A 288,358-nucleotide genomic window follows, 5' to 3' on the forward strand; every position below is an offset into this window, starting at 1 on the left:
CCTCGGAGAAGAGAAGGATCTGGCCTCCCACCCCGTTTTGGGGGAGGTGGTGGAGGGGCGGGGAGGGGGTGCTGCAGACAGAGCCTTGGTCGCTGGAGAAAGGGAAGGGGCATCCCGAGGATCCGCCCTGTCGGAGGAGGGAAAGCGGGACAGGAGGCTGCCGACACGTAGGGGACCCTTTGTAGGAACGCCGGCCCCAGCAGGCTTCCTGAGCTGCGGTCCCACATCCCTTCCCTGCCAAGGCGATGCCGAGGAGTCTGACAACTTGGCCTGGGGCCAGGGGTTTGTAGCCAAAGGGCACTAAATCAAAGTGAAAAAGAGGTGACATTTTAAAAGCAAAGGACATTTCTTGTTTGTTTGTTTTAGAGGGCAGAGAGAAATCAGTTATTGTAATGGCAAAAGGGTCGAAGATATTAAAACAACACTGCCTAGAATATTTCAAAGTTATTTCTTTGGAAAAGCCCTTTCTTTAATGAGTGCATCCCATTCTTACTGAGCACTTTCCCAGTATTTCTCCAGATGAAGAAGATGAGTGCATGAATTCTGGTTTTGTCTGAAAACTGGAGACTCCATATGAGTGGAGCTCTTATGCCTTTAAATTAGAATACTCTAGTTCATAATTTCCAGAGGAATGTTCAAATGTTTTCTGCGATAAAAATTTTTGGTTCCAAAAATTTTCTATTTTCTTAATTCGAGATTGGTTTCTTATGTTCTTCATGAGCTTTTTTATGTGACACTCAAATATGAAAGTTTCTGAATTCTTATCTCCCACCTTCAGTTCTGAACAGCTTTACATTCCCAGAGAAAGACACTTGGGGAAGTCGGGACTGGACAATGTTATGGGGGCACAAATCTGGGGATGGGTTTCCACAGAATGGAAACCCAGGCATTTGATTGTTTTTGTGATGATAGCTTTATTTTACTTATTTTTTACTTAGAAGTGTAAATGTTTCAGGAATATAAAGACTGTATAAAGAATCTACTTGCTGCCTTGATTAAGAAATAAGGTGAATCACAATTTTATTTATAAGGGAAAAAACACCAAGCTACCAAAGCATGAATTGGAAAGCACTGCTAGGAGTAGAAAGAAGGCTAGCTCTGTGGTTCCTTTAACTTTATTAGCAACCTTTAATGAGCTTCTGTTTGTGTCACTGAGGTTGCAGAGATGAAAGGTGCCCTTCCTGACCTCAGTGTGATTCCAGATTCATAAGAAACACATGCATTCTTGCACACACTCGGCACATGCGCACACACATACAAGCTTTTACAGACTTCAGGAAGGGCTATGGCAGAAGGCTCTGGGAACTAAGGGATCCCCCCACCCTCCCCCTGGCCAAGAGCAGGAGGTGAGGATAGAGGTGAGTGGTCAGCAAATGTTTCTCAGGGAAAATGATCCTTGAGCTGTGTTTGGAAGAAGCAGCGTTAAGATAGGCATACCAGGGGATAGGGTGCACCAGTCATCTGCAGAACACTGGGGTGGCACAGAGCACTGGTGAACCGGCTTCTGCCATGAATACGATTGGCTGTACCTGTAGGCTCTGCTGTCCAGGACTGGCAGGAACCACGAGGGCCAGGGAGCCCCCAACCAGAGAGCTGAGGCTTTTGAGCAGGGAATTCAAATGATCACATTTGCATTTGAGAACAAGTACTCCACGCAGAGACGAAGGTTTCTGGAAGAATCTGAAGACAGCTTCAGGGACTCTGCAAGCCCTTGGAGTTGTATGCATGATGAGGCACGTGAGTGGTGTGTATATGTGTGGGTGTGGGTGTGCATCTTCCCCTGGGAAGATCCCACTCCGTTCTTCCATCTTACAGTGTTTCCTAACTCAAAAAGAGAAAAGATCTGTACTAGGACAGAGAGCATGATCAGATGGGAAGGTTATTGCACTAGCTGAGATGACAAATCGTGAAGTCCTGGATTGAGAAATTGTCCTAGGGATGGAAGGCCAGTACAATTTCAGAGAATAAAGATTGGCTGTGAAGGGTCAGAATCTAACTGGATGTGCAGAGAGAGGGAAGACGGAGAAGTCAAGTGCAAGGCTTTCAAACTTTGAGGTGCATGTAAATCACCTGGTCATCTTTCAGATGTAGATTCTGACTAGAAGATCTGACCAGAAGCCAGCCATTCTGCCTTGACTTCAGGCTTCCCCATGGGTGATGGTGATGCTGGACTCCACTCTGGAGAGTGACCTAGCACACTGTACCTGCAGGATTCTCAACCTTGGCTAGCCACCATCTCTTTCTTTAATAATTCTATGTTGGGGACAGGGCATGGTTAGATATTTAGCAGCATCTTTGGCCTCTGGCCATAGGAAGACAGTAGCATTTCCCTGACAGTACAACCAAGATTTTCTCTGAGCTTTACCATTTTTACAAGTGTGGGTGGGGAAGCACTACCCGCTTGGTCACAGCTCTTCAAAGGATTGGAGGTGCATTAGGAACTGGCCTTACCCGGACTGATTATATTCTAATCTTTGGTCGGAGGAGGGGGAGGGCACCAAGGCAGCTTTCTGGAATCCTGACGTGCAACCCAGGTTGGGTTGGGAAGGACCACCTGGTTTGGTGGCGGAAGCACCAGAAGGCAGAGGGGAGCTGGTTGGGTGGGGAGTTGAAGTGAGAGTAAAAGATAAGACTTCAGATGTAAATGACATGAGCTCCATGTGCCTGGGGGACATGTGAAAGGAGATGCTCATTTTGATTTTCTAGGCCTCTGGAAAGCTTTGTGACCTTGGGCCATGTTTTCAGTTATTTTCTTCATCTGTCCATTCTGATACTATCTACTTTACATTAAGGGTTGAGGGAAAGGGAAAATAAATGATAATGTGGAAGGAAGTAACAACCATCTCACACCATTACACACACACACACACACACACACACACACACACACAAACACATAGAGGGTTTTTAGAGTTTTATTTGAAAAAAAAAACATATTTTGGAAGTTTTAAGGAAAAATAGGGCAAGATCTTATAACATCAGGGCAAGGAGTGATTTTTAGAAAAAACAAACAACAAAAGCCTAAATCATAACTGATAAATTCAAGCAAATTAAAAATAACAATTTTAGTACATCAAAAGGCACCATCAGTGAAGTTAAAAGCCAAACCAAGGATTGGAAGAAAACATTTGCATAGCATATAATTTAAACAGCTTTAACATAGAGAATACACAATAAACTCCTAAAAGTCACTTAGAGAAAGACAAACAACCCTAGAGAAAATAGGCAGGAGATATAAATAGGTAAACTACAGGAGAGGAAACTGGAATGACCAGTAAATTTCATATAAGAGGCTTAACCTCCCAGTTACAAGGCAAGTGCAAGGTGGAACTGCAGTGTGTGACATTCCTTACCACCAGACCGGGCAAAAACTGGCAAGTCTGATAGTTTGAAGTGTTGCTGAAACTGTAAGACAGAGGAACTCATACCATGTAAATTAGTGTGACTTCTCTATGAGCAACTTGATAATATTTAATAAAGTTAAAAATGCCCAATAACCTATGATACTATAATTTCATTCCTAATGAGGTATATGTGTATATATATATATATATATATATATATATATATATAGAGAGAGAGAGAGAGAGAGAGAGAGAGAGAGAGAGAGAGATGATCCTTCCAGTGTTATTTCCCAAAGTGGAAGCTGGAACTATCAAAATATCTATTTCTGGGAGAATGGACAAGTAAAATTGTTTTTTTTTTTAAGTAATGAAATATCATATGCTTTCATGAAGAAGTGTTCTATGTATTAACATGGATAAATATCAAAGGTGATGTTGAATAAAATGATAAATTACAGAAACATAAAGAGTATCCTGTTTATGTATGTAAGGTATAAAATTCACAAAACAGTGTCATATTTTATTTATAACTGTATGCATTCATACTTAAAAAAGAAATATAAAATTAATGCATGAAAAGACTAAAGTCCATATTCAGGACATTGGTTGTCTGCTGGGGAGGGAAAAAATGAGATATGGAGGACTACATCAGGTGGAAAATTTAAATAATTTGCCCTCCTGTCCATAGCTAGAGGAGAGTAGGTGATAGACCCCACCCTACCCTCTGGCCCAAGAACCAGAGCTCTTCTGCTATCTCTTTGCTTTGTGGTTCATTCTGAATTTAAAACATTATCTCCCTACTTAAGTTTTCTGGATGAGTTGTTTGACTCAATCCCTTTATGGTAATTTAATTGGAGAGATTCTTGACCAGGTGTCAGTACTGATGAAAGAACCAGACTCCCAAGAGAAATATGGAGCACCTCAAAGGAAGTGGCCAAGTTTGACTATGATGGAGGGACTAAGCAAGGAGGAGGGAATACAAGTGGAGTGTTCAAGGAATGCAAAGAAAAAAAGCATTTGAATAAAGAGGAGTTGGATACTATGTCTTTTGCTGCTCTGAAGTCAGTAAAGTAAGAATTGTTAGTCACATAGTAGATAATCTTCAAAGATGGTCCCTAAAGGGCTAAAAAGATACGATATCTGTTCTTCATCCTAAGTGAAAATATCTAAGCTGACACTCCCCTCACAAAAAAAAAAAAAGAAAAAGAAAAAAAAAGGCTAACAAGAGAAGAGCATGAAATTGATTTAATTAAAGTTTTATGAGATGTGGGAGATTTCAGAAATAAAGACCCACAATTTTCTATTTTCTCACTGAGACAATGTTAACATCGGGTCAGGATAGGAGTGAATATTTTTACGAATTAAGAAATTATCACATGGAAGTCCTTATTGTCTATGTTTAGTAATTAGAATTGCAGTCTTTACTTTTTGTTTTAGGAAGAGAAGTGAGAATCATTTTAATGGATTTTGAAATTATATATGTATATGTATATATGTGTATATATATATATGTAAATGGATTTTGAAAAAACATATTATTAGTGGATTTTGAAATTATATATATATTATTTATATATATTTGAAATTATATATATATTATTTATATATATTTGAAATTATATATATATTATTTATATATATTTGAAATTATATATATATTATTTATATATATTTGAAATTATATATATATTATTTATATATATTTGAAATTTTATATATATATATATATATATAAAATTTATATAAATATATATAAATGAGAGCCACAACAGTGTCCACATTTGTTTCCGGACATATTTGAAGTGTTTAAAGGAAATGTCCATAGATTATCAGGATTAAAAAAAAATTATGTGTGTTGTCCAGGGAATATTGTCCATTTTGGTACTTAGTTCAATAAAGAATGGTCCGTCACGTGGAAATGTCATTAGACTAAAGGGTATAATCTAACGGTCATAGATGGAGGGGGAAACCCAGCAAAGCCTGTGTTCAGATTCTTCTCAGCCTGAGTACCCCTCAGGTATTGGGCAGGATCCCTCTGGAATGGGGGGGTCTTTAAAGGAGAAGGGAAAAGGGAGAGAATTAGTTTTTTTAGGTTTTATGGCTTGCTTTGGGGGAGAGAGGTTCTAGTTTCCGGGTCCTGTCTTGGGAAGAGGAATTCAGGTTTCTTTGACTAGTTTCCAGGAGGAAAAGAGGCTGCAGACAGGAGGGCAGGAGAAGATCAGAGAGACCTTGTCCCTGAGGCTCTTCCTTTCATTGTGCTTCAACTTGAAGTGCTCAGTGTGCCAAGGTACCACACTTTGGGGTATTGTGTTCTGATCCCTGATCCGCCCCCCCCCCCCCATCAACGCCTTCCTCCCATATGAATGTACTGCTCCTTGAATCATGACTGGCCTCGTCTGACCTGAACAACAGAAAAGTCACAATAATGAAATTAAGACTTCCATCGCCAGGTCATAAAAAGCTTGGGGGCTTCTTTAGCTGGGACTTCTGGAGTGTTTGCTCTTGGTAAGCCTCTCTGGGAAGCCAGCTGCCATGTTGTGAGGAGCCCCAGTCACAGGCAGAGGGCTCCGATGGACAGTCCCAACTGAGATTCCAGACAACAACTAGCATCAACTGCCGACTTGCGTGAGCATCTTGGTCATCCAATCCTTTAGATGACTGCAGCTTTCTGAAGAACCCTGTGTGAGAGCCATCCGGATGAGGCAGACAACATGTGGACCCAGGAGATCAGAATACATTGCTATTTTGAGCCACTAAATTTTGGGGGTAGTTTGATGTAGGAATGGATGACAGAGAATATGGTGACATAGAGCTTGTTGACTAGAGATATCTCAATGGATTGGTGGCAAGTAGGAGTGAGGAGAGGGAAGAGGTAAGGTGATAGGGAAAATCACTTTTAGCTCTTATATAGCAAGAGCTAAAGTAGAGGGGACTCACCCTTCCAGGTGGGATATCCCTCTCACCTGGGTGTATGGAGAGCTTGCATACAGCCACAGCCAGGGTAGAGGGGACTCGCCCATCCATGTAGAAGACCACTCCCACCTGTGTGTAGCGGGGCGCTTGTATACCGCCTTAGCCAGGGTATGGAAGACTGTGCTCAATTCCTTTAAGAAACTGCAGGGATGGGAGTGAAGAAATTGGGTGATAACTGAAGTTGGATAAGGGGGAAAGAGACTTTTTTTTTTTTTTAAAGTAGAGAATTCCATGTTTAGAATTCCCACATCTTCAGAATATGTTTTATAGGATAGAGGAAGAGAAATAGGTGATATAGGTTATAAATGTATTTAAGAAACGAAAAACATGGCCTTTGATAGAGGTATTTTACTGATAGCAACAGAGTAGACTGCATAATCTGGGTGTAGTAGCAAGTGGATTGTTCCTAGGCAGAAAGAGGGTGAAAGCCCTCCTATCTGGTAGTTTCTATTTTCTCACTGAGACGATGTTAACATCAGATCAGGATAGGAGAGTATATTTTTACGAATTAAGAAATTATCACATGGAAGGCCTTATCGTGTATGTTGAGTAATTAGAATCACAGTCTTTCCTTTTCATTTTAGGAAGAGAAGTGAGAACCATTTTAATGGATTTTGAAATTTATATATATATTTGAATGAAAGCCAAAAAAGTCTCCACATTTGCTTCTGGACATATTTGAAGTGTTTAAAGGAAATGTCCATGGATTATCAGGATTAAAAAAAAATTATGTGTGTTGTCAAACTCTGATGTGTGTAGTATTGGAATGCCACCACAAAGTCAGCTAAAAGTCATTAAATATGTCATAAGAGTATGGTTTCCTTCCTTACTGTGGGATTTGAATTGTATAATTTTGTTTGATCTTTTTTTTAACATTTATTTTTCAGTTTTAGGTGGACACAATATCTTTATTTCATTTTTATGTGGTGCTGAGAATCGAACCCAGTGCCTCACACACACCAGGCGAGCACGCTACCACTTGAGCCACATCCCCAGCCCTTGTTTGATCATTTGTAATGACTAGCCAGAGAATGAAAGTGTCTTAGTAAGAAAGTGTTCATAAAATCAAGTAGATCCATTTTTAAAAAGTAAGTCTGTTAAACATGCTTTATTTTTAAAAGCAGGAACATTTAACAGATCAATTTTAGATTTCAATTAGTATTTATGGTGAGGGAGCATTTTTCTGTTTGCAATTGCGCAATATGTTTACTGGTTTCTGTTGCTCTAACAGGATAACTGAGATTGGGTAATTCATAAAGAAAAGAGATTTATTTGGGCTCACATGTTTTGGAGGCTGGGAAGCCCACAAGCATGGCACTGGCATTTCTTTGAATTCCTGTGAGGGCCTCATGCTGCTTTCTAGCATGGTGGAAAGCAGAATGATAAGTAGGAATTTATGGAAGAGACAGAGCATAGCTGGTGGGCTCACACTCTCATGGTAACTAACTCAGTCCTTGGAGAAGGAGAACTCATTCCTGTGAGAGAGGAATTAATCCCTTTTAACAATCTACTCACCTCTTAAACCCCCCTCCCCCCCATCAAATTTCAACATGAGATTTGGAGGGGACAAACCATTGCAGTCACCAAATAGTCTACACAGTGGTGGGTTGGGTCTGCATCAGAGCCTACAGCCTGATCCCCCAGTGGCACCCTGCTGTTGTGTTGTTTCATCCAGGGACATCCACATGGAGGGGTTGAGGAATCCGTCTGTACTTGAGTGTTCTGAACAATTTTTTACTGCTAGAAACTCTAAATCTTCTAAGGCTTGTTTTGTTTCCCTAGAGTTACTGTGTATTGGGAGATGGGAGAGGGTTTCTCGTTTTCACTTTCTGTGATTTTGTGAGCCACACTGTAAAGTGAGGGAGCAGAACTCATCCCCAGTGTCTCTTTCTGTTGTGTGTCTCTGGTCTTGTATAAGTTAAATTCTACCTACCACCCATCTGAAAGTATTCTAAGCTGTTCACTTTGACAGTCACATTCATTGTAGTGCTTGCTGCAAGGGAGGCATATAACCAGCTGTTTTGGCTAAAATAGTATGGTAAGGCATTTCTTGGGTTCTAAATAAAAGTATTAACGAGTCTCATTAACGATCACTGGCAGGCTGCTTACATGGATGACATCTCCTTCATTCATTGTATTGGAAGAACGAGGTGGAAAGGGAAAGAAAGAAACTTAATACTATTCCAATAGCATAAACTGGAGATACGCAAATTTCTTAAGATGCAGATGGCACTTGACTGCCGTTTTATAATGTTGTTCTTTCAAGTGAAACTATTACATTGCCTCTCAATTTCTCTCCACATGTCAAATATCATGTATATCCTTAATATCATTCAAGACATTTACTTGCCACTCCTATTTAATTCCTGTAAATTTCTTTTTAGTGACATTTTTAAAGCTAGCATAAGTCATCTTTCTTTTTAAGAGTGCACTTTCAGGAACCCAAGATCTACTTTGCTTTTCTCTATAATTGTTTTTGGTCATCACTTAAATAGAAGAGGATTGCTACTTCTTCCTTCCTTTCTATCTTTTGTTTTCTTCCTTTTGATCTCTTCTTATGTAGGTTTCTTTACTTATATATCATTAAAAACTTTGAGGACTTCATCACTCACTCCAGATGCCAAGGTGCCCAGAGCTGGGCTTAAACTTTACTCTTTTTAAGTTGATTACTCAGGTATTTTGTTATGGTGATAGAAAGCTGACTTACACAGTCATATAAATAGAGTTATCCAATAGGAAATCTTTTGTGTCTAGCTTATTTCACTTCAAAAAGGCATTTAGGATTTATCCATGTTTTTGCATGAATTAATAGTATTTTTGCTTCTTATTGCTGAGTAGTATTCTGTAGTGTGGATATATCCCAGATTGTTTAACCTGTCACCTATTGAAGTATGTCTGTGTTGTTTCCAGTTTGGCATACTATGAATAAAGTTGTTAAAAACATTTGTGTAGAGGTTTTTAGGTGAACATACACTTTCATTTCATTTAGCAAATACCTAAAAGTGAGATTTCTGGGTCATATGGCAAGCATATGTTTAACTTTATAAGAAATTGTTAAACTGTTTTCTAAAATGTCTATATAATTTGTATTCCCACTAAAAATGTATGAATGTCCCTGTTATTCATACAGTTTTCACAAATTAGCCTTTTAATTTTAGCAATTTTAGGTATATGGTAAGGTATGTTTGTGGTTATAACTTACCTTTTTAATGATTATTAATGTTGAATATCTTTTCAGATATTTTGCTAATTTTTAAAGGAAAATTACTTCTTACAGTTGAGCTTTAAGAGTTTACATGTCTGCCTCAGTTTGTTTGTGCTATATAACAAAATACCACAGACAAGGTAATTAATAAGCAATAGAGATTAATCTCTCGGAGCTCTGGAGGCTGGAAGTCCAAGATCAAGGTTCTGGCAGGGTTGATGTCTGTTGAGGGTCCCATCTTTGCTTTCAAGATGGTACCCTATGGCTGATCCTCCAGGGGGTTGGGCACTGTGTCTTCACATGGCAGAAGGGATGGAAGGGCAAGTGAGTGCTTCCTTCAACTTTGCAGTCTTATAGGGGTGACAATCCCATGCATGAGGCTGAAGTCCTAACTTATGACTTAATTACCTTCCAAAGGCCATACCACTGTTGCACTGTCAGCTTTGCATGCCCTGACCAAAATACCAGACAGGCACAACTTAGAGGAGGGACTTTCTTTTGACTTATGGTTTCAGAGGTCTAGTCTGCGGTGGGCTGGATCCATTGCTCTGGGCTCAACCCAAGGCAGAAGGGCTTGGTGGAGGAATGCTGCTTCATTCTTAACCAGGAAGCAGAAAGAGGAAAGGGAGAAGGGATTAAAAAGAAGATGAATCCTTCCAGAGCTCATCCCTAGTGACCCACCTTCCCCAGCCACACCCTACCTGTCTACAGGAAGCCTTAGCAGCTAAAAACACCTGTTAAGCATTTTATAAGTATTAACTCATTTAATCCATACAATCAGACCATGAGGCATGGAAAATGGGGTTGAGGGCTGGTGGTTAAACACCATCAGAATAAAGCAATCAATGTAATCCAGAATCTGAAACATTCCACAGGTAAATGGTAATACTTTCCCAACAGAATAATGGCATGATTAAAGAAAAGGGAGAATTAAAGTTGCTTAAGAGACAGTAACCATGTCCAACATTTGGGCCTTATTTGTGTACTGATATGACACACCAATTGTAAAAATACCTCTTTATTTATTTATTTATTTTTTTAAATTTTAAGGCAAGTTTTTACTTTAAGACTAAGCTGCTTAGGGACTAAGTTTCTGAGTCTGGCTCTGAACTTGAGATCCTCCTGCCTCAGCCTCCCGAGTTGCTGGGATTACAGGTGCCTGCCACCATGCCCTGATAAAAAATATATATCTTTGAGACAATTGAAGATATTGGTTATGAACCAGATATGAGATGATGAAATGATGATAAGGAATTAATCTTTCTGGATGTTACAATATCATCCTGGTGGTCATGTTAAAATGCATAATTTGTCAGTGAGGGTGAAATGCCCATAATACCAAGGTTCCAGAAAAAAATATTTGGGACCAGCTTACACATACTGGACACTACCCTAATGGCCATCACACATAAATGGTAGCTCACTCTACTATTCTTTTACTTTTAACAACGTGTTTGAAAACTAGGTTTCATCGAAGCAGAGAGTAGAACAGTGGTTACTAAGAGCTAGGAGGTGGGGAAAATGGGGCGATGTTGGTTAAAGGATGCAAACTTTCAGTTGTAAGATAAATAAATTCTGTGGCTATATGTAAGTCAGCTTTGTGTCACTGTGACCAAAATACCCTACAGAAATAACTTAGAGGAGGAAAAGTTTACTTGGGTTCATGCTTTCAGAGGTTTGGTCCATGGTTGACTGTTTCCATTACTCTGGGCCTGAGGTAAGGAGGAACATCATGGTTAAATGGTCTGGTGGAAGAACACTGCTCAGCTCATGGCTGCCAAGAAATACGGAGAAAAAGGGGGACGGGGATGTAGGGAAGAACCCTTCTAGAACGTGTCCCCAGACCCATCTCTTTCAGCCATATCCCACCTACCTACAGTTACTAGCCAGTCAGTCCACTCAAGCTAGGATGAACTGATTAGCTTCCTGCTCTCGGAATCCAATCACCTCACCTCTGAATATTCCTGCATAAACACAGGAGCTTTGCAGGGACACCTCATATCCAAATCATAACAACTGAGACTGAAGTTTCAACCTGAATTTTTTTTTAATGAAAAGTAATAACTTTATTAGTCATCATATAAAATGAAAACTAATATCATGTGATGATACCACCGTATACCCACCAGAATGGTTATATTGGAAAAAGAGAGTGATTATTAAACTTAAGCTGTAGAGCGATAAGAACTCACATACACCTCTGAGAAAATGTTTATTTGTATAACCACTTTGGAAAAGTATCGGTAAATAACTATTAAAGCTGAGTATGTACATATGTATATTCACCAAAAGATATATATGAGATCCTTTATAGAGCACTATTTGAAATAGCCCCAAACTGGACACTACCCTAATGGCCATCAATTGTAGAATACATAAAGACATTGTATTATACAGTGCCATAAGCAACGAGAATCAACAGTCTGCAATGACACGTTACAATATGGATGAGGGTCACAAATATGATCGTTTGAGTAAGCACCAGACACAATTGATAATACTCTATGATTCTATTTACATAAAGTGCAAAACCAGGCAAAACTAGGCTGTCCTTAGAAATCAGGACAATGGTTGTGTATGATGGTGCACACCTGTAATCTCAGCAACTTGGGAGGCTGAGGCCGAAGGATGGCAAGTTCCAGGCCAACCTCAGCAACTTAGTGAGACACTCAAAATTAAAACTGAATTAAAAATAAAATGGACTAGGGATGTAGCTCAGAGAGCTACTGGGTTCAATCTCTAGTCCCCAGGGTTGGGGGAGAAATACATCAATACAGTGGTTATCCACAGGGAAGAGAAATGACAGTGAGGGGGCTCAAGGAGATTTTGGGGAATATAAAATTTACATCCTCTTCCTTGATTTGGGGAAAGGTCAAGTGGGTTGCTAATTCTGTGAAAACTCATTCAGCTGTACAAATGAGTATCAACCTGACTTGTGAAAGGGACATCATCCTTCAAACCATATAGTAATTCTAGTTACAAGTCCTTTATCAGATATGGGATACATAAATAGTTTTCTCCCAATTTGTGTCTTGTCTTTTCATTCTTTTAACATTGTCTTTTAAAAAGCACAAGTTCTAGTTTTCTAAAAGTCCAATTTATCAATTTTTCTTTTATAGGTCATGCTTTTAGAACATCTAAAAAAAAAAATCATCAAACTGAGGGTCTCACAGTTTTTTTCTCCTACATTTCTTCTAGAAGTTTTAAAGTTTGAGGTTTAGAATTAGGTCAATTATCTATTTTGAGCTTTATATAAAACACGAGATATGTGTCAAGGTTCTTTTTTTAACACATTGGTGCCCAGTTGTTTCAGAAACATTTGTTGAGAAGATAAGAACTTTCACCATTTAATTGCCTTTGTTTCTTTGCCAAAATGCAGTTCATTGTATTTTATGGGTCTATTTCTGGGTCCTTTATTCTGTTTCATTATAATTTCTATCTACCTTTTTTTCACAATATCATATGATTTAAATAAATGTAACTTTATAATAAGTTTTGAAATCAGGTTTAATGAGTTTTTCAACTTTGCTTTTCTTTTCAAGATTTGTTTTGGCTTTTTCTAGTTCTTTTAAATATCTTTATACATTTTAGAATTAGTTTGTATCTTCAAAAACTTTTCTGTGATTTTTGTTTGGACTGTACTGAATGTGTACATCAATTGAAAAGAGTGGTGATCTTAATAACACCGAGATATAGTTCTTTGTTTATTTAAATTTGTGGTATATCTCTTTGTTTACTTCAATTTCTTTCATTAGTATTTTGTGCTTTTCAGGATGCAAATGCTGCACATATTTTGTTGTATTTATACCTAAGCATTTAATTTTTGGTACTATTGGGAATGATTCTCTTTTTTAAATTTCAAATTCCTACTGTTCATTCTGTGTATGAGAACACACTGATTTTTGTATATTAGCCACACATCCTATGACCTTGTTACACTCATTTTTCAATTCTGAGAGATATTTTTGTAGATTCTTAAAAATTTTCTCCATAGACAATTGTGTCATCTGAAGGCAGAGACAACTGTATTTCTTCCTTTCCTATTTGTATGACTTTTATTTCTTTATCTTGCTTTATTGCAAAGGCCAAGGGCTTCTAGTGTGATTTTGAAGTGATATTGAATAGGAGTGGTGTTAGAAGATTCCTTGTTTTTGTTCCATTCTTATGATAAAAGTATAGAGGTTTTTTTTTTTTTTGTTTGTTTGTTTGTTTTTACTATTAAGGGTACTTGTAAGTTTTATATAGATATGTAGATGTGTTTAATAAGATTAAGATTTTTTTTTTCTATTCCTACTTTCTACTTTTCTGGGAGTTTAAATCATGAATGGATATTAAATCTTGTTGAGTAATATTTGTGATATCTTTTGAGATGATTATAAAGTTTTCTTCATCAGTCTTTTAATATCATGGATTATATTAATTGATTTTTCAGATGTTGAACCTGCCTTGCATTCTTGAGATGAATTCCACTTGATCAGATGTATAATCCTTTTTATATATTTCTGGATCCAAATTTCTGATATTTTGTTGAAGAAATTTACAACTGTGTTCTCAAAGGATATTGGTTTGCAATATTTTTTCATGTAATGACTTTGTTGAGTTTTCATTTAGGTTAATCTCAGCCTTAAGTTAACCTGTGTGTATTTAGTCGGGTATATGTACCTCTGCAGTCCGGCAGAGAAGTGGCTCCTGCTACCTTGGGTGCCCACTACTTTGAGTTCTCAGTTCCTGCTGAGTTCACTTGCAATAAAGTAGTTCCTGCTTCAACCTTCAAGTTGCTTGTCACCTCTCGATTATTTTGCCCAGCCGGACTTAGGCAGCTCATTATGTTCTAAGGAACACACTTTATATGATTTCTATTACTTTAAATGTATTAAGATCTTTTTTATGGCTCCTAAATTGGTCCTTTTTGATGAATGTTTCATGTTCTTTGAAAAGAACATGTTCCAGTTTTGGTGGCGTAAGTGTATTCTACACATCAATTAGTCAGTTGGCCAACAGTTTGTTCAGGTCATCTATGTGCTTAGTGATTTTATGTCCATTTGCCTTATCAATTACGGAGAACGAGGACTTGACTTCTGCAATTATTATTGTGGATTTGTCTCTTTCTCCTTTTGAACTTATCAGGTTTTGCCTCTTTTATTTTAATGCTCTGTTAGGTGCTGACATATTTAGGATTGTTCTTAGAAAACTTTCTTAGAAAATTCACACTTTTATTATTAGTTTATTTCCCAGTTGTTTTTGATAATACTCTTTGTTCTGTAGTCTACTCTGCCTGTCTTGAAATCAGCATAGTTCCTCCAGTGGTATAGCATTTTTATACGTTATATATATATGCATGGATGTTCATATTTTTACTCCTAACGTATTTATAGCTTAGTGTTTCAAGTAGGTTTGTTACAGACAACACATAGCTAGGTCTTGATTATTTTACCAGATAAAGCAACCATTTTTCTTAAGTTTGATTGTTTAGTCACCTTTAAAGTGATAATTAATAAGGTTGGATTAAAATTGCCCATTTATCATCATGCTACTTTCTGTTTACTCTATTTATTCTTTGTGTATTTTTCCCTTTTTAAAAATGCTCTCTTTGGGTTTATCCGAGCACTTTTTTATTATTCCATTTAAACTTTTTTTAATTGAAATTATTTATCTCTTAAGCACTTTTTAGTTGTGGCCCCAGGGTTCACATATAATTTTAAAATAATCAATTTTCATTTTTAAATGATCTGCACTTGCCCCCAAATAATAGTATACCATTCATACGTCATAAACAAATTTGTAGCAGTATGTTCTCAAATTTTCCCCACCATTCTTAGTGCCATTGTCATATAGTGTACTTTTATATGAATGAACATTTTTTTTTTTTTGCTATTTACTATTTTTAAACATTCCATTATTTTTCAATTAGAATTTAAAAAGTAAATTGAAAAAATATTTTTTTTTAGTTGTCAATGGACCTTTATTTCACTTATTTATACGTGGTCTGAGAAACGAACCCAGTGCCTCACACATGCTAGGCAAGCACTCTACCACTGAGCCACAACCCCGGCCCCTTAAAAAGTAAGTTTTAGTTTAACTTTATATTCACCATTTCTAGCACTCTTCATGTCTTCGTGTCGATTGACGTTTTTGACCTCCATTGTAATCCTCTGACCTTTCCTGCCAAGCTGGACTGCTGTCAGTGAACTTGAACTCCTGCCCATACACTCCTGTCTGCAATCCCCGGGGGCTTCACATTCTCCTTCTGCCCTGACACTGGTCCTTCAGCAACTCATTAGAAATTTCTAGCGGAATCTTCTTTCTGGTTTGTATAACGTCCGATGACATCTGCCCCAGGTAAGCTAAGGCTTGGGAACTGTTTCTCCTTGCAGTCACCTGTTTCTGAAGACTTTGGCTTCATCGTTTGCTCTCACGAGCTCACTTCTCCAGCCGATTCCAGAGGAGTCCTGGCTTCACCATTTCTCCAGCCTTTTGCTTGTTGTCAGAGTGGGCATGACACATTTCTCTGCATTCTCATGCGGAATCTGGAAATATAGTGAGTTTAATTTCTAATTTTTGTATTATTGGGCTGAGATGTTACAATTGTGGAGTTCATAAATAGGAAAAGTTCATTAATAGGAAAAAAAAGATTGTCAGATAAAATGGCCTCTGTTTATTTCCTGAGGGGCATTGGTCCCAAGGAGGTCTTGCCAGACCTCACCTCTCCTGGCTGTGTTAGGGACTCCCATAAGTTTCTTATTTCCATATTGTTGTCCCCCAGACAGTACATCAGTGGGTGGGATTCTAGTCCCACAGGTTTCTTCTCAGAACTTATCATCATTGTCTTGGGTATTGACTGAATATGTGACCATGCTGTTTTACTTATACTTTCCTTTAGACCATGAACTCTGAGTTTAGTTTGAGAACCATATTTATATTCCTGATACTGGTATCCCAGGAAACTATTATCCTCACTTCCCCCCCCTCCCAGTACTGGGGATCAAGTCCAGGGCCTCACACATACTAGGCAAATGCTCTACCACTGAGTTGTATCCCCAGCCCCATTACTCACTCCTCAATTTAAACATTTTCATCTTCCACCTCTTCCTTCCCCTCTGTCTCTGTCAGCTTCCAGCCACTGTGACAAAATACCTGAAACAATCAACTTAAAAGGATGAAAGATTTGTATCGGCTTTTGGTTTCAGAGGTTTCAGTTCATAGTTGCCTGATCCCATTGCTTTGGGGCCTGGGATAAGGCAGAGCATCATAGTAGGAGTGTGGGGTTGAACAAAATGACTCACCCCAGAGCAGCAGGGAAGCAAAGAGAGAGAGAGATGAAAGGGCCGGAGTCCTGATATCCCTGAAGAGCATGCCCAAGTGACTTAACTGCCTGCCACTAGGCCCCCCTGTTAAAAGTTCCACCACATCACAGTAGTGCCACAGGCTGTCAATCAAGCCTTAAACACATGGGACATTGGGGGACCACTTAAGATCCAAGCCATAATAATTTACTCAACTGGAACAGAACTTCCCTCTGCACACTTGACAGATCACTGTCCGCAGCTGATCCCTGACCCCCCAATTTAGCCATGACTTTTTAAGCCCCCTTTGAAGGCAGGTGCCTGGTGGTGTAGAAATGTCTCCTTGGTCCTAGCTATCTTCCTTCCCTAGAATTCTACACACCTGAGTAGCTGGGGAAGGCAGCCCTACCTTACCTGAAGGCTCCAGGTGTGAGAGGAGCAGGATGGAGTGACCAGGGTGTCAACCTTAGTAAGGTCAGGAGGAAGCTGCTTGGCTGACTGAGCATTGCCTCATTTTATTGCTGCCCGTTTTATTTATTTAAAAAATTTTTATTTATTCATTTTTGCATTACAATTCTTAATACACCATTATACCATAATTTATCATATCTCTGATTATATTGCTGCCCATTTTAAATCAAAGATTTCTTAAAGATAATTTCCAAATCATAATCAGAGGAAAAGGGTAGTGAAAACATATTTTAAAAATTTCTCTTTACCCATATAGCTCATTAAAAAATTATTTTCTAAGCCATCAATGTAGCGTTACATTGATTTATTCACTGTGTGAACAATGAAGGTCAGTTTGATTTTACTAAGAAATGTTGGGAGGAAAAAAGCATTCACTGTGGAGATCAAGACAGCTCTGCAAATACGCTCCACCTGCCTTGCGTCATTCCTCCTCACCTCTGCCTGCTCCTCCTCCTTCCCCGTCCTCCAGGTGCGCCGATGCCTGTGCGCCACAAGGTGGAGCCTTCAAAGCAGTTTATCTCTTAGGGCTTCCTCTCCAGTTCCCTACTAGGGAAATGCAGATCCGAGACTGAGAAAGAACAGCAAACACTACAAGGCAGAGGGGCTCAGGTAGCAAAAGATCTGCAGGCTGGTGCTAGTCCTTGTAAGGAAAGCAGACCTGCCCTTGACTCTCCATTAACATTGCTATCAGCAATGTTCAGAAGATCTGCTCAGCAGGTGGTCAGATAACACAGGCCAGAGAGGATAATAAGTGCACTTCAATGGCAAAGATTCTAGAAGCTTTCAGTGAGCAGAAACGACCAGATGCCAGTGGACAGAAGCAAGTTTGTTTTTGATGGAAGAGTAAACAGAACCTCTGACGGTGGAAGAGAACCGAATACGTGTTCAAGACAATGTAGCAATAGTCACCACTGAGATGATTATGATCACAATGTAACCTAACAGCTTCACTCAGCGCCTCCGGATTGCCAGCTGGCAAACTGCCAACTGCTAGTCCTTGGCAAGGTAAGAGACTTCAGCCAGAAGGTCAGTGAACTTCATCACGAAGCCTGTTATTTAGTAAAGCATCCCCTGCCTTCATCTGCAGTTTTGCTTTGTGGTTTCGGTTATCTGTGATCAACTATAGTCCAAAAAATATTGAATGGAAAATTCCAGAAATAATGCCTGTTTTAAGTTGCACACTTTTCTGAATAGTGTGATGAAATCTGGCACTGTCCCATTCTGTCCCACCCCATCCCACCTGGGATGTGTCTAGTGTGTCCACACTTTATACCCTTGCCCTCTCAATTATCTGATTGACTGTCCTGGCATTACTGTGCTCTTGTTTGGGCAACCCGTATATTACTGAATAACAGCCCCAACATGCAAGAGTGGTGATGGTGCTGGCAATTTTATTACAGTTTATTATTGTAATTATTCTATTTTATTATTTGTTATTGTTTTTAATCTCATATTATGCCTAGTTTGTAATTTATGAGAGGTATGTATAAATAGTAAAAACATAGTATATATAAAATTCAATACTATGCATGGTTTTAGGCGTTCACTGGGTTGTATCCCCTTTGGTTAAGGGGTGTGACTACCGATAAAATGAAACTTTTGGTGAAGGAAGCAAGGACTCAATCTATATTTCAGGGACAGCCTGCCCTTTGAGCAGTGCTGAATTTTAAAGGCTCCTGTGTACTAAGTATGTAGTCCTTAGTACTAACTGTGTTAAGTACTTCAAATACATCATCACATGAGTGCAGAAACATACAACATGTGGAGCCAGCATGGTAGAGTGCTTAAGTACATATGTCTGGACCACACTACCTCACTTTCCTCATCTGATGGGTGGTAACATAAAGGGCTGTCATCATGAAGATGAGAAGTTTGGAGCACTGAAGAACATATTAATTCCTTGCACATGATACATGCTCAGTACAAGGATGAATTAATGTGTTTCCCCTTAATAACTCTTTGAGAAAAGTACTGTTATCCCATTTTATTGATGAGGAGCTGTACTGAGTTTCTGTAGAGCTTCATGAGGTCCTTTCTGCTGTTTCTAAATGCCAGACCCCAGACTGTAAACCAGGGATTTTCAGGCTGTATATTTCAAACAAATGCTTATCTATTATGGCTGACTGCTATCTCCTGGTTGGACTAGATTGATGGTTTTAATTTTTTTTGTGTGTGCCAAATTTCAACTATGGTCATAATCTACATACATATATAATTGCATATATAAATACTTGTGCATAAGATATGAAACAACAAACTTTTTTTCAGTACTGAGGATTAAATCCAGGAGTGCTCTATCACTGATCTACATGTCCACCCTTCTTTAGCTTTATTTTGAGACTGAGTATCACTAAGTTGGTCCATCTGGTTTTGAACTTGACGAACCTGACTCAGCCTCCTGAGTTGCTGGGATTACAGAGGTGTGACACTATGCCCCATTTGAAACAAGAATTTAGTGAAATAAGACTTGCCATTCTATGTGCAATGAACTCTGATACATTCTATTCTATTTTATGTCTTGGGTGTATGTATGTATGTATTTATTTATTTATAGAGCTGGTGGTGACTGTCTTAGTCCATTCAGGCTGTTATAAGAAAAAAAAATAAGTCTAGGTGACTTAAATAGCAGACATTTATTTCTCACAGTTCTGAAGTCTAAGATCAAGGCTTTGGCAATGATGTTTGGTGAGGTCTCATTTTCTGGCTCAAAGATGGAACTTTTTCTCACTGTGCCCTTAGGTGCCAAGAAGGGCACGGGGGTTCTCTGGAAGGTCATCTATGAGAGCACCAATTCCATTTAGGAGAGCTTCATCCTCATGACCTAAACATGATCCACAGGCCCCACTGTTAATATCATGACATTGATGCTTGGGATACCACTCTATGAATGGGGGCACATCCTAATAGTGACCTACTAAATTGATTTCACAGTCCCTGAATGTGGTATAACCCACAACTTGAAAACATGGTCAGGTTCCACATGGTCAAGTAGCCCTTACCCAAAATGCTTGGGAAACAGAAGTGTTTGGGATTTCTATTTTCTTTTTAAACTGTGGAATATTTGCATTTACATTGTAGGATATCTTGGAGGTGGGATCCAAGAGTAAACACAAAATTCATTTTCCTTTTCACATATGCCTGTATACATCCTATGAAAAAAAAAATATATATATATATTTTGCAATGTTTTAATGTGCCGGTGTTTTGACCGTGACTGGTCACATGAGGTCAGGAGAGGAATTTTCTTCTTGTGGCAAATGTTGGCTCTTAATTTCTGATTTTTGGAGCATTTTGGATTCCAGGATTTGGATTAGAGATGCTAAACCTACACCAGCAATTTCTTGAGAATCTTCAGTTCTAATGTTGTTTGATTCTCTAAAGACAAAAATACAAATAAAAGGCTTCAAGCCCAAGCTGATTAGCCCAGACGAAGACCTTGACTTGGGCGCAATGCATGTAATAAAGAAGTAAAGATGTCCACCTAGGTCATCTTTCAATGTTTGTGAACATTGGACTGTGGGGATAGAAAGCTCACCTTAATTTCCACCAGGAATCTTATGTTCTCTCTTATGTAGATGCCGTATTTTAAAAGAAACCAACCACCTAGAATATGCTCAAGGGACAGTCAAAGTGGGTAAGGATCTTAAGTTATTTAGGAGCTAAGAATATTTAATCTGATTTAGATGGAAGTGTCTCCAATTTTTTTTTCTTTTTTTATTGATTCTATTTTTTAAAATACATGACAGTGAAATGCATTGCAATTCTTATTATACATATAGAGCACAATTTTTCATATCTCTGTATATAAAGTATGTTCACATCAATTCATGTCTTCATACATGTACTTTGGATAATGATGTCTATCACATTCTACCATCATTGCTAACCCCCTGCCCCCTCCCTTCCCCTCCCACCCCTCTGCCCTATCTAGAGTTCATTTATTCCTCCCATGCTCCCCTTCCCTACCCCTTTATGGGTCAGTCACCTTATATCAGAGAAAACATTCAGCATTTGATTTTTTGGGATTGGCTGACTTCACTTAGCATCATTTTCTCCAACGCCATCAATTTATCTGCAAATACCATGATTTTATTCTCTTTTATTCCATTGTGTATATATATGCCACATTTAAAAAAAATCTATTCATCTACTGAGGGGCATCTAGGTTGGCTCCACAGTTTAGCTACTGTGAATTGTGCTGCTATAAACATTGATGTGGCTGTGTCCCTGTAGATGCTGTTTTTAAGTCCTTTGGGTATAAACCGAGGAGAGAGGCATCTCTAATTTTTTTTTTTAATAAATATGATAGTATTTTGCTAAGTTAGTAAAATTATGTTTCAGGATGGAATAGGTTTTGGCTCATCTTAGGGATTACCTCATGTAAAGCTTCTTTCAATAAATTTTTAGGTTTTGTTGTCCAAAGTTTCAAAAGTCTTGCAAAATGATTGTCAATGTACTCCCCTCATACAAGAGGCTGTGTAGGGTAGGCAGGAAACTGCCCTTCCTGTGGAAGGGGAGGAGCCCTCACGCTTGGCATTAGTTGGAGACTTTTTGGGCAGCTTTGAAGGGATTGGAAGGATGGTGGTGGGCTTGAGTCTTGGAACGCAGGCACTTTTGTGCCTGGGGTCTGACTTGGTCCTGTGGGAAAGCCCCAGGTTCCTGCCTGTCTGAAGTGGTGAAAAGCATTTGCCAAGGTGGTTTCCCTCCCTTCTTAGGCCCCATAAAAGTCAGGAAGGAGACAGAGAAAGGAGTGAGCAGTCCCCTTCCAGGTTTCCATGGTGGGGTGTGGGGCAGGAGCACCTGGAATTCCCTGGGAAAAGGAGCTTTATCATGGAAGTGAGCACTGTGGTTGTTGGAGGAGGGCATTTTATTGATGTAAATAGCAGCAGTTTTGTTGGGAGCTTATTAAGTTCATGAAGGAATGGGGAGAAAGGAGTCAAGCATGATTGCAAAGTTACTCTGTTGCAAAATCTTGGAGCAAAATTGGGGGGGGGGCTGGCAAAATGAGGTGGAAAAATTGCAATCATAAATGGTGGGGAGAAAGGATGCAATTTCTTTCTTTCTTTCTTTCTTTTTTTTAAAAATTATTTTAGGTGTCAATGGACCTTTATTTTATTTATTTATTTGTGGTGCTGAGAATTGAACCCAGTGCCTTACACATGCTAGGCAAGCACTCTACCACTGAGCCACAACCCTAGCCCTGGTATTTCTTTTTTTTTTTTTTTAAAGTTTGAAATAATTTTTAATTGGTGCATTATAGTTATATGTAATGTGATTCATTATGGCATATTTGTACATGAACATAATTTGATCAATTTAATTCCCCTAGTACCTCCCTTTTCCATCCTCTGCTCTCTGTCCCCGATTCCCTTCCTCTACTTTACTGGTCTTATCGCTGCCCTCCCCACCCACTTTTCTAAATTGATGCTTTATATATAAAAGTGGGATTCATTGTGGTATATTAGACATACACATAGCATAATTTGGTTGATTTCATTTCCGAGTCCTTCTCTATGCCCTTCCTGCCTCCCTCTCCCTTCATCCCCATCCTCTACTCTACTGACCTCCCTTTTACTTTCATGAGATCCTTTTTAAAATTCCCTTTTCCCCTCTCTGAAGCATTCCCATATGAGAGAAAACATATGACCTTTCACTTTCTGAGTTTGGCTTATTTCACTGAACATGATGCTCTCCGTTGAGGATTGATACTTCTGATAGAGTTGGATTGGTGGCTTCGAGTTGGAGCAGTGTCTGTGAAAGTTTGAAATGAAGCCAGAGTGGTTAAGATAATACTGAACTTGTACCTTGTGCCTTCACCAACTATTGCCCAAAGTTAAATCTGGGGGCTTGTGCAAAATTCAGCTGAAGTGGTTCTTAGGGATGTTGAAAATGTTCTATGTCCCAGTTCCACTATTTATTCATTATCTGTTAGACTTAGATTAATTAATTAATTGATGCATTTATTTCTGCTGTTTCTTTAAGTAAACTTAAACTGGTTAATGAAGTTTTTTTTTTTTTTTTTTTTTTTTTTTTAGCACCTAACACAGTATCTAGCACATGATAAAAATGCCATGATATTATTATTATTATTGCAGTGTTAGGGATGGAACCCAGGACTTTGTGCATGCTATGCAAGAACAGAGCTACACCTCCAACCCTGCAATAATATTGAATGAAAAAAAACAAAACAAACAAACAAACAAAGAACACACAAGAAAACCAGTGTGTCCATATGATCCAGCTCCTTACTTTACAAAGCTCCAGTGAAGGTTAAAAAGTTGCTTCAGGAATGTAATCAACCCAGGTTTCCGGCTGGTCAACCATGGACTTTTTCCATTGCACAATCCTGCCCCCTGCTGTTTTTAACTTGTCAAGAGATGGTAAATGTTTCAAAAGGCCTAGGTTCTTCCAGAAAGAATTTCTTCCCCTCTGTAATTGACATTCCAAGGTCAGACTTGAAGAAACTTTGCTTCTTGCATGTTCCACCTCACAAAAAAAGTTATTTCATGCATTGAGAAGACCAAATAAAGTTCATCTTTGCTCTAAGCATTAAAACCGATATGAGACTACGACTGAAAAATTGAAAACCAAATAATTAATTGAAAAAATGCACAAAGGACTTGAACAGACATTTCTCTAAGGAAAACATACAGATGGCAAGCAGATATATTGAAAAATCGTCAGCATCTTTCATTAGAAAGGCAAATCAAAACACAGTGTCATCTCACACCTGTTGGGATGGCTATTATGAAAAAGAAAAAAGAAAGTGTTGATAAAGATTTGAGGAAATTTGGAAACTTTGTACACTATTGGGAATGCACAATGGTGTAGCAGCTACAGAAAACAGAGGATAAATTCTTCAAAAAATTGAAAATGAAACTATCATATGATCCAACTATCTCACTCTTGACATATAAACAAAAGATTTAAAATTTGAAGAGATATTAATATTCTATGTATATTGCAATATTATTTATAATAGACAAAAGTGGAAACAACAGAAATATCTCTTGATAAATAAATGGATGAAGCAAGTATGCTCTATCTGTCTCTATATATTGGAATATGATTCAGTCTTAAAAAAGAAGATCTTTCCATTTGCAAAGACATAAATGAACCTGGACGAGATTATCCTTAGAGAAATAAGCTGAGCACAGAAAATACAAATGTTGCATGATTCCATTATGTAAGGGATCTAAAATTGTCAAACACTTGGAAGCAGAAAATAGAATGGTGGTTACCAGGGGACAGTGATGGGGAAATGGGGACGTATTGTTCAATGGGTCTAAAATTTCAGTTATGCAAGATAAATAATTTGTAGAGATCTGCCACACAGGATAGTGCCTGTAGTTGACAATAAAATATTGTCAACTGTGTATTTTAGAATTAATTAAGAGTATATCTCATGTTAGCTGTTGTTACCACAAGAGGCAAACAAACAACAACAACAACAAATAATTACAAAAAGACACAAGGAATCTTTGGGGGTATCAGATATATTTATTAACCTGATTGTCATAATGGTTTCATGGATGTATGCAATTCATTAGATTGCATATATTAAATATATGCAATATATATTTACATATATGTATATGCAATATACATATACAGTTCTTTGTATATGTATTAAACCTCAGTAAAGCTATTAACAAACAAAATAAAACAAAACAACAAAAACAGGAGACCTTGATACAGTGTTTCTGAAGATGTTGAGTGATCTGCTATGTTTATCATCCTCTGAGGCCACCTATCTCTGGGCCACCTATCTCAGTGCCTGAATGCCTGGCCCGAATTGGGACTTACATAGTTCTTTAAAGAAAAAGTGAAAAGTTGACAGAATGTATGCATGTTGATAATTTTATTTCTTTTTTCAGTTGTAGATGGACAAAATACCTTTATTTTTTGAGGTGTTTAGGATCGAATCCAGTGCCTCACATGTGCTAGGCAAGTGCTCTACTGAACTACAACCTCAGCCCCTTGATAATTGTCTTTCTATAAAAGATAACTGGCTTGTGAACCAGTAGGAAGTCAGAAGTTTTGTTTTCTGAAGGCCAGATTTTAAGGACACAGGCAGTGGAAAAATGTCTGTTGAGTTGAACCCATGTTCTTGTTAGAGGGACGTGAGTTTCATTTACCTCATAATGTCCAACTAAATTATAACACACATTGCAAGACAACCACTGAAAATATCAACCTCAAAATAAGGTAAAAACTCCTGTATTGTTATGCCACATAATATCTGCATACTACAAAGGATGGTTTGCATAGAAAAAGAACACAATAAGTTATTTTGTTTGCCATCTAACTTAGGTGCTATAGTCGGAACATTTCTTTATTTGAATGAGAGGACTCCATGCACTGATACATAAAAACAGTGGAATTCCAAACCTGTGTTGTTCTCTGCTGGTTCTCTGCGTGTTTGAAAGGATGTTTACCGTTGCTACAGGTGATACTGGTGACACTGTAAACAATATCTCTATTCCCTGTGACCAACACAAATAGAGGCCAAGTTCATTCCTCTGCAGTTGAGCTACAGGCCTGCAGCAAGATCATCATTTTGCTTTGATTCTTCCAAACTCTGGCTCTCTTGAAACAATTGAGGGATTTCTACATATGTTTTAGAAATCACAGGTACAATATCTGCATTTTTTCCCCTCCTCCTCCTGCTCCTACTCCTTCTCCTTCTCCTCTTCCTCCTCTTCCTCCTCCTCCTCCTCCTTCTTCTAAGCAGGGAATGGTGACTAAAATGTTAAGTTTTTAAAATTAGGTTTTAGAAAGGAAAGGTATATTTCACTTTAATTTAAATGTGGCAGACTGCCAAAGATGGTAAAGGAAAGGCGTGGGCCAAATAACTTTTGGTCTTGGTTGCTACAAGGAAGGTGACAACTATTTTTCCTATGAGGCATTTTTGCAGATATTTCTGAGGACTTCTAGCTTTGAGAGGGAAAATGTTGTCAAGTATAAGACCCTGTGAACCACCCCTGGGGCTTGTACTTGATCTGTAAGATCTGTGTTCCGCAAAATTCTTAATGTCCTAGAAAGTGATAAACAGAGGAATAATATGATCAGCCTTAGGTTTTCAAAGCAACAGTGACATTTGTTAGTTATGGAGCCGAATAGCAGAGTGGCTCACAGAGAGATGGGATCAGAAGGATGCATGAGACCCACTAGGAGGCTGTTGAGATGGTCTGATGTGAGAAGACTCTGAGGGCCTGAGAAGGGCTAGATCAAGAGATCTGAAAAGAATAGGGAGAGGATGAGATGGAGTGGGATATATATATATATATTTTTTTTTAACTTGGGTGATATTAATTTCTCTAGTTGAAATTGCAACTTTAATCATGTTTACTCAGTAAAGTCAAGCCGCACATTTCCAGTCTGCAGTAGCTGGAGAGGAGAAAATTCAGGGCATTCCTCCTGGAGCACAGATGTGAAATCAGAGGGCGTGGTCTGCATATGCACTCTGCTCCCCTAGGCACCTCCAAGTTCCTCAAGAAGGGAGGAATGATGTTGAGTGATCTGCTACGTTGATCACCCTCTGAGGCCCCACTTCCCAGGAACTTCCACCTCCCAGGAGGGTTGGAGATGGTCAAGTTGGGAGAGAGGGTCTGAGTGAACACACTTTCAGTGTTCGTTATTGCTTTCGATTTCTTTTCTTCCTGGGCAGGTGGAAGTTTATTTTCATTTCAGTTGAGTTACTGACTGCTGTGTCTATAATGGAGGATTTCACACACACCTCCTAGAAGGTTGGAGCTGGAAGGAGCATTAGTGAGTCTGCTATCCATCTTGTTTACAGATGTAAAGATGGGCCCAACATCTTACAGTAGGTGCCAGAAGGATGCAGGTGAGGAGTTCCCCTAGTAACACACTCAGGGCTGTGTTCCTATTCCACACTTTGTGAAACATGGTTGTTTTGTAAATGTGAAGAATGTTACTGGTCTGTAAGGTGTCTCATGGGGTCAGAGGCAGCATTGCATAGCGATTCAGAACACCTGCTCTAAGATGTTTAATTGACCCCGTGTGCCTTATCTCACATCTTGTGATTCTATTTCCAAATCTGTCATTGGGAATGATACCAGTAAGTCTGGGTAAACGATTGCATCCAGCGTTTAGCAGGTTGCGAACTCTCATTTTGGAAACAGGTATTATTTGTTTTGGGTTTCACAGGTAGCTCCACATGGCATGGACACATTTGGTGTCCTCTCTGTTGATGGTCTTGGTGGTGTGAGTGGGAACTAGAACTGGGACCTCCAGGTGGGGGTGTTGCTACCTCGTTTCCCCTTGTCCTTTCTGCACTGGGGACGGGTGCCACTTTGCAGTTTCAGGAGGTGACATAGGATCTGGAGGCTAGACACATTTCTACTGACTGGAGAATGGCTGTGGGACTCTGGGAGACTTGGCTCCCCAGAAGGGAGTCCTGTTCCTCTGACCCCATGGATCAAAATCCAATCAACCCAAAGCTTCTACACTGTAGCTTCTTGATGAACCCCCAAACTCTTTACTTCACTTGATAAATTTACAGTTAACTCATTTTTGTCCCATATCTCAGATATGGAACATTTATAAAAACTTATAGTGAGCTGGGCGTGGTGGCGAACATCTGAATTCCAGTGGCTCAGGAGGCTGAAGCAGGTGGATCATGAGTTCAAAGCCAGACTCAGTTACTTAGTGAGGCCATCAGCAACTCAGTGAGACCCTGTTTCTAAGTAAAGTATAAAAAAGGGCTATGGATGTGGCTCAGTGGTTGAGTGCCTCTGGGTTCAACCCCCAGTACCCAAAACAAAAAACAAAAACACCAAAACTTAAAGTGAACAACAAATACACCTCTCATGATACTTTTGAAATAATTATTATGCTCACAGAACTGGAAACTTGGGACTTAATAATGGGTTAATGATGCAATACTTTTTTATAAGAATATGCTACACAACACTTTTGAGCAACCAGAGTTTATGTATAATCGAAAAAAAAATGTAACTCAGATTCTGAGTAAACAAAGTGCTTATTTAAATTACTTGCCATTAACACCATAGCGATAAATGTTTGGTTTCTGTTTCTGTTTGTTTAGTATGTTAGATTCATTTAGTAGCAGCATAATATAGAAGCAAAACAAGCAGCTTTAGAAACTTGTAAACACAGTAAGAGGACCAGACATTGCCACCACTGAAGGACTCCTTTAGGACAAGGAAATGCTGGAGAAGTTTGACAGGCAGGGTTAAACCAGCCGAGTCTTACAGAAAGTGAACTTCACAGATGGTCAACTTATTACAAAGCAAGTTGTGATTTTTCAGGTGATGAATTGTCAGAGTGTGTAAGCTTTTCTACTGGCTTCTTTTTATTACAAGTTGACTCACTTGGTGAAAGAAAAATTTTAGTAGATATCAAACAGAAGAAGCATCAATGACAAATATCTAGATTGCTAGAACAATCTGTAAGTAAACTGCTTTCTATGCATGGATGGTGAATGTTATATTTCAATTAATTGTATACCCTTATAACATGCAAACAAATACCATGCTATCTTATACACAATAACTATACTTAATTAGAATATAGTAAAATATAAATGATTTTTTCCCTTTTGAAAAAAAGAAAATTATTGAAAAATATTTCAAGTTTTTGTGGAATTTCTGGGACATTAATATCACTTGTTGTACTTAGTGAAGCAAAATACTGTAACTACAACACATATAGGAAATTAGCTTGGGATTATTGGATGATTCCCTTACTTATGTATGGAAGGATGAAATCCGGACAATATTGAGTAATTTAAAATGATGTCCCCCACCAAATTCAGCTGCTTTTCTGTAATTCAAATGATTAGAACTCAGAATTTCCAATTTCTTATTATTATCATGTTCATATGTGAAACCAGTTAATGCAGCTGTAACATTTTTCATTAAGAAAATGAAGATCGATGATGGCTTTTTAGTGTGCAATTTCATGAGTCACATCTGAAGTTCCCTGACATTTCAGAGAAGGAATTCCTGGAGATGTGATAGCATTTATCTACAATATGTTAACCGATCTCTGAAATAAGTTAAAAATACATTTTCAAGAATATTAGTGTAGTGAAATATTAAATTAAATCTACAACGAATAAGATTTCAATATTAATTGATCAAAAAAGCCTTCTCATAGTAGATGCTAGACAGACGGCATCTTCTGCAAAAGAGAACAGAGCCAAGCAGTTTTTCAAAGGTTACTAAAACTCCCCAGGGGATTTCTACAGAACGTGAAGCCAGATAAAAACCTTCTTCCGTTTTTGCCCTGAATGGGAAAACACAGTTGCAGGTTCATCAGGCAGGCTGTAAGGGGTCACCCTTTACCAAAGCCCCTGCTGTGCCCAAGTCCTGTAACACTTAAGGTATCCCCGCAGTGTGGCAGCCTCTTTTCCTTAAGCGGACACCCTCTTATCTGTCCCTTACGTCTAAATCAACTCTACAGAAAGACAAAACATTGTCTCCTTTCAGGGCTCATAGCAAATGGTCAGCCCTGTTAGCCTCACACATGGCTTCTATTCTGTAGGATATTTCACTAGCCAAAGGGTTTTCTCTGGTGCAAAATACATTGTCCACAGGACTTACGCTCTGGTCATTCAATTTACACATGAAGCTCAACTCATTCAGTTAGACCTAAGCTCCTTAATAATGGAACTCTAGAAAATAATTTTTAAAGCTCTAGATCAAGAGGATATTACAGATCCAACCGTGAGTTGACAAATGAAGGGACAGCAATAATTTTTTTTTTTTTTTGTAAGAAGCAAAGAAAGGAAATTCTTAAAAAAATAAAAGAATCGGTACCCCACGGGCTAGGTTAGGAAAGATAACAGGAAACAAATCAATGTCCCCGAGGCCAGTGCTTTAGGACAGGTGTCAGGTATTTATTCTGTTTCCTTGTTGTGGGCTCCTTGCTGGTTGCTTTGGGGCTTCCTTAGGAGATATGAGACTGGGAATAGGCCAGTGGATAGGGGATGAGGAATGAGGGGTGGGTCTTGTCCCCTCAATCATATGGGAAATGCCTCTGAGATACTTGGCTTGGGGACTGGCTTCTCAAAAGAGATGGGCCTCAGGGAGCGAGGCCCTGACAGTTCAAGAGAGATGCCCATGAGTCAGTGTGCTCTCAACTCTGAGCCACATTATTTCTGTGGGTCTATACTTCATGGACATGATGCAGATGAAATACTCCCTTGTTGACGTGGTGGTACATAGCTGCTCAGCAGGCTGCAGCAGGAGATCACAAGTTTGAGACCAGCCTGGGCAATTTATCAAGACCCTGTCTCCAAATAAAAAATTAAAAAAAAAAAAAAAAGGGCTGGGGAAGTAGCTCAGGGGTAGAGCACTTGCCTAACGTGTGTGAGGCCCTGGGTTCCATCTCCAGTACTGTTCTCCTATAGGATCCTTTATTATTTAAGAGGCCAGAGTAGTTTGAAGGTCTCAGAATTTCAAATGAGGGCTAGGGATGAATAAACTCATCCCTGAAAAAGCTACTTCAAGTTAAATTGATGGGATGGGCTTGGTGGCCTTAGAACACACCTTTGGGGATGGAAAGAGCCAGAGGAGTTTGCAAGGTTGTTGATTTTGAACACCTGTGGGGCACATCGGGATGTGGGGAACCTACCTGGGCTTCTCAGGAGGAAGGTATGACACTTGGGTGTGTCATTGGGATGGGATATACAAGAGGCAGAGAACTTCTGTGGGATGTGTGCTCTTAGCTGATTCTTAGAAGAGTGTTTACTGGGATTCACTGTGTGAGGCCCAGGAACACTGCAGGCTGCAAAACTACGGCCATCCCATTTTGTGAGCAACTTAAATCTTAGCCCACTCAAAGCCTTTTATACTGGCCTATTAGTTAGGAGGGATCCACTTAGATATCAGGGTTGCCTCCGTCCTCCTTATGGGGAGTGTAATGAAAGGGAATTCACAGAGTCCAGCAGCAGCAGCAGCAGGCTGCGCTAGAGAGAAACAGTTCTCCACTGTTACTCTTTGGATCTGGTCTTGGGGGGCTCTGGGCCATTCAGAGCCTTGTTAGACCTTCTGTACAAGTTACCTGGTGCTGCTGTAACAAAGTTGAGTGGATGACAACAGAAGTTTATTGTCTTACATTCTGAATGCTGGAAGGGGAGATGGAGGTGTTGACAGGGCTATGCCTTCTGAGGCTTTGAGGCCTCTCCCCAAGCTTCTGATGCTTTTCTGTAGCATTCCTTGGGTTGTAGAAGCACCACTCTGGTCTCTACCTCCATCTTCATATGGTGTTCTCCTTTTATTTTTGATACTGAGGATTGAACTCAGGGGCACTTAACTACTGAGCCAAATCCCCACCCTTTTTTTTTTTCTATTTTATTTGGACATAAGTTCTCATTGAGTTACTTGGGACCCTGTTAAGTTGCTGAGGCTGATCATGATCCTCCTGCTTCAGCCTCCTGAGCTGCTGGGATTACAGGCATGCACTACCTTGCCCGGCACTGTTCTCCTTATGTGTGGTCGGGGTTCAAATTTCCCATTATGAGGATTCAGTTATATTGTATTAGGGGATCACCCCACTCCAGTGTGACCTGGTCTTAGCTAATGCATCTACAAGAATCCTATTTCCAAATAAGGTGCATCGTGGGGAACTAGGGTTAGGATCTCAACATATAAAATTGGCTCTAGGGACAGGAGCTGGGATGCAGGTGGGGGTGGGTAGCCATGGTAATTCCACCTGTAACACCTCCCCTTTCCTTGACAATGATCTTCAGCTCCTCTCAACCCATCCTGAATGGTATTCTTCTGATAAAGAATGAGATGGAAAAAACTGAAGCCCTGTTACAGAAGGCTGTGGGCTTATCCCAGATTATTCTAGAATTTGTTGTAGGTCAGGATGCTGACGTTTAATAATAAATTATCTGTGTAGACATCTTCCAAATCAAAGGAAGGTGTCCATTTTTCTGAAGAACCTCACAAGGCAAAGCCCGTGCCCCCATTTCCTTCTCTCTGGGAGAAGAGGTGCCAGGCAGGTCAAGGGCTTTCAATTATAGGGTGCCCACCAGCTGTTCCTCTTAGGACCCTGGCAGTTGGATTAGTTATTTTTCTCTAGTGTGAACCGTGGTTTTTGTAACCTGAGGATGGCTCAGGAGGGCTGCAGGGGGCAGCTCTCCGCTGAGCTCCGAGCCAATTTTTATTAAATTTAATTAATTAATTAATCAATCTTTTGTAGTGCTGATTACCAAACCCAGGGTCCCTTGCCTGGTAGGCAAGTGCTTTATCACCGACCAACACCCCCAGCCTATTTTATTTGTTTTTAATTGTTCAGAGCCATTTCTACCTCCCCAGGCCCTGGGCTTTCACCCTGTGCTAGTTTCAAAGTGATAGGAAACAGATTTAATGCTGACAGGTTTTACAAAGGGCTCAAACCAGCAATTACTGCAAAACACACAGACAAAACAACCCCAGGGCCAGGCAGAATGGACGGCAATAGCAGGAACTAAAGGGTAGGACAATTCCCAGGGCCCACGGTGCATTGTGGGGAGCAAGCGGGAAGTAATTGGTGGGGTGAAGAGCTCGGGACTCTACCTGTGGGTCCCTGATGGGAGGCCCAGCAGAGCAGACCTGGTCACACCTCTCACAAATCCTGGTTGCAATGTGGAGCTTACCCTTAGCCCTGGGTGTCCCCTGATTTCTGTACAATTCATTTGAATTTTTAAGTCCCCATATTTCAAAAGGTGATTTGATTTTGCTTCTCCTAAGAAAACTTTTAAAACTCTTCAGTCTGAACAATTAGTTTGTCTGTCTGTCTTTCTCTCTCTCTCTCTCTTTTTTTGGTGGTACTGGGCATTGAACCCGGGGTGCACTACCACTGAGCTATATCCCCAGCCTTTTCCTTTTTTGATTTTGAGACTGGGTCTCACTAAATTGCCCAGGCTGGCTTTGAACTTGTGATCCAACTGCCTCAGCCTCCCTGGTCTGTAGGATTATAGGCATGCACCACCATGCCCAGCTTATGTTGTCTCTTTTGTCTAAAAGATTGTTTGACATAGTTGTTAGTTTCTGTTTTAGGCACAAAATGTACATTGAAATTTATCCGTCTTCAGGCAGACAGAAGGATGCCTACATGTGGTAAAATCTCAGGGGACTTTCCTTGTATTCGGATAAATGCCAATTAACGTGGGCATTTGTATATGGGAATTTCTTTTACACTCTCAAATCCAACTACCTTTCCTCCCTATTCAGGAATTCCTGAAAGTACCACATAACACTATTGCTTCCAGATTACTGGTTCTAGGAGTAACGTAGTCACAGGTCATTGGGCATCAGCGGCAGCAGAGACTGGGATGGTGCCTGGTTTAAAAGCAAAGTTAGAACTTTATATTACAAAGAAGAAGGAAAAGATTTTGAGAGAGAGCTAGTGAGCAATCCTTACTATGCTGCTCAAAATATATTTGTTCAGTTGAATTTAATCAATTGGTCAGAACTGGTGTTGGATATTTTGTTGATTGATCTTCCTCCATTTCTATACCTTGGGACTGGAGAGAAAGGATGCTGACCACAGGTATATTTTTGGACTGACCCTGAGCTACCCTTGGTTCTTTTATTTATTATTATTATCTATTATTATTATTATTATTATTATTATTATTATTATCTGTACTGGGGATTAAACCACTGAACTCCATCCTTAGTTCTTTTCATTTTTTATTTTGAGACAGGGTCTTGCTAAGTTGCTGAGGGTCTTTCTAAGTTTCTGAGGCTGGCCTCAAACATGACATCCTCTTACCTCAGCCTCACAAGTTGCTGAGATTATAGGCATGCACACCTACACCTGGTAAGGTTTATAAGTTTTTAAAAAAAATTTTAAATTTTTAGTTATAAAGGAAAGTAGAATGTATTTTGGCATATCATACACACATGGAGTATAACTTCCCATTTATGTGGTTGTACGTGATGTGTAGTTGAACTGGTTGTGTATTCATATAAGAACACAGGAAAGTTATGTCCAATTCATTCTCGTATCTTTCCCATTCCCATCCTTCTCCCTTCCCTTCATTCCCCTTTGTCTAATCTAGTGAACTGCTCTTCTCCCCCCCCATCTCCCCAGCCTATTGTGAGTCACCTTCCCCATATCAGACAGAACATTTGGCCTTTGGGTTTTTGGGATTGACTTAGTTCACTTAGCACGATAGTCTCTAGTTTCATCTATTTTGTGGTAAATGCCATAATTTCATTCTCCTTTATGGCTGATTAATATTCCATTGTGCATATATACAACATTTTATTTATCCATTCATCTGTCAAAGGACACCTAGGTTGGTTCCATAGCTTAGCTATTGTGAATTGAGCTGCTATAAACGTTGATGTGGTAGCATCACTATAGTATGCTGATTTTGGGGTCTATATATGTTGAGGAGTGGGATCAAATGGTGGTTCCATTCCAAGTTTTCTGAGGAATCTCCATACTGCTTTCCAGAGTGGTTGCTTGCACCAATTTGAAGTTCCACCAGCAATGTATGAGTGTGCCTTTTCCCTCACATCCTTGCCAACATTTATTGTTATTTGTATTCTTGATAATTGCCACCTGCTGAGTTCTTTTATCCTTAAGGAAGTCGGATGTGAATGTGAGTGGTGTGAGACCAGTGCCTCCAAGTTCCATGAGATAAAATTCTAGTGCTCTCACGATGAGTGAGAAACATCTGAGGATCTCTTCAGTTTCCTTCTTATCATCTGTCTGTGTGATGGCTTCTGGGGAAGTCTCTGGTTTCCCTGTGAATTTTGAAATTGTTGACATTATAATTGGTTCTACCATTTAGTTTCCATATGACCATGTAAGTCATTTAACCATGTTAAACTTCATTTTACTCATTTAAAAAATGGAATAATAAAGGTCTCTACTTTCCTGGGTTGTTGTAAGGATTTAAAAAAAATGCATGTAAAGAGCTTTGCTCAGTGCCTGGCACATACTAAATACTCAATAAATGTTAATAATGCAAAACAGAAGAGAATAAGAACATTAAAGTCATACTCCCAGATAAGAACAAGTAGTCCTGATTGGATGATTAAGTATTGGAAAAATGTTATTAATCAGAAGTTGGAAGGTGGGAGGGCTGATCAGGATAGGGCTGGGAAAGGATATAGCATGAAGGCCAAGTTGTCTGTCTCCTTTCCCCCAAGCCCAAGAGGCCTGCTGAATGAACCGATTTGGATTGTTGGGGTCCCATTGGCCACACTCTCTTGGGAATGCCCTTTGTATTTGATTTTGATTTTTTTTGTTCACTACATAAATTGTGATTATAATTTGGCTTGCCTTATGGGTCTGTAGGCAGGACAGAATGCATGTGCCACATTGGTTTGTGAACTCTGCTGCAATCCCTTTGTAAGATGAATGAATTGGCATTCTGATGCTATACCTCATTCCCTGGGAGGTTGGTCAAGGTGATCCTGGCAGCAAAGTGAGAGAACGTTTGTTGTCTTGCTGACCATGTGCTTTATGGGAAACTTCTTCTGGAACTTTTTCGCAAAAGCTTTTGCACCAAGGAATTATTGCAGAAAGCTGATTGCCAGATTTACTGAGAGCTTTCTGGTTGTCAGGTACTGTGCTAAGTATTGGGGATACAGCCATGAATAAGAGGGACACTGTCCCCATCGTGTGGAGATTACAATCCAGCAGGTCAGAGAGCTGGTAGGCAAAATCATCACAAACAATGAATTGCATCATGTCAAAGTAGAGTAGGAAGGTTGAATTGAGTAGAAAGACAGGGGGTTGGGTGTCATGTGGCAGATAGGGGTTGGCATAAGAAAGTTCCCTTCTCAGTCTTCTTCTGAGATCCTTGTACAAGTGAGAATGGGAGCCTCACATTGGACTGTGGGTGCTTGTCTCTGTTCTTGCTTATTGCAGGTAGTGGGTGAGATGAGGGGAAGGTACATCTTGAATCTCTTCTTGTCCACTCTACATGTTCTATGGAACTTCCTGAGACTTGTGCCCTGTGTGGCACCCACATGAGGTTGCACCAGGCTTCAGTGGGTGCCACGAGGGAGGGGGAGGAAAGACAGCATGGTGACACAAATCCCGCAGGATGTTTTCATTTTTCAAATTTGAGCATTTAGTGTTCAGTGAGTCTTTCCTTTTGTGTAGTTGGGAGTGTGTAGTTTGGAGCAATTATCCAACACTTCTTTGCCGTTTTCAAAACAAAGAAGCAAACCCCTGGAACACACTCTTACAGGAGCCTAACAACCCAAAGGGGTTTGGAAAGAAAAACTGGCTGTGTGGTCTAGATTAAATGATGTGTGTTTATTCATAATTTGCGTTTCCAGTCTGCTAGACTCCTCGCTTACGTAGAGCACGGAAAGAATGCCATCGGGTCCAACCGAAGTCTAAACATGCCTTTGAAGTTTGGAAGTGAGTCATCATGGGAGCCTGGAAGTGTGGGATTCCTTTGAAATAGTGTGTAACTGCTGCTGTTATAAACAGGGCCCGCTCAGCACGCACTGACCGGCACAGGGTCCATTTCTGTATTAACTGGTGGCTGTCACCACATGCTGAACAATACACTTGCTCCTTCTGTCACCAGCCTTACTTTCTCTTTTTTTCTGCCCATTAAGACTGTCCCTTCCTTTAGAGAGGGACAGATAGTGAGAGCTCCGTGCTGGTCCTGCCTGGAGCATGCACCCCATGCCCTTCCCTCCTTACTGTTGGGGTGCTAATTCTTTCCCTCCACTCCTGGTTTTCTCTTACCTTCGCTGCCTAAGCCTCAGGTGTTAGTCAGCTTGTTGTCACTGTGACCAAGATACCTGATAAGAACAACTCAAGGAGGAAAGGGTTATTTTGGTTTCATGGTTTTGGAGTTTTAGCTCATGGTTGGCGGACTCCCCTGACCACACTGTTCTGTTGTGTATACACAGGGGGCAGAACATCATGGTGGAAGGGTGTGGCAGGGGAAAGCTGTTCTGCTCAAGGCAGCAGGAAAGCAGGGAGAGAATGAGAAAGAGAAGATCCAGGCACAGAAACAGTCCCCAAGGGCATGCCCTCAGGGACTCACCTGCCTATAGTCCTACACTACCTGCTGACAGTTACCACCCAGTAGTCCAAACAGCTATCAATAGATAATTCCAGAAAATGGATTAATCCACTGATGAGGTCAGAGCCTCTATCAGTGCCTAAAAGTCCAACCTCTGAACCTTGATGCTTTGGGGATCATGCTTCTAACACATGAGATTTTTCTGGGGACATATGAGGACCCACTATAACGCCTTGTTTGCTTAGGGAAGCCTGTCTGGCACACCTACAGTCTGATGCTCCCAGGGCCACCTGTTTTCCTTAGTATGTGTCTCACTTACAGCTCCTTGATAGAAACTGATCTTCCCTGGGAAACCGGATTTCCTCCTCAGCGGGGATTGGGTCTTCCTGCTTATGGCTGCCCAGTGCCTGACATGTAACAGGGGCTTGGTAAATATTTGTTCCTTGTCTGAGAGGTGTGGCCTCTCCCCTCCCACGACTAGAGTCATGTTTCCCAGGGCCAGGTGTGGACTCGGAGCCCCTGTGTCAGTCCACGTTTACCTGGAACTATAGTCATTGGGCTGGAAGGCTCACTCTAATTCCAACTCCTCCTTTTCACATGGGGCAATGGTATTAGTTTGTAAGGATTGCTGAACAAATACAGACTATACATCCCCAGTCTGAAAATCCCCAATCCAAAATGCTCCAGAAAATATAAAACTTTTTGAGCATCACCATGATCCACAAAGAAAAAATTCTTCACCATGAAACATCTGTTTCATGCACAAAATAATTAGTAACATTGTATTAAATTATCTTCAGTCTATGTGTGTAAGGTGTATATGAAACAGAAATGGATTTTATGTTTAGATTTGGGTCCTATCCACAAGATATCTCACTGGGTATATGCAAATATTCCCAAATTAAAAAAAATCAAAATTGGAAACATTTCTAGTTTCAAGCATTTCAGACAAGGAATCCTAAGTCTGTATCACAAAGTGAACTGGGTGATTTAGATAATGAAAATTGTCTAAATATTCTAGAGGCTAGAAGTCAACATCAAGATGAGTTCCTTCTGACAACTGTCCAGGAGAATATGCACCATGCCTCTCCCTTAGCCTCTAGCGATTTGATGGCAATCTTTAGAGTTTGTTGGCTTGTGACAGCAAAACTTTAATCTTTATATGGTACTTGCTCTCTGTGTGTGCCTGTGTACAATTTTTCCCATTTTTTTTTATGTACTGGAGATTTAATTCAGGGGTGCTTAACCACTGAGTCACACCCCAGCCCTTTTTATTTTTTTATCTAGAGACACTTCTTGCTAAGTTGCTTAGGGTGTTACTAAGTTGCTGAGGCTGGCTTAGAACTTGAGATCCTCCTGCCTCAGCTTCCCAAGCTGCTGGGATTATAGGCATGTGCCAACACACCTGGCCAATTTTTTCCGTTCTTGTAAGGACCCTAGTCATTGGATTAGGGTATTAATGATCCTAATGACCTCATCTTCAAAGACTCTTTTCCTTAAAAATTTCACATTCACAGGTATTGAGGGTTAGGACTTCAACATATTTTGGAGGACTCAATTCAGCCCATAATAGCAGCTAAATTTATAATATTTAATTCATCCTCCTTGTTGAAAGATGGTCTTACATAATCACCTTTTACAGAACTTGGAGATGGTGTTATTTTCCCAGGGATAGTTTTTATTTGTTGTCCTCCGTGAGTAAGATAAGAACTGGAAGACAGAGAATGCCTGGTTATAAATTAACAGCTGGTCAACAAGCTGAGAGTTGGAGCTTGTTGGCTAAGTTTGGAAAACTGTCCTTACCTGATGCTTTTGACTGACATTAGGCCCACTTGGCTGCATAGCCACAAAGAAACCCAGTCCTATGGGTCCATTTATTCTTATGGATCAATAAACATTTAGAAAGTGACCTTGTCAACAATTTAATTAAAATTACCCAACCTTTGAAATTAGAAATAATTCAGGTTTTGCCAAGTATTCTCTGCGTGGCTGTAGGCAAGTCACTGAACTATGTGGATCTCAATGTGCCATCTGTAAAGTTCCAGCGCTGGGTCAGGTAACCATTGACTAGAAGGTGGGAGAAACCCTCTTTGGATTATGTGGTTCTTTTAGTGTTGAAGGCAGAAAAGTCCTCTATGGAATTGGGCTCTGCAAGTATAAAAAGAGGTTAATTATTGAAGAGCTTTTCTTCTTTATTATCCCCAGTAGATATGAGCTGGATCTAGCCTTGGCACAGAAGAAAGAGATGATTCTTGCTTTAGTCTACTTCTGTGTACTGAGCATCTACCCTTTGCAAGAGATGGATCATCACATAGTAGGTCAGCTACTGCTGACAGGGCCTTGTTCCCAGCTCACCCCAGTGTCATTCCTGTGCAGTGACAATTTGCATGGGGGTCAAATGTGTTGTCTTCATTTTCAGAATAATTGATTTTTTCAAAGAGTTCTTTTTTGGTGGATCTGAGAATTAAACTCAGGGCCTTGTGCTTGCTAAACAAATGCTCTACTACTAAGCTAAACACCCTAGGCCTGAAGAGTTACTTCTGTGAGTATCTCATAAGATGTTTTAGCACCAGAGTGTTGGTTACTTGTAGCCCTCAGGGTGTAATGCTCGCCCTTTATAATCTTGGCATTAAAAATGCCTGCTATTAATAGAATCTTGAGGATAAATAGAGATTTTTAGGAGTCCTCATCTTCTATTGTATCACCTGTTACAATGCTCATTGTATCATAATCCTTTCTGTTTTTTTTTTTTTTTTTTTGCCACCAAATTGTGACTCTTGATTGTGGCGAGAACATAAAATAGACCAGATGTCTTAACTGAGTTTGGATAAATCAGTCATCACCTTCTATTTTCCACGAAGAAGGAAGCCTAGCAGCCTCCTTCACTTTCCATTCCATCTTTCCAAAGCAAACAGAACAGAGATGTCCAAGTCTGCGAACCATCCTGGGCCGGCCCTGGGGGTATTCAGTTTTAAGGATGTGATGACTGTGGCTGTGAACAGAAGGGGAAGTCAGACTGTCAGCACTTTGTCTCAAATACTGAAAACAAAACAAAACAAAACAAAAACCCTGAAACCCAAAACAAAACAACCTCGGTAGAAAGAGAACTGAGGAGCCCACTCATTTCTAGTGTGACGTTCTGGAGGGGCACAGACCCACACAGGAAGCTGGAGAAACAAGCTCTTGATACTGTAGCCTGGCCTTCAGATTCAAGAATTCTTAAGTTCACATTTAAATAGGACGTGACTTTAGAATCTTTTTTTCCTTAAAAGAAGAAGAAGGAGGAGGAGGAGGAAGAGGAGGAGGAGGAGAGGAGGAGGAGGAGAAGGAGGAAGAGGAGGAGGAGGAGTAGAGGAGGAGGAGGAGGAGAGAGGAGGAGAAGAGAAAAAAGAAAAGAAAAAAGAAAAAAAATGCCTCCTCACCAAGGTCATTATGAGGCAGAGTGGATTTTATAGTCATGTAATAACAGTCAAACATCTAAGTGTTTTACCCAGATATGAGAACCAGATGAATAAAAGGCCCTGTTGTGACACTGATTCCAACTGGAATCAGGCCCTATGGGACTCCCAGAAATGAGAGGAACAGTTCCTCAAACCACTTTTAGGAAGAACGTGAATAATAAAAGGGAAAGTGTAAGTGGTTCCTTGCATGGTTCTGCCTGGTGGTGTCCACACTGGGTGAGAAGAAAGAGAAGTCCTGTTAGGAGAAAGGGCGTGAGAGATGGGAATGAAGGATGTTGGGATTTTCAGAAGATGGTACTCCAAATAGAGGGAAGGAACACTAAGAGGGAGCCGCATAAGGACAGGAACGCTTTCTATGGAGGCGCATCACTTGGGAGGAGGCTGGGACCTGGGAGCATGTTATTCTGGGAACTTCAAACTTGGTCTCATGGCATGCTCCCTCAAGAATTTAGGAATAGGCTTCAGTGAGTCTCAGAGATTCCATTTGAAACTCTGAGTCTATGTGCACATTTCAGTTACCTATTGTTGCATTAAAAACCACTCTAGAGATAACTTAAAAGTTAATAGGCTTAAGACAGCAGCTTCCCATTTCTTATGATTCTGCAGTCTGGTCTGGTTTAGGAAATGGAAACTTGCCCCAGTACCCCAGCCTACCATTGGGGTCCTTCCATCTAATGTCAGAGACCCTTCATGATTAGTGTCTGCAGTCTTGCTGAGAGTTTAAAGTGATAGCTAAGCCCATCAAGGGGTTCCCCACTAAAGACCATCTTTGGGGACATTTTCACAATTCCCATTGAGACTGCCACTGCAGTCAAGTACAGGACTTGTACAAAAGAGTAGACATCTCAGAGGCCAGTTTTGACTCAACATGACTAATGACTTTCTTTTTTTTTTATTGGCTTTTTAAAATAAATGACAGCAGAATGCATTACAATTCATATTATGCATATGGAGCACAATTTTTCATATTTCTGGCTGTATATACAGTATGTTCACACCAATTCGTGTTTTCATACCTGTACTTTGGATAATGATGTCCATCACATTCCACCATCGTTGCTAATCCCCTGCCCCCTCCCTTTCCCTCCCACCCCTATTTCCTATCTAGAATTCATCTATTTATCCCATGCTCCCTCTCCCTGCCCCACTATGAATCAGCCTCTTTATATCAGAGAAAACATGCAGCATTTGTTTTTTGGGGATTGACTAACTTCACTTAGCATTATCTTTTCCAATTCCATTCTTATAGCTATAGCTTTCCAACTATGAACTTGGCCGTAAGCCAGGGAGTCCTCTACTATTAGTATTAGATGAATAATGGTGACTCAGGAATTCTGCAAGAGTAAATATTTCACTCCAAGACTCTACTGCACTGGAGGGTGGTCTTGTGATGGCCGGTAAGCAAAGGGTTCTTATCTACTTGTGCTTTAATATACAGAGCTATCGAGATGGAGAAAAGCCGGGGAGGTGAGGCAAGATTAGTGCAATTGGTAACTGGAAGGGTCCTTTCTCACCAAGAGTGCAGGCAGAGAGAAGGAAAGTACCGTTTTCTCAATCGCTCTTTAGTTTCTGCTTTCCCAGTCTATGTGCTGTTTACATGTCCTAGGGAGAGAAAGGAAGAATGAATATGTCAGACTTAATGCTGATTAACGCTGGTAATCAGCCTGGCAACAGCTGCTGGCTTAACAACTTCATTAGCAGCCTTGGAAGTGTGTTTCCACTTCTTCTGCCTTACTTAACGGCAACCTAATTTACATTCGACCTCTTCTCCTGCGTTGAAGACATTCATCAAGGATACATTAGACGCCAGAGGAGTCATCGACATCCATGTTAAAGAAAAAAGATGCCCTGTGGGTCACCATGAAGAGATGCTAACCTACAATTTCCCATTTTAGCTTGCGATGGTAGTGTAGTGGGTAATCCTTGTTGCAGACATGGAACAGATTACACTGCAGTCAAAACAACAGGAAAAGTGTTAGAAGACTGGAAGTGAAAATTCTGGGAAGTGATTTATCTTTAGGGCTGGAGTTAATCTCTTTCACCTTTGGGTCTGGAAAATCATGGGTTTTGTTTTCTATATAAGACTCTCTATAGCACCAGCAAAAGGGAATGTGGTGGTCAGGTAATTCTAGTGTGGAAAGAGTTATCGATAGCACAAGTTAAATTTAGAGACATTTCTGAAAACTTGACTTGATTAAATTGATTGATCAGAGTTCAGAGTATATTTTAGGTTTCTTTCTAATGCTGCTATTTATAGTTGCTCTATGGACTATGCTAAAAATAAAAATATGAAATAAAAACTTCTTTGCCAGAAGTAAAATCAAGAATCTATAAATGGGATGGAATCAAACTAAAAAGCTTTTTCACAGCAAAGGAAACAATCAAGAAAGTGAACAGAGAGCCTACAGAGTATGAGAAAATCTTTACCACCTGAGATAGAGCATTAATCTCCAGGATATATAAAGAACTCAAAAAACTTAACACCAAAACAAAATGAAACAAAACAAATAACCCAATAAATAAATGGGCAGAGGAACTGAACAGGCATTTCACAGAAGAAGAAATACAATCAATCAACAAATAAATGAAAAAATGTTCAACATCTCTAGCAATTAGAGAAATTCAAATTAAAACTACACTGAGGTTTCATCTCACGCAAGTCAGAATGGCAATCATCAAGAATACAAGTAACAATAAATATTGGCAAGGATGTGGGGAAAAAGGTACACTCATACATTACTGGTGGAACTGCAAATTGGTGCAACCACTCTGGAAAGCAGTATGGAGTTTCCTCAGAAAACTTAAGAGTGGAACCACCATTTGACCCAGTTATTCCACTCTTTGGCATATACCCAAAGAACTTAAAATCAGCATAAGATAGTGACGCAGCCACATTAGTGTTCATAGCAGCACAATTAACAATAGCTAAACTATGGAATCAAACTAGGTGCCCTTTAATGGATGAATGGATAAAGAAAATGTGATATATATACACAATAGAATATTACTTAGCCCTAAAGAAGACTGAAATTATGGCATTTACTGGTAAATAGATGGATCTGGAGATTATCATGTTAAGCAACATAAGCCAATCCAAAAACCAACCAACCAACCAACCAACCAACCAACCAAAGTCCAAATGTTCTCTCTGCTATGTGGATGCTGAGTCATACTCACAATAGGAGGGGTAGAGGGAGGAGTGAAAGTTTACCAGATTGGACAGGGGAAATGCGGGGAAGGGATGGGGGATGGAAATGGGAAAGACAGTGGAATGAATTGGACAGAACTTTCCTATGTTCATATATGAATACACAACCAGTGTAACTCCATATCATGTACAATCACAAAAATGAGAAGTTATACTCCATTTATGTATGATATGTCAAAATACATTCTACTGTCATGTATAACTAAAAAGAACAAATAAAAATTTAAAAAGAAAAAAAACCTTCCTTATATAAAAAGAAGCTATCTAAATAAGGGAAACCATAATTGCCTACTTTGGGGGTAAAAAATGTCAATAATTTATGTGTGATTTATTTGTAAAGGGGAATATGTCACTGTCATTGTAAAAACTGAGAGACAAACGCAAAAAAAAAAATGAGTCTGAATTCAAAGTTAATAGTGATTGTGTTTTTTTCATATGAACTTGTACATTATTGCCCATGTAAATTTGAGAATAATACATGATCAAATTCATATAATTAATAATGATGATGGTGAAAATGATTTGTTTAGTTATTATGCTACTTTACCTCACTTAACCCTCAAAATAATAGTATAAGATACATATTATAACTTCCCCATTTGTAGGTAAGGAAATGGAGATTCTGAGGTGAGTTAAATTTGCAGATTATTTGAGCAAGAAAAATGTAGTAGAACTTGGCAGTATTCCAGATGAAGTTAAGTTGGAATGCTCTGAGCTGCCTCATGAAAAGGTTGTATTTATGGCCAGAAAAGGAAATAAAGTATGAAGCAACCCATTTGGCTGCAGTCACAACATTCAACCTTATATGGGCATTACATGATAAGGCATTCGCCTTTTATAGACATGATCAGACAACTGGCAGCCTGTGATTGACTGAAGCTCTATGGCTGTGACTGGCTGAGACTCAGTTATCTGTTGCAGAAATATATTCTTAGGTTAGTCTGCAGTTTACTTACACACACTAAATCAGATTGCAGGTTCCTACCTACGGGAGCAGCATTGGGCCAAATTTTATCATGCAAGTACAGAAACAGACTTCAGCCAAATTTATCAACTTAATAGGCTCAAATGGAGGAATGCCCATTGTCAAAACTACATTTTTAATGAGTGCACTTCACTTACTTTTCACAGTGTGCCGGGTAACCTCAGACTTGGATAAATTCCAATGAGGAGCACCTTGGTAGACATTTTCAGAAAGGAGGAAATAGAAGCACTATAAATATTTTGTCTTTCTTTCTAGAGAAAGAAATGAGGGCTCAGAGGAATCAACTAATTTTTTAAAAATAATATTAGTTGACAAAAATTAGTTAAAACTTCACAAAAGCAGTTCTCTATATTATGCTATATTTTATTTCTTTTGCCTCTGAATTTTACTCTGAAGGTAAAATTTTTTAAACTTTCTAATGAGATTCCCATTAGAAAGTTTTATTTGATGGTCCCTTTCAAATAAAAATGTCTTATAATATCATGACTTCACAAATTGAGTGACTGTGTTCTATTGTGCAGTGAATCAAAGGAAGGCTGTCAGTGTTTGTTAAACACAAGACATTGAACTGAGGAAGTTACTTCATGTAAACCTCATGAACTCTGTGAGCTAGGTGTTAGTGTAGCCATTTTTTTTTTTTCCAAGCTAAGGAAGGAATTCAGGAACATTAAGTGCCTTAACAAAAGTCCTGTGTGTTGTAAAGTGAACCCAAATCTGTCACCTTCTCTTCTTAGAGCTAGATTTATGGTTCCATGGAAAATGATGGAAATCAAACCTCTTTCCAAAATAAGCAGGTTCTTTTTAGTTGATTTTCAAATTTTCTTTGTTCTGATGCCTCATTCCTAAGATTAGTTTTTGACATAATCAATATACGTTCCAATTCAAAGTCTGCTGCTGCAAAGTTTGCAAAACTGCGTTGGTGTGTCATTACATGAACTGCCAGGCTAATCACCGTAGCCTCTGAAGTGTCCAGATTTTGACTTTGTGTTATGGCAGTAGACACACAGCTGCAAATCAGTAGCTACAGACAGCTTCATAGGATGATTCTTAACATTTCTTCCAAACAAGAGAGAAGAAAATCAGCAAACTGATGAGGAGTCGAGTCAGCACATTTCGCCTATTCAGATTCAGGAAGTTGGAGTGCAAGATCAATTCTGAAAGCAGAGTAGCTGGAAAGTGCTAGTGACTTACATTCCTGTGCAGTTCTTCTCCTCTGTTGTTACTTAAGTAAAGCTTTGGTGTCTTGTAGCGTTTTTACACTGTGTGACTAGTCTGGGGTGTTTGGGATTGGATGTAGGAATGAGTCCTCATAGAGCCTGGTGCCAGATACCTTAAAACACCTGATCCCTAAATCTGTTCTGATTTTGACTCTAAGCTTTGGATAGGTCCTGAGTCCTTGAGGCCACCGTGAAGTGGTCTGCCGTCTGGATGTGCATTGGGAACTCTAGTCCTTTGTCCTGCTCACAGTTAGGGAAGCAGGGACCTTTTTAGTCTATTCCACACCTTAGTATTTCCATGGTTTCTGAGCTGGTTTCTCCACGCATCAGTCTCTTCCTCAGACTCAACCTGTATACAGAGCTGTGATACTCTCTTCTTTCCGAGCTTGTTTCAGAGACTCTTGGAGGCAGCCTGTCTCCTGGGGTGTATAGTGCTCTGCTCTGTCCTCATCTTCATGTTGCTCCCAGATCAGGAGAGAGTCTTCTGCTTGGACTTGGAGTCCTCAACTTGGTACCAACATCACCCGACAGATGCCATAGTAATGGCACAGGGTACTGAGACAGTTGGGGACCACCAGAAGGTCAAAAGGGCAGATAAGGGGCTGGGGTTGTGGCTCAGAGGTAGAGCGCTCGCCTAGCACACGTACAGCCCTGGGTTTGATCCTCAGCACACATAAAATAAATATATATATATATATATATATATATATATATATATATATATATTAAAAAAGGTATTGTTTCCAACTACAAAAAAAAAAAGGCAGATAAGTTCCAAGGTCTCAATCCATAATCTGTTACCTATTAAATCTTTCCCTACCCTTCCATTCTTTCAATACTATAAATGGTATGTGTCTTTCCCTACCTTCCTATTCTTATCAGATTGACCATGAAGAACAGGTGCATAATGGTACCATGATGTTTTCATCACACTATCATTGCTGACTGCTGATCTGTATCTTCTGCAAGGAAGAAACACTTAAAAAAATAAAACATACTCATGGCCAGTGGAAAGAAGCAGACCCTCGCCTACCCCAGCAACTTTATAAAAGGCTGGCTACTTGCTTCGTTTGGGGACTGATCTGCTTTCTCTTTCAATCAGTGGTGGTCCCCCTCTCCTTGAGGTGAAACCTCTTTTCCCAATTAAAGACTTTCCTTAGGGCTGGGAATGTGGCTCAAGCGGTAGCGCACTTGCCTGGCATGCGTGCAGCCCAGGTTCGATCCTCAGCACCACATACAAAGAAAGATGTTGTGTCTGCCGAAAACTAAAAAATAAATATTGAAATTCTAAAAAAAAAAAAGACTTTCCTTAATATTTGTGCTCCCTTGACTCAATATCTTTTTATTTATTTTTAAAACATCACTGAGTTGGAAGTAATGGCATCAGTAGCAGAAAAAAAGAGTTTGTTTTTTTTTTTGATTGAAATATTGACTCCAATATGTTCACCTGGCTTTGAGACTCTTGGCAAATCTCAGTTTCTTCATGAGGTGAATAATAGGGGGTAAAGAACTGTTGTAAGGTCAGAGCCAATGTATAGAAAGCATTTGGTATAATACCTGGCATGAAATAGCCCTTTAATAATTCAGAACATTTATCAAATCTTTCCATGAACCATCTGAACAGTGGAAAGCAAAATGTAGTTTAGACATTTTTTTTTTTTTTTTTTTTAGCCTTTGAGATAGTTGGTAATAATGGCAAAGCAATGAACTCAGCACTAGAGTTCTTGTATCTCAGCCCCAGTGACTTTAGAGAATGCCTATCTGGCTTTGATGAGGTCCCACCCTTCCTAGATATTTTAAAGGCAGGTTCCTCAAGGTAGTGAAAATCCTCCCTTTAGTCCTGTAGATTGAGCTGTAGCCAGAAAAATCCATGGAAACCTTTGGAACTTATTGGGAAGTTAAAAATTTAGACTGAAGAGCTGGAAGGGTTGTCAATTTCTCTGAAGGTTCATTAGACAGCAGAAGAGCTTTACAAATGAAGGGCCTGAAGCCCAGAGTGTCAGGTCATCTAAAATTAGACACTTGAGAATGAGCTATGCCAGCAGGAAGTGAGCAAGGTGGCCCAATGACCTTTTCCACTTCTAATTTCCGTGAGTCTATGGAAAGGTCTATTACTTCTCTGTATTTACTAATGTATTTTTTTCCTAATCCTTCTTAGCATTTTCACCCTTGGGTATATTTATAGATTCTACTGTCAAAGCTTAAAATTATAACAAAAATGCCATTTCATACCCTATGAGGTTTAGTCCATGTTCAATTCCATCTTGCACATTTCTCTTTCTAGAAAGCAAAGCTCCCCCATCCATGTTGCCTTATTTCTGTGGCTATTTTTGAGTTACATTTACTGTAGAGTTAATCCATTTTTGATAAGGAATTTAATATGCATGGCCAGGTCAACTAAAATTATGAAGAATATTTCATCTTAAGTTATCCCCTGGATACAAAAATGGTCCAGATATAGAAGGGAAACTTTGCTGTAAAGTAGCAGTTTTTTTTTTTTTTTAAGAGAGAGAATTTTTTTTAATATTTATTTTTTAGTTTTCGGTGGGCACAGCATCTTTGTGTGTGGTGCTGTGGATCGAACCCGGGCTGCACGCATGCCAGGCGAGCGCGCTACCACTTGTGCCACATCCCTAACCCAAAAGTAGCAGTTTTATAGAAGCAGTCCTTCATAGTGGACAGTGCTTTCAGGATGGAATGTCAGGGAAGATTGCAATTGGTTGTAACCACATGAAAGAGAATTGTGGAGCAAAAAGAAAGTGAAAACAAGTTGGTGAGGGTAAGGGGACACCAGTAGGAGAGACCAGCATGAGGGGATTAAGAGGGACCCAGAGAAGGTAAATCATAGCTTTGAGGTTCCAAGTAGGGCTCAGGGTCTGGACTGGTGCAGGGGAAGAAGCTAGGCCTCAGGAGTCAGCACATTTTTAAGATTAGAACAAGGGAAGTTTTAGGAAAGTAACTGCAGTGCTAGGGTCTCACCACAATGGGAACAAGGTCCCCAGAAGGAACCAGACTGACAGGTTAAGACTTTGGTGGTGGGAAAGGCTTTGCACCTTAAATGGACATTTCAGTGTAGCCCTGAGATTCTGTAATTGTGGTGTCTGGTCAGAAGCTAGAGCTTGTGTCAAAAGCCTGGAGGTGCAGGTGTAGGTCAGTGAGGATACCGGGCAGGAGTTTTCTCAAGCAAGACTTGTAGGAAGAGAGCTCGTGGCTGATTTTGCAACATCACCAGACCTGGGCTTTCCTTGGTCTCCATGGGCTTTGATTTTCAGCTTTTTTTTTTTCTTTCAGATAATAGATGTTCTATCTGGTAAATAAAGAGAAAAGGAATTAAATGAACATTTCTAGAATGCCTGCCATTGAAAGGTACTTGCCTAGACACTTCACAAATGTTTCTCAATGAACTGTTACCTAGCCAAGGACATGGTCACGGTTAAGTCTACCTTACAGGGGATACAGGCTTGGAGGGGTTAAGTCACTCATCCTGGTGCATGTGGGAGACCAATCTTACACGTGACTGAGTCACACTCTCCGGCTGAGTGCTGAGGTGCTCAGTCGCAGAAATGTGGCAGAGCTTTCCCCACCCTTCTTGGGTTCACACCTTTGCATGGGTGTGTCTTGCTACAGCTCCAGGGTGAAGCTATGCTCACCTGTTCCTTTGTAATATAACCCCTTGCCCTGTTTAGGATAGAATCTTCCATGGAAGGGCCTTGTGTGTGTCCCCTTCCCTTACTGTGCCCTACCCAGGTGTTAATGTGGCCTACCCAGGTGTCAGTCAACCTGCTGACAGTGGACCTCATGAAGATAGACTCAGCCCCCTGAAACCTGACCCCTTGCCTCATTTGAGTAGCTTCTCCTCAATAAAAGGGGTCAGCGCGTGCTCTCGCTCTCTCTCTTCCTGCGAACCCTTAAGGTCAGAGGAGCCGTCACAGAGACCCCAAAGAAAAAGGTATCTGTGTCTCTTGTGTGGTTATTTTGTGCAGCCCAGTCAGCCCAGTTGAACTGGAGTGACCCCTGAGCCTTTTAGTTTCGAGAACAGAAACCCAGCAGGTGCACACAACTAATAAGCTTTGGCCTTTGGGTTCACTCTCAGGTCCATGTGATTCCAAAGTCTGAGCTTTTTACATTCTGCTCTGCTGCTTTCTTCAGCTGTCCAGGTTAGGGCTCCAGTACCTGGGCCTGACCCACAGCAGGCCCTCTGTCAATTAGAGGCTATTGACTCTCTCCCCCTCTGTTCATCTTCCTCGATCTCTCTTTAAAAAAATCTATTATTTTATTTTTAGAGAGTGTCTTAGTTGACTCTTTAGAATCATTGAATTAGGTTATAATGCACCCAAATTTTCTCTTTCGTTTCATGAAGCAGAATAATATCCTGAATTTGGAAGTTTTGGATATTTTTTGGAGAAGGGAGGATTAAGCAAGGGTTTATAATATACTATTACTTTATTTTTAAAATCGAGACTCTTAGTAGATTTTTAAGATATAATGGGGCTTGGGGCTGGGGCTCAGTGGTAGAGTGCTTGCCTGGCAGGTGTGAGGCACTGGATTCCATTCTCAGCACCACATATAAATAAATACATAAAATAGAGATCATTGACAACTTAAAAAATTTAAAGAAAGTATATAATGGCTTTCAAGAAATTTATGAAATGAGGTATTTTCCAATTTTTTCTGAGGGGGAAAAAAAGTGGGAGACTGATTCTCAGAGTGCTTAGGTAAGTCCCTTAAGCCCCATTTCAACATGAGTGCACATGCCTGAAGGTCACTTTCCTGCACCATGGTCATCTCTTCTTTGCCACTTGGCTTTCTTATCTTATTCCTTGACATGAGGGGGTTGGACCTGCCCTCTGGCCAGCCCTCTCACAGGTTTTCCAGCTATGTATTTGTAGATGTCTACACAGCATCTCTAACTGGAGCTCAAGAGGTCAAAATCTGATGATTCTATCATTTCTGTTCTTTCCCCACCAAAGAAACATATTTTCTTCACTTTCACATTCTAATGTTCTTTTAGTTCTCAATGGAATATATATATTTTTTAATTTTTTAAAATTTATTCATTTATTTTTAAATTTTTATTTATTGTTTTTAGTCATACATGACAGTAGAATGCATTTTGACATATAATACATACATGGAATGTACATACATCAATCATATTGTCTTTTCTATTCTGCTGCCCTTCCTATCCTCCCTACTCCTCCCCTCCTCTCCCATCCTTTCTCTCCTATCTAATCTAATGTGACATTTATTGACGACTTCTTCTAATGCCCACTACCAGTAGAATGGTCTTGCTTAAAATGAATGATGGGCAAGTCTCAAGTGGGCAACCAGATGACTCCCAAATCCTAATATAGTATCCTAATAAATTTTCTTCTTTTTCCCAGATGATAACTTTTTTCAGTCTTTAAATCTCCTTAGTTTTCTCTCTTCCTGATCAATCAACCCGACACCCTGCGTGGGACTCCCTGTTCTCTGCCTGCCTGCCTTCTGTGACTGGGAAGGACCTGCCCCTGCCCCCATGGCAGACCCATCCCTCCCCCATGTTCAAGGGTCCCCCATTTTCTCTCACCTTCTGATTTCTCCTTAGCATGATCCTGGCCCTGCCTTACATCCTCTGTTTCTGCTTGATTATTTGGGCTAAGCATACAAATACAGCTTACCACCGCCAGTTTTAGAGAAAATCTCCTTTTGATCCCATTTCCTCTCTCTAGCATTATACCACCACTGTTTCCCTTCTCAGATACAGTCCATGAAAGAATCCTTCTACTTCTCTCATCTCCTAGTCTAAACTCACGTCTTTGTCCCTGACTGCTGTCTTCCCACCTCTCCACTACAACGACCTCCGTTGTGACCTCCAGGGACTCCATCTTGCCACAAGTAAGGAGTTACACTCAGTCAGAGGTGCTTCTCTAGCTCAACCATCCTTTTCCCAAGAGCATCTTGCCTACAGGCTTTCAGGGTCTTGTCTATGTGGTTTCCTTCCTATCTTAATGGCCAGACACACTCAGTTTCTTTTGGAAGTTCTTCTTCTCTGTAAGACCTTGAAAAGCCTAAGGACTCTCTCTTCCTTGTTTCCTACAAAACTTTCTCCAGGTGTGTAGTGTCTCCCCTCCCTGCAGTTATGTAGCTTTAAGCACCATCTGTAAGCTCATTGCTCTCAAAGTTACATCTCCATCTGTGGTTTGCAGCCTGAGCTCCAGACTCCCATATCCAACTACCTACTTGGCACCTGCACTTTGAAATCCAACAGGTGTATGGAAGAGATTATACCATAAATATAATTATAGATGCTAGCTCCTGCCCACTCAAGCCTTTCCTATTTCAGGACACAGTCCTACTATCCACCAGCCCAAGCTCGAATCTTTTCTTTATCTTAAAATAGTACGTCCCAACAGATCCACACACAAACTATATATAATCCTGCACAATCTACTTCTCACCATTTCCCTGGCTTCACTCCTAATCAGAAGCTGCCAAGATTTTCTTGCTCCAGCTACTTCAGTGACTACCTGAGAATGCTCCTGCCTATACTCCTGCTGTTCTCAACTTCCAGCGTGCCCCTAGCAGCCAGAGTGATCTCCAAAATGTAAATCAGCATGCCCCCACAGAACAGAATCTAAACTCCCAACTCCAGCCCAGAGTTCCCTAACAATCTGGTCTCTTCTGTTCCTCGGATGATGTCTTTCTTTGCTCTCCACCTGGCTTATATTTTTCAATCACACTGGCCTCTCTATTCTTGAGGCATTCCCATTCGTACCCCAGGGTCTTTGACCAGATTGTACCTTCATTTGGAAAACGTTTCTTCGGTATCTTTGAATATTCTTTGCAGTTTTTTTTCCCCTTAATACTTAAGTTTCACCTTACGTATCCCCTTCTCAGAGAGACCTTCCTTAACAAATTGAGCATCCTCATCACTTTCTACAAAATTAGCCTATTTTATCTTTTTCAAGTCACTTCTGTACCTGAAATTATCTTATTTACTAATTTGCTTAATTTTGCTATCTGTAGTTGTATCAACTAGCTTTTGTGCCATAAAAATCACTCCAATGTATGGTTAAACCAAATATTTATTGAGCCCCCAATTCTTTGAGGTGAGGGCCAATTGGACTGGGCTCACATGGGTTATCTTTTGGGTTACTGGTGCTTTTTCAGATATCAGTGGTCTGGTATAAGAGGTTCTGCTTCTGGGATTTGGTTGGCTGTTTGCTGGGATAACTTGGGGCTCCACGACTAGGTTTTTCTTCCCATCCAGCAGGCTAGCCCAGGCTTATTACCTGATCAATAACATGATTCTTGGGAAACAGAAGTATACTAGTCCTCTTAAAATTTGCTTTTGGCACTTGCATAATGTTTTTTCTTTCTTATTTTGTTCATCAAAGATAGGTAGAGAGAATTGTAACCATTTTTGCAAATTACCCACCACAAGGGTACATACTTGTATTTTATTTTGGATACTTAGCATCTGAATCCCTTTTTTTTTTTTTTTGAGTTTGGGGAATTACCTTCTGAATCTTTGTAGTTCAAAGAATACTTCTTCCTGTTGGTGCTGAACAAGCTATGTACTTTATTTCCATTATGGGCACAGGCGCTTGGAAGAGTGCAAGCAGGCCTGTTGGGGGATTGATTTGCTGGTTGGGGTGGCATCAAAGGAGACTATGGCAGGCTGAACTTATTTGCAGTATCATTATTTTCCTAATGAGAAAGTGGCAAGGGTATAAGTTGTAGCCTTCACAGCCCTGTTATAGAATGCTGGTGATTTCTTTTATCATGCCAGTTTTATGAGAGGTTTTGTGTGCTGTTTCTAGAATCTTCCATTTGAGCCTCATTTTTATTTTATTTATTTTTTTAGCCCTCTCAATATTTTGTGACCTTCTCAAATAGTTTTTCAAGTAAACGTCTTTTCTGTGTAATTCCCCAAGGTCAGATTTAGTTGCTTGTCACGAAGAGCTTCTGTTTTCAGCAACTCGTACCAATAATGGAGCAAACTTTTTCTCATATAACAAGCAGAGGTGGGGGTTGCCAGATCAGTCTAGCTGCTCCTACAACTACCCAGGACTCTGCTTCTGTCTTCCTGCTTGGACATCCTCAGTGTGTTAACGTTTTATTTCCGTGCTTGTTGCCTCTTGGTCGTCCCAGTTATTACTTCCTTATTCTGTTCCAGGCAGGAAGGAGGAAAATAGGGCAAACCCAGATGTATCTGTTTCTTTTATCAGAAAGCAAAAGATTCTAAGGTGTGTTCTTGTAGACTGGCATTGTCTCAGCCTAAATAGATCAACTGGTCTCCTTCCTTGGGAGGTGATTTCTTGGTATTCTGTGATAAAGGCACTGAAGGGAGAAAGCTTAGAAGTGTGTGTCAAAGAAGGTGTTGAAAGGTGCTGATCACATCATTGGTTCCCCTCCCCCTGCCCTTTAGAAGGGTGGGGTTTGGAGAGCCAGGACTGTGCTTTATTCACTATTGTCCCCTCAAAGCCTAGAGGCAATGCTTGTCAAATATGTGGCTTCAACACACAGTGAAAGACTGGGTGATGTGCTGGGGATTTGAACCAAGAAACTTGTGTATGCAAGGCAAGCACTCAGCCAGCAAGCTATATTCCTAGCCCCAAGACTGGGTGATCTTTAACTCTCTATCAATGTGTGGAGATTCTTCCTGCAAAATATGTCTTATTTCTTGATTTCCTTACAGAACCACCACTTTATTCCAGGCTGTAGTGCATTATTAAAAATTCGTTTCCATTCTGCATTTCTCCTGCCAGTCTTTCCCATTCTGCTGAAGTATATCATCTTGAATTCCATTTTTTGTCTCGTCTTTCTCTTCCTCAGAAATCTGTTTCGTTTGTTGCTCTGTAGTGGTAAATCCCAGACTCTCAGCCTGAGATCCAACTACTTGCACTAAACTGGTCTGTGTCCTCCCCTACACCAGCAATTAAATTGATAATCACTCACAAGACCAGCTAATCTAAGGACCATCTGCTGTACACAGCCATATCAGCGTATGCAGGGGGACAGGCTGCCTGGGACAAAGGCAGAAGGCTGAACTGTGAAGGGAATAAATGAGATCAGTGTAAGGAATGCCCTCAGTGGAAGGTAACACGTGCCAGACTGCTCTATGGAAAAGAGCTGTCGGGCCTATCACCACCCACTCTGAATTCGGGTGAAGTCTGCAGACTCATGGTTGTAACTCATATTGAGCAGAGGGTCTGACTGGTTGGAGCAGGGTGAACTCAGTCGAATCCATGGGGCACTTGGAGAAGTCTTATCATTCCAGAGAAGAAATGGGATCAGGAACTATGGATCATTATCACAGATTGGATTCAGACAGGCTACAGGAGAAGACTGAAGGTCAGGGTGATGTAGATGTCCATGAGTTTGCTGCTTGGCCCAGCAGGTACCAAGGCATGTCTAAGCCCCTACAGAGTTTGAGCTGGTGGACCGTCAGAGCCGGGGGCGGGGGTGGGGGGTGGGGGGTGGGGGGGGTGGGGGGGGGTGGGGGGTGGGGGTGGGTGGGGGGGGTGGGCTGAATCTGAGCTCTGTAGGATCTTATTTTTGTCAGAGAGACTGAGTTGGATCCTGCAGCAACTGTTTCATCTTCCGTTGGCCCCTGTTTCTCTACCTTAACACGTGTTCCAATTCGGGTTATAAATGTATTTTTTGCTGATATGCTATGAGATTTTAAAAAGTCATGGTGACAATTATGATCTCTATCTGTTTGATAAAAAGTTATTTAAATCATTATTATATTAAAACAGTCGAGTCCTAGATAAAATTGGCATGATGTTTTTTCAGAAAAGATTTTGAAACTTAAATTTCAAGCTTTGATTAAAATTCCAGTCTCTGATTATATATTCATTCTCTTCTCTCATTAGGGATACTTAGATGGAAAAACTTAAGAAACACAAAATTCTAAGGCAAATAAAAGGCCTCTGCAGGTATTGTAATTATTACAGAAGCTGTTCATTAGAACAAGCTAGGAATTTAAACCAGAATTCAGAATTTTCCATTTTACAAATGAATTTAAAAGAACATGCTTAAGATTAAAAAAAATTCTTCAACAGGAAAGAAGAGTTTTTGATAATAGCATTTAGTGGTAGGACTTAGAATGAAACTGCTATTGAGGGGAAAAAAACATCTTTTTAAGGTAAAGATGTCAAGTCAGTCTAAAATAATTTTAAGGTGTTTTTCTCACTATAAAAATAAACTTAATATAAATAACTCCTTCCCCACATTACATTTTTATTCTAGAATGTCTATTTCCTCCAAGTAAGAAGGATCTTCCAAACATGTTAAACTTAACAACTTAATCCAATTGCTTGGACAGAATGAGACTTTCCAATGTCATCTCTGTAGCAAGTTGGAATTTTCCAGTATCTAAATACTCCCAAGAATTGCTTATATTTGAAAGAAAAGTATAAACCCAGGATTTACCTACCTGATCAGGCAGAAATTTTCCCTATTGTTCTGCCAAGATATATAAAAATTATTTTGTGGATTGCTTGGTTTTAGCTTTTCACTAATACTAAGTTATTCCTTTCCAGGATAAAATTAGAAATGCTCTTTTATTATATTTCACATACTTTGGAAGATACTCTCTGGAGGAGGTACTTTATCCCTAACAATAAAACTCTTGGAGAAATCCATTGTTTTCATTCTTTTATCAAATATTTATCAAATTCTGACCAAATGATAATAACTCAATAATTTGGTTTGAATTTAAAATAAGTGTCAAGCAAATAACAAAAATGATAAATTTTTTATTTAGTATTGCTTAAGGAATCCTTGGGACATGTAGAACTCCAAAGTATGTGTTATGTAATGATAGTTCTGCCAGCAACAGACTGCATAGATTTTGGGAGTTCCAGAAGATTATACGGTCCAGTGACATCATAATTATACTCTCAGATATTCACATGATGATGGAATCACCGAATGTCATATTTCTCAGAACATATTCCATTGTTAAGCAATGCATGTCTGTATTTTAGTAGCTTTTCTTTTTAAAAAATGTTTATTTCTTAGTTTTAGGTGGACACAGTATCTTCATTTTACATTATGTGGTGCTGAGGATCAAACCCTGTGCCTTGTGCAGTCTAGGTGAACACTCTACCACTGAGCCACAACCCCAGCCCTAGTACTGTTTTTCAATAAGACTGTTGTAGACCTCAAGATGTTTTTTCATTCTTGTCTTACGCATGAATCAGAATCATTATGAATTTTAATTTCGAGTTCATTTAGATCAGTTTCATCTGACCAATCACAGATGGAAATATGAAATTCCATCTATTTTGGCATCTGTTATCTCAACACAACCTAAACGCTCTTATCCATTATAAGCTGTAACCATATATCACAGCTGGGTAGCTATAATTTTTAGTTTGTTTCATTGTATGAATGAGAATATTCACCTCTTTACAGTTCTTTGCTTCTTAGCTATCCCACGACACAAAATACCTACTTCCTGTCCTTGAACACTTCTCATTTCTTTTATTCTGATCCCTCGCTCAATGTCCAGTATCATATTAATAATCACATTTTGGACATCCCCCCCTGAACATTTTTCTTTCCATCTTTTTTTTTTTATGGTAGAGGGGATTAAACCCAGGGCCTTGTGCATGTGAGGCAAGCACTCTACCAACTGAGCTATATCCCCAGCCCTGTCCTGAACATTTTTCTATGATCTTAAACTACAGTAAAATTAGAATGGACTTATTCACTTCCTGATTTAACATTATCTTTCTCTTATGCTGTCTGTTTTTATTCTAGCACCATAATTTTGCCAAGCTTGTAAAATTTGAGTTACCCATTTAATCAGGGACATAGCAAATATTCAGTAAGAGCCAACTCTTGTTTTCATCTGTGATCCTCATGCTTCCTGAGGATTGATAAACTTATGCTCTAAATTAACATTCAGAATGATTCTGATTCATGTGTAAGACAAGAATGAAAAATTCCTCAAGGTCTGTAATAGTCTTATTGAAAAAACAGTATTTTTAAATACAGGACTGAGTTCTTTATTTACACTCCATTATTCATTCAAAGGATTAAATAAATTACCTGTATCCTTGCTTTCCATAATGATTCTATTGTTATGTTATTTTTGGGTCTAACTCTAAAAAAATTTTTTCGGGAATAATTTCCTTCCTTTCTATTCCTATTCTCATTACTCTAAGTCAAGTCCTTATGAACACTTGATTTAACTATTTTTTGAGCCAACTCACTGTTTTCTGGCATGACAGTCTCCCCACTTCTAATCATCTGACATTACTATGTTCTGTTCTGATTACTGTTGTTTCCCTGCTCAAAAACATTCAGGGTATTTCTATGTTCAATGGAGTAAATCAAAGCTCTTTAGTCTGGCATTTTCCACTCTCCACATTATGGTCTCGACACATACACAGGCTCCAACATTAGGTAGAAACATTACTGCAAAGTGGCTAAGAAGCTTCTCTTGTTACCAACTGTATATTTGGTAAATTCCTATTTCATTCTCTTCTTTCCTCTATTTTATTCCTTCTTTCTTACCTGGAAATTAAAGATAGTAATAGTTCATATCCCCTGGAATTGTGAGGATTAAGTGAAATATTTATTTGAATTTAAATATTAAATGTTTAATATTTAAATATTTATTATTAAGCATGATACTTGGCACAAAGCAAGTTGTCAATATGCTTATTAATGTAGCAATAATTATTATTACTACTATTACAGCACTACTACATGACCAAGTAAATACTCTTTTAGATGTTTGAGAATTGGGAACTTGAGACTTCAAAATAATTAGGAAATGTGCCTCCATTCCTGTTCACTCCCCATGTATTTCTTATTATCGATTATTTCTATTTGAAGGACTATGCCTGTTGCCTTGTACAGAGCACACTCAAAATTGTTATAACTCCTTGCCTAACAGGATTTTTCATAAAACTCAAATGTCCATCATTTGATGGGCAGATAAACAAAGTGTAGCATATCTGTTCACTAGAATACTATTCCACACTGAAAAGGCACAGTGTACTAATATATGTTAGAACATTTTGAACATCAAAAACATTATGCCATATCCATGTTCTTTGCAGCATAATTCACAATAGCAGAATTATGGAACCCCTGAATTACGTCCTGATTTCCCTTGATTCTTCAAGGATATTCTCTCTGAATATAGAACTCTAGTTAGCAGTTCTTTCATTTCAGCACATGAAAAATGGTTGCAATATCCTCTGGTCGCCTTGGTTTCTGATGAGAAATCTGTTGTCATCTGAATTTTTTCCTTTTTCCTTCCTATAGGTAATGTGCCATTTCTTCCTGGCTGCTTTCACAGTTTTTCTTTGTCTTTAGTTTTGTAAAGTTTGGAAATAGTGGTCTTGGTGTAAATTTCTTTGGGTTTATCAAATCTTTGGGATTTACTTCATTTCTTCAACCCATAGTTTTAATTTTTTGCTAAATTTGGAGAGTTTCCAGCTATTACATATGGGATTTTTTTTAAGGCATATCTTCTTTAAAGATATGTTGTGCCTTTTTTCTGAGAGCTCTCCCTATGGTCACACAGGTCCCTGAGATTATGTTCAGTTTTTTACAGTCTGTGTTCTCTCTGTTCAAATTGGTTAACTTCTATTTCCTATCTTCATATTTTCCATAGGCTGCTGAGCCCATCCATTGCATTCTTAAATTGTGGCTATGGTGTTGTTCAGTTCTAAGATTTCCATTTTTTTTTTCATATCTTCTATGTCTTTGCTGAGACGTTCTATTTTTTTCACTTGTTTTAAGTGTGTTTGTAATTATAATTTGTCATTATGTTTTCTTGTTGGAATAGTTTTATGGAGGGATGTCTTAAAATCCTTGTCAAGGATTCAAATCTCTGTCATATTGGTATTGACGTTTGTTGGTTGCCTTTTGTCATCGAAGTTGAGATTTTTTCTGGCTTTGGTATGAGTGATATCAAAAAATTGACATTTGGGGTACTGCATTAGGGGATTATGGGTCCTATCTAAATATTATGCTGCCAGGGGAAAGGCAGCATGTCTTTATCACCAGGTGTGGATAGAAATCCACATTACCCACAATGCTGCATTTGGTGCCATGGAAGGGCTACTTCATTGCTGCTGGGTACAGGTGGGATTTCAGGCTTCCTTAGGGGTCTCACTTACTGTGGGGTGGTGACTTCATTATTGCTGCATGGTGATGAATGCTTTGGTTCATCCTGGCCTTTCTCTGAAGAAAGGGGTGGGGTGCCTTATCCTTGCCAGGTGGGGATGGAAGTCCTGGTCCCCTGCTTGATCTTGAATGATACCATCCTGGCATGGAGAAGTGGGAGAGGCCTCGTAATAGATGGGTAAGGACAGATGAGGATGGAGAGGTGGGGATTGGATATTTTTTCCATGGTGTCTGGCTGGAGTAGGGCTATTATTTCCTAAATGTTTTTTTTTTTGTGTGTGTGTTGCTAGATCGTGCCTTTTCTGGATATTTGGCAAGAGAGAGCTGACCTTTGTTGGGGAATTTTTAATCTGTTCCCATTAGTATTTCTGAATTATTCACTTTCTTACTATCTGGTTTGGGATACATGGGATATAAAGAAAAGTTAGAGAATACACTACTATGTCTTATCATGGGACCTGTGTGCCCAGCCCTTCTGATTCCTTGTCTGTATCTTTCAGACTATTTGATATATCTATATCTATATCTATCCCATGGTTTTTAGTTGTACTTAGTAGAGTAGTAGGGAGGAATGTTAACTTGCATGTTGGTCTGGACTCTACATTTTTGGCAATTATTCATTTTTCCATTCTGCTTCATAATGTGGATATATTGATTTGCCTCATCATAGAATGCTACAAGTAACTTGTACAATAAACATAAAAAGGCAAGCAATGGGGTTTACCAGATATACCTCTTATTTATAAAAAATAAGCCTTAAAATCCCATCATAAGAAAGCAGGCCAAGTAGAAATAAAACCCAAAGTATTTTAATATGTGGATAGAATATATGTGTACTGTATATTTATTTATTAATTAATTTTTAAAAAGGAATGATGACTCTAAAGGTTTGAGCAGGGATGTTCATAGAAGTTATTTCTGTAAGATTCCCAAACTGGAAACAACCCAAGTGCCATTCATCTAGTGGAAGAATAAATAAAATAAATCTATTCAATGAAATACTATTTGACAATAGCAGGGAATGGAGTACTGATATGTGCTACAACACGAATAAACTAAAAAACATTGTGCTAAATAAAAGAAGGCAGCCATGAGAGACATATTAAATAATTCCACTTACATAAAAATGTTCAAAATAGGCAAATCCATAGGATCACCAAGTAGATTCCTGATGTCTAGGGCTAGTGCAGGAGGGGTGGGATGGGCACAAAGTTTCTTTCTGGAGTGTTCTAAAATTAGAATGTCCTAAATGTTCTATTGTAAATTGGATTATTGTGCTTGGAATAACTCTGTGAATATAATGAAAACCACTGAGCCATCCACAGGTTAATTTTTTGGCACCTAAATCACATATCACTAACTTGTTTGAAATAATAAACAATCATGGTGGAAGATTAAATGTAAGGAAGCATCGAGGAGCCCACTCTGCCCTCTCTCAGCCTGGTACTGGCTTGTGCCTGACTAGCCATGGGTTGAGTGACCTGGCTGAAAGAGCGGCATGAGATGGTGTTGCACACACACAGACCACGAAACAATGTCTTTTTTTTTTTTTTTTTTGCATATATTTGTTCCACATGGCAAACAACAACAATAAAAGTAGGAAGAGCAGAGGGGAATCTAGTGAAAACTAGAGTAAATCCTAGATATGTTTACTGTAATAATGACAACGAACTTGTAGTCTCAGTCTTGGCCAGTTCTGTCATCCTTTCAAGAAACATTTCATACTCCAGCCTTCTGGTTTGTGAAATGGATTTGGGCTAAGTTTGCCTCCCTTCCAGCTCTGGGCATCATGAGGACAGTGGCTGGGGCTGCCTTTACTGTGCCAAAATAAAGGACAGGATCTGTGGAAGGAAGAGATCAGGATCTTTTGTTTGGTTTCTGAGGTCTCTTACGTGCAGACAGGCATGCTGAGGAATGGGAGAGGCCACTGGGGGTGAGAGATGCCCAGATTCAGGAGCACTGGAAATAGGCGTTAAGCCGTGATCGATGGATTCCAGAGAAAATCAGAGTATAGGTCAATTAAGGGGCCCAACTTTTCCGATCATAGCAGATTGGTGCTGTGCAGTGTAAGACAGGAAAGGGTAGTTGGGTAGCAGCCTGTATTGGTGCTGCTTAGAGTCATTTTACATTCATGGCTGTGAAACTGCAGCAGGTCATTAATGCTGCCTGGAAGCCCACTGAACTCCTCTTCCAGTCCCTCTTCCACACCTCTGGGTGAGTATTTCACAGCTTCTCCCTTATCAGATTCACATCATCTTCTCCTCACCCACACTATCAGTGGACAGCTTCAGATCTTAGGTCACCAAGTCAAAGAGGGACATGTAAGAGAAAGCCACCTTGATATGCCTCTCTGCATCCCTCTTGCTACTTGGAAAGAACTTCTCTGTAGTCCCTTGTGTGACATATAACTTTATTGTGCATTTAGATCCCATATCTGTTATCCACTCAGGACACAGCTCTAGCAATTTCCCCTTTTCTCACCTGCAGCACCAAATCTTCCCCGTGGACTGGATCATTCCTGATATTAAACAGGAAGCCAACAAACCCAAATTATCAAAAACATGGTCTCCACATACTGCTTCCACTCCATTTCTAGTTTTCTTTTATCTGTATCCCCACTTTCCACCACAACTGGTTTTGTCAAATTACAGATAAAATTGGCATTGGGGAAGCTCATGCTTAATTTTCAGGACTCCTGTTACTTGCCATGTTGGTACCATCTGACACAGTTCATTGCTTTCTTTTTGAAACACTTGCTTCCTGTGGCTTCCAGAATACCAGTCTGTTGATGTACTTTTCACCCACCTTCTCCTTTGCTGGTTCCTCCTTAACTCTGTGACTGTTATACTTTGGAGTGCCCTGGTCTTTGATTTGAGAACAATCCTCTTCTCCATTTACACTCACTTCTTAGAAGTTCTCATCCAGATTCATCCAAACTTTTAATATTGTTGTGGTTTTAATATGGTGTCCCCACCAAACACTCATGTTGAAGTGCTGGGGTCTTTAAGAGAAATACATGCTTTTCCTAGTAAAGTGAGTTTTTGCTCTTGGGGGTGGAGCAGATTGGTTATAAAGCAAGCCTGACATTTCTTAGTCTTTCCTCTCTCACATGCATGCTCTTCTGCATAGGTCTATGTTTTCTTTCTGCTTTTTCATGAATTGAGCTGCCTCGAGTTCCTCACCAGAAGCTGAGAAGATGCTAGCAATGTGCTTTTGAACTTCCCTGACTCCGAAAGTGTGAGCCAAAATAAATTTCTTTCATTTACAAAGTATTAAAATAATTTATTATAGTAACAGAAAACAGTCTGAGACCAATACCAATACTCTGTCAATGAAGCCCACATTTATCCCTTTGTCTTGACATTCTCGTCTATGTAAATCCAACTGCTTACTTAGTATTTCTACATGGATGTCCAATTGCTTTGCAAGATGATGTTCACTGCCTGCACTGTTATTCCTTGGGACTTCTCCATCTGAATAATTAGCAACTCCATTCTTTCCATTGCTATGGACAAAAATCTCATCCTCCTTGACAGATTCTTTTACTCTCATTCCCCACACCCTGTCCTTATCCAATCTACGTCTATGCTGTCTGCTAATGGTGTGAAATCACAAAGAAAATGTTCAGAATCTGTTTCCACCCATTTCACAGCAGCTAATCTTGGTCTGAGTCATCCTCATTCTTGTTTGGATTATTACAACACTCTCCTAATTGTTCTAATCATATATATTTTTAACAATCTAATCTAATCTTAGTCTCCTTTCATTTCAATTCAAAGAACTCCTTTTTTTAGCATTTTGAGCAAGGCAAGCTGGTGGAAACAAACTCCCTGAGCTTTTGCTTATTTGGGAATATCTTAATTTCTCCCCCATTTTTGAGGACTTTTTTTTTACCAGATGTAGAAATCTTAGTTGACATTTTTTTTTTTTCCCTCCAGCATTTTGAACAAATCATCCCACACCTTCTGGACTCCAAGGTTTCTGATGAGAAATTGGCTGATGATCACATGGAGGTTCCCATGTACCTGACAAATTGCTTCTCTCTTGCTGAGTTTGAGTTTCTTTTTATTGTCTCAATACATTTGAGGTCCTCATACCCGTAGTTCATTGAGCTTCTAAAATTTGCAGATTTATATTGTTTCATCAAATATGGGAAAATTTTAGCTATTCGTTCTTTCTTTTTCTTTTTCATTTTTTTTTTTTTTTTTTGTTTTGTTACCGGGGGTTGAAACCCAGGGGTGCTAAACCACTGAGGCCCATTTCCAGGTCTTTTTATATTTTATTTTGGAACTGGCTCTCACTGTCTTAAGGCCTCACTAGGTTGCTGAGGCTGGCCTTGAACTTGTGATCCTGCTGCCTCAGCCTCCTGAGTCGCTGGGATTACAGGCATGCATTGCCATGGCTAGCCAGTTATTATTTCTTTCTCCTTTAATTTTTTTTTTTTTTTTTGTAATTGTAGATGGACAGCATGTCTTTATTTTATTTGTTTATTTTTATGTGGTGCTGAGGATGGAAACCAGTGCCTCACACATGCAAGGCAAGTGGTCTGCCACTGAACTACAGCCCCAGCCCCCTATTATTTCTTTAAAGAAGTTCTCTTTTCTTTCTTCCTCTCTTCTTCTTGAACACCCATAATGCACATGTTGCAACTTGACAGTGCCCTACGTGCCCCTTAAACTACGTTCACTTTTCTTCAATCTTTTTTCTTTTTGTTCCTCAAACTCAAAAATCTTAATTGTCTATCTTCAAGTTATACTGATTCTTTTTTTTTTTTCTTTCTACCTGTTTTTGAATTCCTCTAGTGTAATTTTCATGTCAGTGTTTGTACTTTCAGCTCCAGAATATCTTTTTTGGCTCCTTTTTATATTTCCTGTATTTATTGATATTGTTATTTTGTTCCTCCATCATTTTCCTCTCTTGTCTGGGCTGTTATTTATTTTGTTCCTTCAGTGGGATATACTTTTCCGGTTCTTTGTGTATGTGCATGCATGTGTTTTTTAAAGACTGTATATTTGAATCTTACAATGTGGTAACTGTAGAAATCAAATTCTCTCCCTTCCTCATGTTTTTTTTTTTCTTTTTTGCTTTATGAGATATTGCTCTACCATACTGCAGTGAAAGCTTAAAAATATCACGTGGTTTTAGAGCTCATGTTGTTCCCTGGGCCTATGAAGTAATTTTTTTCCCTACTATATATGCAACACTTTTCATGATCTTCATCTTTAAATGTTTTATTCCCCAAAAGGGAAAATGGGTTCAAAAAAGGAGAAAACCCCTTTCCATGTGCTGTGCCTTTATATTTCCCGGGTATTCTGAGAGTAACTGCCACCTGTGAATGTACCTCTGCAATCAGAAGTATTAATTAGGAATCAGAACACAGAATCTCAATATTGGGAGAACAACATCTTTTATTTCCACATAAAGACCCACATGAAACTGTCAGTCATGGGGCTGGGGGTTAAGGGATAGGTAGCTACTATAATGCTAATGGCTGAAATAAAAAGAGATTTATTGTAATTTATCAGTCAAGCTTTTCCCTGGAAGCTTCAAACATTCAAATTGATTTCAGAGTTCCAAAAGAGTAACTTCATCGAGTTCCTGGGAGTGCAATGACTACTGGAGAGATGGATTCCTGGGACCTCCTACTCTTGCGGTCTTCCCTCTGGTCTACCTGTGTTTTTAAAGTTAGTTTTTAATCACACAGCAGAAGGGATTCTTTGAAATGCAAATCAGGTCATTACTTCTTTTCTGAAAACCCTACTTTGGATTCTCATTTTACTTGAAGTTAAAGCCCAAGTCTTTACAAGGCCCCCATAAAATTTGTTCTAGTTATACTGACTTTATGATTTCTCAAATATTTCAAATACTGCCCCCCGGATCCTGGATTCAGGATCTTTGCACTTGTTCTACCTACCAGGAACGCTCTCCTCTCAAATATCTGTATTTGATTTCTTCTCACTATTTTTAGATCCCTTCTGATGTTACTTTCCCAATCAGGTCTTCCCTGACCTCCACCACAACCACTCCTAGTTTACCTCATTTTTCTCCACAGCATTTGATACTGTTTAACATACTATAGACTTCTTGGTTAATAGTTCGTCTTTGCTGGATAATGTAATTCCAAGAATGCAAGGATTTTTTTTTTTTTTTTCCTGTCTTGTTTGTTGCTGTGTGTGACTGGACACACACCTTCCCATAGCTGTTGAATGAGTGAATGAGGAAGGTTCTATGAGAACCCCCAAGACTAAAGGGGGTGTGTTAATTTCAGGATCAAGGTAATCCATACTATGGAGAATGGTTTCTAAAGCAGAAGTCACCCAGGTTCAACATCTAGCAATTTAATTTCATCATAACAGCCCACACACAGAACACCAAGTGGGTTGGGTACAAACAACAATGGGCGTATTCCATGCTAATCACACAAACTAATTGTTGTTTCCTGATATGGTCTGATTTGTGCTCTGGGTTTCTTGAAACTGCCTGAAAAGGTAAATTGCCATCCCAACCAGCAGGGGCAGCTGAATTAAGGTCTCTTGTGTGAATTTGTAGTGATGCAAAATAAAACACAGACACAATTTACCTTTACCTAAGCTTCAGGACGGCTTCCCCTGGCTCAAGGTCTCAGGCTCCCCAAAAGGAAGAGCAAAAGAAAGTCAGAGAGGCTGATGTGTGTGTGTGTGTGTGTGTGTGTGTGTGTGTGTGTGTGTGAGAGAGAGAGAGAGAGAGAGAGAGAGAGAGAGAGAGAGAGAGAACAACATTTGGAAGTCAGTTTTTATTGGGGGACAACTGTTCTTAGAAAGTTCTACCCATAAATGGGCAGAAGGGGTAGGATTACAAGGGAGCAGGTGAGTGTAACTCAACTCCAGGGGTATCCCTACAAAGAAGATGGCCTTGCTATTCGAGCTAGGTCAATACCCAAGCCACCAGGAATGTAGTGTTGGTCAGGGCCTCGTGCATCCGGATTGGAAGGTGTGGTCATTCAGAGCGGCTCCCCACAGTAAACTGTAGCAGTTACAACAAGGCCTGTTCTATATAGTGTTTAGATCTCTATGGAACAGGCCCAAAATTATTCCTTTCACAGACATTTATTGAATGTGTCTGCTATGTACAAGGCACTGAGTTTTTTTTTCTGGAAATTTAGAGATGATAAGCCACACTTCTTTCTTAATGAGTTTATTGCGTAGGAAGCCATCAATGACCTTGCAGCATAAAATATACTACGAAATAAACCTATGGAGATAGGAGAGCACCAGGGTACCCAGTCCCCTACCCTGCAGATCACAGAGGTGTGGTTTGTTGTAGTGTAGGGTGATTTTGGGAAAGGCTACTAGGAACATGAAGTGTTTACAAAAAAAATTAACATGGCAAAAGTAATAACTTTTATTTATTGAGCATTTCTTTTCTTTTTTGGGGGGTGGTGGTGGTACTAGGGATTGAACCCAGGGCGCTTAACCACTGAGCCACATCCCTAGCCCTTTTTATTTTTTTATTTGGAGACAGGTTCTCAATGAGTTGCTCAGGGTGTCGCTAAGTTGCTGAGGATGGCTTTGAGTTTGTGATCATCTTGCCTCAGTCTCCCCAGTCACAGGAATTATAGGAGTGTGCTACCGTGCCCAGTTTTTTTCAAAAAATACTTTTATTTATTTATTTTTATGTGGTGCTGAGGATTGAACCCAATGTCTCACACTTTCGAGGCAAGCACTCTGCCACTGAGCCACAATCCCAGCCCCACCCCCACCCCGTGCCCAGTTTTACTGAGTATTTTTTTTTTAATATTTATTTTTTGTGTAGATGGACACAACACAATGCATTTTTAATTTTTATGTGGTGCTGAAGATTGAACCCGGGTCCCGCCCGTGCTAGGCGAGCGCTCTACTGCTGAGCCACAATCCCAGCCCCTTACTGAGTATTTTTTAAGACATTTAGACATTTTGTAAACACTCTATCTTCTGTTTCCATGGGTTCTGTTTTCCATGGATTCAGACAGCCCTCCATATCCATGGGATCTATCTCTGTGGAATTCTAACTTCAGGTTGAAGGTATTAAAAAAATAATTTAAATCTGAAGTGAACCTGTTACAGACATTTTTCTTGTTATCATTCCCTGAACAATGAAGTGTAACAACTATTTACATAGACTTTACATTTTATTAGGGATTTTAGGTGATATAAAGTACATGGGAGGATATGTGTAGGTTATATGCAAATACTACACCACTTCACTTAAGGGACTTAAACATTTGTGAATTTGGGTATTTTCAGTGGGAAGAGGGTGGCCGTTAACAGCCTCTCCACATTTTATGGCCCAGAATGTAGACACAGAGTAAATTAAGTAAATAGCCTGAGATCACATCGCTAACTGAAAGAAGCCGGATTTGAATTAAGGTCTGACCAACTTCAACGAATGGACACTTAGCCACTGACCCCTGGTTTCCCATGATCTAACTACTCTGCCATGGTGATAGACAGAATGTAAGTGTTCAGATGTGAGGAATAGTTAGTCTTAGGGTTCATAACTATTGAAGGCATTCGTGGGAAGAAAACTAATATGGGCCTTACTTTTTAGGCCTCTGGCATCCTGAGACTCATTAATCAAATTGTGGTCCAGGGCCAGCAGCATTAGCATTGGACTTAGCTTATTAGAAATGCAGACTTGTAGTCCCCTCCTGAGACCTATTGGAGCAGACTGCAGTTTAGCCCTATGAGAATTATGTGCATGTCACAGATGGAGAAAACAGTGGCTTAGACACAGCATGGAACCCGTCAGAAACAAGTGATTCTGGGGAGACAGACTGGTATCATGTATTGTAAACTAGGTGTCCCTGGAGTATAGTGTATATTATGGGAGATGCTTAGAAAAGGAGAGCTCCTTTGCTGTTTTCTTCCATGTCAGAAATTTTACTTTTCTTATAAGTGTCCCCAAACAACCCCTTTAGTTGAAATTCCTTCAGTGCTGGATAGAACTGGTGGAGGTGAATTGTTTATCAGACATCAATGGTAGGATTCAAGGTAAAATCAGCAGAAATACTTCACTCGTCCTTAGCTGTTTAAGAGCAAATCAGAGCTAACTCCAAACTTCAAAATTTTGTACTTCAATTTGGAGCTGGTAAAGATGCCATTCCCGACTATTGCTACCGTATAGATATGAATTTTCTGATCTATCCACTAACCATTTTTTCTATGTGTGGACAATGATAAATGTAAATGGAGGTTTGTGTCAGGTTAAACACTTTTGTTGTCCTTATCTATCTAAAGAGGTCTCTCTCTCTCTCATCCTCCCTCTGTCTCTATTTCTTTATTTTTTTTTCTTTCTAATGGTGGGTTGTGATAAAGTCAGTATTTATGAGGCAAAGTGTGCACTTCCCACCTCTAGCTTTCCAATCTATCACTCATTCCAGGGGCTGCTTTGTCCCTGATCACAGCTCTTCTTTGAAATTCTATCTTACTGTAAATTATTCAAACTGAGCAGAAGGGGTATTTTTGTTTTCTGAAACTGTAAAGACACAGGTTCATGTGCATAACTGAGTCATCTGTAATTTACAGTCTTCTTTTACAATTCTCTCTCTCTCTCTCTCTCTCTCTCTCTCTCTTTACACACACACACACACACACACATACACACACACACTCCAGAATCATTTTCAGGAGCGAGCTCAATGACTAACCAGGGTCTGGACTGGCATGGTGTCCCAGGTCCCAGATGATGGCACCACCATGTGAAATAGCATGTGTTTGAAGACAACATTCTGGGGCACATATTTAAAAGTGATTTCTCTTCTCCAGAGGACACTTATCATTTTTTTTTTTTTTGTTGTTGTTGTTCACTACTGAGTCAGAAAGTCCAGTAAGAAACTAGATTAGGTGAAGCATCTTCAAAGCTGATTAGACCCTGAGTAGCCTTTAGAGGGATGATGTCATCTGGGGTGTCATCTGGGGACTTCATGTGTGGCGAGTCCTGACATGTTTACATCCCACTGTGATGAAGCAGTGGTGGAAGAGTGCTGTGGGCAGAACAGGGTTCTGCTGAGCAGCCACACCATTGACACTTACAGCCATGGTCTTTAGAATGACAACAACATGGCACTGTCTAGAAGTGTCTAAATAAATATTAATAAAAAAATCCCTAGGTTCTTTTCTTTTTTAATTACTACCAGGAGCAAATAGTGCCTCAGAATTACTTATTAATGAATGATAAAGTGTCAAACTATTTCATTTTTTTAGTTTTTCCCATTTACCATAAGTAAATGGGGCTTTAAGGTTGTCAGGAAGATTTGGAATGCATAGCATGCTAGGAGATGTCTTGTTTCTGGCTGTGGTTCCCTTAAGGCGAGTTCTGTCTGGTGATTAGCATCATCTTGGATTAAATTAATTGACTATACTCAAGCCCTGGGTAGACACGCTAAGAATAAATCCAGAGATATTAGTTCCTTCGCATGAAACGAGCAGGTTACGTATCCAGTGAAATTTATGTTAACAACTTAACCTAGTCTTTTTCTTTTCCTCAAGCTCTGGTAAGTACAAAACTATTTGAAATATTTCTTTGGGTGAAAATAGCCTCCTTTTTTTTGCTAGTTTTATTTTATTTTATAATCTAAATTACATGTCTGTGTTCTGTCCTTAACCAGTAGAAAAAGTATAAATGTTCCTAATAATTATTGTCTTTTATTGCCAGCAACCTTTGCAATATGCTGATAGTGAAGAGAGAACTTCACTATTAGGAAATCAAGTGATTCTAGTTTATTCAAATATGAGTAAAGCTTATGTTTTTTTTGGTCATTATAAAATCACTATAGACTTCGGGGTAGAAATCTGTGAAATACATTAGAGAAAAAGGAAGCTGATTATAATTCAACAGTACTGTGATTACCACAGTGAAGAACTGGTGTGTACATCTTTCTGAACCTCCTTCTCCTAATTCCCATCCAATAGAGTTTGAAAAGTTTGTGAAATGAACTAATTTTTCTTACATCAAGTCTCTGAATTGCCGTAAGAATGAATATTTTGAATGTATCAGTTTTCTATTTTGTTTTCTGAATTGCCTGATTTTCTACTATGTGGAAGAAAATTATATTTAAACACCGTTAGTAAAATGGCATGTGAACTATGTAGATCTTTATTTGTAGGTCAAGTGAGTATGAGAGCAAAGCCGTAGCCCTGTAAGTAGAGGCAACTAATTTGTATTGAGCTTCATGGTCAAATACACTATTGATTGACACCCACCCACAAGAGCATAGACAATTATATTCATAGTTGAACACAATGAAATGAACAGTATTGGAAAATCTTAGTCTTAAAAAGCAAGGAAGTTATTCAGGATAGTTCCAGGGTATAACTTGAGGCAATGAAGAAATATTGCAGAAAAGGGGAAAGATATGGGTGGTAAGCAGTCACATCCTTAGCAACAGATTTTAATGTAAATTGGGCTGGAGGCAGAGATTTTTTATCAACCAGCTTCCTTGCTAGGAAACAAGTGGTAAGAAAAGTGGAGGGCTGCAAAATTATAGTTTTCTGTTGTTACCCCTTTCTACCTTTAGTCTCCTTCAGTCTAAACTTTTGGGAAAAGAGTTTAAAGCATTTTAGGCTGCTTAGTTGGTTTGTGTCCTAGGTAGTCATTAAACATATTACTGTCTTATTCCAAGTTCAGATGGAAATACCTTGTCATAAAAATGTAGGTGAAGAAAATTTACTTAATTCTCATTCAAATTCTGATTAGTTTTCAAAATTGATTAAGAAAGGAGCACAGTTAACACAGGATAATTTAAAGTTATGGAGGATTGGTAAATCAGTTTCATAGAAAAGGGGATTCTCGACTGCCAAGACTCAGTGACCACATCACAGCTCTTACCCATATGTGCTGGCTAGATGATGCTCTATTTCTGCCTTCAGAACCCAGTAGGGCATCTCCAGCTCTCTTTGCATCAGCTTTACAAGGCTTTCCTCACTCCTACTTCCAACCCTTCAGGTGAGGTTAGACATCCCTCCTTGAATATTTTCTTGGTACTCTGACTCATCCTCAGTTTTACTCTTCAATTACCATGTGAATGTCTTGTAGACTCCACGAGATGCCTATGATTATGTCAGAGCAAAAACTGATCCACTTCCTTGGGAAATAATTTGGTTTGAACCCTCTTCCCCAATGACAGCATCATGTACAGAAAGAACATAGCTTCTTTTACTCAACAATAATATTGAATAGTCATCATGTTCCATGTTTATACCCAAAGCCCACCTTAACATGGGTTCTTAAGTCTTACATACATGTATGCAAAATCTCGAAGCTGCCTAAAACTTCCCCGAGTGACTTCTAAGAGTTTCCAAAGATTTTTTTTACATGTGATGAAGTCATGAGAATTTGTATTTTTTTTTCCCTACAGTCTTCTTATCAAGGTGCTTGGCAACTGCCTTGCTGTAGGCATTTTCTCTGCAAATGCTCCTCCACTGCTGGGCATGGGATATCTTCCCAGGTCATGATGACTTCATCTCTTGCCTTTCATACATTGGGCTCAGAACCAGCTCAGGACCTGCAGCCGTGAAATAGGGACAATGGGGTTGCCTCTTGTCTCCTATTGCCCTTATCTTCTATGTTTTCCCTTGTGGTCCTGGTACAAAATCTCCTTTATCATATTTTAGACAAAACCAAATAAACATAAAATCCTTCAAGAGCTTTAGCATATTGGATCACACAGATATGTTTCCAGAGTGGTCACCAGGTTAACAACTCTCCAAATAGTGAATATGGGCAGGACAATAGCAACACTAAAAGCCTCAATAATAGGTTAATAGCATTTTCAAAATGAGGTGAAAATGGTGTCTCAAATACTGTTCATGTAAAATATGTTCAAATAAACATTCAAATAAACCATCTTAAAAAGTAACAGGAGGCAAAGATTTCTTTATTTTTTTATTTAAATACTAAAATATTCATTCTTTAAAATTATTTTTAATTGATGCAATGGGACATTTTAATATTATGCATCCAACGTGTGATGTTCAGATCAGGTTGAATGGCATATCTGTCATCTCAGACATGGATCATTTCTTTGTGTTGGAAAGTTTAGAATCCTCTCCACTAGCTCTTTTAAAATATTTAATGAATTGTCATAGTCTTGCTAGTGTGCTATTGAACACTAGAAGTTACTCCTCCAATTCAGCCGTACCCATGTGCCTGTTAACCAGTCTCTCACCTTATTGCTGCTGAGGGCAAGGGGATTAAGCAGCATGCTCAAGGTCAAGCCACAGTTTATCAGATGATAAGAAGAGGTTGCAGTTTTGCTGACTCCATTGCAAAGCTGGATTCCCAATCTACTGCTGTACATGCTTGCTATAGCTGCTGTTACTGTCTTAAGAAGTATAATCACTGTAAGCCTCTGGGGAAGAGAGAAGGGAAGACATCAGATTTCTAAGCTGAATTTCAAATGTTTTTTGTTAAGTTACTTATAAGTAATATTTGCAACTCATTTTAGAGAAATATGAAAACTCTTAAATTAGAGCTCACAAACATTTAAGTTGGTTGTTTGGATAAGGCATGCAAACATGCCTTTTTCTATCCTCATAATACCAATCATAGTCTGTTTGTTCAATTTGCCTTTTGGTCTGCTGAGTTTTCTTACTCTGAAAAAAGGCAATAATAATTAAATTGATTTTATTTATTTATTAAACAATAGAAAATACTAAAAAATTATATATATAATATTTTAGTATTTTCTATTGTTTATATGTGTGTGTGTGTGTGTGTGTGTGTGTGTGTGTGTATCCCAGAATCAGATAAATCCTCCCACAAACTGCTCATTTGGTCTAGAGTCTAGCTTCACTGGGGAGTAGAAAAGGAAAACCGCCATGGTTTGTTGAAAGTGTCTCTTTTTGAATTCCCTTCTGAATTTTTATTTTTAGAACCACTACTGCAAAGAAGTACCCAAATTATACCATTTTTAGCATCCTATAGAAATGCTATCATTCAATCAAAGAACACTTGTTTATTGCAGTATATGCCAAGTAGGATAAGTGGTATGTCAGATGATTTGTCTGCATTTTCTCCAATCAGCCACAGGAACATCTGGTAGTATCATAATATGGCCCTTATTTAAGGATCTATGGGATACATTTCTCCTTGGACTTAAAGTAAGGTACATATTCCTCCAGATAAACTCATCTGCTTCCATCCAACAGACAATAAGAACTTTAAAACCTTTTCTTGTCTTTGCTTCCCCTTTTCTTGACTGCCAGGACATTCAGGACTAAATTGATCAATTAGAAAATTCGAATTTTTCTCATTGGATAATTTCCATTTTGTTTCTCCTTTTGTGATTTTTTAAAAAGTTGTGCAATAATAGGTGCTGAATTTACTTTTGTTCACAAAGTTTAGCACTGTATAATAAAACACAAATAGGATTGGGGATGTAGCACAGTCCACTTGCTTAGCATGTACTAAGTCCTGGGTTCAATGTGCAGCACTGAAAAACAAAAACACAAATACAAATAATATCTGTAGCTGGGCCATCCCAAGATAACTGGTCTATATTTTATTTCTAGACTTTCCCCTATTTCTATAAGAAGTATGTTTACATAGAAATCAATGTCCTAGCATATGTGTCTTACAACCTGCTTTTTCACTTAGCTGTATGTCACGATTATCTTTCTGTGCCGCCAGATACAGATCTATAAAGCAACTTTCAATAGTTGTATAGTTTTCTATTATGTGGGTGTACACATCATAAATTTATTGACCTAGGCCCTTATTAGTATCTGTAGATTGTTTTTATTTGCAAATTATAAATGTTTTTATTTAACTGTTTTATTTGTGTCTTTTTAAATTTTAGGACCGACCCCTAAAATTATATTTTAAAATGGACGGGTAGAATGAATGAATGAATGAATGAAATCCCAGGAATATCCTGAATTTCTGTAACTATAATTAGCCTGCATTAGCATTATCATGTATTTTTCACAGTGGTGCTGTTAATTCTGAAGCTATTTTTTTTCTCTCTCTCACTAGGTCTCAACCAAAATGAGTGAGACTCCTTCCACTGGTTTTTCCATGATTCATCCGAGTTCTTCTGAAGGTCAAGTTCGTTCTCCTCGCCACTTACGCATCACTCATCCTGTTGTGGCCAAAAGGATCAGCTTCTATAAGAGCGGAGACCCCCAATTCGGCGGAGTCAGAGTGGTGGTCAACCCTCGTTCCTTTAAGAGCTTTGATGCTTTGCTGGACAACTTGTCCAGGAAGGTGCCCCTGCCTTTCGGGGTAAGGAACATCAGCACGCCTCGGGGAAGGCACAGCATCACGAGGCTGGAGGAACTGGAGGACGGTGAGTCCTACCTGTGCTCCCACAGTAGGAAGGTGCAGCCTGTGGACTTGGACAAGGCTCGCCAGCGCCCCCGGCCGTGGCTCAGCAGCCGCGCCCCGGGCGCACAGGCACAGGGTCGTCCTGTCGCGGCCATGGCTCCGGGCTTGCTGCGCGCCCCCAGGCGCCTAGTGGTTTTCCGGAATGGCGATCCAAAGACGAGGTGCGCGGTCCTTCTGAGCAGGAGGGTCACACAGAGCTTCGAGGCCTTTCTGCAGCACCTGACAGTGGTCATGAAGTACCCGGTAGCCAAGCTGTATGCCACGGATGGAAGGAAGGTGAGCGTCCAGGCTGGGGGTCTCCATGAGGCTGAGCTTGCATCAGGAGCCTGCGGGGGTTTGTGCTGAATATGCATGGCAGCCCTCTGCAAAGAAGGCCTCACTCTTCTCTCTCTCTCTCTCTCTCTCTCTCTCTCTCTCTCTCTCTCTCTCTCTCTCTCTCTCTCTCTCTCTCTCTCTCCTTCTCTGTGTGTGTTTAAATTCTGTGCGTTTGTGGATGGTGTCTTTGCTTTCTTGTCAGAATCTGCAGAGGCATTGGGTACGAGGTTCTCTTTTTACTTCCAGCGTTCCTTGAGTCCCTTCCTTGAGTTACAAGGCTGCGGCACAGAATCAAACATTGATAATTCTTGGATGAGAATGGCATGGATAGTGTTCTTCTAGCTAGGGAAAGCATTTTTTTTTTTTTTTTTTTCTGTTTGCGGTCAGCAGCAGACAGCATGTCCACAAGAGGTCACTTTCCTGACCAGCTATGTCCACCAGAACCTTTCCCAGCTTGCCCTGCAGCTGCAGACTTTGGTGTGGAATGACATATACATTTTAAAGATTTTTTTTTTTTTTTAAATTATGCCAGAAGACCAGCCTGTCTCTCCAGTTAACATGTAGGCTTAATAGACTTCTTGGGTCTGTATTAGTCACCCCTACCTTCAGTGTTCTATATTTCTAGTTATTTTATATGCATCATTTTACATCATTTTTTTTTTTTTTTGCTCAAGAAAATGCTTGATGTTGTCTTTCAAACCTGAGGGGTTATTGAATTGATTTCAAGTTATAAAATTATTTAATGGAAAGAAGAAAACCTGCTTGTGTAAGGACCATGACTCTGTTTTTTCTAGGTTCCCAGTCTCCAGGCAGTGATCCTGAGCTCTGGAGCTGTGGTGGCAGCAGGAAGGGAGCCGTTTAAACCAGGGAATTATGACATCCAAAAGTACTTGCTTCCTGCTAGATTACCAGGGATCTCCCATCGTGTGCATCGGAAGGGAAATGCTAAGTCAGAAAGCAGAAAGAGTAAGTCACTTACACATAATAGGCCTTATTTTTAGTCCTGACAACTTTTGTCTCAAGAGCAAAAAGAGACATGCTTACTAAATGACCAACTTCATTTATCACAGTAAATAAAACATAAGAGGATTAAAACCACTCTAAAATGAAATTGGTTTTATTTTTAGTTGGAAAGAGTACAGAGATTATCTGGTAATTTAAAAAAGACTTTTCCAAATCAATGATGTAGCTGTGTAAATCGATGAAGTATGCTTTGTTTTATATTTTTGCATAAAATATCTAGTTAAATCAAAATGTCAGACTCTATTGCTCTAGAAACGAATTTTGTGGAATCTGTATAACATTTCTGGTAGTTGCCGAGTTTTCCGTAAATAGTCTCATGCAGCTTTCATAGCAGAGTTTGGCAGGTTAGTACAGTGACTATATTTTTTCAAATCTATCTGTATGTTCTACCTTCTGGAGTTATACCTGTAAAAACTATAGGTCTTTAGAACCACTTTTTATTTATTACAAAAGTTTCATGCTGCCAAGTCATTCTGGTTGACAGTAATCTGGGTAGTTAATTCCTTAGGAACTTTTGTATGGTGTGACATTATCCTTTGTATAGGAGAGAAGGAGGACCTCTTAAGGCTCAGGGATATCGGGTACATTCATCTCTTTCTTCATTGTGCTCAGTATATCCAGGGAAACTTTAGCTCTATGCTAATATACTTATTGCCATTTATACTTTGATTTTAATTTTCATTGCTTTTAGATGCAGAATAAGACATATTATGCATTTTAAGAGGTACTGATCCCTCTACTTACTGCTAATGTGGGGAAAACTCATTTATTGTCATTTGATCAATGAAAGAATTGATAAGCAATTCTTGATAAGCTAACAATTACCAATAGGTAATTGTTAATGCTTCTTTTTTGTAAGCATTATGCTGCCAAAAATGTTATGTGTATTGTAGTACTATTCCACCTTGGTCATTTTACTGATGCAGTTTTATTATTTTGTGTCTGATATTGGCTGCTGATTATGATTTTTTGTTTTTGATGACTTCAGGGAATCTGAGGGCTTTGCTACATTTTACTTCAAAAAATTAATAGTGAGACATTTTCATTTATGAATTCAGTAAAGTATATCAAAAATAAAAATATTTTTGGATTTATATTCTGAAACATTAAAGGTGAACTCTTGGTGGTATTCTATATTCTATAAGCATGTGCACATAGATATAGACTACTAATAGGAATTTGATTGCATTGAAGAAGCAGGAGCACCGAGGTTAATTATAAAAATACACTTCAAAAATAATACCATGACTGATGTGATTCTACAAAATGTACAATCAGAAAAATGAGAAATTATACCCCACTTACGTATAATATATACAGCATTCTACTGTTATGTATAACTAATTAAAACAAATAAAAAATAATATTGGATCTGTGTCTTACTGTTCTTTTTTGTACCATGTAGTAAATCAACTGCAATGATTATACAAAGTGAATGCTAAATTTATTATTTGATTAATTTAGTCTTAAATGCTAAAAATGTTTTCTGCCTTCCTAAAGCTATAGGTGTCTGTCTTGCATGTACACAGATAGGTTACTATTGTTACTTGTTTAAATTGATGAATAATTCTTGATAAGCTGATAGTTTTACTAACTATAAAACCACAAAAGCCCTTCATTTCAATAGAATCTTTAGTAATTTCTACTTTACTAAAATTACCTCATAAATTTGTTTAAAATTATGTCAATCTTCTCATTGAAGTAGATTTACAAGTTTCTTTTAATTTGAAGAAATGTGTGAGACATTATATTGTTTTCTCAAATAACCATTGAACATAGAGATTAGAAACATACCAGTAACATTTTACTGTGAAATACAGAAAATATGGTATTTTTGTACTAATATTTTCTTTTTTCTTCTTCTTTTCTTTGCTGCCTCTTCCATTGGATATTATAACTTCTCTGCCTTCCATGTTATATTTTGATGTGGGCATCTTTTACTCTTAAAATCTTGAAAGTGAGCACACATATGTCTTCGATCCCAAGATCCCAGATTTATTCTGTTTCTTCTGACAAAACACATACCATTGATTGCTGCTCAGACTATTCTTTTGCTCCTGAGAACTACTTGGCCTTAGAAAAACATGGTTCTCAGAACTTATCAATATATCCTTCTGAAGACGATATTGAGAAATCAATTATTTTTAATCAAGATGGTACTATGACAGTTGAGATGAAAGTTCGATTCAAGATAAAAGAAGAAACCATTAAGTGGATAACCACTGTCAATACATCTGGTCTTTCTAATAATGACGAAAAGAGTGAGATAGGTTGTTTTCCTGGAAGAACAGATGCTCCATCACCTAGTTTCAAGTTTGCAGCATGTTCAATGTCTGCAGATGCTAAAGGCAATAATCAAGAGGCCAGTTTAGCAGAAGAAATAAACACTCAAATGACAGTTCAAGAGGCTGAAACTTGCAGTTTTGCTAGTTGGGAGAATGCTGCTTTGGACACAGGTAACATCCACGGAACTCAGAATCAAGTGAAGCATCGTTTTTATAGACCACCTACACCTGGACCAAGGAGAGCAAGACAAAAGAAATCAGTGATGGGGAGTGTGACCCTAGTATCTGAAACAGAAGTTCAAGAGAAACAGTTTTCCTATAGTGAAGAAAGGGAAGGTGGGAAAAACAAATCTGAATATCACATGTTCACACATTCTTGCAGTAAAATGTCATCTGTATCCAACAAACCGGTATTTGTTCAGAACAATGAGAATGAGCAGATGGACTCATCTTTAGAAAGAAAAAAGGGAAGTAGACTCCCCAAATCAATAGCCATACGTGCTGGTGTTATAGAAATCACAGGTCAGAAGATGGTAAAGATGTCCCATAATAGTGGCTTATCATCAGCTACATCAGAGAACTCCACTGTGGAAGAAAGTACAGTTAATAGTGTAATATCGGACAACAAAACTGATATCAAGAACTTCAGAACTTACAATAGCACCAGTGATACGTTCAGTCCTATTTCAGCAGATATAACGAGCTCTACAAGTAACAATTCTGGGACTGACAAAAGTATTTCTGAGGCCACAGTTTCCACAGGGTCTTCTACTGTCACCACAAGAATTGACAGATTAACTGAAGAATTTTCTCAGCGTGGTTTAACAGAACTGCCAGAAAATAAAAAGCAGACTGTATTATCTGTTTCCCGAAAAAAGAAGAAGAAAGTTCAGCCGCAAGTAATAAGTTCTAGGTATCAAGATGGGGTAATTGCCACCAAAGAAATCTCCAAAAAGAGTAAGAGAATAAATACAGGAGATAGAATTTCAGAGGCAACAGTGTTGAAAAGTTCACACAGTCCCCTTAAAGGAGGGACACTCTGTGAGGAAGATCCCCATACAAGTGATATGGTAATCAAATCAAATCATTTTTATTCCAGAAGTATTCTCCATCCCACAATTTCTAAGAATTTCCATAGAAATAAATTAAATACTATTCAAAACCCTAAGGTTCAAGGGCTTTTAATCAAAAGAAAATCCAGGCTACTAAAGAGATCAAGTTTAGGAACACCCCCAAAAAGAGAAATTGGTCAGGGAGATAAAGTACTAGCCCATAACGAATCTAAATATTACAAAAGCACTTTAAAAAATCAAAGTTCATTTCATGGGCTTAATCACACTGAACAAACATCAAAAGTTTTTTGTGATCCAGAGTCTCAAGCAGAAATAGCATCTGGGAATTTGAGAGGAATGGCCAAAAAGAGTTTATTTCCAAAAATTAATGATTCACACATAGTTTCAAAAAGCTCCCCCAAACGAAAAGGGGTTAAAATGAAATCAGGTGCTGTTGTAAATAAGCACCATGCTAGAGCTAGGACCAATTCTTTAGCTTCTTTAAAAAAAGCGGATTTCCTTGAGGATATTGCCCATAATTCGGTTCATAATTATATACAGAGATGGTTGCAGAACATAAATCCATATCCAACTTTAGAACCTGGAATGTCAGCTCCACTATGCAAAAATGAAAGGAGAGGGGTAAATTATAATCATGGCGGTTCTCCAGGAAATCATCCCCACACAAATATTGCAAAAGGAAATGATTTTGTACTGCCAAGTAGTAAGCACGTGACTAAAAATGCCACTTTGACAGGAGATAATCCCTGTAAAGAGGCAGGTGAATCTCCTATTGCCAAAGATGACGGTGAAGAACGTAAAGATCTTGATGAGAGTCAGGTTGGATCTGTGAGCGGCGCCCACTTGGTTTCCCTGCACGAATATGGTACATTGTCACCACCAGCTGTTAATGACCCTAAGACTAAAAGCCAGATATCTGCTGAAAAGTCAGGACCAGAAATGAGCCTTGTTTACCAGGGAATAAACCTAGCTAAGAAAGCACAAAGTGTAGAGGTTGCCATTCAAGTAGATCCTATGGAAGAGAGCACTCCCAAAGACCTCTTATCAGTCCTGCTGCGTCGACAATTTCAAGCTCCAGTTGCCGGTGTCCAGAAGCCTCAGAATGGAGTCGTTCAGATGCCAGGTTCACTTGCAGATGTTTCTTTCCCTTCCTCCCTGTGTCATTCATCCACTAATCTTCTTCTAGCTTGGCTGTTGGTGCTAAACCTAAAGGGAGGTATCACTAGCTTCTGTCAAGGTGATGCTCACAAGATTACCAGCAGATCTTCAGAGACACTTGCCCTGTTGGAAGTTCTAAAGCACGTTGCTGTCACAGAGGAAGCTGATGACCTGAAGGCTGTGGTGGCCAATTTAGTGGAAGCAACCAAACGCTGCCCTGGACCCAGCGAGGAAGAACAGGGTAGGGATCCCGTAGGTCTGCCCGCCAGTTGTGTCGCAGCCAACATTCAGAGAGTTTCTGACTGCAGTGGAAATGAAAGAACCCTGAAAATCTCTTTGGAGAGAGATTTTCAGGGTTCTGCCAATGAGGTCTGTGATTCTGAGGTCTGTGTTCCAGAAACGACTTGCTCTCCGTGTGCAGTGTGCACTGGGGATGTCACTTACCCTCCTGCAGAAATATGTCACCCCAGCGAAGCTGTTTCCCCTGGTGATGGTGGTGTGGGGGATCAGACCTCCTTGAGTGAACCTTGTTTCCTAAGACAGATTTGTTCGCTTCCTGATGCTGAGTTTTCCCAGGAAGCTTATGCTGAAGAGGAAAATATCTATGAGGCAGCTTGCCCAACTGATGAGACCCACATTCCCACCAGAGTCTTCAACACCATTGACATTTTAGACCCCCAAGAAAACAAAAATATTGATCCATTGGAATTAAGCAAAGAGTTGAGAAGAGTTGATGAAGTTGAGGAAGACCTACATGTTGTGGCAGACTCAGAGTATAAAAGTGGCTTTAATCCATCAGCGTCACTTCGGGATGGCAGTAATTTAAGCCCTTGTGGCCTTTTCTCGCGTAAAACTGATCTAGAATTTGATAAGCAACAAAGTTCTTCAGATGAATTTGAAAATTGTTCACTAAAGAAATTTCAGGATAAAAATACCTACACTTCCTTTGATAAGGAAGACTCAAGAACTTCTGAAGAACCGGGTTCAGTCACCAACAGCATGACATCAAGTGAAGGAAATAATATCTCGGAATTGGAGTCATTCGAAGAATTAGGAAACCAAGACACTGGTATCTTTAATACCAAGGTAAATGCAGAAGAGCAAACCACTGAAGAATCCATCCCAAAAGAGATAGAGGCTGGTGGAAATTTGCAATCCATCCACATGCCTAGTAGGAATATTATAGAAGAAGAAAGAAGGAATGGTGTAATTTCTGAGACCACCAATACGAGGCAGGTGACACCCCCATCTTTGGTGTTTTGTTATGATTCTAAGCAAAATACTGAAAAGGAGATTAGTGAAGGAGATGCTAAGAGGAGAGCTAAAATGATGGTGAGGCGCATAGAAGCTGGAAGTTATTCAGAGTCGTCTCTTGATTTTAAAAAATGCTTCCAAAGCCCGGCAACTTCTGACTGGTCAGACTATAGGCCAGACAGCGAAAGCGAGCAGCCACATAAAACATCCAGCGATGACCACAATGACAGTGATGACACTGCCCAAGAGAAAGAATATAATAAAGGATTTGTTAAAAGGGCCATAGAAAAACTTTATGGGAAGGCCGAGAGTATGAAACCATCTTTTTTCCCAGGGTCTTTGCACACATCTCAAGTTTCTCCTTACAATTCTGTGGAGTTTCAGTGTGCAAGGAAAGCAAATTCTCGTGTTTCTGAAGGTCGGTCATTTGGCTTCTCTGAACAGGTGTCTAGTAGATCCCCAATGCTGCAGGAATTCCAGGAGGAAAGACAAGGTCAATGTGATGTTAATGGTGTGGGGGACAATTATCACGAGGCCGACAGGGTAGACCATGGTACTATAAAACAAAATGATCCTAACAGGGTCCTCAGAGACAAGCAGGAAGGAAAACTGATTGACAAAGGCAAGTGGCTTTTGAAAGAAAATCATCTGCTAAGGGTGTCATCTGAAAATCCTGGCATGTATGGCAATGCAGACACGACATCAGTCGATACCCTCGTTGATAATAATAGCAACGAGGTGCCATACTCACATTTTGGAAATTTGATCCCGGGCCCAAACATGACTGAATTATCCTCTTCAGAGCTGGAGGAGCTCACTCAACCTCTTGAACTGAGATGCAATTACTTTAACTTGCCTCATGGGAGCGACTCTGAACCCTTCGGCGAGGATTTTGCAGATGTTGAGGATAACACCTGTGCCAAGGAGAGACGACCAGATTGCACAGAAGAGAAGGGTAATCGTCAATCAGAAAGAGTATGCACGTCAGTTACTCATGCCTTTACATCTTCTAGTAACAAAGTTCACCCTGTCTCTGATGAGATCATTAAAACCCAACCATTACCTGGCAGTTCTGCAACTCACAGTACACTTCAGGAAGGTGACTCTTTGGATAAACTCTACGCTCTTTGTGGTCAGCACTGCCCCATACTAACTGTCATCATCCAACCTTTAAATGAGGAAGAACGAGGATTTGCTTATCGCAAAGATTCTGATATTGAAAATTCCTGGGGTTTCCATTTAGGGATGAAAATATACCCCTATTGGCCACAGTCAAACAAAAACACATTCAAGAATCAGGATAATCATTCAATTAGGAGAAAAGAATTTGTTGATAACGCTATTGACGATCCATTTGATAGGCTTTATTTCAATAAAATGTTTGACTTGATGGATAAAAGAAGGAAGCCAAAAAGAATTAAGTTCTTGGGCTTAGAGGAAGAAAGTAATTTAAAGAAATTTCAATTATATTTAAAGAAAAGGTTTTGTGTAAATTTCTTGCACAAATCATTGTTAGTTGTGGGTGACGTGAATTCAGAAAAACAGAACCCCAGCAACTGGACAAATGGTGTTTTTAAGACAGTTGATGAGAATAACAACTTATTAAATGACAGATTTCAGAACTCAAGAACAAATCTCAACCAAGTAGTAAGAGAAAATGTCAACTGTCGTTTCTTTTTTGAAATGCTTTGTCAAACCTGCCTGCTAGATATTTGCCAAGTGGAGACATCCTTAAATATTATTAATAGAAATATATTAAAAATACATTATATTTTTGAGGGTGAAAATCTTCTCATTTGGGAAGAGGAAAACCAATTAAATTTAATTGATCTTCAAAGCAGTAATAGGCAAGATGATTTATAATTTGTAATATCAGCACCACTACCTTTCTTTGTTAATTATTTTTTTTCCAAAATAAGATGAAACATTGGCATGGACATATAGATGACCTCTAAGTAAATTTCCTACTCTTTATAAATGAGCTTACCCTAGAAATTTTACCCTTGGATCAATTGATTTGACTTTTATTATTACTCTGTTCTTTATTTTTCCAGCATTTACAGATTTTATGTGGTTTTGTTCTGAACTTGTGATTTCTTGTATACATGAATTTTTGTCTAAGGCATCAAAAATATGCCTAGGACAAGAATTATATCTTTTTATATTGTTGGCTTTATATAACAAGTTTATTGAATATATTCTTAAATAAATGGAATAGACATAGACTTAAAGTGCTTCGTTTATTAATTTTAACTACTGATCTGATAAATGTATAATTAAAAGACCTTCATCACAATGTCCTTGTTCTTGTGCCAAATGTGTTGAGTCCTGGACCCTCAGAATATCTATGTTCATGGGACATGATTCAATATTTTCTCATTGAAAAAAAGATGCTCTACCAATAAGCTGCCTTTCTAGTACTTTTCCTAGAAATTATAATCACTTAAATAGTATTAAAAGTCAAAAAACATGAAAGGAAGGCTGGGGATGTGGCTCAAGCGGTAGCGCGCTCGCCTGGCATGCATGCGGCCCAGGTTCGATCCTCAGCACCACATACAAACAAAGATGTTGTATCCGCCAAGAAGACTAAAAAAGATAAATAAAAATTCTCTCTCTCTCTCTGGCTCTCTCTTTAAAAAAATATGAAAGGAATCAGAAAAGGTGGAGACAAAAATCTTAAGGCATTCTTTGGGAAGGAAAATTAAAGGAGCTGGAATGATTTAATCTGGAAAAGAGAAGAATGTTGACTTGAAAATTCTCTTCTGGAAAGAGTGTTTTTCCTGATTTAATAAAATATTAACTTGATAGGAAAAAACATATTGCTTCCAAGACTATAAATAAGCTTGACTAAATTATAGACCATAAAATTATTTTGCATAATTGTACTATGTTGCCTGGGTGTTATTCAGGAAACCTTCAGGATTCTTCTGAGAATCCTTCCACTCCATGCTTCTAGGCTGGTATAACAAGTCTTACAGGACTTGGAAATCTGTGCCTGTTGTCTAGAATGGACTTAGAGTAGAACTTTACTAATGTTCTTGGAGCAATACACGGAGGTGCTGAAATAACAAATTTGGTTTTGAGGGATGAAAAGTAATTAATAACATGAAGAATTACTTTTGTGTAAGTTCAGGATGAGTCATAAATCCATAAAAAATTTGTGAATTGCTACTCTGCCAGCTAAAGACTACCTCTACATAGAGTATGCTTTTTCTACATTAAGTGATACCTTCTTTTAGTCAAAATATGGAAGTTATAATATGTAAGTTTCTGTAGTGATCAGTGGGGAAATTGTAAAATAAAAGGGTGTAAGTTTTTGAGAAATAATATGGGAGAAGAATTAACATTAATTTTGTGCCCATGGTATACCAGGATTATGATAGATTTACAGGTTTGTTATAAGTGATCTTTTCTCATAAAGATGTAAATTTGACCTAATGACTCCATTTCTAAAATTATGTAATAGAAATTGGGAATAGAGAAGTAGATGACTTTCATCACTGGTATAGAGTACATATCATGGCAGGATTAGAACCTAGTCTTTTGTGTTTGAAAATCTGTTCTTTTTACTTTGTATTTTTTTTTCCACAAGAGGAAGAACAGTTATAGTGTTTAAAAAATGCAGTCTTCATTTCTTAGTGCAGAGAGACAGGAAATGACTTTTTAATTTGGAAAGAGTGTTGTATTTAGGTACACTAAGAAGTCTTGGGAAATAATACCCAAGAGATTTAGAAATTTAAGTTATACAGCATATGATTTTTGGTACCAATACCACATTAAACAATGTCCTGTGTGGCCCAGATAATATTGGGAAAAATAAACTAAAGTTATAATTGTGAATTAGTAATGCATACTCTGTCATATACTTCTTACTTAAAAGAACATGGTCATATGCATTGGATTTTGAGATCTAGGGCTATATCTTATAACTCCCAGAAGTAGAATATTAAAAAATTTTTATAGTTGTAAGAGGACAGAATGCCTTTATTTTATTTGTTTATTTTTATGTGGTGCTGAGATTGAACCCAGTGCCTGGGAAAGCTTTCTGTCATTCAGCTCCAGCCCCAGCCCCCAGAACTAGAATATTATTGGAACATCATAAGCACCTAGTAACTGTGTGTTACAAGGATGAGAAGTGTTTTTGAAGTCACTTATTCTTTACCTATTACTAATTTCAGATCCATATTTGTAGAAGACTATGCAAATATGCTGAGGGATTGCACTATTTCTGCATTTTATAAAGCAAGATTTAAGTCATCTTTAAAAATGTGAGGTTTTTTTCCTATAAAACATTCATTAAAGGATGTTTTTATTTTCATAAATCTTGCATTAAAAAACTTTTGTACCTGAAATTTAGCATGTAAGTGAAGCTTCAGAGGGAATTTAAGAATTTTATTTAAACCTCCCTTTCACTTAAGAGTAAAATACCTGAATGGCTAAGAAATGGAGTCTAGCTTCTTTTTTCAAAAACATTTTTATTCATTGTTGATGAATTTTAAAATTTTATTTATTTATTGGTATGAGGTGCTGAGGATCGAACCCAGTGCCTCACACGTGCTAGGCAAGCACTCTACCACTGAGACACAACCCCAGCCTGGAGTCCACCTTCTTGTACCCAGAGGAATACAGATGCTCCTCAACTTCCAATGGAGTTACATCCTGATAAACCAATCTCCTGCAGATACCAAGGCATGAATGTATACCTGAGTTCAGGGTTTCTGGTTGCGTGTGGCATGGTGAAATTTTGTTTATGTCCACCAGATGGCGGCGGTGCAATGCACTGTGCCATGTTCAGGCACCCTCAGAAGGACACTTTTGTGGTCCAAGGGAGTATTGTCAACATTAGCTGCAAGGAGTTGAAGTTCAGAAGTAGAGTGCTGTAATGAAAAATCATTTATAAGAGTTGATCTCAAGGAAAACCCAATTTGGGGAGGGGAGGGGACATTTAATAAAACACCTAACCCAAGTTGAAGCTAAGTTAATGAGTGATTATCCCAGTGGGTAAGAGTAGTTTTTTTTTTTTCCCAGCGTGGGAGGTACAGGGGATTGAACTCAGGGGCACTTGACCACTGAGCCACATCCCCAGCCCTATTTTGTATTTTATTTAGAGACAGGGTCTCACTGAGTTGCTTAAGACCATGCTAAATTGCTGAGGCTGGCTTTGAACTCACGACCCAAGCTGCTAGGATTGAAGGCGTGTGCCACTCCCAGCAAGGGTAGGGGTAGTCTCTTATATGATTCTTTTAAAAATGATTTACCTCTTAACTTTCCAGTGACACAAAACAAATACACCATTTTCAAGGTTTGAACTTATGTATTGAAATCACATTTCATTTTCTGGAACTCATTTTGTTGATTTCTTCATCTATAAAATGGGGCTGCTATTTAAAAATCCTTATGAGGAGATTACCTTATAAGTTTATTATGAGAAGATAACTAGAGATGCTCTTAGAGCTCTCAGCACAGACCATGGCCCCCCAGTGCTGAACACATTTTGTCTATTAAAAAAAAAAAAGCCATCAGTGTTAGTACTTTTGATAAACTTTTTAAAAGTTGGTGCTCTTCCAATCAAGAAGTATTTCTCTCTGTTGGGTGTTAGGATATCTAAAACAAATAAAAACAGTTATTCTATGACCCTTTATAAGGTAAAGGTGACTGAAATTTTGAGCCCTGTTTGGTGTCAAGTATTGTCTTAGGTTCTTTATGCTGATTGGTCCACCCACATAATAATGTCCTCAGATGGGTAATTGTATCTTTAATAGCCAAAGGGGGACTCACTCTCACAGAAATAGACCAGTAAAGGAGCACTTCCACTTTCTTTCTTTCTTTTTTTTTTATTAGTTGCTCAAAACATTACGATGACCTTGACATATCATACATTTGATTCAAGTAGCACTTCCACTTTCATGTGTGTCTTTCTTCCAAATTGCCCTGTGTTTTGTGGTTTGATCTTTTGTGTACAGGTTTCCCTGAAAACCTAGTTATCTTTTATTCCCTGTTTTTTTTTTTTGAGGCTGAAAGGGATCCCATAACTCCTCAGGGTAGCATAGTGATGAGACTCAGTTCTCTGCTTCTGCAGGAGGGTGACTTAGGAAGGTCTGTTTCAGCTCTAGGCCTCTGCAGCTGAGGAAGCCCGTTTTCGTGTTATCAGATAGTCAAGGCAGGGAATGCCTGCCAGCATTGTAGCTGACAAAGCTGAATTCTTCTCTAGTGCTATCAAGTGCGCCTTGTAGCTCTTAATGGTGGGTCGTGCCCTCCAGTGTCATAGCAATTCACTGCCGACTTCTTTTTGGGTTCGGCCACTTCTTTCCTTGTTCTTATCTCATAAATCCAAAAGAATGAAATTCACTGACGATGGAAGGCAAGAGTGAAAGGAGTAGGATTTATTCAAGTGGGAAGAAAAGAGAACTCTTGCGGGGTGAGAGGGGACCTGAGAGCAGATTGCCACTAGACTTGGGTCAAAGTTACGGGTCCAAATTTATGCTAATTGGGGTTTGGAAAAGTGCCGACACTATTGCTTAGCCCTGCAGTTTCCATTAGGGCCTGTCCCACTTCTGTTTTCCTGCCTCTCAATGGAAAAGTGGGAAGTTGAGGTTGCTGGAAAGTGGATGCTGGGTTTGGGGCTTCAGTGCTGTGTGGAATGGGTGCCTGCACTGAGCCTGGGTGTGACAGGTCTGGCTTGCCTCATTCCTGGCTTATTGCACCTCAGGCCCACATTGGCATGGTGGGCTCCAGGGGAGATTAGTGGACTGGCTGCTAATTGGCGGGGATTAGTGGGCTGGCTGTGCAGCTCAGCCACTGGGGAGCCATGTCAGTAAGTCAAAGTTATTTTAATCCAAAATAGAGTACTTTCCCTATTGTCATACTCTCTCATCCATTAAAGGATAATTTTAAAACAAAATCATGAGTCACATATAAATAAAACACGATCACGTGCCAAGAACTTTGTTTAACTTATGAAGAGGGAACCATTTGCATATTACAGTGGTTTCAAAGGAGAATTTAAAGTATCACAAAAAATAGGCAGCTAAAGGAATGCTGAAGTGAATATGGGTCTGTCTAGGACAATAATTAACTGCATCCTACTGGTCATAAATAATTTATACTTTTATGGACCAGAATAATTTGCATCATGACCTGCTTTTTACAACTTACAGGATTGTAAGACAATTTAAAGAATAATGAAAAGAAGAGATAACCCTTAAGAGGATGTTGGACAAGACATAGTCCCCTGCCTTTTTTGGTTCACTTGATGAAGTTTCACAATTTTTTATTTCATAATTTTTATCCTTCAGTGGTTTAAGTGTTAAGTTATTAAAGGAATATTCCCAGGTCATAGTAAACAATGTATGATTGGAAAAGCTTACTAGAATTAAATAACTAAACTTGAAACTTTCAAACAGGGACAAGTCTTAGAATGTTTGATGGTTTAGAGAATATTTTTTCATTCTGTTTTCAGGATAATAAACAATATACAGACTTTAGATCCAATATATAATGACTGATTTTAAACAACTGGAATTCTTCCATAGGATGTGCACATCAGCCTTTTCTCTACACATAGCTATTTCTGTACCTGATGAATATTTACTTCCTGATTCGTGAACAGAGATCATCAGAACAATAATAGCACTACAAAAAAAAAAAAAAAAACAACAAAAGGCAACAGATGAAAATCATTTTGTTGTTTTTCCTCCTCTTGAGAATAGTTCTTATCTTTTGTAACACCAATGTTGAGGAATAGCTGAAGTCTACAGAATACCAACTAAGTAAGACTGCTTAAAGTTCAGGTAAATCCATAAAATGAGTAACCTAAAATGGAACATGAGGTTCATAGGAAGACATGAGTTATACATCATAGGATTTCATTGTATTAGTGCTGAAAGTGGTTATTAGTGAGAAATGAATGACATTGAATACAATAGCTATATTTATAGGTATGAGTATTCATATATATATGTATTATTACAGTACTAAATTTGTTTAATATAGTTAGTTGCTGCCTCAGCTCCCGTGTTAGACTTGAAATACATTATTTGAAGCTCAGTCTTTTTTCTCCTCCCAGCACTTGAAATTGAACCCAGGGCCACTCTACCACTGAGCTACATCCCTAACCCTTTTTATTTTTTATTTTGAGACAGGGACTGGGTAAATTGGCCAGGCTGGCCTTGAACTTACAATCCTCCTGTCTCATCCTCCTGAGTAGAGGATGCCCTGCTTGAAACCCATTATGATCCTGTCACCTTGGCCTAGTTTAAACCTCTCCATGTGGCTCTTCACCAGATAGCCTGCTTGATGCTCATCTCACTCATCCAAACCCAGTGTCCTCCACAACTGTTGTCTATGGTAGAGTATAATGGTTAACATCTATCTCGCGACTAAATATGCCCTACAGGAGTGAGGGGGATAACATTTCTTTAAACTAGCAAATCTACTGTCTCCAAGGGGAGAACTCAGGGATAATGCCCATGGATCTTAATAAATGCATAGTCCTATAGGCACCCCTTCCCCATTGAGCACCCTACTTCCTTTAGACGTCTTTTTGGCCTTCTCTCTGCAGCACTAGTCTCTCTGGGAGCTGTGAGTAATACATTTCTTTTTTCAGCATTTTGATTTCACTCCCTCATTGTGTCTTACACAATAGACAGAAACCCACCCAAGCTTCAACCTACTTCCTTCTCTTGAGGTGGTTATCTTCATAGGAATAAACACCTGCTCATGGGCCAGACTCAGAGGCAGCAGGTTGTTTACCAGGATAAAGAAGTATCCCATGAAAGGCAGACTGCAAATATCCATGGCCGAAGCTTTTAGATTCCCAATCAGGGAATGGCTGGAGCTTATGGTCATTCCCAAGGGACAAAGACATCTTGGCTGGGGTTGTGGCTCGGTGGTAGAGCACCTGCCTAGCATGCATGAGACACTGGGTTTGATTCTCAGCACCACATAGAAATAAACAAAACGTCCATTGACAGCTAAAATAAATAAATAAATAAATAAAAAGAGAGAGAAAGAGATCTCAAACTAAAAACGCCATAGCAATAATATCACAACATTTGTATACATATAAGTTGCATTTATTCTCATGAATGTGGTGCAGATAAGCCAAAAGAATAACACAATGGCATTTAAATAACATTGGAATTTGTTTTAGACTCATATTTAAATATAGGCCAATATACATAGCTATATATAATCTGAACCTTCACTAAACAAAGATTTTTATATGAAGAAGGACTTAGACCAATAAAAACCTTAATCTCTGCTATCTATGCTATTTTCACTACTGCACCTTTGTTTGGGATACTTCCTCCTTCCCCTTTCCTAAAAGCTTTGAGATCTTTCTATTTATTTTGGTATTTTGAAATTTCACAATGATATATATATACATTTTTTTCATTTGTTGTACTTGGCATTTAGTATCCATATCCTTTAGTTCTGGGAATTTGATTTATATGATTACTTTAATCTTTCCCTTCTGTTTCTTTTTTCTTTCATTTTGGAGTTCCTGTTGTGAATATCACCTGAGGATGATGAATCTGTGGAACAATTTCTTAATTTTCTATTTCCTTCTATTTTTTAAAATAAACTTTATTCATGTGTAATTTACTTTCAGGAATTCCTTGATTTCATGTGTATGATTTAAAGGGATTTGACCAACATATATATTTTTATAACCACCACTGTGATCAAGATACATAATATTTTTATGACCCTAAAAAATACTTTTCGTGCCCTTCTACAGCAAATTCCTGCCCCATTTTTATTGCTCCTGAATCAATAGTTTGTTCTCTCTATATGCATACATCATATGTAAGCATATGTATTTATCCATCAGTTAATAGATATTCATTTTCCAGTTTTGGGCTGTTATGAATATAAGTTATATAAGTATTAATGTGTAAGTCTTTATTCAATTCATGTTTTTATTTTTCCTAGGTAAACCTGTAGGAGAGAAATTGCTGGCTTGTATGATGATTTTATGTTTAGCTTTAGAAGAAATTACCAGCTGTTTATAATGTAGCAATCTATTGTGCCTCCCCCAGCAATGTATGAGAGTTCTAGTTGCTCTGTAGTCTTGTTTGTATTTAAAATCCTTTTAAATTTAGCCATTCTAGTGTGTGTTTAGTTGTATCTCTGTGGTTTTGACTTGCATTTCCCTAATAACTTATGATATTGAATATTTTTACATGTGCTTATTTCATTCATATGACTTTTGTGGTTCAGTGTCTTTTAAAATCTTATTTTCTATTGGGCATTTGAAATCTAGAGCTGTAAGAGTTCTTATATATTCTGGGTACACTATATTCTCTGGTGTATGTTTTGCTCATCATTTTCTTCCAGTGTAATAATAGCTTGCTTTAAAACTTTTTTTCTTTAAATAGTGGAACTTTTAAGAAGCTAAAGTTTTCACTTTTGGCAAAGTCTAATTTGTTAATTTTCTTTTTATGGATCAAGTTTTTCAAGTTCTATTGAAGAAATCTCTTCTTAGTTCAATGACAAGATTTTTCTCCTGTTTTAGGAGTTTCATAATTTTAGTTGTTCAATGGTTTTTTTTTTTGGGAGGGGTCCCATTGTGGGTTTTCTTTTCTAATATGAAGGGATGTAAAGATTAAGGTTCATTTTATTTCATATGAATATCCAATTATTCTAGCACTTTTTGTTGAAAAGACTCTCTCCATTGAATTCTTTGAATTAAAAAGGATAATCTTTTGTTGAAAGTCAGTTTCTACACTCTCATTTTACTTCATTGATTTGTCTATTTGTATGCCACAACATACTGTCTTGATTACTGCTGTTATAATAGTAAGCCCTGAAACTGAGTAGTATGAAACTTTGCAACTTCATTCTCTTTTCAAAATTGCTTTGTCTAGTCTAGGTTCTTTCATTTACCTCTGCTTCAAACTCTGCCCCACTGACAGGTGGACACTGAAGACTTAAGTTTTGAGCTTGCAATCCACTGTGGATGGATTTTTGTCCACAGTCAGAGAAGTGCCCTTGGGCTTATATTCCTAGATGAAAAGAGAGACCACAAAAAGATGGAGGAATCAAATTAGCTCAATGCTTAGAGGCCGTGTGATGAAAAGTGTCAGGGAGAACTACATACAATGACCCTGGCATTGTGAAGAAGCCCATCATGGCCTAAGACACTCAAATTGCTATGTTAAGAGACAAGGAACAGAAAAGAAGCCTTTTTTTTTGACAATGTAAGAGAAATATCTTCCATTAGTTCTTGAACTACTCAGCAGTTTTTATTTTATTGCTACCTCAATCAATCTTCAAACAATAATAGCTAAGACTAAACAGTCTTTACTTATTGCCTTGTGTATGGTTTTATTTCCAGTGGATTAACCCCAAGTATTTGTGATTCATATTTCGCCAATGCTCACCAATATAAGCTTCCTTACAGACAACATTGTAATACAGTGGCTGCAGATCTATGTCTTAAAGGCTGATTCCCTTTCTCTCCTGTTTCTTATCTATCTATCTATCTATCTATCTATCTATCTATCTATCTATTATCTACCTATCTATCTATTTATTTATTTTTATTACTGGGTTTATGAATTGCAGTCATTCAGGTGTATAGATAGGCACATGCCCTATTTCTCTAACACTGTATTCCAAGAGGTTAATTTTTATTTGTATAATTATGCTTTAGCCAGCTTTTTCATTGCTGTGACCCAAAGACCTGACAAGAACAACTAAAGGAGAAAAAGTTTATTTGGCTCATGATTTCAAATGTCTCATTTCACAGATTATATACTCCCTTGCTTTGGGCACAAGATGAGGCAGAACATCATGGCAGAATGTCATGGTAGATGAAAGCATCTCAGAACATGGACCCCAGGAAGTAGACAGAGAGCTTTGCTCCCCAGGAACAAAATATGAAACCCAAAGGCACACTTCCAGTGACCTACCTCCTCCATCTACACCCCACTTGCTTAGAGTTACCTCCCAATTACTCCATATCCAAGGATTAATGCACTGATTGGGTTAAGGCTCTTATAACCCAATCATTCAACTCTGATAATATTTGCATTGTCTAACACATAAGCATTTGGGGGATGCTCATATTTACCATTACATTGTTTTTTTTTGAAATTTACAAGGCGGATAATAGTCTTTCTGTGTAACTTTTAAGTATCTCAATTAATTTCTCTACTTTTTTCCTCAACATTGCCTCCTACTCAAGATTAAACATTTAGGAACAACATTTTGTTGGATAACACGAAGTTATATGTTCCCAGCTGATTTCCTCCACCACATTCTCCCACCATGATGTTCTGCTTCTCCTTGAGCTCCAAGAAATGGAGCCTGCTGTCTATGAACTGAGACCTCTGAAACTGGGAGCCCCCCCAATAAACTTTTCCTCCTCTAAAATTGTTCTGGTCAGGTCTTTGGTTACAGCGGCAAAAAAAACCCAAAAACAAACAAAAAAAAACCACACACAAAACTGACTAAAACAATTTCTTAATGTTTTTGTTGAGAATATTTTTATTTATGTTCATGAGGGTGATTGCCTTGTAGTTTTCTGAGGATGTCTTTTTCTGGTTTTGGTATCAGGTTAATGCTTTTCTCATACAATGAGTTGGGAACTATTCCAAAGGGGTTGCGTTGGATTGATATTATTATTTTCTAAAAACTTTAAGAGAAAACTTACTAGTGAAGTCATCCCCTGAAGTGCTTAGTGAAAAATAATTCAAACTATAAGTTTATTATTATTTTTAGAAGATATAAGAGAATTTAGATTTTCGATCTATTTTGTGTTTGCTATGGTAATTTCAGTGTTTTATTAAGCAAATTGCCCACTACCTGCACTCTGTATTCTCCAATTCATTTACCCTTCAATGTACTCTTTTTCAAATTAGGGTCTAAAAGGGGGATGAGTGGTAAGAAGATTTTTAGAATTTTTGTCTTCTTTCTCCCATAATATTTCTGAGAAATCTGGGCTCGGTGCCCTACAAATTCTTGAAATCTGTGTCACTCACTTCTTTGCTTCTATTTAACAATGATTATGGTGCAAAGTTTTGTACATTCTTTGTTTATACTAACGTGGGTTTTTATTTCTTGGGGGGAAGGACTTCTTTGTTTTTAAAACTGCATTTGTTTTAATTTTTCTTATTTATTTTGTTAGTTTTTCTGTTATTGGGCTTCACCTCATCAAAATCTTCCATTGAGAGTAATTTTTTTTTTCTTTTTGGTATGTTGACAACTACTTCATATAGTTACATCTAATGGAGGACAAAGACATCACCTTGTGTTTTTTATCCATACTCCCCCCGCTCCCCTTCTCCACCCGATACTGGATACCTAGTCATGACTGAGTGACTTGCTGCCTTTTGGTTGATCAAAGTCTAAGTGATAAACTAAAAGGTGAATCTTGGTTGGTCTACTTTCTTGTATTATTCCCTTGAAAGGCTAAGGTTGTAATGATTTAAGGAGGTGCAGAACCTATAGTAAACCATCGATGGATTTCATTATTTTAATCTTTATTTCTACTCCCACACTTTTCTTCTTTTTCCATCTTGGTTGCTGGAAAATGCAATTTCTCTCACTATCGATTTGGTCCTTGCACATTTAGCAAGTATTGATTCTCCCCTAACTTCCTTTGCCTCATTTTTAAGACAGCAGATGTTGAAAAGCTTTATTTCATTTATTCAGACAAACACTAGCATATCAAGTGTTCTGCAGAACACAAGTAGAATTCTCCCATCTCCAAATTTATAATTGTGATTTATCTGCTTCTGCTGCTGTTAAAGATAGGATTTCAATTTCTATTTATTTGTAAAAATTATGTTCTTATTTACTGAAGGATGGTAGCCTATCTTGGCTTTTTATCTTGTGTGGGACAAATAAAGTATAATTTTCAGTTTTAAAGTAGATTTTTACAAACATATAGTAATTTCACATATACTTGTTATATCATATATGTAAAATTTAAACTTAGAATTGTATTACTTATTTTAATGATAAAAGTGGGAAATCTATATTGCTTCAAATTTGGTAGAGAGAAAATCAAAGTTGAATGAGTAGAATGTTGGTTAAGTCCCTAGTTCTGAATTTTATTTCCCTGTATTCTTACTTCTTTTATGTAGTCTTGAGTGTGTTCCCTAATTCTCATTTTTCACTTGTCTTACATCAACTTTCTGATGTTTACCCTAAATAAATCTGACAAAATTAAGTTGAAACCTTAGGAAGTTATACCATACCACTACTAATGTGTTTTAATGTCTAATCAATCTCATTTATACTCACAATGAACCATATAATTTCTAGCACTGTTTTTATTTGTTGCTGGATGATACAAAATTTACTTAATGTTTGTGAAACTCAGTTACTTTATCTGTTAATTAAGGATGCTTAAAATAATAAATGAAATTGTGCCTGATGATTTCTCAAATTCTTACCTTATTGATTCTAATTTATATTCTTATATAAGTTATATTTTAGAAAATAAGTGTCTAAACTCATAAACCTTTAAAAGCATAATGCAGAATGCATATATTAGAAGTTAGAGCTAAGAATATTGGATACATTTTGGCAAAAGGTTGGGAGCTTCAGAGAAGTTCTATAATGACTCTTTGAGTCCAGGCATGACCAACTATGACAGGATATTTTCACAGTCACATTGTCTGATATAGTAATCTTATTGTGTATTTTAAAAGCCAAGTCTTAAGTTCTTTGTTGTGGCACTTTTCTCAAGGAACTGACCTCTATCTGTCCTGTCATCTACTAGCTTTATGATGGCCTGTTGTTCGGAGTCTTTCATTTCTGTAAGTTGACACAGTGTTGGATATTATTTGTGCTTCTGCAGGTGGTAACTGGAAAGTTTCCATAATCACCAGCGACTTGCCAAATGCAGGGACCAGCTCACAGATTTATATTGTATTATATGGACAACATAGAAGTTCAGCCCCTATATATCTTTATGGAACAGATGGGGCCCGATTTCAGGATGGCCATGAAGACATCTTTACTGTAAGTAATAAAACGGAGTAAAACTGTTAATAGAAGTGATGCAACCAGTAAGTACTTTAGAATGACTGCAGTTTATTAAACCCGGCTCTTCCTATTGTAACAGATGTGCCCTGTAGAAGATCAGTCAAAAGAAATTCATGACACTCTTTGCTCAAGCAAATTTAACACAAGTAAATCCACCATATGGAAGAGACAGTAGTAGCAAGAGAGAAATACTAGATATTCAGCATTTATTGTTCTTATAAGGGTGACTAACAGCGGCAAGGTCTTATGTGTCTCAGGCGCTACAGAAAAGTTTCAAAGCCAAAGTCAAAAAGGGCAAAATACAATTATCAAATGATGAGGGCAAAGAAGTTGTCTTCAAGTTATTAATTATGAGTAGTAGTTTTTCCTTGTTATCCAGGGAGAGACATCTTGAGAGACACTGAGATCAGAATCTAGAAAGAAACAGGTAGCAAAGATGATGCAGGTGAGACCAGCGCCATGTTGTTAAACCAAAGTAAGAAATGTCATCCATCAGTGGCAAGATGGGCCAAGCATTGAGTCGTTTGTAGGTGCTGCATAATGGCTGTTGAGTGAATGTCTGGGTGCATATTTTAAACCAGGTGGAGAGAATGAAATCATAATCAGAAAGTGGTATCTTCAGTACCTTAAGTTTTCACGGGGCATCCCTTCCATGTGACACTAAGTGCTTGGTTTTACTGCACCCACATGTCACATATCACAGGGGTGGCCAAATCATTCGCAAGTATCATTCCTTTTAGATTGGTGTGAATTATCCTTTCCATACTTTCTATGAGTTTTTTTTAAAAAACCCTCTTTCTTGTATTGATGGTCACTAGAACTAAGAGTCTTAAAAAAAATGAAGATTTTTGTCATTATTTTTCATATATTAGAAATAAATGTAGAAGTGACTATACCAAAATTTGTGTAAACTGTTTTTCTTTTTTGTGGGTACTGGGGATTAAACCCAGGAATGCTCTACCACTGAGCTCCCAGCTTCCCCCCTCCTGCCCCCCGCCGCCTTAAAACTTTTGAAACAGGGTCTCCCTGAGTTGCTGAAGCTGACTCCAAACTTGTGACTCTCTCCCTCAGAACCCTGAGTCCCTGGGATTACAGGTGTGTCACTACTCTCAGATGACTTGTTTTTCTTGTTACTGTTTTGCTATTGTATTGTCTCATGGTTACTTTTAAATCAAATTTTACTTTCAGATAATTTATAGGGCTAGATCGTTTTGAGTTCTATAGTACGAAAGGAGTACATTTAAACTCTCATTCCCATTTCCCATAGAAAATCATTTACATAGTGTGATGCTTCTTGTTTTTTGGGTACTGCTACCTACATTTCAGCTGTCGGTTTGTCTTGCCCTCTTTCTAGAGCCTTCTTGGTGTGGCTAAATTTGTCTTTGTAGAGTTGTTAGCTTCATTGAGTTTAGTAATTTTATTCAAATATTGATCATAGCTTTATTTGTCCTGGTGAATTGTGTTTTGGTAAGGCTTCTTAGGAAAACCTTTCTCTCCCATTCTTCTTTCCTTTTGCTTATACCTTTTTCTTATAGATCTTATTATTATTGTGGTAGAATGCACAGGACTATACATAAGGGTTCCCGTTTTCACAGTTTTAAAGTCTACAATACTGTGGCTTGTAGTGCATTCACAATATTGTTCAACTGTCACCACCATCTTAAGTCACCCTAAAAGGAAACCCCATTGTTCATTAACTCCCACTCCTTTTACCCTGAACTTCTAGCAACCTCCCAAGTGTTTTCTATTTTTCTTTCTATACGAATGCTTTACATTTCTTCTTCTTGCTGAATGATTCTGCATAGAACTTTTAATACAGTGTTGAATAGGAGAGACAAAAACTGGTATCTTCGACTTATTCTTGATTTCTGATTTGGGGTAAAAGCTTTCAGGGTTTCATCTGTGAGAATGTTATCTATAGTTGTTTTTTTTTTTTTAATTGATGCCATTTATCATGTCCAGGAAGTTCCCTTTTATTCCTAGACTTTTTAGTGTTTTTACCATTCACAAAGAGTGTTGAATTTTGTGAGTTTTGTTTTTTCTCCCCCCATCAGTTGGAGATGGCTGTTTTGCCTCCCTTCATTCTGCTTATGCAGTGTGTTATATTCTTTGTGTGTTGACCCCATCTCCATTCCTGGGATAAATCGCACCTGGTTATGATGTATTGTCCCTTTAATGTGGCTCTGGATTTAGTTTGCTAGTTTCTTTGCAGGCTTGTGTGTGTGTATTTGTTAGGAGTCTTGGTTTGCCCTTCTCTTATCTCCCGTCTGGCTTTGGTATTAGTGCACTGCTGATCTTGAGGAATGAGTTAAGGCGTGTTCTCACCCCTTCTGTATTTTGTAAGAGTTCAGTATAAATTGGCATTAATTTTTAAAAGTTAATTAAATCAATTTATTTCAAGGCAGGGTCTGTCTGTGTTGCCTATGTTGCTTAAGCTGGCCTCAAATTTAGGATTCTTTTGCCTCAGCCTCCAAAGTAGCTGGGATTATAGGTCTGCACTACCATCTCGCTCAGTTTAATTCTTTTTATTTATTTATTTTTTAATATTCTTTAGTTGTCAATTGACCTTTATTTCATTTATTTATATGTGGTGCTGAGAATCGAACCAAGTGCCTCACACATGCTAGGCAAGCACTCTACCACTGAGCCAAACCCCAGCCCCTTGCCCAGTTTAATTCTTAAATATTTGTTAAAATTCACCCGTGAAGATTTCTGTTATAGACTTCTTATTGTTGGGAGGTTTGTGATTACTGATGTAATCTTTTTAATTGTTATAGATCTACTCATGATTTTTCTTTCTTTTTGAGATAGTTTTGGTGGCTGTGTGTCTCTAGAAAATTTCCCATTTCATCTAGGTTAGCTACTCTGTTGGAATATAATTGTACACAACATTTTTTTCATAATCCTTTTTATTTCTGTAAGGTTGTTAGTCATGTCTCTACTTATATTTCTGATTTTAGCAATTTGAATCTTTGTTTTTCTAGGAGACAGGTTCTTTCTGTATTGCCTATGTTGTTTAAATTGGCCTTAAAATTTTATCAATTTTGCTGATATTTTTCAAAGAACCAATTTTTGGTTTCAATGATTCAATTGTTTTCTGTTATCTATTTTTTTAAATCATCACTCTGATCTTTATCTTTTCCTACCTTCTTCTAACTTAGAATTTAGTTCTTTATTTTCTAATTCTTTAAGGTATAAAATTAAGCTAATTATTTGAGATTTTTTTATTATATTTATATATATTTATTTTTCTCCTTTTTAATATATATGTTAGAGCAATAAATTTCCTTCTGAGCTCTAATTTCACTACATGCTTTATGCTATTTTTGTGTCATATTTTTGTTTTCATCCATCTAAAAGTATTTTCTGATGTTTTTGTAATTTCTTTTTCGACCAATTCAATGAATTGTCCAGTTTTACTTCTAGTATTGCTTTCTAGTTTCATTCTATTATGTTTAGACAAAATAGTGTGTATGATTTTAGTGTTTTAAAAATTTCCAGATTTGTTTTTGTTACACAACATACAGTCTATCTTGGGAAATATTCCAAGAATACTATATCTCTTGTTGAATGGGGTGTTCTATAGATGTTACGTCCAGCTAGTGTATGATGTTCCAGTCCTCCATTTCTTTACGGTTTTGTCAAGTTATTCTATCTATTACTCAAAGTCAGGTATTGAAATCTCCAAATTATCATGGCCTGTTTCACTATTCAGTCCTGCTAAATTTTAGTTCATAAGGCTTGAATTGTAGCTCATAGAGCATATCCTTGGCTCCTGTGAGATTCTGAGCTCAATCCCCAAGTCCCATTCCACCCCACCAAAAGAAAAAAAAAAAGCCTCATATACTTTAGTATTTTAGTGCTCTGTTGCTGGATGTGCACATTTATAATTCTACTCTAACATCTCGATGAACTGACCTCTTTATCAATATATAATGTCCTCTTCTGAGCTGTTTTTAAGTGGATTTTGTGAAATTACATTGAAAGATGTTTCTTTGACTTCTTTATAGATTACAGTTGGAGACATTGGAACGGTTTTTAAAATTCGTATTGGTCATACCAACTCTGGCCACTCCCCATCCTGGCACTGTAAGAAGGTAAGGATATATCAATAATATTCTCCTCCCCCTTTTCTTTTTGCAAAATTTTCTGCAAATTTCTCCAAGAAATTAACTCTCAGGGAGACATTTTATGTCTACAGCAGGTTGATGATGTCAAACCTGGACCTTATTAGTCAGTACATTTCTTAAGAAAGCAGTATTGTATTCCCTTATCAACTCATTAATTCCTAATTGGTTGGGGGAATTTCCTGAATTAAGCAATACTTTCACTTCTATTCAAAGAAAAGGAAGTACTGGGATAATACTCTTGATAAACTCACATAGCATTTTTTTAAGAACATTATAGTTATACATAGTTGGGTTGATACCGACAGAATCATACATGCATGGAATTTGATTTCAGTTCACATTCCCCCTTTTTCTCTCTTCTCCTCCGTCTCCCCATTCTCCTTCCTCTACTAATATTTATTTCTCTCATCAATTTATTTTTTTTTAAAGTTCATAGTCATATTTACTCTGCAAACATTCATGAAATGGCACACTTATGGATTTGAACACTTTAAAATGTTATACTTCAATAGAAAGCATTAAAATACAAACATATACACAGTATAAAATATATTCTTGGCCATTCCTTGCCCCTAGATGAGGTAAGTTCAAGGATCCTAAACAGGTTGAAGTTGGCCAGGTAAAATCTTAATTGGAAATTAATATTGAGCCAAAGTAAACAACCTGTATATTATATCACACCTTTGAACTATTCTTTATGACTGAGTAATTGAGAATTGTTCAGCTATAGTTTGTTGTTGGAGAGATTTCTCAGTTAATATTTTTATTAAGTAGGAAGAAGAACTAATTTTGTTTGTAATAAAATACTGAGTCCAAGGATTTCTAACCTGTCTTATTAGATTATTCTTTTTTTAAGATTTATTTTAATTAGGTATATATGGCAGCAGAATGCATTCTGATTCATTGTACATATTGCAGTACAACTTTACATTTCTCTGGTTTTATTCGATGTAGCGTCATACCATATCTGCTGCCATACATGTACCTAGGGTAATGATGTCCACTAATTCCGCCATCTTTTCTGATAGATCCTTTCTATTTTTACATAAAGGTGAAATCCACTGTAGTATAATATATGCACATAGCAAAATTGTTAAAATTTTTTTCCACAATTTCCTTCCCTTTCCTATCTCTCTTCCCTCCCTCTTGATCTCCTTCTATTCTATGATCTTCCCTTTATCCTTATGATATCCATTCCTCCCCATTATCTTTTCCTTATTTTTTTCTACCCTCCACATATGAGAGAAAACATTTGACCCTTGATTTTCTGAAACTGGCTTATTTCATTCAGCAGGATGTTCTATAGTTTTAATCCATTTACTAACAAATTACATAATTTCATTCTTCTTTATGGCTGAGTAAAACTCCATTGTGTATGTACTGCAATTTCTTAATCCATTCATCTATTGACAGGCATTGGAGTTGATTCCATAATGTGGCTATTGTGAATTGTGCTGCTATAAACATTGAGGTGGCTGTATTGCTGTGGTAGGCTGATTTTAGCTTTTGGATAAACACTAAGGAGTGAAATAGCTGGGTCATATGGTAGTTCCATTCCTACTTTTTTGAGGAATCTCCATACCCTTTCCAGAGTGGTTGTACTAACCTGCAGTTCCACCAACATACACATACCTTCTTGATATACTTGCATTAATGATGAAAAGATGTCTAGCTATATAGCATTTGCATAAAAAATTTATTAAGATACATCATTGTGTTGATGACTTCATGATATACTAGACGTGAATTCTAACTCTAGAATTTAGTGCACTCATACTAAGCAAGATAATAACCCTTGAGTATTCTTAAGAAGGAAAAAAAGAAGGGTTAAATTTTCTACATTGTTCAGAATGAAAATTCTGTTCACTTTCCTCATCACTGGTAAATGCAGATCTCTCACACGGAAATCAATACAGCATGTCATCCATTTTTTGGTATGATATATTTACATCGTATCATTTCAAAATAAATGATCTTTAACTATACCAGTTCTCAGAGAGCAAAGAATATCTAGTTACATGTTCCTGATATTGTTGACTAACTTTTTTTTCCCTACAGTTTTGGAATATGTGAGCAAATTAATAGAAAATTCAAGATCATGGCATTTGCAGGGAAATGGATGGCATTAGAGCAGATTATGCTAAGTGAAGTTAGTCACTCCCCCCCCCCCCCAAAAAAAAAACAACAAATGCCCGATGTCTTCTCTGATATGAGGGGCGTGTCTCAAAATGGGGTAGGAAGGAAGAGCATGAGAAGAAGATTACCTGTAGATAGGGAAGAAAGGTGGAAGGGAAAGGGAGGGAGAAGGGGAATTGCACGGAAGATGGAAGGAGATCCTCATCGTTGTACAAAATACATGTATGATGATGAGAAAAAAAAAGAATTGTGTCACCTTAGATTGGGTAGAGAGAAGTGATGGGAGGGGAGGGGAGGGGAAGGGGGGAAAGGAAGGACAGCAGAATTAAATAGACATTGCTGTGGGTATATATGTGACTGCATGACCAATGTGATTCTGCAACCTGTACACTCAGAAAAATGAGAAATTATATCCCATCTGATACAAATGTATGATATGTCAAGGTCATTGAACTGTCATGTGTAACTAATTAAAACAAATAAAAAAAATTAAAAAAGAAAATTAATGGAAGATGAATAATTACTTAAGTCAAACTTTTTATTCCACCAGTAGGGATGAATAGTTGTTACTCATGCCATCTTCTCAGTCACAAAGCATCCTGAAGCAGAATGAAAAATAATATAAAATCTACTTTGTGAAAATATAGAATGTGGATGTTAGATTTCAAAATTTAAAATTATTGCCTGGCTTTTATATGCAATAATGTTCTCTTTTATGCCATATAGAGCTTTTGATGTATGATATTAATGCTTAGGGTGGTGGTGTATGCCTACCATCCCAATGACTCAGGAGGCAGGAGGATGACGAGTTCAAGGCCAGTCTCAGTGATTTAGAGAACATTCAGCAATTTAGCAAGACCTTGTCTCCAAATAAGCAATTAAAAAAAAACAACTGAGAGTTTAGCTTAATGATAAAGCACCCCTGGGTTCAATCCACAGTACCAAAAGAAATAAATCATATGATATTCAAATTGATACTTTTAGTAATTATATAATATCATCTTTTTCCTTTTTCTCTGTTTAAAAACTGATTATGAAAATTATCATTAATGATTATGCCATCTCATTTTATTGATAACCAATAAGAAATATTATATTCATTATAATGTTGGGATGCTAAGATAGTTATTAAGTGGTCTGAAAATATTATGTACTATTGCAGAGGAATGATATAAAAATCAGTCTGAAAATTCCTATTCTCTTTCTCTCCATGATAACTACTTTCTTTTTGCAAGACAATTTGTTTGCCTGAGGTTTACCTCACCTCTATTTGAATACCAGTAAAGAAGACACTCTTTTTGGGATGGGGTTGCTGGGGATTTAACCCAGGGCCTCAAAGATGTTAAGTATGTATCCTACCACTGAGCCAGCCCCCAAACATTTCTTAAATCAAAGTTTAATTCTGAGTGTATAAAATCTTCATGTAATTCATCTCAATTAAGATGCTGATAATAGGTTGGAATTTTTCTGTTTAGTTTTTATAATTCACTTTAGCAGTTTGAAATTTGACATTTTAAAGAAGCCAACTTATACCTACAACCTGAAGGAATTTGAGTGAAAACTCTGCTTTCATATACAATACCAACAGTGATACAACATTTCCATAAAATAATCACATTGCTTTTAGGAACTTAATTCTTTCAAGTTTAGTTGGGGAAGAGTACAAGATAGAAAGTTAAAAATGCTGGTTTATTTTCTGTTTCTCAAATGACTAATTTTGGCCTTAATAGCTTAATTGCAAACCAATGATTATTCTCCGTGGTTCTCAGGGAGACTTTCTAAAAGTGACATTGTGTCTGAAGTGTACTTGGTATGCATTTATAAATGTGAATTCCTGGATCTGTGTGAGACCCACAACCTTAAAGTATTAGGTCCTGAAGATTTGCTTTTTAATGATATAATTTCTAAAATACATTAAATTACATCATTAAAACTCTTAATAACATAAAACTTGGGAGAAATTGGCATGTTTCATATGAACATTTCAAAACAGAAAAATTACAAATAGAAACATTTCAAAATAATAAAAAGAAATGCCATTGTACAATAAAAGATCAAATTGAAGTAAAAAGAGTAAATATGCTTTTTTTGGGCAAATAATCCATAATTTCTTATATTAAAAAATGTAAAATGGTTTCTGAGCTAAGTGGAGTGTTTGGACAAATTTTGTTGGAGACTTTGATAGGAGATTCTTTTGCAAGTAATATTGTTGCTATCGTAGATACAGTTGCAGAACATGAATTCTGGAGAAGAGTTTTATATACCTGTACAGCGATGGTTGGCGCGAGATCAAGAGGATGGAGAAATCTGCCGAGAATTGCCTATTATAAATAGAGGACAACCCATCCTTCCAGGTAGGGACACTCCAAACCCAGGCAGCACAAAAAAACCCTCATTTGCCTAAATGTTGCAGGACAGGGAACTCAATGAATGCATGATGAATAAATGAATGAATGAATGATTAAGGACTGCTAGTTTCTTATCAATTACCTCTGCTGCTGTGCCAGCTGCATCTAAATATGCTTTAGCTGTTTCACATGCTGGCATTCAAGAATATGTTCTTGTCACTGTTAGCCCTGTAGGAAGGTCAACTAAAGTGCCTCTCAATCAAAACAAGAAAATTAATTCTTAGAAGGTCATGAGAAAATTGAATGTCAAATGAAGCGAAGGGCTAAGACATGCAAGTTAACGTGTACTTTTCCCACAAGGTTCTACCGTGCTTTTGAAAATTTATCTCTTTGATCAGGAATTGAAAACACAACAGCTCAATGACTTTCTAAACATTTGCCCAGAAGCAGAGATGTGTTCAAGTTTTATGTACTTGCGGCTGAGACTAGTTTTATCAAGTGCAGCTCTTGATATGCTTAGAATTTAGGTAGTGACTGTTCCCCACCACAAGAATCCAGGGTGACCTTGTCTATAAAAGCTATTTGTTCTTGGGGTCTAGTTACTAGCCTATGCTTTGGAAGATAATGGGAAAAAGGTATATGAGAATTATTAAATTGACAATTGGTAAATAGAAATATTTCTCCAATTTAGGCGGTGTCCTACCATAATGTTATCTTGTAGTTTTCTAAAGAAAAAAAATAGTAAAAGTATTTTCTGCAGAATAAGAAGAGACCCACAATATCATATAATCTGACATTTGGCTTACCTATTTATGTAACTTTTTGATGGAACATAGACTGGTAAAACATGTGCACAGACTGATAATTTCCCTGTGGTTTTTAAATAAGGTGCGCTAATAAATTTTCTTGAGTTTCTGAAGCTAATGTATTTTGAAGTCATGAATAGTCCTAATTTACCGAAAAGTGAAGATTGCATGAGCATTGTTCTCACCATTCATAAAAGATTTTATCACTATTTGTAAGTATTTTTCTTACCATTCTTCTTTATCATTCCACATGTACCACCTGAAAGAAGTTCACCAGGTACTCTATTCTATTACTGTTAGTAATAATTTAGGGGTTAGTAATGATTTAGAGGCTATATTTGCTTTTTCCTCTCCCCATTTTAATTGCAAAATTCTGATCAAAAGAGACGTACTCTAGAAACACATACTGATTTTCTTTGCTTCCCCTGTAGTGCTTGGTATTTATTAACAGACATTTTTCTTTTCAATTTCTCCACTTGGCTTGGTATTCTAACCATACTCTATCATGTGCTTCGTAAGCTCTTTGGTAGGTCAGGGATAGATGCAGTAAATGGTAACTGACTCTACCCATATTTTTATCTAATATCCTAGCAATGATTGACGTGATATCTGAAATGATGTCATTATAGACAAGCAGCAGCCTTCACTAGAGGTAGACACATCATTTCTTAGGGATATAAATAAGGCAAGCTTCATTAGTGTATATATATATTTGCTATATTTTGTTCCTTTAAGTTCATGAAGAGTTCTGACAGAATTTGCCTGGTTTATCGGTATACTATTATATGTACCTGAAAAAAAAATGTTTTCTCACGGGGCGTGGTGGCACATGCCTGTAATCCCAGCAGCTCGGGAGGCAGAGGCAGGAGGATCACAAGTTCAAAGCCAGCCTCAGCAAAAGCGAGGTGCTAAGCAACTCAGTGAGACTCTGTCTCTAAATAAAATACAAAATAGGGCTGGGGATGTGGTTCAGTGGTTGAGTCTCCCTGAGTTCAATCCCCGGTACCAAAAAAGAAAAAAAAATTTATGTTTTCTTATTATGGAATTATTTTCCTGAAGAGGATACAGGTTGTTAAGGAAACTGAGCAAAAGTGGAGTTTCTCAGATTGGTGAGCTATTTATAAAATTTTTATTTTTTATTGTGATAGTAACTAACACAAACATTAAATTTACTATCCTAAACATTTTTAATCATACTCTTCTCTATGATTAAATGTATTCACATTGTTATGCAAATGGCCTCCAGAACTTTACCATCTTACAAAGCTGAAACTCTGTACCATTAATTCGTAATCCCTCCTGCCTCACCGCCAGCTCTTGGCAACCACCTTTCTACTTTTTGTTTCTGTAATTTTAACTACTTGAGATCCCTCATCTGAGTGAAACCATACAGTATTTATACTTTTGTGATTTGTGTTTTCCCCCTAGTGTAATATCCTTGAGGTTCATCCATAGTATAGCATTCCCATAGTACAAGGGTTCCCTTCTTTGAAAAGGCTGAATGATATACTACAGTTTCTTTGTTTATTTAGCAATGGACATTTGGGTTGCTTTCACTTCTTGGCTACTGTGAATAGTGTTATAACAAACATGCATGTGCAATTATAAATATCTCTTTGAGAATCTGATTTGAATACTGCTGTATCATATGGTAATTCTCTCTTAATTTTTTTTGAGGAAACTCCATACTGTTTTCCATAATAATTATCTCATTTTACATTTCTACCAACAGTGCACAAGGGTTCCAATTTCTTTCTATACATTTTCTTTAACATTTGTTTTCTGTTGTATTGATATGGGCCATTCAATGGGTAGCAATTATTTATCCTTGTAATTTTTATTTGCATTTCTCTAATAATTGTTGGTGTTGAGTTTTTATATTCTTGTTGACCATTTGTATTTTTCTTTGGGGAATTGTCTATATTCAAACTTTTTGCCCATTTTTTTTTTTTGTGTGTGGTGGTATTGTTGAATTGCAGGATTTTCCTTTATTTTCTGTATATTCACCCCATAGTAGACATATGAATTGGAAATGGTTTCTGTAACTTCAATGGATGCTTGTTCACACTGTTTTCCTTTGCTTCTTAGAGTTTAAGTTTGAAGTAGTTCTGGTTTGTCTATTTTTGCTTTTGAAATCTGTGATTTTGGTGTCATACCCAAGAAATCATTGCAAAATTTTATAGCCTGAAAATTTTCTCATGTTTTGTCTTAGAGTGTTAGAGTCTGTAAACAAGTCTAGATGGCGCCTGGCATTTTGCCAGGAGGAGTGGTTTGTGAGGTGGCGCCAGCGAGCCATTAAGTGTGGAGATTCCTTATTGGTTGACTGCTGTATCTAGTTTATGTTAATTAAGATAAGCTGTGTGGAATGTATAAATACCTCTGTTGTCCTACAGTAAACGGCTCCCACTTCTGCTGTATCAATGTACACAAGTTGTTCGTCACCCCCCGGCTAGTTTGCTGCAGCCAGACTGCGGCATTAGAGTTTTATAATTTGGGGTCTTTATATTTTTTGAGTTAATATCTCTATAAGATGTAAGATAAGGGTTAGGATTTTTATAAGCTGAAGGCCCATTGCAACCCTGCACTAAGCAAGGGTGGAGGTGCCCTTTTCCTAACAATGTGCTTTCTTCTTGTGTCTCTGTGTCAAAGTTTGGTATTTTATAATATTCCATGCTTCTTCTTACTACATCTCTTATGGTGACACATGATCAGTGATTTTTGATTTTTACTCTTGTCTTTGTTTTGGGGCTGCACAAACTATGTCCATCTAAAGTGATCTTAATGCACGAATGTGTGTGTGTGTGTGTGTGTGTGTGTGTGTGTGTGTGTACCACTCCACCAACCAGCCATTTCTCGCCCTCCTTAGGTGTCCTTCTTCTTCAAAACACAAAAATATTGACATTCGGCCAACGAGTAAAGTTACATTGTTCCCTAAATGTTCAAGTGAGAGAAAGTCATACGTTTCTCCCTAGAAATGAATAAGAAAGATCTAGAAATGAGTAAACTCAGTGAGGAAGGCATGTTAAAAGCCAAGACAGGTGGAAAGCTAGGCCTCTAGCATCAGTTAGCTATGCAGTGAATGCAAATGAGGAGTTCTTAAAGGAAATTAAAAGTGTTGCTCCAGTGAACACATAAATGATAAGAATGAAATAACCTTATTGCTTACATGAAAAAAGTTTTAGTGGTCTGGATAGAAGAGCAAATTGGCCATAATATTTTCTTGAGCCCAAACCTAGTCTATATGTGCTCTAAATGTGTAAAATAAATTGTAACTCATTCCGCTGTCATATATATCAACAACAACAACAACAAAAAGTCCATGTGATTTCATTGTGATGTTTGCTTTATTGCAATAGTCTTAATTGCCTAATCTAGAGCAAGGACCTAACTCTCTTAAATTCTATAAAGGCAAGTGGGAAGTTCCCAAAGAAAAGTTTTTGGTTTTTTTCCCCCCTACTAGTACTGAAGACTGAATCCAAGGGCAGTGTACCTTGTGCTACATCTCTATTCTTTTTTTATGTAAAAAAATATTAAAATATTTATTTTATTTGTGCATTATAATTATACATAATGTGGAATTAGCAGCCCTTTTTATTTTTTGAGACAAGTTCTCCCTAAGTTTCCAAGGCTGGCTTCAAACTTATGATCCTCCTGTCTTAGCCTCTTGAGTGGCTGGGATGGTAGGCAAGTACCACCATGCCCAGCACCAGAAAAATTTGAAGCTATCATAAGATTTAATGAAAGTAGTCTCTATAACATTAAAGTGCAAGCTGAATCAGCAAGTACTGATGCAGAGGCTGCAGCTAGTTCTCCTTAAAAGATCTTGCTAAGATCATTGACAAAGATTATCAGTTATATTATGATGAACATTTTATCACAGATTTTCAATGTTGAGACACCTCATACTGGAAGAAGGTGCCATCAAGGTTTTCCAAAGACAGAAATCAATGTCTGGCTTCAAAGCTTGAAAGGACAGAATGATTCTCTTGTTAGTGGCTAATGTTGTTGGTGACTTTAAGCTGAAGTTGGTGCTCATTCACTATTCTGAAAATCCTAAGGTTCTTTAGAATGAAACGGAATCTCCCTGTGCTCTGTAAACGGAACAGCAAAACCTGAGTGATGGTACATCTGTTTACAATGTAGATTACTGGATATTTTAAGTTCGGATAAAAGTTTCTCTTATTATTGCTCATTGACAATGCCCTTGTTCATCCAAGAGTTCTGATAGAGATGCACTGTAAGATTAATGTTGTTTTCATGCCTGCTAACATGATATCCCTCCTGCAGCTCATAAATCAAGGAATAATTTAAACTTTCAAGTCTTATTATTTAAGATATTCATGAGCCTATAGCTGCCATTGATATTGAGTCCTTTTTTGGATCTATGCAAAGTAATTTGAAAACCTTCTGGAAAGGATTCACTATTGTACATGCCAGGAAGAACATCTGTGACTCATGGAAGGATTTCAAAATATTAACATTAACAGAAGTTGATTCTAACACTCATGGGTGACTTTGAGAGGTTCAAGACCTCAGTGGAAGAAATAACTGCATATGGAGTAGAAATAGCAGGAAAACTAGAATTAGAAGTAGAACCCGAAAATGGAACTGAATTGCTGAAATCTCATGATAAAAGCTTACAGGATGAGAGTTGCTTCTTACAGATGGGAAAAGAAAGTGGTTTTTTTTTTTTTTTTTGAGATGGAATCTATTCATGGTGAATAAATTGTGAATATTGTTGAAATGCAACAACAAAGGATTTAGAATATTACATAAAATTAGTTTGTAAAACAGTAATAAATTTTGAGAGGGATGATTCCAATTTTTAAAGAGGTTGTATTGTGTATAATATGTTATCAATAGCATTGAATGATACAGAGAAATCTTTCATAATAGGAAGTGTCAATCAAGATGGCAAAACTTCATTATTATCCCAAGACTTTGCCACTGCTACCCGAGCCTTCTGCAAAAACCACCTTGATCAGGAGGCAGTCATTAACATCAAGCAAAAAGATTATGACTGGCTGATGGCTCAGATGATCATTAGAATTTTTTAATAAAAAAACTTTTTCAGTTAGGGCATGTGCATATTTTAGACATAATGCTATTTTTGCATATTTAGTAAGCAATGGTATAATATAACCAAATCTTTTTTTTTTTTTTTGAGATGGGGTCTCACTATGTTGCCACAGTTAGCTGTTAACTTCTGGGTTCAAGCAATCCTCCTGCTTCAACCTCCCGAGTAGCTGTGGCTACAGGTCTGCGCCAACACATCTTGTCCACTGTTAGCATAACTTTTATGTATGCATTGTGTAAACAAAAAGTCCACATGATTGGGAGGAATAGACAAACTCTAGATAGGACAAAGGGGTGGGAGGGGAAGGAGGGGCATGGAGTTAAAAATGGTGGTGGAATGTGATGAGCATCATTATCCAAAGTACATGTATGAAGACACGAATTGGTGTCAAATACTTTGTATATAACCAGAGATATGAAAAATTGTGCCTTATATGTGTAAATTAAATTATAATTCATTCCGCTGTCATATATAACAACAACAACAACAAAATCCACGTGGTTTCATTGTGATATTTGCTTTATTGCAATAGTCTGGAAACAAATCTGAAATATCTCTGAGGTGTGTCTTTAGTGGAGAAAAGTCATTAATCTTTAGAGTAGCATTTCCAAGTTAACAATATAGAAAAAAAGTGAACTTCTCTCAATTATTACTGCTTATCAATTTTGTTTCTGTATGAGTCAGGTGTGTGGAAATATCACTGGTGTGAAAATCCAAAGAATGGAATTGGTACCAGAGGAATTTTGCTCATGAGTACATAGAACAGGAGTCCGATTCTTTCTCCTTCTGGAAGTCCACACCATGAATATTATTAGATCCTTTGTTATTATCCCACAGATCCCTGAGGCTCTGGTCTTTGCTCTCTTTTTTTTTTGGTTTTGGAGATTGAACCCAGCCGGTGCTTAACCGCTGAGCCACATCCTCAGTCCTTTTTATTTTTTTAATTTGAGATGGTCTCACTAAGTTGCTTAGGGCTCCCTAAATTGCTGAGGCAGGCTTTGAACTTGCAATCCTCCTGCCTCAGCCTCCTGAGTTGCTGGGATTACAGGTGTGAGCCACCATGCCCTGCTCTGGTCATTTTTATAGAAAGGTAATTTTCTGTCTTTATGTTCACGGGTGTTTTCCTTGTGCTTTTCATTCTACTCTTGAGACTAGTCAGAGACTTTTAAAATTTTAGTGGGCTTTTTTTTTTTTTCAATTCCAAAACTTCCATCTGGCTCTTTTTTAAGTTTTCTATTTCGTTGCTAAGACTATTTTTTTTAAAAATTGTTTCTTCATTCCCATTTCCCATGTGAGTTGAGATTTTTGTGATTCTTAATGGTACGAGTAATATCCTGAATATTTTACACGTTATTATATGAGACATTGGTTCTTATTTAAATCTTGTGGAGAATGTTCATATTTTTATTTTAGCAAGCATATGACTTCTGGTTAGTTTCAGGTCACAGATTTCAACCTGTCTTCTGTGGTCTGTTTCTAATGTCTGTTCAGTTTTTAAAGGCTTTATAGCTCCCTAGATCCTCTTTTTGGTCCTTTAGCTGAAAAACTGGGGCTTTCTACTCTATTGGGTTGTGGATTTCTGCAGTCTTTTCTGTCTAGGGCTAAGCAGTGGCAGGACAGAGAGAGTAAAGCAACAGGGTCGGGGCATAGGGCACAGGGTAGGGGTGGGGTGGCCCCTCTCTACTGAAGCCTAGTTTCACTGACTTGAAGAGAAGGTTCTTGTGTGCTGTTGTTGCCAGACACTGAAATGTAAGAGAATAGAGAATGAAGGATATGGAAAACAGGCCCCAGGGAATTTCCCTTATCTCCAACTATTCCCCTCCTGCCCTCCTGTCCCGTGCCTGGGGAGACATCTGTGGTAAATTGGAGGTTTGTCATTGCAGCAGGATGAAATAGAAGCCCAGGCCTCAGCCAGAGGAAAGGCCAGAAGGGAAAATGTGGGTAGCTCAGAAGGGACTCCCAAGTGGCCCCCACCTATAGCTGAACTGGCTGTCCCCAGTACTGAGCACCCCTGTTCTCTATCCACACCTTTTGAAGGACATGCAATATAACAACCCCCAAGGAGAAAGGGAGAGTAATGGGTTCTGAACTTGTTGCAATTTTCTTTATCTACAACCCTTTCCTTGACTGCCCAAGGTCTCCCTCCAGCTATAACCAACACATTTCCTGCTAGGACTCAGCCCCTCTAAACCTTATAAAACTCAAACCCTTATCCCAGCCAGTTGCCATTTATCCTCTTGAAAATGTGCCTTTCCACTGCTTAGTAAAGCAGGGCTGATCTGTTGAGGTCTGTTTCCCTTTCTTTTTCTTTTTGTGTTCTTTTTCATCTGCTTTCAGAGAAATGGAGGGGTTGGAGAGGTAGAACGACTACCTTTTCTATGTGTGGAGAGTTCATGTTTTTGCTTTGTTAGTCAGAACTAGAGGCCTTCTTCTGAGCCCTCTGTATCTGAGCTCTAGTGAGTTCTTTCCAGCTTTCTCATGCACTGAATCCAGGCTGGAGGACTGTGGTGAAGATAGATGTCAACTTATTGACACTTGCTGTTTCTTTACCTTCTGGTCTTCTTTCCCAATCCTCTTGCTACTACGCACTTCCCAGTCTTCAAATAGCTGTGGCATGCATTCAGCTAAGTTTTCATACCTGCAATCAATGGGAGTGACTTACCTAGAACTGGAATGGTTGATTAGATTTATGTACTTAATTTTTAGTTACAGAAGTAATGCTTGGCACTTAAAACCTATTTTTCTTCTGTTATCAGTGACAAAATACGAAGTGTTTGTGGCAACAGGTGAGCTATGGAATGCTGGAACAGTAGCAAATGTCTACATTTCTATCTATGGGAAAAAAGGAGACACAGGATCCAGGCAACTATTTAGATCAAACAACTCCTGTAAATTTTTAAGAGGACAAGTAAGTAAACAAAAATTCCTTTTCTGATTTTAAAAAAAGATTTTTCCTTGTGGCTCAAAAACAAACAAACAAGTAAAGTAAAATTTCCTATCTTTACCATTTTAAAGCAGATTTTAAGTGCATTTCTAAGAGCATAGTTCAGTAGTGTTCAGTGCATGGTGGTGACAGTATGTCGCTTATAGTGGCTCAACATAACAATTTTTCAACTTTATCAGAAAAGCAGTGTGCAAGTAATATGCAGCCAGTAGAAATCATATCTTGAATTTTGATCTTCTCCTGTGCTAGCAACTGGTAAGATGCTCTATAGTAGCAATGAACCACGGCTCCTACCAGTCACATTATCATGAGAATAAGCAGCTGAAATTCTATCTGCCCTGTGTTGCTGAGCACTGATGTTGAGTAGGATAAGATTTTCAACTCACTATTTTCAAGTTACAGTGGATTTATTGGGATGTAACCCACTGTAAGTCAAGAAGCATTTGTATTCACATTGTTATGCAATAGCAGGTCTTGAGAAATTTTCTGTCTTTCTGAACTTGGAAATCTATAACCATTTAATAACAACTACCCAGTTCCCCAGGTAATCACCACTCTACTTTCTGTTCATGGAAATTTGACTACTTTCATTCGTTACATCATATTATACAATAATTATTTTTTTGTGACTTTTTAAAATTAGCATAATGTCCTTAAGATTCATCCATGTTGTAACATGTTAGAAGATTTTCTTTCTTTTTACTGAATAATATTCCATTGCATGTGTGCACACACTATATTCTGTTTATTGATTAATGTGCATCTGGTAATGGACATTTGGGTTTCCGCTACCTCTTAGCTATTGTGAATAATGCAGATACATACATACATACATAAAGTACAGATACCTCTTTGAGATCATTCATTCAGTTATTTTGGATCTATTCCTGGAAGTGAGATTGCTGTATCATATTGCAGTTTATTTTAAATTTTTCGAAAGTACAAGGGAATACTTAAAAATATAGTCTGATCACAAAATTAACCTAAAGTTTTATGTATTTTTCTTGATTATTTGTAGTCTCTTGCCTTTTTATCCTGCCCTAAAAAATTAATTTTGATTTTGAAGCACATGTAGTACATTCATAAAAATTTTAGATAAGAGTCGTTCCACTGTCTTTCCTTGTCTCGTCCCTCCTCCCTTCCCTTCATTTCCTTTTGTCTACTTCATGGATATTTCTTCTATTTTTTTAATCCTCTTGCTTATTTTGGATTAGATTCTGCACATCAGAGAAAACATTCAATCTTCCACTTTTTCAGCTGCCTTATTTCACTTACCATGATAATCTCCAGTTCCATCCATTTACTGGCAAATATCATGATGTCATTCCGATGGCTGAGTAATACTCTACCACATTTTCTTTATCCACTCATCTGTGGAAGAGCACCTACGTTTGTTCCATAGCTTGGCTGTTGAGAATTGTGCTGCTATAAACATTGAAGTTGCTGCATCTCTGTAGTATGCTGATTTCAAGTCTTTTGGATATATACCGAAGAGTAAGATAATTGGGTCAAATGGTGGTTCCATTCCTGTTTTTTTGAGACGTCACCATACTGCTTTCCAGAGTGGTTGCACTAACCTGAAGTCCCACCAGGAATTGTGTGTTCACCTTATCACCTGCATCCTTGCCAATATTTATTGTTATTTGTATTCTTGATAATTGCCATTCTGACTGAAGTGAAATATCAATATAGTTCTAATTTTCATTTCCCTAATTGCTAGAGATGTTAAATATTTTTCATATATTTGTTAACCATTGTATTTCTTCTTTTGGGAATATCTGTTTAGTTCTTTTGCCCATCTATTGATTGAGTTTTTTTGTTTTTTTTGGTGTTAAGTTTTTTGAGTTGTCTGTATATTCTGGATATTATTGCCCTATCTGAGCAGCAGATGGCAAATATTTTCTTTTCCCATTCTGAAGGCTTTATCTTCACTCTCTTAATTGTTTCCTTTGCTGTGAAGTAACATTTTAATTTGATGTCATCTCATTTATTGATAATTTGATTTTATTCCTTATACTTTAGGAGTCTTGTTAAGGAAGTTGGTTCCTGTGCCAATATATTAGAGTGTTGGTTCTGCATTTTCTTCAAGCAGGTGTAGGGTTTATGGTCTGATTCCTATGTCTTTGGTCTACTTTGAGATGAGTTTTGTGTAGGGTGACAGGGGTTATGTTTCCTTCTATTATACATGGATTTCCAATTTTCCCAGCACCATTTATTAAAGAGACTAGCTTTCCTCCAATGTATGTTTTTGGCACCTTTGTCTAGTATGAAATAACTATATTTATGTGCATCTGTCTGTCTTCTATTCCAATGTGCCTGTTTTGGTACCAGTACCATGCCGTTTTTGTGGCTATAGTTCTGTAGTATAATCTGAGGTCTGGTATTGTAATTCCTCCTGCTTCGATTTTCTCACTAAGGATTGCTTTGTTAATCCGGTTGTCTTTTATTTTTCCAAGTGAGTTTCATAACTGCCTTTTCTAGTTCTGTGAAGAATATCATTGGAATTTTGATGGCACTTGTGTTGAATCTGCATATCACTTTTGGTAGTATGACCATTTTGACAATATTAATTCTGCCTATCCAAGAACATGGTAGATCTTTTCATCTTCTAAGGTCTTTGTCAATTTAAACTTTATTTAGTGTTTTATATTTTTCGTTGTAGAGGTTCTTCAACTCTTTTGTTAGATTTATTCCCAAGTATTTATTTATTTATTTATTTGAGGTTATCGTGAATGAGATAGTTTTCCTAATTTCTTTTACAGCAGATTGATCATTGGAGTATGGGAATGCAATTGATTTATTAGTGTTGATCTTGTGTTCTATTATTTTGATAAATTCATTTGTGAGTTGTAGAAGTCTCCTGATAGAACTTTTTGATCTTCAAAATATAGAATCGTGTCATCAGCAAACACATAATTTGAGCTCTTCTTTTCCTATTTGTATCCCTTTAATTTCTTTCTCTTTTCTGATCGCTCTGGCTAGTTTCAAGGACTATGTTGAATAGGAATAGTTAAAGTGGGAATCCTTGTTTTGCTCCTAATTTTAGAGGAAATGGTTTCAGTTTTTTTTTTCCATTCAGTATAACATTGACCTTGGGTTTGTCATGTGTAGCTCTTACAATGTTGAGGTAAGTTCTTTCTGTCCCTAGTTTCTCCAGTGTTTTCAATATGATTGGGTGCTGTACTTTTTCAGTATCTCTTGAGATTCTGTGCAACTATATGATTCTTGTCCTTAAGTCTATTTATGTGGTGAATTACATTTATTGATTTCTATATGCTGAACCAAACTTGAATCTTATGGGTGAAACACACTTGGTCATGGTGCACTATCATTTTAGTGCATTTTTGTATGTACTTTGCCAATATTTTATGAAGAATTTTTGCAATATGTTCATCAAGGATATGGGTCTGTAGTTTTCTTTCCTTGATATGTTTTTGGTTTTGATATCAGGGTGATACTAGCTTTGTAGAATGAGTTTGGCAGTGTTACCTCCTTTTCTATTTTATGGAATAATTTGAGGAGGATTGGTATTAGTTCTTTTTTTAAAGATCTGGTAGAATTTGGCTGAGAATCCATCCAATCCTGGGCTTTTCTTTGTTGGAAAGCTGTGACAGCTGCTTCAATTTCATTAATCAATATTGTTCAGTTGAAGTTTTTATATCCTCATGGTTCAATTTGGGTAGGCCATATGTATCCAGGAATTTGTTAATATCTTCAAGTAGTTTTAGTTTATTGTAGTATAAATTTTCAAAATAGTTTCTGATGATCCTCTGGATTTCAGTAGTGTCTCTAGTGATATTTCCTTTTTTTCATCTTGAATTTCATGAATTTGAATTTTTGCTTTCCTTCATTTGTTGAGTTTGGCTAAGGGTTTATCAATCTTGTTATCCTTTCAAAAAACCAACTCTGTGTTTCATTGATATTTTGTATTTTTTATTCTCAATTACATTGGCTCTGATTTTAATTATTTCCCATCTTCTATTGATTTTGGTGTTGGTTAGTTCTTATTTTTCTAGGGCCTTGAGATGGTAATGTTAGATTATTTATTTGATATCTTTTATTGTTTTAATGTATGAACTCAATGCTATGAACTTTCCTCTTGAACTGCATTCCTACTTCCCAGAGACTTTGATATGTTTTATCACTGTTCTCACTTCTAAGAATTTTAAAAAATTTCTTCTGAGTTCTTCTTCTATCCAACCATCATTCAAAAGTATATTATTTAATCTTCAAGTATTAGTGGTTTCTGTTTTTTATTTCATCATTGATTTCTTTCTAATTTCATTCCATTATGATCTGATAGAACTTCTTTCTTTCTTTTTTTTTTGGATACTGATCTGGTCAACTTCAGAAAATGCTCCATGTGCTGCTGAGAAGAAGTTGATGGATAGGAAATACTCTATAGATGTCTGTTAGTTCCATGTTATTAATTGTATTTTTTAGTTCTGTAGAATCTCAGTTTATGTTTGGTTATCTATCCATGGTGAGAGAAGTGTGTTAAAATCACCTAGTTATTGTATATGATCTATCTGATTCTTAATATTGAGAAGGGTTTGTTTGATGTATGTAGATGCTCTGTTGTTTGGGGCATAAATATTTATAATTATTATATCCTTTTGATGTATAATTCCCTTAAGCAGTATGAAGTGACCTTCTTTGTCTCTTGTGATTAATTTTGGCTTGAAGGCCACTTTATCTGATATGAGAATAGCTACCCCTGTTTGTTTATGAGTCCCATTTGAATGGTATCTCTTTTCCCATCCTTTCTCCTTCAGTCTGTGGATGTCTTTGCCTGTGAAATGATGACTCTCTTGCTGACAGCATATTGTTGGGTCTTGTTTCTTAATCCATCAGCCAACATGTTTTTAAGTTGAACACTTTAGACCATTTACATTTGATGTTATTATTGACAGTTGTTTTTTTATTCCCTGCCATTTTGATTTATTTCTAATTTTTAAATAGGACTTGATTCTCCTTTAATTGATGATTCTTCTAGTCATTCTTCCTATGCTGGTTTTCTTTTTTGTTTTTTATTTGTTCTTCATGAAATATTTAATTGAGTCTGTTTTAAAGTGCAGGGTTTCTAGTTATGATTTTTTTTGCTTCTGTATATCATGGAAGGTTTTTATTTCACGTTCAATTTTGAAGTTTAATTTTGCTGAGTATAGTATTCTTGGTTGGCATCCATTTTCTTTCAGAACTTGGTATATATTATTTCAAGCCCCTCTTGGCTGTTAAGTGTATGGTTGAGAAATCAGTTGAAATTGGGATTGGTTTACCCCTGAATATGGCCAACCATTTTTATCTTACAGTTACAAAATTCTATCCTTATTTTGTTTGTGAGGCATTTTTGTTAAATATGTCTTAGAGTGGATCTTTTGTGACTTTTGTGTATTGGAGTTCTATATGCCTCTTGTATTTGAATATCCATCTCATTTTTAAGGTCTAGAACTTTTTCAATTATTATTTTATTGAAAAGATTGTATATTACCTGTAGCATGTATTTCAGAGCCTTAAGACAATGCCTCTTACATTTGATCTCTTAATGTTATCCCAGATTTCTTGAATATTCTGTTCATCGTCTCTGAACATTTCTTCTTCATGGTCAGCTTTATTTTCAAAATTATATACCTTGTCTTTGAGGCCTGAAAATCTGTGTTCAAAGTTGTCTAATCTATTGGTGATGCTTTCCACTGAATTTTAATTTTGGTTTATTGAGTCTTTCATTTATAGGATTTCTGCTTGACTCTTTTTCAGAATCTCTGTTTGTTTATTAAAATGGTCTTTCACTTCCTGGATTTGTTAATTTCACTCCTTACATCTTCTTTTAACTCATAGAACATTTTTAACTATGAAAATTCTAAATGCTTTCTCAGACATTTCCTCCACTGTGGTGTCCATGGAGTCAATTGTTGAAGCATCCTGGGCTGTTTGGGATGGCTTGCTGCCTCACTTTTTCATATTGTTTGTATGTCTACCCATCTATTGGTGTAGTTCTTACTTTTTTTTTTTTTTTAAGCAAGGGACTACTTTGTGTGCTTGTTTCCCTTAAGAGCCCCGAGTTGGGTGATATATCTAAGCCAATATGTGACCTCTGTTGATCCCAATATCAGGACTACTTTGAGATGTCACTGGACCTTATTTACTATAATCATTTCAGGGTCAAGCCGCATACTCTTCAACCTTATGAGAAACAAAGACTTGTTGCTCTTGTTTTCCATGTTTTCTCAAATCCAGATATAAACTTGTAATGAAGTTCTGGAACAGGCCAAAAATTTAGTTACTAAATTTAGTAAAATTACTAAAACCCTAAGTGAGACCTAGACAAAAGAAGAAAGACTGGACAAAAAAGAGAGGGGAAAAGAGAGAAAGGAGAGAGAGAGAAAAGATATTAAAAAATGATTCACGTCAATCTAGAAATCAGAAATAGGAGAGAGAGAGAGAGAGAGAGAGAGAGAGAGAGAGAGAGAGAGAACTCTTAAGCTCACTCACTTAAAGTCAAATATCCATCCAGTGGACATTTGAAATAGTAGCAGATAAATAATACAAGAGGATGAGCTAGGAAAACAAAGAAGATTGATTCTAATTAATGATTTAAACCATTAGATGAAATACATTCAATTGGGTTGAAGGTACAGTGTTGGCTATTGGGGTAACAACTATCATTCCAGAGTTATTTATATGATCAAAGTTGATGTTGGTGTTATTTATAGTAAACCATGTCCAGGTGAAGAATATTCTTGTTGAATCCTGGTTTGGATTTCATTGCGGTTTAGACATTTAGCAAATGTCCATCATTCTCTTTGGCTGTGGATCTCTCCAGAGTTGCCCCTACAGGAGCCAATTCACTAGTTGCTATGAATCTCGCACCAGCTGGTTCTGGTTTATCAGCTCAGGGATATGCAGCTGACTGCTTGGAGGGTGCAGTGTCATGGCTTGGTTGATTTTATTATTTGCAGGAGTTCAGTCTGCAGGCTTTGGAGCATTTTTGTGATTGCTCTGCTTCATTTTGTACCTGCTCCCCTCTATAGGGTCCTTTTTGTGGTGGTGAAGATCCTGGAGGCTGTCTGTGAGCTCAGGAACTCTGGTTGTGGGTTTTCTGCAGGTGTTTTGTGATGCAAAACTATCCCCCCAGCTGATGCTGCTCTCTGTAAAGCTGTAGTAAAGAGACTCAGTGGTTCACTGGGTTCTGGCTTCCACTGCCCCAGGTGTGAATGGTGGGTGCTGATTCCCTCTGTTTACTGTGTCTGATGCAAGGTCCTGCCAGTATCCAAACAGTGCCGTTTCACTCGCCAGTCATGATCACAGGTCAGGCTATGAGTGGTTGAGGCTGGGAGTAGCTGCTTCTTATTGTCTTTGTTCTGGTAAGTTTTTGCCTGCACTGATCTCTTTCAAGCTATCTTTGCAGGTGCCTTCAGCTTAAGTGTCCTGGGTATACAGGGAACTTATCCTAGCCACTTCTGTCTATGGCTGCCACTATCCAGGAACCTGGTTTCCATGTCACTGGATATTCAGGCAACTTCCCTCTGGTAAGGTCTCTTGATCCCAGGACCATTCCTAGGCTTCCCGTGGTGCCTCCCTGCAATGTTGTGGTTGAGGTCTGCTGAGTTCACCTTCCTCTGCTTGGGATAAAGCTGTTTCTTTGCTCTCTCTGTTTGAGCCAAGCAGATGCTATGCACTTTCTGCCCTTGCCTGGATCACGGAGACTGAGCAGAGTTATGTGCATCTCCAGGCAAAGGTTCACTTTGCCCCACTCTTCTTGTTTGTGGTGAGGAGGAGAGGGAGGGGTTTCAGCAATTTTTGGCTAGTAGTAGTTCTTCTAGAAGTTCTTTCTGGCCAGATTCTTAAAAGGTCCTCTGCAGGGGACTTCCCTCTGGTTTAATTTGCAATTAAAGACCCTGTGCTGATTTAAGGGAGCAACTGTTTTACTGAGAGCTGCACAGAATGACTTTGGACCCTCAGCTCAGTTTCTTTTCAATACTGACTTTAAGCTTGTTTGCTCTGGTTTAAGGGCCATGTGGTTACTGTCAGACTTAAGTGGGTGAGCTTAAGAGTTTTTTCACTCCCTCTCTCTCTTTTTTCCTCTCTGTTGCTCCTCTCCCTTCATCTCCCCTGATTAGAGTTGGGGGTTAGGGAGCTTTGAGTTTATTTTGTACTCTGATAACCTATCTTCAAGTCTCTCCAGGTCTCAGACTTTGCAAAATTGAGTCTTAGAGCATTGATTTTGTCACTCACCTTTCAATTTTTCTTTTCCTTTGCGGCCTTCTTTCTGTGTTGTGAGGAGATTGGGACTTGCTGCCTAGCTCACTTCTGCCATCTTTAGCAGAAATTTTATTTTTAAGTTTTTTAGAAACTGCCATAATTTATATATATATATATTTTTTCCCAGTGCTGGGCATTGAATCCAGGGCTTTCCCACATGTTAGGCAGGTGCTTTGAGCTAAATCCTCAGCCTGCTGTGATGTTTTTGATAGTGATTACACCATTTTAAAGTCCAAGAGTTCTCATTTCTTCACATCCTTGCCAAGGCTTGTTAATTTTTAAAAACAGTCACCATTTTTGTGGATATGGGTGATATCTCATTGTGGTTTAGGTTTGCATTTCTCTACTATTTAGTGATGTTGAGCTTCTTTCTTATACTTATTGATCACTTGCATATCATGGTTAGAGAAATTGAATTCAAATCCTTTGCCAACTTTTCAATTGGTTTATTCTTTTTCTGCTGTTGAATTATAGAAGTTCTTTGTGTATTTAGGACCTTAAGCCTTTATTCTTTATACTTTTCCATCTCTTCAATAGAAACTGGCTTCTAGCCTGCTTGTTTTGGGGCACTGATGACTTTGGCACACTCTAATCTCCTTCAAGAAATGAAAAAGTAAAGGTTTAAGGTACAGAATACATGAAGAACCATATTTGAATTCCCTGTTGATTAAATTATACCTCCATTTCATTAGGGTAAATTTATAATTAATCTTGTTATATTTTTTAAGAACATATTCCTTTCTTCATTTTCTTTAACTTTCTTCTTCCCTAACATTGGACAAGAACCAGGTCTCCCAGTATTCTCAGACTTGTTTCATGTAGGAAATGAACTCACCAATAAGCTTGGTTAGAGATTTTAGTGTGCTTTTCAAACCTTTATGTTTGTCCAAACTGCTTTGTTTTTAATAGCCTCCAGAGGATTATGGTGTGCCAAATTCACCAGTGCCCCCAAACAAGCAGGCTAGAAGCCAGTCCCTCAAAAAGCAGCTGGGAATGTTGGGATGCTAGATGGGTGAGCTAGTTTCTTCTCTCCTCAGGGAAAACCTGGGAGCTAGAGTTTGTTTCCCACTTCCTCTGTACTAAGGTTAGGAGAGGATCTGAGACCAATATCTGCACTAATGTTCTGACCACACATTTTCAGCCTATTACTTTGTTCTTTGATGCCCCCAGGAGCCCTCTAAACGCATGGTTCCATCAGCTTTCAGGGACAGGTGGGTGAGCTGGAGGCTGGGTTCCATCTCTGGAGCAAGATAGGGGAAAGAGCCGCATGAAATGTCCAGATACCCGTCCAGGTGCTCAGTGGTCTGCTGACTGCTTGTTCTGTCAGTTCCTAGATGCATGCTAAAGCAACAGCTGGGTAAGCTGGGACAATAGGTGTGTGGTCAGATCTTTTCCAGGGACAGACTGAGAACTGGACGTTTTTGCCTATTCACTTTGTGCTAATGGCTCTGGGGATAGCTGCTGAACGTGTTCCGGTACCCATTTGAAATCATCTCTTGGTTCTCTGTGGCCCTGAGGGATCTTCACATGCTGAGCCCCTAACCTTTGAGAGCTAGGTGATTTGGGAGCCAGTCCTTAGAGTGGTAACTGTATAAGTTGGGGTGCTTAATGTGTGGACAGTCTCTTTCTAGGCACAAGTTAGAGACTTCATTTTATTACTGGGGTGAGCTAGCGTGTAAAGTCATGGGAAGTACCCACATGCACATTTTGTCCCCAGAAGTTTACTGGTTACCTGCTTCATTGACTCTCTGTCATAGGCTATGTAGAAGCTTGACCCTCAGGCAGCAACTGGAAAAGTGGGTAGCTAAACCCCCTGTTGGGAGAAATGGAAAATTGGACATTTTTCTCTGCTCACTGCATTAGATCCAGGGGGATCGTGACCTTGTTGATCTGTGTAGTCTCAGGGGATTTGCGAATGTTGAGCCTCATCTGTTCTCAGAGGTAGTTGATTCAGGAGCTATTCTCTCAATTGGCAACTATTAAAGTAGGGGTGCTCTATTCATGGTCCCCAAACTTCACTCTTCAGGAAGCAGTTAGGAGTTGGGGATTCCCTCTTGACCATGCAGCACTATTTCCAGGCTATGTTTCTTGCATGACTCAATTTCCCCTACCCGTTTCCATGTAGATGTTTTCTCAGCGCCAGCATGTGGAAAACTTTTAACAAATTTCTGGATCTTTCTCCAAAGGAATTGGTCTATGTATAGTTGTTCATCTGATATAGGAGTGTTGAAAGTTGGAACCTTCCTATTTTGCTGTTACTTGGCTAAATACTTATTTAAAGAGCAACTTTGTTTATTTTTCGCATACTTATAGATTTTCCAGTTTCTTTCTGCTTTTGTTTCTGGTCTTGTTCCACTGGGCTCGAAAAAGGTTCTTCGTATGATTTTAACTTTATTGAATTTGTTGTGACTTTTGTGTCCTAATTTGTGATCTATTGTGAAGAATTTTTTTTATGTGTGTTTGAGAAGGATACATATTCACCTATTGGTGATGGTTCTATATGTCTGTTAGGTTCAGGTGGTCTGTGGTGTTGCTTTCTCTGTTTCTTTATTGATGTTTTTATTTCATGGCTCTATCCATTATGGAAAGTGCAGCATTGAAGTTTTCTGCATTATTGTGTGGCTATTTCTCCTTTCAATTCTGTCACCATTTGCTTTTTACATATGTGAGCTTTGATGTTAGCTCCATACATATTTATAAATGTTGTATCTTCCTGGGGAATCAACACTTTATTCATTGTGTCATGTCTTTTTTTTTTTTTTTTTTGTCTTTTTGTAACAGTTTTTGACTAACACTCTATTTTGTTTGATATAAGTATTGCTATGTTCTTTTTTTAGTTCCAATTTGCATGAAATATCTCTTCCCAGCCTTTCACTTTCAGCCTAAGTGTCTGAGGATCTAAATTGAATCTATTGTAAATAGTAGGGAGTCAGATTTTGTTTTTTAAATCCATTTAGCCTATTCATGATTTTTGATTGTGAAGTTAATCCATTTACACTTAAAGGATTTACCAATAGTGAAGGACTTACTATTGTCATTTAGTTAATTGATTTCTGTATATCTTGTAGCTTTTACCTGGTTCCCTTTTCTCTTTCATGGCTTTTTTTTTGGTATTTTATTGATATTTTCCTAGTGACCTGCTTGATTCCCTTCTTTTCATTTGTATTCTATAGATATTTTCTATGTGGTTACCAATGTGATTATATAAAAACATCTTCAACTTCTAACAATCTATTTTATTTTTTCTCTTTTCAATATTTTTTATTGATGCATTACAGTTGCACACAATGGTGGAATTTGTCATATATTTTGTTCAAAAAAGCTCTCTATCCCTTTCTCATTTATTTCTTCATGTCCCAGAATGTGTATGTTGGTCACTTGATGGAGTTCTGGAAGTCTGTCTCTTTTCAATTTCCTTCTTTCTTTTTTTCTTGTTCTCCTGACTCAATGATTTCAAATTACCCACCTTAAAGTGATGTGAGTCATCGTCTTCTTTATCACGTCTGATGTAGAACCCTTCTGGTGACATTTTCCATTCAGTTATTAGCAGCAGCAGAAGAGAAAGGGGTAGGCAGTATTTCTCTTTGGTTGTCCCTTGTAGCTTCTATCTTTTATTGATATTTTACTGAGGCCCGATTTTCCTGATTTCTTTAGTTATCTGTTAGTGTTTAGCTCATTTTGCATCATTAAGATAGATGTTTAAAACCTTTTTTTTTTTTCCCCAGGAAACTTAGTGAAACACATTTCTATGAAGTTTTTTTTTTTTTGTTCCTTTTATTGGGTCCTGTTTTCCTCCTTCTCTGTAGGCCTTGAGATCTCTTGTTGAGTTTTCGGCATCTCATAGTTGTTGAGGACAGGGGAAATCTTGCACCCTTCTGCTCTCAAACCTTTTTTGGTGCCATGTCTTCTCTGTATACTTTTAACTGTCTTAATTTCCTTAAGTGCTTCTTCCTTATTTCTTATCTGAAGCCCATAGTCTCTCACTCCCTGCGTTATCTGCTTGTCCTACTGAAGGATCCCTGTAACCATAACAGGCTGCAGCCACAGCCTCTCTCGTCCTAGGATTGTAAACCCTGCTGTCATTCTCGTCATGGCGCTAAGCCAGGGGAGACTAAAGCAGTCTCTGGGCAGTCTCTAGGCAGACACATTTTGGACATACCCCATTCTTTTGTTTCTGTCCTGAGGGAGGATTTGGGGGATGGAGGGTTTCCTTCCTCTTGTCCTGCTAGGTAGGGGTGGGGCACAGGCAGGTAAACTTCCTTAAGTTTTGCTACTCTACTGAGATGGAGTCACTTCTTAAACACATTTTTCTAATTGGTTATACATGAGAGTAGAATGCATTTTGATACAGAGTACATATAGGGAATATAACTTTTCATTCTTCTGTTCCTGCATGGTGTAGAATCACACTGGTTGTGTTTATACACACACACACACACATAAGGTAATAATATGGGGTTCATTCTACTACCCTTCCTTATATCCCCTCTCCTCCCTTCACTCCCCTCTGCTTAATCCAAAATACCTCTATTCTTCCCTAGTCCCACCCCCCCTTTATTGTGAATCAGCATCCATATATCAGAGAAAACATTCGGCCTTTTGTTTTTTTTTCCTTTTTGTGTCTAGCTTCTTTTGCTTTGCATAATATTTGAGATGGAGTCACTCTTTGATTATGCATTGCCCTGAGTGCTACAGCTCTTTAAGTGGTCTTTAAATCAAAGAGAGTACTCTAGTCCTTGTGTTACTGTTAACTTGCCTCCATGGGGGAAGCAGGGACTAGAGCTTCCTAACTTGCCATGTGTCTCCCCTTGCTGTTGTTAATTTTTAAATCCCCCTCTTTCATTGTTCTATGTGAAACTGAATGCATTATATTATTCTACCATTATTACCTAATAGTATAAACAGAATACTTAGTATACATGCCTGCCTGCCTGTTCTTCCTTCCATCATATTTCGGTTTCTTTGATGACCCAACTAGTCCTATAACAGATTAGTTTGGTGGATAAAAGGATGACAGTATTACCCATTAAACTATAGCTAAACATGAGCTGTATTTTTTGCTAATGAATGCTAATGGTTTTGTTACCTATCATTTATACTCTTATCAGACCACTTCTGCCCAGGGAGAGTGGTTCAAAAGGAAAGTGGTCTTATGCTATGTCAGAGAAACTGAGCTCTAATCCCAGATCGGTGTCTCACTTGTATTGTCTGGAGCAAGGAAGTTTTGCTCTCACTGAACAATTTTTGAGGATAAAACGAAAGTATGTGAAAATATTTTGAAACATGTAGAACACTATACCATGCAAAGGTTTTTCTTCTTGATCATTTTCAATAGATTTTGCTATATTATGTATTTTTCTTACACCGAAATCTATAGCATTATCTTAGATTTTATCAAAAGTATTCTGTGATACTCACATTCATCCATTTTCTGAGTATATAAATTGTTGAAGTGTGACCATAGCACCTTTCTATTTGACAGCAGATTTGGCTTCAGGTAAATGACATACATTTCTAATATTTTTGTATTAGTATCTTAATATTACCTCAGAAGTATTATATCTTCAAATGCCCCATAAAAGTTCCTAAAAGTTTTCATTCTAGGATAGATAGGAGTTATTTACATTGAAATGAATACAAATTTTTAGAATATTTTATAATCATTATTGTTATGCTGTGATTATTTGAAAAATACAGTTGTAGAGAGTCCTCAAATGTATGCTCACATACTAAAAATTTTCAATAAAGTAGAGGAGTATATTTAAAAATTTATTATATTCTATAAATAAATGTTACTCTTTTATTCATACTTTCTTAACATAGAGATTTATATATTTAGTCAAAGAACGTACTTTTTACAATTAACTTTTACTACATATTAATTTATACTCTTGATAGGAATCAGAATGACAATCTAGATCCAATTGTACTGTTTTGATTGGTTATAGACGGATGCCTTCTTCCTAGAAGCTGTACACCTTGGAGATTTGTACAAGATTGTAATTGGCCACAATGGACTTGGCCCAGGTAAGGCTCTTCCACAGAGTTAATGAAGGTCTGGTTCTACTCTATTTATGTGAAATCCTATACAAGACTTGAAAATAATGTGTGAAAGTTGTAGGAAACAAACTTCCAAGTATGGACTATGTGAAATAAAAATATTGGTCCCAAATGTCTTTTAAAATAGATGTGTTTCTCTCCAAGATGACATAGGCTTGGCTACGTTGATGGATAGGCCTGGAATGCTAGAAAGAGCGATTCAAAGAAATAGAAGGAATTTGGGATGATTTGTATGCGGTGCCAATAGCAGACCAGTGGAAGCAGCCGTAGGGTCACTTGGTGGTGATATCCCTTGAAGGCTGGTGATTGTCCAGCTGTGGTACCTTAAGGTTGCCTTGGTGAGGAGGTCTCAGAGGTGTTTCCTGCTGCCATCTTGTTCATGTTTCATCCCATGTTTCCTCTCAGCTTTGTTAGACGACCGACACATCTTCCTAATGAATTCGTTTTCCTTAAAGCAACCATGACATAAACAGACTCCATTGACAAAGCAGAGCACTAAAAGGGACATTACAAAAAAGGATAAAAAAAACAAACAAAACAACTAACACAATAACAAACTTGTTGACTAAAATGTGTCAAGGTATGATTTTCACGTTAAGGATAAAATTCTCGGGCTGGGGTGGTGGCTCAGTGTTAAGGTGCTTGCTCAGCATGTGTGAGATCATTGGGTTTGATTCTTAGCACCACATATAAATAAATGAACAAAATAAAGCCCAACAGCATTTCTTTGCTGAGCATGGTGGTACATACCTGTAAATTCAGCTCTCAGATGGCTGAGGCAGGAAAATCACAAGTTCAAGGCTATCCCTCAGTCACCACCCCCCCCTCAAAAAAAAAAAAAGAATAAAAGAAATTCATTTCTTATAGCTCTCTAGTTCTGGAGGTCCTGTAGTCTGGGAAGTCAAGATCAAAGTGACGGCAGTGGGGTGGGAATATGGGTCCATGGTAGACTGCTTGGTATTTAGGAGGCCCAGCACAACAAAAAATAAAAAACAAACAAACAAAAAAAAAAAACAAAAAAAAAAAAAGAAAGAAAGAAAATGTAGGCACAAAATTACACGTGTACTGAACATGTATATACAATTTTTTTTGTTGTTATTCCTAAAATGATATAGTATCATAACTCCTTATATAGCATTAACCTTGTATTTAGTATTATATCTAGAGATGATTTAAAGGATATGGGAGGATATGTGTAGGCTTCATGTAAATACTGTACCATTTTATATATAAGACTTGTGCATCCATAGAGTTTGGTATCCTTGTTGGGTGGTGGTCCTAAAACCAATCCATCAGGGATAACATGAGATAAGTCTCCACTTTCTAGATTTCCTTCAAGGGGTGGTGGGGAGAAAATTCTTTGAGCAGATTTAAATGAATAGGAATATAAAAACAAATTTTCTCCTTTAATCCTGTGGACTTCTAGGATTTTCAGCATAGAGAATACATGACTGACTATTAGGAATAATAATGTGATTTATGAAGTTCAAAGGTATATTCAAAACCTCACTTCCACTGTTGTTCTGTAGGAAATCCAGTTTTTCTCCTACTACACTCTTAACATAAAACACTTCTCTGACCAAATGAGTGGGGTTTTGTTGTTGTTTTCTTCAACAGAAATTTCCTGGTGGATACCTATCAGGTGTCTTACCGCTTAATTCAATTCTGACCCTATCTACCTGGGGTTAGTTACCCCAGAAGTTAAGGGCTTAGCTCTTTGAGACTGCCCCCATCTCACATGCTAATTTCAAGTCCGGGCCTCCAAAATGTCAGACCAAATGTTTACAATCAAATGGTTATACATTGTGGATTCCCTGGACTCTATTCAGTGATTTGCTAGAGTAACTCACAGTACTCAGGGAAACACCAACCTTTACTGGTTTATTGTAAAGGATATTACAAAGATACAGAAGAACAGCTAGCTTAAAAGGAACAAGGACTCAGATATTTGGGAAGAGTCCATTCCAGGTACCTCTCCTTCCTGGTAACTCTGTGTGTTCAGGAACCTTGGAAACTTCCTAAACTCTGTTCTCTTGGATTTTAAGGAGGCTTCATTACATATATATGATCAGTTAAATTATTGGACGCTGGTGATTGGCTCATCTTTCAGTCTTTTTTCTCTGTCCCAGAGGTCTGAAGGTGGATTTCTCAGGAGATCGATCCCCATCCAGGAGCTCTCTACTATCAATCATATAATAGCCTATTAAAAGATCTTGCTTTTGGAGATTCCAAGAATTTTAGTTTAGAATCTATGTGCCAGGAAACATGGAAGAAGAACAAAATACACATCCCTTATTGTAAATCATAATATCACAAGTGATTAAAGAATGAATAAAAGAAGAGAATTTGTGAATTGAGTAGATATTGTTACTAAACAGGTTGATGGTTATTTTCTTTTAGGACTGGAAACACATAATTGCAAACCCTCCTGGCTTTTAGAGTTTGTGTTGAGAGAGAAAGTTATTCTAATTGCCTTGCATCTAAATGTGACCTGATGCTTTTCTCTGGAGTCTTTTAAAATTCTATCTTTGTTCTCTATGTTAGGCATATTAATTATAATGTCTTGTTGGGAGTTTCCTTTTTGATCTTTTTTTTTGGGATTTTGAATGCCTCCTATATCTGGATGTCCATCTCATTTTCAAGTGTTAGAAAATTTTCTGTTATTATTTCCCTGAAGAGGTTTTCCATTCCATTAGCCTATATCTCACAACCTTCCTCAACTTTGATGATTCTTAAATTGTGCCTCTTTAGGTTATCCTAGAGTTCTTGTATATTCTGATCATGATTACTTCTTTTTTTTTAACACTGTCTGAATGTTCAAGGCTTGCCACTTTGTCTTCCAGCTCTGAAATTCTATCTTCAGCCTGGTCTACTCTATTAGAGAGCTTCAATTGAATATTTTATTTGATTCATTGTATCTTTAATCCAGTATTTTTTTTGGTTATTTTTTAATATTTCTATCTCCTTGAATTTCTCATTCATAGCCTATACTGACTTCCTTAATCCACTCAGTTGTTTTTCCTGTGTTCTCTTGGAATTCATTGATCATTCATATGAGTCTTTAAAATTCTTTATTGATATTTCCTCCACTTCAGCATCTTTGGGGTCAGTTTCTGGCGAAGTATGAACTTTAGGAGATGTTGTGTTACCTAGTTTTTTTCATATTTCTTGTATTCCTGTGATGGATTTTATGCATCTTTTAGGAAGGATTTCTCTTCCTCTATTATGTGTTGACCTTCTTAGGGTGTAGACTTCTTTTGCCAAAGTGTCCTTGAGTAATCTAGGTGAGACCCCCTTGTAAGTGTGGTATCCACAGCCTTTTTGTTTTTATTATCATTATTTTTATTATTTTGGTAATAGTGGATGTCTGTGAGTGGGACCAGAAGATCTATCTATATCCTACTTGGGGTCTGATCATTGGTTTGGGTTTTTGTCTTTTTTATTCTTTGTATTAAAGTACAGTTGAAGTTTGTGTGTGATTCACTTGTGTGTAGAGCAAGGTGTGCTATCTTTTGTCTAAGTTCAGTTCAGTAGCAAAGTCTCTACCTTGTGAATTTGTAGAGTCCCTGTAGGTTCTCAGCACCTCACAGAATAGAGAGAAACAAACAATTGTAACAACTGATGCAAACAATATGCAGCCTTAAAATAAATACCTGATTCCTACTGTGAGATCTACAACATTAATTATCTCAAAAGCAGGAAAGGCGAAGTCAGCAATTGTCAATAGCAACAAAACAATCAACAACCATGAACTAGATCTGAGCTTTAAAGCATATACAATAGGTGCCATGTTATCCACAGCAGTAATAATGGCAACAACATGAATGGTGGGGGCAGGAGTTATATAAATCAATTAGTTCCAAGAGATGGGGAAAATGTAGTTAAGAGAAAGGAATATGTGATAACAAGGTAGAAAAGAGTTTACAGTGTTTAAAAGGTGACAGAGGGATGTAGCAGTTTATGGTTATAAGGAAGGAGGTAGGAAAATAGGAAAAACAATGTAATGGGAGAATCAATCAGAGGAATCGTCTCCAATGAGGTAGTCAAAATAAGAGAATAGATGGTAACTGCCTATGCCCAACTTTTCATTTCTTCTTGGGCTATAAACAGAGAGGGGATGGGGGAACAAGAACACAGTTGTTTTTTTTTTTAACCCCTTCTTCTTTTATTGCTCAATAAACAGCCTAAGACTGAAGCAGGTTGAAATAACTCTCAGCTTCCCTCCTCTCCAGTGTAAGGTAGGGTGGAGGGGGAGGTACTGACAATTGGAGTTCTGTTTGCACAGACCAGATCAATGCACTCCTAGGATGGGACTGCAGTAGGGTTCTATGAGTGGAGTTCCTGTGATTGGTGCTTAGGTCTAATCAGGCATTAGGGTATTTTTTTGGGGGGGTGGTATCTGCTCTACAGAGACTAAATCAACAGACCTGTAGGGCCCAAAGTTACCTGTCTCTGCTGGGATTCTGGATCTCAGGAACCTCCGGGAGGTCTGATCCTGGGGCAGGCGAGCCAATCATCCATACGCTCTGCTGCCCCCAAAGCCTTCCCAGGCTCAGTCCCTGAGTGGATTCACATCCAGCTCTTCAGATTTCCAGCCCTCTCCTGCTGATCACATGAACTGCTAGACTCAAAGGAAATGCTGAGTTGGGCTCCCTTTCTTTTTTTCTGAATTGAATACCCCTGGGTACAATCTCTCTGTGCCTGTTTCACTCTCCTCTGCTGAGTATACCGTAGGCCAAACGGTAGGCACTTGCTGGTACAGTATGGCAGTGTTTGCTGTGATCTCTAGGATCCCACAGCAGTAGCTATAGCGCAGCTACCTCAAGATTACTGCCGCCTGTAGCTTTCTGCTTGCCAGTTGAGAAATACAGAGCACTTTTCGTACACCCATTCATGGTGCAGCCTCTGGATCAGCTAAGTAAGTTCAGGCTGCTTTTCTGATCTTAGGATTTTCCTTACCAAATCTTTTCAATGGGTTTTCCTCTCTCTGTGTCATTCCTGTGTTTGGTGCACACCCATCATGTGTCTTACGGCTTAATTCAATTTAATTCATCATGTGTCTTACGGCTTAATTCAACTATCTATCTGTAGTTGGTTACCCCAGAGGTTAAGGGATTCAGTGTACTTTCTTCTTTGTTCAGTGCATCCAGATTTCTGAATCTCTAAGACACTTTGTCCAATTCTGAATTTTAGTGAAATCCTACTTTCACCTGCCTCTCTATGAAACAATATACCCGTTGCTTGACTCCCAAGCTGCAGAGCAATTAGGTATGCAGACTTTCTCTAACCTGTCATCTTGAATCTCTAATTTTATATATTCAAATGTAATGTATGAATAATTCAGAGAAATTTATCTGCACCTTTTACTCAGTTTCCACTAATGTTAGCATCTTACAAAGCTGTAGTACAATATTGTTACCAGTATGTTGTTATTGATACAGTAGGACATAAAATTATACTACCTCAATATTATGTTTCTCTTCTTGCCTTTTTGCTACATTCACATCCCTTCTTCTTCCCCCTTCTCCTATCCCTTGTTCTTAACTTCTGGCAACGGTTAATCTATACTTTATTTCTAAAATTTCTTGAGAGTTATAAAAATGGAATTATATATTGTGTAATCTTTTAGTTTTGGCTTTTTTTCTTTATAATTTCCTAGAGACTTATTCAAGTTGTATTTATCAATAGTTGATTTTTTAAAAATTGCCTTTTGTACTCCAAAGTATGGATTTCCCTCAGTATGTTTAACCATTCACCTATTGAAAGACATCTAGATTGCTCAGTCTGGAGCTATGATGAATAAATCAAAAGGCCAAGGCCAAAATATATGGAATGGGTTGGGAGGAAAAGAATTGTGGTCAAGCAATGTAATATTTTGTGATTAATATTACTTAGTGTTATTTGAAAACCATACTAATTCAACTCATGAATTCTGTTTCCAGAAAGGTAGCCAAAAGAATTGATAAACATAAATAAAATGTTATGATCAAAATTGTGGATTTGGGGCTGGGGATGTGGCTCAAGCGGTAGCGCGCTTGCCCCGCGTGCGTGCGGCCTGTGTTCGATCCTCAGCACCACATACCAACAAAGATGTTGTGTCCACTGAGAACTAAAAAATAAAATATTTAAAAAAATTCTCTCTCTCTCTCTCTCTCTCTCTCTCTCTCTTTAAAAAAATTGTGGATTTATTAGGCATAATACCAAATTTCCCTATCTCATAATAGGAAAAAATTAAATATATTGTATATAATATTAATTATATATAACTATATATATTAATTACTTGGAGATTAAAGGCAAATGTAGATTAAGAAAACCAATTTTGCAAATACAGAAATGGAGGAGATATGATTTAACATCAGAATGGTATAAATTACTTAGGTGTTTTGGTTGACAGCTCAGTGTGAGTCAACTATATGAGGTGATGAGAAGAAAAGAATGTGAATTATCATGAATTCGGAAGCTGAGTATCTGGTTTCATAATCAAAGTACCTACTTTATTCTAGGTGTCATGGCTTTAGAAGGACTTAGATCTGAAAGCAATATAATTCTTGAAGTTGCTTTAAGTTTTTTTTCTTTTTCAAATTACCAAAATAGACAAGCTACCAGCTAACATTATCAAGAGGAGAAAGGGTGAAAATATAAACATACAAAATGAGAAATAACAATGGAAAAGGAGCTGTTAAAACAGGAAAAAAAATATTAGAGACTTTTTAGGCCTCTGTGCAGGTACATTTAACAAAGCTCTGATGAAAAGTATAATTTCCTAGGGATGTAATGGTTACCAAAATTGATAGAGATATAAAGTTTAGATAGGCTAAAGAAGAAATAGAGAAATTTATTAAAGAAATATTGTCCAAGAAAAGGACCAGGCTCAGATGATTTATAGGAAATATATTTTATGTGTTACATCAGTACACAGAAATGTTACAGAACTTTAAAAGCAATGGCTAATAATATTTAGGAAAAATGTAGGAATACTCATGTATAATGTCAAGTGAACAATGTAGATACATGTCTTGGGTAATCAATGCTCACTAGCTGGAATAACAAATCACCTCAAATGCTGAGAGGTTTCACGCAGCACGGGTTTGTTTGTTGTTCATATAGCAGTCTGATGCAAGCTTGAAATTCTCTCAGGCAGCTATTCTTCGAGCAGTGCATCACAGCTCTGGGTCCAGTCAATTTGCAGAGACTTCAGGTGCTCTATGGTTACCAAGGTCCCTACAGAAGGTGGAGTTGGTCAGAGATTCTTGAAGGATGTGTTTCAAGGCTAGGTCTGCAAGTGATGTACATTGTTTTTGTTCTCATTCCCTTGGCAAGAAATGAGTCATGAATCTCTACCTAATTTCAAGAGAGACTGAGAAATGTAGTCCATTTTTTTTTATAACTAGACAAAGGAAACAATACAGTAAGCAACTGGCTTCTGTGTGCCACAGCAGAGCACCAAACTCTTTATTTTGATATATTGTACCTGCACATAGCATAATTTGGTCTAATTCATTCCCTCATTTCCCTCTTTGCCCTTCTGTCTGCCCTTTATCTAATTCCTATTTTCTATTCTATTGGTCTCCCTTTTATTTTTATGATAAGGAACATCAGTAGAATTTCTCTGTAGTTTCCATTTATGAGAGAAAACACGTGATCCTTGATTTTCTGAGTCTGGTGTATTTTACTTAGTATGATGTTTTCCAGTTCATTTTTCTGGATGGAACTCCAGGAAAGAATGACATGACTTCATTCTTTATGGCTGAGTAAAACTCCATTGTGGATAGGCCCCACTTTGCTTGGTTCATTCATTTATTAATTTGACGGACACCTGGCCTGGTTCCATAACTTAGATATAGTGAATTGTGCTGCTATAAACATGGCTATGCACGTATTCCTATAAGTATGCTTACTTTAATTCTTTTGGATAAAGACTGAGAAATTGTTTAGTTGGGTCATATGGTGGTTCCATTCTTAGTCTTTTGAAGATTAAGACTCCACAGTGGTTGTACTAATATCCAGTCCCTCCAACAATGTATGAGTGTTAATTGTTTCCCAAATTCTCACCAGCATTTATTATTTGTATTCTTGATGATCGTCATTCTAACTGGAGGGAGATGAACTCTTGATGTGGTTTTGATGTGCATTTCCCTGATTGCTAAAGATGTTGAACATTTTTTCATATATTTGTTGGCCATCTGTATTTTTTTTGTTTTGAGAAGTGTCTATTTATTTCATTTGTGCATTTATTGGATGGGTCATTTTTTGGTGTTAAGTTTTTTAAGTTATAAATTCTGGATATTGATCCTCTGTCAGATAAGTAATTGGCAAAAATTTTCTCCCATTGTGAGGGCTGTCTCTTCATGATTTTATTTCCTTAATGTGAATAAGCCTTTTAATTTGATGCTACCCCATTTATTAATTCTTGTCATACCATGCTATTTTGTTAGAATGGATATATAATATAATTTGAAATTGGGTATTGTGATGTCTCCAGCATTGATTTTATTGCTCAGAATTGCTTTGGCTATTCTGGGTCTTTTATTCTTCCATATAAATTTTAGAACTATTTTTTTTCAAGTTTTGGGAAGAACATTGTTGGTAGTTTGATGGGGTTTGCATCAAATCTATAGATTGCTCTTGGCAATATGACCATTTTAGCAATATTAATTCTGTCTGTCCGAGAACATGGGAAGTCTTTCCATCTTCTAATGCCTTTTAAAATTTCTTTCTTTGGAGTTTGCTAATTTTCATTGTAGAGGTCCTTTACCTCTTTGGTTAGATTTAGTCCTAGGGTATTTTTTTGTTTTATTTTGTTTTAAACCTATTGTGAATGGAATTGTTTTCCTGAATTCTTTTTCATTGAACTCATTATTGGTGTATATAAAAGTTGTTAATTTTTGTATGTTAATTTTTATCATGTTACTTTACTGGATTCATTTATTACCTCTAGAAATCTTTTGATAGAGTTTTTGGGTCTTCTAAACATAGGATCATATCATCTGCAAACAGTGATAATTTGACATTTTCCTTTCCTATTCTGTTTATTTCCTTCTCTTGCCTAAATGTTCCAGCTAAAATTTTAAGTGCTATTGTATAGGAATGGTGAGCATGGGCATCCTTTCCTGGTTCCTGACTTTAGAGGAAATATTTTCAGTTTTTCCCTACTCAGTATGATGTTGGCTTTGGGTTTTTCATATATAACCTTTATGATGTTAAGATAAGTTCCTTGTATCCCTCATTTCTTCAGTAGTTGAAAATGAACGGGTGTTGAATTTGGTGAAGATTATTCTACATCTCTTGAGATAATCATATGATGAATGTACTTAATTCTATTTGTATATTGATTTGCATTTGTTGAACCTTCCTTGTGTCTTTGGAATGAAACCAAAGATCATGATTTGTAGTCTTCTTAATGTGTTTCTGAATACAAATTACTAGTTTTTTATTAAAGATTTTTTCATTTATGTTCGTCAGGAATACTGTTCTGTAGTTTTCTATCCTTGACATGTCCTTATCTGGTTTTAGAATCAGGCTGATACTTGTTCTTCATAGAATAAGTTTAGGAGGGTACCTTTCTATTTCACAGAATAAGGAGAATTTACATTGTTCTTTTTTAAAGGTCTGATAGAATTCAGCTGGGCTTTTCTTTGTTGGAAGAATTTACTGATGCTTCAAGTTGATTGCTTGTTATTGGTGTGTTTATACTTTCTTGGTTCAATTTTGGTAGGTCTTATGTGTCTAAATTTATGTATTTCTTTTGGATTTTCAAATTTATTGGAATATAAATTTTCAAAATAGTTCTTAAGAGCCTCTGGATTTCAGATGTGTCTGATGTGATATCTCCATATTTATCTCTTATTTTATTAATTGGGTCTTTTGTTTCTTTTGGTTAGTTTGGCCAAGGATTTATCAAACCTGTTTATCTTTTCAAAGAATCAACTTTTTGTTTCATTGAACTTTTGTATTACTTTTCCACTTTATATATCATTAATTTCAGCTTTGATCTTAATACTTTCTTATACTGGTTTTGAGTTTGATTTGTTTTTGTTTTTATAGAAACTTGAGATGCGTTTTTAGCTTTCTGGGGGATATTTTTGATGTTTTTTATGTAGGAAGTCTTGTTCTTATATTTTCTCTTAGATCCTTCATAAAATGTCCCAGAGATTCTGTTATGTTGTCTCTACTTTCAGTTGATTCTAGAAATTTTAAGTTTTATATTCTATTTTCATCTTTGTTTCATTCAGCATCCAGAAGTATATTCTTCAATCTCTTTTTAGTTATGTAGTTTCCATAGTTGTTTTTGCTATTGGTTTCTAATTTTATTCCATTATGATCTAATAAGATGCAAGGGTTTATGACAGTTTTTTTATTTGTTAAGACTTGCTTTGTGACCTACAATATGGTGTATTTTGGAGAAGATTCAATGAAATTTGAAAAAAATGAATTTAGCTGTTATTGGATGAAATGTTCTATAGACACTTGTTAGCTCCATTTATTATATTTTATTAGGTCTAAAGAGTTTTTACTGATTTTATGTTGGGATGACCACCTATCTAGTGGTGAGAGAGGTATGCTAAAAGTATTGGGGTCTATCTAGGTCTTTATGTTGAGTAGTGTTTGTTTTAAGTAATTAGATACTCCAGTGTTTGGGAAATAAATATTCATCATTATTATGTACCATTTTTCGATTTTTTCCCTTTACCTTTATAAAGTGACCCTCTTTGTCTCTTCTGATTAATTTTGGCTTGATGTCCCCTTTGTTGGATATGAGAGTAGCTACTATTGCTTGCATTTAGGCTCTATTTGCATGGAATATCATTTTCCATCCTTTTACTTTCAGCCTGTGGCTGCCTTTGCCTGAAAGATAAATCTTTGAATACATTATGTAGTTGGGTCTTGTTTTTCAATGTACTCTGCCAGTCTTTGGCTTTTAATTGGAGAGCTGAGAAGTATAATGCCTGTCATTGTATAATTATGAGGAGCAAATTAGTTCACATCTTCCAAAATTCTTTGTGAACTCAAGAGAAACACATGTGAGATAATTATGACTCATGTCTTCCCCAGTCAGGACCCATCCCAAGTTACAGACAGAGACAGGGTTTTAGAATAACTGTTTATTTTTATCTGATCAAAACATTTATTTTATTTATATAGACTTAGTCCATATAAACTTTAATAATCTTCTGGAAATATAAAATACTACTAACTCATCAAATATACATCCTTTGGAAGATTAAGTTCAGGATTATCGATATAGGTTATAAAATCAAGAGCAATGGAGAAATTATCCTATTTTCATTTATTTGGGAAATCATATTAAATATTTATAAAAATATGAAGTTTTAAAATAATGCTGTGCTTGTTGCATGTATAAGACATATGTATGTTTCATACAGTTTACTTCTGTTATAATTTGCTTTTTTATGAAGTACTAAAGTTTTATGTTGCATAAGACTTTTGCATATGCTTGGAAGTAACAAGCAATTTCTCAAAACTTGAAGTAAACCCTGGACCATATATACTCACATTATATTTTTCTTTCTTCATTTTGTGTTTAGGAAACGGCTGGTTTCTTGATGATGTTGTGGTCAAGGATCCCACAACAAATCGTGACTATGCCTTCTTCTGTCACAGGTTTGTGTGTTTTTACATGGAACAGATTATAATTAGTCAATTTTATGTTCATGTGCTTTGGAGAACTGGGTAGCTTATTGAATTATTCCTGGTAACAGATGCTTTGTTGAATCACTTTTATGAACATTAATCTTAGGGACTCGTGCTTCTATGGAGAAATGTATCTATTATGTTTATTATCATTCCTGATGATATAAATTTAATGTTTATTAATAAATTAAAATATATTTTAAATTTTTTTTATTTCCCTCTACACATTAGTAAGGAGAATGAAAAATCTCTGACAAGAAAACATACTTCCTTTTGAGTTGGTCCCAAATTCCTTTCAAAAATAACAAATGTGCATGCTAAATTTTGCATTTGGCTTGTAAAATGTCAATGACAGTGATACTTGTTGTCCATAGGTCTTGACATTTTGGTTATTATGCCAGCAGTGGTGATAGATTTGTCTTTTTGAAAACACTTTTTGCCTCTTTCTATATGGAACCAGTAATAACTGACTGGAATTGGAATTGTAGTTGGTGTCACAAGAACAGGGTAAAATAATTGGTCCAATGGATGTACTGTCTGTGACCTTTTCAATTAGCAGGATGACTGATTAACTCCCCTGTGCATTAGGGAAAACATGTGATCCTTACCAGATGGCAGCCTCTTCTTCCTTGCACTCTTGTGGTCATTCTGGGATTTCCTGTTCCATTCTTTATCAAATAGGTATACAGGACTCCTCCCAGATCCAGCTATCCAGTTTTTCTGACTAGAGTAGATATTCACTAATAGTTTGAGTAAATATAAAGCCTGAAAATAACAAATGCACTTTTCTTTCCACAGATGGCTGGATCAAGGAGAAGATGATGGTAAAATTGTCAGAGAACTGTATGCCAAGACTAATAGTATCTTCTCTGCAAGTGAGTGTTATGTACAATTTTTTTTTTCTTTTGGAAAATTATCTTTTATGATGATGGAAGAAAGCATGACACTACTAAAATTCATGATCCTCTCTTTTATCTTCTCAGGGAAGAAGCTAGAACTTCAGAGAAAAGAAACGGTGAGATTTTGCTTTGGGCTTTAAACTATTTAGTACAAACCATGTTCAGATAACTATTTGAGGTGTTAGAACAGAAGAGTGTGTAATGTTTAGTAAGAGACATTACTTTGTAATTTCTTCTCTTGGTATTTTCTCACTTGGTATTTTTGTTTGTTTTATTTTTGTTTTTAGTGGGCTGCAGAAAGCTGGAAGTTTACGAAAGGAAATACCCTTCAGTTCTACAACAGGCTGACTGGAGGGTTTGTCCGTCTGCATCCAGATGGCACAGTTGATGCCCTTGGAGAGAAGACTGACAAATATGGTAAAGCCAGCAGTCAAGCATGTGGTGCTGGGCAGGCCTGGGAGTGGAAGGAAGGCAGGTTTCTAGGCATAGCATGATTTGCAATTTTACTCTTTCATTTTTGGATGCCTTAACACCAGTATTAGGCCACTTAAATAATTAACTATCTGCATTACAAATGATCAGTAGACAACAGGCTTTAAATATGTGCAGACAGCATAATGCAGAACAATGTGCCATTAAAAATTTATATTTGGTATTAATTAAGTGAAGAATAAAATGTAGGCAATTACCATTAACCATTCATAAAAAGCAGCAGCTATTGGCTCTTGATGGATACGATTTTTGGGGAATGAAGTTAGTGTTTCTAAATACTGAGCACCCACTCTCTTCAAAATATCATGTTAATTTGAGAGGCATGAAAGTAATTAAGATATTCTTCTCAATTCCAGAGATTCATAATCTAATGAAGAAGGCAAGCATGGGCAACAATTCTAATAATGGTAGTTTGTAGCTAATGCCTTAGTAAAGGTACGAAGGGAAAATGAGGCAAAGAAAAACTAGATTTGATATTTAATATTAGCATGACATAAATCCATACTAATAGGATCAACAAAGAAGGAATAGACTGATTATGGTGGGTCTTTGATTTTAGACCCAAATCTTCAACTCTTTTTGAAATTTGGAACTTCACTATTTAATATAAAATTTGCCTGCTGTATCTATGAATGTAATTTTACCATACTTTTTTTAAAAAGAAACTGGGCTGTTCAAATAACCTCTAGAATGTGCTGGGGACAGTAATCTATAGCATATTCTCTTTTACTTGACATTAGAGATCCTAGGGAATCATCCAGTTTTCTCATCTATGAAAATAGATGACCATTAAAGAATATTTCCTTTTTATCCTCCATGGCACTAGAGAATGAACCCAGGGTTTCATACATTCTGGAATGGCAGGTACTCTACTACTGAGCCACATCCCAGCCCTCAAAGAAAGTTCCCAAGTCACTTCTCCTTCCAAAAGTAATCTCTTCCTTAAACATCTAACTTAACTCTTGGTTTCCATCTGAGATTACTAGTCAATCCAGTTAGATCAGTAAAAATAGTCTTTCACATCTTGTTCCCTTTGTTCCCTGTTTTCAATGTCAATAGTCTTTTATTAGCATGGTAGATGGTATTTGCAAATATGGCCACAAAATGATTTCCTATTGTTAAAATCAGAAGGCATGAATGCTCTAAGTTTTATTCTACTTGCAGGAAACACCAGACCACTGGTCAGACTGAAAACATTTATTTCTGACATCCAATGCAGCAGCCAGAGCGATATCTTGTGCAAATTTCCTGAACCATAGTTCCATGGTGTTGTGAATAGAGAGCCTGAGCGTTCTGTACAGGCAGTTGGATATATTAAGGGAGAGAAAATTCCCAAATTAGGAAACTCTTTTATAGGGCTGCATATCTTTCCTTCCAGCAAATGAGAAAGAGAGGGAGGGAGGGAGAGAGAGAGAGAGAGAGAAAGGAAGGAAGGAAGGAAGGAAGGAAGGAAGGAAGGAAGGAAGGAAGGAAGGAAGGAAGATAGGTAGGAAGGAAGGAAGAAAGAAAGAAACTGAGAACCTATCTTTATTCTGGAATGTAAGCAAATCTTCAGGGAGGAGAAGTAATGGAAAGGTCTTACCTTTACTCCCCTGGGACATCTGGAGAGAATGATATGTCTTCTTTACTGCATTGCAATGTCTCCTTAGAAAACCATTTTATAAATGTCTTTGCTCAAGAGACATTGGATTGTGCAGGGGCATGAAGGATCTCAGAACTGGGAAGGATTTTTTTCTTCTAGCATCTATTCCATAGGCTGGTTTATAAAAGGACCTTGCCACATCTTCCTAAAAGATGTGGAGACTCCTCTTGCTAGGCCAGCCCTTTCTGCATGTTCTCACTAATAGAAAGCAGCTAAAGCAACACTTTAGCTTCCAAGATCTTCATCTTCTGCTTTCACATCTTGGATTAATCTTTCTTGAAACCCAGTCCTAATTTCAGGAAGAAGCCCAGGAAGTTATTTTCCCAAGGAAGGAACTGAGGCTCTGGCTGCCCCAGATGAGTTCTTGACCTGTGGCCAGCACTTGAGTCTCTGTAGACCAATCTGACTGGTAGGAAACCACATAAACATTTTACCCTTCAGAGTTTCCAGAATTTGAATATGCTATTCCTGCAAAACATAAAGCAGAATGAACAGCACTAAAAAAGGCAGGTGCAGGATGGTATGAGTAATTTTCCTCAGTGTAACTGACAGTTTGACAACAGGAGGTCTTTTATGTGCAATAATTACGCACAGGATTACTTCCTGACGTTTTTCACACTGTCCCATAAATTCACACTAATCAATCAGTTTTCTCATGCGATCACCGCTCACCTGTGGACACCTTTTCAAGGAAGTATCTTAGGAATGTTGGAAATGTATTGACTCATAATTTTTACTTCACAAAATAATGTTTTTATCATTGTAAGCCAATATTTCATTTTGTGATTAAGCTGGTAATAAATGTAGCTATTTTCATACTCAGAATTAGAATGCTTATTTCACTAAATGCTACTGAACCATTTCTTGGCAATACTAGACCTAAAAGCAGATGCATAACTTGAGAAGTTCTTTGAAATTGCACAGGGAACTGTTATGATCATGAGCTCTTTCAGTTACTAAAAAACAATTCTGTAACATTATTGACAGTGACAGATACAAATAAGCCTTCTTGTCTCTATTTTGGGATCCTATAACTAAAAGGAAGGACCAAGTAACCAAAGCTATTCTGTTTTTTTTTTTTTTTTAATCACTGCATCCTTGATAGCTATTTTTATGTCTGGTTCAGTTTCACAAACTTCATATCCCTTAAAATTTCAAAAGATTTACTCCAAGATAGAGATTCATATACTCTTCTCATTTCACAGTAGTAGTAGTCTTTTAAGGAAAAAGAACCCCTCATAACCTAATTTTAGATATATTTGACTTATAGTCCTAAAAGGATTAAGTTTGCTTTTTAAATGTTTTCAATATATCACATAAATGGAAATGAGTAATGTGTCATATTCTTCTGTCTTCTGTATTATCTTTGTATAGTTCTATCTTCTGGGTTTTGAGATAGGATTTTTTGTTTTCTATTTTTGGAGTGTTTATTTTGTGCTATGTCAGATGATTGCATATGCAAGAGGTGTCTGCATTTTTCAATGTGGAGGTTTTTATATATGTCCACAAATAACCAATAACCAAGGTAGACCTTAATTCCTCTCTCCTTGAGTACGAGCTAAATTTAGTGACTTTCTTCTAACAAATAACATGTGGTGAAATCACTGTGGATGACTTTTAAGAGTTTGTCCAAAAAAGCATTACAGATTCCTCCTGCCTCTCACTTTTTCTGGGAGAAGCCAACTGCCATGTTATGATGACATTCAGGCAGCCTAGTGGAGAGGCTGGTATGACATGGAATAGAAGCTTTTGTCAATAGATACAGGATCCAGACATCTTTTAGGAGGGCCCTCCTGATCCAGTCCAGTCATCAGATAACTGTAACTGCAACCATCAACTTGATGGCAACCTCATTACAGACCGTGAGTCACCCACAGAAGTTGCTCCCAACAGAAGTTATAGGAAAATACATGTTTGTTTTGAGCTGTGAAATTTCAGAATAATATTTGATCTATTTTAGATTACAAGTATACCAGTTCATACATTGTTCTGTAAGGTAGCTACTCACAGAACTTTCTCAGGATGGGTTTCCCTTTCCCTTCATAGTAAGGGTAGGAATGAAAAGGGCAATATCTATCTCTCTTGTCTCTGATTGGGATTCTCAGCTTCTTTCTTGTGCTGCTGTTTAACTTCTAAATTCTGCACTCATGTGATGGAAAGTCCTTAGTATTCTGTATAATTTTTCTGCAGTGTTAATATTGATGCCTCTTAGGTGACTGTGGATGTACTTATAAAATGCTTTCTATAAAATGCAGTGCAAGAATTAGGAAAAATATTTCTAACATAAAAGTAATGAGCAATATTTTTTCATGAAAATATATTCTAACTAGGGATAGAAAGAAATTCCTTCTGCATGGTAAAGGGCATTTATTAAATTGTCAAATGTAGTGTTTATCAGTGGTGAGAGAGAGAACACCACCCCCCAAATCTGGAAAAAGAAAAGGATGACTGCTATCACCACTTCTATTTAGACTTTTACTGGTAGTTGTAGATAGAGCATTATGCAATAAAATAAAGGCATCCAACATAAAAAGGAAGAAGTAAAATTATAATTATATATGACAAGATCTCATATATAGAAAATCTTAATGGATCCACAGCAAGGAAAGTATTATGCCTAATAAATAAAATCATCAGTGTTGTAGGATATGTGATGGGCACTAAAAAATCATTTGTATATATCTGCAAAAGAAATAATTCAAAAGTGAATTTCAGAGAACAATTTTAATTATAATAGTAGCAACTTTTTGGGAATAAATTCAACCAACAAGTATAATACTTGTACACTAAAAACTATAAAATATTTTTGAAAGGAAAAAGACTTACCAAGGTGGAAATATATTGTACACTTACGGTATTTGAAGTTTTAATATTGTTAAGCTGGTAATACTTCTGAAAAGTGATCTACAGATTCAGTGAAATACCACCAAATACTAACACCTTTTCTGCAGAAATAGAAACACTTCTGAAAAGAATTTCAAGGGACCTCAAATAGCCAAAACAATATCGAGCAAGAGCAAAGTTGGAAAATTCACATTTTGATTTGAAAAACTGTTATAAAGCTAATGTAATTACAATAAAGGGGTATTGGTATAAAAATAGATAGGAGGCAGGTTTACAGCTCAGTGCTAGAGTGTTTGCTTAGCATGTGGAGGGCCCTGGGTTCAATCCCAAGCACTGTAATAAAATTAATCGGTAAATAAAAAAATCTTACATACATACATACAAACAAATAAATGGAATAGAACAGACAAAAATGAACCCATACATCTATGGTCAATTATTTTTCATTAAGGGTGTCAAGACCATCCAGTGGGAATAGTCTCTTAAACAAATGGTGCTATAACAATTTGATGTCCAAATAAAAAAGAATGATGTTTTATTTTTACCTCACTACACATACGAATTTTAATTCAAAATGGTCTAATGGCCTAAATGTAAGAGGTAAAGTTGTAACACTCTGAGAAAGGAAATGTAAAAGTAAACTTTATGTCTTTGGAAGTTTCTTAGTCAATGGCTTCTTAGATATGAGATTAAAAAACACAAGTAATAAAGAAAAAAAAACCCAGATAAATTGGACATCAAGTTAAAATTTTTTTTTGCTTCAAAGGATATTACAAGAGATGAAAGATGACCCGCAAAAGAGGAGAATATATTTGCAAATCATGTATCTCATAAAAGTCTATACCCAGAATATATTAACTCTTATGACTGAACAACAAAAGGCAAACAATTAAAAAATGAATAAGGCACTTGTGTAGACAATGGTCCAAAAAGAGATACATAAATAGACAACAAATACATGAAAAGCTGTTCAGTTTCATTAGTCCTCATGGAAATACAAATTAAAACCAAAATGATATACTGTTTTGCCTCCACTTGGATGGCTATGATACAAATAATGAAAAATTGCAAGGATCTGGTAAGAATGTGGAGAAAAATTGAAATCTTTATGAGTTGCCGGTGGAAGTGTGAAAATTATTTAGCAGCTTTGGAAAATACTTTCATGGAATTAGAATTATTTTGTGACTTAGCAATTTATTCGTAGGTATATGCCCAAGAGAATAGAAAACAAAAGTAATTATACAAATGTCCATGACAGCACTATTCACAATAGTGAGAAAAATGGAAACAACGTCCATCAACCAATGAATGAATAAACAAGGTGGTGCATTTAGCACAAAAGGGAATGAAGAACTGATGCATGTTACAACATGGTGGGCCATCAAAACATTGTGTTGAGTGGAAGAAGCTAGACACAAAAAGTCACAGCTAATTCCATTCATATGAAATCCATAAATTCAAAGAAAGCAGAATCCTGGTTGCTAGAGAATGGGGAGCAGGGAATGGGCATTGATTGCTTAATGGGTGCAGGGTTTTCTTTGGGGTGATTAAAATGTTCTGGAACTAGATGGTGGTAGTTGCCCAACACTGGAAAATTACTCCATTGCTACTGAGGTGTATACTTTAAAAAAAGAAGAATTTTATTTTATATTATTTTACCACAATTAAAAAAATAATAACGAGCCATTGTGCTTTGTACAACAGTAGGGACACTATTCACAGTTGTAGTTGCTACGAATTTGTATATTTATTAATTTTCTAACACAAAAGCTGTAAAATGTTTTCAGGGAGGAACTTATAGGTCCTGTATCTATTTATTCATACATACATATGTACCCACTCCCACATGCATTTCCTCCCCCTTTACATAGGTACCTGCATTTTCTTGATAGCACTATTTGTAGGTGTTACTTTGCTAGACACTAGACTATTTTGGTGGTAAATAGACATATTTATTAATGTGCTACTATGTATCAGGCATTGGTCTAGTTATATAATTACCTTATAGCTTACTACCTTACTGCACTCTCATTAATTATAGTAACATATTGGTTATACTGTCTCTGTACATAGATGAATATACCAGAGTGAATATCCTGTGGATAAGATGCTTTTTTTGTTAATGAGAGAGAGAGAGAGAGAGAGAGAGAGAGAGAGAGAGAGAGAGAGAGAACTTTTTAATATTTATTTTTTAATTTTTGGTGGACACAACATCTTTATTTTATTTTTTTATGTGGTGCTGAGGATTGAACCCAGTGCCTCACCCATGCCAGGGGAGCGCGCTTCCACTTGAGCCACATCCCCAGCCCAAGATGCTTCTTATTTTGATAAACATACCTACATGTTCCATCACTGCTAATGTTTCTATGCTATTAGATTATTTTTGTAAAAAAAATTCCAGAAGAATAGAATTACCAGATTAAAGATAAAGAGTATTTTAAGTCTCTGTACATATTACCACATCTATTTCCAGAAGTTATATAAATTTCACTCTCTTCTGTTGTGTATGAGTATCTTCACCTTAGTATACCCTTACCACTAGGACCAAAAGAATAATAATAAATGCATTGAATTTTATTGATTCTCATATAAACTTGAAACATATAAATGTAACTTATTCTCTAATTGTAAAAAGTGAGACTAAGGTTTTATTTTTTCATAAAGTGTAACTTTAGGTAAAGTGACCATATACTCTATTGTTACTCAGTTTTCCACCTGCCTGGCATCCCTCTTCACTCTCCTGGTGGGACAATCAATTCTACAGGCTAATGCATCTTTGAAAATTTTCAGTTTCAGTTTCAATTAAAATAAAGTGAGAATTTAAAGAGAACTGTTTCATAGTGGATATAGCTTCTTGACTCTTAAAGCTTTCAAGAAGAACTTATTTAAAAATTTTCATTGCTGTTTTAGTAAATAATTTACAGAGTATACCAAAGAGGATGATAACTTTTCCCCTTTGTGCTGCAACTTTAAGAAAATGTTCTTGGGCTAGTTATTCCCTAATTCCCCTTAGAAAAGAAAAACATAACCAGCTCTAGAAATTACCATCTCTGGATTTTCTTTGGTTTCCTTAGCTATGTACTCAGTACAGATAGAATTATTCTACTTTTTTCTGTTGCTAGTGATTGACCAACACAGTTTTTAAGTCATGTTTCTCAGGACTATGTGGTGATGATTAGCAGTAATTCTTTTCTTTGTCTGGTTCTCTGGTACTTTGGCCTAATAATAAATATGAAAGAGTGTCATTATTTAATGTGTAGCACTAACTATAGAGTGGTTACTTTGTCTTCTGCCCAGCTCTTATTACTTATTTTAATTTTTATTGGTGCATTATAATTGTACTTAATAGTGACATTCGTTTTTATATAATCATATATGCACACAATATAACAATATAAATTTGTCCCTGAAATTCTATGAAATCAAGAGGCCATTGGCTTTACCGTTCTATTTTCTGAGAGGACTGTGAAGAACCATTTTTGTTTTAAGTTGGAAATGAATGGGATCTGGACTGGAGCACATAGTCAGTACAGCCCTCTTTTACTGAGAACTTTAGTCTCTGGATACAGAAGGAAATCTTGGGGAAAGAGATATAAGAGAAAAGGATTATGGATGTCTCATAAATACATCCAAATTCTTTTAGAACATATCCTGAAACTCTTTGGTTTATAGTTTGTAGTTTAAGACAGGGAACACCTTTATTAATCTGTAGTAGATCATAGTTGTTTGTATCACTAACTGCTGATATTCCCAATTTAAATTTGCATAATAGAAATGTTCGTTTCAAGTTTTGTGTGCTGCCTATGCTTGCAACAGTTAAGTGTTTAATCTAATTTTTACCTTAGAAGCCTTAAAAAACTTTATGTACTATGCCACCACTACGACCATATCATCCCCTGTTAAAACCATTCTGCTAGTAGCCCAAAGCAGTGTACCGCATTTGATAACTTAAACCTTAGCTACACCATAATTTCTCTTTGCACCCCATGAAAGGCTCTGGAAAGAGAGCCAGTCCTATGTCTACAAGCCACTTCCCTTATTCCCTCCTGGTAGTGGGAGATAGCTTTGGAGGGATTTGAAGTAGAGTAGAAACACTGGCAGTAAGTGGAAGTCAGACTTGAGGTGTATAGAAGAAGAGTAGAGACCCAAGAACTTTTTTTCCTTTTTCTTTTTGTTTGACATAACCAAAAAAGTGGGGGGCTTACTTAGAACTTGAGGGAAAGGTACAGAAGGTTCACTCACTTCCCATAGAGGGGTCAATGGTAGCTATAGTTTTCGGAGTATCTGCTTAAGTTTATATAATCTTTCAAATGGCTGCTGATTGTTCAGATGTTTGCAGCTTAATTTTAATTCTTTCATTCACATAGGAGTGCTTTTTCCCTTATCATACTTTTTCCTTATACTCCATGGAACTCCAGAGGCTCAGATAACTATTGTAGAATTCCTCAAAAACAGTGTATTTTTTTTCTCTATTGAAAATACTTGAATTTCCTGAAGCTCTCCTCTATCACACTGACTTGATTATAATTTTACTGGAAAAGATTCTATTCCTAATATATATTTTTAATTAAGAGTCACTATTTTAAGCTTCCACATGCAAGGACATTCTCTACTGTGTTAAATTTCTCAAAATAGAGATGCTTAATTTTTTTTTTTCCCTCAACAGTAGTCAAGGTTTCAGAGAGTTCAGTTCATGGTCAGCTGGCTCCAAGGCAGGAACAACATGGTGGAAGGGCATGGCAGAGGACAGCTGTTCTGCTCATGGGAACAGGGAAGGGTAGACAGGTAGATGGTGGAGGGAGAGAAATAAATCTCCAACTAGTAACACTTAATGACCTCTATTTAAGTACCACTGGCCAATCGTCCATTCAGCCCATCCACTTAATCCAGCAAATGGATTATGCATTAATGAGGTCAGCACTCTAATCATCGCCTAAATGTCTCATCTCTAACCCTTGCCATACTGGGGACAACCCTTCCAACACATGAACTTTTGGGGACATTTCAGATCCACAGCATAATACACACAGAGTGGCTGAATGGAAAACAAACAAACAAACAAACAAACAAACAAACAATATTCAACTCTTTGCTACCTACAGGAGACTCATTTCACCTGTAAGAATACACATACTGAAAATGAAGAGATAAAATAAGATATTCTGTGTAAATGGAAACCAAAAGTGCACGGTAGTAGTGATACTTACATCTGATAAATTAAATTTAAAGTACAAAAACTGTAAAGTGACAAGGTCATTATATGACAATAAAAGGGTTAATTCAACAAGGAGATAACAATTGTAAATACAGGCATGTCCCACATAGTGACATTTTGGTAAATGTCAGGTAACATATACAGTGGTGATCTCTGAATATTATAATAGAGCTGAAAACTTCTTATCTCTTGCTAATCTTGTAGCTACTAGAACTGTGGTAACATCTTTGCACAATACCTAATTTATGTGTTTGTGGTGATACTGTAAACAAATCTACTCTGTTACTAGTCATATAAAAACAGATCCAATTATGTATAGTACATAATCCTTGTTCATGTTACTGGTTTATATATTTTTTATACTTCTATTCTTATTTTAGAATGTATTCCTTGTGCTTATATAAAAACGATTTTACTATAAAGCTGGATGCTATGTTATGTTGGTACTAGTCATACATCTAGTTTTATAGTATTTATTGATTGCATCAAGAGCTCATGTTGAGCAATTGACCTAGACCATCTGGATTTATAGAATTGTATTTTCTTGTTTGTTCAATGACAGTGTCACCTAAGAACACATTTTTGAGGAATGTATCCCTGTGGATATGTTACACATGATTATATGTATCCAAAACTGGAGGTTCCAAATATATAAAGCAAATATTATTAGTTCTAAGGGAGATATAAATTACAATACAGTAATAATAGTGGGCTTCAACATCCCATGAAAGCAATGTTCAGATCATCGAGACAGAAAGTCAACCAAGACACTCCAGATTTAAATTGAATTCTAGACCAAATGGGCCTAACAGACATTTATAGAGCATTCTATCCAACAGCTGCAGAATACAATTTTTTTTATTGCACAGTTTCTAGGATATATGTGGGTCCACAAAAGAAATCTTAACAAATTTGAGAAGTTAAAAATCAATTCAAGTATCTTTTCTGACTATTATGGTATAAAAATAAAACGGGGAGAACTTCAGGAACTTTATAAATACACAGAAATTAAACAACGTGCACCTGAAAATCTCTGAGGCCTTGGTCTGGGCAATGATATTTTTGAATATGACCTCGAAAACAAAGACAAAAATAAAAAAAATATACAAGATTACATCAAACTATAAAGCTCCTGCATAGCAAAGAAAACAAAGAGACAACCTACAGAATGGGAGAAAATATTTGCAAGCTAAATATCTGATAAGGAGCTAATATGCAAAACATTGAGGGAACTCAATAACAAGATAAGAAAAACAAATATAAATAGGTGTTCAAGAGTCATGAATAGACACCACTCTAATGAAGACATGCTAATGGCCAACAGGCATACAAAAGGACACTCAATATTACTAATCAGAGAAATGCAAAATGGCTATTATTATATAGACAAAAGGACAATTGTTGGTAAAGATGTGGAGAAAAGGGAACCCTTATTCACTGTTGGGAATGTAAACTAGTTCAGCACCAAGAAAAAAAGCATTGAGGTTCTTCAGGATATTAAAAATAGTACCTGTAGAACATTATGTTCAGTGAAATAAACCTGGAACAGAAAGACTAAGGTGGAGTTTAAAAGAGCTGATCCCTTAGAGAGACAAGGACAGATTAGAATGGTGGTTATCAGAGGCTGGGATGGTTAGAGAGGAGTGGAGGATAGAGAGATGTTGTTAAAGATATACAATCACAGGAGGAAAAATAATATGTCTTGAATAGGCAAATCTATGGAGACAGCAGGTGAGTAATTGTCTGGTGATAGGGTTTGAGGAGAAAGGATAGGAGGGGAGAAGAGGGGAAGACAAATTGGAGTGACTGCTAACGATGCTGAGTTTCTTTCTGAGATGAAAATGTTCTAAAATTGGTTGTGGAAATGACTGCACAGCATTGTGAACATTGTGTGTTTGTTTGTTGTACTGGGGATTGAATTCAGGGGCATTCAACCATTGAGCCACATTCCCAGCCCTATTTTGTATTTTATTTAGAGACAGGGTCTCACTGAGTTGCTTAGTATCTTGCTTTTGCTGATTCTCAAAATTCTCCTACCTCAGCCTCCCCAGCTGCTGGGATTACAGGTGTGTGCTGCCACAACTGCATTTTTTTTTTTTTTTTATGCTGGGAATCAAAGCCAGATCTTTCCATGTGTTGACAAGTGCTCTACCCCTGAGCCATATCCCCAGGCTGCAAACATACTAAACATCATTGGATTAATGGGTAAATTGTGCCGTATGTAAAATATGTCTAAATAAAACTGTTACAACACAAAAATAAATAAAATAATTGTAATAATTTTTAGAAACAGATTAAAAATAATGCCTTTAGAGTTTTTATGGATTTATATTCTGGTATTTATAAAATCATTAGGTCAAATTGACAATTGAATTAAATCGTGAAAATTATAGTTAGCACATTTGTAGTAATAGTTCCTTAGTTTTCAAATATTTCCATCAACTCATTAGTTAACATGATTAGAGCATCATCTGAATAACATTCCTTCGGGAATTACTGCTCTGATTTTATTAATGAGAAAATGAAGACAGAGAGATACAAAGCGATTTGCCCAAGGTTATTTAATGAGTCAGTGTCAGACTCAAAGTCCGAATTCTTGCCTCTTAGTTTTCTGCTCATTTCAATAACACCCTGACCCCCCCAGCATTATCTATAATTACTTATCACCACTTTTTAGTTTTATAAAGGTCCTTAATTCTTAACCATTGAGATGCATTTTATTAGGTAGACAAAAATAAATTAGAGATTAATTAGGCCAAAAGCTTTCCATTTGGAGTCATATGTTGAACTAATCTTCAAACCTTTTACTTTTAGAAATATGACTTTAAGTGAGTAGAAGATCATTTAAATATGTAGTGGAATCCTTTTAAAATTTGGAATTCTGTAGTCACCTTCTGCATCAGACTTTGCTCTTAAAAGGGTTTGCCCATGTAATTAACTGGAATAAAAATATAAAGGTAGAATTTATTAATTACATTTCTTAATACTAGATGAATATATATGTGTATATATATATATAAGCTATCTAATTTTATATATGCATGTGTATATATATATGGAAACATATGCATAATTCTATGTTAGAAATTGGGATTTAGGGAGCTTAAATTAGTGAATAACTCCCATAATCCTCCTTCACTTGATATTGATTAGCTTACAATTTTGAGTTAATACAAAATGGGCTATGTTGACAGTGGTAAGTAAGGAAAAATAGGTTCATTTTAGCAAACTAAAATGACATCATTCAACAAACACTATATAATGTATGTTACATATTTCATATTATGTATTTTATATAAATACACGTGTGTATATTTAGTGTGTATACACACACATTCAACACAAACTTCAGCAACTCCTTAGGAAATGAAATAAGTCCTGGCTCAAGGAATGATTCAAATATGCATATGCAGAAAAAGTAATATGTTGTATTATGAATTTTCACAAACTAAACATACTGTACCAGAGGCATTTTACCTTTCACTAATTACAAATATTTTTTTAAGAGAGAGAGAGAGAGAATTTTTTTAATATTTATTTTTTTTAGTTTTCGGCGGACACAACATCTTTGTGGTGCTGAGGATCGAACCCAGGCCGCACACATGCCAGGCGAGCGCGCTACTGCTTGAGCCACATCCCCAGCCCCCTAATTACAAATATTTTATTGAAAGATATAAAATGTATTGTTAGGAGAATTCGATTACTTGCTAACACTTAAAAAATGTTTTCTAGGACTCTTTGATGTTATTTTCAATAAAGGAAATATATGCATTTTCCAGAGTCATGAGATGAGGCATCTTTCTCTTGGTATTGACAATGGCTTTGTCTCTGGAGTGGTGAGTAGTAAATTTTCTCTTTGACATATATAAATAGAATTGTATCTGCATAGGATACATTTTTCTATACAATACTTTTATACAATCATCAAATTATATTTTACTTTGGCTGATACTTGTGCTCTTTACAATTTTCTGTCTTTTGTTTAATTTATTTTTGAGATTCTGGTGCATAAATGATCCTACTTTCTAGCAAATGAAATTTAAACTAGAAGAAGTATACCGATTCTGTAGTAACATTGAAACTTTTAATGAGCTTTCCAAAGGACTTCTGACTTCTCAATGGCCCCTTTAGGGAACATATTATCAGGAAAGAAAGAAATAATCTTGCCTAGTTATGGTTTGTATTACTTAGTCTAGTATGAAATGTAGCTTTTAATATATAAAATTGTCTTTAAAATGAATGCTTATTATTTATCTTGAAAAATGAAACTGGAGGATAATTGATATGCACTCTTCTAATTCTTATTATGTATTATAACATTTAAACCTAAAATCTGCCCCATGAGAGAATCCACTCTTATCACTGTTTAACAGAAGCAGCACATGATATATAGAAAGATTGAGTTGCTCACAAGATAATAAGTGTGGCTGCAGGAATTGAACACAGGCGATCTGACTCAAGCTACAACTTCCTCACATAAGGTTATACAATTTAACATCATGATTTGAGCTCATAACATGTTATTTAATTTAAGGGAAAATACTAACGTAATTTGTAGCTTTGAAATTTAGACAGGCATTGATCATTCAGATGTTTTCCATAAAGGAATTTCTCCTCTGCTTTGGACTTAGCATAGTATCTTATATTGTACTTCATAGTACATATGTCCTATTACTAAGGCCATAGTAAATGTTTAATAAATATGAAAGTAATGGGTTTGGAGTCTATACAGTTGAAATGAGATTTGAAGAAGTGTTCCATTATTATAATTTTCTAAAATGAAGTTAAGTCGAAGCCCCTATCCCACTAGGTTGCACTAGGTTGGTGGGAGATTGTATCTTAGTTATCATGAAAGTTATTTTTTTTTTCCACAAAAGATTTTACCTATCATGTGGTCCCAAATAGTCATCCTTTATATGCTGGTAACTATGATATACTCATAAACCATCACATATTTTCTTAAAGGTAAACAGCTCTACTAATAAGAACAAATGAAAGATATATTAATAAAAAAAGATAAACATCTCTGTCACTCCCCTGCCATATGCAGGATTAAGCTTTGCTGAGGTTGGTAGAACTAGCGTCTTGGGACACTGTAGGGAGAGGCCCTGAATCAGGAATGCCCTGTTATATAATCCCCTCAGTTTATCTACTTTTTTGAAAGTAAAATCTGGAAATGAGGTAAGACTATAGTTAATTTCAGATTTTGGTCCCAAATAGTCTTGAGTTAGGGGGACTCAAATGATTAAATGAAAAGTAAACAACGGTCAAATACACATTAACGTCTCATTAACTTATTCCTGCCACTAGTCTTATTTTTTATTGTTATGCAACATCTGCCTTGGGTCCTGAGAAATCAAGAGAAGAAATTTTTGGAGGAAGTCACTGACAACGAGGCCAATAAAACCACGGAATAGAAGTAATTAAATTGTAAAAGCACGACACTCTATAAATAGGACAGGGACTGCCTAGCATGAAGTAGATCTGTATGTACATGTAATGTCAAGACATTTTTAAATTTAATTTTCTCTTGCTAATTCAGAGCTGGGTTTTAATTTTTTTCCATCTTCTTTTAGGCTAGTGGTGGAGCCTCCAGTGAGCTGCAGGTGCTTTATCAGCCCAGCCGCTGTGCACTTCTTACATCAGCAGTGGTTCCTGGCCACATGGTGATTTTTGATCGTCATGGAAAAATAGCCGATGAGTCCTCAGGAGGCTATGCAAACCTTTCAAAAGAATTTGTGATTTTTGTCAAGGTAAAATGGAAGAAAGTCATCAAAGTTTATATGGCTAAGTACCTACTTTCTTATCCTTATTGAATAAAAAATTTGAATTGAGTCATAACAGCAGTAATGAAGTCTTTTTCCACTAGGTGGCGTTGATGCCTATTTCCATTCTGTTTACTCAGATTTTGAAAAGCAAATAGGGATCATGGCGTCAGGTGCAATGAAACTGGGATGGGAGTAACATCCTATGTCCAGCTGAAGTTGGAGGTTAAAACTATGGACGTGGAGATTCTTAATAAAAAGTTAGAAAATCTTGCATCTGGTTGTCAAGAAATGTGTATATTAAACTTTTCTGATCGTTAGGATTAATACACTTTGATTATTATGCATATGTGATAATTTCCTACTGTTTATGTCTCTTTACAGTGTTTATAAATTTATTTAAAAAATAAGATTTCATATTAATACACTACTTATAATTTATGATACTGCTTATTTTACTAGAACTTTAATAGTGTTGCACCACAAACAAGACTACACTTAATCATCCTAAATACATTGAAGGTACTATTATCTGTATTTTAAGGTGAAGGTAAAGAATTTCAGGGATAATAAGAGTCTTGGCTAATATAGTATAATTAGTAAATGGTGGATTATGACAAACCAAACTGTATTTGCCATTAAAATATTTTATATAACCTCACATTATTATTTTTCTTAAAACAACATAATTTTAACTCAGAGCATATTATTTAATGATATTTACACATAAGGATTTTGTAAATGTATACATCTTTTAAAATTATTAGACATTTAATATTTCACTCATACATGAGATATTGTAATATATGCTTTGACATATGCCTTTGACCATATTTTTTTATTTTCTTAGCTTGCAAAATTAAATATTGAATTTAAAGTTTTGACTATGAAACTTTTAGCTGCTAGGAACGTAATATCGAATCTTCCCTCCCCTCCCCAAAATGTATGTATCTTACTCTTGTGAAAGTTAAGCCAGCTATGAAGTTAGAGGGTCTATACAACCACCTGCCTCTGACGCCAGCCTCAGTGTTTGGGGTTCCCTGAGACCACTATAATTAATAATTCACTGGAAGGAACCACAGCATCATTGAAAGTGATTAAACACACAGTTATAGTTTATTACAGTGAAGGATATAGATTAAAATCTGATAAATAAGGAGATTCATAGTTCAGAGCCTAGACAAGTGGAACTTTTAGTTGTCCCTTCTCCATGGAGTCAGGTCAGGGTTACTTCCTCAGCATTGAGGTGATGACACACAGAGAGTATTGTGTGTCCAGGGAAGCTCACTTGAACCATGGTGTCCAGAGTCTTTACTAGAGTTTCATCATGTAGGAAGTTTGGTGACTGTTGGCTGATCTCAGTCTCCAGCCTCTTAAAGGTCTTAAAGGTCGCTTGATACCTGGTGACCCAAAGCTCCACACCCTAAATGTCTGGACCATGGCCCCAAGGCAAATAAAGCACTTCTTTCAGGCTTGACACTCCAAGAGCTGACAAATTACATTTCTTACTACCCAACTCCCTTCAGAAGTATAGGCAAATACCTATCTCATTGACCTCTGTGTTGAGTATGGTTCCAAAAGAGAAAAGTCTTTGACAATTTTCTAGAGGAATAAACATTTAATGTCAGCCTTTTAAAAATTTATAAGGATGGATTACTTTTCCTTGTTTATTTTTATTTGCATCTTATGATTTGTCTTTTACCATTTCTCTACGGAATTTGTGTATTTCTAGTTAACTTTCAAGAGCTTTTAATATCTTCCTCCTAAGTTAATGATTGTGTAGCATTTACTGAAATATACTTTAGTTGTGTTTGCTGACTCTTTTCATTCATTCTTATGTGCATACAACTATTCATAGAATGCATTCCATAATTCAGGTACTCTTATAGCAGTCTTTTTATTCTATATTAATGCAATATTAATAATAATATTGATATAATATTAAAAATTTTTTACTAATGGTGACTATTGTGAGAAATAAAAAGTCCAATGGTCCATTTTCAAAATACAGTATTTAGCTTGGAATGTAAAATTACTGAGGATGTTACAAGAAAACAGCCAATGGGGAAATAGAACAAGTGGTTACTAGCAGTTAATACATGAATGACAGATTCACAGCCCCTTGACAAACAGGAGCTGAGGGGAAAAGGGCTGACCTGACCAACAAAGATAAATAGCATAAGTTCACTTTTCCCAAGAAGACCTTCCAGCCACAAGAGAACAAAGGGAGTTAGGGCAACTAAAGGTACATTTCTTTAAATAACCCAATAGGAGACAGTAAATCCTAGGCAACCTTTGGAAAGACTACACCTCATAATACTCAACCATTGAGGATCCTGGGGAGAGAGAGGCCTTGCACACTAGGGAATAAAATGCTAATTATAATCACTCTGGGTGCTCCTGCTCATCCAGACACCTGATCTTGCAAGACCACCAGTAAAAGTCTCATTTTTTTTTTGCACTATTTTATTTATCACAGTCCATTCTTTGGGTTTGTGCAGGTGAACTTGTTTCCTATGCTGTGGGTTCCTTAAGAGAAATATTTGCATGTGTGTGTTTTTACCTGTTAAAAAAGATCTCTGTAAATCTGATGCTCAGCCTTCAACTTGCAATAATGGTTGAAGTAAATTGACCTCCTTTTGTTTTGTTTAGCTGTTTCAAGGTTACATTATTTCTTTTGCTCATTCTCAGCTACTTAGCTTCTGGTAACATCCTGATCACTGCAGCCTCTGTGAGAGAATTGATTCCATAGCCATCTCTCCAGTGCAATTTGAGCCTGTAATTTACTGCCTTTCTGTTGTTTGTTGCTCCGAAGGGGGTGTTCCTCAACCGGGCTGTGGTTCTACTTGCTACAAGCCTGTGCCAGGCCTTGTGTCTCCAACCTGATGGGACCTGCACTGGAGCAGGAAACCAGTCTGAAAAATCCTACTGGAAAGTGCATAAAATCAGCTCTGGGATTTGCATGTTTGAAAGTGTGAAAAATGCACGGATGTATCTGAGGATTAAGGATGGTCGATGTGATGGCACAGTAAGCATCTGCTCTTATTTTTCTCAGCACATGTTTAAGACATTTGCCAGCAATAGACACAAAAACACCACTTTCTGAGGGTTTTGGTTTTTCATTTTACCTACAGATATTTTGGAAATTGGATGTTATATTGTGGTGATCCCTCTTGACTGTCAGTTTTAATAAGTAGGAAGACAGTCACATGCCTGGTATAATAATAGAGAGATTCCAACTCTCTGGACAGTGCTTCTGAAATATAGTTTGCATACAAATTACCTGGGAATTGTGCTAGAAAGCAGATTCTGATTTTGAAAGACTGAGATGGGAGCTGAATGTCCACATTTATAACAAGCTTTCAGCCTTTGCTGCTGATGTCCAACCACAAACTGCTCTTTCCAAATCAAGGCCCTAGAAAAATCCCAGTTCAACAATGAATTCTTACTGCTCCTTTTAGTGCCTGGATTTCCACCACTGGAAACACTATACTTTCACCATGGAAGAAATTTTGAATCCACAACAAACTGGTGAACGTTGTCAGGCAAAGAGTATGAAGGATCTCTGGATATCCCTCATCAGCATCAAATGGGGGTGGGGGTCAGGTTGAGCTGAAGCTTGGGACAGAGTCTGAAGTTCCTTGCTTGGTGATCTCATGAAATGTACGCTGGGTGGTCTCTGTGACGTACTTCAGTGTCCCTTCTTTTGTACATCTTAGATCGATGTGGTTGTATCATTCATTGGCCTGGTGTGTTTGGTAAATCCACGAGTCTGGTGGCTCTGATGTGATCCAATAAGCCCATATGTTGGTGTGCCCCTGATTTGATTTGATAAGTTCACAGGTGGTAATTTTTTATTAGCTCAAATAATTTATTTATCATTCTGTAGTGTAGGCTTTTGCTGGACAGATGGTGGTTGTTTATATGCAACAAGGTACAGAGTCATTCCACCCTGGGCACATGTACTCAAAATGGTATAGTTCAGGGCAAGTAAAGTACAATAACTCAGGGACAAAATAGAGTGACTAAGAGCAGGGTACAGCCTGCTCTAGACATGCATGCATAACAATGAAGAAATATAATTTTTCACTTTTGCTGTATCTGACCAGGAATCACTAGACTCTGGAATGGCATTGCTGTTGAAAACAGAATGATAACAATCCTCTTAATTACTCTATTTGCGTATGTTTAGAGGCGATGGTAAAGCATGCTTATGTTCTCCACAGGGATTTAAGATGCATTCAAAGGTATATGATAATGCAAGCTCCTATCACTTATACTTGAAAAATCTAACAGTGCCTCAGTCCTGGTTGCTACTCAAAAATGCTTATTGTAATAAATTGAATTTAATGAAAGCATTACTGGTTCCAATGTGTTTGCCATTGTACATTTGAAAACATTTCTTACAGGCAAACACACATTTAAATCAATTGATGCTGATCTTATAACAAATGTTTCTATTTCTGTTACCATAAAATTCTTATTCTGTAGGAGTAAATCACTTTAATACATTTTGATGTAGTAGAGATTCAAGTTAGCAACAAACAGCAAGCAGTTCACTAGGGACAATTGTAAGGTTGTTAATTTAAAGAAAAAAAAAAAAAACAAGACCCAAAACAACATGGGTGGAACTTGCTAAGCATGAGTACAAAGGGAGAGAAAAAAAGATGTAGGAGTTGTAGGAAAAATAAGCTCAGTGTACCAAAATGATCAGTGCACCAAAGTGATACAACAGACACACCCCACACAAACAGGATGCTTGTTCATGGACAAGAGTTTAGTTTATAGAAATTAGGAAATATTCTGTCATTGCAGTTTATCTCATTTATCCTCTTCACTCAAAATACACATGTAAATATATTTAAGATGAAAGGAAACTTATATTTGTAAGGAGCTGAAATGTGAAAGCTGTGTGTGCTTGCATACACACACACACACACACACACACACACACAGAAAAAAACTCTTTGAGACTGAGGAAACTGAAGTAAAAGGGTTTCTTGAACTGTTATAGTTATTAGCCCACCAAAGGACAGGTCATGGAATAAATTCCCTCAACTTCTAGGAACAAAGTTAGAGAGCAGTCGGAAGAATGTCTGTTGGACTTGGAGCTTAATATTTCCATATCAAAAATTTGAGGAAGGAAAGCACAAGTTGTACATTGAACCTATATTAGCTGTGGAAAAAGGTGGGCAGGATAATGCGAAGAAAGCTTTGGGATAGGACAGTTCATAGGTGAAGGTGAAGTGCCTGCTGCTTTTGGATGGGTTGAGTTGTGTGGTACCCAGGAGTAATGCTGGAATTCAAATTAAAGTTTTACTATCCATTCAGAAATGTGAAAAGGTCTTTTGTTTTGGCCCTTAGCTGTTAACTGATTCAATTCTCCCAGCTTTCTTCTGTTTCTTTCTCTAGCTCTTGTGATGTAGGCCATCCCAGAATTCTGTTTTCTTTTATGGATGATGAGTTAGGTATACATGTTGTTAGGCCACTAGGATGAGAAGTATAAAATTCAGTGAAAATCTTAGTTTTAGTCAAGAATTATAAACCGTGTTTCATTTAAGCAAACATTTTTAAAAGAAATTTATTTTAATAGAATTGTGCTGTATACATAGCCATATGCAAGATAAATTATTTTGTTTCAATTTCCTGGAAAATGATCCTACATTTTGTTGTTATTATAGACTGGAGTTTATGTGTTAGTTTTGATCTTTAAAGATCAAAAAATATGAAAAAATATTTGAAGGAAATACAGGGGGCCTCCAGGATAGCAACAGAGACTTTCTCCACTCAGGAGCAAATATGCTTTAAGAAAGGAAAAAAATCATTGAGTCATTGATTCATCTTGGAAAAGAGAAGGCTGATGAGTCACATTAACAGTACTCTATTGTGCAAAATGTGTATTAGTAGGATGAAAGAGTCTTGTTTGTTTTGTTCATTAAAATATCACAGATCCTACTGTAAGACCTGATATTTTGTAAGTACTCAACAAATATTGAGCGAAAAAGAAGTTAAAATATCAATCGGGTAATGGTAACTATGACTTATCCTTCTGCAAAGGAGCCAAGGAGAGAGAAATTGGCATTAGATGTTATATTAGCCTGCAGTGGTGTGAGCATGTATTCCAAAGTGGCTTTGTTCAGTTAGGTATTTGTTGCTAATTATTAACAGGGCAGTGAAGAACACTTCTGCATTCAGAACTTACATATTTTAGTTCCCACCTACTTCCTTTTAACTAGTTGATATTTGGATTAGGTGTAAATAAGATATTTTTAAATGAGAAAAGAACAGATGGAATGAAGGGAACTAGAAATGTGTATTGTTTTAAAATTTAGTTATGTTAAATCTAATTTTCATTCTTATCACTAATTTCACTTAATGCAAGGTTAATAATATCATTCCTTGAGGTGCTGCTGTTGGAGGAAGCAAATACGTACTAGAAAGAGAATACTGGCGAATCTGTAATCCCATTCAAATTTGGTTCAACTGCTTGTTTGAAGGATGAGGGGAGGCAGTTGAATTGAGTGGAGTAGGAAAATTGGGAGAAGTTTCTTGGAATTATGAATTTCAGAAAGAATAATCCCACTTTTTCAAAGAAGAAAGAGGAAGACATGATATGAACAAGTTATGAGCTTAAATATTAGCAAACAATATACTTTTTTTTTAAGAGCCAATAAGCATTTATAGAGTGTCTACTGGGAGGTAGAAATTGCTCTAGTAAACATAGTAAGGCGTCCCACCCTCTCCCCATCCTTAGGAAACTTGCAGTCTGAAAGGGAAAATGACCAGGCTTCCAACAAACCAACCGTTGGAGGACATACTCGAGCCATATCCAAACCACAGCAGTGTGCAAGTTCAAATGAGGCTGATGCTGTTGTCTTAACATTCGGGGCCACAAGGATTTTGAGACTCCAACGAAGCCTCTAGTTTCAAGATTCCCAATTCAGAGGCCAAGTTGTAGCAAGTACAGCCCTCTTCTAGGTGTTAGTCTTCTTAGTAGTCACATCTGCTACGGAAGCACAAGGTAACACTTGGATCTCCTGATGTCTTTGTATGAGCTTTGGGGAATCTAGAAAGCTATTATCAGTGTCATCTTCTCAAATTCCTTCCTCAGACAATTCAAATCCATCTTATGAGCAGCTCCATGTTGCTCTGGTACTAGGCTGAACATCAGGATAGTTTAAGAGAAATCTGTAAATTTCTGGGGTGATGCTTTCAGCCCTTTTATTGGAGATTCTCCATTAAAATATATGGGTGTTTCTACTACCTCTCATTTCTTTTCTACACTAAGAAACAACTCCACGTGGGGTTGAAATAGGACATTCATGTCTGCTTTTAGGCCATTTACTCCACGTCATTACTCCTAGCACTGATTGGCCTTCTCTTCCTGTGCGATGTAAGTTTTCTCTGTATATAGAGTATCTACCTACTCCCTCAGTGTTTTCCGCATTTAAACTCTGTGGTTTACAGTCATCTAGGCTTGGTTCTAGGTATGTTAAATCCGATTTTGCAATTTCTTTTAGAAATCATTTGATCTTTCAGTGAAGAAAAAACACCTTCCTTTTGATTATTTGCTGAAGACTTCCTGTAGCCCTTATAATTAATTATAAACTCAAAGTTTAGGACAACTTTTTTTTTGTTTTAGCCTGGATTCTACTTACCCACGATACCATGAGCATTATTGATCTGGCAGGTCAGGGAGCTTTGGAAAAATAATCAGTGAAAGTATATTTAATAGTCAAAAATATGATTCTTATTTTAGACTATGATCATAGTGATCCAGGTGATGAGGCATGTTATCTGAGAAGCAATGAAACAGAAGATTTGCATCCAATCTGAAAGACACTGTTGTGCCATCCATGGGTGCTGTGTGTACTACATCCACATCGCAGCCTAGTGAGTAGGAGAATCTGGTGTCTGGGACATTTCCTGTGGCTGACTGCCGAGGCACACTGTGAGCCCTGTTTAGCTCTGCCTGGTCACACACGGCACCAGAGATGGGGTGACCTGCTGCAGCCACACAGCCTCTCAGAGATAGGTGTGACCTGCCAAGATACCCATCAACCTACTGAATGAAGACACCGTGAAGCAGGACTCCACCCCTGAAACCTGATCCCTGCCTTTGATGTAACCCCTTAAATAAACCGCAGGAGCCATTTTCTAATTGTCCAGCTCCAGGACCTGGGAGGGCTGAATCTATCAGGCACTTCAGGCTCCCTTTGAAACTATCTTTTCTGACCCTTTGTCTTGTGTTCTTCACTAGGTTCTTTATGACTCTTAAATTCTTAGGAGGCTTATTCCTCTGAGCAGGCAAGAGTTCCCTGGCAAAGTGATGGTCATCTCGTGATAGTAGAGCATTTTGTATTAATGTGGATTGGATATTTATGGTGAAAATAGGGAAAACTATCAGCAAATTATGAACAGTGGGGAACTTTCTATTCTTAATAAAGAATATCCACAAAATCTTACAGCTAATATCATATATAATCATGAAAAACTAGATGCTTTCTCCCTAAAATCAGGGGAAAAAAGAAAAGATGTCCCTTACAGTAATCCTTGCAACATTGTAGTGGAAGTCCTAGGTAGTGCAATGAAATAGGAAAAGGAAATAGATTATGTACAGGATGGAAATACATAAATAAATAACACTGTCTTTGTTCATATATGGCATGATTAAATGTTTCAGTCATTTTTTTTTTTTGCTACTGTGACAAAAAGACCTGACAAGAACAATTTTAGAAGAGAAAAAGGTTATTTTGGGCTCATGGTTTCAGAAGACTTAGTCCATACATTCGAGACTCCATGCTCTGGTCCTAAGAAAATTGTGTAAAGATGTGTAGGAGGAAGACATCTCAAGGCATAGCAATCAGGAAGCAGAGAGAGAGAGAGAGAGAGAGAGAGAGAGAGAGAGAGAGAGAGAGAGAGAGCGCTCTGCCCATCAGGGACAAAATATAAACACCAAAGGCATGCCCCCAGTGGCCTACCTCATCAGCCACACCCTACAGTTATAGCCCATTAATCCATATCAGTTAAAGTACTTATTAGGTTAAGGCTCTATTAATCCAATCATTTCACATCTAAGCTTTCCTGCACTATCTTACACATGAGATTTTGGGAGACACATTTTATATCTAAACCATAATAATTAGGCATATATAAAATACCAGAGATTTGATAGAAAACCCTAGAACTAATAAGCTATTCTAGCAAGACTGCAATGTACAAGTTAATATACAAATTCAGTTGCTTTCCTATAGACTAGCAATGAAAACTTGAAATTTTAAATTAAAAATGTAAAGATAATTATATTAGTCCAACAAAATACATGAATCTAACAAAATATGGATAAGACCCATAAATGTAAACTATAAAACTGGTGAAAAAAATCAAAGAAAATCTGAACAAATGGACAGATTCTACATTCGTAGGATGGAAGACTCATGGTTGTTATCAGCTCTTTCCAACTGATTCTTAATGTAGATGTGTCAAAGGATATAGAAGTCATCTGCAAGAGCTCCCAGGCTGGAACAATTGGAGCAACAAAATAAAAAAGTATTGGATTATAATACAAAGTCTGAAATATTCATGAGTCCTCACTGCTATAAATAAATAATTGAAAAAATAGATAAATGCGGCAGAAGAGACAAATCTCTTGTGCAGAAGATTCCAAATAAATTGTGTAAAATACTCAGCCTTAAAGGGGTTGGAGCATAACTCTCCATGCAACAGCATCCCTCAGGTGTGGGTTGAACATGATAACTTTCTCCTTGAGCACATGGTATGCACAGTTGGGAAGGGAGTAACAGGGGGGAAGCTGACAACCACTGTCTTAGATGATCCGGCCATCACCAATAGCCACAAATCATGTTTATTATATGTTATGCTTGTTTATGATGTATGAAAATGGAACTTTATCTCCAGGATCTTCCACCCAATATCTCATAACACCAGTTTAATTATGAGAAAAGCAAACAACTTCCAATGGTGGAATAGCCTACAAAATGCTTTACCAGTACTTCTCAAAACTTTCAAGGTCATCAGGAATACAAAGAGTCTGAGAAAATGGCACAGCCAAGAGAAGTCTGAAGAGTAGTCAAGAAAACTTTTTGAAAATTTTCTTTGAGGATTTCAGAGTTCTAGAAAATGAATTTTGTGAGGATGGATTTAAATTTCCAATAGCAACTATTTTATTTTATTTATAACAGGAAATTATGTTGCAATCTCAACTTCAGTGTGAGCTATTGTCACTAAGAATCACACGACTTTCGGTCTCTCTGCCCTGCAGACTTTCAACAAGTTTTCATGACTACTGAATGTAACATGGCACCCTGGATAAAATGCTAGGGAGAAAAGGGATACTAGATAAAAAATTGAGGAAATAGGAATAAAGCATCAGTTAATAGTATGTATCAACATTGTTCATTTTAGAAACTACAGGAACCTGTCTCTTGCACGTGTTTATTCTATTATCTGTATTATTATTTTTATGTGTATACGTCCCTGTCTCCTGTGCTTGAAAATGAACAAATCAAGGCCAGAGTCTTACTGTATCCATAATAAAAAGAGGAGATTAAAGCTGCTCAATTCATAGTTGTAAAATGAAGCAAGGCAGAGAGACAGACAAATGGTTCTTAGTGACAACAAGCTTACATTTGAGTTGAGATTCCTCCCTCCATCCCTCCATTCCCTTCTGTCCAATCAATCCCCTCCCCACATTGTGAGTCAGCATCCACATATCAGAGAGGACATTTGGCCTTTGTTATTTGGGGATTGGCTTATTTCACTTAGCATGATAGTCTCTAGTTCCATCCATTTACTAGCAAAGGCCATAATTTGATTATTCTTTATGGCTGAGTAATATTTTATTGGGTATATGTACCACATTTTCTTTAGCCATCTATCTGTTGAAGAGTACCTAGGTTGATTCCATAGTTTAGCTATTGTGAATGGAGCTTGAGCTGCTCAAAAAGGATGTGGCCAAGTCACTGTATTATGCTGATTTTAAGTCCTTTGGGTATATGCTGTTTTAGTCAGCTTTTTTGCTACTGTGACTAAAGGATCTGACCAAACAACTATAGAAGAGGAAAAGTTTATCTGTAGGCTCACGGTTTCAGAGGTCTTAGTCCATAGAAGGCCGACTCCATTCCTTGGGGCTCAAGGTGAGGCTGAACATCAGTGGGGAGGGGGTGGCAGAGAAAAGCAGCTCGCATCATGGTGACCAGGAGGCAGAGAGAGAGACGCCACTCACCAGATACAAATATGTACACCAAAATCATGCCACCAAAGACCCACCTCCTCTAGCCACACCCTACCTCTTCAGTTACCATTCAATTAATCCTAATCAGGGGATTAATTCACCGATTGGGTTGACTTTCTCAGCCCAGTTATTTTCCTCAAACCTTCTTGCACTGTCTCACACAAGAGCTTCCAGGGGACACCACATTTAAACCACAACGTATGTCAAGGAGTGGGATAACTGGGTCAAATCGTGGTTCCATTCCAGGTTTTCTGGGTAATCTCTATACTGTTTTCTTATCAGCAATGTATGAGTGTACCTCTTCCCCCACATCCTCACCAACATTTATTGTTGCCCATATACTTGATAATTGTCATTATGACTAGAGTGAGATGGAATCTCAGTGTAGTTTTAATTTGCATTCTTCTAATTGCTAGAGATGTTGGACATTTTGTTTTTCATATATTCGTTGACCATTTGTATTTCTTTTCCTATGAAGTGTCTGTTCAGTTCCTTTTCCCATTTATTGATTAGGTTATTATTTTTTTTGTGTGTTCTCTATATCCTGGAGATTAATGCTGCATCTGAGGTGCATGTGGTAAATATTTTGTCCCATTCTGTAGGCTCTCTGTTCACGTTCTTGATTGTTTCCTTTGCTGTGAGGAAGCTTTTCAGTTTGATTCTATCCCATTTATTGATTCTTGGTTTTACTTATTGCACTTTAGGAAACTTATTGAGAAATTGGTTCCTAAGCAGACATGATGAAGATTTGGGCCTACTTTTTCTTCTAGTAGGTGCAGGGTCTCTGATCTAATGCCTAGGTCCTTGATAACACTTTGAGTTGAATTTTGTGCAGGGTGAGAGATAGGGGTCTAATTTCAGTTTGTTACATAAGGATTTCTAGTTTTCCCAGCACCATTTGTTAAAAAGGCTGAAATACATATATTTCTCTAATATATGTTTATGGCGCTTTATCTAATATGAGATAACTGTATTTATGTGGGTTTGTCTCTGTGTCTTCTATTCTGTACCTTTGGTCTTCATGTCTGTTTTGGTGCCCAAACATGCCTTTTTTGTTACTATAGTTCTGTATTATGATTTTAGGCCTGGTATTGTGATGCCACTTCTTCACTTTTCTTGCTAAGGATTGCTTTGGCTATTCTGGGTCTCTTATTTTTCCAAATGAACTTCATGACTGCTTTTTCTATTTCTATAAAAAACACCATTGGGATTTTAATAGGAATTGCATTAAATCTATATAGCACTTTTGGTTTTATGGATATTTTGAAAATATTAATACTGCCTATCCAAGTACATTGGAGATCTTTCCATCTTGTAAGGTCTTCTTCAATACCTTTTTTTTAGTGTTCTATAGTTTTTATTATAGAGGTCTTTCACCTCTTTTGTTAGATTGATTCCCAAATATTTTATTTTTTTGAGGCTATTGTGAATGGGATAGTTTTCCTAATTTCTCTTCAGTTGATTTATCACTGATGTACAGGAATGAAATTGATTTATGGGTGCTAATTTTATATCCTGTCACTTTTCTGAATTCATTTATAAGTTCTTGAAGTTTTCTGGTAGAATTTTTGGGTCTTCTAAAAATAGGATCATGTCATCAACAAATAGGGGATAGTTTGAGTTCTTTCTTTCCTATTTATATCCCTTTAAGTTTTTTCATCTAATTGCTCTGACTAGAGTTTCCAGAACTATGTTGAATAGAAGTGGTGAAAGAGAGCATCCTTGTCTTGTTCCAGTTATTAGAGGGAATGCCTTCAATTATTCTCCATTTAGAATGATGTTTCCTTGGGTTTAGTATATATAGCTTTTTGTTGATGCATGTCCCTAGTTTTTCTAGTGTTTTGAACATTAATGTTTGCTGAATTTTCTTAAATGCCTTTTTTTGCTTTTATTGAGATAATCATGTGATTCTTGTCTTTAAGTCTATTTATGTGATGAATTACATTTATTGATTTCCATATGTTGAACCAACTGTGCATCTCTGGGATTAACCCCACTTGATCATGATGCACTACCTTTTTAATACGTTTTTTATGTGATTTGCCAGTATTTTGTTGAGAATTTTTGCACCTATGTTCACCAGGAATATTGGTCTGAAGTTTTCTTTCCTTGATGTGTCTTTGTTTGGTTTTGGTATCAGTGCGATACTAGCTTCATAAAATGAGTTTGGAAGGGTTCCCTCCTTTTCTATTTCATAGAATTATTTGAGGAGGATTGGTGTTAGTTCTTCTTCGAAAGTCTGGTAGAACTCAGCTGAGAATCCTTGGCTTTTCTTTGTTGGTAGGCTTTTGATGGTGTCTTCAATTTTCTATGTTCTCTTGATTCAATTTGGGTACGTCATATATCTCCAGAAATTTGTCAATGTCTTTAAGATTTTCTATTTTATTAGAGTATAAATTTTCAAAATAAATTCTGATTATTTTCTGTATTTCAGTAGTGTCTGTTGTGATATTTCCTTCTTCATCCCAAATTTTAGCAATTTGAGTTTTCTCTCTCTTTCTCTTTGTTACCTTGACTAATAGTTTATTAATCCTATTGATTTTTTTTCAAAGAACTGTTTGTTTTGTCAATTTTTTTGTATTGTCTCTTTTGTTTCAATTTCATGGATTTCAGCTCTGATTTTAATTATTTTCTGTCTTCTGCTTTTGGTGTTGATTTGTTCTTCCTTTTTTAGGGAGTTGAGATGTAATGTTAGATTTTATTTATTGTTGACTTTCTATTTTTCCAATGAATGAGCTCAATGCAATGAGCTTTCCTTTTAGCACTGCCTTCATAGTGTTCCAGAGATTTTGATATGTTGTATTGCTATTGTCATTTACCTCTAGGTATTTTTTTAATTTCATCCCTGATTTCTTTTGCTACCCATTCATCATTCAGTAGCATATTGTTTAGTCTCCAGGCATTAGAGTAACTTCTATTTTTTATTTTATCATTGATTTATAATTTAATTCCATTATGATCAGATAGGATTCTATTTTATTTTATTCTATTTTTTTTTTGTATTTGCTAAGAGTTGCTTTATGGCCTAAGATATGGTCTATTTTTGAGAAGGATCCATGTGCTGCTGAGAAGGAAGTGTATTCAGTCATTGATAGATGAAATATTTTATATATGTCTGTTAAGTCTAAATTATTAATTGTATTTTTTGTTCTATAGCTTTTTTAATTTAGTTTTTGTTTGGAGGATCTATCCAGTAGTGAGGAGGTGTGTTAAAGTCACCCAGTATTATTGTGTTGTGTTGTGGTCTATTAGATTCAAATTGAGAAGGGTTTGTTTGATGTACATACATGCTCCATTGTTTGGGGCATAAAATATTTAAGATTATTATGTCTTGTTGATGTATAATTCCCTAAGCAGTATGAAATGTCCTTCTTTGTCCCTTCTGCTTAACTCTGGCTTTAAGTCCTCTTTATCTGATACGAGGATGGAAACCCCTGCTTGTTTATGTGACCTATATGAAGGATGTGTTTCTTTTCTCATCCTTTTACCTTCAGTCTGTGGATGTTTTTGCTTATGAGGTGAGCCTCTTGGAGATGTATATTATTGGGTCTTGTTTTCTTATTCAAATCCACCATTATATGCATTTTGATTGATGAGTTTAGGCCCTTAATGTACAATTTATTATTTATATATGATTTGTATTCCCAGTCATTGAGTTTATTTCTAGTTTTTAATTTGAATTTGTTTCTCCTTTGATTGACTATACCTTTAGTGTATTTTTTTTGCTGATTTCACTTTTATTTCTTTTTTCATTTCATCTTCATAAAATATTTTGTTGAGAAATGTTCTATAGGCTTTTTAGTTGTGAATTCTTTCAACTATTGTTTGTCAGGGAAGGTTTTTATTTCATCTTCAAATCTAAAGCTTAATTTTGCTGGATATAGGATTCTTGGTTGGCATCCATTTTCTTTCCAGAGTTTGGCATATGTTATTCTAGGACCTACTAGCTTTGAGGGGGACTGAGAAATCAGCTGATATCTGAATTGGTTTCCCCCATACGTAATCTGATATTTTCCTCTCACAGCCTTTAAAATTCTATCTTTATCTTGTATGTTAGTCAGTTTCATAATAAATGAAATGTGCCACTGGGAATTTTTTCTTCTTCATTTTATTATATCCAACCTCCTGAGTCCCCAGTCTGCTTCGAATCTCCAGTTTTAATTTCCAGTAGTGTTCCCCTTCACTGTTTTTGCTCACACACCTTTCTGAGAAGTTGCCTGTTTTCTTGGTTTCATGCTACAGAGCAGCTAGGAAAGTGACTTCCTCTATTCCACCATCTTGAAAAACAAATATAATTTTCTATTATAAATAAAATAATAGTTGCTATTGGAAATTTTGAATCATTCTCACAAAATTCATTTTCTAGAATTCTGAAATCATATGAGAAAAGTTTCAACAAATGAATGGTTAAATATTTTCTAATATTAGATTATAAATGTCTGAAAAAAGGGAGATTTCATTATTCTGTAGATTACTTTTGGACTCTTCATTCCTGACTGTTTTGGTATATAGTCTTTGAGAATTTTATTTACACTCTATAAAAATTTAGTCTGGAAAATGCAGAATAACACTGAAAATTGTTTTATATTTAAATGCAAATGAACTTGGGATAAACTGCACTTTTTTCAGTAATTTCAGAGTATAGGCATAGGCTACATAATTTTGTTTCAGTCAATAATGCACCGCATGATGGTCATACTATAAACTTATAATGGAGCTGAAAAATTCCTCTTGCCTAGTGATATCACTGATGTCATAATTTTGCAGGACAATGTATGTGGAAATGCTGGTGTAAACAAACTGTGCTGCCAGTTGTAAAAGTATAGTACAATACAATTATGTACAGTATATAATACTTGATAATAAAAGTGACCATGTAACTGGCTTATGTATTGACTTATTATATTTTTATCATTCTTTTAAAGTATTTTATACTTACATAAAAACCAGTTTACTATAAAACTGTATGTTGTTGCACCATCTCAAATTTAGTGCATCTCCTGATAACATCATTTTTATTGTGCTTGATTAATCTTTTAATCTCATTTTGTTTTTGTTTTTTCATGGCTCTAGGTGCAGTAGATAATGTTACATAAATGTGTGCATACACACGTATGCATGCATACTTATATAACACTAATATGTATGTGTACGTGTATACCTATAAATATGTTTATAGGTGTGTCTATAAATGTCTATAAATATAGCTTAAGTATTCAGGGTAGATTTGTATAAGTGCATTCTGTGATGTTTGCACAATGATGAAATGGCCTAATGATGCCTTTTTCAGAAAGCATACCCATCATTAAGTAATTTAACATCTTAGTGTTTGGTACTCACCTATAGAGGTGAGCAACTCTGAAATGAAATACAGCACACAGCACACTCTTTAATTGAAGCACCTCTTTGATTTGGAGCCCTTTGTTCAAAGATATATGTTCTTGAGTCAGGCTGTTACATGATCTGTGATTCTGAATCTTATGGAACAGGATGTAATTAGTGCAAAAAGTTTCTAGATTTATCAAGACAATTTGAAAATTCAGCAAAATCACATTCTTGTGGAGTAAGTGGCTTTAAATTCTGTCATTAATGTTTGCTCACACTTATCAAATCACTTTGCCTTTATTGTAGGGCACTGGAGATATTGACTGTCATTTTAAAATCAAGAAGAACTTGGAAAATGCATCCATAAGCCTAGAATCTACGAGGAGCCCAGGGTTGTTTGTTGGACTTCAACCAGATGGTCTGGCAAAACCTGTAATTTATACCAAAAATGAGAATGTTTGTTTCTACCCACAAGTCATCCAATGTACGTTTATTCTGAAGTACTTCAAATCTGGTTTGCTTGATGATGGTTTGTGCACAGTGGTAGATAATTTCATCACATATTTTTCTAAGAAACTCTCTGGTGTTAGGATTTATTGTTTAATAATCCTACAAGTAGTGTAAGAAAAACATAATGAAGACCATTTGCCTCAAATTTTGGGATAGTTAATGTTAGGTGTAGTATTTTGCTGTTGAGCTCCTTTATAACTTTTTAAATTGTGTGTGCATATTTGACTCTTGTTATTTAAGGATATTTCCATATACACTGAGAGAAGCTGAGGCTGTTAGAAATTCTCAGCTTCATTGCTATTAATTTTTAATGCACGGTTATAAAAAAAGAGTTGGCATAAAGATAAAAATAAATGGGATTTGGATTAAAAATAGAAATTGGGGGAAAAAAAGTCCAAGGATAGGACAGAAATGTGAATATTTTGAAACTGGTCTCTCTCATATTTAAGCTCAGGTTCTTTAAAAAGTTGAAGATCTTAGAACTTTTTAAACATTTGAAGCTTAAAATATATTTTCTTGAACACAAAGGCTAATTAGGTAATGTTATTGTGTTTTTAAATTATTTCAAAGTTTAGTGTGCTGATTTTTGCCTGATGTTGTCCCATGAGCTTTGGTTTAATCAAAACCTAGATTTTCTTAGTCAGTCTGACTCTTATTCAGCTTCTTTTTCTTATCAGAGTCCATCTATACCTGTGTGTGTGTGTGTGTGTGTGTGTGTGTGTATGTGTATGTGTGTATGAGAGATATCCTAGATAAGGTAGTTTAAAACAAAAGCATAAAGCTTGATTTAACAAGACAGTCTATCTGGCTCTATTTTTACCCCTTACCTCCATCAGTTCATTTTCAGCTTTTAGTTACTGTATTTAAAATCTTGCAAATTCTTGGGCGAGTAGACCTTAGTATGCTGCCATCTATATCACCAGTTTTCCTGCCCTCTGGTGCTCCGCAGGCTGGCACACTGGTACTCCCACTCAACAAAACGGGTCTGCCATCTGCCTCTGGAGCTCAGAAGAGAAAAGCAGGTGACTTGAATGCATGCAGAAGGGTACAGGGTAGAGCAGGAGAAGAGTAGTGAGAGATACTTCCTTACAAAGGGACATCAAGCATGCTGGAAAAACACAAGGGAAAAAGTAGAAATAATGAGGAAGAGGTCAGAGAAGATAACCTGAGAAAGAAGAGATAGCAATAATTAGGCGACAAAAGGGAAAAATAATTTTGGCAAGATGTGATCAAGAAATAATAAGAGGCCACATTTATTAACATGGGACCAGTAATATAATAATGAAGCTATTCTTTACAAGCTCCATAATTTAATTTGGTTTGATTGCTAAAGCCTCAGTGGTTTTATTTTTTGCTCTATTTATTAGAGGGAACTTCCTGTTTTTCTATTTTAGCAAGGGTAACAATAATACAGGAGACCTCACTTTAGAAATCGTTTATTGGAACACTTAGAATTCTAAGCATTTTGAAGAAGAGTATGGAAAATAAATGGGATTTGGATTTAAAATAGTATTTCTTCAAGAAATAATTAATTTAATAATACATTCCCATGTTCATAAGAAAAGAATCCCAGTGTTAATCTGTGTGGGTACCTCAAGCCCTTCAGTCTCCACAGCAAGTTTGAATTTTTCCTGTCTGGGATTATAATAAAAAGCATGCCCACAGAATAAGCTACCATAACTCCTTTAAGAGATTTATTTTGACTCTAATTAATCATTAGACATTGAACACTTCAGCAAGTGGAAATGCAAAGAATGGTTCCTGTACCAGGGCTCATGTTTGCTATATTGGGGTGCACCATTGCAAATTCTGTTTTGTGTAGATATTTATCCTCACTTTTACCTTGAATTCTCTAGGAAATGCTGGTTCTGTCAGATCAGAAAAACAAAGGAGTGTGTGTTCTTCTCTAAATTTTTTATTACTCCTTCATCTTCTGATGTGGTACTTAGTACTGAGTACTGAATGGCACCTCACCTTGTGGTATCTCTAGGGCTTAGCACACTCCCTGGCTCTGTCAGTGTATGTGGTGTCCTTGTTGAACAAATGCATGGTATAACATACACAAAGATTTCATGCCTGAGTGTTATTTTTATCTACTAACATCATGCTCCTAATTTACCACCTCAACTTCTGTTTTGTCATCTGTAAATATAACATTGCCTTACAGTAAGAACTTTCTGCCTTGAACTTATGAGTAAACACATTTTGAGTAAATAAATAATATGCAAATTTGCATGAGTGTACATTGGAGGTGGGAAGAAGCACATAACCTTTAGATTTTTCAAAAAGATCGATGACTCAGTGTTAAACTCTCTTACAGGGTTTTGTCATGGATGATAGAATGTTTATTCAAACTTTAGGGTGATTCCCTAACTCATTTTCTAATTTTGGAATCTTTTCTAGCTAGACTATCTACATAGGATAGATTGAAACTTCTCTAAATTGAAAAGAATACTCTTGACATTTTTGCGAGTTTTTAATTGTATTTCAACACACACACACAGAGAGAGCAGACTAACTCTGTAGCTTGTTTTTACAGCATATATTTTTTTCTCATAGTTCTCAGGAAAGCAGAGTAGGGAGTTTTGAAGTGCTCTGAGCAATAAGGGATCTGTGGTAGAGATAGTAATAGGAAGAAAACAGTAAGATTGCCTTTCAAGAGACTCCTGTAGAGAGAGACCTTCCCATGGAGAAGGTACCTTGTTGTCCCCAAACACACACCCTGAATGAGTCTCCTTGATCTCCGTGGAAGTACCTGCACCTTGTGTATGCATTTACACATTGCTTAATCTGGCTTGGTTTAGGATCACATGGAGGTACTGTGCTGTCCTGTCCTGCCTGGGATAAGTGTACCCTAATAGACTGGCTCTACCCAGTAAACAGTGAGAGCCTTGGAATCATAGCTGGGTAGGGGGCAGGGTGGAGTTTCAGCACACAGGTTCTGAGGGCTCTAGCCCTGGTCAATGTCCAAGCCCTGGTTTTGGCTATTTCCAACTTGTGTTCTCATAGGTCCTGAACCTCTCTTCTGTAAAGTGAGGACAAAGAGTGCCTTAAATTAGTGGTGCTATGAGAATCACATGAATTAACACATGCAAGATGCTTAGTAGAATCCTGGTACTCAGCAAATTCTATACAAGTATTTGCTATTATGATTATCAGACAAAGAAGAGCATCTCATGTATCTTAAATAGAATTGACAGATTTCTGAAAGGCAGGAAGTACCATCTCATCACCTCTATTAATCACTTTGGATAAATCACTTAACTTCGATGTGACTTGATTTCTTCATGTATATTTTAGTTAGGATTTAGTTTAATTATTGTGTATTAAGAATTTATAATAAAAGTAATTTATCCCACTACCATTTAGCTATGCTAACTAGCTTATGCAGCAAAACCTCTTCATTCTCTTTCATGAATTTATAATCACAGTACTATGAAACTTATATACAGAAAAAAGTATAAAAAGATCTGACCTCTTGAGTCTACATGACCAGTTATTATGCTGAGCCAATGGAGAGATTCTCCATTTGTTATCTGGATATGTGGATCATTTAGAAATTTTAATCATATTCATTGCTCCAGATAATAAGCCAACACTTATAATTTTATATAATACGACCTCAATGCTGGATATTGTTGAAAGAACTTTGGATCAATATAACTTGTAAATTTTCATTAACTTCAATGTACTGTTACTTTTATAGAACACTGAGGTAAGTGTGAACATATTCTAGTTTTTACAAGTATTATGACATAAACTTATGTACAACATTTGCCTTCTCTTATTCTAATTCCAGCCCAGTTTTATGGCATGAAATTTATATTTCATATCAACAGAAACCTGTCTATAAATCATGTTATCGGTAATTAATTTCAGGTTTCTAAAGACATGGGATGGAAGACATGGTTTAGATGTTGCTAAAATAAGAATTTCTTTAAGATTCAGTGCTATAGAAGTTCATATTAAATATGTTTGGAAAATTGATTTTTGTTTCATTCTAGCAAAATATAAGGTGGTTCAAATATAAAAATTTATAAGTTATATTGATCCAAAGTTCTTTCAACAATATCCAGCACTGAGGTCTTATATGACCTTATAAGTGTAGGCTTATTATCTAGAATAATGGATACGAATGACATTTCTAAATGATCCACATATCCAGATAACAAACAGAGACACTCTGCTGTCTAGTTGGTGGATTTTGATACAACTCACATATTGGATATAATGAGACACTATCTGAAGTGAATAATCACCCAAATCCAGGTGTATGTGATACACACACACACACACACACACACACACACACACACACACTTTTTTTCCTGATAATATTCTAGGTTAGACAATTCAAGTTCTTTTATATTCATCACAAGGTCATTTTACATTGCTGTTTATAAATTTTCATATTCCTTTTAAATTGTGAAAGTTAGGTAAAGAAAACATGTAGGCAGAGAAAGCATATAGCTCCAATTCAGAGTCTTATTGGAGGTCCCCTCAGTAGTTGAATTTTGTACCTCCTTCTGACCCACCTGGCCTAAAGGCAGAGTGGGTAGCCCTCTGCACAGAGGGATAGGTGACACTTCCAGAAACATCTTCCATGTTTTGAATTTCCTGCCACTGTGTTCTATAAAGAGATATCACCATCCTTTTTGAAAGACTGAGGTGGAATGTTGAGAAGCCGGTGGGGAGGGGAGGGAGTGGGAGATGCTTATCCTCATTTCAGCTCCCCCTAGGCGGACCCTGTTGTGCAAGCTTTCTGTGTTGTTTCTAATCTCTGTACTGGCACATAGTCATCTCTTTTATATTCTCCATGCATCCTGTGCATGGGTCTGTTCTAACATTCATCAGAGGTCATCGCTTATGTGTCTCCCCTCTGGGATGTGACCCCATCAATGTCAAAAAGCCATGTGTTATGCACTGAATTATTTCTAAGTCTATGGAAGTGACTGGAAGATTAGTTTATATTCCCTTATCAGTTCTGAGTTTGACATTATTAGTATATAGGCAAATGGAACCTTAGTTATATTTAGGAATCTTTTTCTCTCTCTACAATTATTCATTTACTCTCCGTGAATATATTTCTACTTATTTCTGATCTACATTTTACTATTTGAACATTCTTTCACTATCATCAATCTCTAGTATCCATGCATTGTATTGTAAAGAAATGATATGGGAAAAAAATCAATATTTTGTAGGGTTTTATGTTTAAAAGATTATTATTGTATGAAGTTTATCTTATAATAATTAAAGGATGTATATAACAATGTGTTCATGGGCAGTTTTTCAGACATCAGTGTTGAGTCCTCTGTGCATCACTCCCTGTGATTGTCATTAATTCCATACCTATGGGGTTGTCATGCCTTACTTATGAGTTATCTAATTTGTTGACTGCAGTTGTGGTATAAGAAGTAACCGCTGTTTAACTTCTATAGAATCAGACATTTGTGTAATTTTTTCTTGCTCATGTGGTCTCTTAAATTTGACATTAATAGTGTGAATTTCTGTCACTTAAAAAGTAAGTGCCCATCCTATGCCTGATTTTAAAGAAGGAACACAAACAATTTCAACACTGAAAACCTAACATAAATAGCACTCTCGAGTGTACACTATAAAATTGAATCATTATTCAATTAAATTGGAGATCTACTTTTGAGCAAGGCTCCAAAACAACTTGCTTCTCTATAAAGGATAGAAAAGTAGCTAATATTTTTTTTCACTTGAAGGTGTGTGTATATTTCTTTGATTTTTATATTCCGGTAAGATCATATAAAATTATGTTTAGAGGATACTTTAGTCAGTTTCCTCTTTTGAGGAAGGCAAACTACCAGATTACCAAAGGAGTTCTCACTTAGAATCTAAGAAAAAGCATCTTGAATAAGTCATTTGATTCATATTGTGATGTTAAACTGTTGCTTGGATTTACAAAGCAGTGAATAGGTTTTATAGGAATACCATCCATGCATAGCCTGCTGGTAAGAATAACAAGTCATTTTCTAGTAACTATGTAATGCAGAGGGAAGATTTGACTAGGCATTGAAATAGAAACAATGAGAAAGCTTCAACTTGCCTAGCTGAGCATATGGTGAGCATTCTGTGAAGAAACAAGTGATTTTGAAAGGATGGCATCTTTTAGAATTTTAATTTCAGTTGGCAGAGAAAACCCAATGGGGATGTCTGAAACACCCAGCCAAGGAGAAGAAAAGATCCATGAGTCACAAAACCACAGTGTAATACCAGCAGGAACTGAGGCCGGGCATCTCTTACCTTCTTCAGCTGCAAGTAAGCACCAAATATTTTCTTCCTCTTTTGGTTTGTTTAATGACATTGCTACTTCCTAGTTCATACAGTATACATTATATATACACATATATATAATTATAATGTCATGTATTATTATACATATTACATATATGATATGTATACATAATATATATAATATTATATGCATACCATATGAACTGCCCTTAAGCTTTTTTATGCTTAGTTTTATATTGCAAAAATGTATATATTTTAAAATGTGCTTATTTTTTTGTCTTAATTTTGAGTTTAGAACAATGACTTCAAAAGAAGATGGTTTTAAATTAGGACATCAATGGACTATTAGCAATAAATAGTTCATGAATATTTTTATAAGCAAAATACAAATTCACAACAAAATATAAGCAGATAATACATGTCTTATAATACATGTCTCATAATACATGTCTTATAAGCAATAATAGAAAGTAATCTCCATTTTTCTGACATAGAAACTGAGATATGAATAAAGTACTGTAGAGGTTTGAATTTTCTAATTTCTATCTTTGCCTGTTTGATCATTTTTCTTGCTCTTACATGTATTACTTTCCTCTGACTGGGAAGTATAATGTATGCTCTCTGGCAGATTCTATGTTTTAGAATCTAGTCATCCTTGGGTAAAATAAAATAGTGGACTGCTGTCTTCGAACCATTTTTTTAAAACCTATCTTGGGAGAAAACCTTTAAAAAAGTGATTTTTTTGACAATTAGTTATTGGGTGTGCTTTCTTTTCTTTCAGATAGTGATCAGATAATACATGTCTCATTGACAGCCTATTGTATTTTAACATCAACCACAGGGAAATTGCCAGTTTGATTTTTGCTGCGTTGGACTAGTTCTAGTTCCATATCTCCCTGTGTTACATCATGAATCCATGTAGCAGGGTGAGAAATTACACTGCATGAGAAACATGTGCTCAGTTAAAATTTCTCACAGAAGAATTAAATATTGTGTCAGGAAGCAGTGGTACCTAAATTAGAGATGGCTACCTCAAGTAAAATTAGATGTGGTTAAAAATAGTTGAAATTTCTAGGAATAGACACTTTTTTTATGGGTTGCCAAATGCTTAAGAGAGAACCTTCTACATGTCTTATAAAATTTGTCTGTTCCTGCAAAAACATTTTAAAAAATGTTATCATTGTTAAAATGTTAAGAAATGAAAGTCATACATTTTTGATTGAAGGAGATCAAATATGTTACCTTTGTACTACTACTACTACAACAGAATACTTGAGGCAACTAATGAGAAAGAGAAAGGCTTATTTAGATCACAATTTTCTAAATTCAGAGCCCAAAGAGTGACATGGGATAGGTTTGGTAAGGATTGCCCCTTGACTGCATCTGTTCCTCATGGGGCAGAAGACAAGGTGGAAGTACATGTTGTGGATAAGCAAGTGATCACATCTCAAACGGGAGGACAGAGAGTCTGGAGTCCTACAGTCCCCTTCAAGGATCCACTCCCAATGACCTAAGGAGATATCATCATACCTACCAATAGAGCCACCCTAAGAATGAAGCCCTTAACTAATATAAGGACCTTTGGCAGACATTATTACTCTCATTCAAACCACAGCATCAAATAATTTGCAAAATTGACAAAGCTAGTCTTCATGATATATATACATATGTATGTATATATATATATATATATATGTATGTATGTATACACATATACATTTTCAAATAATTCTTTCACTTAATCTTCAAATATGCATTGCACATTTAACTAAAAGTCAGATGTAAGAAAATACAGCGGCAGGCAAAACAGATTTGGTCTTAGCCATCTTGAAGTTTACAGCTGAGTGGGTCAGATAAACATTAAACCAGATACCTAAGGCTAAAAACTAACAGTTGAGATGAAGGACATTTCCAGGGCATGCTAGTCGCAAAATAAAATTTGACTCATAATACAACGTAAAAGACGATAAGTCCTTCATTGTAGTTAATGACAATATAGCAGAGTTGGAGACTGGACCAAAGACTGAGAAAAGAGAATCTGAACTTAAATTATTTATGAGCTACTTAAATCATTGGCAAACCACAGTCTTTAGATTAGGACATGAAATCCTGGAAATATAGATGATAAAGTTCCTCTAATACAAACACCATCATAAAATGAATGTTCATGATTTGCTTAAAGTTTGCCATCTTTGATTCCAATAAGAATCGCTTTTATAAGCATCCATGACTTCAGGTGGGGAAAAAATGTCTTTGTATATGAATATTACCTAGAAGGCTCTCATTCATTACTGAGTAATTAGATCATGGCTTCCTTTAGCAGTAGTAGTCTTTTCTCTATTAAGAGTTGCAGTAGTTAAAATTGTTTCTTGCAAGAAATATCTTCCTCTTGGTTTTGCTATTTAGCTGTCATACTAGATAGTTTGGGTTGTATTATCCATTCATATAAAATATGTAAGAATTAAAGTATTTTACAAAACTTCTTTCTTACTCTTAAAGACATCTAAGATCAATTATCAGTTTCTGAATAGTATATTTACTAGTCCACTTCTGGGATAGGGCAAGATGTATGGTTTTGGGGTTTAGGGATAATAGACAAATGAATTTGTACTCTGTTGTCCAAATGCTTATTTATTTTTTTAAAAAAAAAGCTGGAACTTTTTTCATGTACATAAAAGAGGCATGAGGATTTAGAACTTCAAACATCATATATACATCAAATATTGCTTTTGTAGTAGTCCATACAGATGTATTACATTGAATTTGCAGGGTTTTTCTTTAGGTCCAAATTAAATCATATTAGCTTTGTTAGGATAGGGGGATATAAGAAATGAATATTAAGATTTTAGAGAATTTTTTTTCAATTGTGCCAAACTTCTGATATATAAAAGTAGAGAGAATGCAGTAATGCATCCCCATGTACCCTCTACCCAGGATTCAACAATTATCAGCATTTAACTAATCTTGTTTTAATTATGACCCTTTACAATATCCCACACCACTCCCACTGGGTTATTATAAAAGCAAATCCCAGACATCATACCACTTCATTTACAAACACTTGGGAAATGCATGTTTTAAAAATTATTTAGGGGAGAGTAGACATTACTTCTGAATAATTTCAAGTTTGGAAACATTGTATCTAAACACATTGAAGCCAAATATAGAAAGAAAAGACTCATGATTGAATGTTTTGAACTAAAACCATCCTATACATTTTACTATGAACTCTTATTTCTGCAAATGACAAAATTGAGCCCCGGAAGGTGACAGGGGTCTTACCTCCAGCCCTGTGTCTGCATATGGGCAGTTGAGCGAGCAGTGTGGCCAGCATGCCGGTCCATACTGTGTCTGTGGTGGAAGCTCAGCCATGGTGCAGGACAAGGCCTAGTCTACGTCCCAGTCTCAGCGATGGCACAGTCTTTCTTTAAACCTCTTCAGGTGTCAACACTTTAAAACACAGAGAAGCATGGGCAAAAAAATTACGAAATGTATTATCCAGTTGAAAAATTCCTTAAAAGCAGTTGTCACTAAATTAAATATATTCAGAAAACTGTGGAACTCCTAAAGTATAAAGAAAAATATTAAAATTATGCCACCTCACTCCTTCCAAACAGCACTTTTACAATTTATTTGTATTTGTGTGTGTTTAGATATATACACATATAGGTTATGTTCAGTATTCAATTTTGTAATCTGCTTTTCAGTTAATAGAAGGTAGTCAACATTATAAGTATTTTTCATAATATTAAGTATTTTTTAAAAACATAATAGCTATAGATGGCCCATTGTATAGATATACCATAACATGTTCACCTAGGACTTTGCTAGACCTTGCAGTGGGCGCTCATCTATATTTTACATGTTTTTAAGAATAATTTCTAGAAAGGAAATTACTAGGTAATGGATGATATTGATTGCTCTTCCTGTTATGGTCTTAGCTCCTTTTTAATATTACACAAACCCCACTCATCATTCAGAGGAAGTGTAGGTTTATGTTTCATGCTGCTGATATTGTAGTAAATTACAATGTGAGGGTGGTGTCAGTTTTCATTTATGATAAAATGAGAACATGAAGAGACCTTTGATATGACAAAGACAATGGAGAAGTTCACATCAAGATTGCAGAAATAAATGATTCATCTCATGCTATCCTAATCACTTGAAAGTACCTCTCAGTGTTGAGAAGAAAACCTACTGATAATTTCTTTTGTCCTACAAAATATCAGGGTCCTCCTCTATTAAACAACCTTTATTTTTTTTACTTAGTATAACCTCATTTATTTTTAGTATATTCTTTATATACATACCCATACACACAAACTAAAAAGTGGATTTTTAGTGTTTCTTTTTAGTATAGTCTCTTCTGTTTTAATTCTTTCTCTAAAAATATGGTTTTTAGACTTAAAAACTCTCTTAAAGTGTGACTCTTCAAACAGCAGCCTCTATTGGTATAAAATCCAAACAGTTAGAATAGTGGTATTCCTTTAATGTGGATACATCAGTTAAGGCTGTCTTGGTTTGTGGTACATTTTTTGGTCATCTTTATTGCATTCCTGTATATATTACCATCATTAAGATATTTTATGTGTAAAATATATAACTGATGCTTTCAATCAAGAGGCAGACTTTTCCCTTGATACTGATAAGTTTTTAATCTTCCTAGTATCAATCCAGCATTCCAGCATATTGGGATACCTTTGATTATTTGATCTTGATTTCTCTTTGTTAACTGTTCCGACCGGCTTTGTTCATTCTGTGCTCTGTATAAATATGCCTGCTATACCTCAAATTAAGAAACGGATTTTCAGGACTGTTCAAGACTATTCGTGTTCATTTTATAGAAATAGGTATTTTTCCTTTGCAAGGTAACTCTAGGGAGAATGCTTTAACTACTTTTATTTTCCGGATGGCTTTACTTATTTTGAAATTAGGGTTAATCCATGACCATTTTTTTCTGATATTGTGCTATCAAATGATTAAAGACACTTGTTTTCAATTGTTGCTCTATATTTTAGTGTTAATGAGCTTGTCTTTTTATGGCCACGTTCTGATGTGATTCAAGCCTTAAGCTGACTTCAACTTTGATCTACCTGGGAACTATTAAAATCGGTTAATTAATTTATTTCTGAGTTATTTTTCTTCCTCCAGTCCTGCAAGAGACCAGCACCACAAAGGTAGCTTAGCGCTTTTGTTTTGTTCTGAGTCAACCTGACGGCAGCCTAATTAAAATGTTCTGTCACCCACACGGAGGGTATTTTTGAGTCATCCAAATACCTTTTAGGTACCATAGATTTTATTCAGGGAGACCGTGAAGGAGTCTCTTTCCTAATCCAACACGACCATAATCAAATATTCCCCAGCTTAGAGTATTTTAAACTTCTAGTCAACAAAAGCAACTGCTTTTATGGTTCGCAGATGGAGAAATTTATAGTCCGAGACTAATGGACCTTGGTTCATTTCCAAAAGCTCATGGCATTAGATGGTATTCATATTTAATTGATAACCGCCCAACCTTTAATACATCATTATATATTATAGATTATGCCATGTGAAGTCATCAATTTTGTAATACGAGTACACCTTCACTATGTGTTATATTTGTGCAAATGATGTAAGAAAATGTTAGCACAGGAAGAAGGAGCCCTGGAGACCATCAACTCTTTTGCAGATGATATCAAATAAACAAGTATATACACACATGTGGACATCCAGAAAACTACAATAGCCAAGGCCTCTTGACCTCATTCCAGGACTTTTCTGTGTGTTTGTCCCCTGTTCAAGATTCATTTTTTTCACTGGTATTCTTGCCTCAGGCTCCAGCTCACCCTGTATTAGACTGAACCTTCTAATACTTCATGCATATTGCTCTCTGTTGCCTGCACAAAGATATGTCAGCTCCCTTTCCACCTGCCAAACCTTTCATGATCTCACATCATAGCTCCTGTTATGTTCAGCTGTATATTGGCACTGCTGCTGCAAGCCCCACAGTGCTGGAAAAGCTTCTGTTCCTTCCGTCTAGAAGTCCCTTCCCGACTCCCCGCCCCCATTTTGATACATCTTTCTATTTTAAGCACTGAGGTTCCCCAAGAAGCCTATTCTGCCCACTCCTCCACAATTACCACTCCTTGTTCTCTCTGGCATTTGAACTCCAGTACTTCTTTTGTTTTCTATGAATTTATTTGCAAGTTCCGAATACAAATATTTATGTCTTTCTCCACTAGATGGCGTGTATCCTCAGGGCAACAATCTGTCCAACTTAAATCAGTGCCATTATAAGAGTAATAAACCTAACACAGTACCCAGTAAATAATAGGAATTAAGTAATGTTTTCTTGAATTGAATAAAAGTGGTCTTTTTTTTTACATGATTTAACATACTCATAAGATAGCAAATAAATGATTAGCATCTGTAAGAGCAACCTGCTGACCTGAGATCATTAATTATTCTCTTGACTCCTTGCTGTGTTGCAGACTTGTTGGTAGGTATCTGGTTATGCTGTTGTCTAGCACCTGAAGAAATTACAAATGTGTTTGATTAGAAGCGGCATGAAAAACAGATATTCACAAGCAATCTTTGAATCCTGAATATGAGATTTTCTTATAAAATTTTATTGAACCAATTTTTGTGGACTCTTCCAAGTCAGTTAGCCTTGGTATTATATCCAAAATGGCCTGGAAATGCACACATTATAACAGTATAATTTGACCAATATCCCTCCCCAGCACTTCCTCTCCCTCCCCACCACCCACCCTCACACTTTCTTTGCTTGGTTTGGAGGATTTTGTCTGTGAAACTCTGGGCAAGTCATTTAATCTGAGGTTTGTCCATCTGCTTAACCGTGGGCAGTACCTTATAGGACTAGGGTGAGGATTCAGAAAGTCTGTCATGATAATATCAAGCACTGCTGCTGTGTCTTGGTGAATTGTGTTTAGATTATAGAGCACCTTCAATCTTGTTTCAGTACAGGGCTTTGCAGTTAAACATTCCACGGTTTACTTATAATGGGATTTGATTTTATTATTTAAACTCTGTCTCTTCATCTTGAAATAGACCTCATAATTTGACTCACCTCATAGATTTGTAGTGACATTTGAATGAAAAATGCATGTAACCCATTCAGTACAGAGCTCAGCAAATAGTGGGAGCTTAATAAATGTTGATTGCTACAACAGTTGAAGAGAAAATTCCAGCTGTTTTAATGACAGAGATTACTCAGGAGACTAAAGAAAAAGTAACATCAGTTCTTCCAGAGCATTTTTTTTCATTTATTACTTTTTATTTTCAAGTTAGTTTTGTTGTAGCTTAGCAGGAAATAAATAACTAGTTATTTGCTAAATTCATTGATCTTGATGCTGTACTAATAAGATCCTAGGTGGTATCCAGGGCTTCCACTGGTTTTAGGCCATAAAATTAAACCTTTTAACCCTTCTAACCCTTCAACATGGAAAATTTATCTCATTATCTTGAGTGTGTAATATTTCTATGTAGAACTAAGGTGCCATTGACAGACTAATTCCTGACGGTCAGTGCGGAGTACCTTGGGGGTCAGCAGGCTCACGAGACGGTGAAGAAGACAACCATACTAGTTTGGGACTTCTTAGCTGTTTGGGCACTTCGAGCTATTAGAGGCTTCCCTGTGAAATGTTAGTGCCGTGTAGCCCCCATTCTGATAGGCAAGTGTTCTGAGCATCTCAAGAACCATTTGAACATGTGAAAATTCTCTTTAGTTCCAAATCCTTTTCTTTGTCCTCTCCACATCAGATTTTCTTTTCAGAAATATTTCAGAAAATTTTTCTGTGTTCTCAATTTGATATTTTTATATCTCATTTGAAAACATGTTTTAATTTCACGTTTTTTTTTTTTTACTTTATATTGTAGTAGTTATATATAAAATCCATGAGGCAGGAAACCTGCTTTATGGAAAATCCATGGGCACAGAACTGCAAAGTGTCTTGCACTCCTGTGTCGTTGCATTGAGAACAGGCAGAAGTTTACCAGGCTCCTCAGATATTTATTGTTCTAATTTAGTTTACTTTAGTAGTCTAAATTCCAGAACCTTACTGTAAGGAGACAAACACAAATCAACTCCCTGGAGTCCTCTCAGTGCCTCCTCACACATCCCACCTGATTTTGATGTCCCTGGGCTCCCATGTGACAGAGGATTTTGTCAAATTGATGTTGTATCTGATCTGCCACTAATGCCTTTTTTCCGCATACAGAAGAAATCAGACATTCCCAAAGCAGTGAGACTCTTCTGTCTGAAGATGAATGGAAGGTGATAGTGCTGACGGGAAATACAGGGACAAAGGCCAATGTCACACTCTGGGTATATGGAGATGAAGGAGTCACTGGACCAATAAGTCTTAGCAAGGACAGCCCAGAGCAGCTCTTCCTTCCGAGACAGGAAGATGAGTTTCAGGTAAACAGAATCATCAACAACACTGTTCTTTGAAGTTTGCAATGACATTTCTGAAATACAGAAAAGTGTGACTGTGTGTATGTGTCCTATCTAAAATAAATCTTTGGTCTATTAGCATCCCCATCAGTTAGTTATGTTAATTCCTATTGTAATAATCAAAGGAAACAGTTTCACTCACATATCTTACATTAGCAAGGAAACTTGCAGGAGAAAAGTCTTTTCTTTAAAGACGATTCATTTTAGGTCATCGTTTAGAAACTGGCCTCATAAACCATTAGCTTCAACTCAAGTTATAACCAGGTTATAAGCAATCTGGATTCTTCTGATAATGAAAATCCGTCTTTTTTATACTTGCATATATTTTTAGATGTTGCTCACCTGAGTTGTATGGGTTTGAAATTATTTTCTTGGCATCTTTATGCACCAGATTCTAAAGCTCTGTCTATGCCTATTCTAATTTCTCTTTTACTTCCTGGTGTCAGAGAACACTGTGCTTTGAATACAGCTGTTTGCCCCATCTTAGTTCCTCAGAGTGTTGGCCAAATTTCAATTAGGACAATTACGTTCTACTCTACTGATTCACACCCCACACCCTGCAGGGCGCAAGCTATCTAGTTCTTTGGTGCATTGTTAAACAGCAAATGGTCTCTGGAGAGTTCTCCTTTTGCATCTTGAGGCTGGCTAGAAAATAATAGAGAACCAGAAAGGACAACCAGAGCCACTAGACAAGGCTCTTGCGGGCTGCAGTACCTGGCTTTTAACTAATATCCAAATGGTTTCTAAATCTTCAGACCCAAACTTATCCATTTTACTTTCTCCATCATTAAGGTAGAAGAAAAGTAGTTGTCTGCAGTCATGAAGGAGCACTTTGGCTCAAGGCACCTTATATGCAATGGATTTCCAAAGATTATTTGAAGATGATTGTTTAGAACTCAGAATGCATATATTATGATTAGCTCCTAAGCCCATCCCACAGAAGTCTCTTTTTTTTCCCCATAATATACCTTGTGGTGTATGAATTTATGGTCTGATAAATCCTTTCTAAGTTTTTCTGGAAAAATTTGCCCAGCATTGAATCTTAGAATGGTATAGATGCTCCGGGTTGCACATTGGAATCACCTGGGGAGTTTTAAAAACAACTGATGACTGGTTCCACCTCCAGAGATTCTAGTTTATTTTTTCTGGGGTACAGCCTGGGCATGGAGATTTTTAAAAGCTCCCCAGGTGATTCTAAAGTGCAGTCAAGCTTGAGAAATCTCATTACAACACCAGAATGTGGATCAGGTGAGCTGGGTTGGAGTCCTGGCTTCCCATATGTTAGCTGTGAGTGATCTTGAATGCGTCACTTAATTTCTCCAGGCCAGCATCATCTTTATGGGTAGAATGGAGGCAATAAGATCCATCCTTTCTAAATTCCAGGGAAGTCTGATAACAAAAAGTGAAAATGTATAAACGTTAAAAAGAATTTATTGACATATAGGAAATGTAGTCAATTGGTTAAGAATGGAGGCTTTGTAGTTGTGGCTTCCAAATTCAAATTGAAATCAGCCTCTCACTCGTTTCCTAACCTTGAATGGTTAGCCTGTCCCATGAATCCCGAGTTTCCGTTTTAGTTGAAGAAGAGGGTAATGATACTCACTCAAAAAGCTTTCTGGGAGATTTAAAGAATATTTGGGAATGTATGTACTATTCACATGGCTGGTAGATGGGAAATACCCAACAGATGAAAAGTATCATTAAAAAAGTTGCCAAGAATTCTCCCCTTCCTGGTCAGAGGCATTAGGATATATTCTCTCCTAGACTCTCTCATTAACCATGAAGTGGGAGCTGAGGCTCCTCCAGCTCCAAGCTGTCATTTCATTGGTGATCAGGCGTCCACTCAAGAGTTATATGAACTCCAGGCCAGCATTATCTGGGAGCTGGTTAGATCTGCAGAATCTGACCCCCAAATCCAGTGGGATGGAACCTGCATTTTAGCAAAGCCTTTTGGTAATTTTGTGTGCATATTAAAGTTTGAGAAGCACTGGGTTAGGGGTTACTAGACATTGATGCTGGGGACTCTTGATAGTCTGACAACCCTAAATTAGGATTAGTTAGCTACTGTCTCTTTCTCTTCTGTGGGCTTTGATTTCCTTTAAATTGGTATCATTTTTCACCTCTGAATTTCTCTCTCGTTCTCTTTTTCTTCCTTTCTATCAAAGGAAGCATAAAACCATTTTTGAGGACAGGTGGTACCTCTGGCCAAAGAGGCTTGAATTCCACTTTTACTTTTGGAACTTATTGTGTTTCCAGTTGTGTGTCTCCAGACAAATGACTGAATGTCTTTGGATTCCTTCATGTGTTCAGGGAGACTCTTGGAAGAGCTTTCCTCTTCCCAAGGAAGAGAGCAGGCCTGTCCAGCACTTGCACCCTGGCTGGCACTTCTCACTGCTGCGTAGTTCAATCTGCGGTAACAGCAGACTTGCATGAAGTTACTCGTTTGCTACCCTACGGCTTAGACACCTCTGTATTGTACTCACTTAGAATGTGGAGAACAGGGAAGTCTGGACTCAAGTTCTAAGAGATTCTTGAGACAACAGAAGGAGATCTAAAGGTTGGTTTACCTTTCAGAGATAAACCAGGTCTCAAATGAGGGCTCACTTCCTGCTTCTTCTGGTAGGAAGAGCCGGCCTTTGAGTTCTGTCCTTATGATCAATTCTGGGAATAAGAAAGTAGGAGGGGATTGAAATGGACCGTGAAGGATTAGCACCTCTCTTTTCCTTCCTTCCAGTCAACACCAGCATGATTTTTCCTAAACTGCTGCTGACACAGGCTCAGGTCTGTTTTATTTTCTATATAGTTTGGGGTTGGGGTGAGGAGGATGTGGTGGTGAGCACTTAAAAAATAAAAATAAAACAGAATCTCAAAGCAGGGAACGTGGGTATGAAGTGGGAGTTTTGATATTTTTTGGATCCCCTGACTGTTCCAACTGGGTTGGGATCTAGACCATAGGTATGCAATGATGTAAGTCAAATAAAACCCGTGAGGAGTACCTGCCTATTTGTCTCCAGTCTGTAGCATCAGATGGTTCCTTGTAATAGAAATAAGGATGATGGTTATTATCAATTCAGTCATTAAATAATAAGGTGATAAAATATAGGTTTTAATCCTCATGGTTTAGTATCCTGGATGTATTTTCTTATATGGAAAATATCTGCTTATAAATCTCTTTCTCTAGGTTCTGTGTTTCTCCAAGTTAGAAAACTCTGCTGTTATTTTTTAATCTTTGCATACCTGTGACCTTGCACAGTGTCTTGAGTATTGTTTTAAAAAATCCTCATGAGTTGAAATGAGAATTTTGTGCAAAAGCATTATGTCCTTTCGATAGAGGAAGGATCAGAGACATAGAACACCATGTAGTACTTAGTGTGTAACAACCAGCATTTCAGTTGAGTTCGAGGTAGTTATATGGCTATTTCTCTGCCCTATTTGGATTAGCAAATACTCTGGGGTCATGTCCAAAACTAACTTTAGTTCCCCTAACCTGTGGGCAGGTTTGTTTGTCTTCCTTGAACTTACAACATCTATATCTTATCCTAGGAGGCCAAAAAGAGAGGATTTTCAGAGTGGAAGGAAGTTCTAGACTCACGGGGACTTTATTGTAGAAATTGCTGTATATTTAGCTTTTGTGTGTGAGTGTGTGTGAAAATTGATTCTTTTTTCCCATCTTAAAATAAGAGCCTATCTTTCTGTCATTGGAATTCAGAAAGTGTTGGCTTCCAGTGAGAAATGTGTGGTAGTCAGAGAACCGAGCATATGCATGTTTTTTTATCCTATTCTTTCATCTGACTCTTCCCTGCATATTTTTAGTCAAGTTTCAGGATATTTCTATCTCATATTCTATGTCTGTGAAGTTCACTGATAGCTTGAGAGGACTTCATCTCTAGAAAAGGTCCCTGAGAGCTTTTCAACTATTAGCAATACAAAAAAAAACAAAGAATGTAGAAGTTCAGTATGAAGAAAAGAAAATAAACAGCATGCTTAATTTTAAAAACTGTGCAATTTGTTTACTCCCTTGTATTTCATTCAGGTTGAAATAAGAAAGGTTGGAGAGATATATAAAATAAGAATAGGACACGATGGGACTGGCGGACAACCCGAGTGGAGCTTGCAGAGGGTAATCTTGTTTTTTGTTGAATGCTTTGTTGTTATTCTATAATGAAAAGCCAGCAGGCCATGTAAAGCAATGAAAAAGATAACATATTTTACTAATTGCTGGAAATAATGGGAACAAATTTTGAACATAATACTTTAAAATGTTTAAATGTTTTGTTTTTGTATAAGTTTGTTTAAATGGCATTTTTTTTAGAGTGATATTGCAAAGGTATCCATTTGTCAGGGCAGAAAATGTGAAGAATACAGTAAAATGCAAGAATAAAACTATGTTGTTATTCATTGATTTTAAGTGACTACTCTGGTAGTTTATGGTCTTAAAATCTTTTTTTTTTTGAATGAATCTCATATGCTCATGCACTTTCACTCTTTCCAATATATATATGATGTGTATATAACATGTAAATATACATTGAGATTCATAAACACAAGTATACATTTATAATCATATTTTATATAAAAGTAAATGTTTTTTTTCCTTTTAAATGAAATTGAATCATGCTATATATGCACTTTTAGATTCTATTTATTTTTCCATTTTTACTTAATCATGGCCATAATTATAAGTTTTTGTTCAGTACTTATCATGTGTCCACTGACTTATAAATACTACTGTATTTTTGCCTGACAACAACTCTTTGATTTAGGTATCATTAATGTCCCTGTTTAATAGCTAAGAAAACTAAGGCCTAATAAAATTAAATAATTTTACTGAGGTCACTTAGTAAATAGTCTTATTTATTACATCTAGAAGCTGAGATCTTAAACGCTGTTATTGACCTTAAGTTTACTTTCAAAAAGAGATGTCACTGAGTGTGGTATAGCATACCTATAATCTCAGTGGCTTGGGAGGCTGAGGCAGAAGGATCACAAGTTCAAAGTCAGCATCAGACTGGGGTTGTGGCTCAGTTTTTCAGTTTTTGGGTGTCCCTGGGCTCAATTCCTATACCCTCCCCAAAAAGATGATAATTACTCTTGGTGGCCTTAATATTTTCAAATGGAAGCATTATATTATAGGGAGTAAGATAGTCTGAATTATAGAACATCTCTCCTTTCTAGCTTTTAATACGATGTCTGCCACTGATTCCTTTTATAGTACATGATGTGTTACTTTAAAATGTTTGAGGCTTAAAAATGTGGATACCACTGATAGAATCTGACAAAATATTTTTTAATTTTAAGTGTTTCATAATCTTATCTATAATTTTTCTTATTGGATCTTTGGTTGTATAATGAAAGAAAATGAGAAAATATTAATTTCACTGAAATATTAGTTGAATAGTTTTTTTAGCACATGCATAATACAATGAAGCTTATTCCCTTTTGTACAGGAACAGGTGAGTACATTGCAGTCAGTCAAGTATTTCTTAGCACCTAATACCTGCCATTGTGCCAGATGCTCTGGGGAATGGGAGGAGATAATATATATTGAAAGATTTCAAAAGAAACAAGGAATGATCTATTAAGAAGGGGATGCAAAAACCCATTTAAACTTCAAAGTTCTAGTAAAATTATAACCTTTATTCTTGTGCATTCCTGGGAAGGACATACAAAAAAAACTTACTTATGAGTTAAGTTATTCTGTAGTTACTGGTGTACATTGTACTTTCTCTGGGGCCTTTGAGGAGGGTGTTGAAGGGTGTTTTATGTGTTTTTTTTTTCTTCTATAACAACATACCTACCTGAGTCTGGGTGATTTATAGAGGAAGGAAGTGTATTTAGCTTGTAATTCTGGAGAAATCCTGGTTGCTGCATCTTATAAAGGTTTCATGCTATACATGGTGACAAAAAGTGGAAGCACCTAGAACAAGACAAAACACAGGATGGTCTTGCTTTGAAATAACTTACTCTCACAGTAACTAATCCAGTCCTGTGAGAACTGCATTAATCCTCCCTAATGACAGGATCACCTCCTAAAGTCTCCGCCTCCCAACACTGTCACATTGACAATCAAATTTCAACATGACTTTTGGAGGGACAAATCCTATTCCACCATAGCAAGATGTACAGCCACATCACCATAAATATAGTGATTCTCCCACTAGATGGAAGAACTTCTCGAGCAGAGGGTGTTGGAGGAAGGAGACTGAATTCCTGGAACTAAGGGAGTTTTTCCTCTGTTCAATGATAAAGGCTTCTGAAAAGATCAAAGTGGGTGAGACATATAATTAACTGATTCAACAAATGAATTGAGCAACTACAACTGTAATGAAACACCAAAATGTTTTGAAAGAAGGGACATTTTTCAGCACTTATTTGTTTTTTTTTTATCTTGAAGTGATTTTAAGTTTATATAAAAAATAGAAAAACATTACCTGATTTCACAGTTGTTAAACTTACGCCTCATTTAGTTTTGGTTTATTATTCTCTGTTACAACTTATGTATGTGTGTGTTTTCATCATTTGAGAGACGTTATTGATGAATTCTAATTGTACTTTAGCATGTGTGTGTCTTATTCATCATAAACTGTTTACCAAGTTTAGCATCCATTGATAATTCTTGCCTGAATCAGTTATTACTATGATGGTTCCCAAATGATAATTTTCTGATCCTGTTTTTTTTTTTTTTTTCTCCTTTTATTGTCGGGCTACTACTAGATAGAGCTTTCCAATCTTTTGGTCTTAAATCTCTCTTTTTTTTTTGTGCGCGTGCACACACACAAAAATGCAGGTTCTGTAGTTTCTATGGATTCAACCAACCATAGATGGAAAATATTTTTTTTTAAATTGTGTCTTTGTACATAGACATTTTTCTTTACTTATCCTGTAAGCAATATAGTATGACAATTTTTTTATGTAGCATTTAAATTGTAGTAGTTATTATAAGTAAGCTAGAGATAGTTAAAGCTGTATGGGAGAATGTCAATAGGTTATATGCAAAATACTATGCCCTTTTATATAAGGGACTTGAACGTTCATGGATGCAATCAATCCCCTGTGTACCAAGGGATGATTCTACCAGCATCTACTTATAGATTTTTATTTTATTTTATAGGTTTCATCTATTTTTATCATCATCTTTTGATGTTGAAATCTTCCTTAATTTGGCACTTTAAGCTCCCATATCATTTTGACCTCTCACTATCCATTCTATGAAGGCTTCTTTACTTTTTCACATAAAAAGACATTTTAGGCTCATCTAGTTATTTCTTTCCCCAGCTCTGGAATCAACTATTTTTTCCAGAAGCCCTAGTTTCTTATAGCACAGAATGGTATTTATAAACCAATATTTATGCGAGACATACAGGGAGAATTTATTATTTTTCCCTCTAATGCCCACCCACCTATGCCCAGGGGCCACTTCCTCTGATGTGATAACCTGGCTGTGCATCTACCTTCCCAAGATTCTCTCCACTAAATGTTTCCATGGTGAAATGAGTATGTGAAACACTGAGCTTTTCATTCTTTTCTCGGAGAGTCAGAGTGCATTATAAATATAGTAAAGGCTCTGAGATGCCCTCTGGTAAAGAAATCTGTTTAACAGCATTTCCAAAACTAAATTCACCATGGGACCATATTTTTTTTTTCAGGTAAAATCTATTAACATCCTATGAAATATATATTGTGTATTATTGTAGAGGCTTGAGGTGTTTGGGAGCTGATCTAGGGGAAAGATATGACCATAGGGCAGAGACAGTAGCACACACAAATTTAATTGGGTAATGCTTTGAAAAGTTTGGTGTGGGGGAAGTTCTTCCCAGCGGGGTCCTTCCAGAGGCGTCCTTCCAGAGGCTTCCCTGCCTTGTGAGGAAAGGAGGCAACAAATCTCCCAAGAGTCTGGGTGGAGTCTCAGCAGGGAGTGTGTGTGTCTGGGAGTTCCCTAGGGCTGTGGTGATAGTTTGGGCCTCATAACAGTAGTCATATCTTACAAATTGAGTAGCATCAGGGTGAGGTTTTGTGGGACATGCAGAGCAGGCAGCCTCTAAGTAGCTAAAGATTTACTTTGGAGATATTTATTTTATTATAACAAAAATCTGGGATATTTAAAAAAGTTATCAGATATGTAAAAATTTGAGTTTGGTGTTCATGAACTTTTGTCCTCATGGGCCAATACACACAAGCCATCTTTGGCTCATTTATATAAATAACAATTATACTCTAGGAAAAACACTTTTATGTTTGTATGAATCCAATCATAGCTAACAATATAGAAGGGTTTATAATTTACATGACTTAGAAAATGACCAACTAATATGCTAACCTGTTCTTTTGAGCTGTCTAGGCCAGTGGAGAGATCCATAAGAGGTGATCAACACTAGATCCCAAGGAACCACTTTTAACCTAGAAACGGCTAGGTGGGTGAATGATTGGGTTATGATGGTACATCTGAGTGAAAGGGATTGATTCAATATAGATCCGGCAATTATGCAAAATTGGAATGAACATTGGTCTCTTCCAATCTGGGTGGAGAACAAGATTGAGAAGCAAACAAATTAGAGAGCAGCTAAAAGCCCAACTACATGTTCAAGCCTTAGTAGTAGTGGGTTTCCAATGAGAAAGATGAATGTGTTCCCTAGAGGAACTGGGAAACCTTTGTGGACAGAGGGCGCCTCAGAGAACAGAGAAGTGTGAGTCAGGGCAAAGCTGGGAATGGCGAGTGGAATGTGAAATGCATGGTACCTGTTTCATTTATCAGTGGTGCATGGGGATGGCCAAGAAATATTGTATTGCTACATAGGTAAATTTTTTTTTTTTTTGTCCAATGAGAAGGAAAATGCATATTTACAAAGCTGGAAAAGTTTCCTTGAGTTTGGTCTTTAAATAGACTGGAATTTATCAGACACGAGTTGCTTGACCTTGTTTAGGTAGATGCAATTTATAATAGACTTTTTTTCATCACCATTTCTCTCATTCCTTCTCAGGTGCGTAGGAAGAATTCTGTGTTGATCACTACCATCTTCTGTATCACAAGCTCCAGTCATTATTTCTTTTCTCAGTATTTCATAATTGCACTGGAAATTTATTACTATGCAATGTGAGGTTTTATTCATCTGTATTCATTTGCTCTGTGGCACAATTTGGTAATTTTTTGTGTCTTCTACATAGCCTTCTTAATCAATATTTTCCTCTTATTATATTGCATGGGCCATGCTAGTCAAATTAACTTTATGTTTTAGGACAAGTCAGAACCAAGACGATTTTTGTTTATGTTTCAGTGTGTCAGGGTGTAAGGAAGAGAGGAATAATTCTTTCCTTGGGCTTTGATGCTAAAATAAACAATAGCACAGATGCATAAAAGTGTATATAAATGTACTCATATTCAGAAATTTCATCAAATGAAGCGAACGCACCCACTATGCAGAAGGGTTCTGCTAGATGTTTGAACATACCCACACGACTGAGATACAGTTCTTGTCTTCAAAGAGTTCATTCCACCATTAACCTGATTATAAGCCATATTCTGTTTCGGTTTTCCTTTAGAGTAGTAATTTTAATTCTCTTAAACCAGTGAAATTACCTCTTTATCTCTCATTCTGCATCTGTCTTCTGAAAGATTTATGGAAGGAACTAAATTGATTTCTCCCTTTCTCTCAGGTTCTGAGCAGAAAGGTTGGGTAACCTGAGAGGTGTTATAACCTCAGTGTTGAATTTTAGTATGTTAATTCAGACATTGTAAGTATCACCATATGTCTGTTCCAGTCAGCTATTTTTAGTACTTGTATTTAACTAGTTGGCTGGAATTTCTTAAAGTAATCCAGGAATTTTAAGTTTCTAAGAAACCATTTGTGAGTGTTTTAATGGTACTGTTCTCTTGTGAAACAACTAATATTTGCTGTTGTAAATCAGCAGGGGAAGATCAGCAAATGAACTCTAGTTTCTATTGAGGCCATTTTTAAGGTTGTTTCTTTTCATTTAGGCAATTAAAGCAAATGCTGAATATTTTATGTGATAAAGATTCTATGTTTCCTTCTTAATTCATTTTTTAAAAAGGAAAATATTTTTGGAAATTCACCCTTTGTCTTTCTTTCATTTATTTCAACCAACCTTAAGTTTGGCTTTGAAGCTTGGTATCAGTAGACTTTTTTTATTTTCTGTCATATTGACCTTTTTTACTACTTAAAGTTTGGTATTGGTAGTTCTGTATCAAAGCTAAAGCAAAAGTCATGGCTTTGGGTTTTTTTAATATAGACTGAATAATTTGAGATGATGCCTTAATCTGAAAGTCAGTCGGAAATACCATTTTTTAGAAATAAATGGTTGATTCTGTAATGATCAAAGGCTTGTCTCTTATAAGTTGAGAATATCAGAACCTCCACCATTATGAAGACATGTACCATGAGGGTTTATCCCCACTTGTTATGATGAACTATTTATAGCCAATAGCTTCTTGTAATTACCGGTAAGATATTTTTGGGGAAATTATTATTAGGGGAAATCCAGTGCTTCCAAGAAGTGTTTGTTGAAATTATTTCCTGTATCCTAAGTTAAAATGGGTGAAAACCTACTTTTTTGCATTATATTTAGATTTTGAGCGGGTCCAGCTACCCCATTTCCTCACGCTCTGGCAATGTGAGGCTCTTGGTCTTAGTGGCATATCTGTGCTATCATACTGAGTTTCAGACTTTTCTTTTTCCATGATTGTATGGTTAGAGGTCTTCTTAGAGGTATGACTTGTTATCCTACACATATTAATACACATTAATCAACTATGTTATCTAGTGTCCCAAAATACTATAATAAAATATTAATCTAAGTTATTAAATTCATTCCAATTCAAATTTTGGATCATTTGAGCCCATATAAAATGGCTATAATGGAACATAGTAAGAGAATAATTACCTCTGAATATTAGAAAAAAATAGAAATGCATTTTAACAAATGCTGTCAGATAAAACTAATACTTGTTTTTGAATTTTACGTTTTCTGTTTTTTTTTTCCTCCCTGCCATTGGCTGTGATTATTTTAAATTAGGGTAATAAATTTTAGAGTTGAAGTCAAAAGACTTGAAAGATGTTTAGTTTCTCAAAGGTCATCATTTTCTCTAAGTTTTCCCTGTTGCAAAATAAAGCTCAATTATGCTTGCTCTGTCTCACAAGTTGTGCATATCAGGTGAAAAAATTAGGTGAAGCTCAAGCAGAATTCTTTATTCCCCAACTCAGCCTACTTTTCCCTCTCTCACTGTACCCTTAGTTATCCAAGCCAGAACCCTGCAGATTTTTGTAGATTGATTCATTCTCTTGCCTCCAAAATCCAAATCCCTAAGGAAACTGTGGACTATTACTAAAGCTTATCTTGATTTTATCTATTTTCTCCATCTTGGCCCAAGTTGCCTTATTTTCCTTCCTTCTGCTTCAAGTCTCCCATCATAGCTGTCCAGCTTCTTTGGTTTACCTGCTGTGTCCAGGCTTCAAAGACAGGCAGAGGGATCTTTCCTTGGCATTCATCTCATCAGCATTTCCCCTGTCTAATCTGTCCCCTGTCTACTTCTCTGAATTGTATTCACACCTCTCTGCCTTGTCCATGATGCTGAAGCCACCCTGGTCTGCTTCAGAGTGGTCTTTGCCTCATCACCCAAAGGGAGCACCCAGTGGCTCTTGATCACATCAGCCTTGTTTATTTGCTTTATAACATGTCACTCATCTGATATTTTAAAATTTGTTTATTGTCTGACCTCTACTAAAAAGTGAGTAACACTAGAAGGTTTTTTTTTTTTTTTTTTTTTTTGGTCATAGCCAAGTCCTAGAACAGTGCCTATTAGGTAGTAGATGTTGAATAAGTATTTGTGGAATGAATAGCTTCATAGAATACGTTTTGTTCACTTAGTAAATGCTTATGATATATGGGGATTAATCTGTCATGCTAGTATTAATTGAAGGGGAATCAGACAGTTGTGCTTGGTTTTTAGGGAATGGGGGACAGTCTTGCGTGGCTGAGCCTTGGTGTGTGGAAAGGGCAAATGAAGACACAGCCTGGAGAGTCAGAGATCTGGCCCATTCACACTAGGGCATTGAGAGGAGGCCAGTGCTGGGGCATTGGCTCAGTCCACCTGTCAGCTGGTTCTGCACATGCTACATGTGACTTGGATAAATTGATTCAAACACAAAAAAGAGCTCTCTTGAAACCTCTGATTCCTCTGATACTTTGAATTAAATAGGGTCATAGGTTTTGGTGGATTTTCTAGTATTATTAACCTAACATGCTCCATATAAGCTCCAGGCAGTCTTAAGATTACCTAGGAAGGAAATGGCTTTATTTATTTATTAATTTTTATTTTGAAGTTTTAAGGCATCTCATAAATATTTCTAGTTCCTTTTCATTTTTAGTTACTTTTTCATTTCAGGGTTCCCAGAAAGTACCATTGAAGGGAAAGAAAAAGTTCTGAAATACAGTGAGAAAAATAGTTCGTTTTTGAGGATTTTCTACTTCAGTGAGCAACAGGAAGTATCAGTTTCTTCTCACAAAATCTCCAGTCAAATGCTTAATCTCAAAAGACTCCAGCAGTTTAGAGAAACATCCTCAAAGTTGTGCCAGCTTATTTGAACCAAGGATAAATTCATGTACTTGATAGTCCCTCTGTCAATTGTAAAAACCATCTCTGATCCTCCGTGTCCGGGTGTTGTAACAAATACGGTGTTTGTCCAAGGCACAGGAGGGAAGATGAAGAGATTTAGTGTCCAGTATTGACTCTGTATCTGATTGGAAGGGATACTTAAAGTGTTCTCTGAAAACACATGGAAACTTTATTATATTTTTGTGTTTCTGACTCCAGAAAGAAAATATTAATGACCGACCTTGGAACTCACTCTGCCCTCCCCAAAACCAGATATTGAAAAGTACATTTAATTGTCTAATGCATGTCTTGGTGAATATTTTTTTTTGGAGGAGAAGTATTACACATATTTTTGATTTATGGAACAAAGGTTTATAACACTTCAGAACAGAATTCCTAAAAGCAGTTTTCTCAACTTTTCTCTTTCTTGATTGTACATCTAGAGTCAGACCACTGGCCACATGTGTAGCTCTCAGAAAGTTTTGTGTGTGTTTGTGTGTGTGTATGTTTAAACTTTGATATCTTATCATTTCTTCTCTAAACTTAAAGAAAAAAATGAGATGAATTTTGGGTTAAATAAACACATGAAGGGTGTTTTATAAGCAAAGTACGATATAGATTGTAATGATTATTGTTGGCTATTGCATTTAGTCTCAATGCTAATAGTCAGGAGAGATGTGGAGCCACATTAGGGTAGCTGATTCACTACCTGCATGACTCTGAGTGTTCTGCACAGGAATAGCACCCCTTCTTCCTACCCAATCCTATCCTTATTGCACTGGTTATCTTGTTAACATTAAAGATAGGCAGAGAGGACAGTTAGGGAAAGGATAAGGACATTTTCAAGAGAGGTTAACCATGGAGGGGAGCTGAAATGGTGCTAGCACCTGTGGCTGAGGTAAGAGGATCAGACTGGGAGCTATCTTAGGGAAGCCATGCAAGGATTCTACAGCGGGGGACCTGGGAGACAGATGTCTCATCTCTATGATTAATTTTAATGCTCCTACTAGGAACAATAAACATATATTAAGTACTCAGGATTCACATTACCACATTTAATGCTTATACCACCACAAAGTAGATACTATGATTCATCCAGTTGAAAAAAAATGAGACTTTGAGAAGACAAGTCACTCTCCTTGTCACAGAGCTAGTATGTGGATTTAGGAAGCAGTGGTCTGACTGCTGGCCACCTTTACCACCCTCTTCTTTTGCCAGCCTGGAAATCCAGCTGTTCTGAAAGGACACTCCCTTAGGAGACACCTGGGTTTCAAGGCCCACTCTTTGGAAGGCTTTTCTTTGAGAGAGAAATTGCTGTGTCTAATCACTGGTAGTTTGCAAACTGTTTCTATAAGGTGTTTTCATCTCATTTTTGTACATGAAACACTCTTCAATCTAGTGAGACAGGTTATGACATCAGTTTTCTAAACAAGGACTTAAGGATCTCGAGTCATCTGTCCAACTTCTACTCAGCAAGGCTATCCACCTGGTAGGTAGCAGTGAGGATAGAAAGCAAGGTCTTTTGAGCCCAATCCCACTTCTGTTCTACTTGCTGCATTCTTTTTCTGATTCCTGCTATGAACTACCACATGACGGGGCTTATACACTGTATTCTTCTAAGAATTCAGTCCTCCTTTATAACTTTAACAATTAAAAGAAATTTTGCATATGAAAATAAATACAACTGAATATAAGATCTATGTCTTTCTGTCTACCTGTCCTGTATTTACTTGTATCACTCTGTTTAATTATGGAATTATTTATTAGGCAATGGTTTATTTTGATATCCCAGGATTTTTGAACCTTGACACTATTGGCATTTGGAGCTGGATAATTCTTTATTATTGGGGGCTGTGCTGTGCACGGTAGAATGTTGAGCATTATCCCTGTCCGCCGTCTACTTAGTGCCAGAAGCAACCTCCATAAACGAGTTGTAACAACCAAAAATGTTTGAACTTACTGCCACATGCCCCCAGGGGGAAAAAAAATCTCACCCCGTTGAGAACCATTGCTATATCCTTTTATAGCTTTGTAAAGAATGAACAAACTTAGATTCTTTGTTTTTCTCTTTTGAGGCATTATGAATTTGAGGGTAAATGGAGCTCATCTGGAATCCCCACCCCAGAGGGTTTCTAGTGGTGACAGTGGGACTGAGCTTACATAAAATCAGTAGAACTGTCACCAATGAGTACCTCTGAGGTGGAAATCACAGTAGGACTCAGAAACCAGGGGCTTCCTGCAAGTTTCCATGGAGGGTTTAATGTGGAGGAAGAACATAATGGGGTTTTAGGAAAAGTAAACTTGTAAAAGCCTTATATGTCATGGAGAAGGCTTCAAGAACAGAATCTAAAAGACTCTCATTCATCTGTGTATGACCCATGTTTATCATCATGATGAAACAGTGTGATCTGTCTGAAATTCTTCTATCCTGATTGCTACATTATTTAGAATCTATCCACAACTTAGTGTGACTTAATTAATATACTTCTTTAATGTAATTTTCACATTATATTTTAAATATTTTGAATTTATACCTCACAGACAATCTATAAAATCCCCCTAATGGTAGAGAGCATTTCTCTTAAACTTCCGACTATACCTGTGCCGTGCTCTGTGTATCTGCATAAGAAATGTCGGTGTGATGAGGCTGAGGGTCTTGTGTTCCCCTCTCAGAGTCATCTGCCACACACACATAGTCATCTGCCACACACACATCTTCCACACACACATGAGGTACCGCCCTGCATCTTTGGTTAGTTCTTTTTGTTTAGGAATTCCGTTTTCTGGCTCCTCAGAGCTAGGTTCATCTATATAGCTTTAGGGAAGAACATCTCTTTTTACTCTAAATAGAGCAAGGTAATAAACTCATTGACTCAAGGAAGGGAAATAAATTGGATTAGACACTCTCTCTGATTGCTAAAACCTTAGCAACAAGGTGACTAAAGACAGAACTTCAAAAATATAGGATGGGGACACTCTTCTTTCATTCACTCACCACCACCATCTCTCTAGTTTCAAGGTCAATGACCCAGGCTCTGTGTCTTAGGACTATTGGAACAACAGAAGTTTATTATGATTAGACTGAAGGCTAAAAATAATGGAATTGGAGCATTGTATCTGATTGGGACCCAAAAGCATATGAATCCTTATGACTGCTCGCTTTCTTCTGGTGTCTTGAATTTTTCCATCTAATTTTCTTAAAGTGTGATACAACCCAGCGGACATTTGCATGTTCGGTAGAATGTATTATATTAACCTCTTTTATATTTATACATGTAAAAACACATAAATCTGGCTAATGTTAATATGAAGAATTTATACAGTTTATATAAACTTTTTCACACTTCTTACATATAATATCATCTATTCTCTACAACTTTGTGAGATGGTTATTATATGTTGGAAAAGTGTTCTTTTCAGGATCTCTTCCCTGGAGTAAGTAAAGATGCAAGCAGGCATTAATAATGGTTTGCATGAATCAGTCTTATCACTTGTATTGATAAATACCCATTTCATTTAACTACTCAATCTTCATTCAACAAAAATAACCAAGGACTGACTTGTGAGAGCTTGAGGAATGACCAACATAAGAAGGACACGGTCCTTTCCCTCATGTCCAAAAACAGTGGGAAGTCATGAATGGATAGGCTGCCAGGGATCCAAAAGGAGGGTTGTCTGGCCAGACTAGGGATCATAGAAGACTTCTCAGAAAAGGACACATCTAAGCTATGTAACGAAGGATGGGCCGACTCTTGCAGGTAGAGTCAGAAGAATGCTGTTCTGAGTAAAGAAACCAGTATGTATGAAACCCTGATGAGAAGATATGCATCCAGGTTACAGAACCAGGAACAGTTCACTAGGACCAGAGTAGAGGATAAGAGAAATCCTAGGAAGGTTAGAACCCAGTTGTAAGCTGCTCACTGTATTAGGATTTTGAATTTTATATTATACATACAACTATTGAAAAAGCTATGAGCAATGTGCAAACTGATCCGGTTTTTAATTTCGAATACGCTCTCTTGAAAGAGCCTAAAGTCCAGGTTGGAAAAGAGTGAGAGTGGCCGGCAGGGCAAGATGGGAGTGGAATCTAAGAATAAGCACCTGAGAAATGGTGGCATCTGCACTACCAGGTGCAAGGAACGCAGAGGAAATTGAGGAGGGACCCATGGCTATTTAGAGTATTAACAAATATCTTAAAAGGAGAACATGTCATCCACTGTGATAGGAGAAAAGGCAAGCAAATCCTCTGCTGACGTGCTGAGATGGGGAGGAGAAGACAAGGAGAGAAGGAACTTGTATAAAATAGCCCCCAAGGGAGCAAGCCCTAAGGAGGCACCCAGTGAGCACTGGGGAGAAGTGCAAGCCCTGTGACTGCAGTAGCTGAGGGCTCACCCCCCAGTCTACAGATGTATAAGTATGCTTACCAGGTATCAGAAACCTCCTCTGGAATTCCTCCTGTAGATTACTTGTTTGGTCACTGCCACAGGCAAAATTGACACCTTCAAATAAGACACAGTCCATTCCATATTTCCAAGCCTTCATTTTCTTATCTATAAACTTAAAGAATTGTGCCAGTCTATTTGGTATTAGTTTAAATATGATTTTAAAAAATTACATGGCATAATCCTTGGGAAATAATATTGACCTAGTAACCCACAACCACTAGCAACCACCACTACTACCACCAGATTGCACAGTCTAATCGTGCAATCCTTGGAGTGCATTTTGAATTCTGAGTTCTACGAGAGGTTGGAAGACTTGCAATTTGATCATTGTTTCTTCTAATCTCAGGTAACCATGAAGCACATGAGGAGCAAGAAGATGCTAGATTTTGTAGCCAACGTGTTGCTCTCTGGGATCCAAGTGGATGGGGACACTGTCTGTGAGCTTCCCGTAATCAGAGATGGACAACCCATTTTTCCATGTGTGTTCATAATCTTCAGTAGCATGTATTATATATTTAAATTTCTTTATAGCTTCTTGAATTTACTTCTGACTGATTTATTTGCAGAATATTTTTCCTACTTCTTAAAGAGTTGTTTTACCCACTGAGAAGTGACTTTTTCAGTGTTTCAGCATAAGTCAGTGGTGGATCTGGAATTAAGCACATCTCAAAATGGTTCTTATGGTCCATCCACAGTCACAGATGAAAGATAAGAAATGTCATGGCTTTGCCTGGGACCAGCTGGTCACCTCCTGCCATCACCTGACTTTTGTTTATTTCCACATCAAATCTTACATCATTTTAAACTTTACGCATCATACACAATAACATCTTCAGCTTCAATTCTAAAATACTAAACATAAAATGTCCTCCTATGTCATACATGGAAGAAGAGGCTTTTTTTTTAAAAAAAGAGAGAGAGAGAAAATTTTTTAATATTTATTTTTTAGTTTTCAGTGGATACAACATCTTTATTTTATATTTATGTGATGCTGAGGATCGAACCCAGCGCCCCGCGCATGCCAGGCGAGCGTGTTACCATTTGAGCCACATCCCAGCCCAAAGAGGAGGCTTTTAAATAATATTTTATTTTTGCTTTTGAAAAACCTGTAAACACTCTGAGCACTCACTTATTTGTTCACGATGTGAGAATACCCATTTGAAGCTAAAGATAGAATTCAAGGGTCAATAATTAATAAATGAGGAAATGAATTAAACAGACACTTCTCAAAAGGAGAAATACAAATGGCCAACCAATATATGAAAAAAAAAAAGCCCAGGATTCTCAGCAATTGGGGAAATGCAAATCAAAACTAAACTGAGATTTCATCTCACACCAGTCAGAATGACAGTCATGAGAAATACAAGCAATACTAAATGCTGGGGAGGATGTAGAGAAAAAGGAACACTTTCACACTGTTGGTGAGATTGTAAATTAGTACAACCACTATGCAAATCAATATGGAGGTTTCTCAAAAGTCTAGACATGGAACCACCATATGGCCCATCTATACCAATCCTGGACATTTATCTTAGAGAATTAAATTCCTCATACTATAGTGATACCTGCATAACCCATGTTCATAGGAGCACAATTTATAATAACCAAACTTTACAACCCGCCTAGGTATCTACCAATAGATGAATAGATAAAGGAAATGTGGTATATATGCACAATAGAGTTTTATTGAGCCATAAAGAAAAATGAAATTGTCATTTGCAGGAAAAATGGATGGAACTTGAGAATATTATGTTAAGTGAAATAAGCCAAACTCAGAAAGTCAAGGTCATATATTTCTGTCAGATGTGAAAGCCAGAACAGGAAAAGGAAAATTAAGTGTGTGTGTGTATGGGGGGGTGATTTCATGAAAAGCAAAGGGAGATCAGTAGAAGAGAGGAAATAAACCAGGGGTGGAAGGAGAAGAGGGATGTTGATCAAATTATATTGTTATATTGTTGCATATACTAAGATGTAACCACAAATTCCCCTATTACATACAACCATAATGCAACAATAAAAAAATTGCGGAGGAGAAAAATCTAAGGGCAAAGTCTCTTGATAAATACAAAATGTCCAAATTAGGAGGTTTATCATATAGTTTTTTATTTTTTATGTTTTTTAACAAATATCCTGAGAACACATGAGTCTGGGTCCAGTTCGTATGAATTCTGAGGTAATAGATTTCCTCCTGTTTTCTCTTCCTTACTGCTTGGCCAGTGGTGAGATACCATGTTGATGTCTACACTGGGCAGTTGAAACAAGACAAAACGGAATCTGAGGTCTCCCTCTGTCTCTATGGGGAGAGGGGAGACTCTGGCCTTCGGCTGCTGCGCAAATCCAACATGCCAGTAAGATTCCAGAGAGGACAGGTAAGTCTGTGTAAAGGGCTCCTCCAGGTTCTTGGCATCCTTTCTGTTGCTGGCCACGAGTGATTTAAAATCTAAAAGGTGTTGGTCACTTTTCAAGTTTTAGTTTGGAGACATCTTAACACAAGTTTCCTGACCTGTCTTCCTAAGGTTGCTGTGTTTTATAAATTGTTCTTGAAAGAAAAACAGGATGTTCTAAAGCTATAATAAATAATGGAACAAAGAAAAAGACATTAAAAGTTAGTGATAGTGAAAGAAAAAGAACAAAACCAGTTGAAAAGATAACAAGGAAACATGCTTTCTCAGGACTGAGAGCTACCAAGCATTATTCTAAAAGGTCAGACCATAGAAGGACGATTAGAGGATATTTTATGTATTTTATATTTCATATAGTAACACTATAGACTTTCTTTAAGAAATCTTGAATGGAGCCAACTATATTTTATTGACATTCAAAAGCCTTCAATTCCTCATTATTCTCTTTTGTTCTTTTTATACAAACATAATTCCTTCTAAATATTAGACATTTGAGAAATTACAATGGGAAATCTATTAACCTAATTTTTAATGTTACTTGTTGCATATGGAAAGAGAATAGTACTTGGAGATCTGAAATCAAGTAGTTATCCAAAGGTTCAGTTTGTATGTATTTTTAAGAAGGAAGATTCCTTACACCAGTTCAAGATTGCTGTCTCTCAGACTTTTGTTGTGGTTTATGAAGTATTGTGAAACATCAAAGATCTTCAAGCTCACCTCTGCCTTTTATTTGTTGTAGTAGATTACATAAAAGCTTTCTCTCAAATGAATAGGAAAGCCAGTTCTGCTTTGAATGAGACAAAAACAAAATTATACCTAATTTTTATCACACCTGAATTAATTTAGAACAGAAACAAAATCCTAGATACTGTGATGTTATTAATATTATTCTAGATGATTAGTGAGATTATCCCCTGAAAGACACCGCAAGCTTTGCCCAGTCAGCCCCAGACTCCTTACCCTCCCACTTGGTGATAAATTGTGCTGGCTCCCACTCCTGGCTGGTGCTAGCTGGCTGGCAGCATGTAGTACTTGGTGGCAGCTCCTAATCATGTGAAGTTGCTAAGATGTTGCAAGTCATCTTCATGATTGATCTTCAGGGCATTATTGTGTATAGCATTTAACAGAGTTGGTAGGGTATATTATGGACTGAAATTAAAATGGGTAGGGGGGTATAGTGGCCATCAGGGCATAAAGTCTGGGTTTAATGTTATCAATCTTGAAGTTTGAAATCAGAAATACAAAACTGCTTTTTCTTCCCTGGTTCATTTTTGATTTTACATTTAAATTTTTTTTTTTTCCCTCAATTCATGGAATGTAATGGCGTTGCCAAATGGTTTCAAGAGGACTGTAGTCAAGAAACCATGGTAACAATCTTGGTGTCTTATCATTAGATTTGTGCCATCCCAGCCACAACTCACATCCTAAGCCCCGGATTGGACTGGTTGTTGTCATTTTCTCTACATGATGTCCAGTGATGTAAACAACGGCAGCAACATGCATCACAGTCCCTATTTAATCCTGTCCTCCAACCTGAGGTTGGTTTAAAATGCAAGAAATATATTGTATTTGAGTTTTCCCCAAAGCAAACCAGGAGAGACAGGTTTGGGTGCAGGTAGTTTATCTGGGAAATGATCCCTCTGAATCTGTAGGAAGTGAGGGAGCATTGATGGTGAGAGAGGAAAGGGAGAGAGGAAAGGGAGAGAGGTCAACATAGAGACACCAGTGAGCTGCCCACCGTGGGGCTTCATGCTTGGGACCATCAGAGGAACCCCAGGCACATTCCTCAGAATGGTCACCATATGAAGTCCTCAAACACATGAGCAGGAGACTCAGGAGATTAAGTGGTCAGTAATCCCAAACTGACTACCAAAGCAAACAGACGTACCTAGGGATGATACCAGAGGATGTGGGAAGGGACATCACCTGCCTCTGCTACAACAGGTGATGTGTGTCAAAAAACGTCCCCTTGGGAAGGCATACTAGGAATGAGGGATAGTGAAAATTAGGAGATCAAGGCACATCCAGGGAGAGGTACCCCAAATTCTCAGCTGGTTTACAGAAACATCACCATTGAACAAGCAATGAATTTTGTCTGGTTCAAACCAGGGCAGATTTCCACCAATAATAACCAACCAACAATTTGAGACCCAGGTAGCGTATCTGAAATTACCAAAGTGAAATTTAAGTTGGTAACAATGCTGGGGCAACCCCTCTCCTGTAGGCAACACAAACAATACTGGATTTGCATTTTTTTTTTTTTTTTACCACAAAACAGGGTAACAGTGGCTAACAGTCTACAGATTTAATGAAATTCACCACCTTTCCTCAGATAATTTTAGGACGGTTATTCTCAATAACAATATAGCAGAAATTTATGTATGAAGTTCTTTTTTTATTCCAATCAGCAAAGCATTTTCTTGAGGTCCTGCACTTCTCCGGAAATGTCAGCGAATTTTTGACATTGACACACCAATTCTATTTAGGAAGGAAGATTACAGAATTCTCTTTCACAACAAACCCTATTTTTATTTATAGAGGAAGGTACAGGAGAGGGATTTATTAAAGAATGGAAGAAAAGAGAGTAATAAAGAGAAAATTGTCCACATGCCTCAAAGTAGCTCATCATTCTGGAAAGCAAACGTTCACATTAGGTCACATGTCGCCAGCCTGACCACCCAATGAACCGCTTCTCAGGGGGAGGAGTGGAAATGAGAAAAAAGCCATAGACTGGAAGCTTTTGTGTTAGTTTTTTTTTTTTTTTTTTTTTTTTACACTGGCCGATGCTACAATGGAGAAAATAAAACTGCAAGAGAGAAAAGAAACACAGCCAAAAAATATTTTTAATAGATAAAAAAAGTAATTTGCTTATTTTTCTTCCTTTATTGCCCTTTTTTGATGCTAACAGTAGTAACATTATCTCTTTTAAAGCTGCTTCTGGCAGCCTTGGGCTATTGTGATTGCCAGTATTTGTTATTTGCTGGACTCTAGTTATTTCCATGGGGTTTTCTGTCTCTTCCACCAGATTGATAAATTTCAAGTTGAAGCAGTGTCACTCGGAAAGCTGCAGAAGGTGCTGTTGCACTGTGAGGCTAGTGACAAATCCCAGTACTGGTACTGTGACAAGGTCATAATCAGAGAGCCCAGTACGGCATCCGAGTCCATCTTCATCTGTGAGAGGTAATATGGGTCTAGCCCTATGGCACTTTAGAGGAGTATGTGTGGTGTGTGTGTGTGTGTGTGTGTGTGCATGCTTATGTGTGTGTGTGAGGTTGTGGTTTCATGGATTTTTGTCTTTTACTTAGTATTGCACATTATAGAGCACAGATTGCTTAAGTAAATGGTCTTTTGCAAAGCATTATGAGGAAGTCTTATCTTGTAACTACTTAGTGTCGGAATGTTATATGTCATAATTTCCAAAGTTTAATATTGGAAATCATTGCATGAATAATGAGAATATCTGTTTAAACGTTGGTTTCTTTACATTACCAAAATTTAGTGTAACAGGGTGGAACATTTTAGACAGAAGAACTTTCAGAACACAGTAGGTAGAAGACAGGGATTCAGATCTAGGCAAGTTGTGCTTTCCTGTGGCCCCATAAGGGTAAGTCATGCAAGCAACTCCCTTCATTTCTGACCTGGCCCTGTTGCCTTTAAGCCTGAGCCATGGATCCCCTTCTGCTCATCAGAAATTCAACATCTCCTTGCTTAAGGAAATGACCTTTATTTTCTCAGGAGAAGCCTTGCCCTCCAGATCTCTGCTGAATCCTGCCATTCCAAGAAAACTCCCAGCTTTGACATTTATGTTTGCTTGATCTCTTGGTCACCAGGGAATAGGGCCAACCTCAGTTTCAAGAAAGGGATTGAGCATGATCAGCTTTTTACACTAAAATGCAATCTGTTGTGGGCATGGGGGTAAGAAACGGGAATCCACTTTGAAATTTTGAATATTCAGTGTTGTGAGCTGTGCTACACCCATTTTTAAATATTTTTTTTAGTTGTAGTTGGATACAATATCTTTAATTAATTAATTTATTTTTATGTAGTGCTGAGGATTGAACCCAGGGCCTTGCCTGTGGTAGGTGAGCACTCTACCACTGAACCATAACCCCAGCCCCTGCCCTACACCCATTTTTTTTTCCAAACAGATAATAAATGGGAAATAAGGCCCAAAACAAAAGAAAACAAAGACAGGTAAACCAGGCAATTAGAAAATCCAAGGGTATGGATCTGGAGATGCCAAGACAATTGTACTTTAAGTGCTAAGCAAAAAGTATTAAAAAAAAGTGAGATGATTCAACTAAAAATTCCAAAGCCATGCCACTCAAAACTGCAGACACCAGGTGATTGAGGATAACACTAGAAGAACAGGAGCCCTGAGACCCACAGTAGGCCTTCCTCCTTCTTTGTCTCTGTAGTCATTAAGTTCAATCAGTTCCTTTTCCAGAGGGCCTGTTAGTTCACCCCTTTTCTCTTATTGCTTCTACCCTGACTGGTGTCCTTATTTCGTCAGTGCTAGATTATCACAGTAATCTGCTGCCTCTTGAGTCCTTCCTACCTAGCACTTCCGAGCTAATTAAACCACAATGCATTCTGACTTTACCTGATTTTCTTTGCTTTGGATCTGCTTGGATAGTTTTACCCTAAAACTTTTCAAGAAAAGAAAATGTGTGGAAAATATCATCCTTAAAGCTGAAATTACATCCCTCCTCTGTTTGGAAGTCTTCAGCCATCTATCTCTAGTACTTACCAAAAAAAAAAAAAAAAAAAAAAAAAAAAAAAAACAAAGCAAAGCAAAACAAACCAATATCATGATCTTTCAGTGAAGGCTTTATATCCTCTGATTCCATTTTCTCCCTTCTGATTCATTTTTATAACTGTCCTCTTGCCAGATCTCAGGCAAATGAGACCACCTGTCAGGAGCTGAACAAGCCAGTTCCACTTTGCTTCTCTACGCAGGAACACCCCCCTCAAACTCCTATCCTTGTCAGAACCCAGTCTGTCCTTTAAGGTTCCATTCATATTTGGCTTCTAGCATGAGAGGCATAACCAGAAAGTTTCTTTCTCATCTCCCAAAGGTTACTTAGAGCTTAGCATAGCCCAGGCCTCCCCATCTAACAAGGACATGCAGCACTGAAGAGAATCCTTAGCATCTCTTCCTAGCCTGTTGCCGCCTACAGGGCTTGGGTATCTCCTGGGCTAGGTGGCACATGTGGTTTAGTTGCCACATCAAAGAGCTAGAGAATGCTCCACCAAGGGCTTTATCCTTATGTTCTGACATACTTGGTCATGATGTCTTTTAAATATGAAATCTCCTGGGGATCTTTTAGCTGTATTCACACCCCCATGCGTGCATGCATGAGCATTCTATGCATCTCTATAGCCCTATCAACTGCGACTCCACTGCCTCCACCCACCCCTTCATGCATCCTTACTTCTAATTTGTGATGCTAACGTGGCCTCCTTTAGAAGGAGAAGACATAGTGATAGCTTAATTAGGGCCATTGGATTGTATCTGAAAAAAATTTCTTTACAGAATATATGAAATTAACAACAAAAATATAATAGCTATGGACCATCTTGATGTATCAAATGCTGCTATTTGCGGCCCTATGCGTAGTAGGTCCTAAAAAAAAAAGTGGTAGCCAATACTCATTCATACAATACCCCGATTAAGATAATAGTTGCTAAAAATCACGATTTCTTATTCAGTAGCTGTAAAGAGATGGGGCAGACCCTGATTCCATAATTCTTTTAAAGAGGCACAAGAGTATGGATCCAGGAGCTGAACAGGGCACAATAGTTTCCTTTCTATGATACAAAAATACTCTGAGGCCAATTACAGTGGTTTCTGAGTTCTTGGAGCCTGCATGTGAAAGGTCAAATATAATGTCCTCTAAGGCAGATGGAGTTGGAAGAGACTTTTGGCTGCATACAGGAGCTGCACTGGGCAGTCCTGGTAGGGGAGCTTGGATGGGCACATGTGAGTAATTTTGTTCTGGGGTGTAGGAGGCAGAAATTGACACAATACAGAAAAGAAAAGAAAATAAATGTTGGTTGTGCTCCTTAGAACTTTCTCAAAGAGCAAAAAATTTATAGCACAGCTGAATTAAGGTGAAAGACCACCCTGTGCTCGTTTTATGAACTATTGAGGAAAAATGCATAGGTGAAATACAGAACTGACCAGTGAGGAGAGTGCTTCTCACTAGCCTTCACATCATCTTTTCCCTCTTCCACTGAACACCCACACCCATACGATTTTATTTTTACTTCTATACCTAAAGATACTATTTTTCTGCTTTTTGTACCTTTAAAATAGATCAGAGTCTAACCAGTGAATTTCTGCAACAGAAGCCTTGGCCATTTGAGGTTTGGAGCAAGAAAAATTTGTATTCAAATAAGGTCAACGTTCGAGAGACTTTATAAGTTGATTCGAATATTCTTATTCATTATTTGAGTTAATTCCTTTTGGATGCTAAAACAAATTACCACAAACTTGGTGCTTTCTTTTTTTTCCCCCCCAGAACCAGAAATTGAACCCATGGATGCTTAACCACTGAGTCACATCCCCAAAGCTTTTTGTATTTTATTTTGAGATAGGGTCTCACTAAGTTACTCAGGCTCTCACTAAATTACTGAGGCTGGCTTTGAACTTGCAATTCTCCTGCCTCAGCCTCCTGAGCCATTGGGATTACAGATGCATGCTCACTGTATCCTGCAACTTAGTGCTTTTAAATGACAGAAATTTATTCTATCACAGTTCCTGAGACGGGTAGTTTGGAAATCCAGGTGTCAGCAGAGCCCTGCTGTCCCTGAAGGCTCTGGGAAACAGTCCCCCTGTGCCTCCCCTACCTCTGGTGGTTGTCTGTGGCTTGGGACTGTATCATTCAAGTATCTTCTCTGTAGTTGTCTTCCCTTGGTTTGTCTGGATGTCTCCTCTTCTTAGAAGGACGCTTGTTTTTGAACTAAGCCCACTTTACTCTAGTGGGACCTCAGCTTAATGTTACATCTGCAAAGACTCTACTTCCAAATGCGGTCCCATTCTGAAGTTCATGAATTTGGGAGGGCACTGTTTAATCCATTATGCTATTTGAGTGGCTCTCATAATGTACCATGCACTGCAAAGTTTCTTAACATTATATTAGGGATCGTCAGGTTTTCTGTGTTACCAACTTGTTCTAGTCTTGTCTTTGCGTGTATATGTGTGAGCCTTGACTTAAATGATCAAATTATTAAAAAATAAGTATCTTTTCACAGAAAAAATGTGATTTATGATATTTATTTGTTAGCCCACGGAGCCTAGGAGGGACTAGACACTTAGGCAGTTACAGCCAAGCTCTTTAGCCTGAAGACAAGAAGTGCCCTAAGTCTGTCAGTGTCACCCTTCATTACTCCTGATTGGAGATGGCATTGACTGAGCTCACAGGAACAAGTTATTTGAAGTAAAGGCCCTCCCTGGGGCAATTCTAAATATAAGGAGAATTTATAGATGCAGGAATTGAAAAGTTAATGCAAATAACTGATGTTTAAAAAAAAAAAAAAAAGAAGCTACCCTGACATCAGACAGAACAGCATGACCAGCTATGTCTTTTCAAAAGGAAATCATGGCAGGATAAGTAAAGTGACCTGAGGCATGTTCCCCTAAGGAAGGAGGACAAGATGCTGCACAGTGTTCCTTAGAGTTGATATTTCAACTAACACCTTTAAAATGTTCTTGCCTCATTTTTATTCAGAATTCTGTACTTTTTTTTTTTTTTTTTAAAAAAAAAGAAAGGTTGAGATCATTTCCCTTGGGTAGAGTGATGTAGAAGAAAAAAAGACTTAAGAGGTTTTGACTATGGATATAACCAACTACCAGTCAATCCTGGATTGATGGGAGGTGATGGGCCAACTTCAGGGCCACAGAGTCTTCGGCAACTTACTAATTATTGAGAAAGAATCTGCAGTTTCACTAAAATAACTAGGTCCTGGTGGGTAAATGAGATAGGCCTTGGGCAGGGGAGGCCAAGAGGCCTTCTTTGTACCCATAGGGCTCTTCTCTCTGGGAACCATCACTGCTGAAGCCAGCCTTGACCACAGAGCAGGACCTTGGCCATACCAGGGCCTGGTATGGTATGACAGGGCTCTTCTCTGTTCTTGGCCTTCAGTAAGTTCTCAGCTGGTGCTCTCCTACCTGAGCTTACCTAACCCTAACCTTCCTGGTTCCTGGAGTTGTGTAGGCACTTGGTGCCGTAGGTCCTGGTGAATTGACAAGAGCTGTATCACTTCTGCCAAGAAGTGTATTCCGAAGCTTCAGGTTGGAAAAGTCGCTTCCTTGTGCATCTTTCACGAGGCATGTGACCATAACTCAGTGCTTGCTATACTGAATTATATGTGTGTGTGTGTTTTTCTGTCTACCTTACATCTCCAACTTTCAGTAGACTTCTCCTCATGCCTGTGTGTTATATTTTTACTTTTGATCCCTACAGAACCATTCCTTCGATCTTGGAATAAATAGGTTAAACTTACATGTGTAATAATTGAACCAAGGGGCATGTACTAACCAGGACAGTCAAAGTCCTAAGAGAAAGCACAGAAAAGGGTGTATGTGGAATGAGGACATGATACCTAAAAGGTCTTATATATGTCTTAATCTAAGACACATATAAACAAAATGATCATTTACTTCCCATTTTAAATGTTAATGTTAACAAAGAGCCAGAGAATTATTCTTTGAATTGCACAGGCATTTAAAAAATCCAGTGGTGTTGATTTTCAAGCAAATGACAGTGACATCCTACCCTAGCTGTCAGTCAGGGAATGTCACATTTTCTACTGCTCTATTACTAAAGCCTCAAGTACCGTCGGGGCCACATCTTGATGGAGGAAATCTTGAACTTCTGCAAGGCTGGTCTTGCCCCTCCACTACTCCGTTGTTAGTCATGAAGCATCTTTTCTTGCTTAATTGTCTTGTGCCAACTCTGGGGTTTATTCCGAAGATATTACACATGGAGACCCATGAGCTTAGGAGGTTGTAATCAAAGACCTTCATTGTCTACAGGACAAACATAGAACAGAGTGAATGCTCAGAAAGTATGTGTTAAATCAGTGAATCACTGATGAGTTCATAAACTAAGTCCCATGCAGATTAGCACTGAATATATTATTTGTGTAGAAAGACAGAAATACAATCAGGGACAGCACCCTTTCTTTTGCTTCAGTGGGCAAGGGAACTTTACACCTCAGTCAGTTCTCGTGAAGGTGTTAGTTTATAGTGACAAGTTCAAAATGAATTATACTGCCACGCCTTGACCATTGAGCTTTCCAGTCTTCTTTTTCAAATCTCTCGAGTTAAGAGTGACTTTTACTTACTTACTCCCGGGACATTGGTCCTATCTTAGGTCATGTGACTTAGCTCATTTTATTTTTTCCTCTGCTTATTGAAATCTTTATTCTTCTTTATTCTTTTGACTTCAAGGCCCAAGTCAAACCTCTTATCCATTCTATGAAACTTTTTTTCTGTTCATCTTTATTCTCTTTAAAATCTCCCAAAATCTCCCTATGCAATATTTATCATATAATGTCATCTATTGTGGTTTTAAACAAGTTTGTCTTATGTACTTCTTAAGGGTAGGGTCTCATACATTGTCTTTTTAATTGTCCAGTATGGTTTCTTGTACCAAGAAGGATCTGACCAATATTTACAGAAAAACGAGGGAAGGAAGAAAGGAAAAGGAAAGAAGAATAGAAGAAAAGAAAGATGGAAGGAAGGAAAGAAGAATAAGTAAAATGGAATGTCAAGTTGGAGAAAAAGTTAGTGGTCACCTAGTCTTTACATGAGTTCCCTCTAAAACCTCCTCAGATGCCTCATTAAAAATAATTAACCTATGTATAAAAGGTTACATTTTCCTTTTCTGGGAAATAGGGGGAAATGATGAATAATACAGATAAAAGGGGATGTAGAAATTTCAATCAAGTACAGGAAAATCTGAAATACTATTTCTTTAGGGAGAACAGAATAAAAATTATCATGAGACAGTGAGCAATCATTTAACTTTACTGATTTTTTTTTTCCTGAAAGAGGCCACTATTAATCATTTCTTGCTATTCTGAGCATGTATTTGTGCTGCTGCAGATTTCTGTGCTCTTCTTTGTCAGTTTGAGCCATTCCTTGGTGTGAAAATGACAAGTAGTGATGGTGGGAAACTGACAGAATGAGGCGCAGGGATGAGTCTTGCTCGTTTTTTTTCAGGATGGGGGTGGAGACGTAGAACTTTCAAGCAAAATTTCTTCCACCATTTTCAATGTGGGTGAGTGGTTGCCCTATCTAGAATGTACCTCAGACAATTCTGATGTCTAACCTGTATCAGCCCTTTGCCTTTCCAAGCCCCTTCCCATATGTGTTAGGGCAGGAACCACTCAGACACATTCTTTGGCTTGTCTACTGTGAATCTCAAAAGACTTAGAAAGTTTTTTTTGTGCTTTCTGGGTAGGACATTGAAAGGGAACCCCCTGGAGATCTGGGGATTTGAGGCGTTCTTTTGCTGATGGTTGCATAATATATATGTTGTTCTTGGACAAGCTAGCTTCTTCTTGCTTTTTCCCTGTTCTTTTCATATCACTGTTATTCCTCTCAAGCCACACTGCTCTAATGCTCCCATCTGCTGGGGTCTTGGGGGAATATTCTTTTCCAAATGCAGAAACACAGTCCTTAGTCTTTAACTGCTAACCTTGGCTAGTTTCCTATTGCTTTTTTTTTTTCTGGTTTCTTTCAGGACATTAGGTGTAGAAATTAAATTTTGAAAGGATGGGCTTGGACACATGCCTGGGCAGGTATGTGAAAATATGTATATGGAAGAACATAGGCATGTGCTGTGAATACTCTTCCTTAGAGCAACTAAAACCCATTCTGTTCTCTTCATTTAAAATGGATCAGCAGTGGGCTGGGGATGTGGCTCAGTGGTAGAGTGCTTGCCCAGCATGCACGAAGTACTGGGTTCAATCCTCAGCATCACATACATGTAAAATAAAGATATTGTGTCCACCTAAAACTAAAAAAAATATTAAAAAAATAAAATGGTTCAGTAGTAAAGATATAATGGCAATATTAAACTATTTCTTTTAAATAGAAATCAAAGGAAATTAAGAAAAATAGTTTGATGACTTTAAGATTTTAAGAAATATCAGGCTAGAGTAATCTAGAGAGAATTATTTTTAATAGGCACCCAGTATTCTACTAGCTCCAGGAATTTCAGTGTCACAACAGTGCTTTGTCTAGTATCTTCTGAAAAAAGAAAAATTATAGAATAGACTTTTCAGGAAGGAACTACATCCAAGACAGGTCAAGATTGTATGATTTTTTTTTTTCTTTTTTGGAAAATTTCAATTAGTCCATAAACTCTGGTTTGATTGTAAGATGACAAGTTCACTACAGCCCATTTTAGGAAGGAGAAATTTAAAGGTGACTCTTATGGAAGTAGGCAATAAAACTGGAAAAAAAAATAAAAATGGACATAACAGACCAGGAAGGCATCAAAGAATCACTTTCCCTCTAGATTGTCGAGATGTCTCTTCATCAAAAATCTTCATCCTTCTTTCTGTAGAACAGTTTTTTCTGGAAGGTTCTTCTCACCCATATCTCTGTGACTGACTTTGGGTTGTACAGTGCCCCTTTTCCTCAACAACACTGTGGAGATTCCATGTTGTTTCTCTACCTTTTAGTTCACAATATTAAGGGAGAACATCTGATTGACTAAGCCTGGGTGAGGTGTCCCTTCCTATTCCAGCCAACTAGGAGGAGAGGCCAAACATTACTACCCAAGGCCTGTGTTGTCTATGACACATCTGAAAAAGAAGGAATCATTGTTGGTTGACTGAAAGTTACTTCAAATATATTTGCTATAATGCCAATTATGTCCAAGTACTATGTTTTGCAATGAGGAAATAGTAGTAACTGAACATTTATTACATATCAGAAACCATAATAAATTTATATATATGTAGTTCTGTATTCCTATTGTGTAGGTATTATTATCTATAAGTTATAAATTAGGAAACTGAGGCTTAGAGAGATCAAGAACATGGGTTAAGGCTTTACAACTAATAGGTGTTGAAGTTAGGTAGTCTTGACTTCATGTTAAATCCAGAGCCTGCATTCTTAAGCATAAAGCCAACTCCCTTTATTCTGATTCATTCAGAGACATTTTAGCTGGAGAGATGGGATGCATTGATCAAAACCAATTAGTAAACAAGATTGCAGAATTAAGGGCTAACTCTATGTATAAAATAAGTTGTGTGTGTCATTAGATCCCAGAGAAGGAAGAGAAAGCACATTATGATCTGTGGTGGGTCAGAAGAAAATGAGATCTCTTGTAGCCTTGGAAAACTGCAGACTTGAGTGATCCTGATGACTGGGTGGGACTGCATGAGCTCCCTCTGGACCTTCTCACCCCATATCTGACCATCATCTGAGATTTCAAGGCCAGTGTAGTAAAGTGGCCTCCACAGCTCTGCCTCTTAGTTCCTTGACATTCTCAGATATCTCCCCATAAGTAAGCCGCACACTGCCACCCTACCCCTCTGCACACTCACCCCATGGCCTATCTTGTCCAGTAGCTTCCTGTGCGTCAGCTGCTTGGGATCCCATGCTATCCCTGTACCTCTGCCAACTCTGCTCTCTCTCGGTTGTGCTCTTTCTGGACTGCCTCCTTCAGCTCAAGTACCACCTCTTTGTTGAACTATTTTTGTTCCTCATTCCTCTGAACTTTCCCATTCCTGCCATTCAGAACTGGCTAGTCTTCCTTTGTGCTCCCCGCTCTGCTGTTATTTCTTCTACCACTGTTTCAGTCCGACTTTTCACCACTGTGACTAAATGACCTGACCAGCACAATTGTAGAGGAAGAAAACGTTTATTTGAGGGCTCATAGTTTCAGAGGTCTTAGTCCCTAGAAGGCCGACTCCATTTCTTGGGGCTCCAGGTAAGGCAGAACATCATGGCGGAAGAGTGTGGCAGAGGGAAGCAGCTCACGTTTTGATCAGGAAGCAGAGAGAGAGAGAGAGAGAGAGAGAGAGAGAGAGAGAGAGAGAGAGAGAGTGAGTCAGAGTCTCCACTTGTCAAATACAAATTACTACAAAGCTACACCCCAATTACCAGCTCCTCCAACCACACCCTACCACTTCAGTTCGGTTAATCCCTATCAGGGGATGAATTCATGATTGGGTTAAGACTCTTACCACTGAATCATTTCTCCTCTGAACCTTCCTCCATCATCTCACATCCAAACCCTAACAACACTCACTGCAGTTCATTGCATTTTTATCTTTACATGTCAGTTCCCTTCCTTGATCTTGGAAGCTCCCCCAGGTCAGATTCCTTACCTCTATTGTTGTTCTTGTAGCCAGCACATAGCAAAGTGTCTGGCACACAGAAGGTACTTTCTAGGAATTTATCAAATGGACAGATAGATGAATGGTGGAAAGAATGGAAGTATGTTTGAATATAGGATAGCATAGCAGGGTTTTGTGGTATGATAATGTTGTTTATGTACTATTTAATAGCATGCAAAATACTTGCGCATGACTTTTAATTTATGCTTCACTATATTTTTACGAGACAAGTAATTTAGTCAACCAAAATAAGCTTTAGGAGGTTAGTATCACAGAGGGGCACAGTGGCACATGCCTGTGATCCTAGCTACTTGGGAGCTGAGGTGAGAGGATTATAATTTCAAGGCCATCCTGAGAAATTTATGGAGAACCTGCCTCAAAGTAAAATTAAAAAGTAAAAGGGATTGAGGATGTAGCTCAGTGGTAGAGTGCTTACCTACCATGCACAAGACCCTGGCTGGGTTCAATTCCCAGCATCTGGAAAAAAATTAACAAGGAAAAGATTAGAAAGCTGGTTTCTGAGTCCAATCTTGACTATTTCTGCAACAGGGCACTTCTAACACAGAAGTCTGGCTGACTTAGGTGGAAGTTACCAGTATGAGCTATTACCCTAAGTACATTTTCTGAGGTGGTGATATTTTCACCAGGTCTTAAGGTATTATGATTATTTTTGCAGACACTGAGGAAGAAATTTTAGAGGAAGTCATGTGAAATCAAGATAAAGACTTCCATAGAGGAAAGATTAAAACGTTGAAATTTATTTTTTCTCTGACAAGTTGCCCTCAAAGTCAATGGTCAGTTCATACTTTCTAGACTGGCCCCGGGACCAGGCTCAAGATCTTAAATCCATCCTGGTCCTGTACTGACTTGGTCCTCTGCATGCTCTGCTGCAGCCCCAATGGTTTACATGCTGGTGATTGTGGATGGTAAACCTGGACAGGTTATATTTTATTCTTCAAGCCACATTCATGATGTCATTCTTGGCACAATGATGAGTACGTAAAAACATTGGATAAAAAAGCTATTGTTGTAGCTACCTTCCACTGTGAACAATTAATGCAAAATCAAGCTTATTGTAAAAATCAACAAGATAAAACTTACTTTCTGTTTTCTTCTCTCCCCCCCCCCCTTTTTCTTCAGATGGCTTCCCTTCATGTCTCAGGGCATAATTCATTCAGAAATTGAACTTTATCTTCAAGGTGAGGATTAATCACACCATCAGTAGAAGAAAGTACAAGATGACTTTGTACATCTGGATATCATGGAAGATGATTTGCCAGATGCCCCCCAGCATATCCCCTTCTCTAGTTTACCTTTTGTGTAAGATTTATAGAATATTCCTTGCAGTGAAAATACATGTAAAAATATGTCTTGACAATATTATATGCCTTACTCTTTGTTAAAAATCAACTTAAGGATTTGCCACTGTTTAAAGAGTTAAACTCACACTTCCTATTTTTTCCCCCACTTATAATGTCATCAGACAGATCTATTATTAACTGCACTTCACTTTTATTTTTGCAGAAATGCAAATAAATCATCAACCTAAAATACAAGAGGAAGCAAATGGTAAATGTTGTTGTCACTTTTCATCTTTTAATCTATTTCTGTTTCCAGATTACCTGCCTTGCATATTTTTACGGTGCATTCTTATTGAATTTAAACTATAGATTAAAAAATACTTTAAATGAATGAAAGAATAAGCATTAGATCATAATTTGATTTATACAAAGGAACTAACGTGAGCAACATTAGCTCTAAATGTGTTTTTGCTTGATGTGTCCCTTCAATAATTTAAATATATAGGGAAAAATAATCATTTTCTAAATGATTAATTTCTATTAATTGTAGTTTTTTTATTCGTTTGCATATTGCTTACTAAGTTTTCTCTTATACATCTTTTGTCATTAGCTTTTTTCTATTAGATCATCTTCCAATTGACCTGCAGTTGTGTTATTAATATGTTTACATTCTAAAGTTGATCTAAATGAGATGGATGAATACAGATTACTAACATGCATATCAGGTTAATAAACCTTTATGTTTTTAAAAATATGTGTACTTTGTTCAGTAATTTGAAATTAAGCAGGAGTCAGTGTAAGTATTATTATCTTCTTAAACTCTCATTGATTAGGATAGTAATGGAGATAAACAGTTCATGTCCACTGTGACAACCAGCTTAAGCTAACATTTATATTTATTTATATTGGAAAATGTATTTCAGCTTCCATTTCACTTTGTTGTTTATTTGACAAGGAAAAGTTTGTATATGACTGTTAGAATAATTTTGCTAATGTTCCAGAATCTCTCAGTAATTTTAAGGGGCCTCTAATGGCATTCTAAGTAGAAATGATTATCCATTACTTCCAGAACTTGGTGGGCATATGTGAGTAACAAATAATAATAATTTTAAATTAAAGATTATAATTAAGGCTGGAAATGTCCAAAGTCCTTCATCAGTAGTCAACGTCTGTGATACTGATCATGATGAAGTTGAATTATACCAGAGAGGTGTTTACCTAGAAGTTGGTTAGATCAACTTCATCAAGTGTAATTTTGATTAAAATAAAATACTATTACATGTTTTCTTGTAATTATTTCTGTTGTCTTAGTTTATTTTTATGACCTCCTTAAAATTTCCATTTCTTGTAGTACAAAAGGGGACAAGTCACAGGCCTTAGTTCATGAGACACTAGCATTGTGAATGGATTTCTTAGTTCACTTTTAAATTCTGAAGATTGTTTTATTTAATATTTCTTGGGATGTGATTCTTGAAGTACATTAGTGGTCTCACATTTAGGTGAAGCAGCTAATTTGTGGTGTGGATAGAAACCGGGAGGTCAGGTGCTGCAATCTGTTGGAACAGGGTTACATGGTGCTTAACAGTGTTGAAAAGCAAATATAAGTTGTAGATTTTGAAAGTATATGAAAAATGTTCATGTCATCCATGCCTTTCTAGACAGTGGCAGTGGGGACAAAGCAGAGCAAAAGGCTATTTCAGTTTAAGAGTGGAGGGAACAAAGAAGGAATCAACTGAATTCATGGTAACCTCTTGTTGACGTGATAAACACTAAATACAATTATGCATCCTATTTCATTAAATCCTACTCATAACCCTAAATATTTATAATTCATATAGATAAAATACTCATTCTTCATAGTAAGACTGACCAAGTTACTGAGTTAGACCGAGCTTAATTGTAAGATTTTTATTTTATTTCATATTTTTGGTATGGGGATTGAACCCAGGAGTGCTTAACCACTGAGCCACATCCCCTGTCAGTATGTGTGTGTGTGTGTGTGTGTGTGTGTGTGTGTGTATTTAGAGACAGGGTGGCACTAAGTTTCTTAAGGACTTGCTAAGTTGCTGATTCTGGCTTTGAACTCTTGATCCTCTGCCCCAGCCCATCCAGCCACTGGGATTACAGGCATGTGCCAATGTGAGGTGGTATTTTAATATGTATCGCTGGATTGAATTTCCTGTTAGCAATACCTTCTGCATTTTGCAATTACATCTTGTTACTATGCTAAACCCTCTCATTAATTCTAATAAATTTATATTCTATAATAAACACATGCTAATTCTAATAAATTTTCTCATGATACTTTTTGACTTGTCTGTCAAGGCAGCCATCTTATATATTCATAATGACATCTTTTCTGGCTCTAATCTGCTGCATAGGTCCCTGGTACAATGGGAAATAGAAGCAGTAATGGCGATGTTAATACTGAATATATCCAGTAATTGCTATGTATTCTAAGTGTTTTAGCTAAATCTGAGTAGCTTAAGTGTTTGTCTAAATCAATTAATTTATTTAATCTTCATAAAAGGCCCCAGATGTTTTTTTCTGGGGTGGGGGTTCAAATTCTTTTTTTTGTCCCCTAAAGTCACATAGGTGGCATACAGCAGACTTAGAATTTGAATGCAAGTAGTTTGTAGTTAGTCTCCAGAGTTTAGATTATTTTTGCTTTAAAGGAACTGCTTTTAACTGCTCCCAGCCATTAGCAATATTTGTGTGTGAGCATGTATCTTCCATGTCTTTGGATTAATTTTGTTGTGTTATTTTTCTAGCAACCTCATTAAGCTAGATTTTAGTTCTTTAGCTTTCAGCTTTGTTCTGGGCCCAGGTGAAAGGATGTTTTTAATTGTCAGGGGGAGAGTATTATTTTCATTTTTGTTTTCCTATTTGATTTTCTTTTCTTTTTTAACTTCAGAACATTTGTGGAGACAGATTGGGTTTTGCTAAGCTTCCTTTGTTGCAGTGTACTTGGAGGCCAATCTTTGGCTAAGGTTAATGTCCCTTGTGGCTTACATTACAAATTCAAGTTCAGGGCCCACTCTTGTGTGGGCCAGGGTTCTCCTGTTCTGACTTGAAGCTTTGGCCTCACAATTGCAATACTCAGCCTTCTTGTTTGCTGAATGCTAATGACTCAGTTTCTGTTAACAGTTCTTTTTATTGTTGTTGTTATTATTGTGATTATTTGCCACTGGGGGAACCCCTTAACTATCTTCGGAATGCAAGTTTGATGTTTCTTGTAATTTCTCCAAAATCTAGTTGTGTTATATGGAGGGGGCTTTAAAAAGTGCCATGCCAGGAAACTGGCTCAGAAATGTAAGAACCCTGTCCAAAGTTTAGCAGTTTGTAAGTAAAAGAACTGTATTAGAAATCAGCCCTTAACCATAGTACAAAACTGCTTCCTACCTACTCTCAAGGATTTCTGAATTGAGGGAATTTAAATTTCTTAGAGCATTTACCCATTTATTTACAGGCAGTGATAACTTTTTGTAGCGTGATTATTAGCAATTTGGTAGATTATCTGTGGTGAAGTTTATTAAAATATTTTCTCCTCTTGATTCTATTTGCCTAACCATGTTCAGCTAGCCTCACTACCCAAATAGTGTCTGCTCAAGGAAACAAAATTAAATTTAATGAGTAGTAGCAGCCAAACATAATTAAGAACATAAAATATCCTAAACCACCATCATGCATTTCAAATCAAAGATAGATGGCTTTGAATTGCCCCTGCTCTGAATCATTTAGGGCACATTTTTTTTTTCTGTAGTGAACAGGATAATGATCAGGTTGCCCTACCTCCTACATTGGAGACTTCTACCTGTTGGGTCAGTCTCATTTCTTGCAAAGAAAGATATCCTGCGGGTTCCCAAGAGCCTGGGAGGGCCTGAGAGGTCAGTGTCTCAGATGTATGATGTTAAGACACCAAAGCAACCATCTCCAGACTGTCCTATCCATCCCCAAATGCAGAACCTGAAACTGGGTTAACAAATTCAAATGCAGCTAAATGGGAAAGGAGAAGCTGATGTGTATGAAAGAGTTTGGAATCAAAAGGGGAGAAAAGGAACCCAGAAGCATTCTTCCCAGCAGAGGCCAGATGTTTGCTGTGTCTTGTGTTTGGTGTTTAGACCCTTTGGCATGTGTATGCCTGGAAGAGATAACTGAACAACCAGGAAGATAATGTGGTGCTGCCTAAGCCACAGTGTAGCTTTGGTTTCACTTTCTCCTGTCATTAAATAGCTCGTGTTTGAGTTTTCATTGATGCTACGTTGACTCTAGAATATTGGTTCACACCTTACCCTGTCTGAGAATATCTACAATTCAACACAGCAGTGGAATGGAATAGAGTTGACACTGAAACAGTCCTTCTAGATTCTCAGCATCTTTAGAACATCCACAGCCAAGAAGAAGCATTGCCACAAGCAACCCATTCCTCAACAAATTTACATTTACAGATAACTCACTAAGAACATGGTATGGTTTTGAGTGCAATACAATTATTCCACCAAACTGAATCGGAGGCAAAATTTCTCACTTTGGGACTGTTGGCATTTTAGCCAGATAACTCTTTGTTGTGAGGGAACTCTTATAAACCTCACAAACAACACAGGATGGTGAGCAGCAGACCTAGCTTGTACCCACTAGATGCCAAGTCCATATACACCCAGTGGTGGACACAAAGACAATGTTTTCAGATATCACCAAATATCCCCAAGGGACAAAATTGCCCTTAATTGATAAGCACTGGCCTAGAGGGATGGTTCTCTGGGTAAAGCATGCTGAGGAGTGTTGAGGTGGGGCAAATCTGAGAAGGTAGATAATAGCAGATCATGTTTGCTAAAAATGTCTGTCATAGCAACATCATCTTCTGTCCCATGTGCTCTTCCAGAAACTTGCCAATCCCGTATCAAAAGACAGAATCAACCAGGGCAGACACGTGAGCCTGTCTTGACTACGAGTGTGTAGCAGAAGTGATCCGATGTGATATTTCTGCCATTCACTGTTGGGTCATAAAGTATGATCCTATGTCTGCCTGCCTTGCTCTCTGGAGATGTTGGTCTTGAAAACCCAGTCACCATATTCTGAAGAAGCACAGATCACATGGAAAGATTGGCATGGAGATTCATAAAGGCCATTGTCCTGAGCCCTGGGTGACCTTTTGGCCAGAAGCCAGCACCAATATGCCAGTAACATAAGAACCACCTTGGAAACAGATCTTTTTGTTCCCAGTCAAATTGCCACTGTGGAGCAGAGATTAGCCTTTGTGACCAAGCCTAGCCCAAACTGTAGATTCATTGGCAAAAGAGATTATTGTTTTAAGTCATTGGATCTTAGGATGCTTTGTTATGCAGCAATAGAAAACTCTAGCAGCAGAACTCTGAGTTCATGTAGACGTGAATACATAGCTCAAGACTTGGATTATAAATACGTGGAGGATCATGAGTAGCTACCCTAATGACAAGAACACTGTAATGTGTTTCTGAAAGTTATAGCTAAGGAGGTTGGGGCACAAAGTATTTAAGAATTGTTAGTAAATATTCAAAGAAAGGCAAGTCAAGGTTTCTATAGGAGTCAAGAGAAGACTAGGGGGTGGCTGGGGTTATGGCTCAGAGGTAGAGTGCTCGCCTTGCAAGTGCAAGGCCCTGGGTTCGATCCTCAGCACCACATATAAATAAATAAAGTTAAAAAAAAAGAAAAGTTGATGTTGAAAAAGGGAAAGGAGATGGACAGTGGTAGCAGCAAATATCAAGGGAATATGGGGTAAGGACAAGGTAGAACTGCAATTGCTGAGAACTGGAATCTGGGGCACTCAGCAGAAATTTGGTATTTAACTACCAGGATCAAGATTTGAAGTGTAACGGAGGGGACTAGACACAGGTAGGGTGTAAGTGGTAAATCACACAGGAGCCTAGCCACTACCTTAGGAGTGTAACAGGCTCCAATGTGCAGGGAGACCACTGGATGTCCTGGCTAACATGCAGATGCTGAATCCTTGCTGTACCACCTACTTCCTGCATAGCTTGGGGAAGACGCTGGATTTCCCTGTTCTTCCATTTCTTTCCTATGAAATATAGCCAATACAAAAAACTGTCTCTGAGGGTTGCTGTGAGGAATAGGTAAAATAATATCCAGAAAGTATCTTGAATAGTGTCTGCTAGGTCTTAGGTACCCAATTAGTGTTAGTTGTTAAAGTTTATTTTTCAACATATCCCAATCTTGAACACTCTGGCTGTCTGGATGAAGTCCCTCTATATCATCATTTAAAATTTTTAAAATTTTTGCAGTACTGAGGAACAAACCTGGTGGTGCTCTATAACTGACGTACATTCCCCATCTCTTTATTTATTTATTTTTTTAAATTAATTTTTATTGTTGGTTGTTCAAAACATTACATAGTACTTAATATATCATATTTCACACTTTGATTCAACCCATCTCTTTAAATATATATATATATATTTAAAATTTTCAGACAGAGACTCGCTAAGTTTCTGAGGCTAGTATCAAAATTGTGATCCTCCTGTCTTAGCCTTCCCAGTTGATGGGGTTACAGAAATATGTCACCAACCTCCCCCAGTTGCTATAGCCCTTCTATGCATGCATTTGGATTGGAATGGGCATATACCGTACCCACTGGCTCTCTCTACCACTCTTTTTTGGTCCTTTCCTTCAACCCTGCAAAGTGAGGTATCATTGACGCCATCAGATATGAATAAATGATAAACCAAATCACAGAATGATAAGAGATTCCCCCTAAACTAATACTGAGATAAAATATGCAATAGATTCCTTTATGATAAGGTTTTATAGTTACTTTCTGAATTTACAGTAGAGAAAATTGAACACTGTTTGGACACCATTTTATTCTAGGAAGCGTAACTATTTCTAATTCTGTGTCACATTTATCCCAGCTCCTGTGCTCGTCAGCACATAATTTCTCTATTGCTTTACATGTACAATAGGATTAATAATATTTGTGTTTTGAAAGAATGAAAATATTTGTAAAGTACTTAATTTTTTTTTTTTTTTAAATCTCATGATCCTCTTAGAAGGTTGTATTTTGAAGGGCTTGTGAGTTTAGGTACATAGATTTATTTAGAGATAAAATTATTGAAAATTAGAATACAGTAATAACCTGTCTTATTTGTAGTATTTTGCTAAATCTCTTTGGAATATATTTACATGCCCTTCAAAATGGGGTGATACAAGGCCAATATTGTTTCCATTATCTTTGTGCTAATAATAAGACCAATCATGAGGCAAGTAACAACGTCCTTGTCCTTTGTTATGACACATGACACATCCTCTGAAGAGCTTGTACTTTGTTAATTGAGAAATAGTTATACATTGTGCTGAGACAGTCTTAATGATACCTTGAATACCCTTCTTCAAGCCAACAGTCTTTGCTTTTCAAAATACTCCTTAATAGATGCCACAATGTTTTATAAGTCATTTATTTACTTGCTATGTGCTTATTATATGAGGCACTGGAGACACAGAGACACTAAGGGCAGACCCTGTCCTTGGAGGGGCTTGCAATCCAAGTGGGTCGAGAGGGTTGGGTAGAGAGGGGTGGGAGGGTCCCCTTCTGTGGAGACAGTTATTTGCACAGCTTAAGATTGAAGTGTACGACTCAAACGAGAGTCGTGAAGCAGACAGTGGTTGGTTCCGGTTACAGAAGGGGGGATGTTTGGACGTGCTGCTTAGAGCAGGTGACCTTTGAGCTGAGCCTGCAGACATAAGGAGTTCACCAGATGGGAAGGGAGGAAAGAGAATGGCGAGAGAGGACATCATGATGGAGGGATTTTTGGCAAAGTCCTGAAGATAGAAAGGATTCCTTCAGAAGGGTTGCAAGATGTCACAAGGTAGTTACAGCATGAGAAGGAGGCTCCCAAAGGGCCAGAGGCTGCTTTGTGCTGGATATTTGGGAAGAAGGCATCAGTACTACAAAAAGAGCTAGGAAAAAATCTTTTGCTAGGTGTGCTCATCGATAAGTAATGGGAATGTCTCTAAGTAATGTCCATCTAACAATGGAGAAAGTTTTAATATGCTGATCTCTCTCATGGAGCAAAGAGAGTGGTTGGTTTACTACCTAGAGTTGGGCGGACCCTCAAAGGACTTCTTGGGGTGGATCAATGTCCAAACTTGTGGCTCCCCCCCACAAGTTGCCCACAGTTCTCCATCCTTCCCCACCACAACACTGAACCTCTCCATCAGGTCAGCCTGAGAAGACATTTTCTACACACTGATATTGTTCTTCTTAGGCTGTGTCGATCACCTCTGATTGTAATCAGGGAGTTGGAGGTTGCGGTCTGCAGGGGCCCACTGGATTTTCTCACCTTCCCTGAAACTTCCTGGGTCCCGTTCTGTTAGGGTAAGCATCATGAAACCATGCTTGATGTCCGAGGAGCCACCAGGCAAAGCATGGCTAGCCCGTAGTTTCTACTATGTGTTGCGGTGACTTAGGGCAGACAGCTGCCAGCAGCTTCCTCCCACGTCAGTGTTCCATACTAGCAACTACATGGTAAGAGCTTAATTGACATTCATCCTCTCTGCACTTCTCTGAGTATTCAGTGGGTAGTTGCCAAGTAACTGAAAATGTGTCTAGACGCAGATGTTTCTAAATTCAACAGCAGGGTTAATTTTCTGATCTGCAAAGTCAAACACATGTAACCCCTGTAGCAGAATGCACAGAGTAAGGTAAAGATAACATGTTAAGACCTCAGGAAGGGCTAGCTATACTTCATTAGCTAGAGGGACTTTGTTCACCAAAATAACTTCCAATCAAAATCAACATCCAATTAATTAAAAAAAAAACACACTGTGGGGCTGGGGATGTGGCTCAAGCGGTAGCACGCTCGCCTGACATGCGTGCGGCCCGGGTTCGATCCTCAGCACCACATACAGACAAAGATGTTGTGTCCGCCAAAAACTAAAAAATAAATATTAAAATTTTCTCTCTTTCTCCCTCTCTCTCACTCTCTCTTTAAAAAAACAAAACAAAACAAAACACTGTGAAGGAAATGGTTAACAACAGTCCTCTGACCTAATTTTTTTCTTTTACCCTGGACACACACAAAAAAGTGCCTCAATCAGATCCCTTTGCTTATGTGCTAATAACCAAACCTTCTGATAAAAGCATGGTATTTTTAAGGAAAAAAGGGAATGGAGAGTACTTCTATGTGAAATGCTCTCAGCAACTCTTCCAGTTTTCTATTGCTGTGCGAGAAATCACCACAAAGCTTTAGAAGCTTAAAACAATGCTTTGCTATTTTCTGTCATCTTTCAGTGGGTTGCTGTGGCTCCTGGGTGGTTTGCTCTTGGAACCTCCCCTGTGATCTTAGTGCTACAGTTGCAGACATCTGAGAATGTGGCTGGATCTCTGAGACGGATTGCCCACGATGCCAGTTGATGAGACTGAAGTTATGAACTTACATGGGATCTCTCCACATGTTAGCTTTGAGTTTTGCAGCTTGACTTAGGGGTCTGTCTCCAGAGAAAGTACTCTAACAGACCCAGGCAGATTAACCTCCCAGAATGTCCTTCTGCTGCATTGTATGAGCCAAAGGCAGCCCAAATTCAACAAGAGGAGAAATAACCCCTACCTTTGACACTAAAATGGTCACTTTTCAAAAAAGCAAATGGGTTGGCAGATATCATGAGGACTTAATTTTTCTTCCACTGAGGAGTATGTCTGATCTATGTTGCCTATTGTAAATTAACCTGGTCTTTATGAATTGATGGGGCATGACTGGACACTGTTACATGAGCTGGGAAATCAGTGGCATTTAATAGCTCTGTATCCATTCTTATCCATTTACCTTACAAGGTAAATTTGAACCAGCAATTTTTTTTTTTTTTTTTTGTGTGTGTGTGATATGTCATGTGTTTCTCTTTATTATCGTTACTTATTTTTCCTTGATGTGACTATGTTTGATTGTGATAAAATATACAAAACATAAAATTTACCATCTTAACCACTTTTAAGTGTTCAACTCAGTAGAATAAGTGTGTTTATGTTGTTGCAGCATCGGTTTTCATGTAGGCTAGAGAGAACAATTCTGAGGCATACTGGTGGTCCAGGGAGAAATCATTAAACTTTTATGATCAAGAGCCAGATAATAAACCCATTAGGTTTTGTAGGCCACTTGATCTTTGTTGCAATTTCTCAATGTTATTTTGTGTGTGTGTGTGTGTGTGTGAATTTTATTTTATCTTCTATGTACATATGTGAATATACCAGAGTGAATTTCCCCATTGTATATATCCACAGTCAATAATTTAAAAAAAATTAAAAGCTACAAGTAGCAGAAAGTTCAGTAGAGGTAAGAGAAGAGCAAAGTATTTGGGACTGAATTAGAGCAAATTATATTCCATGCTTTATAATTATGTCAAAATGCATCCTAATGTTATGTATAGCTAAAAAGAATCCACTGTGTTGTGGTGGTAGGAGAGGACCCATAGACAACATGTGAACAAATGAGCCTGACTTTGTTCTGATGAAACTTGAATTACAAAAATAGGTAGCAGGCAAGATTTGATCCAAGGGCCATACTTTGCCAACCTCTGTTCTATGATATGTCCAAAGGAAGAATGCTTGCCCTGTATCTTGCTATTGAATCATTAGCAAACTTGGTGTCAGGTAAGATCTATAAACTGTTTTAAATCAATTCAATTGTGGTCTTCACTTAGAGAGTCTCTTAAATATCCAACACCATGCTTGTGCACAATATGGGCACTTAATATCTATAAATCAGTTGGTCTGCAAATATTAATTGAATTCCAGTGGTGGACATGGAAGAATATAGGATTGAAACTGAAGTTGAGGATTTTCTCATTCAATGACACCTGAACTGATTGATTGCACTTAGCTACATACTAATGGAAATGGCAGGGCACATACTTTTCATTGTAAAAGTGGAAGTTCCTATTCAACTTAACTTCATTATTGAGAAGAAATCTAAATTTATTATGGGCTATTTGGAGATCAGACAATATACATCTAGACTACTTTTAAAGTATTTTTAACACAAAAAGAAAATAAGTCTCCTAGAATGTAGTATCAAAATAAATAAATAAATAAATAAATAAATAAATAAAAAAAAATCCCCTTTTCTACAGCAGGATTTCTACAAATGGAAGCCATGGTATTAGGTTAAGTTTGAAGGCCAATGAGAAGGAAATGAAGTGGGACAGTCTAAGTAGATTGTCAGGAATGGCTCATTGTATAACCAACAACTGTTTTTTTAAATCCTTTGAGAACACTGGTAAATGTAAGGTAAATATTAAGACTTCATTTCCATGGAATTTCCATTCTTCCTTTGAGAGCTTTAATAGAAGTTGTTTTCTAAAGAGGTGAACAGATGACAATATTTTTAAATATGTGTAGTTGGGGTAACTAGCAGCTATAAGGAAAGAAAAATAAAAGTTTGTATAGGCAAAATATCTGAACTCTTTTTTTTGGTGAAGGAAATTTTAGGAAATTACAAAAAATACTTGAAATTTGACACACATATATATATATAAGCAAAACAAAATCTGTAAACATATTTTTAGCCCTATTATAAATAAAGTGTTTCACAGGACAGTGGAACTTCTAATTTAAATACAGACTCAGAATGTTTCTTTGTTATTTTCTACAAATGTTCCCATTTCGTATTTCAGATAGTGAGACATTCTTAGAGAGGTTAAGTGATCAGATTTTAAGAAGTATGTGGTAGAAATGATGGAAAAGACTTATTTATTTTTCCTAGGGGCAGAAAAGAAAACTATGCCCAGGGAAACTTGAAAATCAACAAAAATAACTGCAGAAAATGTTTTTATTAGCTATTCTACCATTGAAGCTTATGTCATGGTGACATGCTAATTCCAGAAAGGAGGGACACAGAAGTATTACATGAACTGCTGGCTTCTTGCTATTTGTCTCTATTTTAGAGCAAGAACCCAAGCCTACATTATAGTCTCAAAGCTGTTGGTCTAGCCATAACAGCATGAATTCAAAATCCCAGGGCAGGCTCAGATGGCAGGATAAGGAGACAAAACTGAAGCAGGAAAGAAGACTTAGCTACATGATGAAAAGGAAAGAGGTTCTGTAACTTCTTGAATTATGCATCAAAGCACAGATGTGAAGATTTTTGGTGTGAATGAGGATCAATACAGGGTTCTCAATGGGAGCATAGTTTGAAATGTGCATGATTTCTGTTTTCCCCAAGTCCAAGTTCCTCAACACAAACTGACTACAGAGGAGAAGCAGCAGAGCTCACCTCTTCGGGTTCTGCTGTTCCTTTGGTATTTTGGTACTGAGTCTTAAGTGCCATCTTTACTGTTAAATGTAGCATTATGTAAAAATTGACTGAATGCAAGTTTTATCAAATGGGTTAGAAATCTTCATAGGGTGTGTATGGATATATCTGGGCAGGGAAATGGAGTAGAATCGATGTATTAAAAGGAAAGATAAACATCTTAGTGGAGGAATTACGGAGAACTCGGGAGTCCAGAATGGTGGTGGGTTTTAACTACATTTTGGAAATGTAAAAATCCCACCCAGGGCAGTATGTACTTATGGAGCTTTTGAAAATGACAATAAAGATGTCTTCAAATTGCTCTGCACTCCAGGGGTGGCCTGCGCTGTGCAGAGATGCATGTCCTACACCGAGTTCTGGCAGGCAGAACCGCAGCCTTGTTATGCTTGACTGTATGGCGTGGACCCAGGGCCAGAGGGGTTTCCTGCTGGGGGCTTGTTGCTAGAGTTTCCCCAAGAAGTATACGCAAAAGGCTAAAATGAAATACAATCTCAATTTGTCTTTCCAACTAAAGCAATCATAGATCTTTCACAAAGATGTTTTCTGTCATGCTCTGCTTGTCCCAGCCTTTCTGTGCTCCTGGCTTCACTGCGGCAGGAAGCTCAATTAACTATTCTGCTTACGTGATGCACTGTTTTTTTTTTTTTTTTTCTCCCAATCCATTTTCTCTTCATCCTCCTCCCCACGCACCCTGCTACTTTTGCTACACACCATTATGTTGTACAGAAATTTCCCCGTTGCTCATTGGTCCATTCCGGCTCTCAGGGGACTCCAGCAATTTTTCATGAACAACAACAACAACAACAAACATAACAATAACCAAAAAATCCTTAGCTCTCTGTTGCTTCTTTTAAGGTCTTCTACATCCTTACCACTGTTCTTCTAGGATCACCAAACTGTGCTACTCATACCAGCCTCACAGGGTTCTGTGCTGGTATAGATAATGGATTTAACTCAGGCTCCCGGTGCATATCCATCATTCATCCCCACCCAAGGATTCCACAGTGGTACCTCAACAAACTCCCAGGTCTGTCAGTCAAACACAGAGTGCTAAGTGACTCGACTGAATGGTTTTGCTCCTATCTGTTGTTCTTGAGAGCCCACTGCTATTTGTTTTGTAATTAAAATGCTATATTTTCAAAACGATTGCATATGCTAACTTACAAAGCAGAGGTTCTTTTAAACAATTATTTGAGAACTTCTTGTTTTTTTTTTTTTTTGAGAACTTCTTGTTTTTTTTTTTTTTTGAGAACTTCTTGTTTTTACAAACTGTTTAGTTCATATCTAAAGTAGCCTAAGTAGACGTCTCCATTTCCCTAATACTAAGAGAGTTTTCCTCCATAACTTCATGTTGCTTTTTTTTCTTTTTCCTTTGCAGATGGAGACTGGAAGGTGACTGTTGTCACTGGGGAACTTGAAAATGCTGGCACCACGGCAACAGTATCCCTTTATGTCTATGGAGAAACAAGATGTTCAGGGCCTATTATTTTGGGATCTGGGAAACACCAGCTGTTTAGTTCCAACAGTGCAGATATGTTCAAGGTAAGACTAACATGACTCTAACTTGTTTGCTGAGATGTATTATGGTATACATTCCCTAGAATGCACCAAGAATGACTTTGTTCTATTGACCTTGCATTTGCCATATATATATATATATATAGTATTACAAATATATATATATATTTGTAATACTGGAAACCTTCTATCCTAAGGGAGTTAGGAAACAGTAGTAATCATAGAAATATAAGATTTCAGCCCATTTTTATTTGTATACAGAAGCAAAAAGCACACAAACTTTGGAAAGTTCAAAATTTAGAGTGGTAAAATTTACTATTAGTCTTACCAACAAGCTGAGCTTTTTATGTATGTATGTATGTATGTATGTATGTATTATTTGTTGTGCTTGGGATTGAACTCAGGGACTTGTGCACGTGAGGCAAGTGCTCTACCAATTGAGCTCTATCCCCAGCCCTAAGCTGAGTATTTTTGTTTGTGAATGTCCATCCAAGATTTTGTTTGAATCCTTACATACTTTACACAAGCAGCCTCATGTAGATGATGGGCCTGCGATGGTGTGATGAGAGGAGATGGTGCAGCCCACAATGACCACAGGAACTAAGCTGTCACATGACCAATATTTAAATGCTGACTTGGCCGTTTATAAGTGTGGTGAGCTGGACATGTTAACCTTTCTTTGCCTCTGTTTCCCTGATCATTTTTCCCTTAAAGGGTTATCATGAAGGCTCAGTGAAGTAATCCTTATTGTAGTTCCTGAAATGTTTAATGAATATTCACCGCTAATATTATAATACATATGCAATTTTGTATCACTCCTTTATACGTGTTACCATTTATATAAGAAGCTACAAGTCTTCTTGATTATAAATCTCCCACTTATTAAATACTAGTAGTACACCATCTATATGGAATACTTTGCTATTGTTGAATACTTAAATGACTTCTAGGTTTTTGCTATTATAAATAATACTGCAATGAATATACTTTGAACCTTAACTTTCTTCTTTTTAAAAAACCAAAGCTATTTTATTTTCTTACGACAAATCCTGAGCAGTGGATTGCTCTTGATTCATTTTTACAAATTACTTTTTAAAAGTATCTGCTTTAGGGCTGGGGATGTGGCTCAAGCGGTAGTGCACTCGCCTGGCATGCGCACGGCCCTGGGTTCGATCCTCAGCACCATGTACAAATAAAGATGTTGTGTCCACCAAAAACTAAAAAATAAATATTAAAAAAATTCTCTCTCTCTTTTAAAAAAAAGTATCTGTTTTACATAGCACCATGCCAACCAGGACAAGGGAAAAATGGATAAATCTTAGTTGTTACTAATCATGACTACACACCAAATTATGGGTCTATTCCTGCCATACGTAGTATTTAATATCTTGTAGTTAAAATTTCTCACCTCCCCTGAAAGTTATATTACATGAATGACTCTGTGGAAGTTATCTTAGCTCTTATCTTTTTGTTAAAAGAGCTTTGCTGAGATATAATTCACATCCCATACATTCACCCATTTAAGTGTACAATTAATGATGTTCAGTAAATTCACAGATATATACAACAACCTCCACAATTCACCCCAAAAGAAAGCTCATTGGCAAGAAATCTAACTCTAAAGCCCCCAGCCTTAGGAAACTATTGTTATTCTCTCTGTTTCTATAAGTTTGCCTGCTCTGGACATTTCATATAAATGGATTCATACAACATGGGATCTTTATTGTCTGTCTGACTTATCATAATGGTATTTTTTTTTCTGATTAGTTATCCATGACAGTAGAATGCATTTTGACACATCATACATAAATGGAGTATATCTTCTCATTCTTCTGGTTGTACATGGTGTAGAATTACATGGGTCATGTAATCATATATGAGCATAGGGTAATAATGACTGATTCATTTCATTGTCTTTACTACTTCCATACCTCTCCCCTCCCTTCAATTCCCTCTGTCTATTCCAAAGCGCCCCATTCTTTCCTAGCCCCTACTTGTTGTGTTTTAGCATCTACATATCAGAGAAAACATTCTGCCTTTGGTTCTTTGGGATTGGCTTATTTCACTTGGTATGATAGTCTCCAGCTCCATTCATTTACCAGCAAATAATAATTTTATTCTTCTTTAAGGTAGAGTAATATTCCATTGTGTGTATATATACCACATTGTCTTTATCCATTCATCTGTTGAAGGGCACTTAGGTTGGTTCCATAGTTTAGCTCTTTTGAATTGAGCTGCTATGAACATTACTGTGGCTGCATCACTATATTATGCTGATTTTGTGTCCTTTAGGTATATGCCAAGGAGTGGGATAACTGGATCACATGGTGGTTCCATTCCAAGTTTTCTGAGGAATCTTCATACTGCTTTCCATAGTGGTTACACTAATTTACAGCGCCACCAGCAATGTATGAGTGTACCTTTTTCCCCACATCCTCGACAACATTTATTGTTGCTTGTATTTTTGATAATTGCCATTCTGACTAGAGTGAGGTGAAATCTCAGTGTAGTTTTGATTTGCATTTCTCTAATTGCTAGATATGTTGAACATTTTTTCAAATGTTTGTTAATCAATTATACTTTTTCTTCTGTGAAGAGTCTGTTCAGTTCCTTTGCCCATTTATTGATTGAGTTATTTGGTTTTTTTTGGTGTTAAGTTTTATGAATTCTTTATATATCCTAGAGATTAATGCTGTATCTCAGGTGCATGTGGTAAACATTTACTTCCATTCTGTTAGGCTGTCTCTTCATGTTATTGAGCATGATGGTTTTAAGGTTTTAACCCAGGTTATAGCATGTATCAATACCTCAGTCCTTTTCATGACTGAATAATTTTCCATTATGTGACTGTATCACACTTTATCCAGTCACCCACTAGATGACAGACAGTTGGGTCATTCTCACTTTTTAGCTATTATGAATAGTACTATGATAAATATCCCAGTATGTGTTTTTGTGTAGACATATGCTATCATTTCACTTGGTTACATATTTAGGAGTATAAATGTTGGATTGTGGAAAATATATGTTCAGCATTTTGGGGAATTTCCAAACAGTTTTTCAAGGCACTTGCACCATATTTTCATTCCTTTTTCCACATTCCCACCACCATTCATTATTGTCTTTTATTAAAAGTGCTAATCCAGGCTGATGCATGAGCATTGTGAGTTCAAAGCCAGCCTCCGCACAAACAAGGCACTAAGCAACTCATTGAGACCCTGTCTCTAAATAAAATACATAATACAAAACAGGGCTGGAGATGTAACTCAGTGGTCAAGTGCCCCTGAGTTCAATCCCCAGTACCCAAAAAACCCAAAATGCTATCCCAGTGGGTGAGTGGGTATGAAGTAGTATTTCATTGGGTTTTTGACATACATTTTCTTAGTGACTAAAAGATCATATGGCAGAACATCTGGAGAGAGCAGGCAGAGAGGAGTTCTGGAGATCAGGGGCTGAACATCTTTCAGCTGTTCACTTTTGAATCTCATCCACTAGCTGACATAGACTAGACACTAAGGAACATCTTTTAAAAGCTTGAATATTTAATGAAATTTTCTTGTCTAAAATTTGTCTAATATTTGCTCCTTTGTCTTGGGGCATTCATTGCTGAATTTCTCTTGTGATAATTCTTACCCTGAAGGTATCACAAAGGCATTCCATGTATCTTTTGTGGTTAATATTTACGTACAAAGCTTCCTAGAGATTTCTCTGGGGGGATTTTATTGTATTTTTGCAAATAGAAACACTAAATAGTGCTCTTTATAGCTTGAAAAAAGTTAGAGCCCATGCTGTTTACTCTTAGGAAGTAGTTTCTTGTCTGTGGTTTACCACTGTATGAAGTCAATTAATTTTGTAGATGATAAGTTATAATCCATGTGTGTCAAATATGGCAAAATACGCTGTACTGTCATGTATATCTAAAAACAACAAATAAAATAAATAAAAAATTTGTAGATGAGCAGGTTTAATATTAATTATGAGCTCCTACAGCATTGCACAATAATTGAATTATACAGTCTGTTCCTTAGAATACTCTCATGAATACAATATGTCTTTTTAAACACAATGTATATCAGCAACAATTAGAAGCCCTGTATTTGAGTTCCTACTCTGCATTTTGCTCTGTAAGGAAACATGTGTAAACCACTTCACTTTTTCCAAGCTTTAATTTCCTCCTTTGTAAAATGGGTACAAGAATACCTTGTAATATTATCATGAAAATGGAAAGAGTTAAACATTAAAACACTTTAGAGTATAAAACATTCTTATCTTTATATTGAGACTGACTCTTCTGATAACTGCCCACAAATGGGGGTAGGCTTCCTGATGGGGTGGGATTTAAGGCGATTTTTCAGATGAATGAAAGCAGGAAGGCAGCATTGGCAGATGGTTGGTAGGTGGCGAGTGCTGGCACGGGGGTCTGTGTAGAAATATCTGGAGGCTGAAGTAGGAGGAAGGAAGAGAGGGAGCCAAGATTGTCTTGCTCTAGCCCCTCAGTGAGTATGTGCGTGATATCAGGAACATTTATCTTGGGCCTTTTCAATGTTTAAAGGTCAGATGTCCATGTGTACCTACAAATTATTAGCCATTAGCTAAATGAATATCAGCATGTCATTGGATTTGGGCACAACTCCATGATTTTTGCATTTGTCTCTTTTCTCCTCTTTAAAAAATAATCTTCTTCTGCTTTAAATTTTCTTTTCCTATTTTTTTTTTTTTTGAGGTACCAGGGATTGAACTCAGGGGCATTTCCAACCACTGAGCCACATCCCCAGACTTATTTAGTATTTTCTTTAGAGACAGGGTCTCACTGAGTTGCTTAGTACCTTGCTGTTGCTGAGGCTGGACTTGAACTCACAGTCCTCCTGCCTCAGCCTCCCGAGCCGCTGGGATTACAGGCCTGTGCCACCGCACCCGGCTCTTTTCCTGTTTTTTTTTTTTTTTTTTTAATAGTGGTTCTGACACTTGGAGTTTGGTAATATTTCACTCAGAAGTTTAGAAATGGCATCACTAAGCAATGCCCTGCAGAAGAGGTGACTTTCCTGTGGATGGGCAGATCCTAGGGACAGCTTCAGTGGATCTTTTCCCTCAGTTACAAATTTTCGCTTAGGAATTCTTATCAAGAAAAGTCAATGGGATTGTTCTCCTTTAAAATAGAACAAACTTGGACATCCAGACTCCAATGCAGGTGACTCCATAAGGACGGTAGAACAGGAGTTGTAACCCAGCTTTAGTTCCCTTCACGGAAAGACCAACTGTCAGCTCTCCACAGAGGAGAATGTCCTTTTGAAAATTCTGGAACCTGGGAGGGAGGCACTCCCTTGGACCCCAAACCCTAGAACAGCAGTGTCAGAAAGGGAAGAGGGGCTGTGTCCCTCAGGCTGACACAGGACCCCAGGGGGGGCTGCCCTGGGCCTGTGGTTTCTCCAGGGGGTAACAGGAAGCGTTGAGGTGGACATCCAGCTTCCTCATTATTATGGGGCGCTTCCTAAGAGGTCCACTTTTGTGTTGTTTAAGGAACACTGAGGGCATGGGCAGGGCTAGACTTCCTGTGTTCAGACAGGAGCAAAGAAGAGGGACATAGCTCAGAGTGGCCAGCACACAGATCTAGGCAGTCGCACTGCATCCTGCTGGCTTGTCCTCACCCAGTCATTGTAGCCGTTACCTGACCATCTCAGGGAACACGGTCCGTGGTTCTCTCTGGCTTGGTTACTTGGCCAGTAGGTCAGGCCTGACCACAGAGCCCCACTTGTATCCCCCCGTCAGAGAGGTGAGCAAGATTTGTGACTTTCCTGAGCTATGGAGTAGAGCCCGCATCCCTCCCTGACCAAGCAGCCCACAGTGGCTCTTAGAGCCCAGTGCATGGCTCTGTCAGGGAAAGGAGCTCAGCCATAACCTTGCCCTCTCTGGCGTAAGCCGGTGGCCAAGTATGCCCAAAAAGTCAGACCAGAAACTGTGTCTAGCCGTGGAGCCAAGACTGTGGCCCCACATGACCGTTAAACCCAACCCATGGCCCTGACTGATGGCAGAGTACCACTCCCAGCCCAGTGGGGCAGAGATTCCAGTCACTGACCCCACCCAATTGCTGAGCACAACTTACAGTCCTGCTTGACTGTGGGGCACCATCTATAGAGACTACCAACTTTGGAGGTCACTACTAACCTTGACTGCTGTGGAGTACAGCCAGAAACTCTGCATGGGTGGGGAACCCAGCCTGTGTCTCTGCCTAACTACAAGGCACAGCATACAGAAGCTCCACTTAAGAGCTCACAGAGCCCAGCCTCTAGCCACATAAAACCTAGCCTGTCTATCTACAGGTGGAGACCAGCCAACAGCATTATCTGGACAGGGAGTAGGACAATCTCCCCAACCAGTCAGAGGGGATTGTGGAGTCTAGCCTATAGCCCCAGTCAATCATGAGTCCAATAAGCATAGGTTGCTATTCTGGGAGCATAGCTTGCTATTCTGCCCAAAGAGAAGCAAGGAAGGAGTACAGTGAGTGGTTCTGCCTGATCTCAGAGCCCAGCCAGCACACCTACCAACTGCAGAACCCAGCCAGCAATCCCACTCAAACTTAGCATAAGCAAAGACTCTGGTCCAGTTAGAGATACTGACAGCATGCTCCACATGCCTGAAGATGTGACTAGGTGGACCATCTAAAAATTTAGGCTAGAGTGATTGTTGAAACTTTGTTTTTTTCCTGACAAAGTTTGCCTTTAAAAGCTAGAACTGACTACTTCCTCTAATGCACAGACATTAATGCAATGATACAAAAAAGAATAATAATAATCATCATCATCATCATCATCATCAGGAAACATTCACCAAAAGGAACTAATAAAGTTCCAAACAACTGACACTACAGAAAGGGAGACCTGTGAACTGACTGACCAAGAATTCAGAATAATACTCTTAAAGAAATTCATTGAACCTCAAGAAAACAGAAAAGTCAATGAAATTAGGGAAACAATTCAGGAACAAAGTGAGAGGTTCTGCAAAGAATAAAAGCAATATGGGAGTTCATAATCTGCTTGAATCAAATGTATGAAATATGATATGTTAAGAGCTTTGTAATGTTTTAAACAACTAATAAAAAAAGAAAAAAGCAATTAAAAAAAGAACAGAAGTACAGAAGTTCAGAGCTGAAGAACACAATGACTGGACAAAAATAAAACAAAACAAAACAAAACAACAACAACAACAACAAAAAAAAAAAACACCAAAGAATTTTATGAGTAGAATCAACCAAATATAATAAAGAATCAGTGAACAGAAAGAGTATTTGAAAGCATTCAATCAGAGGGGTAAAAGGAAAAATGAATGAAACAGAAGTCTGAAAGACTTGTTGGATAACATCAAGTGAAATAATATATGCATTTTGAATTCTATTATCAAAAACCAAAACAAAAAAGAGAGAGAGAGAGAGAGAGAAAGAAACAAATGGTCCATCTAAAGAAACTATCGCTGAAAACTTCCCAGATTTGGGGAGAGGAATAGACAGCCAGATTTGTGAGGTTTAAAGGTTCCCTGAAAAGTTATACACTGAGACATATCATTAAATTGTCAAAATTCAAAAACCAAGGGAGAATTTGAAAACAGCGTGAGGAAAATGATTCATTGTATACAAGGTAGCCCCTATGAGACAACCAGAATTCTTGGGAAGAAAACTTACATCATATATTCACATCACTGAAAAAATCTGCCAACCAGGTATACTATACCCAGAAAATCTCTCCTTCAGAAGTTAAGAAGAGATAAATACTTCCCATAAAAACAAAAGCAGAAGACTTTGTCACCACTAGACAGGTCTTACAAGAATCACTAAAAGGATTTCTTCAAGCTGAAATGAAAGGTTGTTTTTATTGTTATTGTTGCTACTAGTTATACATGACAATAGAGTATATTTTGACTTATTATATATATATGGAATGTAACTTTCCATTCTTCTGATTGTACATGATATGAAATTATATGGATAGTGTATTCATATATGTATGTAAGAAAGTAATGTCCAAAGCGTTCTACTTACCTTTTCTATTCCCATTGCCCCTCCTTTCCTTCATTCCCCTTTGTCTAATCCAAAGTACTTCCCGTCCTTCCTACCCTCCCACTAATTGTGATTTAGCATCTCTGTATCAGAGAAAACATTCAGCCTTTGGTTCTTTGGGATTGGCTTATTTCACTTAGCATGATAGTCTTCAGTTCCATCCATTTACTAGCAAATGCCATAATTTTATTTCTCTTTATGGCTGAGTAGTATTCCATAGTGTAAATGTACCACATTTTCTTTATGAAAGGATGATATTTAACAGTGTAAAATTATATAAATATATAAAACTCACTGGTAAAGGTAAATACAAAGTTAAAGCTAGAATTCACTAGTATTGTGATAGTGATGCCTTAATCATTTTCAACTGTAAGGCAAAAGTCAAACAAATATATTGAAAAAAATCATAACTAAATTTGCAATTAAATATATATAACATATAAAAAATGTAAACTGTGACATCAATAACTTAATATGTAGTGGGGAAAAGGTAAAAATATAGAGTGTTCATATGTGCTTGAAGTTAAATTATTATCAGTTAAAAACAGAATGCTAAAACTATAAGATATTTTATGTAAATCTCATGGTAACCATAAATGAAAACCTTGTAATATATACCCAAAAGATTAAGAGAAAGGAATCAAAACATTATGATACAAAAGTCATCAAATCACAAAGAAAGCAATAGAGAAACATAAGAAATATAAAACAGTAACAAAGCAACTAACAAAGTGTTAATAGTAAGTACTTATGTATCAGTAATCATATTAAATGTAAATGGGTTAAATTTTATAAAAAGACATAGATAGGGTGGCTAACTGGATAAAGAGAACAATATCCAATGAAATGCTAACCATAAGAGATTTACTTTAGTTTTAAGGATGCTAGTAGCCTGAAAATGTGGTGATAGAGAAATCTGTGCCATGAAAAAACAGGAGTAGGTATACTTAGATAGTAAAGCATAAAAAAAATCAGGAAAATACTGAGGGAATCATTATGTAATAATAAATGGTGGATTCATGAAGAAGACATAAAAATCGTAAATATTTATACTCCTATATCAGAGTACCTAAAAATTTAGAGCAAATACCAACAAAATTGAAAGGAGAAATAAGCAGCAATCAATTAATACCAGGAGGCTTTTGTAGTCCACCTTAAATAATGAATAGATGTTCAGAGAGAAAAATCAAGAAATATTAGATTGAATAACATTATACAAAAAATGAAGCTAATAGACAAATGTAGAAGATTCCATTCAACAGGAGCAGAATAATATTCTTTTCAAAGGCATATGAAACAATATCTAGGATAGAGCCCACGTTAGGCCTCAAAACAAGCCTTACTAAAGTCAAGATTTAAATCATATCAAGTATATTTTCTGACTACCATGGTACGAAACTGGAAATCAATAATAAGAGAACAATTAAAAAATTCACAAATGTGTGGAAATTCAACATATTCCTGAGTAACTAGTGAGTCAAAGAAGAAATCAAAAGGGAAATTAAAGAATAAATTAATAGAAATAAAACTTATGGGTTTACAGCAAAGGAAGTTCATAACTGCAAGGCTTGCATTAAGGAAAAATAATAATATAGTCAACCTAACTTTACACTTCAAGAACCTAGAGAAATTAAGCCTAAGACTGTAAGTGAAAGAGAAAACATTAAAACTGATATCAGAGAAATGCAAAATACTAGTATGAACAATTATGAACCAACAAATTGGATAACCTAGAGGATATAGATACATTTCTGGACACATACAGCCTACCAAGACTAACTCAGGAAGAAATAGAAAATCTGAGCAGAACAATAATGCATAAATTTAACAAAAATTTCTCAACAAAGAAAATTGTAGGACTTGGGCCAATTATATGACTCTAGAAATTTGTCAATGCCTTCAATATTTTCTACTTTATTGGAGTACAGGTTTTCAAAATAATTTCTAATTATCTTCCGTATTCCTGTAGTGTCTGTTGTGATATTTCCTTTTTCATCACGTATGTTGGGAATCAACTTAATAAAAGAGCTGAAAGATCTATATAATGAAAGTCATAGAACCCTAAAGAAAGAAATCAAAGAAAACCTTAGAAGATGGAAAGATCTACTTTGGATAGGCAGAATTAATATTATCAAAATATTATGAAATATTCCAAAAGTACAATGCAGATTTAATGCAATTTTGATCAAAATCCCAATGACATTCCTTATAGAAATAGAAAAAGCAATCATGAAATTTATCTGGAAAAATAAGAGACCCAGAATAGCTAAAGCAATCCTTAGCAGGAAGAGGGAAACAGGTGGCATCACTATACCAGACCTTAAACTATACTACAGAGCAATAGTAACAAAAACAGCACAGTATTGGCACCAAAACATACTGGTATACCAATGGTACAGAATAGAGGACACAGAGACTAACCCACAAAACTACAATTATTTCATATTAGACAAAGATTGCCAAGAACATGCATTGGAGAAAAGATAGCCTCTTCAACACATGGTGCTGGGAAAACTGGAAATCCATATGTAACAAAATGAAATTAAGCACCTATCACTCACCATGCACAAAACTCAACTCAAAATGGATCAAGGACTTAGAAATACAGCCAGAGACCCTGTGTCTAATAGAAAAAAAAAGTAGGCCCTAATCTCCACCATATGGGATTAGGCCCCAATGTTATTAAAGGCTCCTGTGGCACAAGAATTAAAATCAAGAATCATTAATGGGATGGACTCAAACTAAAAAGTTTTTTCTCAGCAAAAGAAACAATCTGTGAGATAAATAGAGAGTCTACCTCTTGGGAGCAAATCTTTACCCCTCACACATCAGATGGAGCACTAAATACTAGAGTATATAAAGAACTCAAAAAGCTAGACACCAAAAAAGCCAAATAACCCAATCAATAATGGGGCCAAGGACCTGAACAGATACTTCTCAGCAGAGGATTACAATCAATCAACAAACACATGAAAAAATGTTCATCATCACTAACAATTAGAGAAATGCAAATCAAAACCACTCTAAGATTTCATCTCCAGTCAGAATGGCAGCTATTATGCAAACAACAATAAGTGTTGGTGAGGATGTGGGGGGAAAAGGCACACTCATACATTGCTGGTGGGACTGCAAATTGGTACAGCCAATATGGAAAGCAGTATGGAGATTTCTTGGAAAATTGGGAACAGAACTACCATTTGACCCAGCTATCCCTCTCCTCGGACTATACCCAAAGGACTTAAAAACAGCATTCTACAGGGACACAGCCACATCAATGTTTATAGCAGCATAATTCACAATAGCTAAATTGTGGAACCAACCTAGAGGCCCTTCAGTGGATGAATGGATAAAACAATGTGGCACATATACACAATGGAGTATTGCTCAGCAATAAAAGAGAATAAAATCATGGCATTTACAGGTAAATGGATGGAGTTACAGAAGATAATGCTAAGTGAAGTTAAGCAATCCCCCAAAACCCAAATGCCTAATGTTTTCTTTGATATAAGGGGGCTGATTCAAGGTGGGGTAAGGAGGGGGAGCATGAGAGAAATAGACCAACTCTAGATAAGGCAGAGGGGTGGGAGGGGAAGGAAGGGGGCACGGGGTAATTAATGATGGTGGAATGTGGTGGACATTATTATCCAAAGTACATGTATGAAGACACAAATTGGTGTGAATATACTATGTGTACAACCAGAAATATGAATAATTGTGCTCTATATATGTAATAAGAATTGTAATGCATTTCACTGTCATAAATAAAGAAAAAAGAATAAGAAAAAAAGAAAATCGTAGTACCTGATATCTTCATTGCTGAATTTACCAAACATTTAAAAAACAAGTAGTGCCAATCTTTCTCAAACTCTTCCAAAAAATTGATATGGAGAAAATCAAAGTGGAGGGAACAACTTCTGAACTCCTCACCTTAATACCAGTCACACAAGAGTATAAGAAAAGGAGGTTATAGGCCAATATCCTTGATGGACATAAAGGCAGAAATTCTCCATAAAACAATAGAAACCAAATTCAAGAACATATTAAAAGCCTCAAATACCATAAATAAGTGGAACTTATTCCTAGAATGCCAGGATAATTTAAAATGCACACTTCAATAAACGCGATATGCCTCATGAATGAAGGATAAAAATCAGATTATTATTTCAGTAGATGCAGTAATTTTTTTACTTACAAAATTTGACATCCTTTAATGGTAAATCTCTCCATACATTGCATATAAAACAAATCTATCTCAATTCAATAAGTGAAATGTGACAAGCCCACAGCTAAAATCATACTTAATGGTAGATAGCTGAAAACATTTCCTCTAAGCTCAGGATCAAAAGAACATCTATTGAAGGACATCTAGGCTGCTTCCACAGTTTAGCTCTTATGAATTGAGCTGCTATAAACATGGCTGCATCACTGCTTTTAAGTCTTTTGAGTGTAGACTGAAGAGTGGGATAGCTGGTCAAATGTTAGCTTCATTCCAAGTTTTCTAAGGTATCTCCATACTGCTTTCCAAAGTGGTTGTATCATTTTGCAATCCCACCAGCAATGAATCGGTGTACCTTTTCCCCCCACATCCTTGCCAATATTTATTGTTTGTTTTTAAATAATTACCATTCTAACTGGAGTGAGATGAAATCTTAGTTTTAATTTGCATTTCTCTGATTGCTTGAGATGTTGAACATTTTTTGATAAATTTGTTGATCAATTGTATGTCTTTTTTTTTTTTTTTTGGAAATGTCTGCTCATTTCCTTAGCCCATTTACTGATTGGGCTGTTTGTTTCTTTAGTGTTAAGTTTTTTGTGTTCTTTATATATCTTGGAGATCAGTGCTCTATCTGATGTGTGTGGGGTAAAAATTTGCTGCCATTCTGAAGGCTCTCTCTTTACTTCTTTTTTTTTTTTTTTTTTTTTTTTTGCTGAGAAGAAGCTTTTTAGTTTGAATCCATCCCACTGATTGATTCTTGATTTTATTTCCTGTACTTTAAGGAGTCTTATTATATAAGAAGTCAGGTCCTAAGTTGACATGATGTAGATTTGGGCCAGCTGTTTTTTTTATTAGGGTGCAGAGTCTCTGGCCTAATTCCTACATCCTTGATCTACTTGGAGTTGAGTTTTGTTGCAGGGTGAGAGATAGAGGTTTTAATTTCATTTTTAGCCATTCTTTATTTCCTGGAGTAACACTGAAAGACTATGACTCTATCTACTCCTTATCTATAGCCAAACACTTGCATGAAGAGGAGAGCAAGAGTGTAGCATATACTCTGAATTAGATACTTGATATTTAGCATAGCTGAAACATGAAAGAAAAAAATACCCTTGTTTAATCCCTCTCTGTTGACCTCCTCTTGCCAATGACCCATACCTGGATTTGTGAACTTGATGGCTTTCTCTTCTGCCTTTCAAGATTGTTTCACCAGCTTTGTTGATTCTTTTCTTGCATCTTGACTCTGCTTGCCTTTGGTCTACCAATCTGTCAATATACTGACATCTTCCCTGTTCTAAAAGGGACCCTTACTCTGTTCTCGAATGGCTGATCTTTCTCCCTTCCTTCTTTGCAAACATTTGAGAGACCCATCCACACAAGTTGCTTTACCACTTTCTCTTTCCATTTTCTTTGAAATCTCCCCTAGTTTTGGGGTTTCTCCTATTGCTCTATTTAAATCATATTTCCAAAGATCAGCTGTGAAGTCCTGATGGTTCCATCAGTTGCTATTCTGGTTTGGTAGCCAAGGGATAAGTGTGAATACTGGGTTCAGATATCCTGGGATCAAATTTTGTCATGCTGACTACTGGAGTGTTTTGGGAGCCGTTGTTTATCATTTTATACTCTATGATAATTGCAACCTAGCTAATAATTATAATAACAGATGTGGATTTAATAACAGAGTAAGGTAGAACTGTGAAGGTATAATCAGTTTGGCTATAATATTTGTTTAAAAAATGGAATAGGTTTCAACATGATTGATATATTGAAGTACAATTTGAGATTATGTACATTTTATCCACCAGAATCACAAGATAAGCACTAAAAACTCCACCCAGAGTAGCAGGATCATATAGGACTATAAAAACCACATGCATGCACACGCTTCAAAACTTACCAGCTATCTCAGCTCACTGTGTGTGTGTTAGGAGCTGCACCCATGCACATCCAGTGTTAAAGCTTTCCTTCTATTTCCGGATATCCTTCTTCCACCACTTGCTGGTAACTCACAAGCTACAATTTTTCCCACATCCCTTCCACAAGGAAACAGCACATCTTTTCAAGGCAAGGCACCACAGCTACATAGTGTTTATGTGTTCCCTAGCCATTCATGTGTAAAACTCTGCTACTGTTTCTTTTTTGAGGTTGCTGTCTTTTGCCTTATGTCACTGATGCTGGTACTATGGCCAACCTTAGTGTGTCATAGTCTTCACATTCCTTTAGTAATACCTATGCTTAGGGTGTAGCCCAATTTGCCAGAGGGTTTTTCTCAGTAGTTGTTTCCCAATTGACTTAGGCCTCCCTACCTAATTGTACTGTCAATTTTATTTGACATTCATTAGTGAAGTGGTGTGTGTGTGTGTGTGTGTGGTGTGATCTCTGATGCTCTGATTATGCCTGCCTTGGCCAGGAACTGTGAAGCTAGGTCTACGAGATGTGACCTTCCCACATGTCTCCACCCGTCTTCCGGATGCACTGGGCCCAGCGTGAATTCCTGTTACTCCCTGCAGGATGAGAGACTTTTCCATTTTTTTTTCATGTTTCCCTGCCCCAGATTCAGTGGCTTTCCACTAGTCCCCTCAGGTGACTATTTTTGTTGCTTTGCCCTCTGCAGACCTCAAATCTTTTGTTCCACTGGGCAGAAAGAGGAGAGAAGATTCAGGGTTTCAGCAAGGGGCTACTGTTTCTCTCCCCAGCCAGCAACAGGAAAAAATCTTTCTCAATAACACCTGGATCTTTCCTTGCAAGTGCCTGGTGGGTTCCTGGAGGAAATATCTGCAGGACGGTACACATCCTTATATTGGTCCACACCCCAGCCTTGAGCAATTTATTGAACATTTCTAGGTGAATTTTTGTATTGGCTTACAGGACATCTGTTGGTATCTGTCCTCAAATAACAAACGCTTGGATCTGGTTTATCCCTGCAGACACCTGTCTCAGGAGTTTAGATTAGTGTCACCAGCCCCACCCCCTGCCAAAAAAAAAAAAAAAAAAAAAAAAAAACTTGTTCTGCAGGAAAGTCATGAATTTGCAGTACATCCAGGTTTTTCTTCCTTGTAAAGGTGACAGGGACATTCTTTCCAACTCTATATCTCTGGGCTCAAACTAAGCATATTTTCATGTGTAAGTAGATTTATTTCACCTTTATTAGACTTTTATAGAACTATGGGCACTAAAGAGCCATAGATAATACATAAAATTTTTAAAAATATGTATAAGCTCAATAACTAATTTCATAAATGGCATATTATTCAGAAATATAAGTTCATTCTTTTCCATTTTCTGTGAGCAGAGAGTAAATGACAGAGACTAACAAGAGGAATTAAAGCTATTTTCAAGAAATATTTTCTAAATAATACAGGAAAAATAGCCTTGGAATAATATGTATTGTATTTTTTTCCCCCTCTGACCATTAAACAATAATTGGAGCATTTTCAGTATGTCCTGATTCAGATGAAACCAACATATAAGTAAGAGAGTGCATCTTTAAAAAAAAAGAAAAAGAAAAGAAAACAGTGTAACCATGGTGTTCAATAGAAAGTATTAAACACTGAGAATCCAGGCTTTTCTTTTAAAATGGGAAAAGAGACAAAACAAAAGGAGAGAAATATGTTCAAATGTTAATTTGGAGTGGGTAGACCAGAAAACCTCTAAGTTCTTAGGAGAAATAAGATAAAATCCAAACTGAATGTTTCATCCAGCTTCTCAAAAAGCATTATGGGAAGACCAAATTCTTACTTATGTTTCTTTACTTTTTAATTAATTAATTAAATTTAATTTTTTGATGCTTGCCAGGAATTAAATTAAAGGGCTCTCTGCGTGCTAAGTATACACTTTGCCACTAAACTACAGCCCAAGCCTCTTGCCTTCTAAAAGCAGAGTGTTCAAAGGGCATTATTCATTTTAGGACAGATAAGCAGGTGCTTTTAGAGTACACAGAATAAACACCACATATTCAACATTGCTCAGAAAGGTACATAACCATAAAATAAGAAACAATTGTTTCCATGGGAAAGGACATATACAAATGAAACAGATAAGAGTCCAGAAATATTATGAGTTAATTCCCCATTAAGCATTGTAGCTAAAAATTGCTTTAGGGGCTCAGACAAAGGATTTGCAGTTCTCTCTCTCAGGATTGATCGAAATGAAATCTTCACTAGTAGTTGACTAGTAGACCTTTCAACTTGGATCAGGGTGTGTTGAAATTGTGTTCCCTTGAAGCAAGGTGGCTTACTAAGCTCAAGAGAAAAAAGAGATTTGGTTTTCTTTGGATTCATAGTTCAAATTTTCTCTGTGCTTCCTGGATAAAATTCTCAACTCCAAATGCAGTAACATTTATCCCTTTACTATTTCTTACCTTCTCTTAAATTGGCCAGATGACCAAGATTGCAAACTATTATTAAAAAAAAAGATGTCATTTTTTTGCGGGGGGGGAATCTATGTAATACATGGACTTAGACTCTAAAAGAATACGTCCCTCATGGAGAGGATTAGAGAGAGACACATGGATAGAATTTTGGAGCTGTTGATAAAGTAATTAGATATCATAGATAAACATAGGCTATCCTATAGCCCCAAGCATTATGAAGGGTCTTCTAAGAACTATGAAAACTATTTTGGCTCTTAGAATAGTCAGCTGAATTGATATAACTTGCTTAAGAAGAAAAGCAAGCGTGTGACAAATAATGTCATTCTACAGTATTGTCCTCCAAATGTTATTCAGAGAAGGTTACATACACATACATATATATGTACTTATACATTTTTTCAACTTAAAAAATTGAACAGATTAACCATATGATCATCAATAATTTTGTATGTGAGAGATAGGGGGTAGGTTACAGGGGTCAGGAATAGAAACTCCACTTTTTGGAATAAACTTTGTTTTGAAACTTTGATTTGGAAATGCATAAATATTTCATAAAATTTAAAAATTAATTTTGAAAAAGAAATTCCTAAAAGCAAAAGGAAAATGAAACAAATAAACCTATCTAAAGAGATGATATAACCACACAACCAGCAAGTATTCCAGGTCACTTTAAGCCCCAGCAAGATGACGTTTAACACTATTAGAATAGGTGGTAATCATTTGGTTGTTGGTGGTTTTGATATGGATAATCTGAGTTTGTTGTATGAGTAATATGGGATAAAGCAGGTGAATAATTATGTTCGCACCATTGAGAACCACTTAAAATTTTTTTTAGTGATTTCAAAGTTTAGCAATGAAATGATGTAGACACAAATTTACCAAGCTAAACAAGAACTAGAGCAAAAAAGGGAGAGAGAGAAAAAACATAAGGGTTACAATTCTGACAACAAAGCCCATTATATCCAAAAAGCATTAAATGAGATAAAGGAAATTTTGTAATGTTAAAAGCTACATTTGATGCCTCAAGGAGACATCACTCATATTAAACAAAAGTGAGAAGAATTTAGATACAAACCCAGTTTTTAATGCATGATTCATTTCAAGACAGGTCAAGTGGAACAAAAGCAAGCAATTATATTTCAAAAATCTAACAATGCAATAAGTAAGGTAGACCTTTTGTTTACATATCAAACATTACACCCTGACAATGGAGAATCCTCTCTTTCCAAATTTGCATGGAATTGTTAAAAATTTGGGTGCCAGTAGAAATATTTCTCAAACTTTCAAGTACAGGTGCTTGGGTTTCCCTTTAGGGGCGAGCATATGATCCCAAGGTCTGAAAAGCTGCTCATGTTATTCTGAGCTTCATCCACATTTGAAGTTCACTGACAAAGGGGACCGAATCCACAAACCACATTTGTAGTGTCTGAGTTTTTAGAGAAAACTAAATATGTTTGATACTAAGATTCTTTCAGATCATTTCAGACAAGGAATATTAATAAGCCTCCTTGATTTTTCTCTGCCAAGATCATTTAACCATCTTCTGGATACTTTTTAAATAAATGCATCTATATGTTAGTATTATATTAAATATCAGTTATGCCTGGCTGGTTATTTATTCCTAACTCTAAGCGATCTTTCAGATAAAATATCTTTAATCAAAGCAGAATGATTGACATTCTTTACTAACTTTACATATTGGGTTCTAGCATCACAGTCCATAAAAATTTGTTTTCTCAACTTTTCTACAAAAATAGAAGTACAAACATAGAATAATACAACTTTAAAAAATGATCTCCATGACTTGTATCCAATTCTTATAAATGGCTTTACCTGTTGTATATTAGGCCTTGCGAAACTGGGCCAAGTTAATTGGACTTTACTCAAAAAAGTGACTGTGTTGATACCAATGGAAGATGAAAGCAACCTGGTTGAACCACGGGTGTTTTGTCGGTACATTAGTTATAACATCCTGTCAGTGATACCAGCTGCCTGCTCACACAGTGGAAACGTTTTTCATTTCTCTAGACTTTTCTCATTGTCTGCAGGTGCCACAGAAGGCAAATGAATGTTGTCAATGATTTCCAGGCTGTTAGGCAATCCAGCCATTGCATAAGGCATCTAGAACTTTGTGAATGATGGCTCCTGTGGGTAGCTCATCAAGTGTGTGTTTCCCCGCAGCATCCAGGATACATGTTAGGTGTAGACAGATAAATACCAATTCTCTGAGCAGAGCCTATCTTTTCCTTTTGCAGAATCTTTACGTCACAAAAAGGAAAAACATAACAAATGTCTTGTCTTTTTTTTTTCCTTTTTCTTTTTTAAACATCAGTATAGAGCCAATTGGAGAGCTTAAACATAGACATCCTTTCAATGTGGAATTGTGAACATTTATCTTAGGTTATGATTAATTAAAAAAATCCAAAGCCATCTCTTTTTATAAAAACGTTTCCCTGGCTACACCTTAGCAAGGAAGTACAATTGCTTTCTGGTAAGCAGTATGGCACTGACTTTGGTTTGGAATTACTCAGAGTTGTTATTTTTTTTTTTCCACTCTTACTTTTGTTTCATCAACATGGTTCCTAAAGTTTTACACTTTGTTCTCTGTGATCATATGTTTTTAAGAGCTGTATTAGTCAGCTTTCAGTTGCTATAACAAAATATCTGTGATGATAAATATAGAAAAAGGTTATTTTGGATCACAGTTTTGGAGTTTTTGGTCCACGATTGGTTGGCTCTGTTGCATTTGGGACTGGCATGGGGGAGCACATCACGGTGGGAGCACATGGCAGAGAAAATGATTCACCTTTTGGCCAAGAAGTAGAGACAAAGGAAGGGACTGCAATCTCACACATCCTCTTCAAAGCCATTCCCCCAAGTAACCAAAGGATCTTCCACTGGGCCCCACCTCTCAAAGGTTCTGTTGCCTCTCAATAACACCACTCTTGGGACCAGGTCTTTAACACATGGGCCTTTGGGGAACATTCATGATCTAAATTGTAGCAGAACTCATATTCAGGCTTACAACTTATTTGGTAATAGCTTCAAAGAAAGAATATTGGCCATAATAAAAACATTTTCCCCTCTACTTCCTTTCTTATATTTTTATGAAAAGTATTCTTTGTTTTTAATAAATTGTTGTCAGTAATGGATGAGAAGGAACATTTAGTACCTCAAGAGGAGACAGAAAATTCTCTTCACTCTGAGACAATACCGTTGTTAAGGTTACCAAATGCTGACCATGTTGTGCCCAAAATAAGCTGGGAGTGCATCAATTTAAATTGCATTTGTCTTTGAAGTTTGATTCACCATAGAATTAGGTTTTCAAGAGAAAACTAAAATAAAACAGGCAGGTTCTTGGTGGCAGAGAGATCTCATTCTTGTTTGCATGATAGAGTGTCAATAATAATATTTATTGATCACCTGCAAAGGGCCAGATTTATTTGAGGTAGTCTACATATGTCATCTATTTATATTTTCTCTGCCTGCTAAGAGGTAGCATGCAAAAGGACAGGTAACTTGTAGAGAGCAGTGAGCACACACCTTTATGGGTCTAGGTCTCTCAGACTTTATCAGTCTTTCCTTATGTCACATTGGGGTTAGGACTTGTGGCAGGAGAGTACCCCTTGTTCTTTAAAGAGCAAACTTTTCTGACCTGGGAATGCATTCCTTCTGTTAGTCAGAAGAAATCATGGTAGTGACCTTGGTAAACTATGCCATAACATAGGTTATATCTCACTATGTTTTTTCACTCTTTCAACTACATGTGCGTAAATGTATGATGTACTGAATGTGTACATCTGATAATTTGTTTGAGTTTGTGTTGTATCTCTTAACAGATCCCTGAATGTAAGGCCCTGTATTTGTCACGGTTCTTCAGAGAAGCAGAATCAACAGGATGAGCACATAAACAGAACCCATAATGTGTGGGTGCAGATATGTACATATATGTAGGGAGAGACAGAGCTATCTATTTTAAGGAATTGGTTTTGCACTTCTACAAACTTGCAATTTTGGAGGTGCAGGTCTGGAATCTGCATCTTGGGCCAGCAGACTTGATATCCAGGGAAGAGCTCCCGACTGAGCCTAAAGGCTGTCTCTTTGGCAGTGTTGGTTCTAACTGGGAGGAGGTCAATCTCTGTTCTGTGAAGGCCTCCATCTGATTGGATGAGGCCCACCCTCATTATGGAAGACAATATGCTTTTTTCAAAGTCCAAAGATTTAAATCTAATCCCATCCAAAACACACCTTTGAAGAAACAACCAGAATATGTTTGACCAAATATTTGAGCCTCATGGCCCAGCCAAACTGACACACAAAATTAACTGTTACGACCCTGAAATTTCTTTTTGTCAGCAACCAAATAAAGAGTGATTTATAGAATGTGGGGTTTATTGAGCCACCAGAAAGTCTCTTTCTCCCTAGAATTAGGATGAGGGAGATGGCGGTCACTTTCTGATCCTTCAAGAGGCCCTTTGTCCTCAGTACACTGGGGTCTACTGCTTGGAGGTTTACTCCCACCCCTATGCCAAATAGTCTGACTTCCTTGTAGCTCCCCACAAAGCCCTCTTAAGATGTCTGGGGTGGATGGAAGGGGATGGCATTCCTTTCTATCATTGTCCAGCATTGCTCAGCTGAGGGTATGAGTGTGGCTCTCTTTGCATCCTCTCATGTTCTCCATAGAATATTAGCTGAGCTCTTTGAATGGCCGAGAATTAATGCCAACCTTGCTAATGTGTAGGAGTAGGAGAGGTATCAGGAGATAATTCTGATCTTCCAAGAGCACGAGGCTGTGTCTTATGGAGTGGGGTCCCTGAATGGTTCTTGCAGTTCATGATTCCACCATTGGAATTCCAAGGAAATCAGGAACACTTGAGCATGACTCTTAGGCTTCATTGTCACTCAGCCATTTTATTTTATTTACCATTTCTTTTATAAAAAATGTTACTTTTGCACAATTACATCCCCATAGAATTTGGATCTGATAAACAGCCACTGGCATTTAGTCTCTTCTCTCTTTGTTCTTCTTTTCTTCCTGGAAACTCAGCCCATTATGTTCCTAGAGCAGCCTTTGATGGCCACACCCCTTTCTACCTCGTTGAGCTTCCCAGAGACCACTAAAGTTGTTAAGTTCTTTATTTCTGCCAATGTTATTTCCCCTATAGCAAAAGCAATTGATAATATAATTTGATAATACTAATGAAAAACAATGAGATACCCATGAAATTAAAAACTCTACTGGTAAATATGTGAATCTCATCAGTATTTATGCAAATGATTTTGCTTGATACTTCAACCTTCATTACTGAAGAGTTTACCACATTTTCCTGACTTCATTTATAAAATCTGGGCAAAAACATTTGCTTCCTTCATTGCCTTTATCAAGAAAGGTACATGGTTCTATACAGGATTGGATTCACTTTTATTAAAATACTTGCAGATCTTTCTAAAGTTGGGGTGTATGTATGGCTTGCTAACACCTTATGCTGTCATAAATAAACAAAGCAAAGTCTTGCTTATGCATTCTCTTTCTTCATTCTGCAATGCACTACTCGGATCAGTATCAGTGGGAGTTACATATATGCTTCCAAAAGAGGCCTCGTTCTCACAGGATATCAAAATAGCTTGTAGATAGTATCAGCAATAGGGGTTCATTGGAAAAGATGGAGTCTATTGCTAGCATCTGAATTATGGAAAGTCAGATTCATGCAGTATGTAAGTAGTAGGGGACTGTGTTGTTCATAAAAGCCTTAAATTCAAACATATTCTCTATATTTATTTCAGTCGTATGTCAGAAAGACATGTTGTACATACATAAAGATGACTGTTTCTTTCACAGCCATTGTACTACAAACGAAATAAAATATTTCATTTGGTGGCTTTGCTAGGAAAACAAAAGCACTCTCTCCTGGAGCAACATGGGCAACTTACCTTGACACTGAGGACCGCATGCATGCCATTTGCAATGGTTAAGTCGCTGCTGAAATTAAGTGGTAACTTGAGCTAATGTTACTTAAGGTGGGAATAAGAAAATCATTTGTGATGCAGTGTGAGAGTTAGAGCATTTTCTTCTGAATTGCAGTGTAAAAGAGAAAGCTGAAAAAAAATGCTTGACAGTCTTCCAGTTGGCAAGCAGTAGCATTTTAATAAGTCAATACTGCTGAGAGTTCAATGTGAAAGCTCATCTGAAAGTGAAATAAACGGATGAAAGCTCAGACCAATGGACACTCTCACGGCTTGGGACAGAGTATGCACATGTGTTTGGAAAACATATATGTGTAACCTTTCAGAATAATGCACACACCTGACCAAATGTTCCAGAGAACGTGATTAAAATCCCTGCCATGGTTTTCAGAAAGAGATGAACGTAATTTACATTTGGTACCAGCATGAACTTGTAATTATTTTGGAATAAAAAATGATACTAAGTGATATTTTAAAATGAATTGTATGCTGGAGAGCCCCGCCTCATAAAGCAATTGAGACAAAAGATGGGAACTCAGGTAACTGCTGATCCCAGCATAAAGATTTTAAGAGGATTCTTTCTGAACATTTATCATATTAACCCTATTTTTGGCATTTATTTTCTTACGTATGGTAGGCGATCCTTTTTAAAATAGATTTCTAAAAGTTTACAATCCTCTCGTTTGCTTCTTGCCTTTATTATTATTATTGAATTTGATTTTCAGATTGTCTCTGGAAACCAATCAAGTCCCCTCCATAGATATGAAATCTCTTGAAACTCACCATATATTGAATTTTGTTTTTCCTTCTATGGGGAATCAATAAATCGACTGCAACTATTGTTCTCCATAGTTCTCCTGGAGATCCATGTGTACTTTGTAACCTTTGCACTGCTGCCTTGGAGCATTTCCATTTAAACTCCCTGTCTACTTACTTACTATTGGGTGTGGCTGTAGAGCAGAGGGAAAGATTTTTCCACCATGACATTGAAGCTTGACCACTGCAGGTCACGATGGCTAATCCTAAGAAAAGGGGACAAAAGGAAGCATCAACCTACTCCACTGACTTTAGGCCTGTTATCCGGCCAAGGCCTTGTTTGTTTCTGCCACCCCAAAAGTAAGAGGTTCAAATTTATGCAAATACATGAAAAGAGACTGACACACATACAGAAGTTCAGACCCAAGGTGGTGATCTTTGAATGCTGTGAAGTGTAGTTTTGCATAGAGAATTAAAAGATGGCTGAAGAAATGCTTGTTGATTGGTCTCCAGGTCTCTTGCTACCCTGCAAGTACTCCTCTTCACTTTAAAAAAAAAAATCCAAATAAATCTTAGCATACAAAAGGGGAATGGCCCTGGCCTTATCCAAGCCCATAATTTGAGGTTCTATCCAATTTGCTTTGTTGTGATGTGCAATGGAGCTTGAAGTTGTTTCTGCCACAAACTCAAGCCACACCTTTTCTTCCCAAGTCTGCACTTCAGCAGCGTTCTTATTACAGGGCCCGCCAACCAGACTCTTTAAAGTTATCCCCAAGTCCCACCTTCAGCAAATTATCATCAGCACTGTTTGTAGTTTAATAATACAATGTAATACGCACTGATACCCTTGACTATTTTAAGTCAACATTTTTCTGTACCTAAGTTGCCATCCCTGTATTACTAATCACATTAATAACCATATAGTGAGTGTGTTAAAGTGTCTCTGTGTGTGTGTGTGTGTGTGTGTGTGTGTGTGTGTGTAACATACATCACTTCTTTGTCTAGTACTTAATGCCAGCGAAAGGGATAAACTTGAGTGTGATAGTGAGTTCTGGTTACATATTTCAAAGTTTTAGATATCTTTGGACATCTTATTAAATAGAGATTTTTTTTTTATTTGTAGTTGGACACAATACCTTTATTTTATTTATTTATTTTTATGTGGTGCTGAGGATCGAACCCCGCACCTCACACATGCTAGGTGAGCACTCTACCACTGAGCCACAACCCCAGCCTCTAGACATTTTTTAAATGGCAGAATCCAGCCATTTGAAAAGCTAGGTGGTATGAGAAATATTCTCTACAGTTTCCAGGTTTTAATCAATTCAAGTTTACAGCTTACTTTTGATCTTTTTTTTTTCTTTTAATTGAACTCAGAGTTGCAGAGATAAATTCAAATGGAAAGCTCGCTTAAAACTTATTTTCTTCCTTTCTACTATTTAGCAAAGCTCAACTTCTGGTTGCTCCTCACTGAAGATCTGACCTAGCATTTTATGGAGGTACCTGAGTTCTAATTAAATAAGAACATTTTATCTTTTAAATGGACAATAGTTCTGGATTTAATGTCAAGAACAGTTTTGTATCCTCTTGTCTAAAGCTAGTCAACACAGAGTGGGCAGAATCATGCTGTATCAACATTACAAGAAAAACTTACAGTTGTCATCAGTTCAATGGGAAGTATGTGCACTTGCCAGATTTTTTTACTTGCTTTTAAAATGCATATATGTTTTTCTGCTATTTTGATTCCAGTCATATGATAACACACAGAATCATGTTCAAATATCTCATCCAAATGCAGGACTTCTCAATAATCAACCTTAAAGAGATCTAAAAGCTTAGTTAATTTTAAGTATTCACTTCCAATTCTATTTTCCTTTGCTTCATAAACCCATGTTAATTCTACCATTCTGCAATTCTTCTAGGCCTTAAGCATAACAGCACTGCTGATTTGTATGAGTCTAGATCTGTCTGTCTGTCTCTCTCTCTCTCCTATTATACTTTATATATTGACTTAGAAAGCAAAGGAGGTAAGAATGATATGCCCCAGAATCCTACAAAGACCTGAGCAGCTCCTTGCTACAGTTATTTCAGTTTCTTAAATGCCTGTGGAAATTCATTCCCACTAATCCATCTGGCCAACAGATTTTATTGGTATTAACACTCCTGTGCCACAAGTCAAAATTTAGTTTCTTGCTCTCATTTCCTGTGAGAATCTTATTGTGGGTAATGTCATGAGGAGGTGTTCAGGGAAGCCTAGTCCAACTTCTGCGGCCTGCAGGCCAGGCAGACGAGCTCTCAGTTCAGCATGAAAGCAAAGCCTTTAGGCATTGAGCTCTAATTACACCTAAATTGTCTGGAGCAGTTTCCTAAGTCTTGTAACAGTGGGCAATGGAATCAATACCGACTTGGTTCCCAGGGAATTCTTTGGACTCTCCTTTAGCTGAACTGTGTTAATCGACAGCAACCAAGCATGCTCGGGTTTGTCACACTGTCGTAGGGGACTGTGTTCCGTAAGCGTTCTGCCCAGAGGTCTGGAGATTCATCTACTCATTCTTCACTGAACCCTCTGCTCTGTAGACTTCTGCCTTCAAGCTGGGTCCTTGGCTCAGAAGACATTTTTTTTTTTTTTTTTTTTTAAATCTCACCCATTTGTTTTAATTTTCATGGCATCATGGCTGTGCTTTAAAGCGTGCAGGAGCCTAGTGCCAACATTTATAAAGATGGTTGACCCTTGCCCCTAATGCAAGTAGAAATACAATGCCCTGGCAAAATTAGGCCACTGCTGGGGAGGGGGGACGGCTGTTGAGTGGACATTTTCCGCCTACTGAAACTCGGAACAAATGTGAAAAATGTCCCCACTCCTCAAGAAGAGAGAGAGAGAGAGAAAAAAGACATTTAATTTAATCAGTTTTAACATTGTTCCATCATTTGCTCTTGCAAACAAAGTGTGACCCAATGCCCTGGAAAATGCTGGAATATTTGCAAGGCATCCCTCACAAGCACAGTCACGCATACACACTCCTGTGCACAGCAGCCCCACGCATTCATGTGCTAAGCACAGGCTGTGTCTGCACAGGGGGTATTATGTAGGAGGTGCAGGGGCTGGAAGGGCCAACTGAGGAGCTATTTGATGAACTCACAAGACACACCAATGGAGTTGGCTTTTTCTATTTGTTTTGTTTTCTGTATAGACCCGGCTCAGATCTTGGAATAGAATGGACCACGTTTTTGTGTACTGTGGGTTTGGAAAGGAATGCACTGTGAAATCCATTTTTGAGTTAAAGTCTGAGAATTAGGGGATGTGGGGCTTTGGGCAAATGACATGATCTCTCTAAAGTTCACTTGCCTGTTTTGTTCATGGGGTGAATTATGCGAATCTCCTCGGGGCTCCTGTATTTAAAACATCCCTGCTGTTCTTGTCCTTGTTACTGGTATTAGAGCAGATTTGCATCCTGAAGGAGCACTAGGTCCTAACCACTAGACCACAAAAGAATTGGCCTGGTTTGGGTTTAAGAAAGTGAAATGTTAGAATTCTTGGCTGCATGAGGCCCACATCTTAGGAATTTTCTTGCTATAATTTGAAAAATGAATGGAGACACGAAAGTGTCAAAAAATTCATAGGATGTGAAGAATGAGCCTGAGACTGACGCCGGTCAGGAATGAATCAAGGTTCAAATCATTTAAAAGTAAAAATCCAACAAATTACAATTCAAAAGAACTCATAGTAACTATACTATCTCTTGGAAGAATTTCAAACTATAGTACTAATGTAGTTTGTATCTTGAATGTTTCCCCCAAGGCTCATGTGTTACAGACTTGGTTCACAGGGTGGCGCTCTTGGAAACTGGTAAGTCATTTAAGAGGTGGGCAGTAGAGGGAGATCTGGGAATGTCCCCTCAAAGGGGACTGTGGCTCCCTGGCTTATCCCTCTTCCTCTCCTCTCAGTTTCCTGACCATGAAGTGAGCAGTTTTGTTCTGCCATACACTCTTACCACGATGAACTGCCTGGCTACAAGCTCAGAGGGATAGGCCCAATCATATAGGGACTGAAACCTCCAAAAATAAGCCTTTTCTCTTTATAAGTTGATTATCTCAGGTATTTTCTTTTAGTTCCTAAAAATTAATGCAAGCACTGTTTAGCAGGAAGTGGACAGTGGTTTCTATGCAGAGAATGAAATTCCATGATGGAGAATCACTAGAACATATAAAGTTTGGCATATTTTCTTAGAGCTCACCAAGAAAACCCTGTAGCACATTGATCCTGTAATGAGACCGTATGCTGGTAGAGGCCGTGGATGGGGAATGTAGTCTCCCAATTTGCTTGTGAAGTAAGGGCTTTGGGTGTGGTTTGCAAAGCTCTCAGGTGTACTGGTTACTTAATATGCTTTCATTTGGTCCATTGTCAATGTTGTTAAGCTGACATTTGATGCCACCCAAATTGCTTCAGCTCTTTTATCCCCGTGTCTGGAGAGTTTTGCTGCTGATCACAAAAATGACAGTGCCCATGGCTCACTGAGAAAAGAAGAAATTGTACCTGCAAACAGAACCTCAGCCCAGGGTGCAGTGTTTCTTTCATAGTTTAGGTGAATTCACATGCACACACTGAATCCCCTGTGCGCCTGCACCCCCATGATCTTGGCCACCAAATTCTGTCCTTTGTAACTAAGTTGTTCTTTTATAAATCAGGTAGTTTCCCCAAGAATTACTTGTACAACAGTTTTGAGAATTACTCTTAACCTTAGAAAAATCAACTTTCAAGTTCAAATTAAGCCTTAAAAACTCTTCTTTTGGATGTGATGAAAATGTTTACTGCTTTAATGTGGTAGGGGCTTCCTGGGCACATGCATATGTCTGAACTTATCAAATTGTATATATTAAATACGTTCAGGTTTTGTGCATTGCTTGTACTTCAATAAAGTGGTTGAAAAATGAAAACTTTCTTCTTGCACTTTTATGGGGTGAAATACAGAAATAGCCTATTAAACACAATTTTGCATTTGCACATAGTCAAGGAGAGAAAGCACTTTTCATAATCAAGCCCATAAATAGGGCCAATATTGATTTATTATACTCTGGATGATGTAGCTTGGTAACAATATTCCTGCCTAAAATGTGAATACTGAGATAAATTACAAAGGAAGTCTGGAATTTTCTTCATGTCTGGATGGCCCAGTTTTAGTCCTCTTAATGGCAGACAGATGGTTTGGATAGCATTACAAAGTCCTTTTCAGCCCTTTAATTGTTAGAGCATTTGTACAAAAAGAAAAAAATGTGCCTCTGTGTGTGTGTGTGTGTGTGTGTGTGTGTGCGTGTGTGTATGCTCATGTGTGTATGGCAGTGAGCGAGAAAAAGAATAAATAATACCAGTCTAATATTTTAGATTTTAAAAACAGATGTCTGCCTTAAAAGTTGTATTGGCAAAGGTTAATATTTTCAGAAAGCTATATTTGGCTCAGCCGTAGCTAATTGTTATAAAGGGGATTAACTTATGCCTAGACGTGCACATTTTGTCCTTGCTTCTAGTAACATTATTACTTCAGAAATTTTAAAGCCACATGGATATGAAACCATAGCATGCCGATTTATCCCAATGTGACCGTAACACTGTCTGAGTGTCACAGCTCTGTCGTCTGCTGGCTTTGTGATCACTGCCGGGTCCTGTCTTCGTTTTTTCCCACAGGTGTAAATGTGAAACCTTGGGGGATTTGGCTTACAAGGAAGGTAGATTCTTAAAAATAAAACCCTGACTCTCCAATTATAAATCATTCCAGTAAGAGAAAAGGGAAAATTACTTCATCAAGTGAGTACATTGTTATTTATTTCTTCAGTGAACTCAAGTTCTGAAAGCTGTTTTAAAATACATAAATGATGCAGCATTTAAAACACATAAAAATGAACAGCAGAAGCATTGAAGAAAAGTCTCCATAAGGCTAAAGCCACATACAGCGAGAGAATGTGGAAAATGCTAGTAGCCTCTGAAAGCAAAGAACAAGGAATGGCTGAAGGGCCAGAGTCCCTGCTTGGGTCAGATGGACAATATGAAAACAAGTCAAGAAAATGTAGAACTACTGAACCCTGCCTGGACATTCACTGATAATCTCTTATCAGAAAGTATAAAAGCAAATAAGAAGCATTTCAGTCCAAGAAACCGAGGATGTAGGTAGATAAAATATATGGCATGGGACATATTTGGCCCCTAATATATTTAGGACCCTTTTGCTCCCTCCATTTACATTTCTAACACTCCACTCAGGGCCGCCATGCTTTCTCACAAAGAATAATGCACTAGTCTCTTCAACAGTTCCCATGTTTTTGTTTTTACTGTCTTACAATTCCTCCTTTGCAGAACATCAGGGAAGATCTTTAAAAGAAAAACAACCAAACAACCAAACAAACCAACAAAAACAACACAAGTCAGCCTGGGCCATGGTAGTTCATGCCTGTAATCCCAGAAACTTTGGAGGCTGAGGCAGGAGGGTTGAAAGTTCAAGGCCAGCCTGGGCAATGTATTGGTTGGAGGAGGTCCTAAGGGTATAGCTCAGTAGTTGGGCACCCCTGGGTTAAATCCCTAGTCTCTATCTCTCTCTCACCTCCCCAAAAGGAAACAAGGAAAAGAAGCCAACATAAACCAGGTGATGTGATCTATTCAAAATCCCTCAGTGGCCCCATGCCTGCCTGATGGTACCTGGCTACCTATTTGTCCTTCACCCAGTGTGTGCTTCTTTGGGGTTAAAACAGTCAAGAGGATTTCCATTTGCTGCAAACTTGAACACTCCAAGCTCATCCTGACTATAGGGCCTTTAGATTATGGAGCTGGTCCCTCTGCTTGTAATGCTCTCTAGCATCCACCAGATGAGTATCTTTTTGTTACTCAGATCTCTGAGAAGCCTTCCCTGGCCATCCTATCAAGAAGGGCCATGGCCCATTCATTCTCTGGAGAGGACTGAGCAGGTCATTGCTTTCTTTCTCATCTAAGTTTATTTTCTCTCTCAGCCCATTGAAAGGTATGTTCCACAGGGTAGGTGGCCTGTCTATTCATTGCTCTGTTCCCAGTGCCTAGAACAATATGAGGTATTAAGAACCGGGGTGTACCTCAGTGGTAGAGTACTTGCCTACCATGTATGAGGCCCTGGGTTGGAACGGGGAGTAAAGAAGACCTGGGGAATTCAGAGACAAAGGGGATCAGCACAGGTTAGGGTTGGTGTCTTGGGGAGGTTTTTAGAGGTGGTGGAATCAAGTTGGAATTTTGCTTAGGGTTTGGAAAGATGGAGGAGAGACTTGGGCAACCTGGGCTAGGCAGATAATGATGAGAAAAGTCCACAGCCTTTAGATCTGGTGTTGAATGAACCAGTTAGGAGGGCCAAGATTGGTGGGGAATGTGACTGAATAGTTTGGGGTCAGAGAAATGTTGGGAATAATTTGAAAACTAGACAGACAAGGTTAGTACCTCTGTAGAAAATAAAGCGTGTGTGTGTGTGTGTGTGTGTGTGTGTGTGTGTGTGTGTGTTGTGTGTGTGTGTCATATTACTGTGCAAAATAAAACTAAGTTTAGTACAAAGGGAATTATGCTACAGTTTCCTCACAATTATGTCACGATTAACGTTTTAAACAATTTCCTCACTAATATAGGAAGTATTTTTAGTTAAATGTCCCTAGAACACCTCATTATGTCATGTAATAATTCTACTGATATTCATTCACAGGTGATGTCCATAAAGTAATTTTTTTCTCTAAAAAGAATATGTACTCTTCCTTTTAAGTAACTAGGCTGGGGGTGCATTATTACAAAGTTTTACTGAAAGAGAAAGTCATAATATGCAACTGACTTCATTTTATTTTCATGAAGTAACCATGAAAGCCATTTCATATTTGGGGAATGTGACAGTCACTTATAGAGCTTGTATTTCTTATCATGAAGCTTGGCCCAAACTAAATATCCACAATGAGAGTTTTTTTATAAAGTAAGGCACGCGTGCGCACACACACACGTTTCAAAAAATCTTCAACTATTTTTAATATTTCAGAGATACCATATGTTAACAACTGCTTAGGTCATTTTTTTTATGCCAAGGTCATCTTAGGCTGCCTTGATTAGGAGTGAATTTGACTGACAGTTTTGAACTAAATGTTCACTGAAGGCCAGAATTCTTCATTTGCATGCTTCCCATGCAACCTGAAACTAGCTACTTTAGCTCAATTTCCTCAACTGTGAAATGGATTCAATAAATAGTGTCTTAAAAATGCAAACTGTAGCTAAAATAAGCCTTATGCTAACCATGGCCTGTTCTGACAGGAGATTTCCTATCTTCTCCCTTCCATCAGCCCTAAGAGATGCTATTTTATATAAAAAAAATCCATCAGATTTATTTGAGACTTTTTTGTTCAAAATAGCCTCTATCTCATATAAAACATACGAAGATTCAGAAACAGTGAAAAATCCCAACATAGAAAAGCCACCACAGACCTCTTGATACAGAAGGATTTCCAAGTGGGGCTAAGCTAGGACATCAGGCTCAGTTCTATTTACCCAGGGAGCCTGCTTAAGGAAAAATAGGGAGAAGGGAGTATCATAGCATTCCCATCTTGGTCCTCTGAACTTGAATCTCAGAGGCTATACCTGCTAGAAATGGGCAGCTTCTCTGAAATTACAATTTGCTCTGTTTTTTTTTTTTTTTTTTTTTTTTTTAATTTAAGAGATCCTTTATTGCCAAGATCTCAGAATAAGGCAGAACTTGCTTTTTTCAATGCTTCCTTCACCAGTATCTTATAGGGAAGGTGTGGGAAGAAGAGGGGAGGCAAAATGCACTGCAGGGCACAGAACACACTCAGTAGGTCATTTGGGGTCAGAAGAGTAAAAGAAAACTCAGTGGATCTGCAAGAACACAGGTGGATCTGCAAGGAGTGAATAGCTTGAGACAGAACAGCCAGATAAGGGATAAAGCTGCACATAGCTTGCAAGCAAAAACACAAAGCTGAATGAAACTTTACATATTTAGATTGGACGAGTGCAGATCAGGATTTCCAAAGATGAAATCAGTGAAATGGGATGTGCCAGAAATGATCCCCCAGAATGGAAAAGGAAGAAAACAGAGAAAATAGACAAAGGAGGCAGATATAGAGGACTGAGAGCAAAAGAGAACTGAAATGTTTTGGAAGAAAAGACAATGGAATACATAGTAATAAGCAAGATATATGAAGAAAACAAATTTCTGTAGGTATAGAAGAACGATCATATGTAATTAAAAGGGCTTATTAGACTCTACATACAAAACCAGTGGAAAGCTGGGTGCAGTGGCATGTTCCTGTAATCTCGGTGACTCTGGAGGCTGAGGAAGGAGGATTGTGAGTTCAAAGCCAGCCTCAATAACTTAGTGAGACCCTAAGCAATTTGAGACCCTGGCTCAAACTAAAATATAAAATGGGTTGAGGATGAAGTTCAGTGGCTAGAAGCCCCTGGGTTCAATCCCTATCAATCAATTGATCAGTAAAGACAAAAACCAATGGAAAGAGACCTGTACATTCAGATAAATCTTGGTGAATATTGTAATGCTAACAAAAATCATACAGGGGTCCATCCAAACATATAAATCTGCCAAGCCATACAGCTGATTAACATGAACACGTTTACATCAATTTCAATAAACTTGTGTTGTATAAAATGAATTTTAGGAATTGTGGGTTGGATTCCATGTTTAGCTTTACTCTGTAATGGAGGCTAACTGAACACTTTCCAAAACTTGGGATATCTATACAAAGTGGGTATAAGTATTTCTTATGCAGGTTGTGAGATTAGAACTGTCAGTGTGGCCAGCCTCGGTGGATGATGAAATCTCAGTCTCAGAAGCAGGGAAGCAACTTGATGGATTAAGTGAAAAAGTCAGTATAACTCATGACATTAAAAGGAGGCATATTTTCTAATCTGTCACCATAAATTGTGTCAATGGCAGATGCTTTTCACCTTCCACCCACCCTCATGTGTTCTGAAGTACCCATATTTTGTCCTTAGTAATGCATCGCCCGCCCTCAAAAAAGCCAGGGCACCTGGCCGAGAAATTGATTCCAAATTCTCCAGTAGGAAAGACCTGAATGGTCTGAAATATTCTTTTTGTTGTCTAGAACCAATGATAGCTTAAAAAAACGCTAAAGGACAGAAGAGCAAACTTAAAGAGGTTTCCATTGGCTAACAGGGAAAGGTCATCATCATAATAGTGACAATAATCACACTAGTTAATTGAAACCAGCTGATATTCTGTAAAGCCAAGGTTTAGTAATCATATGCAAAAGAGAAAAGTGAGTATAAAATGTACAAAATGTAGTTTAATATAAGGAAGGGTATGTAGAATAATGTATGTTTAATTATTTATTGATTTGAATAAATAAAAGAGTATTAATAAATGGGATTCCTGTAAAGCCCTGTGCCATTTAAAATTTTAATAAATTCACTTCTATAAAATATGTAAACAATCTGCAAAATGCTACAGAGAAAATTTACCCAGAGAATAGCCTATTTGACTGCGGGAATCTTATCTTTTGGTTTATACATGATGATTTTGGATACTGATACTGATATCATTCAGTATGAGATGTTTTTTATTACCTGTAATATTACAAAAAGGAATTTAGAAAAAAAAGAGTCATTAATAATTTAGTTCAAATGACGAGTAAACTCCGTCACTTCTACATTTTGCCAATTATTTATATCTTCTATGGATCAGAATGTATTAAAGTTCTAACTGCAGATGTATTTTACAAATATCTTGAATGTATGAGTATTTGCTTCCTGTTTGAGTTAGGTATCTCTACATATAAGTACCAAAAATCTACTTATATTCTGTCTGTGTGGGAAGAAGGGGAAAACACAGAAAATTGTAAGAAATCATGCAATCCAGGAAAAAGCTGAAGTTCTACCAAGACAAGAAAGGATCAACTGCCTCAATCTCATGAGCACCCACAAAAGCTGACTGAAGGGGGGGCGCTGGAACATGGTGAAAAAGCCAGGTGAAAGGGGACAGTTAACTAGAAGATGTGGCTACCCATCACCCAGGGTGAGACCTCTAGATAGCTCTGCCAATTATAGTAAGATGCCAGTAAGTACCTTTTTTAAACTTTGATTTTTTATTTATCTTCCATTTTTTTCCAGAAGCTTCTTTATTTTTTAAACTTAAATTAAAATTATTTTAAACTGATACATAAACATAAAATTATAAAAATTAATGCTATACTATGTGATGTTTTGATTCACGGTCTATATTATGTAATGTTAATGTCAGGTTAAACACATCCGTCTCATCTAACATTTATTAGTTCTTTATGGTAAAAACTTTCAAAATCCTTTCTTCTAGTTTTTTGAAATAACTTCTTTATTGTTATATTAGTGTTGTATATATAGTCAGCCTATTGTACAATGGGACACCATAAATTCTTACTTCTATCTAACTACAACTCATCAATCAACTTCTCTCCCTCCCTGACTCTCCATGGTCTCTGATAATCACCATTTTGCTCTCAATTTTTCCCTTTGTAGATTCCACATAAGTAACATCATGTCCTACTTGTCTTTCTGTGCCTAGCTTATTTCACTTAGTGTAATGACTTCCAGTTCATTTTTATTTTTGTGTAATTATGTAGTCATAGGAAGTTGCAAAATTATACAGAGATATTCCCCTGCTACAATGTGCCCTCACCCAGTCCTGCCTGACCATGATTTCATGTTACAAAGTTATAGCTCAATATGAAAGCCAAGACTTTGGCAAGACCCCTATTTAGTTTCAGAGAGCTGGAATGAATATTCTGGAAATTAATGCCCCGAACCCTTTCAAAAATCTAAGTATCTTTTATTCATTAAGCTAGAAAAAGTTTCTTTTCCAGTTCTTTCATGAGGAATGACACTAGAGATACATAGAAATGATGTGAGGGCAGAACCCTCAGAAAAGAAAGTTTGTCTCTGTGAGGGGAACACTGGGAATATTACCAAGACTTTTTACCCAGGAGAAGGTATAGAAGAAAATCTCATGTTTCCATATTGTTTATACAATAACAAATTATTGTCCATGGTTTTCAGTTCTTTTTCTTGGTACTGGATTTTTTTTGGGTGATATTGCATACTTCCTCTTAAAATTTACCACAACAATTTTCAGTGTTTCTACTCTATACATCCAAATTTCTGTTCAAACTAGAAGTTATCATATTTTCTCATACGGCAATAAATACTTAAAATGAACTATTCTGTATGTACTGAGACATCAGTCATAATGATTCAGACAGGATTTCAAGGATCACAAAGCAAATTTGTGTTCCAACATGTTTTTTTCAAAATATGAAAGTCTTCCTATAAAGAGAATATAGACTTTGTATGACATGAAATTTGCTCCTAGAATTAAATTTGAGTTTTACAAATAATGTATTTACTGCTTATTGAGAATATACTAAAGTTCCTTGCCAAGAGATTTAATGTGTCTGGGTTAGAAAAATCCAACTGGTGGTCATTACATACATAAGTGTCTGGTTTCAGAGTTACATCTAAAAGTAGACACCTGAAAGGGGAAGATATTTTCCATAAAGATTTGTATGAATATTCATAGATCATGTTGTTTACCTTGGAACGCCTGGTTATTCTTTCATATTTCTGTGTCTGACCATCTTCTAGTACATTAAGGGGTTTTATTTTTTGTTTAGAAAAGCTTCCTTATTTGAAAATGTTGAATATACAATATACTGTGGAATGTAACAAAGACATTTATTTTATCAAAGTTCATTTTTCAACTTTGAAAAATCTTTCTGGCTGTTTTTGGCATTAATGTTTCCATTTTCATTAAAAAATGAAAATGTCCTTTTTTCACGATTATCTTCAAATTCTCTCTTAAGTAGCCCTCAAATTACTGTCTGATTTTTCCAACTATTTCAATTAAGTGCACTCCTAGGGAAGGACCATGGAACATGAACTGCCAGAATAAGTCTCCCAGCTGTAAAAGCCTCTCCACTCTTCTCCACTCTTCTCTGCCCTGGTGTCTGTCCTCAGACCTACATGTCCTTCTATGAATTTCAAAGAATTTTGTAAGGTCATCTAATTTGGTCCTTACAACATCCCCCTTTCCACAAACAGGGAATTGAGGCAGAGAACTTAAAGTTGAGAGGACTTGGACCTCTGTCCAATTTTTTTCAATGATAAGCTCTATGCCTTTCTTCTCATACTCTGCTTTCCCAAACTGGACTCCAACCCAGTTTGAGCCAACCTACCTCCATACTGGAGACATACTACTTTCAGAGCTTCCGCCATGCTACTGGGCAACCAGGATACCCCTGAATGGAGGATACTGGTCTCTCTCAACTTCTCTATACCCTCTGAACACCCAGTTACTATGGGAAGGTCAAAGGCATTGAAACCCAAAGCACCTGTGGAATTAAAGTAAGTGTTCCTCATTGTGTTAATCACCTTTTTTCCCACTGATCACCTTTAGTAATAATGATAATGATAATGACTGTGATCATTACTACATATCAAGGATGTAGTATGGGCTTATTTGTTTGATTTCGCTAAATGTATCACTTGTTTTTACAACGTCTCAACAAAGTGGTTTTTAATTATCCCATTACCTAATGAGGATAATAAGTGTAGAAAAAACACTAAACTTGCCCAAGGTCCCAGTACTGGAAGGTTTCAATGCCTGAGTTTGCTCCTGGACCCCTGGACCCCTCCGTCTCCAGACTTGTGCTCCTGGGTATTAGGCTGGACATGCCCATCCCCCACAGCTGTAACAACACCTGCTTCAGGTTTATTTCTTAGTGACAGCAACTACATTTATAAAGCACTTATTCATATTTGGAAGAATATTAAATTCTGTTAAAACAGAAAGAATGACAGACGTTTAAATTTCAGAAGTAATTAAGGAAGATTCTAGAATCACTTTCATTCTTCTTTGTCTGGGTTCCTGTCATTACTCGGCTGAGAGGACACAGCTCATTTCTTAAGGTTTGGATGACTTGCTCTCTCTGTTCTTGTACTGAATCATCTCATCATATTTTCTTATATCTCTGCTTTGCTTCTTTCTCTCTTTGGATGTATCAAAATAGTTGTTTGCAGCTCTATCCTACTCACACAGGAATTTTGAGTCTGTTTTTTTCTTTTTCTTTTGTACCAGGGATTAAACCCAGGGACACTTAACCCGTAGCCACATCCTTTGCCATTTAAATTTTTTTAATTTTTATTTTATTTATTTATTTTTTAAATATGTATTTTTTAGTTGTATTTGGACACAATACCTTTATTTCACTTATTTATTTTTATGTTTTGCTGAGGATCGAACCCAGGGTCTTGCACCTGCGAGGCGAGCGCTCCACCGCTGAGTCACAAGTCCAGCCCCATTTTTTTTTAAAAAATTTTGAGATAGTTGCTTAGGGCATCCTTAAGTTGCTGAGGCTGGCTTTGAACTCAAGATCCTCCTGCCTCAGCCTCCCAAGCCACTGGGATTACAGGTGTGAACCACCACAACTGGACTGGTTTTTTAATTTCTATATTCTTACTTAGGGCTCATTTGTAATGAACTTATTAAATGTTAAAAATGATTTAATCTACTCACAACACATTAACAACACTCTTGAATATGTAATATATATATGAATAATATACAACATAGTACATGTAATAAGCAGAACTATCTAAAACTGTTATAAACAAAGTGCTTTATTTGCTTCCTTAAATTCAGTAAAGAATTAATCTCTTTTTTTTTGTTAAGAATTTCAACTACCCAAATCAGACATTTTTCAATAGCATTTTTTTTTTTTTTGTCTTCATGTTCTGGTTCTATAGTAGGAGTTTAATGGTATATTTCAACTTTCAGTAGTGACATGAGAACAATGGGAATGGACTGTATTTCCAGATTCCTCTGGCTTTCTATTTCTGCCCCTGTGTCTCTGGGTCCATATGTCCCTTTGGTCCTCAGGTTGAAAACAATTTTATTTTAATCTGTGCCTGTGCCCTACTTTAAGCATCATTCTTTATGTGGAGAATTGCTGAGACATGGTGAGGTCCATCTTTATGATGAAAGCTATCCTACATTTTAGAGTTGCTGTCCCTTTTTTTTTTCCAATGTAGGAAGTTAAATGCAGAAACTAAAAACAGTTATGTGCAAGAATAATTTTTGACATTACATTTTTATTTGATTTAGGCCGAGGTGATTCAGGTTGACTGTATTAAACCAGAACTAAAAGTTCCAAACCAGATTGCCTAAAAAACTCAAAGTGACTTAGGAGCAGTGGGCATTTGCATTCTGGTTTTAATTGGCTGACCCAGGTATGCCTGGTGGATGAGTAATGTAATATCTGTACCCTGGCATCATTCAGTTAGCATTAACAAATATTTAATCAGCAGTTTTAGATAGGGTTTATTAATTTTTGTTTAACTTATGATAGCCAAATAATAGATTCATTTCCTCCTGTGAGCACTGTACCAATCTTCTCTCCCATTTTTAGAATATGCAGCTTTAGACATTTTTCTTTGATATTAGAACAAAATTCTGATTGACAAAATAATAGCTGCTAATGCTTATTGAGCCCTGTAGTATTTTATAAGATTGGTACTATAGGCTGAGTATTCTTTGTCTGAAAAGCTTTGGATCAGAAATATTTCAGATTTTGGAATATTTATATGTACATAATGGGAAGATGATATCCAAGTCTAAACATGAAATTTATTAATTTCATATATACCTTTTATGTATACCTTATAGGTAGCCAGAAGATAATAACTTTATTCAGTATTTTTAATAATTTTGTATAAGCAACAATGTTTTAAGGTGTGGAATTTCCCACTCACGGGGTCATGTCAATACTCAAAACATTTTGGATTTTAGAGCAATTCAGATTTTGGATTCTTACATTAGGGAGACTCATCCTGTGTTCAGATTAAGCCACTGAAGTTTTAAAAGGTTGAGAAACTTGTGGTTTGCAGAGCTGCAAGGGCAGAAGGAACTTTCAAAACCAGCCATGTCTGATATCGAAACTGGGATTCTTCGGAGGCCCTATGCCTAATAGAAGAAAAAGTAGGCCCACTCTTCATCATGTCAAATTAGGCCTCAACTTCTTTAATGAGACTCCTGTAACACAAGAAATAAAATCAAGAATCAATAAATGGGATGAATTCAAATTGAAAATCTTCTTCTCAACCAAAGAAACAATCAATGAAGAGAGAGCCTACATTTTGGGAGCAAATTTTTGCAACATGCACATCAAATACAGCATTAATCTCCAGGACATATTAAGAACTCAAGAAACTTAACACCAAACAAAACAAAACAAAAACAAACAAACAACCAATAAATGGGCTAAGGAGCTGAACAGACACTACTCAGAAGAAGATATACAATTGTTCAACAAATATATGAAAAAAAATGTTCAATATCTCTAGCTATTAGAGAAATGCAAATCAAAACTAAGATTTTATCTCAATCCCAATAGAATGAATGGCAGTTATCAAGAATACCAGCAACAATAAGTGTTGGTGAGGATGTAAGAGAAAAGGCACACTCATACATTGTTGGTGGGACTGAAAATTGGTACTAACATTCTGTAAAGCAGTATGGAGATTCCTTAGAAAACTTGGAATGGAACCAAAAGGTCTTAAAAATGGCATACCACAGTGACACAGCCACTTCCTTGTTTATAGCAGCTCAATTCACAATAGCAAAACTGGGGAACCAACCCATATGCCCTTCAAATGATGAATGGATAAAGAAACTGTGGTACATAAACACAATGCAATATTACTCAGTATTAAAAGAGAATAAAATTCTTGCACTTGCAGGTAAATGGATGGAACTGGGCAACATCATGCTAAGTGAAAGAATCTAATCCCCAAAAACCAGGGGCCAAATGTTTTCTCTGATAAATGGGTGCTAATCCATACTGGGGGTGGGCATAAGATGAGTAGAGGAACTTTGGATGGGGTAAAGGAGAAAGGGACAGGGGTAGGAAAAATAATGGACTGAGACAGACATAATTACCCTAGGTACATGTATGATTGCAGGAATGTTGTGACTCTACTTCATGTACAACCAGAGAAGTGAAAAATTCTGCTCCCTTTGTGTACAATGAATTGAAGAGCTTTCTACTGTCATCTATACCTAATTAGAACTAATAAAAAAAACAAAATATAAAAAAACAGGGTTCTTACTCCCATACTATTTTGCCTTTGGGTGTATGTTGGAGCATAGTCTGTTTTCCGTCCTATTTCTATTATCTGCAATTTTGGGAAGGATTTTAGGAGTCCACTTACCTATACTAAGCATCATGTTAAGATGTATCTATCTACATGGGAGAATTTCTAACGCTGTGTTGTTCTAGATATAATAGGAAGGCCCAACCCTGTAAGTTGGCTGTCAAAATCTGTCCCTTTTCTGTATCCTGATAGAAAGCATTTTGGCTACAGGACAGAAAATTTATTCAGAATGTTTGTCACCAATACAGTAGCCCAAGATTATATTACCAATAAAAATATTTTAGTAGAGAATGGTGGCAGATCTGCACAAGCTCTGGAGTAACTTCCTGGGGGTGACGTGAACGTTTATGATAATATGAAAGGGGAGAACAGATGTTGTGGGGGGTGGTGGTGGTGGCAGGGTGACAAAATACCAGAAGGCAGTTCAAACTGTCTCTGATGATAGTATGTAGCAGTAAGAATTTGAGCCTTTATGATCTTTAGCTCTGGTGTTCCTCCTATGAATGTTAGGCTTCATGGCAAAATAATTTTACAGATGTAAGTGAAGTTACTAGTCAGGTAACCTTAAAGTAGGGAGCTGAACCTGGTTTACCCAAGTGGGCGTCATTTAAATCACAGGCGCCTCTAGAAGTGAACATTTTTCTTTTCCTTGTAGCAGGGGGAAAGGCAGAGATTCCACACATGAAAAGGGTTTGATGTGTCCTGTTGACTTGGAGATGAAGAGTGGCATGAGAAAAGGAAACAGGGACTTCAGTGCTCCAACCTCATGGAGCTGGATTCCGCCAAGAACCAAAATAAGCTTTGAAGGAGAATCTTTCCCAAAGGCTCCCAAGAGGAGCCCAGCCTGGCCAACACCTTGATCTTTGCTTGTGAGGCCACATGCAGAGGGCTGAGCTCATCCATACAGAGCCTGAATTCTGCCTCATGGAATCAGGAGACCATAGATGGATCTGGTTTTAAGTCATTAACTTTGTGATAATTTTTTTTTTTTTATGGCAGAAATGGAAAACTAGTGCAGTATATAATCGATCCATTATTTTTCAGAAGACCCCTGTAGGAATTTTCAAATGAAAAACATTTTCTATTCTGAATAGTGAATAGTACACTAGAATATTTACTATAGCAGTTGATTAGATGATGTGGGGGAGGATGCAAAGGGGTAAGATCACATTGCCAACATTGTTGCAAAACCACAGTCTTTCCAATTCAAATTGGGTGTGTTTCAGGGCTGTCTGATTAACCCTAGTTTAAATCTAGGAGAACAAATGGCCTCCTCAGGATCTCACCTTCGTGGAAAATATTATAAACACTGGAGAATTAGATTATCTTATTCTTTAGGCCTCACTACTCAGTAAGTATTATGTATCAATAACGACAATAAAACATTTACTTTGCAATATGTCATAATGTGTTCTTAAGGAATGATGTAATGAGAACTAGCTGAATTTAATCTACTGTTTTTTTTTTTTTTTTTTTTTTTTAACCACTGAGCCACATCCCCAGCCCTTTTATAATTTTTTTGTTTTGCGAGAGGGTCTTGCTAAGTTGCTTAGGGCCTCACTAAGTTTCTGAGGATGGCTTTGAACTTGTGATCCTCCTGCCTCAGCCTCCTGAGTTGTTGAGATTACAGGCATGTGACACCATGCCTGGCAATCTATTGGTTGGTCCATGGCCAATGGATTCATGCTTGACTATACACAATACCATTTCATGGTGTTACAAGTGACTAGTTTTAACAAAATTAATCAGTAAGAGTGTATGTGACAACAAAGTAGGTCTTGAGTTCAAAATTGAGTTCAAATCTAAGTATGAATTTGGAACTGGATAATTGAAATCAGAGATGCAAGATTTTTTATTTTCCTTTTTTACCTTTATGTTGCAGATTAATCTTAAAGATATTGGTGAAATTTATAAAATACGCATTGGCCATGACAACAGTGGAAAGGATCCAAGGTGGTATCTGGAAGAAGTGAGACTGGAAAATTTGGTCACATATGAGCTATTTTGTTTACCAGTTGATTCCTGGATAGCCGAGAATGAAAATGATGGTGATGTATGGAAAGAAGTGCCCATTGTGAGAACTAATAAAGCTTCGTTGCCAGGTAGGATTCCATTTCCTTTGAGATGTATATTCAAATTTAAAACAATTGAGGGCCAGACACCAAATATCTTATGCTTGACAGGCCGTAAAGTCTCTATCAAAACGTCTCAACTCTGCCAGTGTGATGGGGCAGCAGCTCTAGATAATGCATAAGGAAATGGCATGGCTGTTTGTCAATAAATTTTATTTTGTGGACATGAAAATTTGAAATTGTGTAATTTTTACTTGTCAAAAAATAGTATCTTGCATTTTGTGTTTTAAAACCATTATAAAGAATGAAAAGCATTCTTAGATCCTGGACTGTAAAAATCCAAGTGACTAGCAGGTTTGTCCCTCAGAAAACAAACAACAAAACAAGATATGACTTTGCTTATCCTTACTGTAAAGCATTAGGCTTTGTGTCTCTTCAAAGGTGAAAAAGTATATACAAGGATGTGTGCATATGTCCATCTCATCTTTCTATAAGCTGCTTTGCCACCCATTGCAATGTGACTTTCTTCTTTAGCTATACTTTGATAATAAATGCCAGCAATCCTCAATATAGGAGCACCTGAATTCCCTTACCATGCTTTTTTGTTGTTGTTATTGCCTAATAGTAAACTCACATATTGCCTTCATTTTTTCTCTGTCCATTCCCTGTACTTGTAAGAATCACTTTTCTCCTCCACCACTGTAGTGAAAATGTCTCTCTCATTGAACATTGATGATCTTTTTGCTCAAAATCAAATGACTGTGCATGTCTACATGTCAGTCTATGTGTTTGTGTGTGAGTATGTGAGTTAGCGTGTGTGTGAGAACGTGTGTGCACATAAGAGTGTGTGAATGCATGTATTCTTAGTGTAGACCCTTTATGCTGTATTTGATACTCTTAATTTCTCATTAGAAGAGGCAGAGATTTCTAGAGGCTCTGGAGCCTGACCAAAAAATGGGTTCTAGAGTTGGCTTGGTGATGTGTTGAGCTGGATCACTCCTGGTGAGCTCCTTAACCTGAGGTAGTTACCATTGTCTCATCTATAAAATTGGAATACTAGCAGTACCTTTTTCATAGGATTGTTTCCAGTATATGAGATAATGCACATATGTTTTATAGAATAATATACTCACAGTACTTAGCAGTGTCCCTGGTACACAGAAATCACAGGAGAAATATTAGCCATTATCATCATTGTCCTTATTAAATGTGTCTCCAGCTTTGACCTCTGTCACATTAAACTATACAGTTGGTCAACCATCTTTTTATTTTTTATTTTTTTTTGTGTGTATTTCTATCCCTGTTTCCACATGGTCCTCTTTCCTTTAACCTGTGGGTTGAAATGCTTGATTCTTCTCTGCCTTTTGAGCTTCTTCCTAACTTCTACTGTCAGCTATACACAGAAGAATAATGTCTTTCCATCTTCAGCCCTGTCCTCTTTCTCACCTACAGCCCCAGTGTTCCACTAGGAGGTTTACCAATGAACCCTCTTTATTACCCACTCATTCAACCATTGCACAAAGATAATGATAAGTTCATGCCTATGTACCAGGTGCTTCATGTGTACCAGCAGTAACAGGCATCAGAGGATATATAGATGATTCAGACACGATTCCTGTCCTTTAGAAAGTTGTTCCATCTTCCCACCACTTTACTTATTATCTTCAGTCTAATGACTCCCGTCTTTTTGCCCTTAAGTCAGTATGTCAGTATCTTCTTTTCAATTTCCCTGGAAATCTTTGCTCCATAGTTTGATGATGCTTTGAGCCCACCACATCTCAAATTGAAGGCACCTTCCCTGACCCTCCACTTCATGCTGGTTTCTGTTAAACTTACAATGGAGAGTCTAGTTTTTTTTTTCTCTATACCTTTCCTATTGGTTAGCCAGCAGGGGCTCCATTATATGTATTAGAATGATGGCTGGCACAGAATACATGGCTGTGTGCCAGAAAAATACATGCTGATTAATTTAGGCATGGAAGAACAATTTGGGATAAAACTAGTTTAATGACAGGAGAAATCTATAATAACACTGACTCTTTAAATTTTCATAATTTTGATACTTTTGCACATTGACTCATATAAAATCTTATTTAACATATAAGTCTCCAGAAATCCCCTGGTTTTGAGTGTCCTACAGTCAGGTAAGGACCACAGTGGCATCCAAGGATGAAATGAAAGAGATGAGAGATGAAAGGGTCTGAAATTTAGAATCCTGACTATTTATTTATTTATCTATTGTTTGCAGTTCTGGTGATTGAACCCATGGCTTCATGCATGCTAGGCAAGCACTCTACGAGAAGCCTTGTACATACTACGTCTGATCTATTTTATTTACCCAGTTACTAAAACCTGTTAAATCTCTACCCTGCTTTTAAAAGATGATATTTGAAAGAACTTTTAAATCCATGGTACTGATCAGAAACAAAAGACTCTTATTGGCCTGCTATATTGTTATCTCTCAATTTGTAGTGTTTTCAAAGGCTGCATTATTTAAAAATGAACTTTATTTAAACTCTATTAGGTAACTATTTTGTGTTTCTTACAATTACCTCTTATTTGATATATACACAATTTGTTATGTGCAAGAAATTGTGGAATGCACTAGTGTGAGTTTTTAAAAAGTCCAAGATACAAAAGAAACTGCATTGTACTTTAAATGAACTATTGATTTTGGGCTCATTTAACTAGAGCAGCAATAAAGGCTCAGCATGTCTCCCTGTATCTTTCTGTTCATTCTTTCCCCAAACTAGCTAATGAAACTTTATCCATTAGCATTTCCCATTTCAAGGGGTAATTTCTTGGAGGAAGCACACCAACCAGTTCTTAAGGCATTTTTCTCCAACAAAATAATATAACAGAATAATGGGATACTTAGAGCCAATCTGATGCAGTCTTCTTATTTTATTGCAGACTTCTTATCAATCAAGCAACCCCTTGCCCAGGTTGAATATTTACTCATTTAGGAGAAAATCATTAAAAGGATAAAATGCAAAAATAAGGATACCTTATTGTTCAGGAATTTACTACAGATCAAAACTTACTGGTGGGCAAGGAGCAGTCTGTGCAGGTTGAATGCCACCTTTTGGAAAATTATTCTTCATGCTACTCAGTACTTTGTTTACCATTCCTGTGATACTGAGTAAATGCATCGTAGATTCAGACCTCTGAACTAATACTTCTCAGGTTTACATTTGAGAATAGATGTAATAGGGGCTTGACTTTCAATCTTTGGAGACTGTCTGTCTTATTGGTCAAAGCATTTGTAAGCTGGCCCAGGGAAGAACACAAGGCATGATGAGGGTAGATGGAGGAACTTTTTAAAAAATTTAAGCTATGAGTACTGATTTTGGAGTTACTGGCTTGGATACCATCCTAAGAATGGGCTTGAAGTTTTATTTTTTTCTTTTCTTTTTTAAAATTTAGTGGTACCAAGAATGACTGTCTAGGTAGTTGACACATTCACTCTCAGCCAATTCTGTGACTTTGCCTCTTCTTTTCAAAAGGTTACTGGAAAATTTTCTAAAGAAAGGTGTATTTGAGAACATTATACTATAAATCATTATTCTTTGGAGGCTGAGCTAGATTGCTGGTGGGATCAGAACAGTCTCCTCCTGAGGCTAACCCTGCCAAGTTGAGTTTGAGCTACTTTCTTCTGATTTATTCACCGTCTGCTGTGGTGGCAGGGAGAAGTGCCAGGGAGACACAGATCGCCCTTGGTTTGTTGTCCTTAAGACTCTTTAGTTAATGGCCTGGCAGGGATGCCCAGGGCTGATACAAATGCCGACTCAGCTTACAGTGGAAGCTTAGTCTCTTCCGAAGTTCCAGCTCCTGTCTCTCTGCAGGAGAGATGGATGGGAATAGGAGGTGAGGACTGAGGCCACATCTATAGGTGATGAGATGTTTGATGCTAGATTTTGGCAAGTGAGCAGGAAGTGTGCTTGGTGCTTTATTTTAACTCAAGAAATAGCTCCCTAAGGGTATGTGAAAACACCACCACAATTAAAATGTGTCTTCTCCAAAATATTTGCATTTATCCAACTTTAAGTACTGAGGAAAAAATACATGTTTGTGAAACATTTGCTGACAATCTACTGTAAATCTCAGGTAACAACTAAATTAAAAAAGAAAGAAAGAAAGAAAGAAAGAAAGAAAGAAAGAAAGAAAGAAAGAAAGAAAGAAATCCAAGCTTTTAAAAAATGCTTTTGCCTTTATCACCATACCCACTGGTGTTCAGGGGGCAGATGTGGGCTTCTGGATGAGGGAGACCCTTTTATCCACAAGATAACCATGGCTCAGATAAGCAGGATCTGGCTGCAAATCCTGATCCTCATCTCTGGCTTTGTGACTGAGGGCAAGAGAGACTGCTTTTCTAAATCTCAGTTACTTTATCTGAAAAATGGGCTGTTTCAGATCTATTGCTAGAGTGTTCATCACATTATGTATCATCCAAACTAGGACTTTTTTGAGGGTGAAGAACAACTCTGGGGATCATTATGCCAGGAAAACAGGTGCCCAGAGACCATTCCAGACAAATTAGAATTATGGTCATCCCATGGGGTTTCCACAGAAGCATGTCAGAGAATAAGGAGAGAGAATGTGTGTGTCACATAGGAGGTACTCAGTGCACAATGCCCTCGACCCTGCTTGTGTCCCCATTCCAACCTCGGCATTATCTGATAGTCCCTGCCTGCTGTCCTTTCTTTCCTACCCTTTCTGTCCCATCTGCTGTCCAGTCTCTGCAGGCCTCTGAATGGCCAGATCCTTCACTTTTGGCCAGGTCTCTCTGATCCAAGGAGTCTTCATGGTAAGCTTCCTTCAAATAGCCAGAAATTCCTCTCCTTTCCCCACGCTGGTTCCTCTTTTTTTTTTTTTCTTTCTCTCTCTGCAGCTTAGAGTTCTTTCTTGTTCAGTAATAAGATCAATATTTCAATCAAGAGGCACATGTCGATTTAGCCCCAAACTGCCATCTTGGATGACAAAACTTGAGCGCAGACTGGATCTGAACTGTCTGCACATGCTTAACGCTGAATCTCATTTACCATCTGTTTCCAAGCTCTGATTCCCAAGCTCCGTTTGTATCAACAGGATCTTACCACAATGGGTGCTGAGAAAGCTTAATTCTTAGAGACCTGAGAGAAAGCACTGAAACAGTTCATTAATTAAATCAAACAAACATTCCTGCCTAGGGTTTTGTCTTCAGGAGGCACAGTGGCATTGCCTGTAGAGCTACCCAGAACTGGTGGCCATGAGCGCTCCTCTCTGCAGTGTCCTGCAGCTGGCACTGTGCACAGCAGCTCAGGCTCCAGCTCCATGGGCACAGATAGGCTGACTCCTTTACATAAGAACCCTGCCAGCAACGTCATCCACTACGTCCTAGGTACCTTTCCGTGTCAGTCATTGGAGCATCATGACTGAAAATAAAGGACTGAGGAAGCTTCTCAAATGTGAGCAATTGCAATTTTTTTTTTTTTCTGATTAGAAAAGTGTCCAGGAAAAAAATAAAATCAAACCGGCATCCACTAAGAATATTGTGTACACTATGGCAAGGATGGGGGCATAAATGAAAAGCTCATGGTCTTCTAGTCTTCTCTTTGACTTTTCCATGAATTGCTCATATCACCCAAGATTGGTAGGACCTGAAATGTGTCCAGGGGTTGTCTCCCAGGATGGAGGAAAAGGTACTGAGAGGTCATGGCCTAGGATGATTTGCAGCTGGAGAGCTTTGGGAAGTTAGCTGGCCCAGAGAAACTTTCATACTGCCATCTCTAAATTGGGAAGCTCAATATTTGGAAGGGCCTGAGCATATCTTCTTCCACTTAGGGAACTACTTAAGATACGAGGTCTCCAGACTGTAATGGTGTTTGTCTTTAGCGCAAGGCATCAGGCATGGAGAAAGAGAGGGAGAGGAATTGAGAGGGGGGAGAGAGAGAGAGAGAAGGGGAGAGAAAGAGAGAAGGTGTGTGTGTGTGTGTGTGAGTGTGTGTGTGTGTGTGTGTGTGCGTGCACGTGCATACGTTTTTGCGCATGATTAGTATCACAGGTCATTTCCCAAATGAAATCTGACCTGTGCCTTTTAGGAGAAGGGAAGTCTGCAACATTAGGGATGTAGCTGGAAGACGGTTGTTTCCAAGTGACTTCTTTGTTGTTTGATAAATGGAGATTTTTTTCAGAACAGATTGAGAAATCTTGGATGGTTAGACAGAAAGAGAGTGAATTACTCCTCGGGGTAACACTGTCTAAAGGGAATGAGGGGATATTTTAAACGAGCTCCCTTAGGATGTCCTTCTAGTGCAGTGTCTGGCATGAAGGGCACTTGATGCTAATTCTAACTCCTTGTTGGTTCTTCTTCAACCGCGCACGGGCTGGTGGATGACATTTCTTCGAGAGGGCAGAGTCTGGTTTGCCCACTCCACCCGTGCATAGTGCTTAAGACAAGAGACCGAGTTCAAGGGCCAGGAGCTGGGTGGACCCTGAAATAAGCTGGGGAACAAAAGCCAAGTTGGAAAGGAAGAGACACGTTCCAATCACTGTGATGATGGAGAATGCTTTGGGCTGGGGTCTCATAGTGCCTGAGATGTGCACTTGGTTAAAGGCACAGTTCTGGGTGAAGCATAGCCACATGAATTCACACTTGAATGGATCTTTGGGCAGCCAGCAGAGAGAAATGCACAATCCCCGGTGATGGATGGATGATTAAGCATTCATTTATTTAGTAAATATTTATATGTACTTGAGCTAGGGATTCAAAACTGGACGAGACAGGAGCCCTGCACTTGGAAAGCATTGCATTTAAGGGCAGGAGACCAAGATGCTCGCTCCATCAGCAGATAAACATACTTTTGCAGCAGTTTGCTAGCTCATACTAGTTTGTAGATTTGGGTTACACATAATGCTGTTGATACCACCATTGCACGATAGACGAGCTATAATTTCAGATGACTTTATTGGTTTTTTTTAATATTTTGGTACCAAGGATTGAACCCAGGGACACTTAACCACTGAGCCATATCCCTATCCCTTTTTATTTATTTTTAGATTTTGAGATAGGGTCTTGCTGGGTTGCTTACAGATTGGCTAAGATGCTGAGGCTGGCTTTGAACCTGCAATCTTCCTGCCTCAGCCTCCCAAGCCACTGGGATTACAAGTGTGTGCCACCCCACCTGGCTCAGGAGACTTTTAACAACAGAATGATCAAATGTTCTTTCATGCTTTATTCAAAATCATTCTAAACTGAGGATATTTCTTCCCAGGACATCTTTTTATTTTTTTAAATTTTTTTTAGGGGGAGGAAGCAATAACTGCCTAAATCTAGGAGAAATTTTTCATGGTTTATCTAATTTATGTGCTGAAGGTGATAAACATCAGACTGTGAATGATATATCATCTTAGGTCTTTGCTTCTGGGAATGAAAAGACCTCAGTACTTTTTCTATACTACCTCAGTACTTGGCCTCAGTACTTCTTTTCTATGTTCAGTCTTAACATAGATTGGGTTAGCTATGGCCCTTTCCTTCTAAAACATATACTGATCCTTAATGCTCTGGGCATATAAAGACACACATGGAAATCTAATGGGGAAGGACTCAATATGGTGGTGCAAGTGAACTTGTGATGTCTAAATATTTAAGCACTCTATTCCAACTAGCTTTGCATATGACACACTCATTATCACTGATCTGCTGCCTTCACTTGACCTTGGATCATCAAGAACTAGGCAGGAATGAAAAACTTCTCAACACCATAGAATTTTAGGAGGCAGTTCTTCAAATGGAATGTAAATGAAAATGATAGAACTATACTGAATTCACTTTATACATAGTTAATTTGCCTCAACTCCTTATACACTCATTAAAAAAGGACAAGTATCATGGATGAGACAACATTGGTAAATATGGTCCAGGTTATGAGGCCTGAATTGTATTTACCATCACGTATGTAATAGACTTGAATTGTCACAAGTGTGAC

The 288,358-nt window shown here is 37.4% G+C and overlaps 1 protein-coding gene across 2 annotated transcripts; it reads left to right on the forward strand.

Moving 5' to 3' along the window:
- The first annotated feature begins 75,282 nt into the window (after window positions 1–75,282).
- Rp1 (RP1 axonemal microtubule associated) lies at window positions 75,283–223,847 on the forward strand. 2 transcript variants are annotated; one of them, XM_076836283.1, is made up of 22 exons: window positions 75,283–75,897; window positions 76,731–76,902; window positions 97,545–97,708; window positions 101,743–101,829; window positions 106,220–106,352; window positions 114,986–115,137; window positions 129,384–129,462; window positions 141,045–141,120; window positions 141,949–142,025; window positions 142,134–142,165; window positions 142,337–142,466; window positions 155,975–156,066; window positions 157,819–157,995; window positions 160,823–161,035; window positions 174,893–175,070; window positions 181,253–181,384; window positions 189,583–189,782; window positions 193,852–193,938; window positions 207,217–207,349; window positions 209,088–209,239; window positions 212,298–212,452; window positions 223,778–223,847. In XM_076836283.1, the coding sequence occupies exons 1-22, from the start codon at window positions 75,283–75,285 to the stop codon at window positions 223,845–223,847; spliced, it is 3,306 nt and encodes a 1,101-aa protein (XP_076692398.1). The 2 variants fall into 2 exon arrangements, with proteins under 2 accessions (XP_076692398.1, XP_076692397.1); XM_076836282.1 differs by lacking the exons at window positions 97,545–97,708; window positions 101,743–101,829; window positions 106,220–106,352; ... (15 more) ...; window positions 212,298–212,452; window positions 223,778–223,847 and adding an exon at window positions 78,918–84,592.
- Window positions 223,848–288,358: the final 64,511 nt, after the last annotated feature.

Source organism: Callospermophilus lateralis, chromosome 16 (assembly GCF_048772815.1).
Source record: "Callospermophilus lateralis isolate mCalLat2 chromosome 16, mCalLat2.hap1, whole genome shotgun sequence".
NCBI lineage: Eukaryota > Metazoa > Chordata > Mammalia > Rodentia > Sciuridae > Callospermophilus > Callospermophilus lateralis.

What these genes read in the sequence shown, in the direction of transcription:
- Rp1 (XM_076836282.1), top strand. Translation starts at nt 75,283, where the DNA reads ATGAGTGAGACTCCTTCCACTGGTTTTTCCATGATTCATCCGAGTTCT. An exon ending in ATGCCACGGATGGAAGGAAG is followed by an intron (nt 75,898 to 76,730) that starts GTGAGCGTCCAG and finishes TGTTTTTTCTAG; the next exon opens with GTTCCCAGTCTCCAGGCAGT. An exon ending in TAAGTCAGAAAGCAGAAAGA is followed by an intron (nt 76,903 to 78,917) that starts GTAAGTCACTTA and finishes AAATCTTGAAAG; the next exon opens with TGAGCACACATATGTCTTCG.